Source organism: Ammospiza caudacuta, chromosome 1, assembly GCF_027887145.1.
Source record: "Ammospiza caudacuta isolate bAmmCau1 chromosome 1, bAmmCau1.pri, whole genome shotgun sequence".
Taxonomy (NCBI): domain Eukaryota; kingdom Metazoa; phylum Chordata; class Aves; order Passeriformes; family Passerellidae; genus Ammospiza; species Ammospiza caudacuta.
The window spans coordinates 94698439-94986796 of NC_080593.1; the positions used below are offsets into that span (position 1 = coordinate 94698439).

General features: G+C 41.3%; 2 protein-coding genes and 1 non-coding gene across 5 annotated transcripts; 1 reads left to right on the forward strand and 2 right to left on the reverse strand.

Annotated features, from left to right (window-relative positions):
* Nucleotides 1-392: 392 nt before the first annotated feature.
* SCGN (secretagogin, EF-hand calcium binding protein) lies at nt 393-27419 on the reverse strand. The gene is made up of 11 exons (XM_058817570.1): nt 27347-27419; nt 26742-26812; nt 16856-16948; nt 16203-16292; nt 15255-15311; nt 14291-14368; nt 4668-4723; nt 3172-3217; nt 3000-3059; nt 2043-2111; nt 393-710 (listed from the first exon to the last, which is right to left on the reverse strand). Exons 1-11 carry the CDS (start codon nt 27417-27419, stop codon nt 582-584), a joined length of 822 nt encoding a protein of 273 aa, XP_058673553.1. The 3' UTR covers nt 393-581.
* An 11214-nt stretch (nt 27420-38633) lies between these two features.
* Nucleotides 38634-226749, reverse strand: CARMIL1 (capping protein regulator and myosin 1 linker 1). Of its 3 annotated transcripts, XM_058800690.1 has the most exons (39): nt 226396-226749; nt 222501-222598; nt 148556-148606; nt 144301-144360; nt 141958-142079; nt 139905-140002; nt 139482-139552; nt 139270-139343; nt 134160-134235; nt 131511-131599; nt 126425-126519; nt 122371-122457; nt 118591-118694; nt 116593-116670; nt 116400-116476; nt 115367-115471; nt 111798-111867; nt 107444-107525; nt 106057-106156; nt 105915-105969; nt 100470-100642; nt 98095-98163; nt 93700-93793; nt 91440-91538; nt 89606-89734; nt 89222-89353; nt 84879-85054; nt 82808-82895; nt 79998-80147; nt 66235-66252; nt 62259-62325; nt 61751-61947; nt 57680-57786; nt 55089-55521; nt 50013-50091; nt 47002-47235; nt 44235-44369; nt 42491-42637; nt 38634-39686 (listed from the first exon to the last, which is right to left on the reverse strand). In XM_058800690.1, exons 1-39 carry the CDS (start codon nt 226433-226435, stop codon nt 39550-39552), a joined length of 4296 nt encoding a protein of 1431 aa, XP_058656673.1. In that variant the 5' UTR covers nt 226436-226749; the 3' UTR covers nt 38634-39549. The 3 variants fall into 3 exon arrangements, with proteins under 3 accessions (XP_058656673.1, XP_058656682.1, XP_058656692.1); XM_058800699.1 differs by lacking the exon at nt 66235-66252; XM_058800709.1 differs by lacking the exons at nt 42491-42637; nt 66235-66252.
* Nucleotides 226750-256679: 29930 nt separating this feature from the next.
* TRNAE-CUC (transfer RNA glutamic acid (anticodon CUC)) lies at nt 256680-256751 on the forward strand. The gene has a single exon. It is a non-coding gene; the product is annotated as a tRNA-Glu (tRNA).
* Nucleotides 256752-288358: the final 31607 nt, after the last annotated feature.

Consider the following 288358-nt stretch of genomic DNA (forward strand, 5'->3'; position numbering starts at 1 on the left):
ACAACTGATAGGCATCACAAAACCTCTTGCCATTTGATGCATGTTACATAAAAAACTACTGTGTACAATCTGCCAGCCTGTGGGAGATGTCTTTCTGTACATAACACATAAACTTTGATGTTACTGAATTTCTGTAATTGCCATTTTATTTCTGCACAAATACACAGTCATCCATCCAATATTTTAAATGCACAAGGCACAATGTTCACCAAAGTAATGACTTCACACATACAAAGTGACCATCAGAAACACCTAGTAGCTGCACTCTGAAAGCACTGAGGGGATGTTTTTGAGGAGATACTTGTTCCTATCCTGGGAGAATGGGCAGGGCAGCGTTTCGTGAGAATAACAGCAACCTGTCCTCTGAGCAGACATTGCTAGGGAGACCCACAAGAGGCAGCAGAAAGTGAACATCACAAAGGAGTTGGTGGAGTGAGGAAGCCGCCATGTAAATCCCTCTCTCCAGCCTGGCAGCGTGGTGCCTCAGCTCCCCACCACTCCTACAGCAGCACAGAACACACTTCTACGAGGAGCAGCAGGCAAATATTTCAAGGGAAACACAACCACAAGCACTTTCCCAGCTATGGGTTAATTTTCAGCCCAAGACACAAAGCTAGTTCAGATTTCTGAATTTTCCCATCCTTGTTCACATCGCAGTGGTTGAGCAGGATCTGGCGGAACTTGTCCAGGTCTACCCCACTAATGCTGGGCTGCAGGCAAAGAGAAAAAGAATGCTGACAGAGAAAATGGCTCTGGATTTCCCCAGCTAGTAAAGCAGCACACCATGCAGCAACTGGGAAAACCACTCAAGGAAAAGTCACCAAAAGGCTCCACATCATCTCATATGCCATGTGGAAGAAAATAGAAGATGGGAAAGGGTGCCCTGAAAAAGCAGAAGGTGCATGGAACTGTAAGTGACTGTATGGAAATGCACCATGACTTTTGTGCTCAGTCAAGGCCATATAAAAGAAAACTTCAGAAAGTTGTGCAATGCAGATCCCTGCTCTACCAGACCTGTGCTTTCCTCTGGTTTCCTGTCTCAAACCTGCTGTGCAAGGACTAATGTGACATTTCTGTCAGCATACTGCTATTTTACAGGCTAGTCAGCAATGTAAAAATACCTTTTGTGGATCAAGCTCATGTTGAAGACACATTTTACAGGCTACACAGTTTCTGTATGCTCCTAATGCCATACTGCTTGCTCTGCTTCCCACATTCTCAGGAGGGGATCAAATTCACATGCACAGCTTGTGGGGTCCAAGGGCAACGCTGATGAAGGCCCTTAGGCAAAGTACAAATTTCCCTTCTTTACACACACACACAGACCACACAAATCCAACCTTCTGCCCATCCCCACACCCTTCCCTGCACACTGCATGGCCAGAACACAAACATGCAGACATCAGCACACAGCTGCCGTTCTCTGCTCTCTCCTGAATGGACATGGCAGCACAGATATCTCACACTGTATGGAAATGCAACAGTTCAGGCTTAGAGGAAGCTAAAAAACAGATTCTGTTTGGATCAAAAGTTCTATCTTGGACTGCATCTGGAAACTTAAGATAATCCAATGAAGACAGACTCTTCTGTCCATCAGGAGCTGAAGAGACACACCAGGTATGGTATCTTGATTGCTTGATTCTCAAGTAATTTTCAATTGTAGCCCTGAGATGAATTAATGAACCATGAGGTCATTCTGGTGAGAACCACATCCACAAGGAAAACAGAAGAAAGAAATTGTGATGACCCATCCATATCATGTCATGCTGTAACACCTGTCTAATTCAAAGTACGAGCTAGAATGGACCTTTTAAAAATAGAGTTGCTGAGGGAAGCCGTATTAATTTGTGAGGCAGAATTTCTGTGATACAGTGAAATCCTGTACAGTATATATAGTGAGATGATGATCTGATTCCTTTCTGCTGATGATCAAACTAAAATTTGTCTCTATGTTCTTACTAGTGTCTCTGTGTACATAGCCTTTCCAAAAGCACTGATCTTTAGGAAATACAGAGTATTAACAAACAGAACTATGAGGATACCTTGACCAGTTCCATCATGTCTTTGACAAACCCATCCACTTCTGGGCCTTCAAGTGCTCCTGTTTTACTCTGAAAAAAGGAATAAACATCAAAACTCCCCAGTGAGTCAAAACCACTACAATGTTTACTGGACAGTACCAACACCTGGGCACCAAGCTTTCTAGCATAAATTTCACAGAATCATGAAATGGTTTGGGTTGGAGGGGACATTAAAGATCATCCAATTCCAACCATTCTTCCATGGCCAGAGACAGTTTCCACTAGCCCAGGTGGCTCAAAGCCCCATCCAACCTGGGCTTGAACACTTCCAGGGTTGGGAAATCCATAGCTTTTCTGGGCAAACCTGTTTCAGTGCTTCAAGACCCTCAAAGTAAAAAATTTCTTCCCAATATCTAATACCTAAGATCCCATTGTTTTTCCCAAACCATCTCTTCCCACCAAATGGGAGTAATGTCTCCCACCATCCTGAGGGAGTTGTGTGACTGCCAGAAGCAGCACTGAATTGCTGATGTCTAACAGGCAGTTAAATGGTTGTGTCTGTCCTGAGCCAGACTTCCTAAACAACCATGGATTTGGTATGGAAAGGGGGTTTATTTTTCAATGTGGTGGTGATGCAGGTCCTGAACTGCCAGAGACTGTGAGCGCTAAAGCCACCACCTCCTCTTCCTCCCTTGCATCTCCTGCAGGAAAAATGCTAACACAGTTTTAAGCAGCACTGGCCATGGCAATGGAGAAAGTCGAAATGGGTCCTTGACACAAGATCTCTGAGGATTGCTCCTCTCTGCCCCACTTTACCCCTCCCAGTCTGGAATCTGGGCTCATGGGCCACAGGCTTGGGCACAGCTGATGCTCCTCAGTGACTCCATCAGTACCCAGCAGGAGGAAGAAGTCTCAGCAGCACAAACTAACTCTGTCATTTACAAACCACCAGGGAATGAACTGACTCATGGGACTCACAACATCGTAGTGTGCAAAGATCTTCTCAAAATCTCTCCTCCTTTCTTCTGTGCTGGAAGCCTGCATATAGAGAGGACAAGCAAATGAAAATTTAAAGCAAAAATTTCAAGTTTGGGCCCAGGTCATCTTAGCTGGAGACAGGATCAATGTATCAAAAATTAGTGCTACTTACATCCATCTTGAATTGTAGAAGGAAATTTTCCTGGAGTGCCAGAATCCTAAATGGAGAGATTTTAATTATGATCTTTTCACTTTATCATCTGCACACCAACTATTCTGAGCCCTCCTTGTTTGCAAAACAAAGGGATGTTAGATTAAAGGCCTATAAAAGAGAAAATTGCCTGTGGGGTTATTTGCAGTGGGCTGTTGTAGGAACACACACCTTCCTCCCTGTCTGATGGAGCACAGAGGGTGCCCTTTAGCTCACCATAGATGTGCCTATTAGTACCATTGCTTCTCCCAGAGCATTTTGGGTGGTCCTGCACAACAGAGGGTGTCAGCTTCTGAATTAAGAGCTAACAGACAATCGTTCCTTGTAACTGGATTGCTGTACTGCATTAAAGAAAGTGATTTATGGCTCTCTACTGGAGGGAGGACTTGGTGGTTGTAAAAGTAAAGGACAAAGTAATACTGGCCTGTACACCAAGACTGGCAGAATTCCTCTCTTTTCATCTCCTAAAGCTGTCAAGCATTCATAAACCCTTTTCTCTCTCCAACTGCTCTGTTAACCCTGAGATTTTTAGAGCCCATGGCACAGGGAATTGCTGAGCTATATCCACACATAGAGGGATTTGGAGTTTGAGAAATGTTTTCAGACTGGAGGAGAGCCTCAGATGGCCTGGTTCCCGAAAGGGAACTATATTTAAGAGAAAATTGTAAGAGCAACCCCCTTTAGATATTCTCCATCCTGCCCCAGATTCTCTTCAGATATTTTGTGGTCAAAGGGAACTGCTGTATGCACTGCAGTTATTGTGCTGGCATTTGTCAGGATTCGAAGCACAGAGTAACAGTGGCAAACCAGCACCACTGTCCGCTCATCCTCTAAACTGGCCTTTATGACTGTATCTGAAAATTTAAAGTCCTGTCCAACCAATGCACATAGCTTTACAGAGAGAGGCATACTCTCTACCTCTAGGCAGTGAAAATCATCTAAAAGCCTCTGAGGTATCAAGGACAGAAAAGAGAGAGAGGCCCATGACTGAGATCCCAGCTTCATTCACAAGTATCTCACCTTGGCTCTCCAAATCCTTTCCTATTGCCAAACTCTTTCGTGGTGGCACTTTCATTATTCAAAATGCAGTAAAATTTCTCTGCAATCCCTGCTGCACATAATGATGAAAAATAAATGCATGTCTGTGACCCTGCTGAAAGGATTGTCATCCTTCTTTTGGAGAAACAGAGCACTGGCTGCTCTGCCACCTCCTGGGAAGCACCTCAGATTATGCCAGAGCACATTGATGTCGTCCAGACAGATCCTGGCATTGCTCCTATCCCTGGCTCTAGATTCTCAGATTATTGCAATGGGGATCATGTGTTGGAGAGGTGGGATCAGAGCAGATCTAATTCAAAAGGAGGTGGAATTCAACTGCACATCCCTAGAGGGAGAGCATCACCTTGTGTGGATTGACCATTGTGAGCTGAAACACCACCAACATTATTAAATCCTACCTTGCCAGGTCATTCAGGTCCAGTCGTCCATCTTTGTTTTTGTCAAAGATTTTCATCTATAAATCAAGAAGACAGAGATAAAACAGATGGGCCATAAGGAGAACACACATACAAAAAAAAAAAGGCAATATACATTTTGCTCTGCCCTGTGCCCTTCCCTCTGCTTGCTCAGGGGGCTTGCCCAAACCCTGGGCAGCGTGGCATCCTGTGCTAGCACCAAGTGCAAGGGTGGCACAAGGGAATAGCAAAACCCACCAGCTTTCTGACAGCAACAACCCAAAGCAATCAAATACCAGTACTGCTCCCTTCCCACCTTACATAGGGATAAAGCAGGTCTGTAGGAAAGACCCTCAGAAACTAGATACTGACATTGTCCTGATCCTGAAAAAAATAAAAAAGCCAGAATAAGGGTGAAATTTCTAAACACTTCCACCTGGACTCCATCCTTACCTTTGACTGTTGCTGTGGCTTCTGAGCAGCTGAGGTGGAAATGCCACCTTCTAATCAGCACTCAGGTCAGGATTTTACACCACTAAAGTTGTGGGGCTTGCTTGGCTCAAGGCCTGCTGCTAGAAGCACTAAGACTTGGAAGAAGGCCAGGCTGCCAACATCAAGAGGTTAAATGTGAATTCAAAGCTTATTCTTTTCTTTTACTGAATAGCATAATTTTGATAAGCCATCACAAAATTTATTTTTTTATTTATTTGCTGTATTTTGTTCTGCATTTCTCTTCAAGGCACAAAATTGGTCTGTTACAAAGAAAGGGGTGGGGGGGATGTTTAATGAGTTGCAAACCTGAATATCTCATGGCTCAAAGTTCTAGAAAAAAAATATTCCACACTGTGTGTGGAAGGAACATGAATATTTTACTATGACAGATTAACTTCCTTTGTCAAATATGCATTAATCTTACCTTGACAGATCACATTTGCTTGTTTAGTGGTTGTGCAGAGTAATTGCTTCACTACAGATCGTTTGTGCGTGGCACAGCTTCTGGAGTAGGCCTGGACCAGCCCCATCTGACAAAGTTCAGATGGACAGGATTATCCCCTATGCCTGAACACATGGGAGCCAGCAGCATGTCCTGAACACTTCTCAGCAGTGGAGCCAGGGCAGAGCCTAATAATCATGTGAGAAAAGGGAGCATCTGGAGAGCTGCCATTTCTCAGGGAGATTTTGCCTCTTTTGTCAGTCCTGCCTCTTCCCTCCCCATTGCTCAAGGGGAGCAAGGACAGCAAGTCCATGGTAACCCTTTATTGTACCACATTTAGACTGAGATTCTGCAACAGACTCCATAAAATTAATTATTCTGAGTATTTTACAGTTGTGAGGTTTGGGTGGATTTTTTGAAGAGGCATTTGGTATGGGTTCACTTTTCCTCCCATTAAAAGACAGCATGAAAGTCCCATGAATGACTGAAGGCCCAAATTGAGATATTTGGAAAAATGGCATCACAAGAGCCATGTGGGTGTTCGGTGGCACAAAGAAAGCTATTTAATGGCTATTTAAATGGCCTCTGCCAAACATGTGCTCTATGCAGAGCTACTAAATGACAGAGGAAAGCCTTCTGAATCTTCCTTTACTCTAGAGCTGGGGAGACAAATAAAGCTGCCAGGCCATCCTGAGGACTTCCCTGTGGATGCATCAGTCCAAGTTGTTCCTTCCAGCTGATCTAACTTCTTGCACACTGCTTTCTGCCCTATTGGATCTCCCACAGCAATATGGCACTTTTCCTTCGTCTCTGCTGGAGCAGCAGTGGGACAAGGCTAGAGGAAGGGATGGGAGCAGAAGCTGCCTTTGCTGGTGCCACCAAGGGGAGAAATGTCCTTGCAATGACAGCCTCCCTCTGCCATCAGAGAGATAAACCCGAGCCTTCAGTTCTTGGCTAATAAAGGAATTATTCTGCAGATCATAGAAAATTATTAATATTCTTTCTAGAAATAAATAAGCCCAGATAAGATTTTAAAAGCCTCTCTCCAAATGGAACATCAATGCCTAACCTGGTTTCGTCTATTGTTTGAGGAGAAATACCCCTACTACTTCACTTTGGCACACTTTCCACCACAGGTGATGTTGTTATATGCAGCTTACATCATTGCTGAAAAATATGCTGCCTAAAGGAAGCTAACGGAGACAACTCCTATGAAGCTGGCTAGAGAAAGTACCAGCATATGGGTGGTGGGAATACCATAGTCCTTGGGCTCTACAGTAACTTCAGTGCTTATGAAAACGTCAGTCTAAATCCTTTGGTTCAGGCCACCAAGGAGCATTAGTTACCCACATGGTCTGTAGGTCACCACAAAGCAGTGCAGCTGGTGGGGTGGGACAGAACAGCATTTGCAGGGAAAGGACAGCTTTTGGTGGGAAACACAGAGCCAAGCTCTCAGGAACTCTGCTGCCAGGTCAGGGCAGCTCTGGCTGAAGGCACTGGTCTTTGGTTCATACAAAAATACAGTATTCTTACCAAAACACACTAAAACTTACTGTCTTTAGTAGTCTTAGTACTTGGATTCTCCCACACGTTTCTGAGCTCCTGAAAGCGCGTTTTATTTTCTCCCATTTCTGCTGCATTTCTGCTGCAACTCAGTCTTGAAACTAAAATTCAGTGCTTCAGCCTAGACTTCAAATTCAGATGTGTTTTTCTCTCTGTGATACCTCAGAAAAGCAAACACTGAGCTTCTGGGAGAAGTTCAGCTCTGTGATCACCATGTCCTGGTCTCCATACGAACTTATGGAACCAGGCCTGAACCGGTGGTTTCCTGTCCAAGACCCAGACTTGGGGCACAATTCTCACTCACATAGGCTTGTCTGGGACCAGTCTCATGTTTCTTTTCCAGTGAAACATCTCCAGCCTCATGTCCTTTTCCAGGAAATAAATAAATAAGGATCCCAGCATGGCTGTCCTTGCCTTGGGACTTCATGTATCCCGCCTGCCCTGCCTCTGCTCTACTTTGTGAGTGCAGCATATTTTCTTGGTTTCAGAAGTTGCAAATAACCAGGAAGAGTTTTGTGCACTCTTAATAAAACAGACTAGATGAAAGATGGTGGTTAAGATGTGAAAGGCTTTCTGCTTCATTATCAATTTTGTGAGCGTATGGTTTTCAATCCTACCAATTTCTGAACCCTTTACAATATTCCTGCAGCAGTGCAGATCCCAGTAAAACACATTCAGCAGAGAGGTAATAAACTCCTTGGTGGATTGCTTAATGGAAGGAAACATTCTTCTCCTGCACCCTATCTTTCAGCTTGATATTGAAATTTCAGTGACATCTATTTACAGTTAACCAACTCCCCTCCCTGACTTTCACTCAGGTTTGTAAGAGAGAACCTTTGTGTTTTCTATCTGTTTGTCCTTTTCCTGCCACAACTACCCTGAATACAATTTTCAAACACATGCAATATTTTGATCATCCATACCAGTCAACAGAAAGAAAAAAAGTCTGTCAGGTAGAGCTACACCAAGCTAATTCTTGCCCAGTGAGTAACACATGAAAGATGGAAAACGTGTAGGGAAGAAGGGCTAGTGTTCACTGAATTAGTTCAGGTAGCACAGCTAATAAGATAGACCTAATCCTGTTATTGGGACAAGTGGAGCTCATGCATACCCACTACATGGCAGTCATGTGCTGTATTACTCGGGGAACAGCCTGGGGAAGGGTTTTTTAATCAAAGTTTCAAGTTTCAAGCATGTGAGTGTTTGATCTGATCTGCTAATTGTGTGGATGAGTACACAAAGAATGACAGAGGTAGCCACCCCATATGACAAAGCATACATAATAGGAGAAGCAGATAATTGCAATGGTTATGAGGTTGTTTTTAATTTAAACTTTTGCCTTCACACATCATCTTGATATGTTAAATTTCATGGATTTTCAGTTTACACTTATGTAAGGTATATTTACGCTGCCAGGCTGATATGAAACATCACAATGTGGTTAAGGACAAGGTCTGGCATGTTTAAATAGCACTCAGTTTTACTAAAAGCTCTGTTGCATCTTGCAGTATGCTTTAGAAAATGATGCATTTCTGTTACTGTCAAGCTACCCCATGTTTTAAAGTGTTTGTACAAATTAATTCACTGACATTTTAATGGCAGTGCACCAAGGGCACACCCTGTTTGTTTGAATATACTCTGTGGCACTCTGAGACAGACAGAGAATATGTAAGAGCTTAGTTTGTAAATAAAAGTTACATCTCTATTTTTTAAAAGTGCAAAATCAAAACTGCCATCAGTATTTAATTCAGCAAAGGAAATATCTCTGCTTTCTTAGTCCAGTGTTCTAAAGGCCACTGAAACACCACAATAGACAAATACACACATTCTTTGAAGAGCAATATAAATCTGAATTATTTTCCATGACAGAGATAAGGAAAGAAGTAAACAACCAAAATAAATAGTTCTGTGATCAGCAGACTCAATAAAACCTGCTTCCATAGCTTCTCTGGCTCTCTTTCTTTGTGTAATTAAGTGGGACACTGGGAGAGTCAGTTTTACTTGACCTCCTACTCTCACAAATATATTTTAATGTATATATCATGGGCACCTATGCCCAACAGCTGAAACAAAAGTTGGCCAGGGAGTGCAGAGGTTATTGAGACTGCATAAAGACTGGCACCAGCCCAAGCTGCAGGACTGCCTATGGCCGATTTCTTTAGGGAAGGCTGGGGTCACAAAGGCATTTGCAGAGTGACTGGGGGGCCCAGTGGCCAGCAAGTTACCCTCAGGAAAAAAGCTCAGTATCCTACCCAGCCAGACCACCTGTGTCACATAAATAAGTTCTTTAGTACAGGATTTCCAAGAGTGTTTCGATTCCTAAGAGACCAAGGCATTATCTGTTGGGGTGTTCAGAAGCCTGCAAGCTCCTGAGTTCTTTTGGTTCTGATCTTCAGAAATTATGTTTGAGCTTAAACAGGATTTTCTGCTTCCCTTGGCTTTTGCCACAGCAAGTGTGGTAGAAAACTGGAGGTGACAGCACCCCTGGCGTTAAATTGAGAAGGAACACAGGAGGCAGATTTGTGTTCATCAGCTGTGTGGGTCCTTTCAGTCACCTGGGAGAGAGGCTGGCATGGATCACTACCAGGAGGAGAAGGGATGACCAAAGACTGCACTTTGGGAACCAATCTTGTAGGCTACACTTGACTCCTATGGTATTTCTAGAGCTTTGGGAAGTTTGCCTGGTGTCTTGACAAACATAATAAATTCTGTTTAGGCTTTTTTCAATACAATAAATATTTGTCTTTCTGTTATTACACCTTTTGTTTGGTGGTCATAAGAGACTTGTTAACAAAGATATGCTACGTAATGTTAAGGGTCTAAATCACCTGAATTTTCTGTGCTTTGGCTTTTATTTACTCACATGAGCACACTGGTATTAGCACTGAACACAGACAGACTTTCACATGGAACTGACCACAGTGAAACTCTGCACTATCCTTGCAGAAGGGACAGGCAGAAGCCACAAAAGCACAGGAAATCCCCCCACTGTACAATAAAGGCAGTCCACAGTGCCTACTCGTGGACACAGATCATCCTCAGGGAGAAGGCAACCTTTTTCTCTTTGCACTGAGAAGATGAGGAGCCCTAAGATGTGGGCTTCCGCCCTCAGGGCGCATAGCTCAGTGCCCAGGAGAATCTTTGCAAATAAGCCCAGCAAAACCCTGGTGTCATTACAGCTGGGAAAAATATCTATTCTGACTTTTCTGGGGTTAAGATTTCATCCTTAGTCATCACCATCTATAAGTTTTCAAATGCTGTAGTTCATGACCAATGCTTTTTATTAGTCACTGCATTTACATTATTGCCCCTCTAGAATATCAACCTGTGGTGGGCAAAGATGGCCTGCAGGCTGGACAAGAACTGTCCTTTGCACTTTACTGAGACTATAACAACGCTCATATTAAAGGAATTTTTTATGCTCCATGTGACATTATTAACATAAGGCAATGAAAAAAGTGAATGTCAGTGTTGCACGTGTGAGTGTTTCAACAGAATAAACAACTTAAATTGCTGAAGTTTGACTCAGAAATGAGCTTGCCTTGCATGCAGCTTGTAGACTTTTGGATTACAAACTGGAAGTAACATGCTGCTATCTGGGAAGCTGCAGACTATCAGAAACCATATCTCAAATCTAGTTCATATCCTGGCATTTACAATATTCTGCTTATGTGCACAGCTGTGAGCACACACAGATAATGGAATCTGTCACTCTTTAAAATTGCTGTCAAATGCATACATGAGATGGGTATTTCTGAGCTGAAACTTCACCAGGACCCAGAAACCTACTAACAGCTTGATCTTGGGGGTGAGGGGATGTGGGAGGGATTGAAAAGGTTGTTCTGTCATCATACACAGTATCCTCATCATGAAGTATCAAGGGGCCCAGTCTTCATCTCTCCATTTTTTTTTAATTCAGGAAGGCAGAAGATTCTCACCATGCTATTTAAACCCTCCATCCATTTTCAGCTATGCTCACTCTGTCTCCCAAAACACACTGCAGGATGCCTGGGGCCTCTTCTCAGGAAGTTCAGAGCAATACCAGGCTTCACATCAACCTCCACGCACTTGCTCCCTGCCAGCAGCTCTTGGTCACTGCCTGTGGGAAGGCAACAAACCTACAGATTGTGTTCAAAGACTAAGAACTGCAAGTGGGTGCATGTAGATAATTATTAATACACACTCAGTTAATGACTATTAATACAAATATGTATCTATGTAGGCATGGAAGAAAAAACATGGAGAAAAAGCCCCTACAGAGGGTCTTCCTCACACAGCATTGTCACTTCAGCTCCCCCATGAAGAGTCCTGAGAACTCAAATGTTCTTTTGTGATTTTCCCCAGTGTCTTTAGTGCTCTTTAAGATTTGATTTAGCAGACTCACAGAGTTTGTGCAATGCTGATGTATTCACTACCTGTTGTCTTTATAGGAGTTCACCACTTGTTCACCAAAGCCCTGATCTATACCAGTGTTCTCTGAAGAAAGGATGTCAAGGTCACAAGGAAACAGAATAGCCTCTTCAGAAGCAGCTGCTAAGCAACCTGATAAAGTGATGTTCCTTTCCAGAGACAACCAATCTCTTCCAAAAGAAATACTCTCTCCCTCTTCCCAGCATTTTTTTTTTATGCCGTATGAGATCATTCACAGCAGCACAAGGGGCAAGAGTTTAACATGTCCTGGTTGGTTGATATGATATCTGCTCACAAACTGCAAATACCCAGCACAGACCATAAAATCCTGTTTTTATTTTTTTCCTCAAGCCCAGGCTAGCTCCTTTTAAATTATAGTTTTTGCCTTTCCCCCTTTATCTCCAGAAGGCCCTAGGGTCCACTCAGGATATCAGTAGCTGCTTAAGAGGTGTGCAGCCAGCTGCGCATATACAGAAAAAAGGGCAGAGATCTGTATATTCCTGTGGAGACAGATGGGTTTACAGCTCCTTGGGACACAGCTTATTTCAACTGAATAATAATTACACTGGCCCTTGAAAGCCCTGAGCTGAATAGATGGGCCACCTTGCAAGACTCTGTAACTGTGTGCAGCAGAAACAGGTCCTGCTCCCAAGGACTTGGCGCTCTAAAAAGATAAAAGGGTGGGAGCAAAGCAATAGGAGAGAGAAATAGCAGTATGTCCAATCTGCAGAAAAGAAATCACTGCTGCTGGTTGTCAAAGATATAACAGAGTCAGGGAAAAAATGGATGGGCCACTGACCCATTTATCCCAAACTGTGGTGCTGGTGGCAGAGGGACTCTGCACTCCAGTAGCTCCTCACTCCATGTGGAAAGGGAGAGAGACGAAGTGAAGGGTTGCCATTACCATGGGCCTTGACATCAAACCCTTGAGCCACTTTTCCCTCTTTAATCCAGCCCTGCAAATTCAGAAAGATTCAGCAAGGCTGAATCTTTCTTCCCTCATTGGAATTTTGCCTTCTTACTTCAGATAACTTCCTATGCAATAATTTGTGGAGTGTATCTGATGCTATAGGATACTGCCCATGTGGATAATTTGCTGTTATATACAGAATTCACATCCTCTATTTTATTCCAGGAAATCATAGGATAAGATTATGCCAGCAATAATTTCACACCTTGCCTTAGCTTTTGGGATCAGGTGTGTTTATAAACATCCTTGATCTTCAGCTTAAAGTAAAGAATCACAAGGGAAAAAATAATCATCTGCCATATTCTCATTTTCTAATAACTATTAACATCCCTTGTTCTTTTGGCATTGCAGCTTGGCAAACCTTTGTCCTCAGGAGCCAGATTTACATTTTAGATCATAGATTTCCCTAGATATACAAAGCATCCCTTTTCCCATATCAAATCTTATCTTCCAACATAGAAATTAAACTGCCTCTCTGGAGATATAAAGCCCTTCTACATGAAACCATGGGAATAGAAACCAGATCTCCTGGCTCTCAGCCCTGGGCTGCACTGATACCTAGCTGCACTGGGGTAGCAGAATCACAGATCTTTCTTGAGAAATTAAAGGGAAGGGAAATGAGTTGGAGGAAATGAACCACCCACTGTCTACAAGGTTCTGATCATCTATTCCCCAGCACCTGATCAGAGATTAAGCACCAGCGATGGAAACCTTAACGGAGCAGAATAAAAGATATTGCTATCAGCAAATGCTACCAGAAATATTTTTGTCTTAGCTGTAGGTTCTGGGCTTTTTATGTTTTCAGACTCTGCCAGGTGGAAAACAATATCTGCAGCTGGCATTCCTCTCTCTTCACTCTTTTATAAATATGACAAACAAAATATACACTCTTCTGTAACAGCACAGTTTCTCACATTGCTCTAAAGGGTCACATTTCTGGGCACACACACATCACACATACATAACATGGTATTGCAAAATATGGGGGCAGCTTCTTGTTTGCTTGCATACCAAACTGGTTTTTAGGTACAAACACAGATTTTGTGCCAAGAAACAATGCAGTCCCATCTGAAAACCATGTCTGCCAGTGGAATTCAAATTATACCCTTGAGAATGACATCGAGAAATGAGATTTTTTTTCCTTTCTTGTTTTTAGATGTTTAGATAAAATAAGTTGCTCTGAAATCGAGGCGGCTGTCGCTAAACCCACACCAAATACTATGTTGTTGATTGCAGTATAAAAGCTGTATTGTGATAAATCAGGTGGAGAATTGAAACTTTCAACCTCTCAGTCTTTCAGGGAAGCAGCAGGGAGCCAGCAAGGCTTGCTGGGCTTTGAGAGCAGAAAAGCCAAATACCTGCATGTCCTGGGAGTTAGAGGATTTGCTAGGAGGAAGAGAGGGAAGGAGGAAGTGAATGAGCTGGAGATCTGCCTGAGGATGAACATATCCTGAAGAAGGATGCACCTCACCTGTATTTAAAGGGGTTTAGAGCTCAGCCTGCTTTGGTGTAAAGAGGAGCTCTTTACTCATAGGAAATAGTTTGACTCTCAGCAAAATTATTTGAAACGCATTCACAGCTGATGTCCAGTGCAAAAACTGTTAGCAGCAGTGTGCTAACTCCCCCCAGGGATCTCTGACACACCTTTTAAGCACCTTGCCGGGCTTTTATGGTCCTGTAGACATTGACCCTAAAGGAGATTTTAGGCTGTACTCAGATCTAAACGACATTAATTCTATATTTTCATACCATAGTATCAGTATATTCTTCCAGCTTCACCTCAGCAACCATCTTGTTATGCTGCAGAAAGAGATCTCGCAGGAAATCCTGTAGTAAGAAAAAAGAGAAATTTTACTCTGTAGTGGAAATTCAAGAAATAACAGTAGGAGATTAAATTTAAATTCAGCAGGATTACATAAATTTAGTTTCACATTCCTGGTTAGTACTAGTGTCTTCAGTTTGACAAAGTTCAACTTGTTTTAGCTGAAACATGGTGGTTTTTTGAATAAATTAGAAAGTAACTAACCTTCCCCCGAACAGGTATACTGGAGTGAGTCCTAATAGACTCATAAAATAAGCAAAAGACAACATAACTCCTGCAATACTTGCTAATTGATGTCAAATCAAAATATTTACCATTCAGTAAAACACTCAAGCCTCCTCTTACATCTTTGCAGGGACACAGGCTGAAGCCACATACTAAGACTTCAGCACATGATGTGCAGCCCAGTGATGAACTTTTGTGATTGCTGGCTCAAAGTGTTTGAGTTATGGTTTCTGAACAGGCTCTTGCCTCAATAGCCTGAGCTTTAATGAGAAATCAGTGTTCAGAAAACCTGCAGGTTCAGGAAGAGATTGAGAAGAAATTCCCTTAATAAAACACAATGGCTTTGGCTCTGTTTAGCTGGGAGATGCACATGTGCAAAGCCTTGTGGGGCTCACTGGATGCCTCAGGTCACCAAGACAACTGGGGTCATGGAACAAGGCTAGGGGGAAGCAGGACATGGAGGGCAACAGCAAACCATCCCTCCTCCATCAGGGCCCCTGAGATCATGCCAGAAGGCACAAGTCCTCAAACTCACTCTGAACAACCCAGAAATGCCATTTGTCACTCACACAAAAAGACAGCAAATTGGTAAAGCTGATGGAAAAGCTCCCATTGACATCAGTGAGCTATAAGTCAAGCCCAAAGAGATTTGTTAGAATAACTTACTTTGAGTTCACCAGCTGAAATAAATCCACTGCTGTCAGCATCGTAACTGCGCCAGATCTGAATGGGGATAGATTGATGTGAGCACATAAATATTGCAGTTACTCATCTGCTCTGTGAAAAATTGTAAAGATTCAAAGCAGAACTTCCATATTGAGCAAGTTGTTGCATTAGCCAACATTTAATTAATTTTAAATGAAATAAAATAAACTTTTCACACAATAGCTCTTACTCACACTTGGATGCTGTACATGCTACATAATGCTATCACATGTTTAATGCAGACATATTGTCTATAGAAGGAAGACAATTCTAAGAAACTGTTTTGCATTTCTTACCTAATTTGTATATGCAGCTTCTTTTATTGCCCTGAGTCAAGACCATATACAACAGGCCATTGATCTGCAGAAGCCCCCAGCTTGTATGTGAAATAAAAGTAACTACATGAGATCTTGGAACAACTGAAATTCCCCGTTGGCATACTTAGGGGGCAGAGATCAGAGGAAGACTGGGCAAAGTTCTATGGGCTTGTTGACCCAACTTATGGAGGTTTCCTCTCCATGCCCTAACAGCCTAATGTTTCGGAATAAAATGGTGCTTAAAATGTACCTGTTCTGCTGTCTTGGTCTATACTGCATTGCAGGTGAGGAGCTGAAGGGATGAACTGATGGGCAGGGACATTTTGTCTGTAGTGGCATGATTGATAGGTGGCTTGAGAGTGTTTGTGAAATGTAATGAGTTCTCTGGGCACCTTGGTCCAGTCCTAGATACCACCCCTCTGTTTTGCTGGTGTAAATAATGTAAAACCTTCTCTATCTGAACAGGTCAGAACGTGCTTTGCTTCCACAATACCCATCTATTTCCTAAGATGTGTTTTACAGGGGACAGAAGAGTTGATGCTGAAGAAGCTGGTGGTGTGCAAAGGGGAGGAGGCAGTGTGGAGATACAGACCCGCATGAATTCCACGCTGTTGTCCAAGGGAGTTTCCCGTCGGAAAAGCAGTAGGAAATTCTCATCATCCGGCAACATCATATTTGCAAGCTGGATGAAAAACATTTAAAAAATCCCCACAACAAAAAGCAAACCCACACCATGAAAGTAAGGAAAGCCAAAAACTTGGGTAGCTACTGAAAATACAATGTGAAATACAGGTTTGGCATGGAAATAAACTCCAGACCAAAGGATCTGGCCAATGTAATACTCTGTGAGTCACCTCCTCTGCACCCAGGCTCTATCTTCCAGATCTCCCAAGTCTGCTACAGGTCTTAATCACAGAATGGTTGGAAGGGACCTTTAAAGGTCATCCAATCCAACTTCCCTGCAATGGCAGGCACATCTTCAACTAGATCAGGTTGTTCAGAGCTCCATCCAACCCGACCTTTGATGTTTCCAAGGATGGGGCATCAACCAGCTCCCTGGGCAACCCCTTCCAGTCCTTCACCACCCTTATTTAAAAAAAGTCTTTCTTAATCTACTTTTAATCTACCCGCTTTCAGTTTAAAACCATTACCCCTTTTCCTATTCCTACAGACCCTATAAAAAATCTGTTCTAATTTTCCATCCTTCTAAAAAAGAAATACTGGTCTGGGGTTTGGCAGAGATACCTCCTGGATTTGCAAGCGTCCATCTGTGGTGACATCATAGACAGACATGAACTGCTCCTTCATCCTCTGAACTTCTTCTTCTGTGATGGTGCTCTGCCATGGGGAAAACAATAAGTGCATGAAAATTTCTGAGGGCATCAGAAGATCCTTCTGGGAGAAATCTCTCCTTACTCACAAATAATCACCAGGATAAGTGCACTCTTACAGTTGGGGGTTATGCCTTTAAAAACCCACAGACACACCATTGTGGATGAATTTTTGGAAATAAGTCCTATGTGTATCCTTGCAGCTACTAAGCTTTCAGTTGGAAGATCAGTGTTTGGAAACCCCAAAATATTTCAGTGACCCCTGCTTCTTTACCCAACTGTTCCCATTATACCACTGGGCTTTGGTTTTGCTCAAGTGTGTGTTTCAGCAGTTTCCATCCTGCTTGTTTTTAGCTTGTGCTTTTCAGGAAGATATCCTCATCCTTGAATGACATCTCTGCAGTTCATTAGATCATCAGCCTTGAAAGGTGTCAGTGGAGCTAGATTGTTGCTTATTATTGCCTGTCAGTTGATTTAAGCCCTGGCACCAAGCCCTGTCAGTGTTTCTGAGTTAATAGCACAGAATTTCAAGCAATTGACATTCTCTTTGTATCTGCTCAACCCCATAATCGATTTATGCATAGTGAGGAGTTCTCCAGACTTGCCAGGTTATGTGTTTTGACAGGCATTGCTGTGACAGGTGAAATACAATGTTTAGGTTCATCAGGCATTGTTTCTTTAGCAGAAACCACGAGGGTACCCACTCTGACTGGACTACACACAATACAATTTCCTCACAACATGAAAAGTTTTCCAGTCATATGAGCTTAGTGGCTGGGCTGGGAAGATCACCTAGTTAATCTTTCCCAAGAAATTAGGTCCCATGTTACCCTCACCACGCACATTGAGCAGGTCCTGGCTTCTCTCCCAATTGTGTAGGAGTTGGCCCTCTCTGGAAGGGAAGGGAAAGGAAGGGAGAAGGATAACCCACACTGGATTGCGGCATACCTTTGTAGAAACGTTTACAAGACAATAAATTACCTTCTTCCCAATCCTTGAATATAAGTCCTTCAAAGTTTTTATCATCTCTACAACCAAGTGGATATGGGACTACAGCTATTCCTTCCTGGGTCTTCTAACACAGTTTCTAATTCTTTCCAGCTGCTATTGAAGCTCCATTATGTTGTACACTCCCTTTTTTATCACTGCGACACAAAGCCATGACTGACTTTCCCAAATTTACCCAGTGCACAGCTCCACACAGTGCAGCCCTTGGGGTGCATTCTTGCTGTGTAACACCAAGGGTGGCAGCTCCCAGTCTGGGGATGGAACACCAAGCAGTGATCCCACCGGGATGCACCCAAGGTGCCAGGCCCCAGGAGGAGTGGCTGAGTAGGCCCCAGGGCATGCCTGCAGGATCCTCCTTTCCCATGGTGGTGTCCAGAAAGTCCTGTGGGCCTGGATGTTGAGGGCACAGCTCATCACTGAACACACACAGGTTTTCTTTCCCCTTGGCATTGTAACTCAGCCCCATGCTATTTAAATTGCCTTGTGACAGCCCCTTGACACTCTGAGACACCCCCCAGGAGTTAGGCAAACCTATGAGTTGCAAAATTCAATAGGCTTGCAAAGTACTCTGAAATGATCCTCCCTCGAGCCCAGTAGAAAGAGTTATTTCCAAAATGATAATCATATTTTGGAATCACAGCTGATATATGAAACGTGTACTGTGCATTTCAAAACTAGTCATTGCTTAAAATGCTTATTGCTTAACTTCGTATCAGCTATCAACCACTGTAAGGTTTTCTGTGTTGCTGTTCTGGTGGCCTGGAAAGGCCCAGGGATGGCCTTGGAGAGCCGACGCTTCAAAGGACGAGGAGAGACTTCTGATCTTGTCTCGGTCTTGGTGTTTATTAATTGTTTATCTAAAAGATTTTCTTTTAGCCCGACAGAGGTCTGCACAGCAAGTCAGCCATGGGCACACTCCCGAAGCCCCCGGGCGGTCACTTATCTTTATACCCTAAGTTACGTGTACAATATTTATCATTTCTCTCCAATACCTTCTACCCTTACTAGCCGGTGCACTTCTAGTAATGACCAATCCCCAAGTGCCACCACCACCACAGAAGATGGAGGCCAAGAAGAAGAAGAAGAAGGACAGGACACGCCCCAATTCCTCCATCCTACTTCTTTAGACACCCCTGTACCAAAATCCTAAACCCTGTGTTTTACGCTTTAACTAACTTATCCCTTCACCATTCACCCAGTGAATTCCTCCCAGTCCTCATACAGGTCTCATCTCCTGTGTAGGATCAAAATTTTGCCACCAGACACTTCTGGCAACATTCCAGGATTCCCGAGCCCCCCAGGGGTGGTCTCGGCCTCTCTGCACCTCCATCCTGAGGTGCTGAGATCCCACAAACCACCACTTCACTGAGCTGTCTGTGGCAGGGACACTGTTACCTGCATAAAAATAGGACAGCCTCCTTCTTTTTATATTCTAATTTAAACTATATGATACATCAAGTAAATGCCCGGATTATTTAAAATATTTACACAGCTCCAAAAGCTTTTAGTCCAAGGGGTTATACTACAGTGGTTTTTCAATCTGGACAATCTTTATATCTTCATAAATATTCCACTATGAAACAAAACTGGTAATAGTTCTACCAAAACCCAGCCTTTACTCACAAAGGATAAAACAATGAAGTACAAACTGGCTTTCCCAAGATGCACATTCAAGACAAAATTATTCCAATATTAAAAATTTTTACACTAAGAACAATTCACCTTGTGTTATGACCACTAGGTTTCAAAGGAGACCGTTCTCTTTACCAAAAAAAATCCCAGAAGACTGAAGAAACCCCAACAGATGAAATAAGATATTCCAAACAGAAACTAAGGTTGGGAGATCAAGTTTTCAAGACTGACCTAATGGTGGTGCAAACAAGTAGCTTGCTCTATTTTCCTTTCTACTCCAAAAACATTTAAAAGGCTGGAAAAACTCTATATTGTACCTGATCTGTTCCCTTTGTCCAAGCAAGGACATGATCTGAAGACTCAACTCACCCCACCAGCAAGGAGGCTGAGGCTTCCCTTTGGAAGGGGACAGAGCCAGGGCAGCTGACCCCAACTGACCCAAAAGATATACCACACCATATGGTGTGGTGCTCAGCATATAAAGCTGGGGGAAGAAGGAGAAAAAAAGATGTTTGGAGTGTGGTGTCTGTCTTCTGAAGTCAGCATGATGGAACTTGGCTTTCCCAGACACGGTTGTACAGCTGCCTGCCCATGGGAATTGGTGAATGAATTCTTCATTTTGCCCTGGCTTGTGCTCTTGGGTTTTGCTTTACCTATTAAAATATCTTTAACTCAACTCATGAGTTTTCCCACTTTACTTTTCTGATTCCCTCTCCCATTTCACTGGGGAGTGAGTGAGTGAGTGAGTGAGTGAGTGAGTGAGTGAGTGAGTGGCTGTGTGGGGCTGCCTGCTGTGTTAATTCATGATGTAACAAAGAGCAGCATGCAAACATGTGCCTCTTGTCTCATAAGATGGAACAGGAAGAAATGGCTTTGCAGCAAGTAAAAGTCTGTAGCTGAGCATATCTTTATCAGAGAATGCTGTCTTAATTATGTTGTCTGCCTCAAGCAACAGATCCTTAACCAAAGGTTTGCAAAGCTTTTCTTTTTGTGAGAGTTTAAGTGAATGCTGTTGCATCCTTTCCAGTCACTCTGTACAGAGAAGCCTTTCTCGTAATTCCTTGTTTCCCTGGTGCATGCACCTCCCTGAGTTTTTGGATGATGTGTGGTTTCCAAGGGCTGCTGCATGCTCTCACTGCAGCCAGGAAAGAAATCTTTACTACGTACCATGAGAAGGCCAGATAATTTTTATTCTCATAGAAGAACACAGTTTAAAATATTGCCATGACTTTGTTCACATATTTTTCAGGGTTAACAAGTAAATTTCTTACTACAGATGTTCTTCCACAGAGTTTAACAGAGAAAAGCTTCTGTGCTTCAAGTTACCATAAGAAATTAATTTTCTGCTTTCTCCTTTCCACGTCCAGTCTCTGTCTTGCCTTTTGTGAAAACCCTTTAGAAGTATTTGTAGCATCACAAAGGTAATCTGGTTTTTAATAGTGTTTGTAATCACAGAAAGGGCATGATCACTCTTTTTTTAAATTTCTGCAGCATTTTATTTCTTTGTCATGACTGGTTATGATTGTTCAGAAACCTGGCTGTAATCTGTCTTCTTTGTTAATCAATTCCTTTTATATTGTTGCACTCTTTGCCTCATGCTGACTAATTAAATTTTTGTTCCTTAAGGGATTCATGTGCTTGGCAGAATTTTGCCTTGATGAAAACACAGTTATGAGTCACTTGGTTTGGGGGGCAAAAAGTGGATGTATGGAGCACTGCAGAGCCTTTCCTACTCGATGAAATGGGATGTCTCATTTAATTCCTGCTGGCCAAGAAAATCCTGTAATAAACTGATTTATTTTTTCTTCTTGACATGATTTTAGAAGCAAGCTGCTATATTGATTAGGGTATAAAAAAGATGAAACTACATTTAAGTCACTATTATACCCTGTTTCTAGAAAAAAAAATGGAGAATTTTCTGAAAATGCTGGCTCAAACACGTGTCTTCTAGTGTTTCAGCCAAATATGATAGAAAGGCCAAGGGTCCCACAGATAGAGAGTTCCTACAAGATCTATGAAAATAAATTGTGTCTGCCAAGGAGAGCTGGAAAAGAAAATCAACAACTATTGTTGCGCCAAAAGCTACACAGTACAGATATGAGGCCAGCAAGGACCAGATGAGAGACATCAGTAATGTACACTTTGGCTTTAGAAGAAGAACCTTTCAATTTTTTCTTCATTGTAAAAACTAATTCCATGAATGACTTTGTTACCCCCATGTAGTTGTAGGTTGGATTGCCTGCATAATTGTGGATTTTCACCCTACACCTCCATGGCCAATTTCTCCTTCGGGCCAATCTTTCTCCCTTAACTTCAGTGCTATCACTTGAGAATTTGGCCCTGTACTTTGGTTAGGATTTACTGTACTCCTGCCTGTGACAATAGGTGAGCACTTACCCTGTCATCCCACATTGTGTTTTTGGTTTCTTTTCTAACTCTCATCAGCACAAATGTGGGAAAGCTTTTTTCCCATAGTAGACACCAGCATCCAACAAAGGCTACTGGCTGCATTTTCCCTGTGCCATCATGGTTTTGTGGTTAGGTTTTGGACAGGTTCTGTTCTCTCCTCTCTGCTGGGCTGAAAGTTGTTTGATGTGCATTTGGGTGATGAAAACATATTGTGTCATTTTTACCATGAGTATGTTGAGTTAGCATTAAGAAATACCTCGAGGCACTTCCATGCCTTAATGTGGAGGAACAGGATTAGGAGCTGGCCAGGGTAATCAAGGCTGATGGAAGCCACACCTAAAGAAGGAACTCCATTTGGCAATAATCAGAATGATAGAATGGTTTGGATTGAAAGGAACCTCAAAGATCATCCATTTCCAATACCTTCCCCTGGACCAGCTTGCTCAAAGCTGGTCCATCCAACATGAACACTTCCAGGGGTGGGGCATCCACAGCTTCTTTGGGCAACCTGTTCCAGGGCCTCTCCATCCTGACAGGAAAGATTTCTGTCCTAATATTTAAAGAGCAAGGATTGCCTGGGGGTTAGAATTCTGAAATATTCTGAACGTGGATGCAAGCTTATTGCTTTCTGCTAGTGATCTTCTTGCTGTTCACCTGCTGATCACCATTGACCTTAGGTCTCTTGGGGTGGTAAAGCACAGGGGAGGTCTGCCTTGGATGGCTTTGAGGCTGACTGATATTTTGGCCATTAAACTTTGTTGACTAGCTGTTGCATTCCTGGTCATGCTAAATTATACACATTATTTAGACAGACAATGCAGTGTGCAAGGCAAGGATGAAGTGCAAGAGTAGCTGGAGGGGGCTTCTAGTTTTTGAGAGTAAAAAGTAAAGACAAATCCTTAATAACTGCAAAGTGTGAGCTCCAGAGGATTATCGTCAGTTCCTTGCAGTCATAACTATCCATGTGGTTTTCAGACAGGAGGGATTTGAACAAGACTAATACCTGTCTAGTCTGATCAAATCTATACTTCAACAATTGTTGTGGTCTTCTACACACTTACAGTTAGGTGCAGGCAACCATCCTTTATCTGAAAGTTTTCTATCTAATTTGAGTATAATTTAGGCAAAGTGAAAAACATTTCCAAGAAAGCCCGATGGCAATGTGCATTTCTCTCCATATCCGCCCAGACATCATTGGTTTTATGGAAACTTTCAGTAATCCAACCCCAAAATTTATAGCCATTCCTCTATAAAACTCTTCTCTAATTATTATGAGAATATACATAGAGCTTCATTAAAACCACAGAAAAGAGCAAGCAAGGAAAATCTTCTTGATACAGAAAGAAAGATGTACAGGAATATAAGACAGAAATGCAGAAGCTATAGTTCCTGTTCTAATAAAATTACTTATTTGACACCGAAAGAAACTGTCCTTTCCACTGAGCTTTCACCTCAGTATAAAAACTTTTAGAAAATATGTGGATATTAGAGTTGCCATAATGTAGAAGAAAGAGGTTTATGAAAGAGCAGAAGAGAGCTCAGGCAGCTCACGGCAGCCATGCAGTAGCAGCTTGGAAACTGGAGGCTTAAATGGTTAGAGAGAAGTCACAGCAGTGATAAGAGAAACAGGTGGGTGATATCAGCAGCTAGAAGACGGAATGCTAGCACGAGGATGAATTGCACACTCCTGGAAAATGACGGGATTTTCTTAGGACTTGGAATGGAATAGAATATTGCAGTTGGAAGGGACCTACAGCAAACATCTAGTCCAATTGTCTGACCACTTTGGGGCTGTACAAAAGTTAAAGTGTGTTGTTAAGTGCATTGTCCAAATGCCTCCAGCAACTACCCACTGCTGGAGAAGGGACAGGAAGCAGCATCTAGAATTTGGTTGGTTTACTACAAGTCCACCTTTGTTGCAAAGTTTTTCCTTTCCCCCCACAATTGTTGATGGTTCAATAAAAGACAAGAAATTGGCCTCCATCACTGGATGCTATTTCAAGTTTCTTTCCTCTCTCAGAGTTGTCAGGAAGAGCTGTGTCTCTCAGCTTTTTTTTTTTTTTTCTGCATTGTTTTCCCAGCTGCTCCCATCCCCTGGCATTTAGTGTCAGCTGGGGATGCTGCAGAGTAACTGGGAAGAAAAACAGAGCTGAAGGACCACAGTGGTCATTAAGAAAAATAGCAGCTTGGAGAATGCAGGCTGAGAAAATATAATTATGAAGCCATTCTCTATTCAAGCAGAGACAACTTCTAGTGCTGATAACATTTATCACTTGGGTAGCACTTCAGACATAGCCACTAATTAATCCTTGTGACACATCTCTAAGTTGTGCCAGTGTATTGCTGCCTCCCCCTTTTACTGTGCAAGGAAACTAAGACATTAAGAACCCAAAGGAGTAAAGGTCAAGATGAGTGGTAGAGCAGAGGGATGATCAGTCCCAGCTCACTGCTTTTATCACCGAGGACACTTTCTGTAGGATGGTAAAACCAATGCAGAGGGGACCCTTTACCCCTCCTGCCATAATACAAGCCTGTTCAATATAAATCATGTGAAAAAGAGAAAAATGGCTCAATGTTCTAAGACAAACTCATTGTACAAAGGTAGTTAAGACCTTTGTTTAACTTGGTGCTCAAGTGACCCCCATGCACAGAGGACTGCTCTCTGCCTCCCAGGACAAAGTTCCGCTTAGATTTTCTGCCACAAAACCAGCCTGCTCTGCCTGCAACCTGCCATGTAATTTTATCACTAATATTACCAGAGTGGAAACACTGCCAAAAATAGGCAAAAAGACTAGAGGAAAAAAACCAAAAGCACTTGAGAGCCTGTCTGAGCACTCTGAAAGTTAGTGAGCATGGTCCTTCAGAATTTGCCTGTTTCTTCTATTTAATAGGAGGAGAGGGAGTTGGTCCTTTCTTCATTCTATTTGTGTTAAACTATCTCTTTTAATGGCAAAACTTAGCTAGCAGAAGTAAAGGAGATGCAAACTGGATCAGGGTGCTGAGTTAAGCTGGAGTCATCCAAGCAGAGACTTCTAACAAGCAATAAAACTATTATTGATTTCTTAAAGCAGGAAGTTCATTGCTAGAACACCCTCATTTTGCAAGTTCTGCATGCTGCTAAATGACAATGTAATGGAGTTCACATTTGTATCAGTAAGACCACAAAAACTGCTGTAACACATGGGGTTTGCTACTCAGCTGTCCCAGGACCTCATGTGAGGGATGCACAAGGGCAGCTATGGGCTACAGCAGGGCTTGGAGCTTCTCTTGAATCAAATCCTTAGGAAGCTCCCTTCAGAATGAGATCTCTGATTATCCCTGGATTTTATCACCATCAGCTCACTCCAGAGAGCCCCACTTGGAGGTCCCACCGCAGCACTTAGCTCTGCAGCTTCATTTTAAGCATCTCCTTCAACATCTCATGTTTGCTGTCATAGAGTTTGTTTGAGCATGTTTTTTGCTGCTGTTTCAGTACCCCAAGACTAGCAGCTTCCAATTTAATCTTTTGTTCCTGGGTAAACAATCACAAACTTTCTGATTTCTCTTTAAATCAGCTTTTGTGTGTCCCTAAATATTCTTGTTGCTGAATCTTTTTTGATTCGTTTGAAGCCTTTTTACATGTCTATCTCTTCATCTAACCATCCTTGCTCTGAAAGACTTTTCTGTAGAAACTGACAATATTTCAATCCAAATTTACTTGCAAATTAAATAAAAATATGCTTGAAAAAATTACTCACAGCTTTTATTTTTTTAATTGCAGCCCTAAAGATCTAAGAGTACTAATTGGCTTGCAAGTACAATTTTGATTTTACACTTGATACTCATGAATTTATACCTTTTATCAGCTACCTTTTCTGTCTTCGTTAATTAATTTTGCTTAAAGGAATTGTTTCATCTCTGGTTTTTGGCACACCCCCCCCTTCCATTTGGAAGACGTTTCCTCCTTTCCCTATCTGGGCAGATTCTGTGTAGTGAAAATATTGCTATGTCCTTTGTAAAATTCTGAGTGCTGGCCTGAGTGGCAGGATTTCTCCTTCATTGATGCCACTCATAGGCAAGATATGACCTGGAGCTGAGCAAAGCAGCCCCTGTAAATTGTAGTGCAACTTCTGTTTGTACAGAGATGCAGACAATGAGAGAGGGGAAATGCTGCCAAAACCAGGAAAGGAAACCAGAGGAGAAGCCCAGAAACGCTGTAGAGACAGGTCTGGGTCTTACAAGCAACAGAAATGATTCTCATTTGGCTTTTAGACATTTGCAGCAATATAGACCTAAGCCTTCTTCCTAAGTGCCATTTAAAATGAACAACAGTATATTTGTTAAAAATTGACCTGGGAAAGAAACCTATTATATGAACAAAACTAATCAGCACAGGCTTGAACAAATAAACCATGAACATTGCCCTCCTGTTCAGCTAGCCAGGCTGTGTGCCCATGCTTTTTCACTTGGTTCTATTCAGCAACAGTAAATTACTTTCTCTCCACGCTGCCAACCAGCCCCTTCAGCTGGTGCCACCTGCAATCTCCCCCTGACCAGCATCTGTTGGGCTGGAAACAACTGATCAAACTGCTCAGCTGACTGCACTTGTTGTACACTTGCTGCTTAAATGCCACCCCGTGTCCAAGAGAAAAGCTCTTTACCTTGGGGCTGCTAAGGAAGTTGGCAATCAGGGAACAGCAAACATAAACCATCTCTCAGCATAACTTTTCTGCTTGCACCTGATGGGCAATGAATGCGGCACAGTTACTTACTTCTGGTCCCAGTTTCTCCAGGAGATGATGAAAAAAATCGTCAAGCTCCTTCCCTTCTATGTAGCCATTGTCTAAACAAAGAGCAAATATATTAATGGTACTGCCTGAGTTCCAGGGTCCCTGTCATGGGCTGCATGCAGGCAGCTCAAGGATTCAGGGTCAGGATCTCAGCCGGGCGTCCTGCCTGCCCACTCAGGGGAGCCCCACATCTATTCAATTTCATCTGGTCGCTTCTGTGTGAGGCTGGGCACAGCTGCCGCGCTCCCTTTGGAGTTTTTCTTACGGAAAACTTTTCAGAAACAAAAAAAGTCCCAAACTGGGACAAAAAGAGAGAGCAGCAGATTAAACGAGGAAGTGATGGAAAAGCAAAACTTTTGGGGTGGAAATGACAGCTATGATAGTCATGGTGAGGAGGAAGAGGGAGTGCCCGAAAACACCTGCAGGACCTCGTGGATGTAAAGCTCGGACACGTTGGCCCCATGTGCAGCATCCCAGGCACCCACACCGCACCCAGCCCGGCGGTCGCGCTCCTCCCTGCACGGCACCCAGCGGGCCCGGCACCCCGCACCCCTCAGCCGGCTCCCCCCACGCCTGTCCCCACTTGCCGTCGGCGTCGAAGCGCCGCCAGGCCCCGAGGAAGGCGGCGGCGTCCAGGCGCCCGTCGGCGCCGCTCTCCATGGTGCTGCTGCTGGCCTGGCCCCCGCCCTCACCCTCACTCGGCGGCGCAGCCTCTGCCCCGGCCCCGCCGCCGGGCCCGGCTTTCAGGGCGGCGGCCCCGCCCCGGGGGCGGCCCCACGGGGGTCGCCGGGGGGAATCTCCCCCTTCCCGGGGCTCGTCCTACGAACCTCCGCCCGCCCGGATCCCTCTCTGTGGGTTGTGGCGGGATGGAGCTCGGCCGTCGAGGTGGGCTGGAGCGGCCTGACCCCGCAGCCCCCGCTTCGGAAGAGCCGTGCGCCGCTTGCAAACGGCCTTTAAAGTTTCAAACCTCCCCCGAACGAAGGCATAAGTGCTGGAGGGAAATGTGAGGCTTCAGAGAACTAGTGGAGTTTAAGGGGAGAAAGGGGAATTCTCTGAGGCTGGTAACTCTCCTTGGTTTGTGAAAGCAGCAGGCAGAGTTCTCTCACCTTCTCATTCCTCACAGCCATCGGGTGGGTATCCCTCACCAGAATGAGAAGCCAGAGGACAAAGACAAACAGAAACCTGCATCATCTTCCTCCTACAATAAACCCCACGGAGAAACCATGAGGTTTAAGGTCTCTGTACTGGTAGAGCATTATATTAATGATGGCCCAGCCTAGGAGTAGATTTGATTTAAATGTCACCTGTGTATTCACCTGCAGTGATTTTAGGCACCTGGGATTGAGCTGGTCTCCATGTGTGCTCCTAGAATCATTATTATCTCCTTTGATACCCTTATAGTTACTTCTAGGTTGCCTTTGAATCATTATATACATATTTCAATTTTATTCACATAATGATTACTTTAGAGATGCTCTCAGAAGCAGCAGAAAAGGTTTTTTAAAAGTATTTAATGTTTGCCCTGAGAAGGTTCATATTTGATCTGGGGGGTGAAAAAACCCCTGAGGAACTGAGTTGTGTTTTACTCAGGAAATTCATTCAGAGAGATCACAACAGAGATCACACAGCAATGTCCAGCTTTTCCAGAGTGCAAAGAAAAAGGAGATGCTGTATAGCTGATGTGTTTAAACAGCAGCATGGAAGCATCTCAGTACAGGGATTCCCTGGACAGCAGCCTGGGATCACCTTTGGACCTCAGAAAAAGTATCGTTAAGATCTTAACGCAACAGCAAGGCCACAAGGACTCCTTGACCATGCTCAGGTGGGGAATCCCAGCATGGGAGAGGAACTCATTAGGTAATGACATGGAAAAGTCTAAATTTTTAGGGAACACCTGCCCAAGTCCCTTGCAGGCTAGAGCAGAGTCGCACCACAGGTTTCTTTGTCATCTGTCCTTGCCTCATTGCCAAAAGTCAGGCCTCGCCTTAGGTTGAGGGCTCCCTCATGGAACGTGTCCTTCAGACTCTTCTTCCCAGTGTTTCCCACCATGGCTGCCTGGCAGTGGTGGCCTCGTGTGCCCCATGGTAGCTGCCTGATCTCTGGCGTGGGACGAAGGCACCTGGCACTGCTCCATGGCATGAAGGTCACTTTTTGGGGCCATCTCTCTTCCCAGGACCCAAGCCCATCTACCCCAGACAGGGAGCATACTGATTCAGGTTTTTAGGAAAGAGATGTTCATCAGTTTCTAACATGGTTTGCAACTTGGCTTTGGAAACCACCAGCATGCCTGATAACCAGCAAAGTCCCCTGGTATTATGATCACGCCAACTGGTTTCTTACTAATAATATCTTTAATAAAACTCACTTGAGGAAACACTACCCATGTTTTGAAATATTTTGCAAGTGAAAGCACCCTGCCATTTGGCAGGGATGGAGACAGCAAGATTTTAGGGGATTAGATGCAAAGCTCAGGACACTGAGAAGAGCTTCTCACACCTGGTTCTCCCCATGCTCTCACAGGAAGAGGAGCAGGCAAGAAGTAACACCTTATTTTAATTACCTGTATTTATCCAGCATCTCACACAATTCCAGTGAAACCAGGTCCAGTTTGGAGAGAAAAAAAGACCTTCAAGCTTAAAGGACTTTCACAAGAGCTCATTGTTACCTGTGCATGAGGATGTAGATGATAAGTGTCCATCCATCTGAGTATTCTTGTCACCCCAGGCACTCTCAGTGCTGGCAGAGAGGGATTTTGATTTCATACCATATCTGCAAAGGGGGAAAAAGGAGCAGAGATGATGGATTCCTCTTCTGACTGCACCGGCTAAGCCTTTGTTCTCCCCACAAAATCCTCTACTGAAATACCCTATAGATACAGGGGCCTCCCCATAGATGCACAGCTTAGCTGCTCTGCCCCACCTCAAGTACTACACACAATGGATTTAGGGTTCTTAGGAGTGGAATTGCAAAATTTAACTCAAAGTGACTGGAACCAGCTAAAATCCCAGCCTGCAGAGAGAATGTGGCTAGCTTGCTGCATGCCTAAAATGTGTTCAGCTTCTCCAATTGCTTTAGGTGAATCAGCTAAGCCTGAATGAGAAGAAAAACAAACTAAACAAAAAACAGCTCAGAACAATTTTTACTCATCCAGCTGGACTTTCTGTGGAACACTGTAAATTTGAGGAGAATATTGAACTGTGGACCTAGTGGCATTAGTATTAAAGCAACACACTGAAGATAGCTGCTGTGTGTGCAGCTCACGTACCAAACTCAGCAACCACTCTGCCTTGGCTTATTTCCTCAGAGGAATAAATAAGAGTTAGAGGTAGGCAGTATTTTAAAAAGTAATGAACACTTTTAAATAAGGACTTTGGCTTCAGCTTTGCGTTGTGCAGTGAAGTTCAAGGCTGAAGAGCTCAAACCCGTGTTTTGAAAAACTTTAAAAAAAATGAATGTGCTTCAGTAGGACCCTTGAGGCTGGAAGCATTTGCACAACCATTGCCTGGTCCTGCTGTGGGTCAAGGAACCCTCCGGCTGAGGACACCAGCAACGCTGTTTTATTAAGCTGATATTGATAATAAATAATAAATGGCAACTATTGCCAAGTAAAGAGCAAAATAAGGAGCCTGTGGCCAAACCCCCAGCTTTGCAAAAAGGCTTCAACAAACTGTACATTGGAAAACATGGATAAAAGTGCAGATTGTTGATCTGGAAACAAAAATGAGGGGCAGCTGACAAATGCCTCATTCTTTGGGCCAGACTCAAAGTATTGATGTGAAATGAAACATTTGGGTTTTCATGAACAGACTAGGGAACAAAAAACCAAACCAAATATTTGGATTTGTGGTAGGACTTTGCTCCTCACCTTTACAGGAAAAAAAAAAATCAAATACATGCACAGTTAAATGGAAATCATTTTCCTCATCAAACAGCTTCAGCTTCCCTCAGCTTTGCACTGACTGGAGACACTGAGGAAGCCAACATCAGCCATCAGCATTTCATCCTTCACTGGGCAGGTGTTTCACAGGTGGTTTGGGTCCCTGCAGAAAGCCACGGATCCTCAGTGTGCCCCGTTTTCCCCAGACCCTGGTTTGTATCAGGGTTCTGGGTGTGGGAGGTGGGTGTGCTGGCTGAGCTGCTGTGCACTGCTCGGGCTGCCAAGGGTGGGGATGATGCATTCCTGCCCAGCAAGGGGTCTGTGAGCATCCCAGCAAAGGAAAATGCTGCAGGAGCAATGAGAGGCAAACTGAAAGGAAATTGAAATGGAAATAATACAGTCAGTGAAACCCCCTACTGTTCATACAGCTTCTTGGAAATCAAGTCAGAGATGATGCTGTCTGCTGCAGAAAAGAAATAGACTCTTCTTTCCAACCCATCCTCAGAGGAGTACAAGTTGCTTATTAGCAGTAGACCCTCACCTTCCAAAAAGATGCCTTTCTCTTGCCCCTCCTTCCATCCTGCTCCCTCCCTCTGCCCCTCAAATCCCACATTCCTGTGCTGGGCTAGACCCTGGGTCCATCTTTCTGGCTCACGTGGTGCAGAGTGTGTGGGTTCAGGGTGCAAAGAAGGGCAATGACAGTTTAGGTCAGGTACTGATGGATGTGGCGTGACACAAAGATTACCATCCCACAGATATTTCCATCCACAGATTCCCATCAAAGCTGAGTTTCTCCAGCCTTCCCAGCCAGCCTTCCAAGTTGAGGCTTCCGTCCTCTGCTGTCTTCTTCATTTTGGACCAGCAATGGGATCCCTTGTGTGTTATAAAGAAGCAGACAACCTCTTCCCACAAAGATTCCACTGAAATGAGGGGTCAGGACATCAGAAGAGATCTGAGATTTCCCAAAAGAAAAGCTGATGTTTCCCCCAGCTACATACTGCTCATTGTTACCCAGGGACTGCAGTCTCAGTTACAGCTCATGACTTTCATTATTTTAGTCTTTGGCTGGAATTTAATGTTGTCCAAATAAAGCCTGGGCTGTACAGCCTCCACAACACTCTCGCCTCTGTTAGGTCCTACTCACCTAAGCAAATGGGAAGGGAAGGAGGCATTCCTGGAATGATGCTAAACAGAGATCACAGAGTTAACTTGACTCCTCCATTCAGTGAAACCAAATTGGATTTGCCAAGCTAGCAGCCCCTCTCCTGCCTTCCCTGGCTGGTATCAATCTAATTAAATACTCTTTCTCCCATGCAGCTTTTTTATTCTCAGGTCAACTTACTGGAAAAGCAGAAAAAACAGGCTCTGAAGAATTGGATATGGGGTCAGCTGGCAGAACTCATCATGAACAGCCAGAGCAGCATCAGCACAGAGGCATCAGAGCAAAAAACTCAACTCATGGCTGGGAGGAACAGTGGCAGCATATCTGCTTTTCCAGGCAGACTTCCCAAACACGGGCACTTGGAACCTGCATGTAATAAATCCCTTGGACAGCTGATGTAGGGGTGTCAAAGGCAGAGCATCTTTCTAATTAGGAAGAGACTCTATCTGCAGGAGCTTCTCAGTTTGCTGTGGGATACAGTACAATAAATTAAGTTCTGTAATTACAGATCCCTCATAATGACAATCTTCTGTGCAGAGACCCACAGACTGCTTTCCCTCTACTCAAAAATACAGCTCTTCAGGTGTATTTTCACTCTTCAGCTTCTTGGTGATGAGCATTGTTGCTCTCACAGTGATTCCTCTTTGGTACTTGGCATGGAGGGAATTTTTACCACAGGACACTCGCAGCCCCTGAGGATCTCCCTGATGCTGCAGGAGCAAGCACAGGTGAGAGGGCCCAGGGTGGGGGTGAGCTGGCATTCTGGTTCTGGCTCCTGCTCAAGCAAGCACCTCATCCTGTGAACAACCTGGTCCCTGGCTGCTTATTGAGAACTGGCAGCTTTATCCTGGACTCAGAGGAAAAAGGAGCTTTATCAGGAGCTCAGCCATTGCCCTGCACCAGCCTTTCTCCATCAGCTGGGATTTCTGTCGTCACCTCGTGACTCTGGAACCTCCAGGGCATCTCACAATCCCAAGGGGCACTTGGATGCAGTCCCCCCACTAGGCTGCTTTCTAATGACTTGCCATTAGCCAACAAATCACTACTTGATTTGTTTCCCTGCCCTGCAGATCACCCTGAAGCCTCACTTCTGCATTTCTTCACCCATTCCAATGCCTGTTCCCCAGGTCTCTGAATACACAAACTCTGCACAGCTCTGGAAGACTGCCCTCCAGAGCTGGAGAAATCTCAGTTTCAGGAAGGAAAAAAAAAAAAAAAAAAAACAACTTCCACATGCAATGATAAGAGCAGCAGTTTAAGATGCCAGTCACTGCCAATGCCTGCTGAAACAAGGCGCCATCATGGCCTGAGGAACTCCAGGAGCACTGTCTGTTTAGTGAAGTTCATTGCTCTCAACCAAAAATGGGCACACCCCTCTCTGTTTCCCCCTGCTGCTGTGAAGCCCTGCCCTGCCTGTGGTCAGGAGGCTTTGGAAATGCTGGACACTAATGGAGGGCAGCTCAGTGGCTCCAAAGGCACTTGCTATGGTGCTGGCAAGAGTCCCCTGTTGGGAGGAGGCATGAGGAACTGCAGGAGGATGAGCACAGAGATGAGTAGGAAAGCTGTGAAGGTGCGTGGCAGATCTTCCTATGATCCCTTACTTCTGGGATGAGGAGCTCATACATTAGAAGGAAAGGTTGGCACCTTGTGTTTATGTCGCAATTTTCAACAATTTGAAAATTTGCTTTCAAACAAATTGAAAATTGCAACTTTCAATTGCATTTTCTTAGGATGGGGAAAGACTGCTCTGCTTTCCAGGCCTGATCAACAGGAGATGAGCATTAAATGATAATCTGTTACTCAATCTGTGCTGTTTGTTACTCCTCTGGCTCATGGCTCCAGGAGAAGCAAAAGACAGTGTTTCTACCTGAAACCTTCCCCAAGCTTCAGCACAAGGAGAGGATAATCTCCAGACGTGGGATTCAGGCACAACCCACCCAGTATTAGCATCCCTGGGCATGAGGAAAGCAGCACAGCTCTCATGAGTTTCTAACAGGAGCAGAGCCTTCTGCTATTTTCCCAAAAATTATTCTCTTTTGTTTGCAATAAGAGAGAGAAATAATCTCCACATTAATCAATTAATAATCAATGGTGGCGAGAATTTGTGCTGGAGGGAGCTCTGAGCTAAGTGTGGTGGGTTACACAGATTTGTGACTAATGGGCTACATTAATTCCCAATTTGTCTCAGCCTGGATGGCTGGCTCTGGCAGAGGGGGAAGATTTAGGATTATTAGAATTCCCATTTTAGGAAGCAGCTATTTACTGTTGTTACTGCACATCAGGGAATACTTTAAAAGCTCAAAATGTATCAGTCAGATTTTAACCTCCTTTAGCAGGGAGTGGGAAGTAGGTCCTGCAGCTGTGGTACAGAGCTATCTGAGTTCACACTGGCACCCAGCCACAGCCCTTCTTCAGTGCCTCTCAGAGAGGGAGGTGCTCCCACTTTGTACATCAGGGGTGAAATTCCTTGCCAGCAAAACCTGAAAACCAGATTTTAGAGCAGAAAAGAGCAGAGCTGCTCCATCCAGAAGAGCTTTTTGCCCCCATTTTGTAAAGGTGGATCAGTTAGGAGCAATTCTGAACTGAGATGCTCATGGTAAGACCCCTTCCAGGGCAGCATTTCTAACTGGATGACCAGGGCTGCTGGTCCTTCCCTCTTGTTTGCTCACACAGAATGTTCATGTGCTTATATACGTGGGGCAAAGCAGAGGGCCTTGCTGTCACCTCAGATGTTGCCTCCCCTTTGCTGTTACCCCTAAATATGGTAAAGGCAACTGCTCTCTTGTCTGACAGCATTCATGGCCCAGGGACCAAGCCATGGTGTCACACATAACCCCAGCTGGAGCGTCTGAGCCCTTCCTGTGTGACCAGACTGTGCAGCACAGCACTGTGGAGATGCCTTCAGCTGCAAGGGGAATGAATGCCAGCAGCATGCCTGGGAGGCAGGCCACCTCTTCTGCCATACCAAACTGCTCCCACCACCGCCAACAAGCTGCTAGCACAGCACCAGTGTGTGACAGGAAGGAACACAGAGCATTGGTGATACTCAAAGATTATGGATCCCTGGGAGAATAAGTTAGCAACCCTTTCCTTCAGTAATACCTCTGCCTGCTCTCTGTTCAGTCTCCCAGGCACACCAAGAATCCTTGCCACTGACAGCCCACTAAAGCAGCTGAATGTAGCTTCTGGGCTCTGCCCCTCACCCTCCCAGAGAAGCACATGGGCCAGGATAGGCAGGGATCACAGGGGACTACCCTCAGAACAGCTCAAGCAGCAGGGAGGAAATGAGAAATGAGGGTTCTCTCAGCTACGCACCTGCTTGGAAGGCCCACATCTCATGGAAAGGCAGCACCTTCCCTGCTCTGCAAGGATCCCCCGAAACCTCCTGGCTTGGCTTGGCACTAAGGGACAGTGGTTGTTCCTTTCCTGAAACACACTGGCACTTGCCCATGGTCTCTATGGGCTCAAGACACTGAAAGTAAAAGTCATTCTTTCTGAAATGCAGAAGAGGTACAAGAGGGGTGCTCTGGATGCAGCATGAATTCTTTTCAGTCAGGCTGACAGTGCTGGATGTGCCAGGCAGAAAGAAAGTAAAAAAATGAAAACCTTCATTCCTCCCCACCCCAAAGCCACACACACAAAAAGCCAAACCCCAGGTCTTCAAGAGCTCTCACTAGCACTCCTTTATAGATGTTTCTCTACCAGTCAGCCTGCCCACAACACACTGATGGCTAGAATAAAGACGAAAGGCTTTCCATAACTAATATGGAAAACACTGATGTCTAATGAAATCCTTATAATCCAGCAAACAAATGTTTCAGCACTAAAGCTTTTCTTCTCCTTAACAGCACAAATACATGCTTTGTCTACAGCATTTGTGTGGTTCAGCATTGTGGGTTTACTGATACTTGGGTGATGAGCACACACTACTGCTGTGGTTTTTCACAGCACGAGCAGAACGCTATCAGATAACTGATGAGAAGAACATCAAGCACAAGCAAGAAATCCTTGGCAACTAACTGCTCTGGAAGTTATAGACTATTTTTAATTTTTGTCTTAATACCACAATCCTTGGTGTAATTTTCTTCAACTCACAAAAGCAAACCACCTTCCATATTTACAATTCTCAGAATTTTGTATTTTCTATGACCCATAAGAATAAAAACTGGAGTTTGTTTATTAAAAATTCTCATTTAAAGTACAGGTATTTGAACTTTTCCTTTGCAATTTATGATTTGTTCATACTGATGGCAAAAAAAAATCAAAAGATATGTGAATACAAAACCACTTTCTTACTAATTTTAGATAAATACATAATTTGAAGCCAGAGCAAAACCCTGGAAGGAACCTCCAGCCTTGAAGACCGCTTTACAACCACTTTGTAGCCTACTTTTAAAATGAAACCCCTACCAAGAGCTTCTAAGATGTTTTGTTTTGACTTAGAAGACCTTAATAAAGCAAAAGTGGCAAGTTTCCCAACACAGAAAGGAAAAGAAATCTTGTGATTTCAATGAGGATCAATTGGGAAAGCTTTGGTGCATGTCCCTGCACTTGATGGCATGCCATGCCTTTTCATGGCATTCACTTTGGCAAAGATTTCTTTTTTTAAAGTATTCTTGCCATGTCCCTCAGATGTTCCCCTCCAAGTTCTGTCTTCCTCCTTTATTTTTTCCCCTGCTTTTGCAACATCTGTTTTGGTCCTTTGCACTGCTCCTAATTTCCTCCCAGAGCATTTTCTTGTAGCCACTAAATTTCCCAAATTTTTTTTCCTTCACTTTTAATTCCTTTGTTGGTATCTCCATTGCAGAGTGTTCCCAAGCCCTTCTTTTCTGTTTTGGACTTCAGCAGGGATCAATTTTGGCAAGCTTTGGTCCATGTCCAAGCACTTGATGGCAAGCTATGCCTTTTGATGGCTTTCACTTTGGCAAAGATATTTTTTTTTTAAGTATCCATGCCATGTCCCTCATATCTTCCACTCCAAGTTGCATCCTCCTCCTTGAATTTTTCCCCTGATTTTGCAACATCTGTGAGCTTGTTTTGGCCTCTTTTGGTCCTGAAAGGCACCGAAAGGCATGGTATGCCTTCGAGACCAGGGACATGCAACAAGCTTGCCCAGTTTATCCCCGTTGAAATCTTGTACATCTCAAAAGAAAGACTTACAAACACTCAGGAAAGGAGACATGGTCAAATGAAATGCAATTTAAGAAAATCCAAAAAAACCCAAAACTCGGGAGATTTTGTGACTACAAGAAAATGCTCTGGGAGGAAATCAGGTGCAGTGCAAAGGACCAAAAGAGGCCAAAACTAAGCTCACAGATGTTGCAAAAGCAGGAGAAAAGTCAAGGAGGAGGACACAACTATGAGGGGAAGATATGAGGGACATGGCATGGATGCTTAAAAAAAAAATAAAAATCTTTCCCAAAGTCAAAGCCATGGCATGCCACCAACATCAGACACATGCACCAAAGATTCCTCTAGTGATCCCCATTGAAATTGCAAGATTCCTTTTCCCTTCCCGAAAGGAAATTAAATTTTGCAAATCTTGCAAACCCAAATAGAAAGGCTTACAAACACTCTGGAAAGGAGATAAGATCAAATTAAATGCAATTGAAAAAAAAAATCAAAACACCAGAAAATCAGGAGTTTTAGTGTCTTCAAAAAATGGTCTATGAGGAAATGAGCTGCAGTGCAAAGGACCAAAACAGGCAAAACTAAGCTCACAGATGTTGCCAAAGCAGGGGAAAAAGTCAAGGAGGAAGACACAGCTTGGAGGGGAAGATGTGAGGGACATGGCACGGATTCTTAAAAAAAACAAACAAACAAAAAAATCTTCCCCAAAGTCAAAGCCACCCAAAGACATGGCATGCCATCAAGTGCTGCGACATGCACCAAATCTTGCCCAAGTGATCCCCATTGAAATCACAAGATTTTGTTTCCCTTCCCTTCACCAAATCTCACGATTTTCACATTTTTTGGGGTTTTTTTTCAATTGCATTTCATTTCAGTAATCTTTTTTTCCTGAGTGTTTGTAAGTCTTTCTTTTGAGATTCGCAAGTTTTCATATCCCTTTTGGAAAGGGAAACGAAATCTTGTGATTTCAATGGGGATCAATTGGGTAAGCTTTAGTGCAATGTCCCAGCACTTGATGGCATGCCATGCCATGTCCCTCATATGTTCCACTTCAACTTGTGTCCTCCTCCTTGATTTTTTCCCTTGCTTTTACAACATCTGCGAGGTTAGTTTTGGCCTCTTTTGGTCCTTTGCACTGCACCTGATTTCCTCCTAGAGCATTTTCTTGCAGTCACTAAATGTTCCAATATTGTGCTTTTTTAATGTTTTTTTTTAATTGCATTTCATTTGATCATATCTTCTTGGCAGAGTCTTTGTAATTGTTTCTTTTATCTTTTGGAAGATTTGTTTTGCATGTGCACAGGGATGAAATTGAAGGTCATCAGACAGGCAGGTATCTGAGCACTTTTGTCTCGTCAAGAAGGCACAAAAGGTCTAGAGAAATTGCTCATGGGACAGAGTTACTAAACCTGTTTTGTTTTGTTCTTTTGGACCAAAGGTGAGAATTTAAATAATAGGTGTTTCTGGCTCAAAGAAAGGTTATTTTTCTGAAGATTCCAATTGAGGAGAATAGTGAAGTGATCTTCCTGCAGTATTTTTATGATGTGCATGAGTCCCTTTCAGCTGGAACAGGCACTTTACTAGGAGAAGAAAAATTAAACAGGTTTTGTCTTAACTGCACACTTTGCCTATGTGACCCAATGCCAGCATTCGAAGATCAGAGACCATCAGACCACAAACAGTTCTGTAAAAATGAAGACTAGTATTTCAGTTGTAAAATCATTTTTTATTGTTACAAATATACATATGAATAAAATCCCTTCAACCTGCAATGTAAGTGGGTCACCGTGAAATTTGCATCCCCTCCCTCAAAAGCTGACATGTTTTTACAGATGTTGAACTATGTTTCTCATAGAATTACACATTGAAATGAAGCTAATATGCAGACAGAACCAAGGAAGGCCTCCAGAAAACACCAATATTAATAAAATTTCAATTGCTCTCATTCCAATCAACTATATACATTAATATACGAATGTGGAAGCATACCATGGTTATACATAATCCAAATTCTTCTCTGTTGTGCTTTCTGACAGTACACAAATGTAAGCGTTGGAGCTTTATGTACAGTAGGAGAACAGGAAGAAAGAAGCTCCCTATGGGAGAATGTAAAAACCATACCCAAGCATTTAATATATATAATCTATACAAATTATTTTATTAGTGTGCTCTTTTAATATAATTACAATGTGCAATTGCATACCGCAAGAATATATTTATAGGTAAGTCACGTGCAGATCTGACACATTTACATTCAGCAGTACAACACATTACCTGCTGTACAGTGTATTAGTGTAAGACAGTGTCCAGTTAATTTGCTTTGCTTTCTAAATGCCCTAATGCAGGGCACTCCTTGTAGCTGCTTCAGAGAAATTCAAGTAGAATACATGAAAGTATAGCTGGCTTTAGGCAAAGGCATGGAAAGGAATGCCTTGCACTGTACACATCAGAAATTAAGGACCGAATCAATGCCAGGTGTACTGTAAGTCATGATTGGAAGATCAGGTTTTCTGCAGGGAAATGTACCTGTGATGAAAGAGCAGCTGACTAAAAGGGCTGTTGATTGCTGAACCCTGATTGTTATGAAAAGCTCTTGCGCTACAAAGCACTTGTACAGATTGCTAAATAAAAATAAAATCTTTATCTGCTTCTTCTCCAGAGTCACTGGACTTGCTTCCCTGATGGCCGTCTTTACTTAAGGACCTCTGCTTCAGTTCCTGGAACTCATGAGACTGCTGCCCAGGGCTTCTTTTTGCAGCTGCATAAAACAGAAACAGGATTTACTAATGATTGTAGAAGAGAAAGGAAGATAAAAAAAACAATTAAAAAAGTCATTAATGCACATGGGAGCTGCTCCTGATACCACTGAATTAATTTGCACTAGGAGGAGTAGCATAGGCCTATTAATTCTTCACTCCAGAAAAAGGTGAGAAGAGAGAGTCTGAGCAAGCTTTATTCCACTGGTTGGTTGGCTGGCAAGCAGGCAAACTTGAAACATGACACTCAGTATTTCACTGTGACATGGATAAACACTACAGTTAGAAATGGCCTGGAAATTTTCTTCTTATCACACCACTTCCAAACCAAAACAGCATTTTTTTCCCAGCTGGGATGGATCTCATACAGTGCACTCCTGACAGCTCAGACTGATGGATGTGCCAGCTGGGCATCCCTCAGACCAGTGAAGCACATCTCAGGCAGGCCTGTCTCCCTAGCAGGACACATCTGTGTTCTCCTTTTTGATTCAGCAGCTTTAAACAGGACAGATGTTCATCTCAGCATCCAAGTTACCCAAACTTCTTCTCCCTGCTCCTCTACACTTCCAGGTCCCAATGTCCTCCCTGTCCCTTGATAAGGACACCCATGGCTCTGCACCTTGCTTTGCTTGGCAATGGGGTAAGCAGGAGGCCATATTCACTTCTCATGATTTAAATGCAATAGTACACATTCTGTTCACCCAGCACTCTGAAATCTCCATAAGGCCAGGGCTTTCTCCAAATCTATAAGCCTCAAAATAAATTGGAAAAGAAAGTTGTAAAACCTTATTGAGATTCCTGACCTAACCACTGGCCTACAACTGCCATGGTAACAAGATGGTTATACACATCAACCAGGGTGACTTTACCCAAGGACTGATAGCATTACAAATCTCATACTTGCACTTGAAGTGAAACTTCAAACACACAGTGGCCCTTAAATGTGATCTTGCTGCAAGTCACCTCACTTCACTCCCACAAAATTAAATGTTGTCTTTACAAGACCTTCTTTGCTCCACCATTTTGGGTAGGGATGGTCGGCTTTGGTTCACACTGATCCTTGTTCCTGACCACTTTTGTGAATGCCTCTCTTGACAAGGCACCAGGAGCTGCTGTGGCCATGCAGCACCACCTCTCCTTCCCCATGTACCAGGCACCTGTAGCCTCCCCCCTGCAGGGAACAGCCTACCCTGTCCCCAGCATGCAGCTCCAGCCCCAGCAGCAGCCTGCCACTGACCATCTCTGCCGCCATTTCAAAGTGTGGCAGGTTGTGTCACGGACTGCCGGGAATGTGGGAACTACAGAGAGGGATCCCAAGGCAGCCAAATAGTTCTCCTGAATCCTAAATACCAGTTTTCTCATTTGTGCTAGCCAAAATATGTGAGGAAATAAAGGCCAGCAGCTACACACACTCTGCATTCTTATCCTGGCATTACGAGCTGGGAAACAGGAAGGGATGTTGAGAAAAGTGTTTAAAGCCACTTCACAGAATTGGAGAGGATTATCCTGCAAAAATATTCAGGCATTTCTACCTTCCAAAACACCACTGCTTTTCAAAGAAATAGGTGCCTGGAAATTTTTTGAGTCATCCTTGATACCAGTACCTCCCAATAGATACCTGGCCTTTATCTGGCCTTCACTGACTTCAAACAAAACCCAAAACACATCCTGCAGCAGCCATTTTAGTTTATGGTCTGATAAATATAGGTAAGTAGTTTGCCTCATAAATGACTGAAGGATGTATCAGGTATTTAAGTCCACACAATGCAAGCAGGCTTCTGTCAGAAGAGCTTACCCTCGCCTCGATGAAACCGTACAACACAGGTGACCTGCAGCAGTCTACGGCAGGATCCCAGCTTACAAAACTTACTTTGTCAGAGAGGTATCTCAGAATGAACTAAAATATAATAATTTGATTCTGATAGGGAGGGGAGACTCCCAGTTTGGATGGACTAAGTTTGATTCTATAATACAAAAAGGATAAATTTTGGCCTGAGGAAAGGTTATGTGATGTCTTAGAAAAACTGTGGGTAAATGGAATTGCATAAGATGTTCAAATACACAATTAAAATACTTCAGAAAAAAAGTAATTTTGAACAACTGTTCAAACTAACCATTTAAGAAGTAAAGAAACATAAATATGTACCATTTGAGAACAGGAGCTTTTATATTTTAAAAGTACATAAAAGAAATGAACATTTTTATAGCCTACTGAATGAGCTCACTGTGAGTCAAAGCTGCTCCTTCAACTAACAGTGCTGGGCTTGGGTTCTTTAGGTGGTATTTTTCTTTGCTTTTGCAACTGAAAATCAAAGTAAGAATAAATAATCTGATTTACCCAGTTCTCAAATGGTTTTGTGAGTGATGCACTGAAACTGGCACTAACAATATTCAAGCTGAACTGTTTTTTGAAACACTAAAGTGCATGATCTTAGAAATGACAGGTGTGCAAGCACAGCAAGCAGCAGCCAGCCTACCTGCAGCGTGCCAGTGCTGCTGCACTGAGCAGTCACAGACAGTAGTGAGTGCTCTTCTGCAGAGGGGCTGCATGTGCTAGATGGGACTGGTCACTGAAGTTGACACAAAGGAAAAATGCACAAAACATGTTTTATCTGTGAATTTTTTCATGCCATGTAAATCCCATGAGGGCAGAAATATGATTAGAACCCCATGAGATTTTTACCTTTCTCATAATGACAGATGACAAACCCACACCCTTCTGTGGTTTCTTTGCTATTACCATTTCTTAACAATTGTTAGTGCCAGTTATCAAGCACCACCCTGATGAAAAATGAAAACTTCTAACCAGAAGTTGGCTGTGCCATCCTCTGCCCAAGCACATTAGCTTCCTCTTCTGCACTGGTAGAATACTGCCCCGGAGTGGTTCTCACGCTGCCAGATGGCTTGGCACAGTCAAGAGCTGCGTCTCTTTTTTGACAATCTCCTGTTTGCTCTAGCAAGGAAAAGGATTTGTTTATACTCCTAAGCTGTTCTGCAGGCCCACATACAGAAGGTAATATGAAAATTTTCACTTATCCAACCTATTCAGAGAGCAGTAATCAGTATGCCAGTTGCTTGTTTAAATGTAATCCAGATATGTTGAGGTGTTGGTAACAGCCTCACCATGCAAAGAGGTGTGTTTTCAGATTGTTCCATGAAGTACAGTTAAAATCATCAACATAAAGCTATTTTACAATCAAGTATCATCTAATTTGTACCTTTATTTCACAGGAGATTTAATTTTCTTACTAACTCGGACAGATTTGCAGTGATTTACCAGAAATAAATTGAACGTGCTAGCCTGAAGAGAGGCAGAAATAAATTGAACGTGCTAGCCTGAAGAGAGGCAGAAAGCAAGGACAGAGGAATGGCTAAATGAGGAAGTAAGACAGCAATGAATAAAAAAGAAAACATGAAAAGGAATAAAAATGAAAAAAACAGAATTTACTCTTTCCCAAACAACTTCATACAAAGCCCAGCAGCTCCTCAAGGACCTGGCAAATCTAAACTATTATTGATAAAATATGTACAGTGGCATATAGAGCCAAATAGAAAATTCTGTGTTTGACGGGAGAGGCTTAAAGGAGCAAGAAGTAAGGAAGCACAATGCCTGACTTCTGTTGCTTTTGGCAATCTGGATCATCTGAATGATGACAGTGGGCTCTGTAGGCAGCACAACTTCTCAGTCTTCACAACCCAGCATTATGTAGCTACCTCAACTCAGTTTTTCCCATTTTATGCTGTGAAAATCTGCTGTCAGAGTGTGAAAGGGCACCCCTTTGTTTCACAGCTTAAGTGATGGGAATCACCTTAGATGTCTTTCTTGAGGAGAGACCCAGGAAGGAAGACATCTCACCCCCAGACTTCAAACATCATCACTTGTGCCAGCTAACACCATGGTGAGCAACATTCCTGTGACTAATTCTCCACACACCCTATGCTATCAGAGGAAGCCTGAGCTCTTCTAAGAATCAACTCAGGGCATGAAAATGCATCAGCAAAAGTAGAAATTCAGCGCACACATGAAAATCAGCAAAGAGAAGAGAGCAGCCTACTGCTGTGTATAAAAGATAGCAGGTACCAAGCCTTGCCCTGGCACACAGAGACTCATTGCCCAAAGATGGGGAGGCAAACTCAGTCATGTGCACAGACCAACAGAAAGGAAAACAAAGAGAGCAGTGGGCTGGCTGCAAGGAACAAAGTTGTGGCTGCTCCCCTGGAAACATGCTGAATCACAGAGCTGCATTTCACACTGTTGCGTGAAATTTCAAATTATTGGTCTGAACATCTATGTTCAGACCAAACCAACCATAAATGTACACATGAACCCCTTAATTGTTCAGTTACATTATTAATACCCAGGGATTAACTGTTTATTTGATTTGATCAAAGGTAGGTGGACAAGATGCTGAATAGGTGATCAGATACATTTTCCTTGCTTTTTGCATCATCAAATGCATAACCCTCTTCCCTTCCAGGAGAAAACAAATTAGGAGATATTGAAACATCAAACTTCACTAGAAGACAGCAGGTTACACAAATACTCCTACCTTCTTGAGAAAATGATCTGACTGAGGGGCTGCTCTGACCATCCTTTTCTTTATCAGAAGGAACTTTCTTCAGCACTGGTGGAAGCAGGGCAACTTTTGGGGAACTGGGGCCGGAGGGAGACTCTGGAGCATCCTCTGTGGAGTACCACAAACAAAAGGGTGAGAAAGAAAAATTGTATCTACACTAAAGCTCACAGAAACAGTTGTTTATGATGGACCAAACCTCAACACAATACACAAACAAAAAAACCCACAGAACCTCTGTCAGAAAAAGAAGGATTCAGGAATTTACATTACAAAGTGAGAACAAATTGTATGGACCTCAGTCCAGGTGAAAGACTTTTAGCAGTTAAATAGAAATTCTCAATTTCAGCATTTTTCATGTGTGCTGCTATTGTAGTACAAATAGAAATCTAATGTGACCATGTGATTTACCTGCAAGATATAAGTAGCAATTTGTATGAACAGCTGAAAAAAAAATTGGATTTCTGGAAATATTTGTTCTAGTTATATTTTTGTTGTTCTGAGACATAATAAACTCATCAATTTAGATGTCCTGTTTCACAATGATAAGGTCTAAAAGTGAACCAGGGGGAAAAAAAACCATCAAAAGCATTACAGAATTCTGTGCTTCCATTAATAACTTCCCAGAGCATAACACAAGGGCATCCATAAAGAGTTGCTAAAAAGAAAAAAAATACTTCTATCTTCTGGACTGTGAGAAAATCTGAAACTTAAACTTAAATCCATAGTTTAAAACCATCTGGATATCTAGTTTCTCTAAAAGGTTGCATATGGATTATGTAAAGCAAGCTGACTACCATTTTACAGTCCTTGGAGGAAGACCTTTTCAGTCTTACACTCCACAGGCCTCATTTGGACAGTAGAGAAGTACAGCCACAGTGGATTATTAAACTGCTTTTAAGTTTGCTTTTCAAGAAGTAAACAGTGGCATGTGTACATAACAGAGGACCTACGAAGACAGGTTAGCATTGACAGAAGAACAAAAGCAAGTCAGAGTATCATCTGTATTATGCATTTGTAAAAACAGTTAATTCAGTTGCATATTAGAAATTAATCAAAACTTATCTCTGCTAAGGAGAGACGACAAAGAGTCAACTGTTTCACTCTCAGCACAGCAAAGTCATGAGCTTCCCAAATGCAATTTGGTATGAACAGATACAATAATTCTTGGACCTTCTCCATGCATTTGATATGCCTGTGAGGCCACTTGCTCAGGAAAGCTCAATATCAACACAAGGAGGAGCACAGTGACTGGCAAACACAGCTAGATACAGACTTTCAGTCTTTGACAATTTGTGGACATCTGAGCTGTGCTCCTTTGCACCCAGATTACTTAGTAAAAAATTTGCTACTATTTGTGGGGCCACAGTGCTGGAAACAACAGTGAGAGCAAGAACACAGAAAGGATGATTGCTTGGTTTTCTTCATCATGTTGCCTGGGCATCCTTAGGCAGTGGGTTACTACAAGTACTAGGACAGAAGTCAGACTGCAACAGAGCTGTGCTGCTTTTACTATCGACCAAAGAGCTGGATTATTATGGGTAAAAATTAATTACTCCCTTGTGTTAAATCCACAGTATGCTCTCTCTGCAGGAATAGGAGCTGGCAGAAACAGACAGCTCAGGTCTTCCTGACTGCCTATTTTACACACTGAGCACCACTAAATAATCCATGCCCTCCCTGTTGCATTCATCTTCATGAGCACCTTACCTGACATCCCTCACTTTGATGACCGTTTCTAAAATGGTCAATAAAATAAATGTAAATCCACCTAAAATCTGAAGGTGATTTTGTATGTGAACAACCTTCTGCCTACTGGAGTGCAGAGACTAAGGAAGGCTCAGGTTTCACATCAAGGGCACGGAGGAGGCCGTAACATCCCTTTGATTCCTCATCCTTATCAGAAAATTACATCATTCTAAGGTCAACAGTGGTTATGGGAAAAGTCAAGAGGGCTGCAAGCTCTTACAGATGGCCATGCTCATATTTTTCACTCCCTGGCAGTTAATGAGCTGTATTTGCTGTGGATACTTGGCAAGTCTGTAACTAGCTTTTAATTCTCCTCAATTGCAGTGGCTGTACTTTGGGAAGAGGAGGTTGTGGCACTGGCCTATTAAACAGCAGACAGACAAATGCATGGGAGATGTGCTGAAACATTTCCCACTATTGGAAACCTTAGGATTATATCTGGGCAGAAGGCAGTCTTGCAGGGTTATGAAGTCCAGTTACAATTATTTTCAGTCAAAAGCAATAAGGAAATAAACAAAGGCTAAACAAGGAAAAAGTAAGAGACAGCTAGTTTGTACAAGTTATTAAGAAACAGGCACTTACTTGAGGGGCTAAGAGCAGCCTGCCCCAAAACCCCAAGGACTTTCGTATATAGAACCAGGTTTTTAGAGAAAACATATTTATTTTTGTCAGTGCTACTACAATAGGCTTTGATGCTGAAGTAGTTTTCTGTGCTCACCTCTTCTGTTATAGCAGCTAACTCAAAAACAGCTCTGCCACTACTGCTTCTCACACTTTACTCTTGAGGATCACAGATTAAACCATTTTAATAAGTTTATTTGAATTAGGGCAAAAGGAGGTGGAAAAGAATGATGTGAGTCAAGAGCATGGCAATGAAGAACCTGTCCCTCTCCTTTTAATTTCTGTTCAGGATGTGGCAATGGCTGTCTCCACCACAGCCTGCACGAACAGCACCCAGAGCTGGGGATGACAACTGCCCAGAAGAGCTTCTCACCAGTACGAGAGGCAGAGCGTGGTTTCTGTGGCACTGTGGGTCGTCCTGCCAGGCTGGGCTTTGTTGACTGCAGTGGGGGCTTTGGACTGGTTGGTGTATTGGAAGAACTTCTTGCCTTTGCACCAGCTTCTGCCTTTGGTTCAGCTTTTGAATTTTTTTCTGATGACGCAGAGATGGAGTCGCCTTTATTCGATGCAAACCGACTCTCTGGAAGGGTCTGCTGTTGTTTAGGCACTGAAATAAACAGACACATAAAATAAAGTCTGCTGCAGCACGGAAGGGTCCATGCACAGCTATAGTGGTGAGGAAAACACCACCACAAGTTAACACATGCACTAATCACTGCAAGCAAAGCCTCTGAACCTGCTAATTTTGACATGTGCTAAGATTTGTGATTCAATTGCCCAAGACAGCAATTGCATGTCCCTCTTTTTAATATATTTGAGATGATGGCTAGCTGGACCTTATTCCTCCTTCATATTTCTAGGAGCAGATGGCACAGCCTACCTGCTGAGAAAACAATGATGGATCAGTGGAAAAAGCCGCTCCTGACTGTTTTGTGTCTCTACAGACAAAACGTTGGGTTTCCAAGATCAACAGAGAAATCCTAGCCCAGAAAATAAATCCCAAGTGTGTGACCAGCAGGCTACATCTTTTTATTTGTTGCTTTTAGCAAGCTCTAGAAGAGATTTTGAAACTCAGCCCAGATCAAAGTATTCTTTGTACAGTATTTTGATTTGTCTAATAACACTGTACATGGCTTACAGTTTCCACACATTAGTAAGTTTACCAACATGATGTTTATCCCAAAGACCAAAGTATTTAGAGATCAATTTACAGTGACTTGCAAGCAGTAAGTCAGTCCCATCTAGCTGTGCAAGCTGGTAGAAAGCCTGCTGGACTCCAGGCTGCTAACAAGCAAAAAGTCTGCTCTACTTTCCTACTCTGCAGCCTTCAGGAGGTCGAAAGCTTATATCTAGCAGTTTCAATGATAATCTTGGAACTTGTTTCTTAGCCTGGGCTTTCAACAGTTTTCACATCTTGAATCTCAGAAGAGAATTTCAGACTAACTGAAATGCAGACAGGTAGCCTTCATTCTTGGCAAAACCAAGTGTGTGCTCACAGAGGCTGACTTGACCTACCTACCTGCTATTCCCATTCAGAAGGCCTACTGAAGTGCTGAGGCAGAGACATTTTAATGGCAGTGGGAGGAAGGGAGGGAGAGTGTTTATACAGTCTGCTGCTACAGATTGGCTTATCTCCAGTATGTTTTTCCAGCCTATGTAGCTGTTTTCCAGCCCAGCTGGAGTTAAACTCTGGCAGAGCAGACAGCTGTATGGTGCATAGAGATGAGTGTGAGTGCGTGACAGGGAGAGTTTGTGTCTGCACATGTGAAATACCTCCTTGCAGCAAGTGAAACAGCGGGACACCACCTGCACCTGTGTGTGTGTGCATACAAAAGAAGCAGGCAACATCCACACACAAAGCAAGGAATAAAACCCCCAAAACTTATTCTTCTTCAGAACCACTAGCTTAGTTCTCCTGTAACAATATTCAGCAATTTTCCATTAACTTTCTTTCTTTTCTTCCTGACCTCAGGCCTTCTAACATTATTAGAGCACAGTAATTTAAAATAAATTAGCCCAAGCCAAAGACTAACTGTAGCTGCAACAATGAAAAGGAGCCTTGGGGAGCTCTCAAGTAAGACTGGTAAGGAAACAATTGACAGCTGGAGGCCAAAAGGAAGGGGCAAGCACAGTGCAGTGTGGTGGGGGTGAAATGTGTCATATACAGAAAAAACGACCAGACAAGTTGAAGTCACACACACCACTCTACTCCAATGCCCAAAGTGCAGACTATCCTTGCTCCTCTGACTTCAGTATGCTGTCTTCAGGGGACACACAAGGTCCTCCTCAAAAGACAAGCAGGCTTTAAAAGCACTGATTTATAGAATATTATGCTTTGAATACTATTTTTTAAAAGCTTTAGAAAGACATAAAACTTCAAAATTGGTATTTGAAGCGCTCAATCAAGATGGCCACATTTGGATTTTGATTTCAGCCTGTTTTCCCAGCCTTTTTTCTGGATGTTTTTGCAATCTTGTGTGCCAGGCTTGCAGGATACCACTGCTGCTGAGAAATCAGACCTGGATTTCCTAGTTCAGACCACTCCTTTCATGTAGTAAACACAAACCACCAGAGCTGAATCCCTTTTGAAACCTTTACTAGCCAGTCCCTAAAGTATACATGCAAACCAGTCTGTCAGCCTTGTCCTTGGCTGGCTGCAGTGTGCCATGTCAGGGCCCAGGACTGTGGCTTGACAAGGGCACGGAAAGATGAGGTGCAGAGGGAATTGGAGCTGTAAGCACTGCAAGGCTGAACACCATTTTACACACAATGGAGAGCTGCTTTGTGCACATGAGCAGTGTCTAGGGGCCTCCACAGCTTTGCAGACAGTCCTGGCTTCGATCAGACTGGTTAAATCCTGGGAAGAGACAGATGCCATTGACTATGAGTCAGGACTGCTGACAGACCAACAGCACTGCAGCCAGCTGAAAGTCAGCACCACTCAAGTTAGTATGAGCAGACCTAAAGCTTGAAAACTGGTCATATTTCCATCCTCAGATATATTGAGCATTTCCACTTCTTTGTGCACACGCATTTCTGCTGGCTCTTGGGTTGAGCTTCAGCTTTGCTGATCCCATTAAAAGCCAGCCTCGTTCCAAAGGTGTATCAGCCACAAAGGTGCCCCAGCCACCTGCACCAAGTACTTTCCCCTCCTGTGCAACAAGAGTAAAAATGTGAGCCATAAACTCCGCCCCAGAGCTGACTTCATGAGAAGTGCCCTCCATAGCACAAAAAGTGAGTTTGTTTCTAATGCTCTTCACATAGTGTAAACTCCTACTTTGCTTAACCAATTGCAGACATTCAATCTGAAGAGGGAAGTGAGATTTTGGACATCAGGCATGTTGTGTTTTCTAGGAAGTTTATACCAGGAAACTTATACTGTACCTGTACCACTTCCATCCATTCGTTCTGAGCTTGTTGTAGTGTCAAAAGACTCTCTGGGAGCTGTGTCATTCCCAAGTTTCTGAAAGAGCGAGTAAAACTCTCAGATTAGTAATATATCTGAAATTAATACAACTCAGTGATCCTGTTAAGTAAAACCCTCTAATTTGGAAGCCACGAGGCAGAGAAATCAGTAGCAACAAGAAATGGTGCACTCTCTCTCTTTGTTTCAGAGTTTGGAGATGTAAGTGGGAAGGAAACTACCTTGATTTGCACCTAACACTGCGACATTCCTATCAGAGCTGCAATGACACACTGCCTCCTATGTAACAGGTCTCCTGGCATAGCTCTGCATCTAAAAACTTCTTGTTTGAAATTAAACCTTTTTCTGAAGATCTAGATTTTGAATATGACTACTAAATTGATCTTATGCTCTTCTACACAGAAGTATAACTTCTTATTTTAGATAAAACTGCAACTACAGAAGTAGCATTGCTTTCATATTTATAGGATTCCTCTAAAAACCTACAGACCTTATTTACTGAAAAGTTTTTAAAGCTACTTATCACCAGCACTGCTGGGTGCTCAGCACCTCAAAAGAAAAGGGACTTCTGGTTTATGTGCTGATATTTTGCCTTTCTTCTATTGTAAATAATAGGTTTCCTAACATCTTGGTCTCAAAAAAACCCACAAACTCTCAAGGCTTTTGTCATGTTATAGCTAAGTGAGGTTGAAACCCATGGATTTATCAGGAGAAGTTTAGATATGCAGCACTTGTAAGAGAACCAGCCTCCTTTTACTGCCTTACCTGCTACCAAAGCATAGTGAGAAGGACAAATGAGAGGATTCAAAAAAAGCACAGAGAAGTAGGCGCAGGATAGGACTAAGAGAGAAAGCCTTAGAAAGATAAGATTAGGGACAGAAGTGAGGTTTTTTTGTTTTTTTTTTTTTTTTTTTTACCTATAAAAGTAGGGATAGACTTCTGCAGCCAGGTAGCTTCAATCGTGATCTTTATTTGCTATTTCAAGACAGTCAGTGTGGCAAATGGCTTAAAGCAAATGATTTGTTCTGGTGAGCTTTGCATTTGGTTATATACCCATGCATAAGTAACATTGATGTGTTTAGGCCACTGCTACTGCTCCAACACCAACTCTGACTGTCCCTCTCATTGCATTTAGAAATCTCAAACATGTGCCACACTGTACAAACTTGATCACTGCCTTTTGGGGGTTATGACCTGGAAGACTGCTACGTATAGCATATAGTTTAAAATGGGACAACAGGAAACACAGGAAGAAAATGGCTACAAGTAGCAGAAGTACATGCCTACTACAGAAAAACTGATGTGTTTAGAGTGGAATCAGTATTTCAAATACAAGCATCAAGAAATGATCTCTAAATATCTGTGCTGGCTGTGTGCCTTTCTCATGCACTTCAAGAGAAGATGATTTTGGGGAGTGATGCAGAGGACAGTGTAGCTGGCCATACAGATTTACTGATACCTCCACTTTGCTCGTATAATTTCACAGCTCCTTAAACAAAGCCTCTCTTCAATACAACAAAGAGAATGGAGATGCTGAGTGTTTGCTATACCTGTGTAAGTTCTGGCAGGGTGATGCTATCTCCCAGCATCTCCTCTAAGAACAGGTGAACACTTAGAATGGCACACTGCATTAAGGAGGGTGCTATTAAAATAACCATTAAGCTTCCTGTGCTGTAAAACTACCCTGATACAATGAAGTCCTCTGGACAGATGAACTCTAGAAATGCTGTGACTTGTAGGGCCAGATTATTTAGCTACGGTGTCCATACGGACAAAACAAAGTCACTTCCAAAGACAGAAACATTAGGGCTTTGTGCCACTGGGCAGAAACTCAGTTTTTGTTCCCATTTCTTGACTGACACTGATATTTTGCCTAAATTCTCACCTGTTCACCTCCTACGGCTACACGTTTTTCTATAAGAGTGTCTTGGCTATATATATTTTTTAAGGGAATACCACTCTCCTTCTGCTGGATTTTTCTTCTGTACCTGGGAAAAACTACCATTTTTTGCAAAAATCTTTTCATGGAATGTCAATTCTCTTGAATTCTCACTTTCACTGAGAAACTAATTTTCTTATGCAAATACTGAAGAAAGAATGCATAACACTTAAGTACAGTAAATGACTTAGGAGAGCAGCATGACTGCATGAAACTAATTTCACTGTAGTTCCTTCCTCCCTCTCTAGTTATGGGACAGCTGGGGAAACATGACCATGTACCACGACAAGCAGAAAAGCCACTGCTGGCACCTATTAGTGTAGTACTTAAAAATGCAATTAGGATGTGAGCATGTTTGGCTACCAACTGTACACACATTACAAACAGCTTATGGTCCCCAAACAACACTAAACACTGGCAGCAAAAATTTACCCAGAGAAGTCAGATCAATGCAGGTGAATTCATCATGTAGATAAATAATGCCCGGGCTGTATTTTTAATAGGAATTTGTGCAAGGCTGGGAAACACTCCAGAGCTGGGTGACACTGAGAGGGAATAAACAGGCTATGAGCGATGGTTTCCTCGTGGGCCTTGCTCAGGTATTTAAAAATCCAGTGTGTAACACTAGATGGAGCTGAAAGATCTATTTATGTGTGCCCTGAGGCAACACTGACCTCCAAACACTTGACTCTACCATTAGTGCCAATTCCCTCCTTGTATTCTAAGCACAAGAAAACAAAAATGCATTTACCATCTTTCCATCTACTCTGCACCTGCTCATCACTTTTATCTGTAACAAGACTGTGGTAGGGTTTGAATGAAATAGTAAATTCCTTCTGGCTTTGTTTTCATGTAAAATAGCTTAGATTATAAGCAGCCATCTGTACCTTATAGGAAAACACAATTTTCTATCATATTGAAATTCTGATAAATTTGAAGATGTTACAGAACTTGATATGATAACCATCCTAAACAATGTAGCAGTGGGATGCTGTCTTCTGCAGCTCAGGTGTCAGGATACTGTATGATTCCCATCTTTCATGAGTATCATGAATAAAAGTGCAAACCTAAATTATTTGATATTGTGATGGAAGTATGTGAAAAATGCTTTTGAACAGCAGTTCAAATTTGTGTCCTCTGAGAAACATTAGGGATAGATAACTCAGTACTCTGCTGTGTACAGATTCCTATTTCAGTTCAGTTTTATTGTCACTGTATATGTATGTACTTTTGCATTCCATAAATATAAGACTGTACAAAAAATAAGATAGATAACATTATTTTCTTGTCATTTAAACCTGAAATAAGAGGGCTGACCTTTCCAGTCAGTAAATAGGTTAAGTGTGGTAAAAAAAACCCACTCCAAAACCTTGGAATAGGCATCAACAACTTTTACTTCTGAAGGATGGAATTAAAGTTTCCAATTAATGTTATGAAAGCTCACCAGCTGAAGAGGACTTTTACTTTCCCCACTTATAAAAAGATTACACATGCTAATATTCTACCTCAGTCATGTCCTTCCAGATTTTACTCACTTGACTCAGATTTGACTTGTAGATAACAAATGTTAAGAACCCAAAGACCACGAAGCATACACAATTATGTGCTTGTAAAAATTCATATAATCTGGAACAGCTTGGTATTTTATAAATTAGAGGCAGGGAATAATACTCTTATTTAAAATCATATGGCACTTTATTTGAAAACTTGGTGCTTTAGAAGTCAATGAGACTATTCATGGGCATTACTTAATACCAAGGAGAAAGGAAGGAATTGGTCATTCTTTAGAAAAATCATTTCTGCACTGGGGATCCCTTTAATGATCCATACACAACTGAATTAATTCAAATCTGCTTGTGATAAGACTCAAGAACTGTAAGGCTATGAAAAAAACGTAGAAATGGACTTTGGGTGCCTTGCTTGGCCACAGCAAGACAACTCTATATGTGTCAAAGGAAGGAAAACACAACAAAGCACAAGATGAGCTTTGTTGTAAAGTAACACCTTTTAAATGACAGGGGACAGTGACGGCAAATGGAGATCATCTGAGTGCCCTGCACATGGAAGAAGAGGAGAGAAGTGCAAAAAGGCTGATTCTTTGGTATTTGTGAAATATGCCAACGGCAGCTGGCAGGAAGCAGAGGATAATAATGGGGAAGAACAATGGCAAATGGACATCAGGCAAAATAGGCCAGCACAGAATACTTTGGAGGAACACAAGGATTTTCCACTCTGTACATTTGCAGAATGAAGCAGAGTTCCTGCCCAGGATCAGCACTTCACAGAAGAGAAAATTACAGAGAGCAAAGAGAATCTGGACAGACAATTAGAAATAATTTTTTAACAGGTGATTTTCTTTCATTGTTAGTATTTAAAATACATAAATCAAAAGCATAAAAATAATTAGGTGTGGTACAAAAGGACATAAAAATCAAAAAGTGCAACAAGAAAAGTATATGCCAAATATTGTAAATAGTGACTGGTAGCCAGATTTACTTCTCTGCATGGAATATATAATTTAAGACACAGAAGACCTCTCCATCTGTCTACATAATTTTCTGAAAGAGAAGAGTACAGCCAGTCACCACTGTAGTTTGCCACATACCTGAGGTATTTGTGTGCAAGGGGCACACAGTAGGAAGCCTGTCCTAGTTTTACCTTTTCTGAAGCAATTTCAGTATGCACTGTGAACAAGCCACACATCATATAGAATGGAGATATTGAGCTGGGCTTACTAGCTGGCTCCAAGTTATTCTGTGATTATGTGCAAACAATTACATGTCCCCTTCTGTGTTTGTGATGGTCTGACACCAAGTGCAAGGGCAGGTGTCACTCCCTCCCCAAGGAGGGCAAAAGTGCAGGATTAAGGGTGCAACTCCTGCACCACACGTGCAGCCTGTGCCTTGGCCAGGCTGTTTGTGCTCAACCACCACAGCAGAGAGCAGTCCTCTTGCAGGAACACCACAATGCCTGCTGGAAACCAGGACTGATGTGTCAAGCCCCAGCCACCAACCCTTGCAGTCCCAAACCACCTCTCCTGAAGACACACAGTTTGGCTCTCTTTTTAACAACTCAATAGAAATCAAATTGCCTTCACCTTTTGAGCAGAGGCAGCTCTCTTCTCCTGCTTGGCTTTCATTTCTGCGAGCAGTCCACTGCCCATCACTTGCACACCGTACCTCCGGCCTCCCTGGGGGCTTCCCTTGCTGTCACCCCTCTCAGCTTTTGCCATATCATCTGTCTGCACCTCCTCCAGGGAGTCTGGAGTCTTTAATTCCTCGGATCGCTCTGCGCCACCATTCTGCTCCGCAGGCTTTGCCTCCTTCTTGCTTGTGTCTAAAGCTGGGCTTTTTGTAGCAACCTTGGGTGAGGAGGGCTCCTCAGCCACCGACACAGTCTGGGGGCGTTCGGATTTGGAGCCTCTTGATTTGATTAAGTTAAGGAAACCACTCTTCCTCGAGTCTCTTTTCTTCTTCTCATCACCTGCTTCACTGTGCTCGCTGCTGTCTGAACTTTTAGTTGATGGTCTCCTAAAAAAGACACAGACATTTCAATCTTTTCTTCACTCCCCTTCTCCCTTTTTAAAATAGTATCAAATGACTTCTTCCAGGCAAAGCTAATCTTTCATACGATCCATATGTTGCCCTAGGCCCAATCATTACCTGGTGAATCTACATTAAAAACAGGACAACTAGCATTGATCATATCCTTCAGGATTCTTGTGCTGCTTTGTGCAGTTGTTTCATCTGCACTGGGCATCCAGCTGTTTCTAACACCAGCCAGCTCTAACCAAGCTGTCTACACACATAGATACTGGGTTTGCATGGCCAGGTTTTGGTAACAGGGCGTGCACAGGAGTGGCTTCTGTGTAAGGAGTCCTCCTGCTGAAGAGGAAGGAGCAGCAGAGAATGTGTGCTGAACTGATTTCAGCCACCATTCCCTGTCCCCTGTGCCACCGGGGAGGAGAGGGTAGAGAAAAATCAGGAGTGAAGTTGAGCCCTGGAAAGAAAGAGTGGTCGAGAGAGATATTTTAAAGATATGGTTTATTTCTCATTATCATAGTCTGATTTGATTTGCAATATATTAAATTTATTTTCCTCCAAGTTGAGTCTGTTTTGTCCATGACATTAACTGGCAAGACATCTCTCCCTGCCCTTATCTCAACCCAAAAGCCTCTCATTATATTTTCTCTCCTCTATCCAGCAGGAGGGGAGTGATAGAGCAGTGATGGTGGGTACAGGGTCAACCCACCACAACATACAATTTCACTCTGCTCTGTTTCCAGAATGCACTTCCTGTGGCTTGCACCTGCCTATTAGTAAAAGGAGAAGAACTGATCTAGGCACACCCTTGCTTTCTCATGTTTAACACAGCTTTTGGGAGATCTTGTTCCTTAAGGGCTTGAAATAGGAACTAGCTGGCAGCTGGCACAGCCACTTTCTCTCAGTAAGGAGTACAGAGGTCACTTTTACAGTGCAGATGTTCATCTTAAAAAAAAAAAAAGGAAGCCCCCGAACCCAAAAGAAGAAAAAACCAAAACCAATCCCTAAAGAGCCCACCTCCCACTAAGGTTTTCTAGAGGCATCTTCTGAGCAGAGTATTCACACTTAAGGGCAAAGCTGAGCACATGCACATTCACATAAAAGCACCCCAACTGGAAAGAGAGCCACTGGCACCCCAAATAAAGATCCTCAGCAAAGAGCACGGCCAGGGATGGGCAAACAGGGATGTGCAAGTTCACAGGGAGATTTGAAATGAGCAGCTGGCAGGCACCCAAAGAAAGCACAGGAGAATGAAGCCTGTGAGCACCCTGATCTTGACCTGCTTAGGACATTTTTCAAAGCTACCATAATTTCATGCCTCCACAAAGTATATCACACATGGCTTCACATGTCACTACAGATATCTATAACTCATGGTGACTTTAGAAGATTTGCTTTTCCTGGCACAGCTATCAACCAGTCACACTTACTCTTTTCCTTAATGGAAAACACAGAAAGGGTCATTCCAAGTTGCCTGGAAATCACCCCTGTTTTCTCATTTAGTTATGGAAATACTCTGTGTGTGCATGTGCACAAACATGTATAAATTCAAGAACCTCTACATGCATGCTTCTGTAAATATACACCCAGCTCCAAAGCAACTGCATAAGCTCATATATATATATATATATATATCCCTTATATAAAGAAGGAGACATCTTTCAGATTAATGTTTTGCTTAAACCTGGAATACTACAAACTGGTGAAACACATCTTTAACGTATTTCAAAACCAGCATAAATCTACTGTCATCTATGAAAACGCTGTACCCAACAGCACTCCTCACTAAAGAGAAATACCACGTGTACAATGAGCACTGGGGAGACTCTCAACCAATATAAAGCTCCCCTTCAGCTCTAATGAGCTTCACTGAAGGGTGAAATGAAGTAAACTGAAATATAAAAATATACACTAGTCATTAATCCCCTCAATATGGTATAGTAAAGCAATTCATTTCAAAGTAGCCACTTTTAAGGGCAGGTAATTGAATTCACAATGTCTTGACTACTAAGGTATTTTCTGACTTTGACAACTGCAACCCTGGATATTGGGAACAGGAGTCAAATACAGCTTGAAAGTGCTGCTTGCTTAGTTATCAAGATGGACTTTTTAAAAAAATAACTTCTAAAAATTTTTTTAAACTTACTTTGAATCCATTTTTGTCACTTTCTTAGTGAAAAATTCATCCACACCTTCATCCACTCTCCCCATGAGGCCATTCTGATCCCCTTCTGGCGTTACTCCAGCAGACACCTGACAGAAGAAAAAACTCTCTCTGTTATACAATAATCTAAGCATGTTTGCTCCAGTGATAATAATTAAGAATTAAGACATATAATTTTTATGTGCCAACCAGAACTCAGTGCAGACGACAGAATCACCACTGGAATTCCCCCTCTAGTAGTCAGGCCAGCTGATGCATTACATCAAATGCAAAATAACCCAAAACACCAGTGACAAACTGGATGCTGCAATGCATGAGGCCAGGAATCAAATGCCTTGGGCTTGAGAGAATAGAGGTCAGTCAGACAAGCAACAAAACACATAAAAAATAAATCCTGATCAGGTGGTGACCTGAAGAGAAAGCATTTTCAACAGACAGTTGTTTCCCTATTTGGAGAAAAACCTGGATTTTGGACTTAGAGATTTAGAAATAGAGCTCCAACAGGCTAACAGAGCCTTTTATAATTCATTCAGTCTAGCACTTCTAAAAGCAGAGACTGTAAATACAGAATCAGGTGTTCCATTTTAGGAACCAAACACAGACTTTTGCTCAATGTCTGAAAACAACAAACTTGCTCCCCATCTTTGATTTCAATGCCCACATTTTGAATATGGGTGACCTCAGGCATATAAACCAGGCTGGCTTTGAAATACCTCCCGACCACAAAGGCCCTGTGAAGATGAGCTGATGACTCTGCAGCCTCCTGAAGATGAAACAAGCAGCCTCCTAGGAGGACTTCTCATGTGGTCTAGCTCCTGTACCTGGCTTTGATGTGGAAAAGCTCTATTACCAGTAAAGAGACTTCCTTTAATTCAAATGCCACATGGAAACCTTTTAGATGACTACAGAGGACTCCCCAAGACCCAACCCATTTGTACTCTTGGTAGTGCTAAGGATCAGGACACAAAATAACAGGGGTTGTAATTTGAAACAATTCAAATCAAGGAATCTCCTAGTTGCCACTATAACTCAAGAGTAAACCCACCTTCTCTTCTGATGTGGAATACAAACTTTCTATGCTTCAATACTCTTAAAAGCTGCTATTAATATCAAACCCAGTCTCATTAAGTCAGGCAAGTGGGTTTCATATGAACCATGCTTTGACAGAGCCATGAAACTTTTAACTTTCCATTCCTGAACCCTGTTATTTTTGTTATCAAAGATAACAGTTAATATTTTATTGACACCTGCTGTAGCAATCTAATAGTGATGTCAAAGGAGCCCACCCGGTAATGACTGCTTTGTTGCCAGTCAAACTGGCAACAGATTTTCTATGAAGAACAGTTCTAGACTAAATTAGCAAAATGATTTATCAGATTTCCAACTTTGGTATGCTCTGTAGCCAGCCTGCTGAACTGGAACATCTCACAGTAGGCAGGGGTGCACACGCCTTCATCTGGGTTGGTCTTTGTGACAAACCCCTTATCACAAACCCCTTATCACCGGTGTCTCAACCGAAACACAAAATAAAAGCGAATGACGCATTTTAGCAGAAATGAGAAACCACTGTACATTGATACTGTAGGCCGCCAGGTAGCAGGGATAAACATGAAAGTATCAAAAGCAAGAGGATCTCCTTAAGGGGAGCTAATTCCAGGATCCAATGATCTACAGCAAATGAGAAGATCTACCTCATAAAGAGAAAATAATTTGCATCTGAAACAGCAGCAAGTTCCTAAAAATTAATGAAAGATGTACAGAAATGTTGAGGGTCTAATAAGGTCCTCAAGGTACAGGATATTCTTACAGCTGTTATTGTAACACCTTCTGGTACCAGCATTAACTGTAAGACTGAGCTCTGGTTTATTTTGTGTTTTACCCTCCTAACTCTTAAAAAAAAAAAAGTGTTAAGTCTTCATTTGTCCTTTTTTATCTCTTTTCTAAGCTTAAGTTTAAAAGCAAGCATGCTTCTTTGTTAAGGAAAAAAATGGCTTTGAAGCAGAAATAAGTAAGATGAATCACAATTGCTTTCATACATTAGAGATTCACCTCCTTTGCTGTACTAAATCTTCACACATGAAGGAAGAACTCATGAGGTTAAGATCTCACAAAAATCTAAATTATAAACAACTGTTTTATCATTTTGCTTCAAAGTTAAAGCTACTTGAGACTGGATGGCTTTGAGTTTTTCTTTTTTTCCCCCTCTCTAAACATTCATTCCAGTAGAAACTCTGTCAAAACTATAAATCTTTCTTCTGCCTACCCACTCAACTCAAGTTAAAAGTTTGTTTCTCTTTTTTCTCCATTTTCTCCTTTCTTTTCTTACATTTTTCAGCTTCCAAATAACAAATCTGTTTTGCAGCAAAACCAGAGAAGTACAGCTATGATCATCTGAGACCCCTGGAATTACTAAATACAAATAATGGGAACAGCAAACAACCCAACAGAGCTGCTTTAAGTGGCAGGAAAGGTCAAGATTTTGCCTCTCACATTTCAAGTGCTTTCCCTAAGCATTGCTTTCTGTATTCTTGAAGTGGCAAAGCCAGCAGCAAATCAACCCTGCAAGCAATGTCACAGTCCACTCATGACTCTGACCTCCAAAATCTGGCTGTTTTATTTTCAGAAGCATCAAAACAAACATCTTAAGTCTTTCAAATATTTGTTTGGACTCAGTTTGAGAACTAGTAAGGAACTAAGTGGTACATAAAAACAAGACAGGGACATATGAGTTTAACTAAAAAAATCTCCTTTCAATTTCTGCAACTAAATTAACTCCCAGTTTCCTAATTAATTCAATATGGATGAGCATTCCACAACGCTGCACTATCATGGGAAGTAAGACTTGTCTACAAGGAGTGACCTTTTTGCTGCTGTTGAAGAAGACACTGCATGTGCTAGTTCCATGCCTGATAGTGAAGCACTTGCCCCTCCCACGCCCCCACTCCTTGCACCTCCTTGTGCTGATGGCACAGGACATGCTGAGCTTGGAAGCCACTGGGAAAACACGTGTGTTCTGCAGCAGTAGTGGAACTGGGAGAGTAAACACAGATGTGTTTTCACTACATGGAGACAAATCCATTCTTCTGCAACCTCTAACCTTCCCAGCGAAGCACAAGGGAATGGAAAGCTGGCTTGAATGTTCCCTTTGCTTTAATGTTTCTCCCTTTCCATGTGGTACAAAAAGCACTCCACTGTCTTTCCCAGCATTAGGGAAATTTTCAAGGATCCTCCCAATTGGAAATCCTCAGGAAGCAGAAGAGGCCACAGGCATTTATTGTGAGGCAGCCTAACGCAGAGAGGAAACGGCTGCCCCTTGATGGGGCTACTTATCATATCAGCTGTGCCCTGTTGCTGTGAGATAACTCTGTAACTCCTCCTGATCTGTCCTCACATACCCTGAGGACACACCATCATAGAAATAAATCTTTACTGATGCCGTATGCCAAGGAAATGGAGCTGTGGGAACTCCACGCACGTATATTGAGTTCACACCAATGCCTTTCGTGAACAGACAGTGCTCTCTTCTGTTTTGCCTTTCTAAGGCAGGCTCCAGCATGAAAAGCAGATCTGTGACTATGCAGATTTGCTGGCCCAAACACCATCTTCAGTTTAGGAGCTGTGGGAAGCTGGGTGTCACAGAGCAGCTCCTCTGAGAGCTGAGAGAAAGAAGAATTCATGCCAAGTTACCACATCTTAATGCAGGCAGAAAAAAGGATTAAGACTTAACAAACCCTTGCAATGTAATTGAAAAGTCTCATGATATTTTGTGCTTTGTGAAAGCTCCAAGCACCTCCAGAAACTGCCTCCATGAAAAAAAATCAAAAGCAAAATAAAAAAGGATAAAACATATCCTGGATTTAGGCTGTGTCAAACAAGACAAAAAACTTGTAATAGGGATAGCACACTGAAAGACATGAATACCAGAAGAAAAATTAAGTAGTCGTTTATGGCTTTATACCTTCAGCCATTGTCCTCATTACACTGCAAGACCTGATTCATGGCAAAAAGCAATCAACACAGGACATTGCCAGCAATATTTTAATGTAGACTCACTGCTGCTTGGCTGGGTTGCTGCTTTTTATTCCTTTTGGGCCTTAATTTTGTAAAGTGTTCCAGTTTCCTTCCTTCTTCTGATGGCAGTTCTGAAATGAATCCAGAAGTTCGTTTGTCTGGCCTGCTGGAAGGAAATGGTGGGTCTTCTATATGGATAGGTACTTCTTCCAGTGCTTTATCTAGATCAAATTCCATTTCTAAGAAAAATCAAAACTTTCTAATTAGATTTAACATGATATTTAAAACAAAAGATGATGCCATTCCTCTTTTTGGTGGCAAATAATTATAAGCACATTCAGGGAACTTAGCCACAACATTTCTGTGAGCAGAGAGCACTGTGAGCCACTATTTACTATAAAACAGCAGAGTCCCAAAACAAAGCAGCCAGTGTGGGCCACAAATGCAATCCAGAGGGAGGGAGAATCACCTGTGTTATTCAACCAAGAACCATCTAGAACCACCTCAGGCAAGCAAAGAAACAAAATGGTTTTAAGGAATTCTCACTTACCAAAAGCTCTGGACACTGGCCGGAGCATTCTACTGTGGATGCTTTTCCTTTTTGATTTAGGAGTCATCTATCAACACAAAACAAAATAACAATTACTTTAGGGGACAAAAGAAATTACAACAACAAAACAGTTTTTCAAGCCTATGAACCATTTAAAGATCTGATTTGATTTAACACCAGAAGGGAATGGTTTCCCTTCCTCTCTCATACATTCAGAACTTTTTCTAAATTTGTATTTTAACTGACTTTGAACACAACCAGGGAGGTAGTTCATTTTTCCCACTAAAAGTGCAGGCTGCACACAGGATGATTACTGCAATTGTCCAAGCATTAACTGTTTGATCTCCAACTGTAAGACAAGGAAACTATTAAAATCTCACCTCTGCAGAGATCACGAGGGACTCATTTAAGACTTAATTACTTTGTCCAACACTGCAGTTAATGACAATACCAGGAATAATCTACTCCTTGTTCTGGCTTTTATTTTTGATACAAAACACGCTTCCTCAGTTCATTTGTTAGTGGTATGTCACTGGGAATCAATGCATCTGGACATCACCACACAGCTCACCAAACTTCCCTAGGAAAATGAGCCTTGGAGAATACAGCCCTTCTTCAAAAAACAAAACCACCATGTTGGCAGTATCTGTAGCAAACACATGACTTCCTTGGACTTAACACACATTGAGAAGAGGTGGAAAGTTCAGCATATGTTCAACACAGTTACTGAATTACTGCTACCAGCCTTCTGATCTTCACGTTGCCAAAAAAAGTAATACAATGCCTTCAGAGCGTAAACACCCAGACTTAAGACTCAAGTTTGCTCTTTTTGGAAGAAAGTTGTCTGTCTTGTCTTGACTGAAGCCTTCTGAAAGTTTGCATGATAAGAAAAACAGTTTTGCTATAGGAAATGGATGCATCACCAATTCCAAACCTCTTAACATAGTTCGGCATTGTCAGACTTTTTGTTTAAAAGTTGAACTGCGGGTTTTCTCAAGAGTTAATTTAAAATCACTCAGGTTCTATAAAGATGGGCTCCTTTTGTGGTAGAGTTGTACATGGTGGCTTTAGTGATACCCATGTATTTCCATTAACCTGCTAGTCTTGAAGCCTAGGGACTTTAAATCTAGTGGCTTCAAATTCTGGAGTATCCGTCAGCTAGCTGTTATCAATTAATGTTACTCATTAACAGAATTGTTAATGAAGGTTAGGAGTATCAATTTTATATCAGCCAGAAAAAAAAACAGTTGGCATTAACATTTCAGACAAATCATGAAATGTTTAAGGCAAACATTTGCTAGTTTTTATGTATGGAAAATTCAGCGCACAGACTCGCATGTGCCGAATTCATATTCCCAAAGTAGTCCCGAGGATCATTACACCACTACTCACATGCTCAGGGTTATGACAGATCTTTTTGTGATGGGACAGCTATTACCCATGTTCTCAAGACCAGAAAAGGACTTGAAGAGTGGGCAGTGATAGCACTGCCTGGGCAACAAATAAATAGATAAATAAACCAGAACTCTGGTTTTATGGACATGTACATTGTTGGGGGAAAAAAGACACCTTCAGCTGTTGCAGGTTTCCACTTCCACATTTGACAAAAATTGGTAAATGACACCACAGTTTCAAGACGAGCCAGGAGTAGTTTGCCACCTGAGCAAACTCACAATGACACTAATGAGCAGGCAAAGTGTTGCTGCATCAAAAGGTCAGACACTACTTTCAGAGTTACCAATAAGTTAAATGCAATGGATCGGATGGCGAGTGGCTGGAGAGGTGCTGAATTTTTTCAGCCACAACTGCAGTGGACTGTGCAAGAGGTAGGCAGCTGGGCAGCCCCTGAACTGCACACCTCAGCAGCTGTCCATCCATCCCCCAAGCATTCACATCTCATGTAAGAAAGAGTTGAAGCAGCTCAGCATTTTGGGGGACAGCAATCACAAGTCACTATCAGTAGTCCTGGTTTCATTTCCAGACACAGCCCATTTCTCTTGTGAAGGTACATTCACATGCATTTTAGTCTGCTTCCTGATTTTTTGGGGTGGTGTGACTGGAAGTTACATTTAGTAGATACAGCAACTCCTGTGCTAAAGACAACCAGAAGGGAGGACAGAAAACACAGCTGATGGAAGAGCTCTGGTCACCCAGCAGCTGCACAGCCACAGGCAATGTTCTGAGTGCACAAACACAGACAAGCTGAGAGCTGCCTCAGCCCAGGGCACCAATGCAAAACAGCACAGGGAAAGTTTTGAGGTTCCTGTGCAAGGACTGGAATGCTCCACATACTTCTCCAACAGCCAGGAACAGAATGATTTCATTTTCCTTCCCAGACAAGAAGGTGCCCCCAGATGACCCTGCAGAGCTTGTGCTGATGACAATAAGCCAGTCTCTGCTGTAACTTACTGTCAACTTGGCATGAGCCATCAGCAGCTTGGTTGCTGGGGATAAAGGCAGAGGGATAGAGATGCTTCCCATTTGCTTTAACAGCATGAAAAACAGCTCCACATACACTTTTATTTGAAAACCTTCTGTTTTCTAGCCTGTTTAGGAAGTGCACAGATGAAAGGCTTCTTGCCAAGTGAACTTTCTAGATCACACGCAGAGCAAAATGGGTCATAGCATTAATTTAAATAGGCCAGTGTGCTCTTTTACAAAATATTAGGCTTAATCTCTGCTTAACATCTCAGCCACCACACAGTCTGCTACAGCAGCAGTGCACATGTCATTGCTAGAGGAGATATCTGAACTCCCCAGCCTGACTCCCACTTCCTACATTTCATGGAAGCAGTTCAGTTTTGGTAGAAGCACATCTTCTGCCTTCTCACCACCTCTGGCCCCACAAGCACAACGTGGCTCTCTGGCCTTATGCTTGCTTCCCTTGTGGCCTTTACAGAGGAATAGCTGTTAGTGTCACCTCCTCTCATACACAACCCCCACAGACTTTCCATTCTAGCACACCACCTTCTGAATTCTTCCTTGTTTTGCCTACTTTTCCATAAGCACATTGTAGGCTGCTTGGCAGAACAGATAGAAATATTAACTGCATCTCTGGAATTTGAGAGGATCTCAGGAGATGGCTCCATGAATGTGCCCTTCTGCAGTAAATGTGGGCCAGCAGATCTCTACCACACTTCCAAATAAGGGCTTATTAACACACTGTCATGTGTCCTTGCTAACTTTAAGCTCCCAGGATCTCTTCCCATGATCACTTTTCCAGATTCCTCCCTTCTGACTGCCTTCCTCACAAAACTGTCTGAGTTCTCTGGAGTTTTCTGAAATTGTATTACCAGCTGTGGAAGAACACTAGTACCTTGGGAATTAAAAACAACAACTGAAATTGTTCTGTTTTGAATGTTAGAAAACAATGTACTTTCAGAAACAGGATCTCAGATATTCTCTTTGTTTATACAGATAATTGAAATTACTCTAAATGCTGAGGGATATGCTTATTTCCATGTTTTTCTCCTCCTACTTCACAGTAATTTATATTCAATCCTATTAGATACAGAGATGCTCTGTGACCCTCCTGTCACTTCCCTTTCAGAAGATTTCAAAAAAATTAATGAACAACTTGCTGCTCCCTCTTGAAATTTATCTCCCTAACCAGACTCCCTTCAACATATGGGTTTTCAGCTTTGAGAACATGTTTCATTAAGCTGTATGATGGTTGAATATAAAACCAACTCCACAGATTTTCCTTCTGAGCAGTAATATTTGTGCTTATACCTTCAACATCAGCATTCTGCTTTGGTTTGGTCTTAAAAGCAAGGGATCCCTTAAATTCAGATGCTACATTAGCTGAACCTTTTTGTAAATCCAACCCATTCCTGAATCACTGCCTATTTCACTTGTAGGTGCAGATGGATGGCACTACAGTCTCCCAGGAGACTCTCAAGGCAGTACAGAGGCAAATGGAGCACAAAAACATAAACAAGTAGGCCAGAAACAGCAGAGCTAAAAAAATACTTACACTTGTACAGCAGAGAGTCTCCATGCAGCAAAAAAGAAAGAAAAAAGAATATGAATGGGGAAGACAAAGCAATAGCAGTTCTCAGGAAAGGAGGCAAAACCAGGAATCACCAAAATAAAGAAAACTAAAGCCAAAACACTTGGAAGTCTTAGCAGGAAAGGTGACATGCAAGAATGAGGTAAAAATCCCTTGTATTTGGAAGTGCTATTCAAATTTGTCTTTCCAGAGGATAACCAGAGAAATATGTGTTCTCTCATTTTATCTACATTGGGACAAATTAAGGTTTTCTGACATTTGTTTCCAATATAAGGCACTCGCCAATGGTGCCAACCTGCCACCTGCTGTCCCAATTTTTCCATTTTGCTGGCACCAGTAGCAAAAAAACCCCAAGTAATTCTCCTACTTCCTAGTCTGAAAGAAGATTCTGAATTAAAAATTGCCAGTTTGTTGTGGTATGCAAGCAAGCAAGGAAAATAAAACAAAGCTTCTCTTGAAGGAATGAAAAAGGATGGAAGTCTGTTCTCCTGAGGTTTAAATAAATCTAAACTAAAGGCAACAGCATATCTCCTTCCCATAAGGAGGTTTAGAGGCACAGACTTCAAGCACTTTTGGCGCATGAGAAAGATGCTATTTCATGACTGAAGCAAAACCTTTTCTCTTCCCTTCAAAAATTATAAGCAAAAAAAGGAAGCAGCACAGCCATCGCAGGAAATGAAGCAATCCCAAATGCCATACCCCATCTCTTCCATGGCTCAAGACCAACCATGCTCCTCCCAAATTTAGGGTTAGAAAAAACAATTATTAGAAGTGTGCTTCTGTTTTCAAGTTGAATGGGAAACTGCTGCTATTACAACATATTGCAGGTGTTAGCAGAATGTGGCAGGAGTAGTCATGGTCTGGATTAAGCATCTTGTCAACAAAGTGCTGCATGTTCTCGCACCCAGCTCCTCTCCTTTATTTTCCTGCTGTCCTCAGGGTCAGTTGTTTGTTTTGGTGGGGTTTTGCCTCTGGGTTTTGGTGTTTTTTTTTTTTTTTTTTTTTTTTTGTCTTTATTTTCTTTTACCTTCAGAAACTTTGGTTTTATGTAAGAGTTCTCAGCTAGTAGTGATTCAGGCAAACCACCTCATTACTCTCCATGCACACACATACTCTGACTCAATTTCTCTGTCAGAATCTAAGTTCTGCCTTCTCTTGCCCATCTTCTACACTACCAATCACTACAGCTGCTCTGAGATTGCTGGAGAGACTGCAAAATCCATTGACAAACATCTCAAATACTGAAACAATCTTAACAAAAGGCGCTCCGGCACACTTCAAAAAATAAACCTGGAACACTGATTCTCTTTCAGACAGCATTTGTGGCAGTAGTCCAGCATTTTCTGTGTATTTAATGCACAGACAGGAAAGTTATTTGTATTATGTATGCAGCTGGAAATGTGACTAGGACCAAAGTGCAAAGTAACATACACAAATGGAAGCAGTCCCAGGATTTGAGGGAGTTTACAGTCTATGGTCCTGATCCAACAAGGGCTTATGGAAACTCCAACCTTCCACACTTCAGTGATCTCCCGACTACTGAGGCACTTAAAAGGTGCCAAACACCTTGTGGGTGGGGAGTCAGGAGGGAGAAAGAGGCGCACAGCAGGCAACAGGTTAGAGGAGGAAGCACCGTTAAGCAAAGCAAAGACCAAGGGACTTGCCTGAAGCCACCAAGGAATCTGGCTGCTCTTCAGGGAACCTAACGCCAGTGTCCAGACCCCTGAAGCACTAGAGACCATGAGGCCTCTCAACCTTCCCCCCTTTGTTTGCTCTCAGCAAAATTCCAATATGAAGTGCTCTGCCTCGCAGTGTACATGGACCATCCCCAAAGATGAAATATCAACCCACAACCAAAAATCCCAAGAAAATTAAGCCCAAACAAAATCAGAAACTGCATTCTAAAAATGTGCCAATGAGGTTTGAGACGTCATAAAAATATTTTACAGAACATATTTATCCAATGCTATACCATTTCAGCTGTATGCATTTTGTGGGGTATGCCTTTTTAAGAAAGAGGTATAAGAAAACAAGGCATTTTATCACAAGTCCTGTTGTTTACTTTTGCTGTAAGGAATTCTGACCTGTAAAGCTGCCATGACACCAGTTCAGTCAATCAACATTTGCCACGCTTCCTTTAGCCTCCTAACTACCTCTGATAGTGTCACATATCTGTTGTCTCATAAAAAAAAAATTAAAAAAAAAAATTTCTTAACAAAGCAGAGCAGCAAATTGACCAGTTCTGGGTTTTGCACATGACATCTTTGGACATGCAGGTAGCTCACCATCTGCATAGAAAACCTTAGGAACTAGGAAGTTGCTATTGCTTACGTCAACTACAAAAGATTTTGTGATGTGATTTCCAGGGTGAAAGCCCCCATGTGGCTTCTGAAAACCAGTGATGCACTTCTTACTTGCAGTGACAATAACCTGAGCCACTGTCTTTAGAATCTGCCCCATGAGTGCCATTGTCCTTGGAAAGTTAAATGCAATGCTAAAATCTGTGACACCTAATGGACTATTTTTCAGTAGCCAGAAGAGCAAAGCCCCTCACAGTCCTGAATGTAGGGGCCATGATCTTTTGTATCAGCACGTTAGTCCTTACCTTCATATTTCAGAGTTCTGTACTCTAAATATGACAGATAGATAGATAGATAGATAGATAGATAGATAGATAGATAGAGGAAATAGTGTAAATAAATATGGCATACAAATAACCCATATGTGAGTTTCAGGAGTATGTTTACTTGTCTTCCCTCCCTGAAGAGCTGAATTTCTAGAGAAGGAGCTATGGGTTCAGTATTAATTCAATTAGTCTCATATAAAGCACCCTGACCTTTAGAATTACTTTGTACAGAAATATATTCTGAAAGAAAAGGAGCAGCACTGCAGTAAGATAAGCTCAGTAGATTTGCCCTTGAGCTTGTTATATTTTACTAGCCAAGGAACCTTTGCTTTTCTGCTGGTTGAGATGTGGCACATGTACTCTGATATTTCATCAAGCATTTCAGTATTTCCTTTTAATTAATAATTCTGCACTTGCATCTTTTGAGTCATGTAAAATTCCTGCTAATAAACATTCCTGCATAAAACCAACCAAAGCTTTCACTACGAAGAGTGAAAAATCAGACACAAATTAAACTGAGTGGTTCCTAAAATTACTAAACCAAATGTTTAATTCCATGTTCTGAATTAGTATCCTGCAAGGAATTCATGCCTGCAATTACCACCTGCAAAACAAAAAGCAATTCTCCATAGCATCAGTTTTGCTTTCTATTTGTTCATAAAGAGGTTAACATCTTCTACAGTACCTGGGCTTCAAGATGGTCCAAGAGGATGGCTCCAACTACATTACTTTTGCTTTTATAGTTATTTTAGTTAAAAAACTAAGTGCAGGGCAGAGAATAAAAAGTTCTTAAACTTGGCAAACATGCATGGGTGGACAGCTATTCAAGATAGCCTTAGGCAGTCCTTTAACAGCTACCATATGTATCAGATGCCCTGGGCAAGAACATCATTAAAGCAGCTCAGAGGCAATGTACTCCTGAATGGGCGTTCAAGCCAGGAAAAAAAGGGCTTAGGGCAACTTCACCTAGCAAAGGGTGCTCCTGCCCACGGCAGGAACTTGGATCTAGTGAATCTTTAAAGGTCTCTTCCAACAGAAACCATTTGATGATTTTATGAAAAGAACTGTTGCACCTGTCCGCCCTAGAGCTTGCAGCACTGAGAACCAGCACAACTTCTGAATCTCTCCTTCCATCCAACAACCTGAAGTGAACAGCTACCAAAAGGATTAGCAGTCATCCAGACAAAAAACTACCAGTCATCTTTCCACTGTTGCCAGGCCCTGTGTGGGCAGATGATGCATTGCTTGTGGTGGCATTTGACAGGGGAAATGCCCCAGAGGGGCAAGTAGACTCCATGATCAGAATTATGATAGGAAGTTTTAGTCTTGAAAACCCAGGCACACTTGAGCTGTTGTTATTTTCTCACAGAAAATACTGCTCCAGACATCTCTCCAGCATGCACAATAAATCTTTGTACTCCTCAGACATTTTGAAATATACTTTATGAACTAAAACATTAAAAAAAACTCTCAACTTTCTGAATTTTAAGTCTTTATCAAGTTATCTTCCTTTCCTATTGAAAACAGGAAATCTCTTGACAGGCAACTAGCAAATATTCTAAGAGCCTGCATAAGAAACTGAAATACCTGAATAGAATATTTGACTTTCTTCTATAAAACAAACTGATAGAAAATGTCAATCATTATTTACCCAAGAGAGGATGGCAAAACTCAAAAGCTGACCTATGCAGTGATGACACTAAAGTATGATCTAATTTAAATAATGCTGCTTGGTCAGACAGTCATGGGGCAGCACACGAGCCTAGGAGGGACAGAAACATAATGGAAGATGCCTACCCTGCAAAGCAGGGCTGCTCACCACAAGCATGGAATGAAATGCTGATTGTATAGACACAAACTTCCCAGGAGTATCTAAATACCATGGTATTGGAAATGACTCATAGATTAACTGTAGCAGATAAAATGAGGTTCTGATCAGCTTTGAGTGAAACCAACCTGATTTTTCAATCACTTTGTTCTTCTCTCATTTTTTTCTTTTCATTTTCTTTAATGTCTGCATGCTTGAACATTCTTTCACCTGTTTAAGTGCTTTTGGTTTCAAATTAGTATTCCAGTCCTGCCACTACTGACCTCAAAAATTCACACTAACTTGATCTAACATGAGATACAATCTCACTGCCAAGATAGATGCACCACTTTGTAATGAGGCTTTAGTTGACCTGAATAACATCCAAAGAAAGTATGTTTTCCTCTAAGTTCTCCTCTAGTCTAACAAAAGATGTTTTGAGAGGAAGCCTGATAGATTTATGAATAAGGCTGTGTGATGCAGTTGTCAATGACAGCAGTGATGAGACTTGATGACTTGGAGGCTGTCTTCTGACCTTCTGGCAGTATGCATGCTTGATTTTATTAATTTATTTATTTTGAAGTTCCTATTCTGGTAACCCAGCTCATCCTAACCTACTTTTCCTTGACAAAATATAGCAAAGCCTAATGGTACTCTGTAACTGCCTACCCTGACATAGACTTTATCTCCTCTCTTCCTGTGAGGAACTTTCTTTATCCCTGCAATATGAACTATCAGTGTTGCAGAGCAAAACGTGGCAAGCCTCATGTTCTTCTGGGTGAAGCAAGAAGCATGAAGCACTCTTAGTGAGACAGACTCATGCTTGTGCTATTTTCAGTAAGCTCTCCAGATTTCAAAGTAAACAAGATTTCCCCAGACAACACAGATTAAGTACCTCATGCCAACTTGTTCATCTGAGATGCTGGAAGAATCAAAAAAGCAGCAGAAAGGACCACACAGCCTATACAGAAAACTCCTCAGCCATTTGAGAAGGTCAGCTTGCCAGATGCTAATCGAATTGTGATACATCATGGCTGCAGAGAAACGTGTGCTACAGAAATAGCATTATCACAGGTTATTCTCATGCTGCTTGCTGTAGTGCCTCTGCCAAAGGCTCCAGAGGAAAGATTTTGGCAAGAACTACTCCAAAGGAGCTCCTGCTGATCTTCCAGAGAAATAACAAGAAGATTCTTATGAGCAGAGGCTGTGGGAAGAGGATTCTGTATCTGTTTGTGCTGAGCATCAACTGACTCCATGGTTCTGCTGGCAAAAGGGATCACATGAGTGCTCCCTGACCCAACCTGTGCAAAAGGGCTTTGCCCTCATAACCTGTTAACTCTACCTGAAGCAGGTGGGTGAGTTCTGGGGTGATTCAGCTGCTGGCTGAATGAGCAAGCAAATGCAGGCAGGCACAGTCACCTCTGGACAAAGTGGTGGCCGAGTGTCCATCAGCAGGCTGTGACAGCCTATGACAGCCAGCTGGTGCCTGCTGAGATGCCTGTGCTGGCAGCCTGGGCATTCAAATTATTGCCTGCAGAGTGGCAAATGGTTGCATTGAGCAGCCAGGAGTGGCACTACCCACAGGCTGCACAGCTGCACATTCAAGACCTTCCTGTCCACCACAGACAAACTTCTTAGTAGTAGAAGAACTTAAAATCCCTGCAGGGAAGTTCAGCTCTCAAGACCAGTGTTTTAGTGAGTGGTTTGTTACTGAACTCTCCTCTCCATGTGGCTTTTTCATGACACGTGAAGTAAACCAATGGACGGACACTCAGCATCAGTATGACAATTACTGCCACAAAGGATGTAAATGCTGGGAACAAGTTAATTTTCTTCCTAGCATCTAGTACAGTGCTCTGTTTTGGGATTTAACATAGAACAGTGTTGATAAAATGATGGTGCTTTTAAATGTTGCTGAGCAGTGCTTACACTAAATTGAGGACTTTTCAGCTTCTCATGCAGCCCTGCCAGCAAGGAGAGTGGGGGTGCGCAAGAAGTTGTGAGGGGGCAAAAGCAGGAGAGCTGACCCCAGCTAACCAAAGGGACATTCCAGACCGTATGGCATCATGCTCAGCTTATAAAGCTGGGGGAATTGGACAGGGGGTGGTGGCTGCTCCTCAGGGTCTGTCTGGGCATCAGTCAGCAGGTGTTGAACTACTGCATCATGTGGCACTTGTTTTGTAGATTTTTTCGTCATTATTACTATACCCCCTTCCTTTTCTGCTCCACTTGTTTTTCTTCTCAAACCATGAGTTTTTTACTTTTTTTCTGATTCTCTCAGGCATCCTACTGTGGGGGAGGTGAGCGTGATGTTCAGCTGCCTGCCAGATGAAATCACAACAACCACACGCCCTCCTCTCCACCCCCAGCACAAATCTGGGTCTGCTAAGGCACCAGTACTGCAGGAAAACAAGTGCCTGGTACAGGTGTCACCACCCAAACAGAATACCCAGCAGCTGCATTGAACAGCTCCTCCTATAACCAAGGCAGAAAGCAATCTCCAAATTTATACTACTTTTTTTCTTAAACATGAATGCAGTGCTGTTAAGCAGTTTGCCACATTTTTCATTTACTTCATATTGTGCCAGTAATAAACCCTAGATTATGAGAAACAGCTTTGAACTCTAAGAAATCTCAGCTGGTTTAAGAAAGAAAACCTACCTATAAATTATCCATTGCCTCCTTCCATTTAAAGACCCAAGAAAAGACATTGAAAGCAAGTTTTCTTTTGGAGTGTTTCAGCTGGGAACATGTAACCCCTCACAAGCCTGTACTCTGTAGTCTATACATGTATCAAGTACTGAATAAACATGGGTAAGGGCAGTGAGGATGTTGCGAAATTATATACAGAGGAAATCAGGAAAAGACAGGTAATAAATATTCACTATTAAAATTAATGTATTCATAATTCTAATGAGGATAACACATAAATTGGAAATAAACAAGACATTCTGCAAGGTGATCCCACTGATTCCCTTTGTATGGCACATTCTCAGCCACAGTACTGCATGTGTAGGGAAAGGCTTAAGGAAGGAGGGCTCTGGCACTGTGCTTTGCTCCTCCTGGTGACATTTCCATAAACTGTCCTAGTTTGGGGTGAGTCAGAAATATGACTGGACTCCCACTGCACTAGATTTGCTCACATGCCTGTGAGCCTTTTCAGAAGCCAAGAACACTCTCACATACCATAATGCCAGTTTCTAGCTTCCCACAGAGTGCTGTATGTATTGCACATCAAAGGCCCATTTCTGCTAATGGATACAAGAGAGAAACTCAAGTGTCACAATCAATTTAATCCAGCATTCATCCAGGCTGCTGCCTTTGCCCTCATCCCTGTCTGCTTGTTTCTGCCACTCAGGATTTGTTATGTGGGCTCAACCAGGGGACTAGTTGGTCTGTAAACTAACCTGGGAAAGAAATCCTCTGTGAAAAGCTGAACTGTCAGTTGAATCAATTCCCAGACCCAGTTTGTTGTGAGGTTGTGGGCAGGAAAGTGCCAACTGTGTATGGGGGAAAGTGGAAATGCTCATTTCAGCAAAAAGAAGACTTTTGCTGGATTAAGTCAGTCACAGAACTGGAGTTTTATTTATAGCACAGGAGAATATAGAGTCCAACAGGAAACTGGGTTTATTTGCAGGAGGTGTTCAGTCTTTCATCCAAAAAGCTGAGTCTATGCTTGAGACAATTCTGTTGCAGGTAAATAGAGAGCAGTAGGAATCAGATGTGGTAGTAAGTCAGGGCATACCAGAGAATCTGTGCTTTGGTTTTCCTTCTTACAGCAGCAGTGCACATGTTCCTGAGTGTGCACCATGATCCCCTCCTTCTGCCAGTGAAAGCAACTGAAGAGGTTTCTGTTGTTTTAATTCAAATTTGCGTTGATGGGAAGAGGGGCAGGGTTGGGGGTGGGCCAGGGGAGAAAAGCTTACAGGTGGTGCTTTATGAGTTTGGCGTGGTCCTTTTGTCATGTTTGTTTGTTTTCAATAATTTTATTCTTGGTGAGTGCCATTTTTTCCTTTTCTCTGAAAACACTGAGGTCCATACACACCTTGTCATTCAGAACACACAAGGTCATAAATTTTCATGTGAATACAGGACTCATCTGCTAATCTTTGACAATGGCTAGCCAGGAAAAACATACACCACCAATCTACAAGTGTTCTGCTATTTCTGCAAATTTTCTTCTCTACTCTACAGGTTAAATCTATTGTTCAATAAAGAACTTTAATATATTGCTAATGAGATTTTTTTTTTAAACTTTCCTTCATTGAAATCACAGAACAATTTCTGTGGTTAAAATTAGAAATAGATGAAAAATGGCTAGTACTCAATATTCATCACAGGCAGTCCTGTCCCATTAGCCACTAGCATTTTTTCAAACACAATTTACCATCCAACTGTTTCAATCTTTCACTGAAATGCTTTAAAGAAGAGTTACAGGCAAACTTCTGTACTGCAACCTACAATTGCTTTACATGTTTCAAACAACTTCCAATCATACCTCTTCATAAAATAAATAACCTCTACTTTGCTCTAAAAACAATACTTATCCTGGCTGTATGCTCATTACTACCTATAGTAATAAAGTTATATTGCTGAAAGAGATATTTTAAAAAGATGGGTACATGGATTGTTAGTAAAAGAAAAGCTGTTTCTCTCAAAACATCTTTAAATAGTGTCTCAACTCTATTGAGCTCTATTTAGTACTTTAGAAGCCAAAATAATATTCAAATAAAAAAAAGACTTAAGAAAATAACTGTTAAACACAATCTGATAAAGATGCTCCACTATCTTTTGGTGGGGAATGAGCATTATTTAGTTCTTCTTACTTGTGCAAAGTACTAATGCACATGACAACTAGAAGCATTATGCAAATCAAAATCAGATAGTACCTACCTACATGATCACACATACCAGGACACACAATATTCAGTCTCAGTGAAAAAAAGGTGCATTATTTAAAGGTAGTTTTAAAATGCATGCATGAGTTGAATTTGTGTCACACGCATCATATACACACAAACCATACTATTTTATGAACTTAATTCATGATTGAGTCTAAGCTCTGAAAAGCAGGCCATGGGTTTTCCTTTCATCTGAGAAAAGCAAGTCATTTTCTGCATAAAGATTTTTCTTTCCATCTTAGTTGCAAACAACTTTTATCTAATGACTCATTACCATCAGTGCAGTTCTAATCAAATGTAGACAACTAAGACAGCTGTAGATTAGGGAAGCATCAATTTACTGTAGTGCAGCCCAGGGAGATCAGAAACTCTTGGATGTGTAATGTTCCAGCAATCTCATCCTATGCTGGACCACTCAATTGCTCCCAGTGTTACTCACAACTCATTTAACAGACTGGCAAATACTGGCATGACTGACAAGTCTTTCATATTATGGGCTCTCAGGCCGCTGTTAAAGGCTGGATAAGAAATTTACCCTAAACTGAAGCTAATAAATGTTAATGCAGAGTTTGCTATTTAGGAAATCCTAATTCCCACAACAGAAAATACTAGCAATAACATCTAAGAGCCTATTTTTCAGTGATGCATTTTGTGAGTCCATTTGTGATATTTCATTCTGTCTTGTCTGTGTTGTTTATACGTATCTAAATTTCTTCTCTGTCAGGGAAATCCTCCCAGTCACATCCACTCTGGTTGAGAATAGGTGGGCAGGCTCTGAAATAGTGCCTGTTTGTTCCCTCTATCACCAGCAATGGAGGTTTCAGATCCCTTTGCTGCCACTCAAAGCATTTCAAAATTTTCTGTATTCGGCTTTTAATCCACACATTTAAAAAAATAGCTCATAAACATTTTATTACCAATACATGCACCTCACTCCCAGTCATTCATATAGCTTCAGTGATATACAATCTACCTACAACCATAGTCAAATGTGAATCCAGACCCAGTGTTCCCCCACATTGGTGAAATCTAGCTTCAAGGAAAGCTGGTAAATAACAACACGAGGCTGTATGGTTTACCCCAGACAAAATACTGATCATAAATAGCCTTGCTGAAGAAAACAAGAACAAAGAATTGATGAAGATAATGGGGGTTTGCAAAACAAGTTCTGTTTTGCAAATGAGAAACAGCTTCCCCCAAAAGGTGATCCAAGCTCAGTGCCTCACCTTCATGACCAAAATCTCTTCCCAAAACATCTTGACAGCCAGCTGGAGCAAGGCTGGGCTTAGAATAGGCGAGTTTTCTCTGGCATCCCAGTAACATAATCAGCCTTATCTTACTTTCCAAATACTTTTGGCTATAGGAGATTAGGCTCCCAAACAAGCACAATACCAAGCTGCAATTCAAGGTTTCAGGCTTGAGCTTTGCCTAGCACACTAATGCCAGGTGCATTTAATCAAAAGGCTAAGATCTGCTTAAGGATTTCCAATGACCAAGCAAGGCAGAGTCCTGGACTAATGCCACTTTGGAAGTAATTAATAAACATCTATTTTGCATTTAAGATTCAAAATAGTCAAAATAAATTAGGTTCCCAATTATAGTTCATAAAACCATATGCTTCTCTTTCTAGCAAAATCCCTCAGCAACGTATCTGTGTCCTGCACTGATCAGCTCATAAAGCGTTCTTTGATGCCCCTTACAGAGGGTTCCTTGTTTCCACACAAATACCTGTGGGACACTTAAAAGCTGCCACAAATAAGGTTATGTTTATCAAGAGAATATCTGAACTCTGTAGGATTTTCCCATGGCTAAAATGAATCACTTGGAAAGTGCTCTCTTTGAAGTTACTAACTCCACACAGAAGATGCATTCTTAGAGTGCTTTTAGTTGCAAGAAACTCAGTGCAAACACTAGCTCAGTAAAAATCCCTGTATTGCTCAGCCTTGTGGAGCTGTGTCATTGTGTCAATGTCAAAGCTCAACAAAGCCAAGTGCTAAGTCCTGCACGTGGGTTGGGGCAATCCTAAGCACAAACACAGGCTGGGCAGAGACTGGACTGAGAGCAGCCCTGAGGAGAAGGACCTGGGGGTGTTCATGAATGCGAAGCTCAACAAGATCTGACAATGTGCAGTCACATCCCAGAAAGCCAATTGTATCCTGGGCTGTACCAAAAGCAGAGTGGACAGCAGAGTGAGGGAGGGGATTCAGTCCCTCTACTCTTATCCTGTGAGAATCCACCAGGAGGGCTGTGTTCCAGCTCTGAGGCCCCCAATTTAAGGACATGGACCTGCTGGAATGAGTCCAGATGAGGCCATGAGGATGATCAGAGGGCTGGAGCACCTCCCCTATGAAGACAGGCTGAATGAGCTGGGGTTGTTCAGCCTGGAGAAGTGAGGGCTCCAAGGAGACCTTACAACAGTACCTAAAGGAGACCTACAAAAAGGCAGGACTTTCTACAAGGGCATGTAGTGATAGAAAAAAGGATAAATGTCTTCAACTGAAAGAGGGTGTATTTTGGTAAGAATATTAGGAAGAAAATCTTCACTGTGCGAGTGATGAGGCACTGGAACAGGTTGCCCAGAGAAGCTGTGGATGCCCTGTCCCTGAAAGTGTCCAAGGCCAAACTGGATTATGCTCTGAGCAACCAGGTCTAATAGAAGATGTCCCTGCCCACAGAACATGATCTTTCATGTCCCTTCTGACCCAAACTGTTCTATTAATTCATCTATTTATCTGTGTATTTTTACAGCAGCAAGCAACATCATTTGCAGTCAGGATGCAAAAAGCAGCTCCCAAATATGGATTACAGTTTTTAATAAATGAATTCCTTAGCACTGACTAAGATTACTGTCTCATGCTTATTTGATGCTTCATTCTCTTCAGAAATTAGATACTGATGAGAATCTGGGTCACAAAGGTATTTGAATCTCTGTGCAAGATGAGGGTGAATGAAGAGAATGAAGACATATAAACACCTCTGAAGATAAGTACAGTTAGCATCTAATGCATTTTTTAGAGAGTGTAAGCAGCATCACATTTCCATTATTTTAATATGGCCAAAGTGAAGGATAACAGTGGAGTGATATGATGCTGTCATATAACCATGGTGATATGAGATAAAGACAGAAGCTATTTTTTACATTTCCAGTTTAGCTATCCAAACAGGCTACAAGAATAAATTTAAAGGCAGAGTGTGGGGTGTCAAAACAAGCCTTTAGTTTAGTTTTCTATATATGAAGCCAGCATGCAAAAACTAACTTACAGGTACAGTGTTTAGATGCCACATATTTTACTGGGATCTCTCTCCCATAGGATCTAGGGCTCAAAATGATTACTGAATGTTGGCCACAGAAAGCCTCTGGAACGTGATAGTACCAGTGATGAATGAGATGATGTAATCAACACCACAAACCTCACAGGGATTTGTGATGCTCAGACAAATATTGCCTCAAACCAGCTCTCAGTGAAACAGGAGATTTGGAAGGTAGAGAACCTATTTTAAGGTGGTATTTGCAATGAATGTGTGCTTTTGTTTTACAGATAAATGAGACCAACAGCTGCTGGAGACAGCAGCAGCCCTGCTGCTCCTTCTCCTGTGCTGTCTGACTGCAGTACAATTATTCAGGGAGATGAATCAACAAACCTTCTACAAAAAGCTGCAATCAGTTTTTCTGCCATCTTAGCTTCTGGTGAAAGCACATGGCCAAGGAATCAGGTAGGAAGGTAGAGAAGAAAGCTCATCCCTTGCAGGAGTGACCACCTATTAGACTGACTAATTTGTAGTAGAGAAACACATCCTAAAATTCCTGTCCACAGTAAAGCTCCCCAACAGACTGAGCTGGGTGGAGGGGAATTTGAGATTGAGAACAGTTATATTTGCAATCATGTGGGTTCACATCTTGTAAGGATGATGATATGGCGCAGAGCCATCTTTATAATAAAGTCACACATAAATCAACTTCTGTTCATGGTCAGTAACATAACTTTCAGGCAGAAATATTTTTTGTCATAGGTGAAAGAAACCTAATTTTAAGAAAGACAAAGGCAGAAAGCAACATGTTGTCAAAGGATAGCATGGCCCAACTTATTACCTCAGCTGAAGCTCTGTGAGACTGTGCCCCACGAAAGAGGTGTTTACTGCACTAGCTGTGTATGCAAGGGAAAGGCCCCTGAACAGGCACGAGGAAAGAAGTGAAGAAAAGGGAAAAGCTTTTCTTCTGCTGAACAACAAGATGCAGTTCAGGAAAAATCTTCCACGCTAACATTTACTTTTTTTAGAAGCTAATTCCTAACTTCAGTTTCCTGATACCACAAATTTGCTAAATTATATTCTGAAAAGCATCTTCCATCGTTACCTGTGTGGTTAAGCACACAAGATGTGGAATGTGTCTTACCATACAAGTGTCCAGATCCTCCAAACGCTCTATCTCTGTCAACTCCTCCACCGTGATCATGGAGCGTTTAGTGGGCTTTTCTTCAGCTAACTCAATCTCCAGTGATTCCTGCTGTGGAAGTGGCTTGCCACGTCTGGTCAAATGGTCAGCCTGGAGACAAAGACAGGAACACACCAGTCAAACTTAAAAAAAACAAAGAGAACCCAACCAGAAAGTTTACAGAATTTCAGCGATCAGAAATCCTGGAAGACCAAGCACAAAAGGAAAGCTCAGTTATGTTGGTGAGTCCTCACACTGGGTTTGTCATATAAAGGAAATAGAAGTGTGGAGAGGAAGCTTTTTCTTGAATCCTTTTTAAATTAACAAAGACATGTACAATATCAGCCAGTATAATTTTCATAATTATTCAGTGACCAAAAATGTTATAATCTGCTATTCACAAAAAGCCCACAGTTTTAAATACCTCTGTTCTGTTTCACTGAAGAAATAGATAGGGAAAAGCTGTAACAAGAGTAAAGTCTGTTTTTAGACCTGCATAACAAAAACTGCCACTAGGACCACAGAGAATGTTACAGAAACCACCCTGGGTTGTATTTGGGATGGAGTGGGCTCATGATGTCATGAAAATAATGAAGTACTTTCTAGTTCTTTTGATAACTGAAGAGAATATTAAACAAACATCTGCTAAAAGCAAATATTTGAAGATCATCTGTCCCAAATCAGTTGGTCACAGAAGTCTTCAAAGACGCAGCTAAGAAGAACAGTAGTCCACTGCTTCACATCAGCACAACGCAGCACAACCAGTGGATTGCTGTTTAGTTAACTATCAAAAAAGGTCAACAGATGACCTAAGTTAATTATAGCGCATTTAGTATGGTGCCTACTTAGGAAAAGCAACTGGAGAGCTGCTATGAATTTATCTTCAAGCATACTAAAATAGCTGCAATAATAATTAATGCTAATCATTGTCTCATTAGGAAAACTGAGGTCTTGTCAAACAAGGTTTATTTTTCAAAGTTGCCTCAAACACTACTACTATGCCAATGCAACAAACACAGACATCTGTGGGTGGTTGAATTAGTAGAACATGACACTCCAATTTAAGGAGCTGGCTGAGAACTGCATCAGTGCATTTAATCTTTGCTGTACGAAGAACTAGCTGCCAGCTTTCAGATTGCAGCTGTCAGTTGAAGATTAACAGTGTCAAATTAGTCAGGAGTTTCTCTAGCAGCATTTTTGAGATCAGTATTCCTCAAGGTTCTCATCAGTGCTATACCATCTCAACCTAGAGCTAACAGAAACACAGCAGAGTTAAATGGTGAAAGGGACATTTTAGTCATGTAGCCAAAATGGATCACAAAGCAAATCAGCCCAACCTAAAATGCACAGTCATTCCTTAGAAACCAAGAGCACTGACAATTAGCCAATTCCACAATCCTGAAAAGCAACAAGTATCCAGAAGCCTTTAGTGGGAGGGAGGTCAAGCAAACCTTGTCCTAAAATTAAGCTGCCACTGAAACTCTGACAAAAGGAACGAATTCTTATATTATTGGCTATGTAAATGCAACGGAATAAGGAATATCAGGAGAAAAACAATTTCATTCCTGTAAACACTTAAATAGTCTGTATGGTTCTGGAAACCACAGTTTTAAAAGTGCCTTCTTAAAAGCTGGAAAAATTGCAGAGGATTTTCAGTGGAGTGACTCAAAGGCTGGAGAAAATGATGTACTGTGCAGGAACCTGGGCATGTCCAGGTTGTGCAATACCACTGGACAGACACAGCCCAGTCACCACTCATTCCAGCTGAGCCTCCTCCAGGACAAACTGGAGCTCATTCATGTGGTCTCTCCCACAGCAGGCTGCTAATGCATAGCTCCAGATACCAGAGGTTGTACCTTTACACAATGCTGCTCTGTATTACCAAGATGCATGCTCAAGTAACTCAGTCTCCCATTAAAAAAAAGGGGGGAGGGGGGGCAGAAAGAGTGATTTGTTTTATGCATGTGAGGACTTTCACAGAGAGGAAATAAAGAGAATATATAGTTCCCTTATCTTGGTGAAAAAACATCTTGAGAAAAAAATCATGACTGCAAATTGAAGCCAGAGAAATTTCAATTAGAACTGAAGAGCAACTTTAATCAGAACAACCACCCACTAAGTTCCTTAAAAAAAGAGTTCTGGATTGTCCTTACAAAGCCTCATTGCATTAGAAGCAAAAAAATTTTTCTGTGGATACACAGTTGTTTATTTCTTCTACTCTTGATGAGGCAAGTACACCTCTATAATAAATATTTGTGCCTCCCAACAGCTCAGGACCTTCAAGTAAGAGGGCCTCCCCTCCTACCTTCAGACTCATTTCTCTTCAAACTTGATACCTCCATTTCTGAGGTAACCTCAAAACATACTCATTCAGGGAACAAGGTCCCAGCAGTACCTGAAGAACTCTAAAGAATGAAATCTTACCTCTCATTTCATGAGCAACCAAGCCTTATACTCTCACCTTGATAAATACTAGGACTGCTCTTAACTAACAACTCAATACTGCATTCTGATGGCATTTTTAGTTCTAGATCTGACAACAGCTCAAAAGATAATAGGACAAGTATACAACACAGTCTCTGCCAAGGTTACATCTTTCTTACAGCAAAGAGGCAAGAGTCCCAGAATTATATTTCAAAAGACATCAGTATGTCAACAGAAATAAGACTGATTTCAAAATAGAGCTGTCAAAGGAGAAACTGAACAAGTTATAAATATAAATGGCATTGTTGAGATCTGACATATTAGATATCAACCAAGAAAAAACTCACCAGTTTGTGGTGGCAATGGGAAAGTGCATCCAGGATTTCATCTACAACTCGGTCAGACAGGAAAGAAGCCACTGTCAGCTTTACTTCACTGTATGAGGATTAGAAATGAGAGAACTTCTTAATTCACGCTGGAGATTTTCGTCTTTATTACACATTCAACAGTGTGATGATTATCCACTGTGCTGTCATTTTATTTGAAGTAAAACATTAGAGGGTGTCAGGATACATGACTGCAGGTTTCAGAAATAAACTCATGAATCACACAATAAACACAGGAGCCTCTGTACCATATTTAACCTGCTTCTCACAGTTTCCCATGAGATGAAATGAAAACATCTGGGTAAGAGAGCTGAATAAAAATAAGAAATGAAACTCAAAGGAATACTTCACCACTAAAATCAGACAAACACACATCCTAGATGAATGGGATTAGGACAGTGCTGCCTATAGAACGCTACTCCACTGAACAACTACAATCCATTCCTTTCCTCAATTATTTTTTGTGTTGATCAGCTGGTAAGGATAAGCGTACAATGTGTAAAATGCTGTTTCTTCAGCCAATGCCTTCAGAAATTTGCTTCCTCTTTTGCTCTAGGTAACCACTTTCTGTCTCAAGAACTTCTTGTCAGCCATTTTTCCACTGCACAGACATATGTGGAACATCACCACCCTGCACACTGAGCTTAGGTTGCCCTAGTAACTCCCTCTCAAGGAAATATGTACCTTGAATTGCTCCCTTGGGGTCTCATCTTTGGTGACAGCACCAAATACTCTGACTGTGGAGGGCAGCTGATGTGGAGCCAACATGCACGACTGCCTGAGCTACAGCCCAAAGCTCCACCTCTGCTGCCTCTGCTTTCAACACCAACTCTTTCAACTGGCATTTGCCAGCAAGTGACATGATTTTGGTTTATGGTTTGTATATGTAGCCTGAGCTGTATTGGATTAACAAAGCTATTTCTGTCTGGGGCTAGAATTACTGCTGCAGAGAGCCTGGAGAAAAAGGTAAGGAATTCATTGGAAAGGCAATGCAATTCATAGGGAGGTAAAATGGTGGCCAAGCCACAGTGGGAAGAGAATGGGAGTGAAGGAATCTCCCTCAGCTACCAAAATTAATTTCAAATAATATAAGGCAGGACAGATCACAGTGTGACACCCTCATCTCACTGACAGCTCCAGCTTCTACAAGTAGAAGAGGCAGTATTATTGTCCTGGGGCCAAGATTAATTTGATAGGACTGAAGTGAAGAAAACTTACTCCCTGAACCATTTTAAACACTCTGAAGGTATAACTAAAGTCTTTAAAACCTTTTCCTGACTATTTTGCTGTACTCCGCAAAACTGTTTCTTTCCTCCTCAAAGATATTAGCATCTCAATGCAAAATGTCATGCTTTTCAAGCATCAGGCAGAAAGGAACTGAAAAGGTTTAAGTACAGGTTAACCACATTATACTGTGCAAATATATTCTCTGATATACATTCAGTATGGAAAAAAAAAAGCAATAAAAGGTAAAGGTAAAAGCCACTATTTTTCTTTTTTTTATTACAGGACAAACTAAGAGTTATTTAGGGTAATGGTTTCTGCTCCAGGTTTGTGGTTTGAATATCCAAGTTTCCATTTTTTAAGTACGTCTGTCTGCTGTGCACAGCTCCCACACAAAGTCTTAAAGTGATTGCTCCAGCTATAGGACAAGACCAAATGTAACAACAGACAAAGCACCATTACCACTCAAAGTAAATAGTGTAATTTCCTTCTATTACATTAATCCAGTGTTAAGTGAGAAAATACAGGTTTTTTTTAAAAGTATTAGTCATGAAAGTGTTATTTGCATACCACAAACCAAATCTTTCACTAAATAAGAGAGCATATGAATTCATGATCTTAGTTAACATCCCTAGAGATTCCAAATATATGAATCTAAGTTCCCAGACCTGCAGGACAATTTCCTGCTCTTTGAATGCCACAATATACTTCCTTGTGAGTCACAAAAGCATTCCAAAATTCTTCTACTACACAAACACACAACCCAAAATCCAAATTCCAATTTTGTTAGATTAGCGTCCTAAAGTACCTAATTTTATTGAGGATATCAATTCCAGACTGCTCCAAGAGGACATTTTTTACAAAAGTGCGTGGGATAGAAATCTTCTCAGTGCTGGCCTCAATGAGGTCCTCCCGGATGCGAGCTTTCTTCATTACATTTGGGCAGAGGTTTTCTGCTGCATCCACCATAGACTCAAGGAGTGTCTGCAGCATAGTAAGCAAAAAACAACATCAGATACTGGCATTCACTTCAGCTGGGAGGCGACAGCATTATTCTGTCAAATATGACACTTTTAGACTCGTATTTTTTACAATTCTTCTGCTTTCCAATCTATTTTGCATCCAGCTGCAATATAAGACATTTTACAAAATATAGCTTTGAGAATCAAAACACTTGTTCTGAAAATGACCCGCGACTGCACTTGTTTGCCTTTTCAAATATGAAACATTTACATCTCTGTGTGTTGAACTGTCAGAACAAATTAGCTTCCCTTGTGCACCCACCACTGCAGTGGATGCTCTGCTGCAGCTGCCTTCCCTCTAAACTGTGCCCTGAATCACCAATTTTCATCAGTGCTCCAGACCTGCCAATTTGTAAGAAGCATCAGTAAATGAGGAAGAGAGATCCTGAGAACTCAGCAGGCTGTAGATGGCTGGAATATACCAGCTGCATATTAAGAAGCAGCTACAAGCAAGATCTGCAGTTGGCATGCAAACCTTTATTATATGGCTCTCATTTATGTACACGTAAATCTACAGCAAACTTTAGATATAGCCAACAATTTTTATTCACACAGAACCACAGAATGGGTGAAAGCTTGGAAGGGACCACTGAACATCACCTAGGCCAACCTCCCTGCTCCAGGTTTCCCTACAGCACATGGCACAGAATTGTGTGCAGTTTTCGAGTACCTCCAGTGGGGGAGACTTCACACCCTCTTCAGGCAGCCTGTTGCAGTGCATGGCCACCCACACAGGAAAAATCCAAAGGAGGGTGGGAAAAAAACCAAGGAACAGGCCAGAGTCCAGTTTACTGAAATGGGCCTACTTGTCTCTGATAAGAGTGAGGGTTGCGAAGCAAACAGAAAAAGGTACTTACAAATAATAAAAGAAACAACATTTCTGTGGAATGGTAAGCCTAGATCTTACCTAGGCATTTGTAAATTGTACAAAAACAAGAACTGCACTCCTTGAAAATGCTAGTGATTTCCTTTTTCTTCTCAACCCCGTAGCACAAGTGAGTGACTGCAAATTCAACTCCATTGTATCAGAGCTTTTTTCTCTTTGCACAGCCCTACCATAACTAGTAATTTCCTTATGCAGACAATGAGCAAAAAAAAAAACCACCATTGCTGCATAAAAATTTCAGTGATTCAAAGCAGCATCTTTCAGTCTGTAGCTTTTACAGTCTGGAAAAAACCAACAAAGCAACACGAAGCGGCCACAGTGTACAGGAACATCCAATCTTTGCAGCATTTGATTTAGAGTTACAAGGGAAAACTGCCATTATGGCTAATAATATATCTTGTTGCTGGGTTCTCAAGATGCCCTTTAATAACTCTTCCTACACTCCCTCCTTCAGTCCTCGAGCAGATTCTGGGGCAGCATGACTAATGAACAGACTTTCAAGCCTCTATGGCCATATCCCCATGGGGGATGAAGAACTTGAATGTTAGAGAACACAGAGCCAAGTAAACTACTAATGAGAGTTCCTGACACATCCATTTTTTCCATAGCATCTATTCATTGGTGCAATTGTGTAGTTTATTGTGAAAAAATTGCCTGGCCTCTCAAGAGTTACTGATGAATCACAATCATAAAAGTGATAGACTTGCTATGCTGAATTACAATTGCAGTCTAAGCAGGGTCTTTCAAAATGGATCATGTGAAAAAATGCTGTGAGAAGGCATAGCAGGAAAAACTAGATCTTTTCTGAATTTTCCAAAATCAATTTTTACTCAAAAAAACTGAGAGAATTTGCAATTTAAGTCAAACAGAGTTTGGATCTTATCTTCAATTGCGCAGCTCAACACAATTTCTTTACTGGTGGATTTTAGCTGTTGATTTCACATGACCATTATCTATAGAAGGTATCTACAGAAACCTTTCCTCACCTCCTAATTCCATGCCCAAATCTTTCACTGATGGAATGCCATAGTTACCAATATTGACTGTGAAAGTGCACACATTTCAGTTACAGGGCTGCAAGTACCAGTCACCAGGTGAAAGAAAAGAACAAATTACTACCCACAATTAAAGAATCTTAGCATTCAGGGGAAAGATACAGTGAGGAAAAGGACTGAAGAATGATGATATCAAAATAAAACAATGGAACAGGTGATCCATTTTTGTCCTTTGCTCCAGGACAAAATTTAGGAAGACTATTTTGAGCACTTCTGTCATTACAAAACAATTGTTTTTGTAGAAGTTCCACTTGTCTTGCTTATTTTCCCTTGGGCTTTTACTGACTGAATAACACATCTCCAGGTACTGTGTGTCCACAGTGACACCAGCAGGAGAAGAAAAAGGCAAGGGTCTTGCTATAATTTCTCCTCTGGTCAACTCAACTCATTCCAATATATTGTTTTTTCTTACTCTAACTCCTTTTCTCACCCCTCTTCCTTTCCTTTAGTTAAAAAAAAAAAGAAAAAAAAATCTTATTTACTTAAAATATGTTCATTGCCTATAACCAATTTCCAAACTTCTTTTTAGAATCACACTCCAGTTGCTATGGAAACAAAAAATCAAAACTCCTCTTACAGCACACAGGATTTTTTCCCCCCAACAATTACAAAAAGAATTGTCTTTATGTGAGCTCCCTTATCTATTTTTACAAATAATAAACTGTTTACAATGTTTTGAATTGATCTAAACAACTGGGGGGAAAAAATAATTCTAATCCATGTTCATCAGTTCTTCCTCCATGCATAGGACTTAAAAGAAAATCCTTCCACCTTAAGTGAAAATTAATAAAAATGAGTGTTGGAGTATACAAAGAGCATTATGACTTTATAGTTTTTTGTAAGCCACTTAAATGTGAATGCCACACAAATCAAATGTAAATGTAAGAGTTAGAATGGTTGAGCTAAAGTGCCTTTTGTTGTAAATGCGTAAAAGTGTAAATGGAAAACACATTAATTCAGGAACATTTCAAATGCTGAAGAGGTTTTTTTTTCCACCCTCTATAAGACTCTCCAAGATGAACTTATTTAAGTGCGTAAGCCCAGCATGAAGGGCTGACCTGACTACTCTTGTCCCAGTAATACCCCAGAGGTTCCACTGGGAAGAATCTTATGGATAAATCATGTCTGCAGAAATTCTCACTGTATTTCATATTATGGGGAAAGGGAGAAACATACTAAAAATAGAGCACTATTTTCCTCCTCATTAACTTTTTAATTTCAAAAAAGTAATTAATAATATGGCATTATTATTGTTCTTCATTATATTTCCACTGACTGAAGCATTTTCATGTTTCAGTTGAAGGATCAAAGAATCTGAAGATGAAGGTTGTAAAGTGTTTAAATACACAGACAAAGCAGCTTGGTCACAAACAGAAGTTGATCTGAGCTGCCCCAGAGCCAGATTTTTAAATTCATCAGCTTCCATACAGATCCCTACTGTTATTAAAATTTTTCCACCTTGTCTTCTTCCAGGACTGATACCTGTGCACATGCTGTATGGATGGCTCTTTGCTTGTTGCACAGGAAGAGCAAACATAACTGAAGATGCAAGTTTCTAAGCAGGAGCTGGCTGAGCACACAGGTGAGAACACTGACAGATCAATAACATCTGTTTCAAGAGTTGAGGTTTGGCAGGCAATTTCTGAGATGATTTCATGTAAAGCTGCCTGTACCACTTGTAGGTATTGGGCACTCTCAATACCTACAACTTACCCAAATCAAGCAGTAAAGTGGAAATCCTGCATAAGGTTCAAAAGTGACCACTGAGGAAAAAAAATTTGCCATGGAGCCTATAAAACAGCAGCTTTCACTCTACTAGGACTCCTTAACTACCAAGCACTTTCCTCCAGGGCATGAGGTTTCTTAGGGTGCTTGAGAAATGCCTTTACAAAAGGCCGAAGGAGCAATTGATCAGTCTTCCCCTTCTAGCAGCTGAGAAAAGATGATAATAAACAGTATATGCTCCCTCTGCCCACTGAAAACATACAGGCAACTTTTTATTTTATTCCAACTGGGAATAAAAATCCAAATTACATGGCCCACAGTTATAAGAAACTAATAATGGAAAGACAGCTAGCTTACAAACAAATCTACTGAGAAGAAAAATCAAGTGTTGCATTTAGCAACAGAAAACCTCAGATTTAGTTATTTCTGCATGTGAGAGATGGTAACATATCTATCCACAGACCTTAAGTTGCTCGTCCACTACCCTTGTGACTTCTCCAGCCATGGATTCAAGTGTCTCTTGGATTGGATTGGAGAGTGCACCATTTGCTCCTGCCCAAGAAGCTCCACCGAGGTGATACAGATTTGGTAAGAGCTGTAAGACAGGAAGAGTATCCTCAGAAAACACGCTCATCACTGTCTTCAGGACAAACAGCAGGAAATTTCTTTGGCTGAAACAAAGTCTTCATAAATTAGAATTATGACTTCAAATACTCGCTATAGTTGGTCATCAGAAGGAAATACTCTTTTGTGACACATATTATTATTTTCACTGCCTAAAACCAGAAAAGCTGCAAGCACACACAGAACTGCTCTCAGCACTGCCAGCATGCTGGGAAAGGCTTACTGTTTTGGAGTTCTTAGCATCCCGCATCAGCCGTTCCGCACATTTGACATCCTCCTGTACAGCATCCACACCGCAGTTTCTTAAAGAGTTGAGATGATCTTGCACTTTTACACATATTCTGTCAATCATCTACTTGAACAAAAGGAATACAAAAGATAAAACATCAGGACGTCGGTCAAACACAACCTTAATCCAGTCCAGGTAGAAAATCAATAGCAGCATGATAAGATTTGCAGTGACAATATAACAACCTGGAAAGGCATGACAAAAACTTGGCAGTATGTCGATACTATAGAAGGAAAGAACTACATCTCATAAAGACACCCCTAAGCATTGCAAAATAAATAAAACTTGACCATCAGGAAAAATAAATGCTGTGGAATATTTCCCCCACAGAAACCTCCAGGATAACTGCAAATAATTAACAAGTTATCCTATTTAAGTGTTACTCTGGTTTTTGGATCAAATTTAATGCTGAAAATGCTTTTGATATACCTACGACTATAGTCTAAAGCTCTCTGAATTGTTAAGAAGTTCAGACAGTAAAAGAAAGCTCTGTTCATTCAACAAATACTAACAGTGATTTCTCCAGTCTAAGCAAAACGCAACTGCGCAGGCTTCTGCAGCATTCTTTTAAAATGTAAATATTCCTAGTTGCAAGGGAATTAAAACTATCAAAGCAGAAGTTTCCATCAGACATTTCACAGTGGGATAAATTGGACTTAATCTGTACCCACAAGACAGTTCATTCAACACGCTACAAATGCAGGGCAGGTGGTATATGTGTATCTTACAGGACAAATCACTAAGAATGCCTGACACATAGTCAGCTTTGATTAAGATATATGAGGCAGGGACATATAATAGTTAAAAGTCTTTATCAGCCCACTTAGCATACATCAGAACCAGCTATTTGACATTTTGAAGCAACATCTGAGTGCCTGCACCATCATATAAAGCCTACAGTTCCAGCATCTTATCTTATTAGCAATGAGAACTGAAATAATTTCACAGCATGCTCCTTTTGAGATCCACATGAATCTTTCTCTTCAAAGGGTTTTGGGTGGCTATTTTTTTTACTAGTACAAAAAGCTAATTAATTATTAGACAGTAGAATGTCTCATTGGGACATCTGGACAGGAACAAAAACCACTCTGGGAATAATAATGCAATTCTATCATCCTAGAGAGTCTTTTTCAATTCTCTTTTAAAACTGTTTTTAAAATCCATTCCTACTGTACACAATTTAGTACAGATATCAGTAACTTTATTTCAAAATAACAATAAATTACATTTCCTGAAACTTGATGTGTATGTGGTGTTGGAGAAAAGCACAACTAAAACTATAAAAAAAAGCTATAAAAAAATCTAAACTTATATGATATAGAGATTATTTATTTCAGGGGGGAAAGTGGCATTGGAACAGAAAAATTACTAGAATAGAACAACTGGTCTTACAGCTTCTAGTTCCAGTATATCTCCATATACCATTTTCTCTCTCAAGAGTTAGAGTACACTTTCAGCTTCCAGTAACAAAACACTGTCCCATTAAATTTTAATAACACAGGTAGAGCACAAGCAAACCAAACTGTTCCTGGTTTCAACAGTAGTTTACTTGGTAATACCCTGAGTCTTTCTCTACATGGTACTGCTGTATAGAAGACCATCATCTCACACATGCTTTGCTTCCAAATACCTTGTCACTGATAATTAATATTTCTTGGAAAACAGTATAACCCACGAGGCACATCTTAAAAGTACTCAGAATGAGAGAGCACTTCCTCCCCAAGCAGATTTTAGGCCCTGAGGTGTCCATTAAGTATGAAATTCTCACCTGCTGAGTGGTGCTAGTGACAATGCCTTGCTGCAGCCGATATGCTTGCTCCTGTAGGTACTTCCTGGTCTCATGGTTACGAAGCAAGTAGTTTTCTATCTAAAAAAAAGAAAAAACAAAAGCAGAAAAAAAGTCAGATTAGGAAACTGATTTGACTCCTCACATTGTAATTTGTTTTCAGTTTTGTGTTTTCAATTTTTCAATTCTGCTGCGTCAGAATTGGGGACTGACAAGAAAAGAGCTGCCTAATTATTTGTTTATCATCTGCAAACTTTATTTTGTGTGCCTCAGGGCTTAATAACCACATTGGCAAATACAAATTCACTCACAAGCTATTGAAACATAGTTAAACATTGTGGTTTTGCCAATATTTTCTGAAAGAGTGTTCCATTTTGAACAATTTAGCAAGTTATGCTGACAAAGGATTAGATCCTGGTTTGAGAAATATTTAAAGGGACTCTTAACTGTTGGGTGCTGTAGATATCATGATGACTCAAGATATTTGATTCATTTCTTTCAGATGTCTTTGGCCTGCTGCAAAGACAGATTTGAAGAGCAGTATGTCTGAAGACAAAATAACTATCTAAAAGTGCCTAAGTGATAGTGAAGCCTCAGTTCATCTGTTGGTTAATTAAAGCTAAGCAGTACAGAAGTGCTCTTTAGAGACAAATGATTCCTGCTGACAGGCCATCACAGTGGTCACAGTTGCTGCTTCATAGTTAGAGTAACCCCCTAACCCTGCTCTATCAAATTTGGTGAAGCCAAAAACACCTATTAACAAACTGTTCAAGGTTCATCAAAGGTGATGGACCTGGTCTGAAAGAGAGAGGGGAGGAAAGATGAGTGGAGTAGCCAGCAGGTTGTGAGGCTGAGATCAGGAGGGCCAGTCACCTCTAAGGTGGCAGCAGCAGCAGCAACAACTGCAACATCTGACCACAGCCCAGAGCAAATCCCTGGATTTATTCACTTTGCCCAGCCAAGCCAAGTGTGCTGCAGAGACACCAGAGCTCAGGAGGGTGGCTGCTGTGTCCATCAGTCAATCAGTGCAGTTGTCCCAGCACCAGACTCAGTCCACGCAGGAAGGCTTGCATCCCCACCTGCAGGAATAATCTGTAGTGTTCACAGCACCACTCCTGACACTGATACCTTTTCTAGGAGGTAACTTCCTCATGTTGTGTGAAGAAAGCCTAATCCACACATTAAAACAAACTCAGGGTCTAACAGTTTTAGCAACCTTGATATGAAAAAAAGGAAACGCTCTTTGTACATAGTGCCTAATTAACACACAGAATTTAAATCCCCACGGCCAGAAGCTTCCCTGTACTTTTTTCAGAAATGCATCTACCAGTCTAGATGTGAACCAGGCCAATTAGATTAAATGAGATGTAAGAAATATGTCCATCCCCCATGAATGAGATTTTTAAAAGCAGAATTGAGAGAATTTTCATGCATCAAAGAAAAAAATACTAACTACCAGCACTTCTCCCTGTGATGCTCAAATTACAGAAAGCAAGGATCATAGACATTTGCTTTTTAATCACAGTTATCTGTAAGAACTATTTATAACGTTTTTATGGCCTTACCCTGGCTGAAGGAAAACTGCTCATTAAAGAGATGTCAAATGTGTGCTTCCTGACTGAGCAGGAGGCTTGTTTGGAGCTCGCAAGATTTACCATATTAAAACTCAGCTGGGAGTTTTATAAGTCAGGCAAGTGGAACACTACAGATACTGTCAACACCTTTTCATCCAAAAGAACATGCTGGTGCAGTTGCTTACTTAGGGCAACACAGTGTGTGAATTTTATATGTACAATATAAAACACAGGCAGTAAATGTTTTCATCCTCCCTCAAATTGAAGAGCACCCTTTGTCCTGTACAGAGCTGACTGCATTTTTTTATGCCACTATAAAAAGCCTGCACCAGTAATTCTAAACATTTAGTAATACTCACAGGCACAAATATAACAAACATGCAGTTTCCAACTCTCTTTCATAGTCAGGCACACAGTAATACCAGGTCTAGTTTGCATTTTTTTAGTTATGATATTTTGACACCACTGCATTCCATCAGCCTTCACTTCCAGCATTCTGCGGAATAAAAAGCTCTTGCGGCACTTGATTACCATGTCTGTCTCTGCAAACCAAATAATCCTTGAATCCAGTACAGAATTCTTATTCAGCCAAGCATGAAGTCTCAGAAACTTAAAATTACTATATTTTTGCTGGCTTGATTTCTGTTCATTGGTGGCATATGCAATACCTTTTGCAGAGCCTCTTCTGTTTTCTCAGGGTTCGTTTTGAGTGCTTGGGAGGCATCATTCATCGGTATAGGCATGAATCTCAATGTATAATTCCTAAAGAAAAAAAAATTGATGGTGAAAGTTAATCTAATTACTGTATCTCTTTAGAATCGCTGTAATTTTTTTTATGAAGAATAACCTAGAAGGGAGAAATAAATGCATCCAGCTTGTCCATGGACGGTACTAAGAATGTATTTTTCACATTTTTAAGTGAAGTAGTTGGAAGTATATATGCTCTTTTTTGCTGCTAATTCTTCTTTACTACTAGAAAGAGAGGTAGATTTTGAAAAGCAGTTACATGGTCAATGCCCAGTGGTTGCTGATTAAAAGCCTATCAGCCCTCTGTACCTCTGTGCACAAGGCTAGATTGTTTTTGTGTATCTAAACAGAACAGGGAGAATCAGTGCCTGCTGGAAACTGTATCAGATCTAAGACTAAGTGGAAATACTCAGTAATAGACAGACAGCAACTAAGAGACTGAGTTTTAGAAATTTACTATTTAATAACTTCTCATGTTTACAACAATTTGAAGACACTTGCTGCATTTTTAATAAAAAGCTGACAAAACAAGCATAGCATCTCCACGTTGCTTTATGCAAACAGTTGCTCCCTGCATTTTCCTTATTTGCTTGCAAAATGTTTCTGCAGCTTAGTCCATCTGCTGCAATAAGAAATTAAGGACAGGAGTTTGGTCCTGAGTCAAAATTACATTTAAACTCTGAGAACATAAACTGACTATCATAATACAGTTATACTTAAAATGCCACCTACAGTGGTATGTCCACACAACTTCAGACTTGAATAAATGGGGGGAGGAGGAAAAAAAACAGCAGGAAGTTTTTAAAACCTGGAAAGGAAATTAGTCTTTCTATTTTCAATTAATCCTTTATTTCCTGCAAACATTTCTTTCTCCTCCTTCTGCAAACATCCCACTAACCGTCTGTTCCTATTCCATCCAGAGCTACACAAATATGTTTGGAACCCTCTATTCTTGAGCGCTTTGAAGTTGGCAATTTCAGTTGAGTCACCACCATTGATGACAGCAGACCACGCTACTCCCAACAGCAGACACCTTAAATAGTGCGAAACTCCAAGCTTCTTTTCCTCCTTCTCCCACCAGGTGTTGGACATGTGCAACACCATTCTCTGAAGGGCAGTGTCCTCCTGAACTGCAAACACACCGATTCCTCACTGATACCATCCAATATTTTACTTTAAATGATAATGGAAGGCTTTTATGTTTCTTCCTCAGCGCAAACATGGTGATGTATAGTGGCAGGCAAAGTCCCTGTCCTTCCACAGTGTCCAACTGTCTAGTGCATCAGACAGAAAAATACCTCTTCTTTTTAGCTGACTTGTCCTTCAAAAGAACATTGCAAACTATACAGACCCTGATATGTGTCCTCATGTAATACTAACCAGTGTCCACCACCATGGGGAGAATTTTTAAATGTCAAAGATGCTGAGCTCAAAGACAGAGAATTACAGAACTTGCTGATTGCCTGACAGGTGGGGTATTTATTTAGTTTTAAAAAAAAAAAAAGAAGGTAGTTTTCTAAGGATCTCTGCAGCTGTTTGACATTTAATACATCCCATTCATTGAAATCTGTAATTGCCAGCTCTCATGCTAGCAGGTATATGCTAAATTCAATTTAGTCAAAGACTTGGTGCACCCTCCCTCACACATATGGACACACAGAGCTGGAGGAGGGCAAATGAAAGGCAAGGAGATTTTCATGGACACACAATCACAGAGGCAAAACTTTCTTTCCTACCCTAAGGGAGGAAGGAAATCCTCAGTACTTGGGTCGCTTTCAGACACACAGTATTATTTTCATATAAGAATTTACCAGCCCTTAGGGGAAAATATCAAGAATTTAAAGCTCACTTTTCAACTTTATTATGCTTTTTTTTCTCTGTTTCCTTGAAGTCTAAAATATTCCCCCATTCTTCTTTTTATTAACACTCCACTTGTCTCTTGTAAAGGAGTGCATTTTGCTACAAACTCAATAATCCAGTAATTTCCTAAGACATCAATATACTCAGCAAAATACCTATATTTAAAAGATGTTAAATTTCAGAGAGGTGCTCAAAGACTGTAGAGGATGTCCCAAAAGAGGTACCAAAAACTTCTTGTTCTAGATACAACATGTGTGACAACAGTCCTACATTTCATCACATTATTTCCCCTGTAGTAACTTCTGATCCACACACTACATATGCTCTGTGCTGCACTGGAGATTTTACTTACAGGAATAAGACTATCTGGTTTTCAGGTCAGGGTGTGTGAATTTCACATCACTGCTAAGGGAAGAATTCATAGCCCTCTGACAGACTCCAGCATTTCTCCTGAGATATTAGAACTTCACCTGTTTCTTCAGTCAGTCCATATAGAAAAAAAATATTTCAGAAATGAACATGAGACAATGCTGCAGAGTCCTGTGACAGAGGGGCTCTAGGCTGCAAATCACACATTTATCTTCATATTAAAATTACAGAGATACAAAACTCTGCTTAATGGCCAAGCTGAATAGGATGCCCACTGCTCTCAAATACACTCCTGAACTGACACCTGTAAGACACTGCAGAAAATCTTCTCAGAACTTCACACTACCTCTCTGGGACACCCCTGGAGCAAAATCTGCCAACAGCCATGGCCCTGGAATTCTCTTGCAGGAATATCATTTTCAAACAGCAACAAGCAGATGAACAGAAGTTGGAGATTAGGAAAGAAAAAACCTTCCAATTACTTCAGCCTGTTTTGAAGTCTGCTACAAATCACCTCAGCTTCCTGCCTATGCAACTAAAGTCTACCTTTCTTCTTGTTTTGTGGTTTAGTAGATGAATATTTTTCGTAAAATCAAAATAAGACATAGAACACATGTCCTCAAACATCTTCAGTACATTTAATTCCATTTTGAGCAATGGTTTGTTTTCTACAGAATATTGATGGCTTCAGGTATTTTTAGGAAACATATGGTGAAGAATGTTCTCAAAATGTCTTCAAGATGGATTGTTTACAGCCTAATTGTTTTCAGCCAGTACTGACAGACCCTCTCTTCATGTTTAAACCTTTGTTGCTTGTGGCTTAGTGTGTGATGTTATCAATGTTTTTGACAATTTAAAAATCTTTAAGGCAACATAAAATGACCTCAGCTTCCAAGTTAAATAAATGAGATGTCACCCGGAAAAAGTACAGTGCCACATAATCAACTGTGGCATTCCGGGGGTGTTTTTGTTTAGATTACTTGCTTTTGCCTCAGGATTTCCACCCCTTCTCTATTTACTCATCCAAACACTTTGGAACAGAGAAATAAAGCTGATGTTTTACCAGAAAACAAGTGCATTTCTTTTTCTACCAGACTTCCCTATGCTATTGCCCTTTAACAGAGAAATGTCTGCAAGTTGACAAATAACCTTTGCAAATTCTTACTCACTACAATCAATGGAATCACTGCAAGATGATTTGCTTAATTATACATAATTTATCTCATTTCCCACATCAGTGCAACTGAACTCATTTCAAAACCGAGTATATAGACTACAATAGTTTCACAAACCAAGTAACTTTATAAGCTCTAGCCTCATGACCCCGGCAAGGGTTAAGGTGCTCCCTTAAGTAGTTATACAGTTTTACAAGATACCTTGTAGGACCTAGCAATAGTAGATTACATTCACTTTCTAAAGAGAGCCTTTGCTCCTGCCTGAGAGATTTCATGATGTGAAAAACTTCAACTGCTGCTTAATTTCAATCTGCAATTCTTCTCTCTTAAGAAAAGTAATAATAACATATAAAGAAATGTGATGGATGTGGAGGGAGATGAAAGCAATTTAACATCTATCACCGGTAATAGCTGCATCTGTGAGTAAACGCATGGAAGCAAAATGACCCAAAGCACAGCAATTACAAAGAAAAACTGCAGGTCCTGAGATCATCACTATTAGTTTCAACTTGCTAGGGGAAAGAAAAAAAGTCAGAGGACAAAGGCCCACTTCAGTAATTTTCTGTCATTATGTACAGCTTCATTCACTAGAATAGAATTTCTGTACACTATCAACACAAGAGAAGGAAGCAAAGGGAAAATATTACCAAATTCAGAATTTGAACGCTAAAAGCAGAACTCAAGGACCTTAACGCTGATAGCAGAGTATGGATGAAAGAGCCACAGAGCCTCTTCCCATCTTTTTGAAGGATGTGAAGTCATGAATTTTCCTTTAGATTAAACATCCTGATGCTTAAATTTGAGAGCACTCAGCATCTTCAAGATCATATTGACTGCGGTGAGAACTGCAGCTGCTCAGATCATTCAGGATCTTTGGCCTCTTCATCAGACATTCAATTACTTGAGACTTACTTTTCCAGTGCCACAGCTATGTCCTGGAAGCCCTGTGCAGTGATGTTATTCTTGTCCCATATTACAGTTCTGAGAGGTGGTAGGAAGAGGAAAGAAAAAAGTAAGTTAAACAAGAGCCACCAAAAAAATCCATAATGAAGCTTTGCATATTGAAATAACACGCTGCTGAATATTCAAAATTGCAGAAGGCAGCACTTTAAAAACTTGTCTTTACTTAGATGGTAAATCCTTGAAATGACAGAAATATTGGATAAATACCCAAAATCCATTTTCCTGTACTTTAAAGGGGACTGTACTGTATTTTCTATCATTAACATAAGTACCTTTTCTAAAACACAATTAATAGAAAGATTTGGACATAAATTCCTGCTTTTTTGAGGAATAGCATCAAAACCAAAGTTCAAATGTCTCCTTTGCAAGGTCATCAAGGCCATACTGAAAAACCAGAAAATTGCAGTGACTGGTCAATCTCTGTTCCACATAGGCTACGTGTATTTTAAAAATTCATGCTGATCAGAGGTCAAAATTTGCAGATTATTACACATTCAGCCCTACACTAAGCTCATCACACTGTTCACATGATTTCCCATGCAACACAAGTAGCTGCCAAAATAAACCATTAGGTTAGGTGCATAAATGGTAGCTCTTTTGAATTCACAGTAATGATAAGAGTGATCAAGCCTTCCCCTCCTCCCCCAGTTCAGACCACTCAAGCAGACTGCTTGGCAATTTGCAAACACATGTTCAAAAATCTCATTAGTAGGCAGAAGAGACAGACAAGCAGATAAATCTTGCTTCTGCTAGAGCACCAGTTGTAGCTGTTCTTAAAAAAAAAAAAAAAGACACAAAACCAAACAAAGATTTCTGGTGTTTAAAAGAGAGAGAGAGAGAAAAAAAAGATGGATGGCATGCTTTCACAAGTAGTGACATCCTTCTGTTGTTGCACAATTATCCCTCTGTTTCTTAGATGAAAGGTAAGAAAGAGAGGAAGAGAGATTCTACACTCACTCTGCAAACATCAGGTATGTTAAGGGTCAAATCTTGAATATTTCTGCCACTGGAAAGTGTGTTTATATTTCTACCTGGGTGTCATTTTATAACATTTTGGCAGAGCCAGTTACCATTGCATTACTCAGCCTGTAATCACACCACAGACTGTGGTGACATTATGTCAACTGTGACATTCAGCATACTGTGAAACATTTCAGTCTGCCACCCTGAAATGTATCAAAACTTTATTTCCTCAAATATTGTGGTCATTTCAGGTTAATGCATTCAATAAACCTAAGCCATCCCTCCAGTGCTTTCTTGACATTTTTAATATTCAGTTTGGGCACAGCAACACAAAGGCCAGAGGATCCTTGCCTCTTGAACAAAATAGCCAAGACTGTTTGGGGGAATTTCTTATCCTCCAGGGAACAAATACTTGGAGACCAAGTAAAAAGTGATCTTTTTACACTGACAATACACTGAGGGAAGTTCATTTGCACAGTCTGAAGAGGAGGAGGGAGGATTATCTTTCCTGATGAGGGTGACATATTTAGAGGTCCCCATCCAGATTTATGCTGATTGAAGGTTTTACTGTTTGTGAAACACATGCTGGATAGAAAAAGAGTGATACTCTCAAGCCATCAGTGCCAGACATGCTAAAAAGCAGTGAAGTTGTTGGGCAGATGAAGTTGCAAAGAAGATATGCCAAGGTCCATCAACACAGTAGGAAGGGGAGAAAGGAAGGATGGATGGTCCACGCTGCTCCCCATTCTGAATTCCACATGCTCTTAGTTCTACAAACTGACACTTCTGAAGACAAAGAATAATTCCCTTCAGTTTCCTACCCAAGTATCAGAATTTTCTCTGCTGGGAAAGCCTCCAGTAAGAAGGACAAAGCAGAACACAAGAGAGCAGCTAAGCACTAGAATTGAGTTCCCAGGGACACTGTGGAATCTTAGTACTTAGAGATCTTCAAAACCTGCATGGACAAGTCCCTGAGCAACCTCACATAGCTTTAAGTTGGCCCAGCTTTGAGAAGAACATTGGGTTTAATCAATATAGAGCTCCGTAACAATGTAATTTTTTCTGTCATTCTAGAAATTTGAAAATTCTTTTAATTCCAACAAGAGGCCTTTCTGTTTAAATGTAGAAAGTTTTCCCCAGTTTCAGTTAAGGAAATGTTTTTGATGGGACAACTTCCTTCTCTTGTTTTTCTGTTATTTTCCTTTCTCTTAAGGAAAAGAAGGATGAGAATCCTTCCAAATAAAGGCACTTTAAAGTGCCTGTACATAGAAAGGTTCTGAAGAGAAACAGATTGAGAATAGCCCAACAACTTCAGTATTATTAAGCCATTCTACTGTTTACTGCAAACACATTTCACTTACCTGAGTTTGGTGTTTATCTGTAGGGCTTTTGCCAGCATCTTTGCTCCCATATCTCCCATGGCATTTCCACTAATATCCACTTTTGTGAGAGAAGTATTGCTGCCCAAGGCATTAATAATGATGGTGACCTCAGTCTTCAGCTTGGAATCTGCGAGGGACAGTGACTGGAGAGGCTGTGGATTATAGAAAATGCACTGATAACAGAGCTGATAATGCACGCATTCCTCAAACACCAACTGAAAGAAGTTACAAGTTTCCCAAACTCTTGGGGACAGCAGTAAACATCAAAGAGTTATTTCTGTGTTTGCTGCAGATCCCAACAACACATGATAAATTGGGAGTCAATAACAGCACAGGTGTCAAACACATGCACACAAGCAGATTAAGTTGTAACACCCTGTGAAAAAATTATTTTCAAGTGGCAGTGCCTCCAGCTTCCTGAGTTCTACTAATACTAAGTACAGAATACAGTGTAAACCTCAAAAAAGGGAAGATAACAACAACCAGCTTCACAAGATATCTTCCAGCGTCCAGTGGGTTTTGCTTTACCAGCATTCGCATTTTCAGTGAAAAATAAAAGTATCTACCATTCCCCTTCTCTCCCTCAGGCTGAGACTTTTGCCCAAGGGCAAATTACAGTCCAAGGCATTGTTAAAACAAACAGTTTCCTTCAAGTGTTTTATTATTTTTACTTCAAATTTAGGAGTGATTTTGCATATCTGTTCCTTCAACAAAGGGCATGGGCTTTTCAAGAAAGATAAAACTGTAGCAGGTCTGAAATTCAAAGCAATATTGAGGTTTTTTTACAATGAATAAGTCTACTCATTGCAATAGATACTACAATATTTTTCAGTAACTTTATTTTTTTATGAAGCATATTAAGCTGAAACTATCTTATTTGGCTCCAGCAAGTCATACTCCAAGTCTCAAAAAAACCTTTTCTAAAAATGCCCATATTTCCTCCACTCTCAATACCCCCAACACTCAACAGCAGGAGCTCAAGTACCACGGTTAACTTATCCCCATGCCTTGCATCGATATTACAGCTCCTAAAAGTGCAATTTGTCTTTGGTGATGAATGAAGACTCACAAAACATTTCCCTTACTCAAGTGTGAGTCCATAGAGAGAAGTGTATCGTCATTATATACCCACTTAGGCATGTGCTGAAGGATGAAATATTGGAGCCTAAAATCCTCAAATAGCCAGTACAAGAAAGTCAACATCACATAGCAATAAGCCACAGCATTTATGTTACATCCTGAAGTTTAGATAAATTAAAATAAACCAACCAAACTCTGCACACCTTCCAGGGTCCAAGGTCCTTGCATCATACCTGCTATACAATCAGATCTAACTCCTCAGACACCACTGGATTACAGTGATAACCAAAAAACTTGCAACAATGCAAGAAATGCACTTACTAACGAGGAAAAGCACAAAAATTTGGAGGCACAGCAGGTTGATAATTATAAAGTCTAATAATAACACAAGCCACATGCTGGTTTTATTTTAAATGGAAGTTATTAAATTACTATGCTAATACCCTTAATCTGTCTGGTTTTGAATTTTATTGCACGACATGAAGAGGAATGTAAAGAATTATTAAGAATTTAAAAGCAATATTAACATAAAAATGTTAACATCACATTTAGAATGGCACTCAGGAGCTCTTGACAGAAGTCTGAGAAGCCCTTTTGCTGACAGATTCACAGTAAAGCAGCACCATGCAGCACTAGGAGAAATCAGCAATAAACTTGTGAATGTGAGATTGTTTCTGTTTTTCATGTGTCACTTTAGAAATGGGCATTGGAGTAACTGAGCTGCACGTGATCCCTCCCACATAATTTTTCTAAATCTCAAATATCCTCCCAGGAAGCTTCTTGCATTCCAACACTCTGACAAAACAGTATATGACTGAAAACACTTCTGTACTGTGTTCTGTAAGGATTGACAGCCATGCACCATCTAAATATTCATTAAATTATCTGATCATTACATTAAAAACCCCAAATGAAACAACAACAAACAAACAAAAAAAAAAAGGAATCAAAACCAAATCCCCCACAAATATGGGAAATACTCTACAAACATTTCTTTTAACAACTTAATAGTTTTAGCTAGATATTGAGAAAACAGAAGTCTAAGGAGCACTTTCAGTGTCCCTGCTACAGAAAACAAGTACTTTGCCAATACAGAGAAAATGCCTCAACACAATCTTTTTAAGGAAGAGGAATTCTCAAAGTACAAATTTACAATTAGAAATGGTATGATTTTATTCATTGATTCAGTCATACTTCTACTGGAAAAAACCCTAGGAATTAAATCAAGCTAAATTTGTTTTTCCTAAGAACAAAAATGCTGCAAAAAGCCACCAAGAGCCAATTCTGCACCAAGCACTCAACTAACAACTAAAGATAATCATCACTAGAAATTCACTGCACCTATGCAGGAGGGATTACCACTCTGAGTAACAACACTGCATACCTGCAGTGTAACATCCATTTTTGCAACAAGAAAAGGAATGGGCTCCTTAAGAATACATTATAATAGTCTGCACAGTATAGCGCCTATTTATCTAAAAAAATACATGAAAAGAACCCAAAAAATAAAACTAAATGTTACATTCTTGCTTATATAAAACACCTGTGAAGCTCTGCTATGTAGGTTACTACTACTGCTTTTAAATGCTGCAGAATTACATTTGGGTATCACTCTATTTTAACAGTCATAGAAGCAAGCCACTGATTGTTTAAATCATTTTACTCATGACTCACATTAGCACAGCAACAGAGCTATTTAAAGTGTGCATAAACACATGAAGAAGCATTTAGAGATTTTTATTTTAGATTAAAGCCACTTGCTTCAGCTTTCTATGCAGACAATGTTCAGTCCCTAAACTGTGCAGTGTGCTCTGGGCAACATCACACCCTGGTCTCTACAACTGCATCTTAAATTTTTCATGTCCTGTGGCAGTAAATGCATACTACTGTTAGAATGAGGACCACCTCATTTAAGATTCAAATTGAAATAGCTAGAGACTTAAAATAATTTTCTAGCATCGAGATACAGTGAGGACAATCTTAGGCTGCTTTTTGCAACATATTTTTCCCACAGTGCTACAGTGTCTGTCCTCAACTTTCTTGCTGCTAGGAGATAGTTCATGCTGGTTTTAGTGCTTGATGAGACAGAAAAAAACCAAGATTCCTTCACTGAAGAGGATTAACAAGAGAAAAGAACATGGGGCAAGAAGAGGCAGGGTAACCCCAAAGGATCATACGCTAGATCCCAAATGTTAATGAAGTGACATGAAGGAGAGACAGTTATTCTAAGCAGCTAAATAAAACAACTTTTTGGTGAATTATTTCATTATAACGCTGTTTGAAAACAGGATGACAATACATTGTGTAGGTTAGGTTAGGTCAGGAAAACATGGTGGGTAAGAATTACAGGAGCACATCTGACCCGTGTATAGTATAAAAGGCAGAAAGTGGAACAACAAATGAGGTTGAGAAAAGAAAAGGAATGCAAGAAGTTGAAGCTAATGATGCAAAGGAGAGAGAACTGCGCAAGAATGATACACACAAAATTTAACAGCTACCTTTTCCTACAACCTGGAAGTTTCAAAAAGAGAAGCCAGCAGGAAAGATAAACAAAAGGTTGTAACACTTTAAGTAGAAATAATACAGTGAAAGTTGAAATTTTTGTTTTTAAGAAAAGATAGTAAAGAAAGTAGTCATAAAATAGGGGGGAAATGCCAACAGCATGTTTGAGAAGATGATTTGGGCACTGAAAGGCCACAGAGTGCATTGATGAGGGGTTTTAGGGTATGGTCTGAGTGGGCAGAAATGTTCACCTGCAACAGAACAAAGGAATAATGGAAACAGAAAACATACCGAATTACATTTGCTTGTGATTCAGTTCTTCAGGACAGCTGTGAAAGGATAAGCATGAGAAACAGGGCAGGACAGAGACAAATGCCCACACAGAAGCAGCAGGTGGTATCTGATGAAATGAAACCCCTCAGTACAGGATCAAAAGGAAAAGGAAAGGAGGGGAAGGCAGTCCTGCAGCATTCCCTTTAGAGGCAGAGTAGGAGGAGGTGGTCACACAGCACAAAACTACAAGGTCAGCCTGGTACAAGAAGCAACACAGAGTTTCACCAATACATTACTTAGCATAGCCCTACATCTAACTTGTGCAAACAAGGATTTTCATTAAGGTGCTCTCATTACAGGTGTTACCTCAATTTGAATCAGTTTTGGTATCTGTATGAAGAACTTTACCACATCATGCTGACCTTCCATGCTTTAAAGAATAAAATGTGGAGGAAGGCACAGAATCAAGAAACACCAGTACCACTAATCCCATTTAAGAGGACAGAAAGAGCAGAGAGGACTGGTTTAATAAATCACTTCAAATACAACTGAGAACTAAGAAAAAAGGAATCCAGAACATGAGTCTAATGACCTTGCAAGGCAAGAGACACTGGGAATCCTGGTTAAAACTGCCAGGATACAGACACAGATGGGAGGAGAAGGCAGCCAGGCAGTTAATATGGAGAGCATGAACTTGGAGGTGAGACAATAAAGACAACAGGAAGCAGCAGGTGTTCAAACAACCTGAGTCTACAGTTGGCTGTCTCTGGAGAATGAGGAAAGCTTGCTTGGTACTTGCACAGGAAATTAAGGAGAAAGAAAGGACTAATGTAGATAAATAAAGATTGACAAGCATGAGAGTAACAGGGCATCTTAAGATCCCCTTCTAACCAAAACTAGGATGCCAAGAATGGGCAAGAACACAAATTCAACCAGAGAAGTATTTCAGAATAACAAAAGTAGAGAAATTAAGGAAGTGAGCAAGCATCCCAGCAAGGTACCCTGAAAAGGTTTTATGAAATTGCTCCCATGACTAAGAAAGGTAAAAAACAGCACAGTGAATGGTTTATTTGCATCTTTGGAAGAAGGAAGGAATTCTGAGAGATCACTGCAGTGACCTTGCATTTTGCCAAGGGAAAAAAAAATGTTAATACACAAGAACAGCTATCAGGAAATAATGCATTCTTTAAATTAAAAAAAAAAAAGCATTGCTATTGAGAACACTATGATCGTAATCTCTTATCAGAACACAAAAGTTCTGAAAATTTGTGCCTAAAGGGCTGTATAATTTAGACATAAATAACTAGGTTACACACATCCAACTATTTAAAATGAATATTTTTCAACAACCATAGATCCTAAGACTATCCTCAGAAAATGTTCACCTACGTGGCACAAGTTAATCCAAATTACAATTTGAAAAAAAAAAGCAAATCCAAAATGCTGGATGTATCTGTGCAGAGTTGTGATCAAATCTTATGCAGCAAATTAAGAAAATGAAGAAAATTATCAGAAATAGACTGTGAGGGTACAAATACACATGATGATAGTAGGCAGAAAGATACTCACTGAATCCTCGTCTTGAATCATCTGAACTAAATTATCAAGTACTGGAGTGAGATTTCTGAGGGAAGAAAAGTTAGGAAGATGATGAAATCAGCAGTTTCTCCTCATCCATTCTCTTGTTATTTAGAAGAAAGAAAATCCTTACTTGGATTTCATGTTGTTAAAGTTTTTGCCTAATGCCAAGTGTCTTATCGATCGGTTTTTACTAAGCCAGACTACAAGGGTTGAGAGATCAGATTCTAGGCCTGTAAAGAATCAGATTAGATTAGGAATTAAAACATATTTTCACAAAAGACCCAGACCAGGGCCAATTACTGATGCTATATTCAAATAATTATAGCAGCATACTAATTTCCAAAATGTGTAGGAAAATTTCCATTCTTCTATCTTTAAATCTTTTTCTCACTAGTGCCTCTGCTTTTCTATGAGAATAAATGCTTTCTCTAAAAGAAACCCTTTAAATCTCCCTGCTAATCAGCTATTAAAGGCACCTCTCAGACACACAGAAGAGAATTCAGTCCCCTATCCACAGTCCAACCACCCAAGGGTAGTTCCTCGCAGGGTCAGGCAGAGTTTCAAGTTCCTGGGAGAATTCTGAAATAATGCTAATCACTATCTAGTCTTAGTAGAGCTGTGTACCAACAATATTTCAAAGCCTTCAAAAGCCTGCAAAAAAGGCTAACATAATACACTACAAATAAAATAACCTAAAAAACAAGGCAGATTTTTTTCTACTCCTGAGTAAAAGAAAATTAACTTTAGTATTCCCAAGCTAGTTATGTATTTGAGGAATCCACTAGCTAGATTACAATGATTTAGAGTTCAGATTCACAGCATAATTTAGATTTCAAATATCTATCTTTATTTATAAAAATAAATCTTTTTGCCTAACTGGGCTGAATCAGTAGCTCTCTCAGCTTTCCACCTGTCCATCTTCTTGGGCATTCCACTGTACTGGGAATCTGTTTCTGAAATACTTCTGCACTTGGCTGATAGAAGGGCAAACACAGCAGGTGAATTCTTCCAGTTCATACATCTACACCTTGGATCTGCAAGGAATATTCCAGGAATACCTGTGCTGGGAAGCACAGAGACTCCAAAACAGAAATATTCAAAGACTATTCCAAAGACTCAAGCAGGTCTTTTCTTACCTGAAGCTCTTGGCTCTTTGCTCCAAATTTCCCCCCTCAGCTTCATTCTGTACCAGACCTTTCCCTTTGTTCTTTCAATATACTTCTAATTCTCATTCAGCTTCTTATCTTCTTATACTTGACCCCAATTTACCCTGGATCTAATATGAGTTGGTGCCATTATTTTATTCTGCTATGTTACACTGATCACAAACAACAAACTTTTGAGGTTACATTTAGTCTTCCAACGTTCCTTAATAAGAGGCCTTGGTCTGAGACATTTCCATAACAGCATGGCCAACAATCACAAAGCAAGAGCAAGCACCCTTGGTCACACTGAGAGCTGAAACAAAAAGCATTTCTTGACTTGCACGACTCTCCATTCCTGTTCTGTGTACTTACCATTGTCTGAAATATCTAGGCTGGTGATATTGTGTATTTCTGCTATGCATCCTTCCAAGACTTGTGCACCTCCAGATCTTAACTAGAGACAAAACATCATCCATTTTTGCAAACTAGTTATGGTTTCAAGATCACACAGAAGACAGTGGTAGGAGCTTTGTGAATACAGAAGGCACTAGCAGCAGCAAAAACAACAGCAACAGAAGAAGTTATAGACATCAAAATGACAGCCTATGCACACATTCCTACTGTCCTCACTCTTACTCTCAGTATTTGCATACAAATGAGAAATGGGACTCTCTTTGCTTTCCCTTGAAACTACCTCTCAGCCTTCAAATTAGGAAAATGCTTAAATGGTTAAACACAGCAAATCCTTTAGCACTTGGGCTGGGCAGTGCCCGAAGGATTGGGGTGAGCATTCTCTACATGAACATTTCCAGTGTCTGGTGATACAAAAAAATAAACTTAGACCAGCCTATCAGCTTGCAACCCTGGCACCCTTGAACTCCACTACAGTCAGGCCTTACAGTGAGCATCTTCTTCCAGCTCTTAGCACAATGCTAAGGTGCCCAAAAGATAAGTGGGGGGGCATACAAAATAAAAAAAATCTCAATTAAATTATGCCTCCCTGTTGCTGAAAAGAAAATTCAAATAATCCAGTTGTAAAACAGCCATAAAAGACAATGAACAAGAGAAAACAGTAATATAGTCATTCTTAAGAAATAGCAATAAAAGAAAAAAATTGCAACAATAACAAAATGCCTGACTGCAAAATATCAATTATGATATTATTAATCTGAAATATTACATGACTATAAAAGAAATGTCAGGATTTAATGAAAAAACAATGAAATGTTCTAGGAGAAAACATCAACATTAGGAATTAAAGTAATGAAATCTTACACAATTATTTACTAATGCTACTGAATTAACATCTTTTTTTTCCAAAGGAGCAAAAGCAAAAGCATTTTCTTTTTTTTTTGCAGCTATGTACTTTTATATAAAGTGCATTTAATTTTATAAACATCTCCCCGTAAAAGATTTTAGCTGAAGTAGGAAAAATTCTATGGAAATTTCATTTTTACATTTTCTATCTTCACATTATTTGCTTCAAAAAGAATGGAAAGCTTTTTCAAACCTCTTCAAAGCTTTTTCACTTCCTGTGCATAAAAACTGTGAAATTTTTTACTTCGTTCACTTACTTGGGTAAATAGTCTGAATCTACCTGTTGATATTTCTGAGGACCATCAGCTTTTATCCATGCTATAATTATAAGAGCCACAAATGCCTTCTAGAAGCATTTTTCAATAAAGACTTGATTTGGCACTTTTTTGAACATTTGAGGTATGTGATGGGTTAACAAGCAGCTGGATAACTTGACCTGAGAATTTGGAGAATGGCCTTTGGTAGCCAATGGTTATCTTTGGTGGCCAAAGATGACACCTAAATCATAAATCACATCCAGAGTGTGAAAAGTACAGAATATAAGGCACCTTACCCCCTCTCCATAAATCAAAGCCTGCCTATCCTTCACCTCCTCTCAATAAGTAGCCATATTACAGGCTGTATTTGGGCCAGAAGTGCTGCAAATTTAACTCAACTTTATTTTAGTAAGAGCACTTATAGCATTTGCTGTATGAAAGCCAAAATCATCCAGTTTTGCTTTGTGCTGCTCTCTCAGTGTGGCCCACCACAAGACACACATTTCACACAGAGTGTCACATCTACTACTGCAGAATCTATGGCAGATCATACATGGAACTGGATTGGTTGTTGGTAGGGTAAAGTTCTATAGACTAAAATTGTACTCACAACAGAATCCAAATGCTTTGGCTATATATACTTTGAGGGCTGAAGTGGACAATTTTTCAGGAGGAGCTTTCAATCTTGTACCAGATAACTCTACATTCAAAATTTTAAATATATAAACATTTCATGAGCACAAATGGTGCTATCTATTTGATCTGAAAGTGATGACAAAAACTCCACTTTTAGGATCACAATTTGCTGCAACTGTGTTAAAATACTTTGCACATAAATAGATATATAAAATCAGAGATGAATTGAAGTGCTGCTTGTCAACGTGGACTGCGATACTGACAAAAAGACTCTCTGCAACACCTCTACATGATATACTTCTGAGACTACAAAGAAAAGCTCTCAGAAAATGAAGAATAACCCTTCTACAACTAAAAATGCCAAGTGTGTTCAAAGCTATAAGGTACTAATATGGGAAGGGCAAACAAAGCTGCTTACTGGTTTAATAGTTAAGGTAAAGCATGGAGGGTACTTACACAGTGACCAAGCTAAGGGAAGCAGAAGGGAAAAGAGTGAAATACATCAGTGCTGAGCAGGTAGAAATAAAAATGTAATTTTCATAGTAAAAAATAATTTAAAAAAACAACCAAACAAGCAATAGAAAATGATTAAGCTTGGAGATAATATACCAGAAAATTATGGGAGCAAATGAAAAATGGTGGAAGAGGGAAGGAACACAGATTTATCCTTCCATACTTGAGTACAGCTTGCCTGATGCAGGGAAGAAGAGGGCAAAGCTGAAGCATCAGCTTTATAGCCCCCTAGGAGCGTGTGCTTGCAGGAACTGGGAGTAGTGGTGACTGGCTCCAAGCTTCCCACCACTCTCTTTCCAGGTGTAGATCACCCTGCCCAGATCCCAGAGGGTCAGGGAGAGGTGGAGCAGGATCCTGAGGTGCTGGGCCCGTTCAGAGCACTCCCAGCTGCTGGCACATGAACTTCCCTGCTGGTGGAAGCATCACTTCTTTCCAAAGTACATGAGAATGGATAAAGCTCAGTGATGGGCAAAAAAAAATGTTAAGGGAAGGATCTAAGGAAGTGCTGTCAATCTGGAGGGACCAGCTACAGGAAGGCAACACTGAGTTGGGCAGGATTCCTTCCTTTCTGTCACAAAAGCCATGACCACAAGTGCTTTGGTGTCCAATAAATCTCATTGCTCCTTGAAGAGCTCGTTCACATCCCAGCCTGGGTTTATTTCATGAAAGGGTAATATTTTCTCTCCTGTCAGCCCTTGTTGATTTACATGCTAATTTATACTCTCATTACTTATATTTGTGTTTTATTGATTTATTCATTTAAGGCTAAATCATCATCGTAGGATGTAATTTTTATTACGTTAATTACTCCTCCCTTCTCCTTCCTTCCTCTGAAGGATAAATTATCATCCATCTGATCCCTCTACTCAGAAGTATATATACTGGACTTGAAAGCTTTGCTATTTGGAATTTACATGTAGTGCTCTTCAAAGTAATATTTTCTAAAAAGTCTAAAATATTAGAAACTATGATATGCATTCACAGTTATTTGGTTTTTTCTTCATAAGGAAATCTGTGCACATTTGATCAATTTGCAATTGATCACAAACCTAAAGGCGAGGATTACTGCACCTCAACATGGTTATCAATATTGTGTATTTTCTACTTAAAGGGCAACCACTGTACCTGCAGGCACTTCTAGAACAGTTAATACTAAGATGGCATTGGAAATATCTAAGAAATGGGAGGCCTTCTTTGCCGCTTAAAAAACGGGGAAGTCAGAGAAGGCCTAAAGTGGTTCATGTTGGTTTTGGCAAGAGTCCACCACACAGCTCTCTACAAAATGACTTTGTCTCAAGTGGCTTCCCAGGGTTGTGTCTGATCTTTTCAAATTCTGCTTTAACCACAAAGGAGTCACCCTGCAAGAGCATGGGCAGTCCTGGGAAATAGAGCACACAGCAAAGCACAGAGAAGAAAGAGGAAACAAGATAAGGCAAACTAGTAGCCACAATTGTTCTTACTTATTCTTGAGGCTACTTTGACAGTGCTTGTTATGTTAATAACTTTTACCAAAGATCCTTATTGGCTTGAATTGATTAATTGATTAGGAAAATAGAATTTCTCCCAAGATTAAGAAGCAAACCTGCAGAAGAGGGAGCATGCCTTTGGTTCTGAAGGAAGACAACTGAACCTCAGACATGCCTTCAGGGCATGCAGCTTCCTTAGAGCCATTCAAATTTGGGCACCTCGGAAAATCCTGCTGCTAATCACACCACCAGAGAGCAGAAGCTGCCAAGCATCCAACAGGCTGGCTCAGTGTGTAGTACAGCTGCACTGTAAGGAGACTTTTGCTGATCGGGTGCTTTGAACCTCTCTGCTCATTATTTAGGATGTGTGTTACAGCATCCTAACTTTTATCATAACTGCTTCTCTGAGTTCTCTGCTTCTCATCTTCCCCACAACTTTTGACTACAGAGGAAGAATATCTTGCCCAGTGGATTTCACAGGAACTCTAAAACCTCGTCATTGCACATTTTGAACACATCCTGATAAATATTCCTTACCTCACAGCTACTGAGGTCTAAAGACACCTCCTTCAGATTGTGATTGCAAGCCAGGCCTAATAATAGCGCTCTGAAAAAGATCAATTTTAGAACTGTTTTAAAAAGATAAAGGGCAGCTTTACATCATCATCTAAGTGATCACAAGTTAATACATCTATAATGCAAAGATTCATTTCAAAACAACACCAGCTGAGCAGTCATTTCTTAAATGGCAACAGGAGCACAAGCCTGCCACACTCGGAACACTCCAGGAGCTTCAAAAACTGTAGGGATGCAAGGCTAATGAAGAAATTGTAAAGCTAATGCACCATCAACATTTAATAACATTCATCAGAGATGAATTTTCTTCAACATTTGCTTTCAAAGAGCACCAAACGATTACAACTGGAGTGTTCTGTCATACAACCATCCAAACTCTCAGATTTTCCAAAAAATCTAGGAAAGAATAAAGTTTTTAAAATACGCAAGATGCCACGCAGCCATCCATTTCAGTCAGGCACAATGCCTGTAACACTCAAAGGCTCGAGGATGTTCCAGTACCACAAAATTCTCCATGTCCACAACCCAACAAGTACTTACAGATTTTCAAAACTATAGCTTTATGCAACGGCATCCTTTGCCTTTAGACACATTGGCAGACTCATGAAGTAACAACTAATTAGGGTTCTCATAAATTCACTTTTAAAGTCTCACAGAAGTTTGTTTCCACATCTAAAAGTTAGTATTAATATCACACTTATATTAATACTGTCAAATCAGAAAGCACAATAGTATGTGTAATATAGAAGAAATAAACAAAATCTGTGTATACCTTCTAATATCTTCAGAATAGATGCAGCTTTGAATTAATAATTCAACAGATAAACAGAAGGACTTCCTTCTCCAACTTCATTTCAGCCAAAAGGAGCTAACCAAGTGACTGATGCATGGAGATAAAAACCAATCCCTTCTGAGGAGCCATTTGTCTACACACTTGCTATGCAAGTAGTGTGTCAAAGCAACGTTTGAAATGCGTGTGCCTTGAGCAGGTTTTCATTTAAACCTATTTATATCTTCTGTCCTGCAGGTATAATCAGACCTTCCCTATTAACAAAGGCAGATGTCTTCTGCTTATTTACTTAAGCTATTAATATATGAGGGGGGCAAGAGGGTAGGGAGAGAAGTGAAAGTTCTGCAACAGTTCTCACGAATTTTTAGATGATCTTGTCTATCTTTCTTACTCAAACATGTTTTTTATTCAGTCAGTCTGGCTGATGGTAAGTTTACAAAGAGCTTCCGAAGCATCTCCAGGAAATAAAAAAAAAACAGTGGAAGCATAAAAGAAGTACAGATTAAAAACAGACACATCATGCTGCTTCAGTTGTACACTTTTCACAGGAAGGAAAAAAAAGGGGTTTTTTTCCCTAACCTTCTTTCCTATAAATTCACCCTAAGAAAATCTCCTTGTTTCTCAATTCTTTGTCATGAAAAATCACCAGCCTTCAAAGGGCCTGAAGCCAGACATCTTATACTTACACTTGGCCACTATATTTAAATCACACACATGGAGAGGTCTTATCAACTGTGCATGATGCAGAATGTAAGAATTGGCCTTGCAATTAGCATTTGCATGAGAAGCATATCAGAAACTTGTCTTGTTACAGCACTGACAGATCAAAATACAGTTTTTGGCAATGTCTGTAAAATTCAACAAAAATGCCAACTTACACTTCAACAAGGACAAGAGTACAAACTGCCTCCATTAAAAATGGTGAAAAAAAGTGAGCTGCATATGGAACACTAACTAAATTACCTATGTACAAGGTGTGTACCCTCTCTCCACTCACCACATGGCATCCTCAATGTATCAGCAAACCTGCTCCCTAAACGGCTTGATTTACACTGTCCAAGCAAGTTCATGTCCTTCACACACTGCACTGATTAACCAATATCTTTAAACTCACTGAGCTAGCACATGCAATTAAACACACCACAGCTGAAGAGCTAAAGGAAGCCTATAAAGAAATCAAATAATTAATTATGGGAATTTGGATCTCAGAATGTCAGGTATCCGCATTTTTATCTATCCGTTTTTTCTCTAGGCAGGATTGATCTTGAATCTCACATTCAGTTGGTGACCTCTGGTTCATGGACACAAACCAGGAACTTTTGTCACTGGACAGCTCCAAAAGTTTTTTGTCATATGCTGATGAATGATGCCAGGAAAGTACTATTATGATACATCATAGCTTTGATTTTTTTGCTTCCTGGAGCCATCTCTCATGTGCTCTTGCCTGCAAATGACAATTTCCTGCCTGAAAAAAAGTGTTTCTATCTTCTTGTGTTTAACCACCACTGTGATCTTGATGGCTCCAGAGAAGGTTTGTAATTCTTGCACTTAAGAACAAAAGGCCAAGCAGCTGTCCCACAATACACATCCTCAGTCCTTTTAACACTAGATTAACTTACACAGGACATGTCTGAAGTGGATCAGTCAAGCCATATAGGGTTTGAGAGGTAAAGCAAGGCACCCTGCAGATCAAAGTCCTCTGTAGTGTTGTGACACACTCAGCTCAAACTGAATGAAAAATTTAGGTCAGAGAAAAAGCACATCATGGAAATTGCCAAAAAGTACTCACTAACTACTCTTGATATCTATCCTACATCTGCAATTTTGCCATTAACTCCTGTCCATTAGATACTCCCCATTACCCTTCTCCTCAGAAGGCAGGCTCCCAAAAATAAAAGGATACATCCATGCACATATATCCATATTAAGGTTGCAAAATGGGTAGTGAACATGTCTAGGCATGTGCTACAGATAAAGTTATGTGTATTTTAATGTATATTAGTTAGGAAGATAACACTTTGAAAAGAGCCCTTTCTTTAATTAAGCCAAATAAACACCAGTATTCTGCCAGAATTACAGATAGCCTATCTAAGCCTCTCTTGACTTTAAAACACACTTTAAAAACTTTATGTCTGAAAATTTCATAGTTCAAATCCAGACACATCACAAGAAGGGTGACAGTGCTTTACAATTTCCCTCAGCCTGCAGAACCTGTTAGTCACAGGCTGGGTGACATACAACAAAAAGACTCATTCCACTTAGCACTCCTGGAAATTGCTGCCATTGTCTCCTCCCCAAAAGGAGAACACAGCTCAGTGCAATAGGTTTCTCCTCCCAAACACTGCAACAGGTTCTGTTTCATTATGGCTGTTGCAATAATGCAGTCCCAAAGGAATGGTGCTCACACAAGCCTATAATCCCATTTCACTGTGAAGCAGTTTTGTTCGTAAGCCACAAAGAATAAATATACCCAAAAAAAAACGCTGACAGAAGCTAAACAACTGTGACATTCCCAGAGCAAAAAATATGATTAATAGTCTCAACTGTGAGATGGAAAGAACATTTTATGAATGTATGACCATCACAAAACTCATTCTTGTAACATCAATAATGTACAGTGGGAAAAAAAAAAGAAAAAAGCAAAATTCTTTCCCCCTTCCTTTTAAAAATATGAGGCACTCATATAACAAAAATGCAAACTAGGTTTTAGGCACAGGAGAAAATGAAATTAAATTCTTACTTTAGAGGCTCAGGAGGGAGTTTAGTTCCTGAAAGGTTAATCTGCATCAAAGCAAGTGAGCTGCTGAAAAACTGTTTGAAGGAGGGAGGGACTTCTTTTCCTTTTCTGTAAATAAACAGATTCATTAAGAAGTAGCATTTAGATACTCCTCATTCCAATAAATAGTGAATGCAAGCCATCAGAAATGTAATGATCTTTTACAGTTTAATTGCTCTACCTTCGGCAGTTCTGTAATCAGTGGCTCTCAATTAGCTTAGAATTATAATGTCATCAAAATGTTGATTCAACAAAAAATCCTCACAACTGCACTGCTGCACAGAAGACATTACTATCTACCTCCTGTTTGGTGAACTTCAAAGAATGATCATTTAGATCTGCTTAATAGTGAACATACTTACATCTCACAAGCAGAAGATCAAACAGGACATGAACAAAACCCTGAAATTGCTTTTTCACCACTAGAAATAATTACTCAATGCTAGAATACCTTAGCAACAATTAGGTGTCATCTCTGATAAGGACCCAAAGCTTCAATCTGAAGAAAATGGAACCAAATATCTCATACAATGCAAGTTCTCTATAAAGTAAATGTTCAATCTCAAAGACTTTCAACAGGAGTTCCTCCCAGCAGATGACAAAACAGGAACAAAAGCATTTGTACCCATCATCAAATCATGAAAAATACAAACTTTAAAAATCACATATAAAGAGGAATCAAGTCAGCCAGACTTCAAAGTGTGGTGCTTTGCCCTTTAGAGACAAAAGATATATACAGACTTTCTATTGCAGCAGTATCACACAAACACATATCACACAAGGCAGCTTACTTTACGGACCTTGAGCAAAGAGCAGAAAGGGAAAGAAAATATTTTGCTTAGAATAAGTGGTACCTACTTCATTGAGCACTAAGACTTCTAAGGCTGTATAAAAAAAAGTCTTAGATTTATTCTTAAAAAGAAAGGTGCTACATAAGTGCAAAAAATTATAAACCAAAATACTGCAGGAGTTGAGGGTAATGACATTTAAATTGTACCTGTGAGAAAACAGAGTCCTTGAGAGGCTAAGGACAGCTAGATGCTGAAGGCATCCACGAAGGAGGGCTCCACACACCTGGTTCAAAATAAGGGCAAATCATTTTTATTTATATTAACCAAAAAAAAGTACTTAGGGATAGAAGGTGGGGAATGTCCCCTTGGTATTGAAATAGTAACAAAAATGGTCTTTACCATATCTAGTGCACACTCCGTGTTGGATAAATCCAGATGAACAAGGGCATTTGGCTGGGCCAAAAAATTGTACAGGCTCTATAATTATTTGACAGAAAGAATTACAGACGTTAATTTTCATATTACGACAACTGTTACTGGATCACCATCTGTCATTGCATTTTTGGCTTTTACTATAAAATCACCTGAAACTTCACCTAATCATACAAAATGTTTTACATTTGTAGGCTTTTTTTTTAATAGTGGGAAAACAGAGCTCAGACTACACTTACCCAACATTTCTCTTAAAGCACAGGTCGAGTTACTGCATTTAAATTTCGCAGCAGATGATAATTAATTAAGATGATAATTAAACAAAGATTTGTGATGTAACACAGATTGCTGTTACATTTCAGAAAGGCTAATTGGTTTGTAAGTTAAAGCCAGACTCCTTCAGCATGAGGGAAGCAACTAATTTGCACCTGAAGTCCATGGTTAGTTCTTAATATTAGCTGCACATTACAGGTTTAAGGGAGAATACAGAACCAGTAAGAAGACTTTAACATTGATGACTTCGGTACTGCCTACAATATGTCATGTAAATGTTAGCATATGTAAAACTTCTTACTATACACTGTTTCATTTTGGGCTCTTTTTAGTCTCAGAGAGCAACATAGAAAGATAAAAGTGTGACCTAATTCAGAGGAAAGTGGAAAGCTCAACTCCACATGAAATCCAGCCAAACAGTGCACACTTAACATTTCTAAAATAGATCCATCTTCCCAAAAACTAGGTCATTTAGCTCCTATAACTACAATGCAGGAGAAGTCCTCACTTTGAAAATTTCCACACTTTCCTAGGGTTTATTTTAATAGCTAAATAACAGGATTTCCTTGCTCCTGTTAGAAAACTGATTCCACAGATTAAGAGATCTCAGTATGAATAATCTTTATCTTTGAACCATCCCTCTGACAAGCTAAGAAAAGCCCAACTTCCTGCATTTATCCCTTAAAATATTGTAGGTAGACCTTAGGTGTTTTTAAACACTGCCTGCCAAAGATTTATTTATTACATTTTGTTTTACCTTTTGTTTTTACATAATTTACTATGTTATTCACTCAGAGTAATTCACTGTGTGTCTTTACTTACATTTAACTATTTATTTGCTACCTTTAAAACCCTGTTGTCCCTCTGGCCCTTTCACCTCATGTCTGAAAAGTCTAGTTCTCTAAATATGCTGATGAATCTGCAAGTAAGATATGTGAAAAAGCCATGAAGTCATATCTGACTGCACTTTAAATGATGAGATTGCTTGACCATAGTTTTGCATCTTCTAGATGTTCAATGCTTAGAATTCAAAACCTGACAGTCACGTGCACATAACTTTTGATGTCAAAGAGAAATGCAAATGTAACAGTCAGAAAGTGAATATATACTAACTGAGAAGTAAATGGATTTCATTAGGGAGGAAATACAGCTCTATCTTCATGGGACTCTAAAAAATAATTACATTCTCCAAAGAATCATGGGTTTCACCAGCACATGTCAACAAGGTGCCCAAATTTATTTATACAAACAAAAATACTGAAAAGCAGAAATTAATTCTTTACAAGTCAAAAGAAATAATTTGCTTCCAGCCTTTCAATGAAAAATTTGTAATATTCTTATCATTAAAAAGATTATGAGGGCTTTTTAATGGCATTTTGTCACTTTCAAACAGAACTCAGAGAGAATAGTAAGTCCACTGGGAAAAAAATGGTATCCTTGCACTTTTCTCATGTATCAGGATAAGCCAAAGACTAAAGGCATAAACTAAAATTATGTGGATTTTTTTTTAGTTGTGTGGGGCAGTTCTCTGACTTTATACCGAAGTCCAGAAATAAAACTGTTATTTTCTATCCCTACTAAAACTGTACAGAAATAAAGGCCAAAGAGGATCTAAACCAAAAGGTTATTGCCTGTCTCTCAAACGTTAATTAGCACACATTAATTGTCTCCCGGCAAGAGGAAAGCGCTTACTGAGAGATCATCTCCGCGGAGTGCGTTCCCTGAGAGGTCGAGATAGACGAGCGTGCTGGCGATCAGCGAGTTGGCACTCAGTGACTGGGAAAGGCTGTTCACCCCTGACAAAAAAGAGGTCACAACTCACTCAGCTGAGCCAGCTCCACACAAAACTGGCCCAGAGCCTGCAAGTGCACAGTTTCAGTGAACACAGACACGTGCAAATGTTCAATGACCTCCTACTGCCATCACTGTACTGCAGCTGAGGAACACAAATCACCAGGTGGTTATGGGACCTTTCCCTGGCACAGCATGCCCAGTTCCCCCTGGACCACACTCTAACAACTTCCCTGATGGAGCCACAGCGTGTTATATGTCCCAGATCCAGGATGTATTCAGATCCATTTTCAAACAGATTTTAAAAACACAGTTTACTCCATAATGTTAAGCCAGTGTCTTCCTACAAACAATTATATTTAAATAAAACTATCTGTGGAAGTAGATGTAAGCATCTGTGGAAGACCAAGTACATTAACAATTATAATTGCCAGAACTTCAAAAGCAACTGATGAGACCTAGAAATTAAAAATACTTCAATTCATGTATTTGCCTGTAATTTCATAAAAATAGTTAATTAAAAGTACCAAGAGACGCATAAAGACTCTCAGTTGCTTATCAGAACAAACACATATTTTTCACATTAAAATTAAAAAGCTCACATTGGGAACAAACCAGTCAGGGCTTTCTTCCATTGAAACTTTTCAGCTTTTCAAAATACAAATTAGGACATGGCTATTTCTGATTCCTTCAAATCTAAATTTCATCTGAGGACTCTGCAGCTTATCATCAACTTATCAATTTACTGTAGATGGTCTTTGCTGTCTTTCAAGCACTACATGCACATTTTTCTTACATGTATAAGCATCACTGTGTCCTTTAATTGATGCAGCAATTTTTTTTTTTAAGTTCCTGGCCAAAGCTATACAGAAGGCAAGTGATCTACCACACAACATTCAACCATTTCTCAAAGCTGGTCAGTGAAACTGGATGGGCATTCAATGGATTAAACACATCCAGTCTCCACTTAAAAACTTATGAAAGTGATTTGCCAGTGAGGATGTAGAAGAAACAGCTAGCAAGTTACTGAAGACAAAAATACTGATGTCAGTGCTTTAATTTTCTGAGCTTTCAAATATTAACAAAGTCTCCCATATCAGTACTGTGGCTCTTGGTTTCAGGAGGCTTTTGAAACTGGAAAATATCAAAGCACAGCAACATCCTTGTCAAGTCTCAAATATTTTCTGCTTAGCGTAATTTTTATTTTAGCTTGAGATGGTGTTGTTGAATCTACACCCTGTTGCTAAAGGTAAACTGCAAACTAATACTTTTTGAAACTTCAAAAACTATTTAAAAGCTCTGTTTAAAAGCTTGACATTACAGCTTTGGATTCACTTTAGTGAGCCTTCTCAACAACATTTGCAAGCAACACCAAGAAGAACGAACAAATGCAATTTTGTCCTTGTTGCTCGATGGTACCTTGTTATCAGCTGGGGCTCCAGCTGGGTTAAAATACCAGCAATTCAGCATGTATAATCAAGAACCAATTCTGGGAGTTCGGAAGCAGTGCCTGAGTTTGAGGGAGAAGAGCTAGCAAACAATTAATAATATCACTGCTTGTTTCATGCTTTAAAAGGGCCCAGTGCTCAAAATCAGTCACATCAGTGAAGGCAAACAATGCGAATGAGGGATTTCTTTAATTAGCCTCTGGCTTGGACTCAGAAAAGCAAGCTTTATCTTTGAATGACTATACTAGAATTTTCCATTTAACCAGAATCTTCAAATCAATAAACTTATGTTTGAACTTCACACTACCTCATGCTATACTCTAACAGTAATCTCACTTTCATTTGCAGATAATCTTTTATGCTCTTTTACCACTCTCAGGAGGCTCAGACTGTTAATAGCTCTCAGGAACTTTGAGATACAATATTTGAAGAAAGATCAGCTGGGAAGTTGCCACCTGAACTTCACTTGTCAATCTTAGAAACTTATCTCAAATAGAAAGCACTTTTAAAATAAGGTCAAAACCTGTGAGGTTTTGTTCTGAATTTATGAAAAGCTCAAAAAAAATTAAAAAAAGATAAAAGGGAAAAAAATTTAAAAAAAAAGGGAAAAAAAAGGTTGGAGTAAAAAATACATGCACTTTGGAGTCTACTGAATCCAAAATCCAGGGACTCTTTTAGACTTTCTCCACAGAGAGTATTAAAAGTTCAAAAATAGCCTCCCATGTTAAAACCAAATCATGACTGTCTTCTTAGGTTAGAGAGGAACTGACAGCTTTGCAGCAACCTGAGTTGCTTCAGGTCCTGAGGGTTGTAAGAATTCCCATTTTAAGACATGGCATATACTATTTTTAAGAAATACTGAGGAGCTTCCATGGGACAACATTAATGGTAATGTGTTAATCTGAAGGTCATCAGTATTAGACATACTGGAAAATATTTTCAGCTTTTGCTTAAAGATCATCTTTTAAAAGGATGTTAAAAACCTTCAAATTCTTTTAATAACCTCAGAATTCACTTTCACTGACAAGAGATGTGTGGGTGAACTTCATCAAGCTGGCATTCCTTTAAGAAGAAAGAAATGTTGCTAGAATGTTCTCTCAACTCAAACTTCATAATTGCTTGCTGAAATAATTCAGCTCACATGAAGAAAAGTAGAGAATGAATGAACATACAAGAACTCCGTAAATTTCTGTTAAATTCACAAGTATCTCATTTCAAGAGTACATGTTACATTAGTCAAGATTCTTAACCAACTGTCACCAAAAATTGAGTTAGCAGTAGAAAACAACAACCTCAGAGTTCAATAAAAGTATTTTTAGTGAAAATCATTATTGAATAAACTCATGTTAGGATTTATTGTTTATGTAAGCATAATAAGAGCCATAGGCACCCACAATAAAACAGCAAAAAGTCCTTTACCCCACCCCAGGTTAATCCTTGAAGCTAAGGAGAATACAGAATCTGCACTTCACAGAACAATAATAAAGAGGATAAAAGGGCATGGTTTCTGTCTGTTATCAACTGATGTCCTTCATACTGCTAACTCAGTCATCTTTTCCAGGTCATCAACATCTACAAAAAAGCAGCAATAATGTCACTGTGGTTTTTCTATTATTAACACCCATTACCTATACAGGAGACCCTGGGTTTGTGCCATCTGTGCAAGAGGTCACTGCTCCTATTATTTGTAAAACAAAAGTGTAAAAAATCCTGAAAGCTTCTGGCTTCTGCTTCACTGCCGTTATTGCTTTTAAAACATACAACCATTTCAATTACAATATAAAATCAGAAATTTGTAAATTATAAAACAAAGAAGTCTTTAGACAGAGCAAATCACTCACCAGCTATTGTCACAATGCTTGGTTTCATAAAAGCAGTGTGTACATACAAAACATTTGGAAATTCCCATACACATTTCTGCTTCAGACATTTTTTTGAAGTGCATATGAAACATATCTTTCATGTCAACCCTAATTTCAGTCTTCCTTTATAATACAGGTTCAAACTTAACCCTTACAGAAGCAAGTCTGAGTTTATCAAAGTGCTGCAGGGTACTCAGAACCCAGCCCAGGGTTCAGCAACCCATGACTGCTAAAAAAGCAGCTGCACTGTTGAGAAAATACATATAAATAATTAACAAAATGAATAATTATATAATCTGCTAAGAAAAAGTGTTCTTTGTATGTAAGTTTGAAAGTCTTAGAGGAGAAAGAGGCATATTTATAAAACCTACCTTTAGGTGACAAGGAGGTTTTGGATAAATTTAAATGCTTCAGTCCCTTTGGAAGTTTGGCGAACTGGATGCTCAAAGATGACACACCTGTTGGGGAGCAAAGACAAAACAGATGTTTTCAGGTGAGCTCTGTGACCTCAGGTTTTCCCAGCAAATCTCAGCAGGGGCAAACTGCACCAGTGACACTTGAGGAGGAACTGCATTCACTGTGCAGGTAGGCTCTGTCATTTTATGAACCTCTTACTGATGTAATCAAGATCCCTGCTTTGCTAACCACTGAACAACAGATAGGAAACTTTGTTTTTAACCATCAGTAATCCTCCTTAATTAGTTTAAAAACTTCATAATACACATGTACTTTTGGGAAGGAGTCAAAGTGAAGCTATTACACACACCAAGCAGTCAGCATTTGGAAAATCTGGAATCTTTATGTTTCAGGAAATAAACTAAATTAAAAAATCTTAGTGCAAACTAAAACCCAACAATGGTGTTTCACACAAAACTTCAAACTATTATTATTTTCTTTTAAAAGGAAGGGCTGTCAAGGCAAGAAAGGCACCCACATCAGCCAACATCACCCTCTTTTCCTGAGGCAAACCCTAAGAGCCTGAAACCTTTACCAAGTCAGAATGACCATTTAATTCCCTTACAGCAGCCTGCAGGCTACCAGCCAGGACACAGGCTTGGAAATGGCACAACTGCTTGCAATTCCTAAAGAGTAAAAACCTATTAAGATGCTGAGACTGGACTACCTCAGCACAAATTCAACAAAAGAAGAAGACCATAAGAAGGCACTTTGCATTAAAGCCTTTACCCAGTGTGTCCAAGTTCCTGACTCCACAAATTTAATGCTCCATTTTAAGCAAAAGATTGATATTTGATTAAGAGGGTATATCCTAAATAACAATGCAACTAAGCTGTGAAATATTTTTTAGAGTAATAAATCAACATAGAAACTCCAGGCTTAACCTGAGGTGTGAAATACAGTTGTCTACAGCAATTCATTTGGAGAGAAAAGGGCACAGAGAAAGAGGGTAAAATCTTTTACTTGCTTGAAAACATAGTAAATTAAAAAGCTGATACCCTTTCCACATACACAGACATGGAACAGTCTGTGAAACTGTAGGTCACATACCTACATTTACTCTGGTTTTATTCAGTTTTGCTTATCATTGACAATGGAGGGGCCAGCTACCTTGCAGATACTGTGGTAGGGTCTTTTTTTAATGCTCTTTGTAAAAGCGTTGCATGCAACACCCATGCAGCTCAAAACAATACACACTTTTTTATTTATATTGCTAAAGCATTAGACCCATGAGACCTTGGAATCATTTACTGTAAAGCACAATGGTAACCATATACCTTCACCAATTTTCAGCAAGAATGAATCAAATCATGCTAACAGGATTTTCTTCCTTAGCTCTATAAGGACAATCACTATCACTAAGGATACAAAAAATGTAATTTTTGCTGTAAACCATTTTTACTAAGACCTGCAGTAAATAGTTTTACCTCTCCATATTTGTATTTAGCTAACAATCTGCAGGCCAATTATTGTTCTAGCCAAGCTAAATAATTTTCACATCTTACTAGCATGGGGGTTAAGTTATAAGATATGGAATCAGGTGCAGAAAAGAAAAACTGCTTCTGGTTGCTCTGGCCCTTGAACACCCTTTAGGTGACTCATTTTTGCTAATGGCTTAACAGAGATGACAGCTCACATGGCAGAAATGGAGTTAGCTGCATCCAGGCACACAGTTTGGAATTTGAGTACTATTAGGCTTCAGTATGTTTGTTTTACATTATTTTTAACAAAATATTAGATTAAATTCTGATCCTAGCAGAGTCAAAAGTAAAGCTCCCATCACTTCAGTGTGGCTAGATTTTTACAGACAAGATTGATAACAAACTTTTCAGGTATTAGTCTCACAAATATTGACAGTACCATAAAGGACAGCCAAACACAAATTAAGAGACTGGTCTCAGTGAAAAAATCACTGCATACAAACACTGCACTGTATTGAACTAAAGACAGGTCCTATGCTTTAGGTAAACTAAACCCACTTCCCATGCTGTTGGAATACAAACAGTTGTATTAATATGTAATAATATCATGCCTTCAGTTACTGGTACTCAACAACATAAAATAGCTTAATGCATGTTTGTGTTCATACAGGGTCCAATATGCTCTTCTCCAGAAAACAAACAAATCTGTGATTTCCCTTATAACTGCAAAATAATCTAGTTCCAGTTCCTGCAGGTGATTTTTCAAAAGGTAATTTCCAAAATCCATATGTCTATATGAATTTCCACTTTAACTTGTGAAATCCTTCCTATCACCCCAGTTTACCCAAATCAAATCTACCTTGCACCCGGGGAATTTTCCTGAATTGAAAAGTTGCAGTATTTGCACATTACAATTATAATTAATTTCTAAGTACTCCATACCCTATCTCATTCTAATGAAAAGGTCAAATCTTAATTGCATATTTGATAGGAGAGGCTGAGATAATGAAAAACCCTACTAATTTCTCCAAGTTGTAGTTTCTGCATTCCATTTTTGTTTTATATGTAGATACTGTGGAATGGCTCGAATCTATAGGTGTGTTACAAAGAAAGCACCCCCATGGATATGTTTAAACAATGAAAAAAACACCACAGAGTACCCAATGTTTGGTCAATTGTTTTGCTTCCAGGATAAAAATGAGTTCCTTAGGAAAAAAAAAAAAAAAAACCTTTCAAATAACACAACCTAAATACACTTCTTCAAAAGCAGAATCAACAATGTAGCAGCCTTTTTTCCAGCTTGCAACAAAAATTTCTGTAAAATGCAGTAGGCCTGCGGCACATTGTAACAAAAATGCTCTTCAGCGGAGCACTGGCTTTCATGTGATGAGAATTCTTAACGAGGACAAGCAATAATCAGCAGGTAAGAGGTAATCAGAAGAGTTAAAGCAATTCGTGTGAACAATTTCAAATAAAAAACTACTCAGAATAGGTTAAAAGCAAAACATTATCATACTTGCTTCTAGTCAAAAGAAAAGTGATGCAGATGTAGAAGGGAAGAAAACCTCCTTCCCAGCTATTTTTCTCCTCACTGAACCAGCAAGAAAGAAGAGACACCTACAAAATTCTGTGTCAACAACAGTCTGAGTCCATCAGGTTGTAATCAGAATGAACAGCTTTTCTATTTTGAATCATGACAGCAAAGAGAATAGAACATTTTCCCCAACAAACCAAATAAAACAAGAAAAGGTTCTCTGTGTAAAATTCTTATTTTTCCTCTGGCCCAACAGGAGCACAAGACAGTCTGATCCCAGAACAGTGTGTGCATGGAATGCATTAAGCGAAGCAAATGGAAATCTCACATGGGCAACGCTGAAGGGTCAACGGAAAGAATGTAACCTTATTTTAAAAATAAATGCCTCTTGGGTGAAAAAAGAGTAGACAAGGGAGAGGAATGACTTGATATGTACTGAAATCAGGCCTAGGGGTGCCTAGTCTGAGAAAAGCTGAGCTGTTCAGCTTGATTTTCCATCTTGTGTAGTTAACAGCACTTTGCTCCATAGGAATGCCAGTTATGCCAGTATTCTTGAACATCACCAAGATCTCACAACAGGGCAGGCCACCACAGAGCTAAGAAAAAGAGGTAATTTTCATACTGAAAAGAAATATGGCATTACAGCTGAAATAAAAATATAAAACCATCAGAAAAATGCAAACCAAAAAACAAAGTTGCCTTATGCTTCATCTTTCTACTGATTACACTGCTTTTAAAAAGGTACACTTCTTAAAAACTAGAGGTTTTTTTTAAAACAATCACTGTGTTTTGTCTTCCTTTAAAATCCTTGGCTGGTTTCAGACATTTAAATATTTCTCAACACACCAATGGATATGCATAAGTCAAAAAGAATGGCAATTCTCAGTCATTTGTGAACAACAGAAATTTACAGTAGCATTAAACAATAACCTATTCTTCAGGCAAAGCTGAGTGCAGCAGCAATAATCCTCCTATTACATTTCTAGAAAGGGAAAAATGTAAATGTTACAGTACCTCTATCTTCAAGGGGATTGCTAGCAAGGTTGATCGTATGGAGTCCTGAGTTGGGATTATGGGCTAGGGCACTGGCTAGTTTCTGTGCAAAATCCCTGCAACAAAAAAAGAGAGGGAGAAGGAATCCTGTTATCTCCTCTGCCAACAGCACATACAAAGCTTAAAAGCATCTAGGGATTACTAGACACAAGTGGTCTTTGCTAGTGCAGAGCACTAACTGATTCCTCCTGGTTCTAAACAATGCTTATCTGGCTAATTTGCTATCTTTCACAGGGAGTCACTTTGTTATTTATTCATTCTGTGACCTAAGAGACCTGAAGAGTATACAATCAAAGACTAAAATGCTTTTGACAGAGATTTGAAGGTATAAAGCAGGAGTTACACAGAATATCTCAAAACTTGACCACATCTTGCATCTCTCTGGATTTGGAGATGCACACCATCACCTCCTTCACTCACAAGCCATCATCCTGCTCACTGGCAGCAGCTTTCTGCCAATAGTCACTCAAATGGGCTTTGCAGCATATCCAGCAGTATTTCTAACCTTATGAAACTGCAGGAATAGCTCTCTCAAAGAGCAGCAGCACACTGATGAGCTGGTCTTTTGCTTCTTTTTACAGTAAGAAGCATCAAAGGGCACGACTGGTTGATCACAGCCCCAACAATGGATCCAAAAGAGATGTAGAGTATCAGTTCTGTAACGCTGACAACAGCCAGGCAGGCAGCACAGAGAGCTTTAAAGCAACCTTAACCAACTATGGTGGGCAGATGTAGCAGCATGACCTCTGCTCCAAAGCCACTTGAGAGGCAAGGGAGCACTGCCCTGCCTGCAAGCTCTGTGCTCCCACAGCACCAAGCTGAAAGCTAGCTTGGGCTTTGTTGCACACCACACTGTCACACTCTGGTGGAGACACATTCCTTGCATGAAGTCAGAAGGCTGATGTTTTATCAGGTCTAACACAAACCCTCCAACCTGTTCTCATATCAGCTGAGAAGTTATGATGTGATAAGGGACTACACCTTCTGCAGGTAGTTGATAAAGTGAGGCTCTAACTTCAGTGCTCTTACTTCACCTAAGTTAGACGCCAAGATAGAAAGCAAAATGATGTCTTGAAATTCCTTCTTTCTCTCTCTGCCTTGAAGTATATTATTTCTTCTCCTGTAGGCCAATGGTGCAGAACTACCAAAATGCTCATTAACACTGCCCTCTTTCCTTGGAACAGATCCTGGCCACCACAAAACTCTGTGCTCAGAACCACAGAGGAGGCAGCATCCTCTTCTAGTATTTGGAAAAGAAAGGAAGCTGAACAGCAACAGCCTCAATAGCTTTTGGTTATCTGAAGTTACAAAGTTTACTGGAGTACAGGGATGCTTCAGCGAAGTTTAATTTCTCTTTGAAACCCTATGTCCTTCTAGGGCTAGAACTGGTTCCAGCACTGCAGATGCATGATGAAGGGCTGCCTTTAGGAAAAACACATTCTCTTCCTAAAATACAAGCAGCATGTGAATACAAACACTCAACAAAAAGAACTTCTGGACTTGAAACCTTGCCACCTGACAGGCCCCAGGGTCTCCTGCTTTGCTACCAGCTGCTGCTGCAGAAGACTACAGATCTCCTGTAGGTCCTCAGTGACATTTGCCAACACTCTGAAAATCCTCCAGCATTTCAAATGGTACTAGATGCCTGCCCTTAGGCATCTAAATCAAGCTCCTTATGTCCAGCCAAGAAAAATGAGGTTTTGAATTAAAAAGCAACAAACCCTTTCCTCTTGAGGAGTTTCCTCCTCTTCCTTTATCCCTAACAGATTCTTGTCATTACAATACTTTGCCTATACCTCCAGGCTTGTTTGCAAACTCTGCTCCAGCTTTTGCCAGCAATATAGGCAGGATTACCATAGTGTTTTGGACAATTAGTGTGTGTGTGAACTACTCAGCAAAGGCACAGCAAAGCAACTCCCACCACAAAGCACCGGATTATCTATATTGGGCTCACAGGGCTCCAAGGCTCATTTTGGAAAAAAAATACAACAAATAACACACACTCCCTGTGCAATCTCCACCATAAACAGAGGCACCTTAGCTCTACTCATGGGGGAACATCTCTTCTCCTTCTTTGTTCACTATTTGCTTCAAGTAATGGAATTTGTTACTTCTTTTGGCTGCACATTTAGGCACAGAGCATGTGGTCTAAGTCTGAAACTTTCTAAAAAGCATGAAGCTTACTCTGTATGCATTACACAGCCATGCTTGGCTGAAACAAACTTATTGAGGCTTGGAGGTAAAGCCCCAAAAAGATTCAATTCAACTATACATACGACAGACTAAGGATATTTCATCAAGGGACAGAATACTACCAATCTGGAACTCTCAGACAAACAAAACAATTCCTTGAGATCTGGCTAGACAACATCCCTGTAACAGAAAAATAGGGGATATGTGGGAGGAAGCAACACTGATAGGTCTAAGGACATTGTCAAGAAGGGAAAGAGAAGACTCCACTTGACTGTCAAAGGCCCTCTAGGCCCTCAAAGTCCAGCAACAGGCACTTCTCTTGTTCCCCATGTGGCAGCTGGCCATTCCCTTTGGAACAGGGCTCCACAGGACAGTGTGAAAGGAGGCAGGGAAATTCTGCGTGCCAGCTTTCAGAGAACATGGAAGTGCAACAAATAAACCACTTGCACCAGCTTCTGCAAACAGGCCTTTGCAGACTGGGAAGTCTGCCTTGCAGTTCCATGGAAATCACAGAATATCCTGAGTTGGAAGGGACTCCCAAGGATTGAGTCCAACTCCTGGTGCTGAACAGAGTTGGACCCCAACAGCTCCACCATGTGTCTGAAACTGTTGTCCAAATGCTCCTTGAGCTCTGGCAGGGTTGGGGCCAGGCTCCCTGGGGAGCCTGTTTCAGCACCCAACCACCCTCTGGAGGAAGAATCTTTTCCTAATATCCAAGTCCTTGCCATTTAGCATCTCCCAACAGCGCAGGCCAAAGGCAGCTCCCACCACACACAGCCTGTGCCTGTCAGGCCAAGCTTCAAAGGCTGGTGGACACCAAAGCCCAGCCTAATCAATAGGCTGAGCTGCCCACTCAGAAATCAGTATTTTGGTTATCACATACTGCCTCATTCCTCTAAAATACTTCAGAGATTAACACTCTTTCAAGCTTATTTTTTTGGGCCAGCCTGAATGAATCTGCTCTCCCTGAAGTCTGGACATCACAAATGTTAATTAAAACACTACGAAATCATTAGTGTTTTATATATATTCAATATATGCATTGAAGCCTTCCAGTGGTATCTAAACTGCATCCAGTATGTGTAGTTAAAGCAATAGAAATGGGGATAAAATTTCCAAGAGCATCTAAACTGGAAAGCACAAATCTTATCAGACAGGGGCCTTCATTTGACATCCTGTTTTTCCCAGCAGGAAGTTCACACTTCCCTAGTTCTGGGTCTTTATTACTGCTACTGCACAATAGTTTGCTGTTTCATCATTTGGGAGGATGACATGTGTTTATGAGGCTGTGGCCCAAACCAAATCACAGAAATGAGTGGCTGGAGATAGAAAAGAACAGAATTATCTTAAACTGACTCTGCTGCAGGAAGAAATATGTTCTTGCAGCTGCTCAGGTTATTTCCTACAGCTTTACTCTTGGTAGCTCTTGCTTAACCCTGGTTTGGCATTGTATCACAGCTCATTAAAAATGACTGGTCTGTAAGCCATGGGAAGGAAGATAGCCAGCAACAACAGGGTCTCCTAGCAAACAGATATGAAAAATGGCAAAACTGACAAATGCATCCTTGGCAAAAACAGACAGTGTTGATCAGAACAGATACACACCAAGGCACAATGCCAAACACTCTGCATGTAGATGGAGACAGGAAAACCAAAGTCACAGGTTGATTATCTGTCAGGTCCTGTTAAAACTGAAAGCAGTTAATCCAACTGTGATAAATTAAGGTAGGCAATGTGCAAAGGTATTGAACATATCCTTTAATATTAATGATTATCACTAGATTTTGAGGCACATACTGGAAAACAAGATTAAAACCAGGAGCTTATGTTTGAATGACAGCTATTAAAGGCAGTGCATTAGTGATCAAAAAGTTCCCATATTATTCCAAACTCGACCTCAAATTTCTTGTGTCAAGCAGGCAATTTTCTTTCAAAGGCATTTCAATGCAAAATGAACTTTAAAAAGGAGAAAAAGACTCCAATAATGGAAGAGGAGACAATGTAAGGCACACCAAATATCTCCACTATGCTTATTTCCCTTTATTTGTAATTCTGCATAGTGTTCTGCTTCTCCCACCTTTACACTGCTTTTTTAATTAAAAAAAAATTCATTAGCTCTAGAGTTTGTCTTGTCTGCATCAGCTTAGACACTACCCTAACACTTAAACAAGCACTGCAAGTATAACTAGCACAGCTGGAAGTAACTTGAACTTTGCTTCTATTTCCTGTGAAGGGGAAAAAAAGCAAATACCTAGTAACTACAACTTCCTGTATTTAAAACATATGCAAGGATTTAATTGTATGGCTTATTCCTGTCTATCTTCCTTCTAAGCCTACGGCAAGCCATTAAACTTACTGATCTACTTTCTTCAAAAGAGTTGTTAATGTAGAAGTCCTTTTATATTTGAGCAGACAGCAATCCACATTAAGATAACACAAACTCATTTGGAAATGAAACAACAACAACGTGATATGGCATATGGAACAGTATGTTTTTTTTTTAACAAAAACCACTGTTTTTTAAATGATAAAAAGGTGTTGATACTTCTATTGGACCCACATCTGGGAGAGGAACAGTAGGAGCCAGTTTAAGGTTTACGCTCTCTTTCAATCACTTTGCTCTACTTAGCCCAACTTTCCAGGGAGAATCCTAAGAAACATCAGTTGAAAGGGATTTCCTGGACATACAGACCCTCTGGAAAATCTGATAAAAAGCTTGTGACTAGAGGCTCCTCAGAACTAGACAAACATTGAGCACAGCTTCTTTAATGCTTATTCTGGCTAACCTACACCACACATCCCTTTTAGTGGGAGCAAGCAGCACCTGAAGCGACATTGTGAAGGAATTACTTACGTTCTAAGCCCGGCATTCTCTAATACCAGCTCTTCCAAGCGACTGGACCTACTCACCACTCGCAGTATCTGCTCACAGAGATCAGTGGACTGCCACAGAAAAGACAGAACAGAGTTAAAGAACACAAACACGGAACAGACAGTTATTGAGTTAAGCTGTACGTTGTAATGGGACCCAGGCCACAACCATCTTCTTGTTATACATAAATAAGAAAGTAAAAATACCAGAAACATTCAGGAGAGTGAACAGAAGACTTCTGGAAAAGACTTAAGAGAAGCAGGAGGCAGACTAAAAGCAAGTAACCAATGAATCAGGCTGCCTAACCAAAAGGGGCAGAATTTTTATAATGAGAGTGAAAACAATCTAAATCATGTGGTTCAGGAAAAACTCTCACTCAATTTTAAAAGAAATCTTATTCATATGCACACTACTTCTGCAGAAAAAAAGTGGTAACTAGTGCAAAGGAGAATGAATAAAGCCTGACCAGGAATGACAACTAAACACAAAGAAATATGTTAAAAGGCAAACAAACAAAAAAAAAAAAAAATCCCAAAAACCTCAGGAGCAAAAGTACCCTAGCTACAGAGGTCCTCCAAAGGCTCCCTAGGACTAGTGGTTAAGGACCAGTATATTTGAGTATGAATTCTTCCAGCTTATGGAGAAGCAAATCCCATCTCATGTTCTTTCTGTGGTTGAATTCTAGAATTTGCATGGATATTTGCAAGTGCCATGAACAAAACATGACAACAAGAGTTTGCTTACTCTGCTCATTCAGATAGAGAGAGAAAACTGTAATCATTCAAAAGCCATGCAATGAACTCTGTACATCATCACCTTTTATTACAAACTTTTATTTTGCTTCTGGATTTGACTTTTCTTTTTCCCCCTACAGCTCATACTAACCAGCACTCATGTGATATCCAAAGCTGAATTTCAGTCATGATCATGAAGTGCTGAAACTATTCTATTACCTGCCTTTAAAGACAACAATGTGACATTCATACTTTGGGTATCTTTGTCTCTAATGACCATCTGACATTTTCTAGTTTGTGTATTTTTTAGGGTTTGTTTTTTTTTTTTACTTTTAAACTAACTGAATGTTCAAAAAAACCCACTGTAAACAAAACAAATCTGCTCTACCACTCACGTAAAATCTTATTAATCCTTTATGCGGTAAAGGTTGACAATTTTTGGTGAAGACTGTCTACTCAGCCATCTTCCCAATGCTTTCTTTACCATCCATGTTTTAACAATTCAGAATATTACCACAATATTTCTACAGTACCGTGACTGCAAGTGGAAAGTTTCATACCTGTACTGTAAAATCAATGTGGGCACTGTGCATCAAACACAATGCCAGAGTGGGACTCGTGAAACACAATGCACTCGATGGCCTCCAGATATGTCTGACCTCATAGTGACCCTTGGCAGTGCTCTTAGGGCATGGATTTATTGCCCAACAATCTACATTTTCCTCATTTTTGACTTAAAAATTAAATGTGTGGAAGATAAGAGGTTGGGTTTTTTAAGTAACTGATGCATTTCCTAGACTGACTAAGTTTATTTGTTTTCCACAGGAAAGCTACTAAGAAAAAACCCTGAAACATTCACATAAATATATCTCAGATAACATGGCCAGGTTTTGTTCTAAACAAACTACACCAGCCAGTCTTCTAACTAAGCAAACTATCTCATTTCACTGAAGCAGAAACTGATTAATTGCATTGTACCTTTTAACAATGTTGATTTTAACAGCAAACTACAACAGTGCTAAAAATACCACCACCTTCATTCTGTGAATAACTTTGAGAGAGATCTCCCAGCAGGAAAGAAGTTTTTTTGCCTACTCTTTTGCCAAGTTCCTACTGAATTTTCATTGGAAATGATAGCTTAGCAATATAATGGCATCAATTTAAACAAGAGGAAATGTAACACTAATTTTTAAAGGCAAAAGCTTCTGGAGGGAAGCATAAAAACAGTTTCTCAAGCAAACCACTAACTCCACCTGTGACTACAGTCTTTGGGAGAAATAGCATATTTTGACATATTTAAATTGTCACTGAATTACTGCTTTTCTTGGCCCTTTTTTCAGTAGTCCAACTTGTTTAGACATGCCCTCTTTTTGTTTTTAGCAATGAAAACTGATATGGAAAAATACTGGTGGCACACATCAATGTTTTGGAAAACTGGGAGAGAAAATAATCAAGTTGCAATGAAAATTACACAGAAAAAATGTGCTTTATGCAGGAAAAAATCCACATAATCTTGGCCTTTTGTCTTCACCTCCAAAAGTAACTAAGATTTCTGGCTGCTTTGAAGTTAGTTTCCAATCAGTCACATAATATTGTCTGGGGGACAATCAGCAATGCCTAATGAAGTTTTATAGGCCACTACTTTCAACCAACAAAGTTTTCAAACCGCATCATTTGAAATTTTGACAAGACCTCATTCTCAGCAGTGCTTTTACGGTGCAAACTGACTATCCAACAGTTTATATTTTTCTGATACAATTCCAGGGAAAAAAAATTTGGCAACAGATTGCCCAGTTGTATTTGCTAAAAATATTTCACTTTAAAAAATGTAACAGTATCCTTTAAAACACAGCACAGCCTGGTAGAAGCAGATATATTGTTTCAATTTATTACTTACTAATTTCAGATCCTTGGAGGACAGCTTTGTAAACCACTGATTATACTCCAGAGCAGCAACTATAGGTATTAAGTCTCTAGAAAAGAAAAAACACTTTTACACACATTTCATATAACTGACATTTGAAACAATCTCCTAAGTGTTCTTCCATATCTCATTCCCCATAGTTTTGCAATGCTAATTGCCTACCATCCCCATTACACAAAGCTCTTCATTCTAAAAAACAGCAGCTGCAGCTGCACGTCTTCCTCTTATTTTAATAAAAATTTCTGACTGGACAACTAGCATCCATTCTAGTATGAATTTTTAAATCAGGAATTTGTCTGGGCTGCCATTCCTACTTTTAGCATAACTTTTTCTTCAGCCTGTGACATGTTTAAGCCTCTTAATCACCTCTAATTATAATTTAGCATGACGCTAAAAAGCTTTTTGGCAGTCTGATGATTTAATAGAATTCCATGACTGAATGCTTCTAGAGAACACCACCTTGTCTCATCTCTTATAGTTAAATTCCCCAGGAAACAGGAGACCTGCAACAGGATAATGCGACATTCAGCACAAACCCTCCTTAATTGTGAAAGGGATTTCACAAATGAAATTCTAAATTATTCCCATTTTCTTCACTCCAAGCCTCTTAACATGATCTGCTCTCCCTGTGTTAAGTTTCTGCAGCAGCAGGCGTTGATGAATGTCACGTCTGCACGCTCCCCCCAGCAGATTCATTCATCAAGCACTATCACACCATTTAACAGTGCAGCACTCTGATCAGTTTGGTGCTGCATATTAAACACTTACACACACCTACACAGAGGCTTAACAGCTCCTTAGAAAGTCCTTGTGTCTTCATAATGAAATAAAGAGCTGTAACATACATAAACTAACTCATCAAACCAGTGCCATTCAAGCCTGTTTTTCTAGGGAGAATTTTTAAAGTATTGGCTTTGATAAGCTAGTCCAGCCCCGCCCGATCCTTCATTCGGGACATACACAGGTACACGGGTCTGCATTTAACATGCAGCACCCTTCTCCCATCTTCTTTTTATTCTTCCCCTCCTCCAGTTTTCCTCTGCAAACACGCAGACACTTTGGGGAGATTGTTAAACACACAGGAAAGCCAGGAGACAAGGCGACATCACGTGGACAAGCAATCCACGGGCTATATTGGGAACTGCAGTAGCTACATTTGGAAGTACAACCATCACTAAGGTAACAGATTCGAAGGTGCAGCATTTTGCAGCAAAAGGCTGTAGCTCACCAACTGAGAAGCTCATGCAAATAGACATTTTCACACTCCTGCAAAGGAACTAGTGTGGGGTGCCCTTCAAGGATTTAAGCCATCTTTCCATCTTGTTCACAGCACACATCACGTTGTGTGGTGAATTCGTTTCCACAAGCAGAGCAGAGACTTAGCAGCTTCGTCAAGTGTATAGATTTATTTCTGTCCCCCAAGTTGTTTTTGCTCCTACACAAACACACACTACACACACACACTTCATCTCCATGTAAAGCACTAACTAACTGCAGAAATGTTAGGTGAGAAAAAATAACAACCCAGAAGTACTTCCCCCTTAGGCTGGGCAGGCAGGAATCTGTCCATGGAGTATGGAATGCCCGCAGACAGAGAGGTTTGCTTCTCCCTCTGTGGTTCCCTGGTAAGGTGGTAATGGATTTGCAGCTTTGATGCCTCCCTTGCCACTGCCTTTGCCTTGGAAGTGGAATGAATGTAAGAGCAATTTTTCAGGTGAAATTTTGGTTTGTTCATATAGCAGTAACCATGCAGCACAGCTGGGCACACAGTGGACAGGCTGGCACCGGTGGAGCAGAGTTGGTCATGCTGTGGAGCACCACCTCCAAAAGCAGCAGAAGGTAGCACGAGCATTTGTAGGTCAGCTGTCAGCAGCAGCCCAGTTCCTCAAAGGAACAGCAGGACAATGATTGGGGATCACCAGCTGCAAGTGTTCACTCTGCCAGGGAGCTGGTAAGGCAGCTTGGAGGGCTGGCAAGAGCTCAGGAACTTCTGGACAGGAGAGTGGCTGCAGACAGAGCTTGCCTGAGGCTGTGCCTTTCTCCCCCTTCTTTCTGTGGCTCGGGAGAGAAATGGCTGAAGGACAGACAAGGGCTGCTCCGTCTCGGGGGCAGAGCTATGACACTTTCAAGAAATACTTAAAGAAGAGAACTTGCAAATCAGCTGGGCCGATTTATTTTAAAATATTCCTGTCCAGCTGCAACAATGTTTCTTGAATAGTTTAATCTTCGGCAGTATCCAAGGCCTGTTGTTCAAACCCCCGTCATGCACAGATCTGCCTGGGACCTCCACAAACACTAACTGCTCCCCTCCACACGTCTTTCCCTACTCCCAACATTCCTGCAGACAGTGGGGTCCCTGCCTGTTCTGCAAGCAGCTGTACTTATTGTCTACAAACTTTGCTTTATCAAATTCTACCATCTGATTTTAAGGGAAGACTTTTTGTTCCAGTTTCTGAAGGTGATTCTGACCGGTGGGTCAGAAGGGTGCCCTTCAGGAATTTACCTCTAATCCTTCTCTTGCTTTAAGCTCATTTAACCCAAATATTCTTGTTATCGAGTTTTTCTTTTCAAAATTATATATTGCTTGATTCATTTTATTCTATTGCAGTCTAGATGTGGTTTTAACAATAACCTGAATTCCTTTCCAATATGGTATGAAAGAAAGCTAAGAACCAGTTACAATAGCAGGGCATTCTCATAACTTTGCCTCACTGAGTTACATTGAGATGTTCACACTAATTAAAATTGCCATCCAGAATAAAGTAGTATTTATGAAAGATAAATCTGTGCCATTTTAAAATAAAAACAGATTCTGTACTTCTGGAATGCAGACAATCTCTCCAAGCCTCAACAAGATTCCAGTGTATCTAATGCTTTCACATTTTTTCAGCATCGCAGTCCCCCTGCGTATTTCAGATGGCAAGAAATCTCAACAGCACAATGAAAAAAATCTAAACAATTACATTTTTTTTAAACTTTTTTGAATGTCCAAATAAGCTAAAACATATGCAACACAGATGAAGATCATGCAACCATATCAAATAAGCCCTTTTTCACTTTTCACTTTGGGTCTTTTTTTTTTTTAACAATTATATGGTTCACAAGACAAGATAGCTTCAGATAAAACCTCAGAAGTCATGTTCCCATGCAACAAGCCATGCCGTGATGCTCTGGGAACTTAAATTCATCTATAATTCATGCCATCTTATGTTGACCTTTAACTGAAATGTTTTACTTGGAAAAACACAAATTGTTTATTTTTGCAATGCATAGCCCTGTATTTAGAGAACTGAGGCACCCGTCCTACCTTGCTCCAGAGCACCTACACAACATAAACTATATAGGTTCAGCAACCTCAAAAATTAGGTGAATGGGATATACAACAGTCTCTCAAAATCCAAAAGAATAATGACACACTGTGAATTTACACAGTAAATTCACAGCAGTTCCGCTGTCTTAAACAGATTGGAAAATGCTTACAAACATTCTTGAATTGACTGGGATTTCCATTCCTAATTTGTATTTTTAATGAATAACAAGGGTTTGGCTTTCTTAAAATTTTCATCTTCTTGAAATTTAAATCCAAAATGTGTTCTTTAGTTCAGTCCTCAACATGTAGATCTTCTCATCACAAGATGGATTCCATAGTATCTAAATGGCTCCAAAATAGATTTGAATCTTTGGACTTAGACAATCTTGAAGCACTTAGAAAAGACTTTGCTTAACAGCACAAACACATTTCTTTAGCAATTTTGTAAGGTATATTTTAATGAAAATATTTTCTAAAACAACAAGCCCCATTATCTCATTTTCTGGAAGCCAAACTCATTTGCACCTGTTGAGATATTCTAAATATTTAAAACAATTCTATCTACTCTTTCCTAATGAATTGTTCAAACATTAATAATCTATTGAGGCTGGGTACCTGTAGGTCACTTTCTCAAGAATGTCCCAGAGTCTTCTCATCACTTCCTCTTGCAATAAATGTTTAAGGCATCGTTAAGTTCTTGCCCCAAATTTGCTTGTGCTTAATAGTATTCCTCCCCTTATCCTCTTTCAGCAAGGCTTAACCAAGGAAAGAGTCTTTGGCTACATCTGCCACACACCAGCTGCAGCCCTGTAGCCTTGAGTTCCCTCTGAGTCGGTCAACACAGATACTGCTTGGTAACTTTGCCAAGGGATTCACTGCAGGCTGTGAAAATGTGGCACAGAAAATGAGCTAAATCTTTGAATGGGACATTCTGCAAGTTCACACACCAGACAGCTTAAACCTGCAAAGAATGCTGCGGCAAAATACTCTTATTTACCTACCTCCATGTCAAGCCTTTCTGCTATGATATTTTAACATTGTATCTGTGGTAGATCCTTAATTCTTTCACTGGTTTCTCCCAAAGAAACAAATGCTTTCTCGATCTTATTTACACTTTCTTAAATTTTTCAGTTTCCTTTGTATAATGACAAATTTTAGTTAAGCTTCCCTCCCATTTTCTCCTACTTGTAATATCTCCAAATTGAACTTTCTCAGAATCCAATTTTCTCAGCCAGCTAAATTCAGTAAACTAAACACAACACTTAGCTAGGCTTCACCATCTCGCAGCAAAATTACCCTCAATTAGTTCCTTTCTGGAAGTACATATTTTTGATAGCATCTATTATAAGTGAAGAGACAACTGGCTGGAATTCAGTTGAACAACTTAAACCTTCTACTGACTTGCTGACAAAAATTAATTTCCTTTACTGTGTACACCATGAGAAAAAAGATTCTGCAGAAGTAAAGACTTCATCATTTCCTTTTTTACTTTGCCCACCAGATGTAGATGCATGTTTTATCTGCTGAATTTGAGCTCTTATATCTGCCATCACAGAAAAAGTATCTATCCTCTAACTTTTTGGATTGCTTCCAATAAGAAAATATATTTATCTTCTCTGGCTCCTGAATGAAATGAGGTTTCCATGGGGCTTTTGTGCAAAAACAGCAGCTTTGTGCTGAAAACCTAAAATGCTGCATATGGTAATTTCACAGTAACAGCTATGGGGCCATCCCATTTGATCAGTATTAGCATGATTACTGCACATGGTTTACCTGTGGTCAAGGTGGCTGAAGTCTTGCAAATTCAGCTCTCTGGTATCTTGTGTCAGATAAATCGTATCAACGTCCTGTTAAAAATACAAAACCAAATACACCTTTACAGAACTGTAGTGGGGTATTTTTTGTCAAGCATTATGGATTTACCTGTTCTTTCATTATTAGTACAGGTAGCTAAAAAAGAGCTTCAGAACAAGACAGGCACTTACCCACTGCACTTCCTCTCTGTAGGGAAATCCAAGCCAGTCACAAACACAGGCATACATCTGCGAAAAGCCTCCTACAAACAACCCAAGAGACTCTTTAACACAGTAGTCACACAAGCAAACAAATGTACATCTAAAAGGACACTTCAATACTTAAATATCCAGTTTTTAAAACTCACTGTCTTTTTCTCTCAGAAGACTATGCATTGTGCTTATGAAAGGAACAGAGACTATCCTATCTTCACGTGGTAAGCTGCAAGAAAGCCTAATATAGTGCCTTCACCTACCAATCATAAGTCTGCCTCATACTAATTACACCTTAAAACTAATTACACCTTTACAAGCTTCTGCCCAAAATAGAATTAAACTTCCTGACACGGCAATTCCAGCCCTCTTCTATATTTGATCATTTAAATTCGTTCTCACCACAAGGTCCAAGTTCTGCCACAGTCTGACTGTCCCACAGGGCCTGGAGATTAGCCAGTCTTTCTGAAGGCTCCATAGTTACTTTTTTCATAATCCTCCTAGATTGAAAAGAGGGGGAAAACATCATTCATGGCTTTGAAAGTATTTTTAAACACATAAACCTTTTTTATTTTAAGAGCATTTTTAAATGAGTGTATAGGAAGAATTACCATTTTTAATACAACCCACTTTCCTTCCTAAAAGGCCATTATGCAGCACAGCAGGAGTAACAGTCATTCATTCTTTCTCTCTTTCTTTTGATTAACCCTGTGACAATCGGAGCAACAAAATCCTTTTGTATTGCAGGACCACTCCATGTAAGGAGGCTTGTGGCCCTCATCTGACACCAGGACACCCAAAGTAAGGAAGAGACATGGTATTAATGGCTACCCTGAAACCACTGCTGTATATAGACTGCTTTTACGCAGAAATAGCACCATGGTGCAAAGAGCTGAGCAGTTCCATGTGGCCTCTAGGCCGCACTCTAGATATCCAGCTCCAATCTTTGTAATTTGGTAGCAGTTTTCTTCCCTAGACAGACAAGAAACACAATACCTTCCTACATTTTAAGAAATAAAATTACCTGGTTTTCTGAATGACAAGACTGCCTCATAAACTATAGAATTTATGAGGGGTCTGAGGGGGTGGGAGGTGGAGCAGAAGAGAATTAATAAAAAACTGGAGAAATCTCTTCCCTCCTTTGTTTCCTGATCTGGTCTTCTATCATCTACACAACTCCAATGCCTTCATTTTGGAAAACTGTTATCTGAGAGCAAGAAATTTGATTTCTTTTCTGGGAAACAAGCACTCCATAGAGCTACCCACTGCTCCAGCAATGCTCTCAAGAAAACCCACAGAAAACATATAAAGAGTTCAAGGCCTTCATAAAAAAAACAGAGAAACAAACAGTCTTGCAACACTCTTTATTCTTTTTGTCTACATTTCTCACGTTATTACTGAGATTTTATAGCAACCCTCATCACAAACATTAAGTTGATGTTCATGTTTTTGAAAGAAGACCTCAATCTCCCCTAAGACAGTTAACTACACTGCCCAAGAGGAAAACTGGAAGTGGGAAAAAAGTGAAAACAAAAAAAAAAGAAACTGCCATCTAGAGTTTATGAACTTGATTTCCTACTCCACCTACAGGAAAGGTGAATAATAAAGACATGCACCCAAAATAAAACATGTAAGTTTAGCCTAACCATTCACATCTAGAGTCTGTCACTAAAGTTCACTTATAAAAATCAACATGTCTGGGAGAAAACTTTTCCACAGCCCTTTTTTTCTAATAATGCTGAAAACCAGGAACTGAAGAGAATACAGTAGAGCTGCATGACTTGGTAGAGAATGATGAAAATGAGGCAATGACTGAGAACAAGGAAAATAAAATGAGGAAAAACTACTGAGAATTGCTGCAAGATGATAAAATCCATATGAGAGAAAACCAAAGGCACGAGTAAGGCAATGAAAAGAAAATCCAGACAAGGAGACAAATAATTCAAGGAGTCAGTTAAACCATAGGAAGTATATGACAGGACTGCCCAGGGCTTAGTTTTGAAGAACAAGGTTCACAATCATGTGCACTGTTTCACAAACACTGAAAGTAAATGGAACTTCTCCCTCCTCTCCCAACTCAGATTTTACTTCTGGTGGGGAAAAAATAAAACAGAACATGAAGCCAGTTACAACAAAAAGATAAGAACCTATGCTATACCTGAGGCTGGAGAGGCAAGAGGGTAAAATAAAAACTTAAGACCTCAAATAACTGCACCCCCCATTCAACCCAAAAGCTCTTGTGACCCTACAGGATGACAAACAGTCTACCAATGCTCTACACCGTGTCCTGGCTCTGCCATACACCTGGACAGAAGTTTAGTGCTTATGGATATGATTCTTATATCCTCAGTGTATTTCTGAGATCAGGGTGGGGAAACCAGCAGGCAAAAAGGGGTGGCTTGTCACTGCTTCCATACAATCTGTTCCCACTAGAGGTGCCCTAAAGGATACTTACACTGGTGAGAGTCCAGGGAATATCTTCCTGAGGCAGGTCCCAATGTGTGCCAGCACCTCGTTCACATCCTCTGAGGATGCCATCTTCATGGAGATGCTGCATTTCTCTGTCTCCATAATCAACTATAACCAAAAGTTCAAGAGGTTGAGAAGAGTATCATATAATTCATGTTGATAAATGAAACAGGAAAACGTTTTAAATGCCAGTTGAATGCTCATAGGAATTTGTTATTCTTTAAGACATGACACAGCAATGCACCAGGTAAAGTTTCTGAAAGCTGTTCTTGAACGTACAAAGACCCCTGTATTCAAACTCTGCTTTTTCTAACAGTGCTCTGCTTCCCACGGGAACACAATTTTCAAAGGATCCTGACCTCAGCTGACACTTTGAAAACCAAGAATTTTCACAGCATTGTCCTCTTTTGAAACATGTCCCAGAACACCAGGAGAAGCAAGCACAGCCTGGCAGGAAACTATTGAATGAGCAGGGTGCCTGTTTCCTCTGGCAAAAAGTAAAAGTCTTTAATGGCTGTGATCCTCTGGAAAAGCTCTAATGCTTTGTTCTGTGCTGCTTAAGAAAATGCTGTGGTGCTGTGCTGTCTGTCTGTGCAGATGAAGCAGTAACTCAGCCAGCATGATTGTCCTGCTGTCTGGGGGATGTGTGCTTCAGAGAGGGGGATAAATAAAGCCTTTTGCAACGTGCCTCTCTTAGATATTGAGTGTTCAGAACCAAATCAGATTAGGGTATGAGTGACACATCAGCTCTGCTGCTGCTTTTGGCTGCATCACAGGAAGCAATGTAATGTTTCTGCTGACTCCAGTGTGAATAGTTAGCACAGCCCAAGCCATCACCTTTTAGACAGGAAGCTGTGCATGCATGCATGAGGAATAAATAAGGGAAGACAGATAGGAGGAGAGGGGACACTATGCAGTATGATACAGGGAATTGTTTCTTATTGAAGCTGGCTCACAGAGCTCTCTTGGTTCCCAATCCATGCCCAGGGTCACCACCATGATAATTCTAGAAGAGGCTGTATTACCCCTAAAGCACACTGAGACTATTCACACTTTTTATCACCAATTCAACTCCCTTCTGAGCCTATTGCCACCACTCCCTGACGATGAATGAGTGGGCAACTTACCACAGTTTTCATCATCACCAATATTAGCACAACATTTCCTGATATTCCTCTGTCTATTTGCTCACTTCTCTTACAGTAGGAAGCTCTTCATGGCTCTTTGCAAGATGCCTAACACAAAACTATACCCTTCTGGTATCACAGCTATAATATGTTGTTTGCAGGAAAACTGCAACAAAAACATTTGCTCCACAAGAAATAATCTAGGATTCTCTCTGCCTTCAGTTAGAAGTCCCACACAATTCAAACACAAATGAATGTAAATGTGAAGAACCTTAAGAAATATTTTAGGAACAGTGTATGCTCATTGAAGCTGCTGAAAATCTCTTGTAAATACTGCTACAACAGTGATTGTCTATGCCTCCAGGAATAATTAGCAATAGTTACCTGGCATTTTAGTACCTTAATTTAAAAAAAAGCCACAAAAACTTAGAATTTAGTAAATGTCTCCCCATTAAAACACCTGGACCTTTTATTTTCCCTCCTTTAATGAAAGCTTCAAAAGACAGGTTAAAAAGACAAGATGTTAATACAATGAGAGCTTTTCAGAGTTCAAAGTAGCTCAGGCACTCCTATTCCTTAAAAGCTCTTTAAAAGCCAAACACACATGAAACACATGAAGACTTTGATACTATTGAACTGTCAAATCTTGTCAACATGCTCAGATTATGAATTAAAAACGCTCTAAAGGCATTCTTCTTTTCAGCACCTTCCCTTTGACATTACTTTTTTGGGCACGTAACTTGCTGTCAAATATATTTTGTGTTGAACCCAGTAAAGGCACAAAGTTGAAAGCAAAGCATTCCTGCCTGCAATGTAAGCAGTAGCTTTGGGCTGCCCCATAAAGGTTTTCACCACAGAAGCCACTGCAGCTTGTGAGGTGCTGATTGCATACCAGCCACCACTGCTTTACCAGCTCTGAGAAAAAGAGCCACTTATGATACAAATGGAAACTTGTACCATACTGAACTAGAGAAAATCCCTATCTATTTCTAACCATTATTCCAAGTGCACAAACATTCCTAAAAATGACTCTTTAAATTCTTATTGTTATTTTTAAGACTTTAGACCAGCAAGAATGCAAGAAGACAAATGCACAGTGTGCTCAGTGGAAGGAGACACCTGCACAGCAGAGCATTACTTCCTTGACTGGCACAGATTTAGCAATGAGTAAACAAGTATCTTTTTATCTAGAATGCACTCACCTGGCCTGGTTTACTGGAAGTTACTCCTTGGATTTCCAAGTAGCTGAAAGTTAGTTCTAACTGTAGTTAGAAAAGAAAACACCACATTAGTGCAAACATCATCTTATTTTAAAGAGCACTTAAACTTCTCAATGAGGTTAAGAAAACCTTGAGCAGGCTATTCATATTTAATATCAGTTTCTGTAATTGACACTAAGTATTTCTTAATACCTGGACCCATTTTTCATTTAAAAAATACTTACATCTGTTTGTTACAGGTTTAAATGGTTATTAGAGATTATAGGAATACCACACTAGACATTTTACTGCAAGCAATAAGCACATAAAGCTTACAATCAATTTTATGAAAAAAATTTCCTATAGAAAGCATCATTAATACAATACACTACTGACGTATATTCTTGTGGCTGATTAATCATTTATTACAATCTTTACAGCTTCACAATTATTCATTAGTTACATTGATCACAGATGTGAAAAATTTTACTGCACAGAAGCTAAAGGGACATGTATATACATTATACATATATATGAATAAAAATATATGAATATATATACATATATATGAATAACATCTATAAATAAGTAAATAAAGATATGAACATAAGTGTCCAAGGACTGCTTTAGCTTATCTAAAAGTATGAGAGGAAATGATACGTAAACTTTGAGTGGTTTATTTGGATGACAGTCAGACTAGGCAGGGAAGAACACACTGATTCCATGACTCTAAATGGAATCTTAGAAGGTGGCAGGGAATTCTTCTCCAAGGACAAATCTAGGGCTACAGGGAGTGTAGCTAAGACCTGAATTCACAATTATGTCGACAATCATCTTGACAACTGAGATATACAGAAAGAAACAAACCTCTTGGACTGAATCGTGACAACAGGGCAAGACATTAGCTCATTTCCTTTTAGTTATCATTAAAACCATTGCATCTGAGTAGTCTGTCTGAATTGCACAGTTTCCTGTACTTTATCTTATCCTAGGTTCACAGTCAGGGTGCTCCCAGGCTAACTGGCAAGCACCATATCTTTCTATTTCCGTATTTGTGAAAAAGTCAACCCTGAATGACTACTGGGGTGCTCAGAATCCAGACACAACTAACAAGACTCCCTCCCTGTGAAGGCTGGAACAGCACATTGGAAAGCCAGGAACAGAGGTACCAGCTTCCAACCATCAAAAATCTTTCCAAAAAACCTTTGTTATTACTGTCTCTTTGTTGTCTATTTTCTGAATCCTTATCCCTTCAGTCGCCCTCATGATTTGGCAGCATCAGAAGACACAAACACCCCTCCCATTTCTGTGCAAAGTTCATCTTCTGCCGAAGGCCTTTCTTGGTGAACTAACTTTACTCTGAAGTTTTGGGGACTTGATGTGCTTCATCTCCCACATTCTGCTGCAGGGGCAGCACCCACAGCAAGCAGGCACTTTCAGGGGTGCCGTCACATCTGGTTATGAAGCAAGTGCAGGGAACTGAGGGAGAACCAGCACAAGCCTCTTCTCAGGGCTCACACCAACACTCTGCATTTCCCCAAGTGCAAGGCACTCATTTCTCTTCAGTGCTTTATTTCTAAGCTAGGCCTGGCAATCTTTTGTGATGACACAGCCCTGTGCAGTTGACTCAGGGTAGAGAGAAGAAAAAAACCAAATCCACAAAAAAAAAAAATCTATAGCAGCTATTGTTGGCTACTGGATTAAGCAGGACTATACACACAGAAGGGAAAAGTTCTTTTTTTTTTCCAGTACTAATTAAATATTTCTTTGCCTAAATCACAATGAAATTTTAGGGGGGAAGTTTCTGTAATTAAAATCCTTCATATTTTGAAAATTATTTACCTATCAACTTGAGGGTTCTTTTTTTTTGCTAAAGTATGTATGTCCAAACACATATATAAAAAGTGTCATTACATGCATACACAATCAAAAATATTTGAAAAGTTCACACAGATCCAGTCTCAGGAATTTAGTCTGCAAATCCTCTTGCCTATAATTAACAAATATCAGGAAACATGGCACTATATCTACAGCTCATCTTTGGTTCATTTTTTCTAGTTAAAAATATGAATTTATAGTTCTTGCTTTGCAGCAAAAATGTAAAGCATGTTCTAAACATCATCTACTTCAAACTAAGAAACAATTTTTACAAGGTTTTAAAAGGCATTTCCTCATTTATTACCCAAAATTATATGTTTTTAAAATCCTCTTAAAAAGTTATGTGTGCCTCTCATTTAGGAACCTTTCACTTAACCAGACAGCTAATTTCACAATTTTCAATTTTTTCAACCAAAACTTAATGAAAGTTGCACTAGAAATGCATCCACAGATCTGAATTACATTCCTACAAATATTTTATATGCTTATTTGTGGGCTTGATGACACATCCAACATTACTAATGTTGCAATATAAACTGTAGCAAGAATTAGCAAGCTTTAAGCACTGTCCTTCCATCCCAATCAGTCCGTGTTGATTAGTGATCATGAACTGATTGGACCAGAGTGTGAAGTTTAGAGGTGGCCATTGTAATATCTTCGATCTAAGGATAATAGTGAGAGTTGGTGTTGGAGTTGAACAACATTAATTCTTTCTAACTTTGATCCTTGTTTAGTAGATACATCTCAACAGCATTGTTTAAGCAAAAGTAAAGCCTGGAATCGAATGCAGCAGTAACAGTTACTCAGAACTGGCCATCTCTAGGCATACTCCATTTTGTTAGAGGTCCCCAGAGAAATAATGTGTCTTTGCTGAACGTTCTCAGCTGTCTTTCGAGGAGTTACTGCCTGGCAGGTATATGGAAGTACTGGGGCTCAGAAAGCTTCTCAGCAGCTATTGAAAATACTACAAACATTAGAAAATTTGCTAAGTTTGACTAACCCTGCTAGAAATGCATTTTCAACCATCCTAATAATTGTTCAGACCTAAAAAGTTTAATTTTTACATAAATCATAAGCACAGCTTATCATCTTCCTTCCACTTGTTATCACAAAAATTACTTTTCTACTTACAGAATACATATTTTAGATTTTAGTGAAAACAAAACCAAGTTTTTCAACTGTGCAAATCTATTTAATGAGTTCTGAGAATTGTCTGAAGCACCCAACTAAACAGAGTTATCACTTAGTACTCCAAGCCTCAGCCTTCAAGAGCTTTTTGATGACTTATAATGGTTTGCTATTGTTTAACAAAATCATGATTACCACCTGTCTATCACATTGCCGTTGCATTGATGCCTGAGCTGTTCATCAACTGGATCTATCTTTCCAAGCAAGCAAAAGCCCTGGCTGAAAGCTGCAGTGACTCAAACACCAACAGACAACCAACTGGAGACATCTGTGCTGCAGGGACAGGGTGGTCGACTGAGGAAAATGAGTATCAGCAAAAATTCAAGCTGCAGTTCATCCTACCTGTCAGTCGGCATCTTCCAATTATTGCTAAGGATGGTCACATTTACAGTGACCATAACTGAAAACTTGGCATCAATAATTCCATTTATTGATTCTGGTATTTCTCTAAAGTGTGTGTATAAATGTACACACACGCACATTAGACACACACATGTCAATACAAAAAAATAGGATACGTGCCAAATTCCCATTCACTGATTCCAAGCTGCACGAGATTCTTTTACATCAGTCATTTTCTTATTCATGTGGAAATCATATTTCTCTTCTATAACAATCATTATGAATTGTCACAGGCACAGAAAAAAAAATTCACCAGCATTGGCGAGGCAAGTTGCCAAACTGCTTTTCAAAATGAACAGCAAAAATCATTAGGAAACAGCAGAATTTAATAAAACTCAGAGTTTCTGCCTCCAAATCAAATGCAATCCTATTTGACATTACAAACATTAGAGGGAATAATACCATCAGCTTGATTGCACATAAACTGTCCTTCTATAACATTCATCAGGCTCCTCTCACAGTTCTTCAGGTTGGAGTTTACAATGCAACTCTTCAGCCACCTGCATTTCTAGAAATTAAAATTCCTCTGGAAAAGGAGTGTGTGGATATATATATATATATATATATATATATATATATATATATATATTAATATATATATAAAAAAATTCATTTAAGGCATATACTAACAGAAGCACCATTCTAACTCAAACCATGCAACATACCATTCCTCAGTTTTGTGGGTTTTTTGAACAGATGTACACAACTAAAATATGCTAATTTTTGCTACTTAGTTTATGTAACTTTCATTTGTTGCCCCAGAGTATTTATAGGAACACAGTGATTTTACCTTGGTGGGAATCCGAGACGTTAAAAGAAACGCCCGACATGATGCCAACACCTATTGAAAAAATAAAAAAGAACAGAATCTGTAAGAAACATTTAGTATTATACAAGATTCTTTTCCAGGAAAATCCTGAAAGCAGAGGGAAAAAGCCTCTAGCAGCGTGAGTGTAGATTCCCTTTGCTGTCATACACCAAAGGAAGCAAAACTGGGATCAGATCCAGTGGAACACACTGAAGAGACTGCTGCAATCTGATCAGCTATAAGCCAGTTAGCACAGCAGTGAACTGAAGAAATCTATTCAACCAATCTCTCAAGATCATATAACAGAAATCTTAGTGACACTTTAAAAACAACCAAGGATGAGAAGTCCAGGAACAAAGGATGTATTTAAATATTAAAAAAAAAAATTTAAAGATTATCGTGATGTTATTAGCAATATAAGAGACTGTAAGCAAACAGGGGAGTTTTGGACACATTTGAGGTATTTCTTGAGTAAGAACACAAAGATTCCTCATTCATAGCATCTGAATTTCTTCTCCAGTAAAGGCAATGGAAAAATGCAGTTAGGCTAGTGAGACCAGTCACTCTGGGGAGAAAACAAAACAAATATTTTGCAAGCTACTGCCAATCAAAATACAATGATTCTATATCATATCACTCCAATCTCCGGTAGCACATCCCACTCACAGATCTCACTCTTTGCAAAAGGAATTACTCATCTTGCAAAACTACAGTATTGTTTGTTGATTTACCCACAGAAATATCTGCTGTTTGCTACACCTTTTCCCAGATTGGAAAAAAAAAAAAAAAAAAAAAGAAGCAAATTCTACTCAAACACCTGCATCAAAATCCCACAGCACATGCAGAGCTTTTCCCACAGCTAGGACCTCCTGAACTCAGCCCTTCCCTGTGTCCATGATCAAGTTGACACAAAACGTGTTCTTCACTTGGAGAGGAAGAAGCAGGCTGAGAATGCAACCCAGCATCCAACTTTGAACACTTCAAGGATTGGATTTCAGCTTCAGTTCCTCAGATGAATAACATCTTGCTAAGTCCTAGGAGCACCAGTGCTGCACCAGTGTTGAGTATTAGCAGATTGTTTCGGGGTTGACATGATTAGAGCCAGTGCTCTGGTTACCACTGGCATAGAGCCAAACTGCTGCAGAATAACCCATGCCTCCTGCAAGGCTCAACCCTTCCCTGAAGCCCCCTTATGACAGCCTGGTCACACAAAGCTGCTTCATTTCCTTGTTCATGCATAGAGGACAGATGGCCTCTCGTGCTCCCCCCCCAGCTACGCCTATCCCAAGTATCTCTTCCCCAGTTCAGCACCAAGAGAAAGGGGAAGGGCCTACCCAAGGGGTTTTTCCACTGCTCAGCCACAGTTTCCCCAGCAGCTTTCTCTCACAGTAATAAAACACTGATCCTTTCCCTGCCTCACCCACCTCCTCAGGGCAGCCCCACACAGTAGGTGCACACCACTCTCCCGGGAGCCTCTGGCTAAGATCACACCCCATGCTCACAAAATAAGCTCACTATATCAGCAGGAGTGCCACTCTTACTCATGAAGCCATCCACAAGCTGCCCATGTGTGAAGAGGGGTAGGTGATCAGGCATCCTCCCTGTGCAGGCACCACCAAAAAAACCTCTCCAGTGTCACAGGCAGAGCAGCTTCTGGTCACTACACCTGAGATGCCCAAGTGAGACAGAAGAAAGGAAACTTTTTGAAGAACTGCTTTCCATATTTACCTTCTAGGTAGTGGCCAACAGCACTAGAGACGTGAGTGCTCTGTGTATGTCACCACAGTGGGACAGTTCATTACAGCAGAATCATGTCACAGTCTTGCTTTAAAATATTTGCTTGCATATAAGGATTCAAGCTACTTTATGAGCCTAGAAGGGGTCGATTGAACATGACTACTGTACACATGAGCAGTCCAAACAACAAAGTTAAATGTAAACCAGGCAACCAGAAGGCCCTAACAAAATTAGATCAGAAAAGAATGTTCCAATAGAGCGCATGGCAGTGTATATTTTTGTGGCAGACATACCAATGATCCCAAAGTGATCTTTCTAAAACCAACAGAGCTGAAAAACCCACTGACCTTAAGATGCATTTACGTACAAAGAGGCTCCCTGTAAGATGATACTCTCCACTTAGCAGGTAAATGGCTACTCTTCAGCAATAAGATGGTGGGAAAAAAAGCTTGATGTTTCAAATCCAGTAACACAAATTTCTATAGTTTTCACAGTTAAGACTAACAAATAAGAGTTTGATTCTTCCGTAAAATCACTTGAAGAGAAGGTGAATTATTACTGCAAAATTAATGGCCCATCTTGACAATAGCAGGACAAGATTTATTATTTTTTTAAACTTTTTTTACAATGGCAGAATTGGCTGAGGCTTGCCATTTATCACAATTTTAGCTGTTAAAGTTTGCGAGTATAGCTTTGAAAGGATCCACTTTATTTTAGTGCTTTCTGATTGTTTTTTCCTAATATTTTCAAAATTTTACTGTGATATCTTCATTTTAATATCACTGGTTTTGCTCATATTTAGCAACAGGGCAGCCTGTACCCCAGTTCAACCCAAGACTTGCTGGATGAGCTGTGAAACATGAATGGTTTGTTTTCAATGACTTCCTTCTCCTCAATAAGGCTGCAGCAGATAAACAAATAATGGCTCTTAGGATGTGGCTCACCCAAGTCTCTGACAATAGGATTCTGCATGGTTGTTTAGGACTTGCAAGGGCAACAGAACATGTATTGCAGGCTCCTCAAAAACACACACCACTCTAGTCCTTCCTTTGAGAAATGTGATGCTGGCACCAAAGGCAGAGGCTCTGGAGGTGTTTTCACACGAGAGTTCAAGCTCCCTCTTGAGAAACAAGCTATTTTTGTACAGGAAAACCCAGGTCTGTGCATTCCTCTGACAAGAATGAGTATGTGTCTGATTGCACAATTGTCTAGGGCTTTCAGAAACATCCAAGAGTGCTGTTTTTCATGAACAGGCAGATTCTAGATTTCCTGGGGTTTTTGATTTCTTCATACAAAGAAACTAAAAAGCAGAAGCAGCCACCCTTACTCTCAAGCAATCCTCAGGCATCTTATCAAGAAGGTTCTGTCACTTTTCCACTCATTTTGCGCCCAGGGAACCTTGAGCACAGTCGTGTCACAGTCAAAGTCACTTGGAAGTCCAGAGGCTCAGAGCAGCAGACACCCTAACTCCAGGGATAACCTGGAATAAAGAGCTCCCTGGCTCACAAGCCATCAGGAGTGTCAGCTGGGCAGGGTGTATAAGCCACCTTTTCATATGATAACAAAATGATCTCACTTGTTCAGCTTAATGTGTCACAACACTGCTCCTCCATAACCTTTTTATTTGGGCACCAGTAGTACTCAATCATCAATGAAGTTAAAAGATCCCACCAAAAGGTAAATACACACAGGCTGAAGAAAGAGGCTCAGGAGTTAATTCATGCTTTAACACGCCTGTAAGCCAAAAGGTTTGCGAGTGACTGATGTAAAGGCAGCAAGCACATCCAGACAAATTTTATACAGGACACACAACCTGGCTGTTGCTCCATGGAAAGGACAACAAAAGAGAATTATATTTAGTTAACAGCAGCTTTGGTCTATCTTCCTACTCTGCCTTTTTTAAAGCATAAAAAAGGATTATTATTTGAATTTTAAATGACTCCTACTCACACACACATACTCAAGTTGATGATTTCTTAATGTTTTTATCATTCCAAATTCTGTAATGCTCCCTACGCTGCTCAGAATGTACATGAAACAAAATTGGGAAGCATTCACCAAAAACATATCCTGCAAATTACTGTCTCCAGAGATTCATGGCCTACAAGGTCATCTTCTATTTACCAGAAACATAATGTATTTCAGTAAATAACATAGATCCTCTGTGAGCATATCAATATAACAAATATACAGATGCATTTTGTCATTTATTGTCAAATCCCAGCCTGATTACCCATTCTAATTTAAATAAACAGGGCTGCACTGGGTTAACCCAGCCACCCTACCTGGCAGTCACTCTTGGGAAGATCACTAGAGAAACACAGCTCTGTGCTAATTGCATCTATTTTGCCAGACAAACCACAGCAACTAAAACTACCTCATCTAAATTTAAAGCAGTTTCAAATCCATAAGGAAATGCAAATCATCTGAAAAACACCATTACCCTTTTTAAAATGCTCAGGAATGAAGAGTTCTGGAAAACACAGTGAGCATACTTGGGCTTCGTGACTAGACATGAAACGAAATCAAACCTCCTCAACACTTCATGGGCCTGGGAAGTTGCATGATGCTCCCACCACTCACCACCACAGATGTTTTGAAACTTCCTTCTGCTGAAATCTCAAAATAAAGATGATTAAGCAAATATTTTACCCTTGCTGGGAACTGATGAACACATACTTTAAAAAATCCAAAATCAAAAACAAAAACTAACTTTGTACTTTTTTTTGATCAACTGTTGCAATTTTACACCTTAAAATGTACTCCCCATACCTTTCCTTCCACCGTAGTTTCCTTAGCCCCTGGTATCTGCCATTTTGTCAGCCTCAAAATTGATTCACTCTCTTCCATTATAATGTACTCGTGGAAAGAAGCCTTTGTAACAGGTTTCCTTATTTCTTATCACATTCTTATGACAGCCATCATCTTGTGAATGCCTTGAATCCAGAAAACAGTCACTTTTCTGTATATATCTTAGTTATACCTTCCCCATTTTTCTCATTAATCATTACCATTATTATCCAAAACATCACCATTTTTAAGTTTCCACCTCTATTAGCTCCTTTATGATTTCTCTCATAAGCTTTCCACTGCTACTGCTGACTCAATCTCTCATGTGTATGCAATAATGTGAGGTAAAGCAGCAGCACTAATACAGTTTTTGCTTGGTTAAAACACGGATGAATCAATACATGCTAGAGCATCCAGCCTCCCTCAGTCCCTACACGATCGACCGTTCCCTTCCCGGGTTGCATGCCTGATGTTGTAAATGCTTCATCCTCAAGCAACTGGACTTCGATTAGATAAAAGGCCCCTTTCAGCACCATGGTAGAGATATTAGAGCTGGGTTTGAGAGAGGCACTTCGTGCTAAAAGCACTGAGCCTCACTACACAAAGAGGCTAGCTGACATCCTGGAGGGCTTTTTGGTGCGCTGATCAGCTCAGGCGCAAGAGGAACACGTATGCAGCAGCATCTGAGATGGTGGCATTGCTTGGCACATGGTGGGTTTCTCTGCAGAGAGCTGACACCAGTGAAAAATCCCCAATCTGAGGGCTTGCAGCACCACCACTTTCACCCACACAGCCCTCACCATTGAGTTTGACTCTGATCGTTTGGTCTCGACTACTTTTGAAGCACCATCTGTGATAAAACCACTGATGGACCTTATTCACTCCTACTCCAAATGTCCTCTTATTTATACACCAATACTAAAGCAGTCTTTTGCTGCTGAAGAAGTACTGTTAGGGAAGGCTTAGTGCATTTCAGTTCACACACAAAAACAGAGTTTCTCCCTCACTGAGAGGACCCTTAGCCAAGTTGAACACATTCCCAGGCTCGCCTAAGTCGCTGGTGCCTGTGTGGCCAGCCAAAGACCAAAACACAGTAAGGGGAGCTGCTACTTGCATCAGTACAACTCTCTCCTGCCCAAGACAGGGGTAAGCTCTGCAGCACAAATAACTACCTCAGCTATCCCCATGAAGGGGCTGCTCTGCTGCATGTTTCTCTATTACCATTCCTCAAGCCAACCACTGTTTCCTCAAAAAGGCTCCCTGACTGGAGCCGTGGACAGAGCATGAGCCGCCTGCCACAGGAATGCTGTGCAGATCACAGCGTTCACTGGTCCTTTTTGCCACCACACTACTTTTAAAATCCAAGCCTGCTCTGTTAAGGGTCACCAATTTCTGTATTTTCTGGATGGCAGAGGATGGCATAGGAAACAGTTTTTAGTGGATCTTTTTTTGTTGTTGTTATTTGTCTTTGGGGGTTTTTTGAGGTTTTTTAATGTGTGCTCAAATATCAGAAGAAATGCCAATAAATCTGCTGTGTTTAGAGAAGCACCTTTCTCAATACTGCAGGGAACAAGACTGAGGACACCACAAGATGGCACAATGGAGTGCTTCACACACATCTCCTTTTCAGTCCAAGTCAGAGGACCCATCAACAGAAGTGCTTATTTAGCACCTGGAAAGCTGTTCAAATCTGCAGAGCAATTTCTACTTCAGAGGCAGAAATGAACAAATCTTGCCTAGAAGACAGGTAAGAAAAAACATCCTTGTTTTAGAATTAATAACTAAGGCACGGACACGGAAAGATTTGCCTAAAACAAAAAGGCAAGATGAAGTGGTAAAGCTTGAAAGAGAAGCTTGGAGTAAAAAGGGTCCTAATTCCGATGTTTGAGAAGAAACAAAATAGCTTGGAGGTTTATCAGCAAATTAAGACAAAATTTCCAGACATAACTAAATTTGTTCCAACACCTCTACCAACACTACCACTACACCTACAGCCAGTGTCCTAGGCCTGTGAACTGTTTCTAAAAAACACATGAATCAAATTGTGCTTCTTTAACACCTGTGAAGCACAAAGAAACATGAACACTTGTACAACCCTGTCTGCAACAAGCAAATTATCCAGCTGTTTTAGCAAAGGTGGGATTTCAGAAGAAACTGAGATGTGCTCACCTTTGGCCAGACATCACCTATGGCAGCAACAGAACCCACGGACACTCCAACTGCCCAGCCCTCTCACTGAAGTGTTTTGGGATCTGTCACCAGTGGTGCAGACTGGGACTGTCTTCATTTACAGATTTTACATTCAAAAGTTTTGTATCTTAGATCATTAACCACAGAGCTGCTTGAGGAGGGGCAGCCACCTACTGCCTGTGTGCACAGGTCCCCCTTGTTCTGGCCAACAATCAGTCATGGAACAGTTTCATGGCATTGTGAGGACGTCCAGCACAGAGCACTAAACACAATCCCCTGCAGGCTGCAAAGCTTCCTTGTCATCCTGCTCACCACCACACAATGCCCAACAACAACAAACCATAATGCTGTAAAACACTAAATACCAGAAGACCCACCTAGAGTGTTATTTAAGCTTGCTCTAAGCCATAAAAATGGGAATCAGCAGCTGCATTTCAACAATTCAAAGTCTTCTCCATGGCACTGGACACAGCCAGGGCTGATCCCAGCCAAGGCAGAGGAGGGGAGCAGGCTCAACCACATACCCTCAACATGTCAGCTCATCAATGAGGGGTAACACCCCAAAGGGGGCATTTCTTTCTCTGTACCTACATTATACAAAACTAGGTCACTAGCACATTAGTGTTAATATACCTTTATTTCACTTTTTTCCTACTTTTGCTCTTATCTGTATACAGCCATTACACAGATTCAGTGCTGAAATGCAGGTTACAATGTGCTTCAACAGGATTCCCACATACTCACCTTTTACAATGTTCTAGACCCCCAACACCTGGTTAAAAAGTAGGTTGAAAATATTTTGTTGACGATTAATTCAAAACAGCATGGGCTCCAGCATTTTCTGTGCAACAGTTTTTTATGCTTTTCTCTCCATCACAAAAAGATGTGATGGAGAGAAGGGTACAGGCACCCTTTAGAAAAACCCTCCCATTACCTGTCCATGGTGTCAATAATGAGAAATGTCCATACCCCTTCCCCCTTCCTGCACAGCTTCCCTCTGTGTTTACACACAGCAGTTAAAATGGAAGCATTTTGGTGTGCTGCAAATGACTCTGTTTCCATGCAGAAGTAGCTGGAAATAGATTTTGCTATTACAGTGCTTTTATTCTTATCTTCTTTAATTTCATCACTTAGAAATGCCAGATTAAACATTTTGCAGTGATCCTTGGTGAGGGGATTGCTCTCTAAGTGTATCACAGCAACCATAACAAAGAACTTTAAAGACCAGGAAACAAAACAAAAACTTCAGGTTCAGAGGAAATGCAATTTGATCCACAGCGCAAGCATTTTATAAGAAACTCTTCTACAGACATTCCAATTTGCTTTTAGCTACCAACATTTAAATAAAGATTTAATTATTGAAGTGCAATGTTCTTAGCCACAATGGATATTGAAATAAATAAAATAAGCACAGTAGAACAGTTTTCCTCAATAGTCACTGCTATAAACCACAGTTTCAACAAAAATGACCTTGGACAGCCCCAAGAGCTGAGGGCCAGAGAAAGATATCAGCTTAATAAATCTGTATAATTAAGTCTTTTGTGTACTCTCCACGGCATACACAAATTGAAACACAAAACAATGGGCAGAGAATCATAAAATCCCCAAGCCAAAGTAGTTCTTTCCCAATGAAACCATTGCTGTGGGTGCAAGACAAAACCCTCTTCATGACTAGGTCCAGAGGGGATGCAAGGTCCTCTCCTCTACACTGCTATAGGAGCCTCACTGCTGTCCTCAGGTGCACTCCTGATTTCCTTTTATTCCTCTTGCTTCCCCACAGTACCCCTTTTCCATCCCTATCATCTGTAAAATACAATGTACCCACTGGAACTAACATGACTGTGACAGCCACTTCGTCCCTAATCACCTGAGCTACACTGCAAGACTTCATCTTTATATACTTTGATATCTTAAGACCATCAATCTTTCAAGAGAGGGATGGTGCTTGAGTGCTGAAACCAGCTACTTGGCCATTAAAAATCCTTAAAGGCCACCACTATATGCAGGACACTCAAACTCACAGATTTTGTTATACTGTTTTACTTTTTTTTTTTGATCCCTTTTACAGCGATTTTATTTCTAATGTATCACAATTCACCTCTGCTAAAGAAATCTTTTCTTTCAGAGTCTAAAATAACCTTCCAGAAATGGCAAAAAGGGAGCAAACTACTCCCCTGTCCCTGCTCAAGAAAGGAAGGCTCAAAGGGACTTCCCCTTGCCCACTGCTATCCCTGCATGAAAAGGGAGTGAAAGGGAGGCCCCTTCCAATAGGGAGCTCTCCCACAGCTCTCAGCCTTCATTCTTCAAGTGGTGGGAGTTGAAGATGGCTGGGACATCCCCTGATGGCCTACCCAGGGACACCCACCCACTCACCCCCTCAGCTGATGAGTAGCTACCATCTCCCGGAGAAAACTCACAACGGGCTCCCTGTCATGCACTTAACTCTTACAGCCAGGGCAGCTAAATAATGAGGTGTGAAGAGTGTTTCCACTTTTTTTGTCATGCAGGTGCATGGTGCTGGATGCATTTCTTTCCTAGGAAATTCTGCACCAAAGCCCCCTCCCTGCTCCCACTCTGTATCTAACGGGCAGGAAACCCAGCAACCAGGCCAGCCTCAAGCAGTGACACAGCTGATTGCATCTGGCTTCCCCTTAAACAGAAATTCAGGAATTACCACATTCCAGAGAAGCAATTTTACCTCCATCATGCTGCAAAAAAATACCTGGCAGTCTCCCCCACTCGCCAAATGAACACTATCTTGTCTACCTAAGAAGTACAGGCTGCATGAGCTGAGCAAAAACCACTAAGTAACCATTGATGGAGGGGAATTTTTCTTTCTGCTGATTTTTAAAAGTCTTATGATGTCAATTATCTAATGTTGTTAATTATTAAAAATGAATATGCTCCTATTCAATAAAAAAGCCATTTTCAGAATTTCTGCTTTTGCAAAGATTCTTGAGTGTATCACGCTATTGCTGACTATGTGTTACTTATGCAGCTTCTTATACAATATATAAACCTGGAAAAATGCGTGCAATAACAAAATATCCCATTTATCTGAGAACAACTTCAATTTCTAAGAGCCAAATGGATAAACAAACAAAAAAAAAAGTCAGAAACTATGCTCAAAAAGAAGGGAATAACAATTCACTGACTGCAAAAACACCAAATGATTCTGCTCTTCAAACTTAGGAGTATAACAATTGCTGCAACTTGGTTATCAACACTCAAAAGATTTCAGTAGTTTTTAAACTACCTTGCCTCTGAAAATTTGGAAAAAAATTCAGCTTGCTTCCCCAGAGAGCCTTCCCAAGATTCTCCACATGATGCAAAAGTCTTCTAAATCAAACTCTTTTTCAGAACAGTTTTGTGTGTGAATTTTGCTTTTAGAAGCACTGATCCATGTGCTTGATGCTAGTTAACTATTACTCATTTCAGAACACAAGAGTCTTAGGGAAAGGAAGAGAGCTTTCAAAAGATTACTTCACTACTTTACTACTTCTAAGTTGTGAACTTACAACTCACTCTGCTTGTCAGAGCAAGCTACAGAATTGTAGAGTGAACTAGATCCTCCTGGGCTTTATCATTTTATCTAGAGTAATGATTTACAAGCTCTTCAATTTGTGGGCTATCTTACTTTTCTCTATGGAGGTATAGCACAGCCTGCCAAAAAGGAAAGTAAACCTGAGAATGATGGCCTTTGCTCTTTTTAGATGGTAGATTTTAAACCACCACAGTCCATCTTAGTTTGTAAGACCCAAGGCTTGCAAGTGCATTTTTAAGTTTATGCCAGTTATAAAGTATGGCATTCATATACACACGCCAGTTTAGCTAAATTTGCTTCTAATGTTACTATCATCCTTAGCCTAAATTCACAGTAACACTGATTAAGTATGACTGGAGTTACACATCAATAAACTCACCTATATTCAGTCAATTTGCTGGTATTCTCACAGACATCAGAAAGAAAAATGTCACTCAATTGTGCTGCCTAAATAGCTGATTAATGTGTGTCATCACCATTTTTTACCCCCTTCTTGTTTATCATCTCTTCTCAACATCTTTCATTGCTTGAAGTTCTAAATGTTTTCTTTTCCTTTTGTTGAGCTTTGATGCTTATATCAACAGAGGAGTTTTGTACAACTAAATTTAGAAGTTTTAAAGAAATCACTATATTTTTGAATTACACAGCTAAATTCCCAAACACGCCATAAATAAATTATCAGTGTCTTGGTAGCAGGTTTGCACAAAATTTAACCCAACAGACTATCAGATATGTGGAAGATTTGAACCCTGCCCACACACAAACATCTGTATTACTGAATAATTAACTTAATTATTCAGATGAGACTATTAATGATGTCAGTAAAGCACAGCCATTAAAACTCAAAACCTCCCACCTACAACTACAACAGAAAAAAGCCCCTAGCTTGTCTTTTGTGTCAGGGTCATGTAATCACTCAATTTGTCTACATTATCTCTTTTTTTTTTTTTTTTTTTTTTTTTTTTTGCAGGCTAGATACAGATGTCTTCTTTTTCCCTTCCTTAAATCCTAGCATGTTTCACACAAGTGCACCAAGAAATGAAGATAAGGAGCAAAAAGCATCCATGTCAACATGTCTGTGATGGAATGACTTTTCAAATTCAGTTGCATGACAGAGGTCACAACAGTTCTGAAAAGGCTACTACCTCCCCCCTGCTCATAAATTAGATAGGAACTTAAGAGATCTTCTGTCTTCAAGTATAGATATCTCCTAAAGTAGAGGTGAAGGCAGGTGGAAACAATGGGACACTCTATTGACATCTACTCCAGGCTGTGTAAAGAAGCTCCAGGAGACAGTGCCTTGCTCAAGCTAAATTAGCAAGAGTGCTCACTTGTTTAACAGAAAAAACAACATGTTTAACAGAAAAAACCAAAATCTATTTGCCTCAGACAATTGCATCATCATGATCATGAAGTACATTTTTAATGAGGACACTCCTACCCTAGAAGCTGTTAATGTACACAGATACACAGTTAAGGCCCAATCTAAAAATGCAGGTGACAGAAGCAAGTAGATATAACCCTTTCAAGAAGAGATGCCAAATACTAGTGTTTTAAAATAATATATCTATGCCCACTCTTTGCATGATAAAGACCACAGTATTTCATCCAATAATATCAGAATCAAGCGTGTAACCTCAGCTCCTCTCAATCTGATGCCTCAGAGCAGTTTCAGAAGTGAAGCATCTGTTGTAGTTGCTAATAAAAAGTCTGAAGAATTCTGCTTTCAAATATGCAAAAGTGGGTGGGGGAGAGGGGGCAGTTTCACTTTCCTGCAGCCACATGAAGATACATAACAGCTTTCAAAGTACATTATTGACTCACTCATGGTAAAAATCAATCAATTCTATGAAGTTTATGGAGCCTGGTAAATTAGCTAGAAAAAACACAAGCTTCTCTGGTTCCTCAGGGTTCACAATATGCGATCTGACCCTGGCTGTAACAATCATGTCACTCTAAACAAATTATGAAGGAACCACAGCTGTCTGGAAACCCTGGTACTCAATAATGTTCCTTCCAAGGGGGCCAAAGCCTATCGAGCACAGGGTTCAAAGAGCCCTGCACTGAGACAGTGCAGCAACAGAAAAAAAAGTGAGGTCACCAAATGCAGATGTGAGGTGAGACACAACCACACAGGGAGAAGCATCAGCTCTCATAATAGGGAATCATTTCTGGGGAGGGGCACATGATACTTCCCTGCAATCAAACCAGAAACAGGATTTAATACAAAGGAAAAACACTACAGAAGTGACAAATGGCAAGGTAATTCCATTTAAGGACTAACATAATAATTTTTCCTCTTCACTCAGTTTCTAGTTTTTGCCACATCTCTGCTCCCAGCAGGCTGCGTAATCCATCTAAAGACTCCAATATCACACAAAAACCTTTATTGCTAAGGACAGTGATTTTTTTTTTTATACTGTCTGAAGTGGCTACTTGCCAGCAACATGCCAGCATTCTGAGGAAGAACTGGTAAGAAGAAAAACTAGGCTGAGGCTGAGCAACCTCTTCAGCTGTGATTCTGTAAGATTTATTCTAGGCAGAAACAAAGAGATTGCATTTACACACAGCAAGCTGAAAGCAAGCCCAGGAAAGCCTGGGCTGCTCTGCTGATAGCAGCTCTGCTCATGCTCAGTCAATGTGCTTGAGACAGACTACACTTCCTGACATGCAGTCCGTGCAAGACATGCCGGATTTTGGCATTTGAGTTCAGGTAAACTTAAAAGAGTGGCTGTGATCTCCAGATAGCCAGCATGTATGGTTTCTCCTGGATCACCAAAGACTTGGAAATCCAGGAGAAATGCATCATACCTACCTTCAATATTCTACCAAGTTCTGGTTTTCCCCTACCCCAAGTGCAATCAGAAAACATGATCAGAGAAACTCAAATGCATGGGGGTTGCCAAGATCAAGGATAGAGGTTCACAGAAGGGTTAATCTGTGCCAAGACAAGCAGTCTTGATTTAAAAGCTCTGAACACCTGACACTAACACCGAGTTCGCTCCCAAAGGCAAGTTTACCCTGGGCTAAATTTGTCACCTTTCATATGCCTATGTTGCAATTCTAGCACACTGGATTTTTGCTTATCAAATGCACAGCCTGCCCTTTTGTCTGCAGCTGCTTCAGTGCTATTTGCACCATGTTTCTGCCTGGAGGTTTGTCCCTAGGCTCCTGGGCCCATAGCTTGAGAAGCTCATAATTGGCAGATCTGGGACACTAAATTATTCTTAGTGAAAGCCAGGAAGCTTCTGAAACCAACAAACAAGACCAAAAAACATCTCAGTCGGGGATGTGTGTATGTGTAATGAATGAAAAACAGTGGTAACAGAACTGCGTGAAAATATTTCTTTCCAGGTCACTTTTACCATGGAACATGTTTTGATTCTCTACATTCACTCTGCTGATGTTATAAACCCACCCTTTTCATTAGTAAATGCATAGACAGCTGCAGAACCACACTTTAAATGAGGCAGTGCTGTGTTCTATTCCAGATTATTAGTCTGAAATAGCACCACTTGCAGTGCATTTACTCCTGTGTACTACAGCTAGTACTGCTTTTATAATGGAGCAGTGATTCAAGTACTTTCCGGCTCATTCTAACAAACTGACAAAGAGAGACTACAAATACAAGGTAACCAATAGTTTTAAAGAAGGAAAAAGACCATACTGATTAGTGTTTAATTTGCTGATTCCTAGAGAAAAGAGAAACCTTTTGAACCTACAAACAAATGAGGCCATCTGAAAAGTATGAAGGAAAGGGCAAGACTTAAAAGCTGATGTATTTAAACAAACTAACTAACTAAAAATTATAATCAGTGCTATCTCCACAACCCATAAAACTGGTACCTTTCTGGTACAGCTCCATAAATCAATTTTGTTATCAAAATACAGTCAGCAAATCTATAAAACACAAACACACAAAAGGAAGTCTAGAGTTCAACAATCATCTCTGTCTTACCCTTGTTATTAATTGAAACAGATGGCAGTGGGGGTGGTAATAGCTACACACAATTCGGGACACTTCAGAGGAAGCTTTATAACAGTCACACAAATACATGGTGCCTTTTATTCTAACCATATTCACACAGAAATAGTTGAGGATGAACCAGCATTAGACACAGAATCTACCTTCACTTTTATGCATACAAACTGCTCTCTTCCAAGACCCAACTACATCCACTAGATCATTGGTAAGCAGCAGGAAATTTAAATCATTCAATCCAAGATGGAAAACATCCTAGTTTTTTTTTAAAAGGGAACTAAATTTATACCCTGGAATAATATATTAAATTGCTTGCAAAGCAAGGAGGACTGCATCAGACTTGGCACTTCACATTCTAGGTCACACTTGCACAAAGCAGGCAAGAAAGCGAAGGAAATCAATTAGAAGTGAAAAGCCTCCGTGCACGTGCCAAAATTCAGTCTTAGGATGCAGCTGTGCAACCCATCTAATCCAGCCTAACAGAGCTAACCCAGAGAGGCTGAGCCCACTCCCCCCCAGTTCCACCATGCTGCAGGGCACTTCCAAAGCCACCCAGCCTCTCAGGTGGCTCAGCCAGGCTGAGGGCTCCCACCACTGCACACACACCAGATCGTTTCTCCGTAGGTGTCTCTTGCCATGTCTGTGCCACCAACCCCAACAGGGGAGCTGTGACCTCTGCCAGAGAGGCAGGTGGCAAACAGAAATGGAATCTTCCTAGAATGGGCACAGCTGGCTCAGCCAGAGCTTGCTAGCCATCTTGTACTGGAAGGAGGGCCTTCCTTGAGAGATGGACAACTTCCATGGTTTTAATTACCACTCTTTTTCTTTTCCCCAAGAGGACAAACCCCCAAAGAGAAAAGAGAAGAGAACCCTAGCCTAACTCTTTTAGAGAGGACCAGCCATGAGATGGGCATCATTATTGCAGGAAAGAGCACAAAAGAAAGGGCAATGTAATTCAGCACCTAGCGATGCACCACAGCGGCATGACTTTGAGTCATTCTGTGATCCAGGTATACAGGCCCAGCCCCGGCAGCCCTTTGCTCCAGCTCACCCTCAGCATCCTACCAGACACAGACAACTCCTTTGGAGATGCACCTGCTGATAAATCTGGCAAAGCTGCTCCCTGTTGAAAGGACAGCACAGGCATGGCAGACATCCCTGAAGGAAAAATGCTGGAGGCCAGTTAGGCAGATCACTGAGGCACCAAAGTAGCAGAGTAACAATCCCACACAAGGCTTTATGTATTTGTTTACCCCTACACTAGAACAATCAGTGCCATTTGGGCTGATTAACCTTAAATAAATAAAATGTCACTGCTCCCTACAATGGATGAAAAACAGAAATGCTACATGAACTTGTACTCAGCTTTTCAGAACAACCAGAACCAACTCCAGCTCTCCTGACACTGTGCTAGCACTTGTCCTTTCTTTAATAGCTGTAACTTCTCATCTTTATTAATCAGGGACTTGTTCAAAATATCCACAGCATGAACTCTAAATTTCAGTTTAAGAGTTAACTTGTACAAAGAAGCCAATACTTGTTCTGACAGTCCTTGCTCACTCTTGGGGAAAAGGAAGCAACTCAGACATGTTGCATAACTGCTCACAGTCACCGTCAAAGAGCTTGAGCAGTAATTGGAAAACTAATATCACTGCTTCAAATAGGTGCAAAAAGACACAGTGCAAGGCCCATTAAGAGGATAGATGAGGAGACAGACATTCAACTCCTCTCCCTGTCAGGGCCTCTTCAGAATAATTTAATACAGGATCCAAAGAAAATGTCCTCCCACGTGTATTGATGCTAATTCACAGAATTAAACAGCAAACCTAAGAACACTGAAGCAAAGAAATTAGTTCACTGTAAAATCAGCTTCCAGTATGGGCAAATTAACTTGGTAGCATGCTTCATTCACATGCCCTAATATACACAAACTATGTCATTTTGATCAAATGGTCTGTAAATCTGGCACTCCTGCTACCCACAGATACACAGGTGATTTCCAAACAGCTGTTTCAGCTCCCCTTTAGCTATTGCATCAGCCAAGTACATTCATACTTCAGACAGTTTTCTAAAAGGTTCATTCTGCTTTAAAAAAAAAATTAAATCATAACCAGAAACCCAATGTATGCTTACACAAAGTTTGTTTTGCTAGCAAATTAAAAAGCAGGGGACATCTACATGGTCAGCTTCACAGCACCATGGGAGAAGACATTGTGGTTACCTGGAGTAGCAGAGTAAAAACCCTCTATGTAATACATAGGAAAATACAGATCAGCTATGCTGCTGGTTAAAGAGAAAGGGGAAAACATGAAAACATAAGACCTGATAGTTCTCTTACTTTTAAAGCCATCAGTAATTGAATAGAGGAAAACAAAATAAACATGTTTTTCAGACTGGGTGGTGTCTCAATCAGTCCCCATACATGTATACAGTGGAGGGAGAAAATACACAAGAAGGATACAGAGATTTGTTTTCACAGGACTTCTCTGGTACTAAAGGAGCAGAAGACTTCATCAAGAATTTCTTACAATTCTCTTCACATTACTGCAAGAAGCAATCCATTTGTCACATACACTTAGCAGCCCCTTGCAGATTACTAATATAAAATTGTAGTAACATTCTTTCAGTTATAGATAACTTGCCTGGCTGCATAAAATCTTGAACAGTATGTAATAGAGTATGTTAGGTTAGTCACAGCATTTAACACTGCTGTAACTATACGTTTGCTTTCCAATGAGAACAACATGACAACATAGAGCATCTGTCCCAGAACTGTACACAGCAATGACATTTCATTTTATAAAAAGAATCTTATTTTGCAAAGTACTAAATAAACAAAAGACACCTAAAAAAAATTGAGTCTCATCTTCAGAAAAATGCTCTAATAAATTACAACCCAAAATTAGGCATTTCAAATGACAACATTTGCCAGTGTCTCCTTTTTATACATTCACAGAGCACCACAATTTTATTAAAGACAGCAAAGGTGGCCACAGAGCCATTGCTGGAGTTGGGACATTTTGGCTGCACTCCAGCCCTTGCCAGAGCACCTCTCTGAGATCCCAGGCTTATCAGAGAGTCCTTGCCTGCTCCTGCTCTGACCTGGTCAGAGCAGCCTGGGGTGCTGGCAGCTCCCTGGCCCTCTCCCAGGACTCTGTACCCAGAGTGTTCTCCCTCCTGACAAGCTATGGCCATGCTAAATTAGTAGCCAAGATGCTTTTTCCAATCACTAATGAATCTTATCAGTAGAAAAACAAAATAGAGGAGTATGGATTTGAAATAACAAATACATAACCCAAACCCCACTTACCTAAGTGACTCAAACTCCAGTGATGGAGACCTGGGAGAAACCCTACCTTCTTCATACAATCTCAACAGATTTTCCAAAACGAGGGCCCAAACTCTGTGAGAAAGGATTTTTCTAACTGTTTATAACCCTTTGGCTCACTGATCCATACAACTGCCAGACAAAACATGTTTTGTAACTTGGCTGGAGCTCTGAGCAGACTTTTAACAGCTAAAAGCTCAGGAACTGTCTATTAACCACCCTTGAGAGGCCTCCAGAAAGTATTTTATTTCAGGCTATTGTTTTGCTACCAGCTTTTCCAACAGCCTGTTGTTACCAGAGCACATTCACAGCATAAATACCTCAATAGGTAACTGAAAGGCACAATACAAGGTAGGCAAACCCCCTCTGCTAATAAAAAGGGCATTTTCTTATTTAATTACAGAGCAGTTGTCCATCAACATATGCATTTAAAGAGCCAACTCCAGAGTCTGCAATAATCAGACAGCAGCCTTGTGCAAATAGACCAGAAATACACAAATACCCTACCCTACTGTTGCCTTGAACAACTGTAGATAAATAATATGAATGGTAATCTATCTGATGAAGAGCAGAGATGGAAAACTGCACAGTTTTCATGGTTGGTTAATGAGATAAGCCACAGCCCAAGGCAACAGCCTCTACCAAATAGAGTAAGACTGCATTTCCAGCTTATTTTAACTACCTACATTTTTTTCCTGAGAGAGATAAACTGCATACTTGCCTTGTTTTCTAGGATGCTAAGCACGCATGAAACAAACACGGCAGATAATTCTATTGCTGTTCGTTCCTGTGAAGGAGTTGGACATTCAGTAGTGAACATCCACCCAGGTAAACAAAATAGTTAAGGAAGAAGGTTAAGGAATTAATTCTACTCTGCTCTCTAGGCACCTGTCAGACTGCAATGATGAGCAATTTATCTTCCATCTACAACACTATCAGCAGACAGGCAGAGTCGCTGGGGAAGCCAGCTGCAGTCTACACCCTTCACCATATAAAATCCATTCCTCTGAAGGAGCACTCACCAGGGAACTAAGTCATTTGCCCAGCTGCCCCACCAATTTGCACTTCCATGCTTTTCCTTGTCTGGTGGCTGCTGCCTGAGCAAAGAAGAGGTGCCCCATGAGGGAGCAGTTCCAAAGACATGCCAGCCATCCTCTACTCTCTCCCACCCCGACTTGGAGTCAGCTGTGCAAATCCCCACACCTTTGCATCAGGATGTTGCCACAACAGGAGAAACCCCACACATGGAAGCTTATGAAGCTGAAATGCCCCACTTACCTCTGGTCTTGAGGGTGCCACAGAGAGGCAGTCACACATGTGCAGCCAGAATACTCATCCCAGAGCACAAAGTTCCCTCCCACACAGGAAGAAACAATTTCAGACCTGCAGGCAGGCAGCTTAAATCAATGGCTGCCGCTGCCAACTATGTGCAGGCACAAGTGTTTCACCTGGAAGGGCAGGTGAGAACCAGATTTCTCTTCCAGATCCACAGCTACTGTACTACAGGAAGTGCTGACACCTCCATCCTTCCTACCAGGGGTTTCCCAAAACACCTGTAAATTTCATGAGGCTGAGTGTTTCTCAGGTGAGCTTGCAGTGATGGCAAGGCGATTTTATTTTACTTTAAATGCAACAAGAAGTCAGAAACCACACGGAAACAAAGGTGATGGCACAGATGCTAAACTAGTCTGAGGGAGAGGCTGGACACCCCACAGGATCATAGAACACAGCACTGGTGACCTGGCTGACCAGGCAGGTGGAACTTGCACATTTTGCAAGTCCTGGTAGGTGCATGAGGAAAAGAAGACCTGAACCAGGCCAGGTCTTACCAGCTCACTTCATAATCCCATGACTTACCTGCAATGAGATCAAAACCATCAACAGTCTTATCTGTCTGTAACCAGTATCAAACTGTGGAAACTCACAGCTCTTTGCCACCAATGACTCCAGAGGTCAAACATATCAGCAAAATAAACCTTATGAACTACTTAGTCATCTTTTATGAGTAAATCCACAACATCAAACCAGAGTCCATCCCCACAGATAGCTAAGTGTGCATCAACTCCATCCATTGACCAGCAAATCACTGTTACCCAATTTACCTTTAGAAGCACTACTGACTGACTATTGCTTGGAAGCACTACTGCTTTTCAGCCATGACTCAGTGCCCAAAACATAAAATAAATTGTTTTGTATCCTTACAAACAACAAAACACTTCTAGCTGGCAGCTAGGAGTCATGCATTTGAAGTTTTGTCTGATTTGAGGTACCTGCTAAAACTGAAAACTTCAGGAATGGGCTTGTTCAAAGTTGTTTGCCTTGGGTCATACAAGTATTAACTTCCCAGTTTTCATCAGCAACAATTAAATTTGCTGAGCAAAGATATTAAATAATGTTCTTTATGAACTACCAAATGTTATCATCAGAATAGCTCATCTCTGCTTTTTGCCATTGTGCATTACAAAACACAAAACATATCTCAAAACCTTGAGAGCATTCAGAAAAACAGGGCAACAATAAAATCTCCTTTCTACAAAGACAAGTATTCCAGGCACCACCATCTCTCCTTTCTGCTGTGCTTCCCATGTTCTTACATCTAATGCACATTTCAACATTTTCACGCATTCCTTTTTGCTGAACTGCCTTGATTTCTCTCTCTCAGTTCTATGGGGAAACTTTTAAACAGCACTTGAAATTTGCGGCGCCAAACGTGATCAGGAGTATCACAAAAAACCCCCAAAAACTAATAAACAAACACAAAAATAAAATAACAAAACAGTTATTTTCTAGTTGGCATGTTCTCTGCCTTTGATTAGAGTTGATCCATCATTAGAGATAGTGCTGTCCATTCTTATTGTCTCCAAGCAAAGAAAAAAAAGTCATGCTTTTTTTAAATAAACACATTAAACTGAAAATTCAAACTCATTACTGATTGGTGTTTTCAGTAACACCACTTTAAAGTAATTCTGTGCTGATTCCTGCAGTCATTTCTCACCCCACAAACCTAACTTGTCATAAAGACATAATCATTAATAAACAGGTGTTGATTTATAAGAACTAGTTTGTGATTTTACACGACCTCTTCTCTTCTGAGTCCAAAAGGGCTCTTGTCCTCTCTGGGAAACCCCTTTTAGCAACAGAAATGTCACGTTGGTGCAGCATGAGGCCTTGCTGACTTCTGAGTTTATAGATACAATTACTGATACCATACTGATTTCCCTTCCTTGCCATGCTCCAGAGAAGTGGTTTTGGTTACCAATGCAGTGCACAGGTGGAGGAGCTGATCCCCTTCCCTATGTGGCTGAGCAGCAAGTAGGACAACAAGAAAGCCAACAGCAGGACTGCAAAGAAATAGCTGCACCACGTACTGTAAGATGGAAGGAAGACAGGAAAAAGGGAAGAGCACAAATTAACCCAAGCAACGTCAAGAAAAGAGCCGCCAACCAAACCAAATGCAAACACTAATTGAAATTTGCTCTGTAACTCATGGAAAGTGGTTGTGGATTGTAAGCCAAAACTATTTTTCATAGAGAGATCTGTCACCAGCTCTTTATGTGCTCAGACTTCGCTTACAAAGCAGTTCTAGCCATGTGCAGTCAAGCAGCAGCATTTCCCATTTCTAGATTTACATGTTCATGCTTTCCAATTCTTACGTTCAGTCAGAGAGCCCCACTGGCCGTCCTCCAGCAAATCTGTAGCCACCAAGAACCTGGCTTATCAAGGATTTTTTTTAAATTGCGAACACATTTAATTTAAGAAGAAAAACACTTAGTTCCATCAGTGTTGAAAAAACCAGAGCACGCGGAAAAGCAACAGCTGCAGGTATGAAGCTGAGCAAAACCAGCCTGCAATGCTCTTCAAAACAACTCCCCTCTCTCATGCTAAACAGGCAGGGCAGACAAAACTGCTGCTGTGAAAACAAACCATTATTTTTGTGAATGATCCACCTGCAATAGCTTCACCAGATTCAGTACTGTTTAGCCAGAAGTCTGGTCAGCTTTCTGCCATTCCTTTCCCAGAGACAATTACTTGGGAACATGCACACAGCGATCCTCAAATGCTGTCCCTCCACAGCAGGTCAGAGCCTCTTTAATTGCATCCTCCACGCAAACCCTACTTGACTCTCCCTCTCTGGCCCCCACCAATGATTGCACTTAATCAGCCCTTAATCAGTTTACCAAGATGCAAGTTCAAGCACGTAACAGAGCAGGCTGCATGAACTTCCTCAGCTGGGAAAGGTGAGGAAAGTCAGGGTACAAAAGTACCATGTAACAACCTGTTCTGTCTCAGAGCACACGGAGAAAAAAGCAACTCACTTCAAGCACACTCCAAATGCAGATATCCAAAATATACTCCTTTTTGTCATTTTGACTGGGATTAAGATCTACTTTTATGTCTTCTGGACATATGAATATAGTGCTTTGAATTATAGCAAACAGGATCAAAAAGATACACTGTAAGACACCCTTTGTGCTGTCTTGTAAGTATGAAACAACAAAACCTAAGAAGCTTCATATTTTCATAACCAGGTAAAAACAAGCACTGAGCTCATACTGCAGAACAAACAAGAAGTTAGCTCTTGTACAAAGCTTCCCCTGTTTGTGCTCTATTCTCATCTTCCTAGTCTTGGAGGAATCTTTTCACTTACTCAAAGCAATGAAACCTCTGATGGCTGCACATGCCCTAGTGCAGCTCTTGCTTTCCAGAAAATGAGGTACACTCAAGAAGGCAAATGAAGTCTTCCCAGAGGATTTCATGTGAGCAATGTCTTTTCCACAGGACACCACCTCTCTCAGCAGGAAGGGCTGCCTGAGCAGCTGAGTGCTTCTCTCTGTACTACACACACAGGGCCTGACAAGGAGCTGTGGAAGCTCTATGAAAGCATTTGGAAGCTGAACTCTCCTCCCACTCACCTGCAACCCAGCAGATTTACCTGGAAGCTGCTGCCTGCTGTCAGCAGCACCAGCATGATTTTTTTTTTCAAAAGAGAACTTCCCACCTGGCTCCATGAGATGGTAGTTTGGATAATGTCATCACAAAAACAGGACCTACTGTCACCATGCTAAGGCTGTTCATCTTGAACAGGGCAGCGTGGTGCTGAACATCTTAGTAATTCACACTCTGAACATGCAGCTTGGGCACAGCATCACAAAAAGCAGCACCTACTCTCAGTGTTAACAACCCCAACTATTTCATAGGGAAAACAGCACTACTATGGATCTTAGCCATCCTCGGTGTGGAATACTGTCCAGGTGTGCCAGTGCTCAGGAGGAGGTGAAATCCAGCAGCATCCACTTAACCTGAGCTCTGCCAGAACAGTGAAAGTCTTTATTCCCTCCCACAGATCACGCTTGCAGAGGAGTTATGCTGGCAGGTTGGGAAGCCAGCAGCTGGGGGAGAAAGAGAAGGAAGGCTGAGCAATACAACTTGTTGGCTGTGGCTTGTAGTCAGAATTGCAAGCTGGACTGTGGCATGGGTGCTGAAGCACAGAGCCTCTCCTCTGAAGCACTTCACACTGCACACACAATTATGCAGGCTTCTGTCTCCACAGAAAAATTCCTACATCAGGAACTGTGAATAGATATGGCATTTCATTCTGTAGCACATGTGCAGAAATGTTTTTAATGAAGGTTTCCATCAACCTAAAAAAGAAAGTGGAAATACCAACATCTGAGAGCAAAATGAGGTAGGAGAACAATCCAGTATAAACAACTATAATGAAAAATACATTATTCTACAGCTAGGCTATAGGTCTTAAAGAAAGTACAAATCATATTTTGCTTTTATACTTATTCACTTAAAATACTTGGATAACTACAGTTCAGATAAGCAAGTTTACAAAATAAATTTAGGCAGAAAATGTGTGAAGAAAATGCAAGGCACAGAACATCACAGCCTCTCCTCTACATCCTCTTTTTGCACCTGTCCCACTTAACATCTCCTCTGTATGATGCACTGCTAGCAAAGAAACCCACAAATCCACTCTCCCTAATCTCTGACAATACTTCTATGTAAACAAAAATTTTCGTATCAAGTTCTTTACTGCACCAGGCATACAGAAGTAAAACATGCAGAAACAATCATAATTTTTTTAATGCACATTTTAATTTTGACTAGATCGAGACCACACCACCGACAGCTATGCCTGCAGTGTAAACTTCAAATGACAAAGACAGAAAAACTGTCTTTTCTTTCGCAAGGCGTGCAGATTTGCCATTTGTGATATTCACTGGGGTAAAGGACAAGCAGGTTTCTAGTGCCCAGGAACTGTCCCTTCAACTCAACCATGCTTGGTCACAATTCAGCCTCCTCAGGTGCCTTGAGTCTGAAAAGCTGGAAAGACCCCAGATACACATGCTCATTTCTAACCACTCTAAATTTACACCTCAGTGAAGTTGTTCTTCCCTCCTTCCCCCTTCCCCACAATAAAGGCAGCACCAAAAAGGAACACACAAAACCCAACCAATCTGGCCCATGAAGCATAAGGTACATTCACAAGACAAAAATAGAATGCTTTCATGCTTCATTATCAGACACTCAACCGCACAGCACAGGAAGCTAAAGCTCGAGGCAACAGTAGGTTTCAAATTCTCCTCAAAATGGGAGCAAGGCTTACCTTGCCTACTCTGTAGAAGGCTAAAAGAAGTTGGCTTGGCAATGACAAAAAACATTAGAGTCCAACAAGCCTCTCCAGCAGCAATCCAAGCAGGCAGTTATTAAAGCAATAGCATCGTCCTCGCCTCACTTCATTACTTGTCCTGTCCAGAAGGACAATTGTTGCCTCCTCATTTCTTCTGATTCAAAACTCTATGTTCTAAAATACTGAAATAATTTTAGATCTTTAAAAGTTAAATTTTTTTTTTTTAATTTTTGTAAAGTTTTTAAGATTTAGTCCTAGCCTCCAGACAAATTCAGGAGAAAAAAAAAAGAATAGAAAAAGGCAATTTCTAGGGAATTTATACTTCACGAACTCCAAAACTTGTACTTGCTTACAGCCCTTCAGCTTTCCTCTGTTAACAGCGGCCTGAATTTAATGTGGTTTGTGTCTGCTCCCTAGGGTTTGGGAAGGCCAGATGGAAGGCAAGGAAGGACCTGAGGAAAGCAGAAACACTGTACTACTCCTCTGTCATGGTGTGTCAGGTTCTTCCAGAAGTCCCCTCAGCCTCCATCTTTACAGTCTCAACAACAGATTATGTAGCCATCTGCTGAGCTTCAGTTTTTTAAAATGTTTTTATTTTAAGAGAACTTGTCACCATGCAAAGTCACAACTCTTCCTCAAATACATTTTTTTTGTGGTGGCTTGATCTTTCTTATCCACTCTGTACTTCCCCAGGGAAACCAGAAACAAACAGGTTTCACTCACCTCACTAGATGGGAAAATGGTGTTTATGAACCTGAATGGACTTTAACATACTGTGAACTAAAACTACACAAGTAATTTAAATTGGTCTGAGTGAGTCAGCCTGGCTCTCTTCATCATTCACATCTAACCCATTGCTAGCCTTACTACATACATTCAGAGCACATCTTTTGGGGTTTATTATCTGTTGAGAAATACCACATTTCAATGCCCAGACGTGTGGCTTTGCCTCTTTTGTCCTGGCAAAATCCTGAGACATACCAGATAAATTGCTGCCTGTGTTGGTTTTTTTTATTGATTGTTAGCACAGCAGCAGCACAAGCACATCTTCCCTTTGGGCAAAAGGACAAGGTGGCTGGTACATCACTGAGTGGTGGAGCGAGCACTGGGAAGAGGAATTATTGCCACTGGTGCTTAGCATGAATGAGCACACAGAGCCATGTAGGGGAGGAGAAGGAGAAATGTTCCATTAGGGTGAAAAGGGAAATGAGGACACAGTTTTATATTCCCCACAGCCAGGTCTACTTTTAAACAATGAAATGAAAATTTCACTCAGGCATCCCACAACACTTGTGCAGAGCATCCAACATCAAGATGCCCAACAGCCCACTTCCAATAGTTTCAAAATGGAATTAACTTTCTAATTTTACAGCCTGGGAAATTCAAGATGCCTGTAAGGCAAAGAACATGAAAATAGCAGCAAAACTCAAAGATCTTAATCCATTCAAAACTAGAAAAAACTCAGTAACCATCATCAGTGGATTCTTAAAGAACTGACAAATGCAATTGCAGGACTAGATGCAAAGGCTTTAATAAAACTATTAAGTATAGGGTAGTATATAATACAAAAATATTCAATAAGCACAGTAACTAGATTTGAAAAAATACATCACAGAGGAAGCAGCAAGCAAAGCCAAGTCATCCAGGCAACTACTGCTCACATAAAACACCTCAGCAGAAACACAGGGTGTTGGAACACACTGTAAAGGCAGGCATCATTAAACAAAGTCTAAAGGAAAGCAGAATAAGACGCAACATCAGCTTGCCAACACCAATGAGAAAAATCACATCAGACCAACATGACTTTATTTCTCAATGTTGTAGCTCATTTTCTAGATGAGGGAAATATTAGCTTCAGGTGAAAGAAAAGTTAGCTTTAACACATCTGAGTACCCTAAAATATGCACCAGTGTTGTTGAGCATGCTGGAGGTGGAAATGAATAATTTTAATGGGGATAGGAAATTTGTTATGAGAGACAAAATGAGGGTTAAATAGAGACCAGGCTATTAAATGAGTCAATATTTCACCTAAGACACCAATACAAAAGTCCTTAGCATTAAGTCTAAAGGCCTCACAAGCAAGTGGCTGAAGGGAGAGGCAACTCCTCGTGTAACAGAACAGCAGAAAAAGCTCAGTGTATTTGCATTCTGAGGGGGCTGTAAATGTCTCTCTTACTGATCCAGTAAATCTTGAAAAAGACAAGAACTACTTAAATTTTCATTTAATTTAACTGGGACTAGAACCAAGTATGGTAAAACTACGGACAACACATCAAAAATTGGAATGCTCCTTACCACAAGGAAAGAAAGACCTAGGATGGGTACAGGAGAGGCAAGAACCTTACAGACAGAGTTAGGCTAACATATGAGCACTAGATTATGATGTGATATGCCTGTAACAGCAGGAACTAGAGTCAATGAACCAGTCCTCTCTTGCAAAGGTTTTGTTTCATTGATCAGTATTTTAACAGATTTTTGATCCAGGTGCCTCCTTCCTCTTCCACAAGAGCTTACTCAAACAGGTGGTCATATAGTAAAACTTGTCACAAGACTTGAAACCTGCATTACCTTTTCAGTTAAATATGCCTACAGTGTGACAATACCAGAAGAGCTTCATTTTCGGGGAGGGGAAGGAGAGTTATTTGTTTGCTTTAAATTATATTACGCTTCCTTGCTCTGATCAAGTCTTGAAGGCATCAAGAATCTCTGCAGGAACAAGTTCTGGGACTGGGTTCAGGGCAGCAACATCCAGCACACCTTCTCCTCAAAGTGGCTGAGGATAAAGGAGAAGTAGCACCAGTCTAGTTAATGCACTACACAGCTGAAATGCAACAATGACCTCACTGAGGAAAAGAGAGGTCTAATAACAATTAGAAAAGGTGAATTTTAATAATGGCACTGTAAGATCTTGATTTTCATGTAAGACGTACCCTACACATCTAAATTCTACTTCAATGCCCAGATTTCTTGCTCCCCACAGACTAGCCCTTCCTATTACTATTTGTCTTTGGTGGAATTTGTATTAAATTCTTGTGCAGTCCTACTAGACACCTGGGATTCTGATGGTCTGTAGGTGTAGCTAGACCCAGCTCTATGCAGGTAGGTCCAGCAGCACATTCAGATCACAGACTGATCTCCTGGATCTACAGAATTCATGCCAGATGCACATATAAAGCAAAATTCTGTATCCCAGTTCAGTTACAGAAGAACGTTCTCACTGATGTATCTCATTAGGAAGCTGGAGAATGGTAGATGTAGTGATAGGGGAAATAGGGGAAAGATTTAACATGAGTCTTGAAAAAATGGCTAGCAAAAAACACCCACCCACATGCATGGATGCAGAACAGCATGGTATGTAAGGTGGACAGAAATAGCTGCCAAGGATGATGTGAGCAGTAACAGAATATAATCAACAACAACAAAAATCCCAAAACAGTTGCTCAACTCATAAAAAAATAATCAAAATATCCTTAAAATGAGTCAGTACATCTGATCTTACTTATTCCAATAAATTGCAGTAACAGGAACAATAACATTTCCAAAATGGAAGTTATTGTTTACTTTATATAAACACTAAGCCCAGAAATTTACATTGAAATAACATGCACTTTAAAGTGAGCAATTTTTATTTATTTATTCATTACCAGTATTTAAAACAAAAACCCACTACACTTCTAGATTTCCCTGTTGTGGAAAAAGATGCTGTCAGAAAGGGTAATATAATGAAATACCTACAAATCCGTAACAGTTCACATCCCCTAAAAATAGCTCACATTCACTAACAGAGGAAGTAAAATGGCAAGATGGCAAAGAAGCAGAAAATCAAGTAATTCACGTAGTAAGCAGGAGACAGATTTCTATTTCTTATCAGTTCATCTCTTATTAGTTCTGCTAAAGAAAGATTACCCTGGAGTTTCAAACAGCACACAACTGCCAGATATAAATGCTTCAGCATTCATAGAAATGCTACAAATTTAGCCATAAAGATACATACTGCACTTCCCTGCAGCCTGCCACAATAATTGTAATGCAGAATTTAAACAGTTTTTGGCTGCATTTGAGATCTCACAGAGAAATCTGTTCTTTCCAAAGTCTATGACTTGTAACACACCCCAAAAACCAAGAGCATAAAAGAAACTTGCTCACCATTCCCTGAATTCACTATACACACACCTCTCTGTCAAGAGGCTTATAGTTTTTGGCATTCCTTTATTTACTCCCGTGTTCTTCATCTACTGAATAATTAGGGAACGAGCTACAAACAGGCTGTATCTAACAGATCAGAGCCTCATGGAGACATACAAAACCTCAATTTGTTCAGGACCTTGCCAGCAAATCCAAACAAGTCCCTGTACTTCAGGGAATCCTGATAATCCTTCCTTACTTTGTCTATTTTACAGCTTTGGGAAGGGACAGTGCCTTGGGCAATGTATTAGCTGTGTCTAGCTGGCATGAACTGCAGCATACAGAAAAACATGAACTAGCTGGTTAAGCAGCCCAGCTATACCACTAGGAAGCTGCTGTTCATGGCTTCACCTCCTCCTTTCCGTACTATACAGTGTCTAGTATCCAAGCTAGTGAGGTTTAGGCTTACCCAAGAATCCCTAGCCATTACATTTAACACTGTGGAAAATTGCTTTTGGATTTCTAGACCCCCAATAAAATTAAAAATAATAGAAGAACAGATCACACTGAAAACTCGTGGTTTTTTCAGGCCAGGACAGAACACAGCTTAGTCAAATGCCCTGCTCTTATTTACCCAGGCAATGCTCAAGAAGTGCACATGTGCTTTGCCAATTCCACCCAGCAATTCCAGCAGCTGCCTCAGTTTATGGCTCTGGCTCACCTGCTTTGAGGGACCAGCAGCAGGTCCGACTCAAGATCAAAGATAATGCAGCACAAACCCATGGGGTGGTTTCTATTAAACCAGACACTTCCCACAGATAAGGCTCCTTCAATGTGTCAGCATTAACACACATTAGAGATCATACACAATGGGAAGAACTGCTTTTATGGGTATGAGAGAAAGTTTAACAGGCAGTTTGGATGTGTTTAGTGTATTTGGAAATTTCTTTTCCTTAATTCAGCTTTAGATTTTTAAAGGCAGTCCAAACATATATCTGTCTTGAAATCCTTATTCAGGGGATATACAACTCATAAAAGTACATGAGTATACTGTGCATATGGAATCTGATTAAAAAGCAGAAACATTTGTTTTATAACCATATTACTTAATATCCCATGGTTTTGGCTGATATATTATTCCATTGAAATACTGAGACAGTTTGGAGAAATGCAGATTCTGATGAAGGTTCAAAGCACCTCCCATATTCATAAAGGAGCCATTTCACAAATGGCATCATATTCCTTAACATGTTTATCCTGAAGAGCATTCAAGTCCTAATTAGGAACAGAGCCCCACTCTGTTAAAACTGAGAAAAAGTATATTTAGATATCATCTATCCCCAGTGATCTTGCAGAAAGACACATAGCATATGGCACATGAGAAAATCAAAGAAGGGGAGGGGGCAGAAGAAAGACTGTTAAAAATACTTCAAATGAATACTTCAGTGAAAAAAAGTTTAAAACCAGGAGAAAACACAAACACCACCACCAAAACAATTTGTCAAGACTCAGCATTTCATAGAAAGATGGGGAGATATATAGGCATTTTAAACTAAAATGACATTGACACTTCTATGTCAATTGCTTTGCCCTTTTATCTTTGTATTCACAAGAGTAGACACATGTCCTGGTTCTGTTTAGTACCTTAAACAATTATTTTCTTAAAATTTAACACCATTACTGAAATTCAACATTTAAACACACACACACTCCAACGGTATTTCAGAATTCTCATTTTGTGAATATTTCCCAAAAGTGTGTTTTGGTTTGTTAGGGAGTTTTTTTATTTTAGATAAAAAAAACATTAATTTCCTGTTGCAATGCTAGAGATTTCAAAAACACAAAATATGAACGAACTGCAGTATTACCAAAAGCCAAGGATTCCTACTGCAAGCTAGTGACCTTTCAGAGGTAACTGAGAATTTCCATGAGCTTACTTCAGGCAGAATTGTGAAGGGATGTTAACCTACCCTTCACCATTTTCCTGCCAAGTCTCATAAAATCCAGTGGTTTTCATAAATCCCACGTCCTGGTGTTAGTATCAGAGTTATATAAGAACACATTTTATTCTCCAAAACCACCTGAACACAGACTTCAGTCTTGCAAGAAAACCTTGGCTCTACTACCATAGTTCGCTCTAAAAGCTGTAAAATCAGATCACAAATAAAACCAAGCCACTGCTTTAAGAACAACCACAAATATCACAAACTTTTCACCTCCTAACCCATTAAAAGGTCAAGTGGAAAAACAGAATTCTGGAGGTGCTGCTACAGAAGTTTGAAATCTTTTTTGAAAAAGATTCAATACTGAGAAATCTTTTTTTTTTTTAATCAGAGAAAAAGAAGGTTCCTAGCACAGTTTCCTGCACTCTGTCCAGGGACATGCCCAAAGAAGCAGGGAAAACGCACTGGTTTTGTAACGTGCTGTCCTGTCACTTGATTGTTACAGCCCTTGGCAGGTGTCTTAGAGCATGGCCCTGTACAGAAACACTCAAGCAATGCTGAACCACCCGAGCAGCACACAGAAACATTTAGTGCAGGTCATGGAAGTTGCCTCCTGGCCTGCCACAGACCCCATGCCAGGTGACTAAGTCAGCATCCCAAGGAGTAAGTTGAGCCACACAAAATTCTTACATCCCATGACTCATGTTGGAAACAACTTGGCCAAGTCTTGTGATTGGGTTATCTCATTGCATCACCACTCAGCCTTGGTGTATGCAAAGAGGGGGAAGGTGGATGAGTCGGCCGACAGTGGAGAAGCAGCAAGGAGGCTCCCTGACACAGACCCAGCACAGCTGCAGCAAGTACGGCTGTGCAGAGCCTTCACCTCTATTTGGGACACTGGCCAGGATTAACACCTGGTCTGACTCAAGTTGCACAGCCCCATCTATGAATATGGACTGGTCATAAGCTCTCTGTGAGGCTAGAAACCAAAATCATCAGCCTTTGGCATCCAGTCACTGCCTGTCATCTGGTATCCGTGGTGAAGGAAGCTGTTAAAATTAACGTGGTAGTGGCCTCCAATAAATGTCTCCACGTAAACTGCAAACCACGTGCAGCTGCCAAGGAAGTAAACACAGGACTGGAGGCAAGCATACGCTCTGTGACACACAGTCAGGCTGGAAAGGTGAGGGGGCTGCTGTGCCACTGCAGAGAGCAGCAGCGAGGGCCAGGCCAGGCACTCGAGAGGCTCCCTCACCAAGTGCAACAGCACGGTGAGCAAGGAGCCACCACCATGTGACAGCAGGTGACCCTTGAGGTGCTTCTCCCTTCTCACTCTGTCCCAGTGGGGCAGACAGGACCTCATTTACACACTTCTTTTTGACTGAAGTCATCTTTGATTTTCAGAGAGTTGATTATAACCAGATATTAGTAAACAAGGCTGCAGTGACCCTGGTGGCAGGGTAGGAGCCAGGTCTGCTCTCAAAATAATGCCACTATCCTGGGCTGCTTCCATCCCAAAAGTGGTGGGGCACGTGACTTCAGGTAATGGATGTTCTCCCCACACACCCCTGTGTATTCCAAGCAGCCGCTGCCAGATGAAGAGCCACCACCACAAGGAGACACCAGCTGAGCACACACCTGGCCACCGTGGGGACATCTTCATTAACAGATGTCATTCATCTACAGAGGAATCACTTCCATGACAGAAAAAAATGAAGACTTGGGTGACCAAGCAGCAGGAGTTACTTCTGAATTTGCTCTCACCTTTTTGGCTTTCCCTTGCCTGTTTGACAGGTCTTTTAGATATGTGCAATGACCACTTGGAACCTGCCAGCCTGGGTGCCCACCCTCCCCTTGTTTATCTACATTTCACTACAGCAACTTATTCAGCAAGCTGTTACACTAAGCATAAAAACAAGCAAATTATACAGTAGATAAAATGCCAAGCTCATCTTGCATTGCCAGTTCCATTTGAGGGGGAAAAAAAGTGATGAAGTCTGCATGCATATAATCACAATAATTAGACACTTGTAACCAGCTGAACATCAGCATGCATGTTGAAATTAAAATTGCCCAGTTTGAAAAAATAAGAGGGCAGGGTCTGTGCAGGCCTATCTTGAAGAAGAGGGAGGAAGTATTTTTTTGGCTGATTCAGCTCCTTCTCAACAAAAACGCTAGAGCATTTACCATTTTTCACTCACTAGAGAAGGGCCATTGAGTTTGTTGTACATTAACATGCTCATCAGAAGTAATTTTTTAAGTTGAGGAATTTAAAACTTGTCTGTGGGTGGCCAGATGTACTATTTAATTTGAACAATTAAATAGTGCTGTGCAGTTTCAGTTTGGGTTTTTAACATTTGATTCTCCTGCTAGCATTAAAAATACCTAATTTCTCAGCCCACTGTCAGTGGTAGTCTTTTTTAAACACATATTGTGTAGCTACTCACTGAGAAAGCCACTTCACAAAAGTCTTTGCGAGTTTAAACAAAAACCCTGTAATTCCTTAGTATTTGTTTTAAGAGTTCTCAGAATTAGTAGGTCAACAAATGTGTAAATCCAGCAAAGAATCAATCTTCAATATTGATACTTGTCACATAAGATAATCCCTTTAAAACCAGCCTGCCCATCTTGGAGACACTATTGCTAATTTCAAACATCAAAGTAACTCCCAATCAAAGGATTCAATAAAGTTCAAAACTGTCCACCCACGCTTTTCAAAATTTCCATCTTTTATTGTATTTTCAAACTGTATGCCTTAATCTTCCCTTTTACCCACTAAAGCAATGACTTAATTTTAAGAACATTGCTTACTTACTGCAAAGACAAAATAGTACACAAAAAATTGTTCTGTTAGGACATGGCAGTCACTAATTTTCTGTGGACACATCAGGCAAGTTTTCTTGCAGTGGAAGTAAAGTTAAGAGTAATCTCTACTAATGTGGTTTTTTTTCCCCATCTCACACTATTACAATGTTTTGAACCTACATATTTTTAAACCCACAGACCATAAATGCCATTAATTTTACATAACCTACAGGAAGCCCACTTCTCCATTCACTGAGATTTTTGTAAGATATCTGTTTGAAGTAATTTATTTCCTACTGAAATCTGTAATAGTGAATGAGAAAAAGGCAGAGAATAATAAGAAGAGATTATGGGGATATAATTTTATTTTGGAACTGTATATTTCATATTGTCATACTTCACTGGGTAAACATTGAACAAATTAAGTCTTCATGAAGGAGAGTGAGAAAATGCAGGGGGATTCTGCTGCATGAGTAGCACTGGGTTTAAAAGTAGTAAGATGTGATTGGAATTATTCTAGTTGTTCTTGCTCTACTGTAATCAACTCAAGTACATAATTGGTGTAACAAGAAACAAAAACCTATTATGAGAATAAGAGAATCACAACATTTTTAGAATGTAATTAGTCCCTTTTTTGATGAAGCAAAATGAAAATGATAACTCATTATTACCCATGATAGGTATTAATCATTTTATCCTCTGATGACTTTTCTCCATACTTCTGTAAAGTTCAGCATTGGTAAGACAGAGATAGAACAAAAAGCACTTCACATGTTATTAGATCATTTTGAGATATGTTTGGGGTGTGACAATGTGGCTTCCTCCAAACATTCACCTTTTATATTTCTTGTAATCAGGGGCGGGGTTTCCAAAGCTATTTAAAAGAAACTCCTCCCACAGCCAAAATTTTATTCTCAAGTTCTTGATACACACGTTGATTCAGTTACTGTTTTGTATTCTTCTAGAAGTCAATGACTTCATATTTTGTTACACTGTTTCTATGAGAATTTGCAAACAAGTAGTTTGTGAGACCAGTCTTTCTTACTGTGTACAAAGAGTACTTTCATGTACAGAGATAAGTCAAGATGAAATATTCAAAGTACAGCTGCAAAAAATAATTATTAGGAATTGTTTAATAAATCCTGGAGGGCTTCCATTTGCTAAAAACAAGAAGTAAAGCAAAGAATTCCCTGGCTAAGAGACTGAAGTACTTTGTATATTTGTTAACAGAGAAGCCTGCAGCTCATCTTGCTAGGATCCACATAGCACTTCTAAAGGCTTGGCCACTGAAAAAGACATATGCAGGAGATAGATCTGTTCAAGAGACCGTAACCAACTCACTGAGGGTAAAGGCAACTGGTTTTGAAATTGAAGAGTATCATTGAAGAGTATAATTAATATAAAATAGCTGTTAAGAGTCTTCATCCCTGGCCAGCCAAGAAATGGGTTAATATGGGTGTGTACATCACAAGCCGTTACTTTACCGAAGGATGTGAGATCCAGGGCCTCACAGCACATGCCACGGCCAGGATAAAGCCATCAGGAGCCACAGCTACCTTGCCCACCCTGCAGCACGTCCCCATCAGGCTGTTGTTCCTGCTGCACACATCTCTGTAAGACAGCAGCTCTCACCGAGCTTCCCTTCTTCATCCAGCTTGTTTACACAATGAGGTACTAACATGTCAGGAAAAAAGTGTGCAAAGCCAATGGCTACACACATGCAGCTATAACGAAATCTTCATGCTAGTGAAGCAGCTGTGTGACAGCTGTGTGCATTTAGGGTGCAACACACCTCCATCAGACCTGTTGCTCAGACATCCAGCAAACGGGATAAGGACAGACATCACATTAGCTCTACATTTGTCAACAACTTCAGCGGCCCTGTGAAACTACTCCAGACACCAATGTTCAAAAGGAAACTAGAAAATATCCATCAGTATACTCCAGGCTAGGACAGTTCTTTTTTCCTGAGAGTTAATTTTCCAAGCTTGTCAAAAGGCACCTCAAGCTGTCTGACCCTTGCCAGAGTGTAAAGCAAACAGACAAAGTCCTCTGGAGTTTGTCTCTTTAGAAGTCACTTGGGGAAACCCCAGGACACTCACTTTTCTCTGGGTTTATGTTACGCCTCGGAAACAGTTTTGCTGAGACAAAGCAGTTTTGTGCAAATTCACAGTTTTGAAAACCACCAAAATCCTCTGAAAGAGTCAGGGAAAAAAAAAAAAAACCCTAATCTTTTGTTATATACTATTATATGCTTTAACTCACCATCAATAACCCAGAATACAGGAGAACACACTCAAGGAAAATTTAGACAATGTTTGATGCTTCCTAGCATCAAGCAATCCATGGAGGAACCCCACTGCCAGATCACCTGACACACCTTTATTAGCCATTCAAAAGTAACTAAACAGACATGTCCAAACATTTCTATCACTTCAGAGAACAAACGGCTTCTTTCCAACCTTCCTCCTTGCCCTGGAAAAAGTTTGCTCAATGACAGATTATCAATTATTAACTACGACTTAAGAGTGATAATATTCAGATAATAACTGCCTAGGGAGAAAAAAAATTACCCCAAGCAAACATTACTTGCAAAGATATCAAGAACAAGCCTGAAACAATTCCTACAGCCCAGCTAAGTCTCTAGCCATAGATATTTTTCAATTTAAAAAAAATCAAGGAAAAACCTCTGTAAATTCTTTAACTCTTGCCTGAGAAGCCCCTTGAATACATGACACTATGCTGAAATACAGATATTGCTTAAATAGCTGGATTTCAGCATGTGCTAACCTACTTTGCTGAAATAGTGCCCAGATAAGTTATAAAAAATTTATAATGTATTATATAAACAACTGTCTAGCATAAAAGTTATGTACTTCACTAGACACCCAGGCTTTCTATGTTTAGACCTAAAACAGATACCTTGATCTGTTTGAGAACATTAGCATACATTGAACTTGTCAGTGATTTATAAAGTCTGCAAGTTATTTGTACCCCATGTGGCCACATACTTTTAGTCTGAGATTTAAGGAAAAGAAACAAGGAGGGACATGCAGCACAATGTAAACTTGTTCAGGAACCTTCTCTTATATCAGTATAAAAAACAGTCAAAAACAACCTTCTAAGAAATGGAAGAGGTCAACTAAAGGCCATTTTACCATTGGCAGGAATAACAGGCAGCAGGCCTGAAAACCAAAGAAATGTCTTAAAAGTCCTGACGAATGTTCTATTCAGCCAGTTCACCTGGTTTTTGAGCTCCCATAAATCATTCCTCAACACTACTGCTTGCTTTAAAAACCCCAGAAATTAAAAGTTAACCTAGGCCATGTGGGAAAGTGTACCATCAATCAGTGAAAAAACACTTTGATCCAATGCCACTATTCCCAAGAAAAGCCTGCAACACTTGGCAGAAATGCTACATTAGACTTCTGCTTTGAATGCCAAGCCTCAAAAAGCAGGAATCTTGCCTCAAAAAGGCACTTAAAGAGCAGTAAAACAAGTTAAAGAATTACTGATTTAATGAATAATTTCTATTTAAATAAACTACTACTTCAATAAACTCCCCATGTATTTAGCAACATACTTCCTGATTATTTTTAAACTACCCACATGGTTACTTCATGAGCTTTAACAGCTTCCCCCTAAGTGTACAAAACTGTAATATGGGGAGGCAAGCAAGGTGATTTCCACCCAGACCTGTGCAGCCAGGGAGATTACGTAGTTCTTGCTACTCACCACCTGCTTTAAAAAGAAGTATCCTTCTTGATTAGCTTTTTCCCCACTGTATTACCAAGGGCTTCCTCTTGGTTTAACTCCTCCCTGTAAGACCTCTCTAATAAAGGTCTAATGCAGAAGACTATGGTCTCTCCACAAAATATGTCCACACAAAGTCAGGCAGTTCACCCAAGGTCAGATGAGTGGCAGGAAAGAAGATACACTATCCAAACTTGAACAAATAAAAGTCAGTCATCATTTCTTCTCCAGGATGCAACATGAAGCCTTTCTGGAGGTACAGCCATCCTCCGCAAATGCAGCTGTCACTCAGATGTACTTAAAAGGGCTGATTTTACTCTGAGGGAATCAAATGCAAGTCATTTGCTCTTATTACTACAGTGAGCAATTTGCTAGGAACTAGAAGCACGGGAGATGTAATAAAATCAACTTGACTGAAATTCTACTTGGTGTGCTTCTTTTAGCACACTGGCTACTTGGTTGGGCAAATTAAAAATTTTAAAAATATGGCACGTATAAGAAAAATTTTAAGAGTCTACAATGGCTATACAGGAACATGTAAGAGACCTTTTCCAAAATAAACTGTACACTGACGCTCTTCCCAGCAGCTCCCTACTTCACTTAGCTTTGTACTATGTATTCTCTATGGGTATATGCAGTAGGATTTTGCCATTTGTTAGCCTACATCAGTACCCGTTCTTCCCTTCAAAACAACATGAAAACAGGGGTCCAGAGTAAAGAATCCCTGCGCCCATTGCAGCATCCAGGAGCTGCAGAAATGAGAAGACTGCCCTCCCAGCAGCCAATCCTTCCCCTGTCACCTCTCCATCTCTTCCTCATACCCCAAAGCCTGCCAGGCTGAAAATGTTCTCATACCTACTTGTGTCACTCTGTTCTTGCAGCTTTCAAATAGCAGACGCTGGGTGCTACTGTAAAGGGTATGAAAAATAACAATAACAGGAAGCAGGATAGAAAGAAAAAAAAAGACTTTTCCTCAATATTGAAATTTTTTGAACTGAATTAAAACATGTATATCAGGTCTTCACTAAAAGAGCCACCAAAAACTTGTCTCTAAAATAAATTCTGTTATAAAAAGGGGAAAGGGCTGTAAGGAACAAATTAATTCAGAAAATAATCATAATTATACAATACTTACCCAGATCAGTGCTTTTATTGCCACACATTCAGTAACCTAAACTTACAAGAAATAAACATTTAAAAAAACATGTTGGACAGCCAACATATGATCTTCTTCCTCCACAGAAATCACAAAGCTACTAATTCATTAATTCAACTAAGTCCACAAGTGCAGTAGCAGAACATATAATTAATTCAAAAAATCAGGCAATTCCCTGCTGAGACATCATTTTTAGGTATAAGGTGAGGCTGCTGGAAGGCAGTCCAAGCCTGGGATCTGCTGCAGATTGACACCTATGAGCTGTGTGGCTCTAAGAACTTTGGATAGAAACCTTTACTGCAGATTAAAGATGTTCAATGTAGCTACATTAGAAAGACTACACCTTAAAAGAAGAAGGAGTAAGGGGAAACATCCACAATGGCTGTGGATTCTGTGTTTTTTTAACTATTGAGGTAATTAATTTAATTTAAACTAATATTATTTAATTACTAAGCACTATAATCACAGAATCATTTACTATGGAAAAGACTTAAATCATCCAATCCAACTGTCAGCCCAGCAGTGCCAAGTCCAGCACTAAACCAAGTCCCCAGCTGTCATATCCACACCTCTCCTAAAGAGCTGCAAAGATGGTGACTCCACCACTTCCCTGGGCAGCCTGTTCCAATACCTGACCCATTTTTCAGTGAAGAAATTTTTCCCAACATTCAATTCAAAACTCCCCTGATACAAGTTCAGGTCATTTTCTCTCATCCCATCACTTGTTAATTGGGAGACGAGACTGACTCCCATCTTGACACAACCTCCTTTCAGGTAGTACTACAGAGTGAGGAGCTCCTTGCTAAGCCTTCTTTTCTCCAGGATAAACAACCCCAGCTCCCACTGATCAGACTTGTGCTCCTTCCCCATCTCTATTGCCCTTCTCTGGACATGCTCCAGCATCTCAATGTCCTTCCTGTGTTCAGTTTTGGGCCCCTCACCACAGCATGCGTGGTGTGGCCTCACCAGTGCCAATTACAGAGGGATGATGATCACTGTCCCAGTCCTGCAAATTGTGATAGACATGGTTTGCCAAAGAAAGCTGGACCATACTGTAATCAACTCACTGGGTTTAAGAGGAGCCTTTTCTTTGATGCACAAGCAAAGTGACTGATTCGTTACGAAATATTCTTTCCTCACAAAACAATCTAATAATGTTTATGAGGAACTTCTTTCATAAATAGAATAGAAATTAATGCAAAGGTTTAGATCTTTATCCAAAAGGGTAGAAGAAAAATCACCAGTATAGTTAATAATAAAAGGAAAAAAAGTATTCCAGGGTAACCACAGATTTGGAATGAATGCTGTTTCAGAGCCAAGGAATAGGAATGATCTAACACAGACGGACGTCAACCACTGCACAAGCCTAACACTTCCAAGAAAACTTGACCGTCAAGAAAAGCCATGGATAGGCTCTGAAAACTTAAGAACAAAATCACTTTATTTTCTCAGCAAATGGCACATATTTTCAGAAAGAATTAAAAAACCCAAACCAAACATCCCCCCAAACACAAAACCAAAAAGCCACCAGTATTTAATACAGCACCACTTGCTGACCCCCTAATATGTCAGTCAACATTTTACAAAACAATTTTTAAAGCCAATGACTGGTGGATAAAACATAGAATAATATTGAAAGGAATAAGATGAATGTGTCTTTACATCTGTTTACAAACAGACCATGAAAATCTGCTTGTATATATGGCCAGGAACTTATAGATAGGAAAGTAACCTAAACTATCAATTCTAGAAAAATGTTACTAGTTGACACAGACCGTTGCTCAGCCAAGGCCATGTGAAATTCCTGAACTTAGAGAAAAAGAACAAAGACTTAATAGAATCATAAATAGGTTTTTTCCTTTCTCTTATATAACATATTAGAGGGGAGCATAGAGTGGGCGATTTGGGAAGTCTGTATCTTCTGAGTACCTCAGCCAATGAGGAAAGGAAGAGGGTGATGTGGTTGGGAACTTAGGATAGAAAGGGGGCTGCATCCCCCAATAATCTGAGAAATGCCAGGGGAATGACCTATGGCCTCTCCCTTTTTTTGAATAAAGTTACTGGACTCCTCTGTCTCCTTTCTGGACATAAACCTCTGCCGTTGGGAATTTTTCCGCACAGTATATTCTCTTTTTATCTTACAAATAATTTTATCACATTCTCTCTTATCTTTTATTGCTGGCTGGCTATTTCATTTGAATTTTATCAAATTAGTGAGAATCCTACTTTGAATTCCAAGAAATTCTTTAATTGTGACTTATGGAAACACTTAACACCAACTAAAATTTTAGATTGTTATGGTACACTAACACTTAAAGTCACTAATATAATTGTGTCTTCTGCATGGCATAGATTCATTGAAACTTTGAGAAAAGGTTTCTATTATCAAAAAAATATTCAGTGATATTTAAATGACTTAAAGTCATGGCTAAAAATGCAGCAATAACTATGAAAGACAGTAGAGCATATAACAGATGTCTTTCCCATATAGCTCAGAAATACTTTACCGAATTTAAGTTTAGCTTTTTACGGAATGCTAAGGGTCACTGGATTTATTATGTATAAAGGAGGAGGGATTGAGTCTCAAAACTAACAACTTGATGTCAGATTTGTGAATGAACTGTTAAAGACAAGAAAAAGTAGATGATGAATGGCAGTACTCTAAGTAGTAAACCTCATGATGAGGAACATTCACAGCAAACCACCCAAAGCACATTTCTCCACCATTCACAGCCTTCAGCTTGTACCAGCAAATATTAGAGGCACCAGAGAGTTTGCTGGAGAGATAATGGGAAATAAGAGTTTGGGGTTTGACACTGTACATCTTTACAAGTTTTATTTTACTCTTTCAGAAAACCTGAGTGGAGGAGCTCATAAGTGAATTTCAGCTCATTAGGGAACGCTTATCTTGGCTTTGTTCAGAGAGGTATATTACTTGGCTGAAGCCAGTAAAATGCCTGGTGGCCACCTCAGAGGCCAGCCTTTCCCCACTGAACTGAGTAAGGGTGTTGGTTGGGATGAGGCAGGAGAGCTGAGCTAAACAGAACAGAGAATGCCTTGAGACCAGCTCAGAGGAGATCTCCAGCTCCCAGGCAGCAGGGAAGGGGCAAAGCACAAAGCAGCAGCGAGTCCAGCAGGCCTGAACAGGCTGCCTGCAAGGCACAGCCCTTGCTGCCCAGTCTCCTCTGATCCAGAGGGGCAGCAAGAGCTGCTGCCCACCCCGCTCCTCAGTCAGTCCCAACACATTTCTGTGGCTCAGGGCCTTCCACAGGCAGGCACCCAAGCCTGCTGAGCTGGTGTCACCATACATGCAAGGCTAGAGCTCAAACAGTAAACTGGGTAGAAACTCATGAGCCAATTTCTCCATGTCAGGTGGAGCACAGACCTCAATTTTTCGTTTTCCTTCTTAGCCCAGGCTGCTGGAGCTGGATTCCTAGGCTGTGCTCATTTCTTCCAGCCAATCTTAACACTCTCAGCAAATAAAGAGGAGGCGAGACTGAGGCATCAGGCCTGCTAGTGTATGAATGGAACTGGGAAGACTTCCACAATCTATGTTTTAGCTTCTGTTAAGGATGTGCAGCTTTTATGTCCTATAACTACTCTTCCTGGCTTTTGGATTGCTCCCTCTCACATATAGCAATACTTCACTGCCATTTGCCATGACTAAGGCTTTACTGCTGCACAAGCAATATTATTCTAAGAATGTTCTGGTTTGTCACACAAGTTCAAGATTAACCTAGGGAATAAAAACCATTTATTTCATAATTCATCACAGCACAAATTCTTCTCTAAAGCTGTAATATTACTACTGCCTCATTTCTATAGCAAGCCTTGTTTAACCTTGGCGTATGTTTCCTTTTGCACAAAACCACCCCAACCATAGTGCTGCATATAATTTTGCACCTTGTCAATGCCAAAAAAAAAAAGTAACTATGAAACTAGTGTAAGCTTTTTGTTCTGTTGCTTTATTCCGGCTTCAAAACAGGAGGTTAAAGTTTTGGTGAGCAATGCCACCATTCACATAATCCTCCAAAGCCCTGGAGCCATTGCTGCTGCTCCTACTCCTATGGTATACTGAGCCTACTGTGCTCTGGATCAAACCTTCAAACTCTTCACTGAGCAGTCATCCAAAGAGTGTGCTTGCCTAAATCCACAACATGTTATGTTCTCAAACAGGAGGGAAGAGGTAACAGAATTCTAGACCCTCCAAAGAGAAGTAGCAGCACCCTCTGAGAGCCAAAGCACTTTAGCAGGAGGTGCTTTGTAGAATTCTCACATAAACCCTATTCCTGGAGAGCACTTGGCTGCCTTAACCTTGAAGTAACTTGCATACACTTTCAACTTTTGGCTATGCATCCATGCCATTTTTTTTTCTTTATAAATGCCTCTGTGTCTTAAGGAAACTATTTATGCATGTAATCCTTTCCTCTGGAGGAAATAACTCTAGGTTAGATAAACAATTAATGGGATGTTTTGGTTACAGTACCAGTCATGTCAGAAAATATGATGTAACTGTTCAGTTATTCTTTCCAGATACTAAAGTACAGTATACCAGCATCTAAAAACAACCTGAAAATGGTCTACAACACTGCCCTATAACTATCAGTTGATGAATGGTGACGAGGGTGAAAAAAAAAAAAAAATCACTATTTTCCCCAAATATCTTGGAACCATTTTAAAGTAGGTTATAAGAGTCATTTTTCTTCTGTGAAGATTTAAATCTCTCCAATACTGTCTCAAACCATCTCACAGATTTATGACAAATTTTCCAAGATCTCCACCACAATCAGTCACATAGCACAGGGAGAGGATGCTAAGCATCTTGATTTTGTGTTCTGCAAAACCATAATGCTTTGTACCTTTACCAAGTGCTTTACAAACTGATTAACTACTTGTGGACCAAATCCTAGAAGACATTGAATTGCAGGCTTTATTTTACATACAGCATATACACATAAATACATACACAAAATTCCAAGCTCGATATATTCTTACTCCAAAATGTCTACATACATTTGGGACTCAAACATATAAAAGTGTGGCTTTTCATGCAGTCTTCTCTGGAAACACAGCACTTTTCACAGCAGCTCATCACCAGATCCAAGGACAGCAAGCAAGCACTGCTGCTCCAGCAAAAACTACCAACCAACCTGTGAAGCTGGGATGGCCATGAACAGCCACAGTGGGAGAGCAGAAACTCCTTGTGTTAGGAGTGGGCACCCACACTCATTTTGTTCAAACACATCATGTTTTCTGCATTCATCTTTACCTCCCTCCAGCAGGGCTGAACAAGCCAGCCCTGCCATAGAACACAACTAACCTCCCACTCTCTCAAGAGCTCTGACAACTTAAGCACACTGTAAATAATTTATGCCATAGATAGTTGTTGCCCATAAGCAATCAGCTCTCCCTATTGCTTTGGAGTCGAGAGCATTTCTACTGAAGCATTTTAAGCAGCTATTACAATCCAGCCTCTCAACTGAATAAATACAAGTTGATTATGTCAATAATAAAGAAGTGTTGCCCTCCTTAGGAAACCTTTCCCTAAAGAGCTGATGCAAGGTTAAAGATGAGTTTTGGCTGAGCCTGGAGCACTGGAGAACACACAGCTAGGAGGAGGCAGGGGACCTGCAGGAAGGTGGCTGTAGCCCAGCCCAGGCACTTGGAGCACTTGGGGAGCAGCAACCCAAACCCTGGCAGCAGAGAGAGGCTGGCTGATGACACCATACAGGGAGGCTTGCCACTCATCAGATCCATGGAAACAGGAGAGTCCTCAGCCCATCCCAGACCTTGGTTGCTACTACAATTTCTTTCTTCCAGTAACTAACAGGACTCATCTCTTCCTGCAACAGCAGTCAGCTTTATCAAGCAGTTATGGTACTAGTTTCTGTGCCTACAATACTTGCCAGTAAATAGCACCCCAACAGCAGAGAACAGAGGGAAAATATCTTAAAAAAAATATGAAAATGCTGACTATCTTATGGAACCAGAGAAGGAGCTCCAGATACCAGGGATTATGATATCAAAATATGGAACTCCCTTAGACATCCTCCTTTGTAACTGCACACAAGTAATTTACATCTGTTCTACAAGTCTCACCTATGGCACAGACACTACATTTCCTCATCTCACAATGGTTTATCCATCCAATTGATGTTTTCCAGGCCCATCTTCTACTGTCAGCCAGGCCTCGATGCCTGAATTCTCCCCTGCCAGCACATTCCTGAGCAAGTCATTCAACCTTTGTGTCTTTGTTTACCTCCCAACAATGCCCTGCACTGACTGATTTGATAGGAAGTAGCAGCAGCCACAACACTCACTGTGTGGGTAGGATTCAGTCTGCAAAATGGGGCAGGGAAATCACCTATCAAAGGTGAAAAGGGGTAGGTCACACTACTTTGGATAATGCCATTTTATCACAACTTGGACCTGACACTACAGAATTCATAAACACATTACTTCCACTTTACAAATTTATTGTCCAACGACTAAAGCATCTTGGAACTAGAGCAATGCTATCACTTTCAGCCCTACTGTTTTAATGTTATATAAAAATTGTCCTATTACTGACAAAATGAAGTACAAATGGACTGCTCAGTGTGAGACACATTTTAAATGTGAAGAGAGATCATTATAAAGCAAATGCAAGTTTATTTTCATTTACTGAGTTTTACAAGCATTCCAAAAGAAACATTTAACAGTGAGACATCTGCAAAGATACAAAGTGAAAAGCTGTACAAATACACTTTTTTTCCCCCTCTCTCCCCCAGTATCTACTGATGAACTGGAGCTGCAAATACATAAGTAGTGATATTCATTACAAAGCTAAGAATGGAGACATCTATCCTTGAAATTAGGTTTTTCTAAAAGCACTACCAACATTCCCTGTTCCAAAGTGATGGAAAAGAGGGAGTTAACTGCTAAACAAAGAGTATATTCACTTGGCTTAACATGCCAGCAAGTGAAAGGTAGAAAATCAGGAGCCAAGCCAGCAATATGAAAACAGAGCATAAACAGAGACTTGCTTTCAGCTCAGTTCCTTGACAGTGAGTACATTATCACTGTCGACCTCACTGATGCATTTTGCACCTTTGCTGGGGAAAAATTCCCCACATTAACATCATGTTTTGATTCCTCATCATTACAAAATTATTACTCGTTTCTTTGTTTTGAAGTTACAATCACAGAACTCACATTCCTCTAGGAAAATGACACCAGCTAAAAAAGCAGCAGGTCAGATTTAAACAATAGCAGATTTAAAAAAAAAAATTAAAGTAGGAAAGTTCATGTTCCTAAGTGATCTGAACGTCCTGTTCTTGCTGCCTGGTGTTAATCACCGGCACACGTCACTTCCTTGTCATCCACCCGCTGCCGTGACACGGGCACTGGTTCTGCATCCCACTGCCAAGAGAGGTGGGACAAACCAGGAGCAGATAGATCCCAGGAGACAGAGGACAATCCTAGATAGGATTTGGGGATTATTTCATCCTGCTCTGACACATAACCACACAATATCCAACGCTGGCTACTCTCTGGGACCCAGATTTCACAGTATTAACACACCCCACACAAACTTCTTCATCTTGTCAAACCAATGTAGTGCAAAAACACCACATGCACACACCATAAATACAAGGCAATAACTCTACAAAATGCAATCTTATAAGAGAAATGTCACATGAAACACCCCCATTTCATGGGATGGCTGTCATGTGCAAGTGTCTGGTATTCAGCATCAGTGTTGGCCTTCAAATCCAGTGAAAACTCATACAATTCCTAGCTTGGCCTTATAATCACAAGGATACTAAATTGCTTTGGTACAATGACAATTTTTCTGCAAACCTGTGATAAACAAAGCCTTAAAATCTTTATTACTTCACTGCAGTAAACTGAGAAAAATGCTATTAAAAGCAAGAGGTACAGAACACAAGGTCCACCAGGAAGGTGGCTGGTCATTCATATTAATACCTGTCACCAGATATTAATATGAATTAGAAAAGGCAAAGCCTTAGGAAACAGTTGCAACTGCATCATATTCTTTTCAGAGAACATCATCTAATCCTTATCCAAGTCAGATAAATGCACATTTCAATGGTAAACAAAATATCTGAACAAGCACTGTGCTGCTTGTCCCTTTGCAGATACAACAGTTGTGGGCATAGACCACACAATGTGCTCTGGAAAACGTTGTTTTGCCTGTTTCTATACATGGCATACCTGGTTGCCTTCCTAGTACCCTCCTGTCCCTCTCTGGAACCCAGTGAGAGGATTTCCGAGTGTCTGTCAGCACACAATCCTTTTGGATAACTGCAATCATCCTTCCTATTTTTAACTATGCCTAAAAGTAAACAACCCGCTGCTATCTCCCAGACATTACAGAGAACCTCCTCCATCTTCTAAAAGCATATTGTTGTTGCTATGTTATTATGTTTGTCCCATGTTTATTAAGTGTTCTACTCTAGAAGCATGCACTGTTTCAAGACCTACTTATAACTAAATGTGGGGAGAAAACCCTCAAAACATCTTGCCTCAACAAGCTGCAAACCCTCCCGTTCCAGAGAGCATTTATCAGATGTAAACAACAGCTACCACACCTAAAGAAAAACAAACATTTCAGCTGCATGTTTCCCCACCATGTCCACTGTGGCAACTCAGTATGATGTTTTCCTGGGCAAAGCCTGGGAAAGAAGAGGAAGCCTGCAGCACACTCCATGAGTCAGAGTCCAGCTGCAGGCTTCAGATTTTGGGATATGCACCACCTTACCACGATACTGCTTGGTGGGTCATCATTAAGTCAGCTTCCCTGCCTACACAAAGCAGGGAGCATTACCAGTTTTCTACAGCCAAATAGAATCTGCTTCTGCTGATTTCATCAGGCATGAAATAATAACTAATCTTTCATGTGATACAGTTTGAGGCTGAAGATGCATGACATGCTTAGCTGTAAGGATAAAAATACATAATTAAATGTAATCACAAGTCCCAAGGTAAAAAAAAAAAAAAGTGCCTCTTTGGATGCTTCAACAGCTTCATCTTATTTCCTAGAAAACACCATACTATGAATACTAAACAAGGACCTATGTAGCTATTAATTTTTTTTTCATTATATATGCACTGAGCCAGTCAATGCAATTTACATTTTTTATCACTAGAAAAATAAGAAGGAAAAAGGAGAGGGAATAAACAATATTTATTATACTGGAAAGAAATGTTACATGCTCTACAATATTTGGAAACTACTACTTCAATTCTTGATACAGAAAACATGCAAAGGGGACATTGGTCTAGTCCTGTTTTCTTCAGTTCTGAAACCCCCATACTTCTGCAACTGCTGGTTAGTGAACATCCTTCCCCCACCCCTGCCGTGGCATTCCTGCCTGATGTGGTCATCCAGCCATATACTGACAAGTCACCATTGTCCACTGAGAGTGCAACCAGTGCCAAAAATCAAGCACATATATCCACTCACAATATTTTCTACAAGGGACAAACACTGTAGCACAAATTTTGAATGATACCTTTTGGAAGCAACATGCAATGGTATGCAAGACAATTTCTAGGAGGACTTGATGGGCAGGTTAACATAGAATCACTGAGCAATTTCAGAGACAGAGAACTGCACTTAACAATACAGAACATTTAAATCACACTGATAGGTTTTTATTCTAGCAATTATAAATGGAGTCTTCATTGTCCATGTAGACATTATACTCTGTGTCTGGGTTTGTGCCAAAACTGGAGCAATAAAACTAATGAACTGTCAAGGCAAAACTTTTCAAGGAAAGTTTAAAGTCCCTGCACTTGGCACTGTCAGACATCCTTTTTTTTTCTTCTCACTTAACATATACTGAAAGTCTGAACTTTTGTAGTACTTCCTTTTTTTTTTTTTATACCTCCCCCTTTCCAACTCATGTTCCTCAGGAGCATGGCAGCAGAAGATATTCTTACTGCTTATGTGGAGACAAGTAACTAATTACTTGAGTTCAAAGCTAAATACCAATCAACAGAAAGATACAGCAGTCTCCACAGAGATTCAAAGGAAGAGCTTAGCCTGGATTCTCTTAATTACTGTTTGCAGAAGGCCCTGGATCTATACACTGATAACAGAAGGAGGCTCACTGACCAAAACTGAGTGGCTTCATTACCCATCGTGCTCTGGCCTTCTATCACAAACACATTCATTTTCTTACCTGATTTTTAGTTATCCCAGTCATATGAACATTGTCAGAAATATGTGCAAGTTTTCCAAATATCTCAGAAGCCAAAGAAACAATAAATAACTGGCAATAAGAAGTGTTGGTTTGCAATATTTTATTCCACTGTGTTGGCTACAAAATCACCACTACAAACAACTTTTCATGCTACTTCCATACAATGCTCCACAGTACAAATAATTCAGAAAATTTTATTTGCCTACAGAATCTTCCATTTTGTTGATCCTCACAAAGAATACAAATTAATGGAATTTCTTCCCTAATCTTCCATCAGTTACTAGTTACAAACCAGGTTTTCAGAGGTGTCCTTAGAAAGTATGCTTATAAATACAGCCATGAAACAAGCTGGATTTTCAAAAGGTCTAGACAGAATGCCCTTTAACAGAAAATTCTATCCCTACATTAAAAAAAAATTAAAGCAGCAAGAAACATGTGGAATTGCTATCAAAATTCTATCCACAAATGTTGCCACACCTAGCTAATATCGCTTCTTAATTAGTGGCTCTTAGTTTTCTAGAGGAAACACTTTAACAGAAAAAAATTATCCTCTCTGTTTGCTCCACTAGGCTACAGAGTAAATTTAATGTGTTTAGCTCTCAAAAATAATATGTCAATAAATTAGAAAAAGCAGGACTTAGCCAGCTTTCAGAAAGGTGAAGTGCCAATCAAGAAAACATTTTGAAGTCTTCCTGTGGGCTAGATATTGATAAATTAATGCTATATAGGCCATTAAACCATTTGTCCATCATTCATTCATTCCTAAATACATCTTTTTGAGGACACAATGCACTCTCTTCCTGACAGTTTTCCTCCTTTGAGATATTCCTGATTTAAAACAAAATGGGAGACATGTACTACATTTCTAAGTCAGGTTTAAAACCAGCACCTTTGTACATAGCTTTAAAAGATGAACTTTTCCATCACAGAAAGCAGGATGCGGTCAGTAATGTTAGTGGAACTACACAGAACTGGACACTAAAACAGACACGAGGCCTACCACTACTGCATAGATGCTCTCTTATTTGGCTGGTTTGGGTTTTTGTTAAACTTAGTATTGTGTGACAGCCTCAATCCAGGTTCTCATTTCCACTCCCATGCCAATAAATCCTAACTTGATCAGGCCACGTTAGGCCTGGCTGTACCGGAGCTGCTGGACACTCAATGTTTCTGGTGGAATTTTTAGCAACCCCCACCCCCCCATTGTTGTCCAGTTTGCTGTGATGAGCAACACTTCTGTTTCCCCCATGCCTGCCAGGCTGGCCTCTTGCCCCCACATTAATCTGCAGTCCTGGTGTGTGGCAGCACAAGGCAGGCTTAGCTAAACTCCCTCCAGTTCTGCTTTTGTGCTGCAGCTCACCTGGCAGCCCTTTCCCCAGGGACCCTGGGGAAAAGCATCCTGGTGCTCTGAAACTCCAGCATGTCCCTGCAGAGCAGGGCCAGGAGACAGGAGCCATGAAGAAGCAGTGAAACACATAGGGAGCAAGTTTCCTAGTTACATTTTTACCTTCCACATCATCCACAGAATTAAAGTAGTTAAAATAAAAACCACATCTCTTTTCCTGCTGTAACCACAAAGAGGCAGGTACACTGAGGGGACATACCTCAGCAATCATTCCTATGGAATTAATTTTCTCTGGTATGGTTACACTCAGAGCGTGAAAAAAATTTTGCCATTACTTCATTTTGGAACTGGCTACCATTTCTACCAAACTGCATCAAGCAGGACTTGCAGCTTGCACATCTTAAAAACAATGCAAGACAGTCAAGAAATACTGAGAAAAACAAATGCTTTTTTCTCACAGTAAAAACTGGCATCTAAAGATCAAATCACCCTAGGAGGCTTCAAGTGAAGGAATGTGCACGCCATTCCAAATCTACTCTCGGAAAGTCACTCTCCAAAACAAAAGAAAGTACACAAGCCACAGCTTCTCCATTGGACTGCAGTCCTGTAAAGGCAGAGACCAGGAAAAAGTATCCAAGAATCCTGCATGCAAATTGCTGCATTCTCTTTTATCAGCAAGGGTTTAGAGGGCTCAGGGGTGTTGGAAGGATTTTGAGGTTTTTCAGTATCTGATGATTCCAACACAAATCCTCTGGAAAGCAGGATGAGGTACTGGAATATCGTTTGCTGAGATGCCATATTTGTGAAATAGGTAAAATTGCTGAGAAAGAACGCAACATCTGGCACTTGGGTGCAAAGGAAAAGCAAACAAAAAGTCTTAGCAGCCTACTAATACAGTGTAATTTTTTTTTCTGTGACTGGGACATATATATATGATAGAACTTTTGCAAAGGTGCTCAATAGTACTTCCATAGGAACCAACACCTACTTGAAGAGACATTCAATAGCTACACAAATGGCCTCTGCATTTGTGTAGCTATTAAATGACAAATGGCCTACCTCTGGTAGGTCATGTTCAGTCACAGAAAGAAATATCTTTGCTGAGATGCCTCTAGTACCCTGTATGCAGAACCCTGGACGAACACACTCGCTCCATTTCTTCCCCATCACCATGATCAGCTTGGCAACCTGCACATTCATAACAGCCTGGCTCACTTGGCTTAGCAGAGACAATGAGTTACCCAGACACACTGATCATCTGAAACACACACAGTTGCCCCAGAAAACTGTGAGGTTCACCAGAAGACTGTGACACTGTGGTTGTCAGTGTCATGCCTACCAGCCACCTTAGGCAGCAGCAAAGCTCAAGGAACATGTTTTGTTGTTGATGACATCAGCCAGAAAAGTTCATACAAGGAAAAATGCTTTGGATTCCAGACACTGAGTTTTTCCAAGAGTAGCTTTGGCCATTTTAATAGCTCATCATTAAACTTGTCTCTCTTTTATTTCACAAGCCAAAGAGCACCACAAGCAGTTCACGTTTCATTATTATCTCCACTCAACCAACACCTACAAACCATTTTCGAAGTGAGAGTCCACTCTCCTGCTTGAATGCAGACATTGCCCCACCCCAGAAAATGTTCAACATTTAAAACCAGACATCACAGTGCAGCAAACAGCCATAGGAAAGAAGGGAGGGAAGACAGAAATAAATCTACATGTTTAAAGATAACTGCATCAAGAGGCTAGAAAAATAATTAAGAGTTCTTGGGGGAAGGGAGAAAGACTAGGAGCTCCATGAAATAAGGCATTCAGGGGTTCTATCATATTTACCATGGATTATTACCCTTCCCAGGATATTGTGTTTAAGCAAACATTCTGTGAATACAAAATAGGATCCCATGGTTAATATAATAAAGTAGGCTCACAGCTGGACTTTCAAAAACTGCCAACATAATATTAAATCAGAGCAAAACAAGTCACCAGGTCAGAGACTGCTTTTTGAGAGGCCTGTTACCAGCACTGTAACAAGAAATTCCTGCGTGAGGAGAGGAAGACAAGCTTATGTTATTTCCTGAACTGTCTTCACTGCTTCTGTGATAATCTCTCCAGTTGCTACCTAGTTCATCTGGGTTTTGGTGATGGATTAGACAACACTTTATTCTGTACATCTTTGCTTTAAAAGCATTTGCTTCTGGTCTTGTAAATTAATTGATTTAATTTTAAGTAATTCTGATATTTGGTCTTTGGAGAACTGTTTTCAGATACAAAGGAAAAATTTCTGGATCGTGGTATCTGGTATCCAAAGCCATTAGAAGACAGCTGATGAGAGGCATTTATATCAAATGGAAAAGCACACCTCCTTCCTCCAGCACTTGGTGGGACGCCAGCCATGCCTGGATCACAGAAGAGGCACCATGCTGGTCACAGGAAGGGGACTGCTAAAGCACTTGTTGCATTCCCCAAATTTACTGCAGCAGGATAGTGTATCAAAGGCCTCCATTCAGGATGGTCAAGGAGAGCCTTGCAACTCAAGAGACCTGTAACTTAAGCAGCCTGCTCTTGACCAAATCCACAGTCATTCAGGGCTGCTCTACAACACCTCTGAACATTTCTCATTACAGCTGCTTTTCCTGAGAGAGGAGCAGAAACACTGGACAAGGAGGTAGAAAAGGTGTCTAGCAGATGCCACAAAACATCTGCTAAATGCACTGCCACAGCCCACAAACCATTATAGGCTTCAGAAGACAACCAGAAGCTACAATTACAGCATGCCACAGCAGCACAGATGGAGAGATCAACAGCACAACCAAGTACCACACACACTTGTGGAAATCATCACAGTAAGAACATCCTGCATGCCAGCAGGATACACCACTCAGGGAAAAGGATGTTTAATTACCCAAGGCAGCACCAAGCCACTCTTCCATTCCACAAACATGAAAGCCAAGTGCAAAGAAGTGAGATGAAAAAGAGTTTTGTGTAGTGTGAGCCATCTAAAAGACTTTGGCATTTAGGCTAAGCTAAAGCCTAGGTGACCCCTTTGGTCCTTCTCTAGTCACAGATGGGGTTCACCCCCCAATTCCAGAGTTGTTCTTCAGTTACTTAACTAGCTAAAAAAAACAAACCCTTTGCTTTTAGCCAGCTAAATGTGCAGCAGATTCTGTCTTGCCCCTTCAGGGATGAACTGAGTCTCTTATTTAAGATGGAAGTGCAAGGTTAAAACACCACCTGAAGAACCTGAATCCACACCTCTTCTCATTTGGTATCACATCTCAGCAGCACATGTGACAAGCTGACCACCACCCAAGACCAGGTGGGTTACCCAGGATTTGTCACAGCTTAAGAACAGGCATGCAGGCAAACACCAGCTGTAACAAATATGTCAGATATTGGAACTCCAACAATTCAGGCAATTGTTTGTGTAACCCCAGCTAACATTTTTAACCTCTTTAGCTATGCCTGCTTTGATGTAGTGGATACTTCTAAAAGGTGAAGGATTTTTAAAACATCATATCCAGGAAATGGCTGTTCAAGACCCCTGTAACAAAAGGAAGAAAAAAAGACAGGTACATCTTTAAAACCACACTTATAATCGGAATTTTAGCCAATACCAAGCTGTCACTGAAACTGCTGATGTGATGCAATTACCCAGGCAACAGCCCTCCTTCTCCTTCCATCCTAAATAAAATTTACATCAAACCAAACTACTCCTACTAAAATCTAACATAATCAATGCAGAAATCTGAGTTCAGCATAAAGATAAACCTCATCACAGCTACTCTTATGGCTAACCACTGAATGTCTGAGAGTTGAAACAACTCCACAGCTGTAGATACAGTCTATATTTACATATTTGTATCCTTTCAAACACACTCTAAAAGTACACACTTCCCGAGTTGCTAGTGTCACTCATTTTAACCTCAATAATCCTAACCACTATCACTGCACATGTTCTGCAGAATTCTGCCACACAATGTTTATTTTCTCAGAGAGGGAAAAGAAAAAAGGCACAAGTGAGTTCCTGGCCCCTTCAGGTTGCTTCTCCCTTTACTGGGGCCTGATCCTTACAAGCACAGCAGGACTTCCCCAGCATGGACTCTTTCTATTCTCTTCAGCAGGCACCGCATACACACAGCTCTGGCTGAGACTGGGGTTTACAGTGACGCTGGGCAATTGTTTTCCTTGGCTCTGCAGCCTCTGATCTCCTAGTTTAAAAACCTTCCTTTCCCTATAACCTAATTTTTAATTGCAAATTGCACAACGGTTTATTTGTGCATTCTTCTTACACATAGAAAAGCCTCTGCCAAAACAAGAACTCCTAAAAAAAGCAGCTGGGTTAACTGAGGCAGACTGCAAGATCTTTGAGAAATGAGGCTCATTAAGTACTTAACACTAGCGCAGTGTAAGCCCTTCATTCAAAACTCAGACCACAGATTCCCATTACTGACTGAAATAAAAGATCCAAGAGACAGGAAAGGGGAGGGAGGAAATGCATTTGAGCGTTTCCATCTGCTTTTTTCCTTCTTGGCACCACGAAGCCCGCTAGCTACAGCTGACAAGCTATTACACCACACTTTGATTTGATACCTGGCTTCTGTCTGCACTAACAGGTATAACTGCCCTGCAGCAGCCCAGGTCTGCTCAGCTTACTCACTGGCTGTCACTCTGCTCATCACAGCACTTCACTCAGGAAAACACACCAGACCATGGTAATGGGCAGTAGATCTCTACCTGGAAAGACTTTTCCCCTCCTCTTCTCCAGGGAAACATGAAAACCCACCACAAAGAGCTTGGTTTCTCGCCTATGGCTAGCATAATAAATGATAAAGGAAATTCCAGAGGAGAGAGAAGGTTTAAAGTTATTGCTATGGGTTTATTCCTTCAAAACATCCATAGGTGGTTGCTGCTCTCTCTATTAAGGGTGGGGCATTACAAAGAAATCAGCTGTGACAGTTATTTTTTTTAAATAAAGGTAAGAGAAAAGCTGCAAAAGCCAAGTGTGCCAAAAATATTAGGTCTCTCCTTAGCAATCATACAACTATCCACATTTACATAAAATGCTTTATCAAAGGAAAGATGCTTTAACAAAGGGAACATAAAGCTGAGTGTAGTGCCTTGCTTGAAGGGACAGAACACTCAGAAAATGAAGAGCAGAAAGGGAATAGTTCTTCAGAGAAGCAAACTCAACTGTGGTATCAAGTTTTCAAGGGATCAGCGGACTTCTCTACAAAGGAAAACAAACCGAGTGAAGCATTTCCTTCACTGAAAAAATACAACTATCACAGTGCCCAGGGAATTTGGTTTAACTCACTTAGCTTAGCAGTAAAATTCTGATACTATATGACTTCTCAAAGTTCCTAGAAAATTCTTCAAATACATTTTAAACACTAATGACCTTCTAAATGCAAACTAGTTAACTTCGAGAGAAAGCATTATACTACATACCCCACTGTATAAGGGAAGTTTGCAGAGTGAGTCAAAATTTGATCCTGTCTTACATCTGGCAAGTCCTAACTAGACAATCTTTTTGTACAAGATCAAAAAGAATCAAGGTCAGTGAGTTTATTCACTACACACCCAGACAACTGAGAAGTGCAAAGAAATTAATCACCTGAAGACCACTCAGTGTGGTCTTCCATTGTTGTCATTTGACATGGTCATTCAACATTCTCACTCCACAGCAAAGGCCATCCTGACCATGTAAATAGTGTATTTTCTTTCTACTGGACCACACATAGAAGTAGTAGCTATCCTAGACCTCTTGCATTACAGGAATCAATCCCAAAATCAAACTGGGCCTAAAAAGTTTAAAAGCCTGCAGTTTCTCTGGCAATTATATAGCTCATATCCACTGTTTAACTATTAAAGAGCAATAGCTCTTCCTTAAAAGTTACAACATTGTTTTCAAGCTGGTTTCTTAGCAAAGATATCTGTTTTTCAGCCTCATCAATCAAAACTAGATAAATACTTAGGGATGGTTCTCAAATCCTAGCACATCTTCTTAAAGTCTATCTCAAATCTGTACACAAATCCATCAAACCAGATACTAATGTCACCAGTCAATATCTTCAAGACTTTTAGTTGCAAGGATCTGACCTGCCCCCTATGAGACCCACATTTTCCTAAGCAGCATCCTTTCACATCAACAAGAAGAGCTGTACTTGTGTATTTTCAAGGTAATTTGAAAAATTAGCAGACCTGTAATACTGTAAATATTTTCTCATGCCCTTGCATACTGTGCATTTAATAAATCTGTTAAATACTTTTTCTGTCTCATGATATGTTTTTCCCTATTTACAATAAATCACCTGCATAAGGTTTTTCCTTCAGAGAAGAGCTTTACACCTCAGTTACAGGTGATATTATCTAGAGTCAGACACAATTCCCTTCTGATAGGTTTTTCCTTTGATAATATATTGCAATAGTTTGCTACAATGTGCAAGCAAAATATATATATCTCATAAAAAACAAGCATTTTGAAAGCAGAAGGGTAGCCTATATTAGTGTAAGAGAGAAATTTTAAACTACAGATTGTCATTTATTTGTCTAAGGCAGTGGCCATGTCTGCCCTAAGTTCCCAGAATACCACAGCTTATTAATGTTCAAGGACAATTACTTGCCCTGCAAAGAAAACACTTGTCCAGGAGAGCTTGTCACATGGAATTCACTGGAAAGCACAAACTGGAAAGCATCAAAACTACACCACAATAACTTAAATAATTAGAAGACAGACAAGATGTTGGAAGAAAACATTTTTTTAAAAAACGATTTGGTTTGCTAAGCCCAACTCAAACTGTGTTTTCACTCAATGTGTGTTTTCCCAGCTGCAAAGGGGAGCCTTTCCAGAAGGGCACCTTTCCAAAAAAGGCATGCCTTCTTATGAAAACAGACAGCTGCTGAAACCTGGTATTTTTTAAGTCCAGTATTCAAGAGCTTATTCTCAAGTCATTACACCATTCCCCTCGCTCCATGCAAATAATCACCTTTTTAATTTGGTGAGGAAAAATAAACAACCTTGATTTGGCTTGTCTTGGCTGGGGCCATGGGGGTAAGACCCAAGGTACAGACTCAGCACAAATGGGTGCAAGATGATTTATGTGATGGCTGTAATAGGTGACAGCTCCACTCAATTACTGGATACTGCTGCCTAGAGGTTTTTATACATCTGCACCTCAGTATTTAATGCTATTAAATAATCATACTTAACATTCACCCAGTTATCAATACACTGCTTCGAGCTGCTGTTCAGATTTTTATTACCAGCTAATCTAAAGAAATGAGTGTGGCAGCAGACATGATTGTCAACAGGACCTGAGGTAACAGATTTTCCTTCTGGCTTTCTGTCACTAGAAGCTGCCAGATCCCAGCTTTCTAACTCTTCACCAATAAACACAGCAGCTGAAATGCAGTGCAATCCAGAATTAATGGCATCCTTTTGTACTCTGATACAACGTTATCTTGTCAGATACCAGAAGGCCAAAAAGTAAAAAAAAGGGAGGGGGGGCTAGAAGATTATTTCCAGAAGTGTTTGAGAAATAGAGTTTAGAAGCACCCAGAGAAACAATAGTGGGGCTTTGCTCTGTGAATAATCACAGAAAAAAAAATTAATATTCACAACAGAAATGTTTCTAGCATCTGCAAGTTCGGGTGTGGAAAAAACATTCAAATACCCAGTAAGGCAGACTCAAGCCTCTGAACAGCGAGTGCTGAAAGAGCTCTGCAAATGTGCCTGAGATTTTCAAGGAATGATGTTAAATCCACTTAAAAACAAACACCATGGCATTTTTGTAAACACATGACCACACGGAGGAGGTAAGGATACAAACTTATCCAATTACTCATTCATTGCAGATGACACACTTGGTTCCAATTAGTGCTCCTATAACTTCCATACTTTTTGTAGCTCTAAAAAGAAAGCAAAGTTTGACCCTATGCCTTGGAATCTTAAGCATTTCAATAGCTCCAGTGTTACTGGAAAGAAGAGCCTTCACCTAATAACCACACTTTAGGCACCAAACCAGCACTCCTTAGCAAAAAGGGGTAGTGGTACATCTGGAGCTAAACCAAACCAGTACTGACTCCAGGTCCATCAAGGGCCATGACCATCAGGAGCACACTGATCCTGGAATCCAGCATCTCTCCTCTGAGGAGATGCTATGACCCAGAGGGAACTGTCCTACCATTTCAACACCGAGTGGGAGACCAAGAGCCTAGGAATCAGGAGGAACTGGTTTCTGGCAGCCAGCATTCTGAGGAGCCTTGCACACCACCTGCCACGCTCGTGGCTACCTGACAGCTATTTCAGCAGCTGTAGGGCTTGGAGCAGAGGTACAGCTGCTCCTTAGCCAGGTAAGAATGAAGCTGTGGGACTGCTAAGATGATTGCAGTTGAGACTAGATAAAACCCACAAGTCTGAGGTGTGGGAAGGTTCAATTTCTTGGACTTCTTTACAAATAATGGTCTTAAAAAACATTCAGCACATAGACAGTGTTCCCCAAAGCCTCCTTCACTTTCTTCTCAGCTTCTGCTCACCCAGATAGAGAAACCCTAATTGACCTGTGCTCTGAGAAAAAAATTGTGCCTTTGCTTACAGGTCTTCTGCTGCATGGAGGAGGACAAGGTTCACAGCTGTGGGTTGTCAAGTACAGAGAGCAAAAAGAGAAGGCTTACTCAGCAGTCTGAGTATTTCCTCTGGCCTTGATCTCACTCTCCCTGGCCTTGCTTTCAAATATCCTTCAGACAGTCTCCCATCTGCTTCTTTGTTCTTTTCTAGGGGAAGAGTCAGCTCTCCCACTGCTGATTTTGCATCTCAGATAGCAAAATTGCCGTCCCAGGCCACTGCTGGTGTTACACCCAACTGCAGGAGAAATCCTGAGGTTACCTCTCTGATTCATCAAGAGATGAATCAGACAGAAAAGGAATCTTCTAGTCCCAAATGGATTATTTTCAAAGCAAACAAGTAAATATACACAGGTGAAAGCTGAGCTGCAAATCTGCCATGGCTATATTTCCTGAGAAGAATCAGAGGCAAAAGGCCTGTATGTGGAAAGATACCTTCTTATCAAACCAAGATCAAGAGGTTAAGTCTGTTCTTCTCCCTTTGGAGGAAAACCTGGTGTCCTGGATAAGTATCTATACCTCCTAAATACTGGAATGCTCATCTAAGAAAGGATAAATAAAATATAATGTAATAAAAACAAGTCAGAACATGCCTAATAAGAATTGAAAGACAATACAGTACTTACATACATTACAGCTTAGGAAGGAAATGCAAAGCCCTGATCCGTCTGTTGTTCTCAAATAATCATAAAACTTCAAATAACCTAAAAAACTTCAACACTGCATGTCTACACTCAATTTAAAAGTACAGCTTCAGAAATCTAGAACTCTTGTGGCCCCATGTTAGAATAGCATAACTTTCAGTTTTATGCCATGTGTTCTTAATGGGGGCTGCATACCAGCTACATCAATACAGAAGAACGCAATAACAGCACAAAACTACACAGTATGAACATTAATTTTCATGTAGAACTAATATACTATCAGACCTCTAGAAACATTTTTCCAACACACGAGACATTCTTGTTTCTGTTTCCAGTAGCAATCTGGAAATTTCTAGATATGACTTTCTGTCATATCTTTTAATGACTACAGGGCTTAAAGAGAGGGATGGGGAGTATCTACCAGCCTGTTAAGGAGTCTGGTCTGAAGAGCACTTCAGCAGAAAGTAAGAACGCATATATATTTGCAGTAAAAAAAAAAAAATATAACCCTTCTAGACTCTCAGCAGAGGTTCTTAGGTTCAGCCACAGTGAAAGGAATTTTACAGCACTTGTCAAGCAGAAAGCATGCATTTAATAATGAATAAACGAAGAAGATAAAGCTACAAGAACTCGGCAGCACAGAAGGTGAACCAGGCTCTGGTATTTCACAGCAAGTGTCAACAGAGGACTGTGCTCAGGCTGAAACAAATGGGCCCTGCAGAATCTGCAGATGCACTCCCTGTCTGGGGAAAAACACATTCAGCAACTGAACACCATCTTGATGCAAGAGGCAGCATGCTGGGCTTGGAAGATTTGATTTTTATTACCTCTTTCTTCAATTACTCTACTAACCTTAAAATAAGAGTATAACATTGCAATCTTTGAAATTTATATTATCTATGTGTGATCTATTAGGCAATATATAATAAAGTAGCTCTTTACATCACAAACCCATTTAAAGCATCAACTTGTGCCACATTATAGGCATTGCTATACATTCCTGGGAGGAGTGATTACTATGCACATGTAAAAGCTCAACGTTCATTTTACGCATGAACTCTACCAACAGGAATGGAAAAACATCAATATTTCCATTTCAGATGCTTGAAAGCAACCTTATCACTCCATGGCACAGTGATAACTGCAAGCCACTATGAATCTTTACCTCCATGTAATGCTAAAATCAGCTCAGGACAGATTTTCCCTCACAGGGGGAATTTTAAAAAAAAAATTAGAAAAGGAATATTTTTCTTACAGTGGCATCAACTAAATATAACAGCCAGAGGCTACTGTAACCCAGATACTAAATTTCCTCACATCAATGCATCCAAAATGCCCCAAGCATTAATCTAATGCCTCGTCCAACTGGCCTGGCTCCATCACACACCAAAAGATCCACTTATCCTTGGACTGTGCAAGAAACACTGAACAGGGCAATCCAATCCACTCTTGCAAATGTGTGGGGTCTAAAAGCCACCTGAGAGTGCTCTTAGACCACAAGAGATTACAGCAAAGAAACCAAAGTCAGATTTTGGTCACATCTTAAGTAGATACAGTTCAACATAAGTGAACAGATGGATTATTCAGAAAGCCAAAAACATAACAGATTGGTGTTTAATGGATTTTCACCACTGAAGTTTAAATGACATGGCAAGACCAATTCCACCTGACCATGTATTTTTCTTTTTTCCCCTTAAGACAATGCCATCAGATTATCCAAACGTCAATTATGAAAACTATTTTACTCCCCAAGGGAGGGTCATCCAATATCCATGAACATAAAGTCAATTACCCAACTTACTCAGCATCTTTCAAGATACTAAGTGGCAAGAACCACACTGTACTAAACAACTCAACTTGGCAAAAATGCATCTGGACCCTAGATGTTTAAGGATTTTTTCAGCCTACTTTATTATATCAGATATTAAGCCAGAGACCTGAACCCAAAGTCTAATGTACAGCTTGAAACTGTTTGGTGGGAGAGAGCAACAATGTCTGTGCACTGTTTTAGATCTTTTCTGCAATCCTTTGTCCATTTGCTAAATTTCCCACAAGAGTATTCCTACAGAAATAAACCCTATTCAAAAGGTGTGAAACCACAACAACTTTTCTTTCAAAGGTAACTACAATGGCATAAGAAAATAAATAAACATAAGAAAATAACACCTTTTCCCAAAAGCTCTCAAATTACTTTACCAATAACTAATGCCCAGTCAGATCAGTGCAGTATTTTTGCTGGGTCCATGGAAAGTACACTTGAAAATAACACAAAAATACAAGAACAACTAAGGAAGCCTGCTTAATTCCTGCCAGGCTTCTGACAAGAGCCTCATGTCCCTGCCAGCTCTTCCCCTTTATGTTCCTGGAAAAGCTGCTATTACCACTTCAAAAACAGTGACGCATGGGAGGTGGAGAAAGTTATTCCTTTTCCTTTTGGTGGTTCTGTCACACTGTATATTCCCTTTTGTACAAGCAGAGGTTTTTCAGAAGTACTATCAATAAAGAAAAAAAAGAAAAAAAAAAGGAGGCAAAGATGACATTGGAAAACATTTCTGAGGCTGGTCCTTCATAGAACATGTAAGGTAAAAAGGCTGGTGAGAGCAGGTAGTCTGTTAGGCTCCCTTTCTCTCAATTCTCCAATGCTCTGAGAGCAGTGAAACCAGTGAAACCCTTCCTTCCATCACATTCTGGAGCCCAGCAGCACCATGCAGATTCCTGTATTTGGCAACAGAGAGGTCCAGCATTACAGAAGGAGTTGTGCAAGCAGAGACACCTCCTCCCCAGCACAGTCCAGCCTCTTCCAGCTCCCCTGCACAAATTACACAAGGAACAGCCACGTTGTGGACTTGAAACAGAGAGGCTACTGCACGGCAAAGCTTTCTCTGCAGCACATCTCAAAGTACACACATGAGGGCATTCCTCCTCCCAGGCACCACCCTGCCTTTGCTATGAGGCACAGAGAGCCAGCACCAGGCAGCTCTGGCTCCCAGGAGGGGAGTTGGTTCTCAGTGCTCTGTGTCAAGCACAATCCCATGACCCCTTCCACAGAAGGCTCATGGTGCGCCAAGCTGAAGGAAGAGGCACCATGGACATGGTAGGAATCACAACCCAGAGAGCAGTGGGAGACTGGGGCAGTTTAAGAGGTGAAAGGGGAGGCCCAGAAGCTGACCTGCCAATGTTTCCTTCAATTATAAGTATGTCCTTAAAGCCAGTCTTGATATCAAAGAACTGTCTGCAATTGTCTTTATGGTGAGAGGAAACAGATACTCCAAACAGAAAAGCAATATAACAAATATTCTACAATAAACAGTGGAAGATAAAAATAGAAAAATAAGACAGAAAAAACATGGAAAAAATAAAATAGAAGAATAATGTATTTGGGGCAGACTTAAGCCCTCAGCCTGAACAAAAACCTACTAAAATTGCATTAAGGATACATTGTGATACACTAATACCGTATAAAAATCTGCAGAATTTTAATTTCACACAATTTCACGCACATATAAACAACAGCAGGACCATCTAATAACATAACAGGAAATACATTAAAAGGATTGCATCACACTGGAAATATCACATGAAATTAGTATTTTCAGGCTTTCTATTTTTGGCTAAATGTTTTCAAAATATTTAACAAGGAGGAATACATTTCCAAGGCTTACAATAAGCATTTTCTTAGTTTCAGAAATCTTTCTCAGCTGGAAAGGGTGATAGTTCAACAATGAGAAGACAAAATGGCAATGTATTTTCAGTATCACCATTAAACCTGCAACGATCTATAATATTTCTAATTTGAATATGCAACTTGTAAGAGTTGAGAGCTGCACCTCTTAGCTTTTTTTAGTAGTACTCAGTGTAGGCAAAAAACCAAGCAATAGTTTAAATTTAAAAAAAAAAACACCCAAAAAAAACCCCCAAGACAAACAAAAAAAGAAAAACAAACCCAAAAAACCAAAATCCCTGCAGTATTAGGTCACTCCTGAAGAATTTTCTTGGCATTTTGGTTAAAGACCGACCACACACTCTTCCACAGATAAGCAGATTTTCCAAACTTCAGCTGACATGCCTACATAGAACCTCAAGAAAACTAGCAGGCAGCTTCTCCGGTGTAGCTGAGCAAGTAAATGGTAGAAAACTAGCTTTGAAATCACATGTGAAGGAAATAGTACAGATTACATAAAATACAGTTAAATTCCATCAGCAGAGTCAAGTCTCATAGAGCATGTCTTCCCAAAGTAGACACAGAACTATAAAACTTGGGTAACAAAGCATTGTATTCACAGATGAAACCCTTTTAAAGCTATTTTACAATCTTCTACACTGCTCTGGCATCATCTGCATCAGCTAATTACATTTAAATTGCAGTGTTATACTACAGTTCTTTACTTGTTTTCTTTTAACTTTCTCCCTTTTTCAACTGCTCCTGTACCTAGAGATGTGGAGAGAGCAATGCAAGTGGGTTGTGTCCATTGTACTGCCTCGCCTCCCCTCAGGACAAGCAGAATTTGCACAGCACTTTGTTGAGATGCTAGCAGTTGGTTTGGGGTTTAATGATGAGTTTTTGCTTGTTTTGTTTTGGTTTTGTTTGCCTTTTTTTTTTTTTTGTTATGTTGGAGTTTTTTTTTTATCAAAGAGAGCTGCTTTGGGAAGGGTGGAAAGAACTTAAAGCCAAATTACAAAAAGAACATTGTAATGTCCAGCCTGAACCAAACTGCCACCATGACACAAATAACATAGACCTAGCATAGATTTTAATTAAATTCTACAAGGAAGCAGATAACCTGGCTAGCAAGGCAAGATAAAAATGTATACAGAGTAAATTTATGGCAGCCTACAATACTTTTTAGCAGAGCAGCATCATGTTCAGTCCATCATTTCTGTATTTGCAGGGATACTGAGGAATTTGGGGATATTTGTCTTATCTCTGCAAGGAAAAGGAACAGAAGTGGGGGAATATGAGCTGTTAGAAAAACAGACATACTACAGTGAAAAGGGGTAAACTAAAACGCAAACTCCTGTCCTGACAGCAATCTGCACACAGGAAAGCTTCCAGGGACTTTTTGAAGCAGATGATATGGAAGGACAGTAAAAAGGAAGAGCATTAATATACCCATAGTGTATGCAACAATTGTACACAGAAAACATCAATGTGCCCATCAAAAATGCAGGGATTTTAGCACCTTCTTGAGATGAGAAAAGAGAAAGGTCAAAGCCTGTGCTTTTCTGCCACTCGCAAAGTGCAGATGTGAAGAATAACAGTCAAGAAAGCTGCTTGTTACATTTAAAATTCATTTTTCATGCTATAACAATAAATGCATAATTTAGTTTACAGATTATTAATAAACTTATCAAGATGGCAAAAATTATTACTCAACAAAGCACCAGTACCTAACAAAGCTAATGTTTCTTCAAATATTAACTTGCAACATTGTAAATACCAGAAGGGGAGATTGCCATCTAAAGCCAGCTGCACTAAAAATCCCAACATCTGCTTTGACCTACCTCCACTGCTCCCTTCCTAAGGCTCCTCAGCTCCGCATTGGAGTAGAGGCTCACATACATGGCTGTAAAAGGTATCATTCTTAAGCATCAGCCTCTAGTGTTTGTTAAGGGATGAGCCTGTGAAAGGCTTTCCCCCCTATCAATAGTTTTGTGTGAATAGTTTACTAGTGGTCTTCAAGGCAGAGAAGGAGAAGCCTTTTCAAAGGCTGACCCTGAACAAACACAGCAGTGCCCTGTCTCCCAATTCAGATTGAGGTCAACAGCCATTCACTTCCTCTAATCAAATCTGAGTAGAAGCTGCTCTGCAACAGCTATCTCACCCACCCTCTTGCTTTGCTCCCTGGCCCCAAGAAGTAGGTATCTGTAACTTCGCTCAAATCCTCAACATCTCACAGAGTTCTACAAAAGCAGTGGTTTGACCAAGTCTTAGGTACAAGGGAATGACTGCAGTTCAAGTGATGTGTGCCTTAAGTGGCTACTCCATAAAGACATGCTTCTGGCAAGCATCTTTGAGGCACAAAGTGGAAATGGCTTTTTCCAAAGGACCTCAGCTTCCTAAGCCCTGGCCAAGAGAGTGCTTCCAGACATCCCAAACAGACTGTCTACCCCACAGGCAGTATGCTGCTACCCACTGCTTCAGCTGTGGAAAGGGGGAAAAAAATTAGTTATCAACTGATCTACAAAGCATAGGAACAAGCAGCACTTGAAAGTGCAAAGCAGGATGAAAATGTTAAGGGGAATATAGACCCAGCATCTCTTCTGTTTTCCATCTCCACATGCACACTTTGAGGCCCATCCTGCTGTCACACAGGCCTTCTACTCTATGCAGGGATACAAATGTCACTTGTCTGCCAAGAGGATAAGCTACACGACACCCACACTTGTTCTCACCTTACTGTAAATCTTCCATACCTCTGGGTGATATCTCATGGGCAGCTCCTCACAGCACTAACTCCTTCTTCACAGCACAGCCAACAAACTCCAACTCTCTCCTCACCCAGCTAACCCACTCTTTTGTAGCACTTGTCTTCTTATTGGACACAGCTGTGGCCTGTTAAGGGCAGGCCTGTTCCTAATCTTTGGTGATTGGTACAGCTGCAACTCCTCAGGGGTGAGACTACCTTCTGCACTATTTTCCTACATTCTATCCCTCCACATACACTTTCAGGTCCAGACCAGAATTCTTGTATTTACTTTTTTTATAAAGGTCACTTTGCAAGGAAGATCCAGAAATGTAACCTGTTCAAATAAGAGCTACTTCTCACTTGACAACAGTTTCTACCTGTGAGCACTTTTCCAGCAGCCTCACAGGAACCACAAACCCTTTTAATTTGTATCAACACCAGCAATGTGACTCCTTCTCTGAACTTCATAGCAGAAATTTGTTTTGTTGTGCTAGTGTTAAATTTCACATGCCACAGCTATTCAGATCTTATTCTGCACCGCCCCTAACTCTCTGAGCCAGGGTCTCTCTTCCCTTATCCAGGAGGCCAATTAATTTGGTTAAATCTGTTCCAAGAGTATAGGGTTATAAGAATCTGGCTCTTATATTTGGCATCCTAACAGTTTGTCATCTGAAATAATCAAATTAGGGAAGCTATCACTAAGACAAAGATATCGCTCATGAGTTGACACAGAGTAGATGTTTCAGAAACGGGGAGAGATGAGACAGGACCAAGGGCAGAAATCAGTCTGAGGACTCAGGTAGCTATACAGAGCACCACTAGCAGCAGCCAAATTATAAAGGATAATTTTATATCCTGGGCCTGTAATTACTTTACACAGTAAAGTAATTACCACCACCATGAGGAAAAAAAGAACTCTAGGTGAGCTAAAGTAAGTATTTTAATAATCAAACAAATCAGTGGCACTCACCAATTTTTCCACCACAAGAATGTCTGAAGAGTGGGTCTCTGAGCAATGAGAAGCATTTTTCACACTACACTAGTTTTTCACTTAGGAGCCCTTGCAGCCATTCTCAAGTTCACTGTGTCCTCCTTCACACTACTTATACCAAAGTAAACCACATTCTCTGCATGAGAAGTCTTCTCTTAAAGTAAGTCAGGCAGATGAAACAAGCTGTAAGACGAAAAAAGAAAAAAAAAAAGAAACCCCACACACATATATGTCTACCAAATAACACATTCTGTTTCCAAGTCCTGTCTTTCTTGGGCAAAAAAGCCACCAATGGCAAAGAGCGAGTGAGACAAGAAGTTGACACCAATGCTCATTTTCTATTTTTTGTTTTCAGCTTTAGAGAAATTGTATGTAATAATCAGTCTTCTGCCTCTTTTATGCACAGATTTCAGTGAAAATCCTCGTTTTCAGTAAAGGCTTAATTTCATAAATAATGGTGGCAAGGAGTCAGGCCCTCTCAAAGCAAAAGCACATTAGCAAACCACTTTGGTACATTATATATTCAGCAAGAGAAGTAGAAAGAGCATGGCAGTTTAAAAAGGAAATGCTTTCTAATTGGGCTACAAAAAAATTGACAGGAGGAAAGATTCCATGATCAGTTCAGAGCCACAGTAGATTCCTGCCTCCCACCACTTTTTTTACCCCTACAACTGTTAGAGCTGTGTAGAGAAAACCAGAACATGCTGAGTGAGATCATGTCCACATTTCCTCCCTCCAGAACACTGCAGGTGCACGTGTAAATGCAAAGTACATGAGCCAGAACAACAGCAGGTGCTTTAAGGGCACTGAAAAAGGAGTCCCTTTTTCTTTCCTTTCCCTGCCTGTACCAGTTATCCAGAGCTAAAGAAAAGGAGAACAAGCTGCACTTCTGTCCTCCCAAAGCATGGAAAGAGCACACTATACTCAAGGTGCAAGAAATCATCCTTAATTTCTACACTTGCATGTACTACCAGCAATTCATTGAACCACTGAATCATGGAACAGTTTGGGTTGGAAGAGACCTTAAAGGTCCTCTTGTTCCAACCCCCTGCAAGGAGCAGGGAAACCTTCTAGGTTTGCTCAAAGCCTTATCCAGCCTGACCTTGAACACATGCAGGGATGGGGCATCCACAACTTCTCCAGGCAACCTGTTCCAGTGCCTCACCACCCTCATCATAAAAAATTTCTTCCTTACATCTAGTCTAAACTAACCCTCTTTTAGTTCAAAACCATTCCCCCTTTTCCTAACACAACAGGTTCTGTTAAGAAAATTGACTTTGTTTTTCTTATAAGCCCACTTTAAGTACGGGAAGGCTGCAGTAGACTCTCCCTGGAGCCTTTTCTTCTCCAGGCTGAAAAACCCCCAATTCTCTTAGTCTCTCTTCATAAGAGAGGTACTCCACTCCTCTGATCATCTTCATGGTACTCCCACCAGTTAAAAGTAACCTTATGGATCCATGTATAACAGAAATGTAAATTTCAATGAAACTTGCACATGTATATTTTTCTAAAATGTTTCCTATTTTGGAAACATATGCAACTGCATGACTGAATTAATAATTCTATTTCCTGTACTACTCTTCTTATTTCAGTTTTTTGTAGCAATCTTACAGGCCACAGTTCAGTTGCTTTCTAAGACACACCTTTAAATGCATTAAGATACATTTTCACATCTAAGTATTTTTTGATTACCCTACCTCACTTCACTTAGATTTCCTGACATGAGGGATGTACCAACACCTACCTCCTTTCATCTTCATAAAGACACACTTAAGATATATGTCATAACAGTCAATATTCTGGGCAGAGAAGAGGAAACACCATTACTTTTAAAGAATGTCCCTATTTAACATCATTATCACACACCAGCTGTCATGATATAACGTGTGAGATTGCACACATTTTATGTAAAACCAACCTCAGACAACCCTGTGAGCTTCATGCTCTTAGTGGTTTAAAAGAAGTGCATATTTTTTAAGGCAGGAAGTGAAATTCATCTCTATTCAAACTGAATATCGTGGATGGATCAAGACAAAAGATGAGCAATGGAGAACAAGCACCAGAGCTTTTAACCCCAAAATAGTTTTGGCAGAGCAAAATACTACTGCCTCCATCCAGATAGCTGAACAGGCACAGGAGCTCAGGCTTTTCTCCGTTGCTTCACAAGAGTCAGCCACATCGTTCAAGCATGGTTCAGAAGCCACATGGAGAGCACACAAAATGGCCATAATTGCTCCTTTGAAAGTAAACACAGATAGATTTTATTTTTTAAATAGAATTCCAGTCTTTATAAGAGAGTCTTTAGAAGCAGAACATGAAATCTCAGACCATGTGCACAGAAAAAATATAAACTTCTTTGACAGAAGTCAATTCAGTTTTTTGTTTTAAAAGCCCATGGAAACATATGTCCCAGAGAAAGTGACAAGGACATATGAATTGCTCCCAGTGAATTTACGTTGGGAATACAGTAAATTTTAGGGAGAGCCACCTGCCAAAGCAACTGTCTCAGTTTCAGAAGTAACACTGTGATATTTTAACAAAGAGAATGTAAATGACTGAGGGCAGAAGCATAACAGAGACTCCTCAAAGGAATTTCCTAATAAAGTGCTTTTGGTCACTACATGGCATCACACTATTCTATAGCCTTAAGATTAGGAAGACAACAACAACAAAAAAAATCAAAATAAACCCAGCAACAAAGCAAAGAAGCCTGACCAAACATATAGACAGCAAGGTCACTATGCAGTATCTCCTCATCTTTTATGTCTAAAATAGTACTACTTTGGAAAGGAAAACTAATCTCAAAGGCAACTAGAGCAGGAATATTCTCTTTTTCTAATAGCAAAGACAAAAAATAAGATGAATCCTGAATTCCAACCTTCCATGAACCACTCTTAAAAACATCAATATTTCATAAGGAGTTGGTCACATTTATTGCACATATTGACTTTAGCTCACATTTTAACTTCTCAAAGTTTGCTGCTAATTACAAAAAATCTGAGAGAAAGAAAAGGCAGAAGGCAATAATCAGCAAAATTATATACAGATATCTCAGCTATTTTGCAGGGGGCGGGGGGAAGCACCACCACAAACACCAAAAGTAAGAAGAAGCCCAGTCCCTAAAAGTATTTGTTTGCATGTGATAGCCTGATAATCACTGAGGCCTATGGATTAAAAAAAAAAAAGGAAAAAAAAAGAGGAAGAAGAAAATACTGAAGTATCTCAGACGCCAACAGGGAGTTCTGCCTGATCCCTTATGGTGGCAAAAGGTGGAGGCCTCAGAAGACAGAGTAGGTGTAAAATTTCTCTTCTTTTTCTGGCTGTCTCCCCCCACTCCCCTCTTATCACAACTGAGACCTCTCCATACCCATCAGCTTAAGCTGAAACTGGAGAGAAGGTCAGAAGTTATCAGTGTGAGGAGAAACACCACAGGCATTCAGCATGATGCCTTCAACCTCGTCCTCATAAAAAAACAGGTTTGAAAAAAACAATCACACAAAACCGAAGCAATCCTCTGCTGCTTAGAAAAGAGTGACATCTCTATCTATTTTAACCAAATCAAAATACTGTGATGAGCATCCCATTGAAGCAAAATACAGCTGGGTCCACTCCTGCAGGAGTACTCTGCCTCTGGCTGAGGGCCACCTGGAGCCACCTGCTCAAGGGCTCTGCCACAGCTGGGCTGCCTGCAGCCAACACAGCGCAGGTATGTGACCCCAAAGGCAGGAACAAGCTTTGACCAGGGCTCCCCACCTTGCTTCAGAGCTCTGGCACTCAGCTCTGGCCTGCACTACACAGCTACACCTGCACTCAGTCGCTTTCCCAGCTGAGGCCACCCCACTGAGCCAGCTGTGGGTCACTGCAGTGCTGTCACCACTGGAGCTCAGCTGCCACCCCAGTCCTGCTGAGTGTCTCCCTGGCCCACAGTAGGACTGTGCCCCACTGGGGAGCCCCCACAATGTCTGTTCTGCTCACCCTGTGGGGCAGCTTGGCACCTTTCAAGGCCTCCCATATGCCTGCATGTTTCCTCACTTTCCCCAATGCAGCTTGGCTCTGCCAGAGTACCCAGATGGGACTGGGGTTTAGCCCTAATCACTTGAGGACTGATTTTTCTGCCTGTTCAAGCTGGTTATTGCCTTTTCAGGGCTGGATACCCGTTTGCTGCCCAAACACATGAGATTTGGTGCCAGCAGACCAGAGGCAGCTCAGCAGCTCATGATGTTTACTGTTTTGCATCATTATGACTAACCGAAAAACTAAATAACTGCAGATTGAGATTACTGAGGCAGCAAACTCCTTGTACAGACTGAAAAAAATCTGGTTTATATCAAAATTCCTAGACATAATTTCCCAACTCTGGCACCTAAATCTGGGATCCCAAAGCATCTTAAGGCAAGCATGGTGTTATCATTATATTGCAAGAGCTCCATTATCATTATATTGCAAAGGTTCCGTATTGCTAGAGTTTCATACCTCCTTGATGTACCTTGTAGGCAGCTCCTCTAGGCACTGATTCTTATCCTCACAGCAGCCAACTGACTCCAGTTCCCACCAATCCACTCTTTTATAACACTCTTCTTATTGGCTACAGGTGTGGCCTGTTAACATCAGGCCTGCTCCTAATCTTTAGTAATTAACCCAGCTGCAACTCTTTAGGGGATAAGATTACATTCTATACCACCTTCACTTACCCATACTGTATTCCCCTACAGCATGGTCTTTATCCTCCAACTTCACCAGTTTAATACTGGGATCCTATTGCAAGCAACACCAGGGGCTTTGCACTGTTTTTTCTGTTGTCTCAGATTCTAATTTCCATCTTAATTATCAGAGGAACTTCCTATAACAGAGTGACTTAAGCAGATGGTTACATTCATATTCTAGTAGTCTGTACCTTGAATACACTGTGAACAACAGGGCCAGCAGTCAAGTGTTTTTATAGTTACCTGCCAAGTGCAGTCATTTTTAAATAAGCTCCCTTGCTCAAAGTGATTTTGCTGAATTTCCCTAGGAAGAAAGGATGAGAGATCATTTAATTAAAACACAGATTTGGGTGTCAGGGCTCAGTGCCAGCCTCTGTGATCAACCTCCTCTAAAGCCATGAGCACATTTCACAACAGCTCTGGGGTTACCTCAATGAGGGCAACTAGTATTTTCTCCCTATTAAGTGCTAGACCCAAAGCATGGCACCTAATTTGCTTAAAAACACCCAACAACTAAGGAAATTCAACCCAAAATCTCAAAACAATCCATTTGCCACATGTGCACTCAAGAGACAGTACTCAGAAGATTAATGTTTCAAAACCAAGCTCTCAGGAGTTGAGGAGTGCTGGCATGAAGGCTGCCCATGCAATCACATTTGAGCCCACTGGTGCGTTCACTTAAGGATACAGTCTTTAATTACTGAGCTGCTTTTGCTGCCAGCATTTCATTCAGCATTGCATTTGACAGGCTCACCCAAGGCACAGCAACTTGGTTTTACCCACTCTGGTCAGAACGTGGCCATACGCATTATTTACTGAAAACCTTTCAGTTCCAGCTCAGAGTACAAAATTGCTTAGTTTTCCAGGAAGATTTCCTGAAGTGTTTAGTACTAAGCAGTCAGTTCTGAAGTAAGGTTATTTATTTTCAGTGTCACTGTTTTGATGAGAGAAGGGCGTATGTCCTCTACTACACAGGTGAGAAGTGAGACTGTGCTGACACAGTAAGGCCAAAAAGTCTCCATTAATTTGAGGTACCAAACTTAAAGTGTTTCTGGTGTAATTTTTTTCAGAGCATTCTATGTTTCATGGAACTTTGCATCCCCAAAGTGAACCACAGTCTCTACAGGCCTTTGCCACAGCAGACAACATTCAGCACCTCTGCAAGAAAGAAAAATAAACTCCCAAAACTACAAAAACAACCCAAAAACCCAAACAAACAAAAAACCAAACCAAACGACCTGATATAAAGATTTACACACTCAGAGAAACCTTGTAAAAAAAGCATCTTTAGTGATTTGCAGCTTCACAAAAGGCAGTTTGCTTCCACAGCAAAAGAAAACACAAAATCCAATTCCAGCAATCAATATAATCAATTTCTCTATGAATAAAAACTTTTTCCCCCACCAATATAAATCCCCTGCATTTCTGCATCAAAGAACAAGTGGTTATAGCAGACAACATCCAGTAAATCATTCCCCTGCAACACTTATCTTGTGCACTGAAACCTACATGTATGTACACAAGTAGCGCTCACTGAATCGTGAACCTCTGAAATGTTCTCTCCCTTTCAGTACCTCCTCAGTCATGGAAGGTGACAGTCCCCACCTGAGAGCTCAGGAGATTAAAGAGAGAAAAAACACCCAAGGCACATTTAGGCCTTTTACTGCCAAGTAGTACATCCCTCAGAAACCTCACTGATGATTCAAAGCTTGACATTCTCTTTATCCCATCAGTTCAGAACAGTATTTCAGTATTTCCACAATATATTTCACTATTGATAATAGTTATGATTCCATGTAAGTCCAAAAGCCAATCAAGTGTAACTACTTCAGTGAAACCTGTCAGCCTTCCCTATAAACATGGCTTTCAAATAAATAGAGACAATCAATCAATCACCATTCACATATTCAATCTATTTCCAGTACAGAAACTGTAAATCAAGGAACTACATATAACATGGGTAGATATTAAACAGAAAATATTTCAAGTTTCTTTAAGTAGTGGCTCTCACAGAAAAGTGAGCCATTATCTACAGTCGTAATGCCCAGGGATAGCAACTTGTACTTTAGGAAGATAATTCAGAAGTGATTAAAAATTTGTGGTTTTGAAAGACAAAATAGCATATTTGCATGGAGAATGTACCTAATATCTGTGATAACAGCTTTGTTAACAAAACTTTCAAATATGAAACAGCATGAAGACACCAAATTTCAAATATCTTGCAAAATATTATGGCAGCATTGTACTTAATTGTGCTTTTTACTCTAAGAGTTCTCCTGATATAAATGTATCAAAAGAACAAGGAAATACAGTCGCATGTCTTTTTGTGTGTTCAAGATAGTATGCAAATGTAGCAGCTCATTACCACAGCTTTCTTCCTATCAAGACAGACCAGCAAAACTATTTTTGAGAAAACAGGAAAGCATACTTAAGTGAGATTAATTTGACACTTTCCTCCATTACAGTTTTAAGAACAATTTACAATCCCACACATTAAGCATTTATTTTAAAATGCAGATGTAAGACTTAACATGTTGAGAATACCAAAAAACACAAATAGTCATTTGAGTTCAAAAAGCCCAACAGTTTTACTGTTGCTCTTCACTGCATAACAGCTTCAGATGCTCAAAATTAATTCTACACACTTCATTTTGCATTTCTTGGCCACTTAAAACTCTTGTGGATATAAACAGGAAACCTAACCAGCAAAGGCAGCAGAATATTTTAGAACAGGTTCCAATAGTAGTTTGCTTTATCATCAGTCCACAACACAATATCCAAAACTCTGAAAAATAATTCAGTGATAAACAAGTGTGTGTACACATGCACAGCTGCACACCAACCCTATGCAGGCTATCATGAAAGCAAGAAAAAGTAAGAAAATAAATCACATGGACATCTTATGGCACACAGAAAGTTCAAAGAATACTTCCAGAGGAGATTTAATGCATTCTGAAAAGATACTGGCTTTTCCTCTGCATTTGTAATCTGAGTCATTCTATTGTACTTACCAATATTTTGTTATCCACTTTATCTCCCTTGGTTTCCAGCTTTACTTTCTTCTTGACAGAAATTTTGATTTTCCTCCCAATAACATCCCTGACACTTTCTGAAACAAAAGAAAATATCTTCATTAAATACCTTCAGTGTCAACACAAGAAGGAAACAGATGCCACTGTTGAGTTTACAGAAAGACGCAGAGCTATGTTGTCCAACTGCTTGCACTCATGGAAGTCTCATGCCCATGCACCAGTACTAAACACAACCTAACACAAGTATTATTTTCTAAGTATGCCATCTACACAATAATTTGTGTCTACTATGATAGCATTATTGATGTCATATGCCTGGATTCTAAACACAATTTGGTATTTTCTTCCCAGCACTACTTACATATCAAAAGCATTCCCAAGACAAGCCACAGCACTGCTTAGCTCCATTCTGGGAAAATAAAGCAAATTCCTCACTGCTATTATTTGTACCTGAAAAGCTTACGAAAGCAAATTAGCTTCTTGCACTGCACAAATTTCCACCTCTTGTTAATATCAAGGAGGCTAAATGGGTCAGGCAATGGAAGAGCAACTGTTCACACATTTTGCACTCTGTGCATTGAAGTAGCGAAGCAAACCAAGCAGACTTCCAGATAGTAACACCTGGCAGCTATGCAGAGGATGCTGTGGAGGCAGCTTTGGTCTTGGTCCAAATCCCAGCAACAACGTAGCCACTCCATGGTGCCAGCACCAAAGCTACCTTAGCTGCCATAACGCTTTAATATGTACACGCACACACATGATTACACAGTCTCTGCCAATTATGACACGAACCAGCTTTTCCCCTGAACATTTGCACCCTGGCCCGAAGGGAACAGACACACAGGGAACTGTGTCTAGAAAGCTTATACAACTACTGACACTGATGTAATTGAGAGATAAACAGAGGAGTTCATCTAGAAGAGCCAATTTGGCACCTTCCGTAAGTTTCACTCCCCAGCCCCCACTGAAAGAGAATGAGAAAGAAATCTTTTAAACACATTAACCTATTTCCAGCCCAACAACAGGCATCTGTAAAAGGAAAGTCTCCACCCTCTCCAGACACATACACTTTGCCCTCGGGCACGCTTAAGTTTAAAAGCAAAAATGAAAGATAATAGGCTATTCCTGAGGCTTTTAATTATAGTGCTCTGTATAGCGCTTTCTGCACAATTTTCATTCGGTAGTCAGAAGACGTTAGCACAAACAACACACCATTTATTAAGCCTGGATGTTTAACCCAGGCCACTGTGTTCTGCCTGCGGGGCAGAAGGGTGTGCAAGTCAGAAACGTGGCCGGTCAGAGAGACTCTTCACCCGAAAGAGCTCTTTCTGCAGAATCGGCATGTTTTCCCCAGGAATTTTAATTTCCCTATGAGGACACAAAAGCTCCTCGGTAGCAGCGGCTGGCCCAGAGGAGCCTGTCCCAAGGCGCGGCAGCCCCGGTGGCAGGCAGCCAGCGCGGCCGGCTCCCGGAGCAACCGCCTGGGACGGGGCCAGGCTGCGAGATCCCGGGGCAGCCAGGTGAGCGGAACCCAGGGGAAAGTCCAGCCCGATGAGAACTGCTCTCCCAAGGCCTCCTCTCCCATGGGTAATGCCCAATTCCGGTCCTTCTGCCCCCGCTCGGAAACCCAGAAGCGAGCTGACCATAGAGTCTATTTAATCGAGTCCTGTCTCCTTGCAGGTGGTCTTGCTGCTTCTCTGCCACTTTACCTCCATGTGCAGCCTGTGCTTTTTGGTTTCTCCTCTCCCACAAACAGCTCCAAGTGCCTGCATCTAGCAGGGGACTTCCTCCTGACACACCTGCATGTAGAGGTGCACTTCCCTTTGCTGTTCCATGGGTCCTACACAGCAGAAATGGGAATGACTGCAAGCCCTCAGCTCCAGCACTCTTACTCCAACAAGCCATAGGGAGAGAAGGGGCCTGGGACCCCAGACTGCACAAAGCATCATCAGGATGCCAGCTCCTCACAAGGCTCTATCTGCCCGAAAGGGTTAAAAGCACTACTTCAAAGAACTAAGATAGTGATTTCATAGATACTCTGCATGGAACTAAAGACAATTCCCTCCATTGGGAATTCCCTGACATTGGATGGACTCACAAAATAAATTTTCAGACTGAGAGATGGAAATATAACATTAAGGTTCACTTTTCTCATGCTGGAGGCTTCAGACACCCACACCTGGGAGGAGTGGATCCAGGCAAGCCAGCAGTAAGAGAGGGTTTCTTTGAAGACTATGACCTACGAGACCTGACAAAGGTCACACGGGAAGTGAGTAACAGAACAAAAACTGCAACTCAAACACTCCTATCCCCAGTTTAATCTCCACACTCCAATCACTCTGCGTTAAAGCACATCCTTTCATCCTGCTCTCAAAACATGGTTATTACAAAGAGCCTATTTAGAGGTTAAATTTTAACATGTGGACACCAAAATACTGCTAGAAATTAAACCAATCTACATGAACAGATCCCCACACCTCAGAATAGCCCTTGACAAATCAAGCTGAGTGAGTGCAGGGCACCAGGGCTGAGGGGTAATTCTTAAGATGGTTCAAAGCCACCAGAGGAGGCTGTGAAGATGCTCACCTTATTCTTCCCTGTAGTATGCAGCACACCTCACCTACAACACTAGAGTGCAGACCCATGGTGAGTAAGAAATACTGTGTATTAGCACTCAAACATGCCTGGCCACTTTAAAATAGGAAAACTGCATGGTTTGAACCATATCTACTCCTAGAACTCTTCCCACCTCATCATTTCTTAGCAGCAAGCTATAGACTACGGTCTCTCTGTAAACCACATGGTTTGGAGACCAAGAGGACTGCAAAATAGAGCTATTTTGACTCTACAGAAAAAAATATCTGCAGCAGCTGCAAATGCCCACCCAGACTTTACCAGTATTTGATAAATGCTAAAACCACTTGCTGAGGAAACTGAAGGAAATGCAACAATGTAAATTACCTAAGTAAGGTTTGAAGGACTGTATTCAACGCCGCATATACCTTGCTGCCTGACAAATTTCTGTTTCCATCTGTCCTTAAGACAACACTTTAAATCATTACAATGCCGGTGAGATCTCTAGATAGCTCTTCAACAGGCAAAACCAAAGGAAATTAGGCCTGAACAAGGTAGCTGAAGGCCTGGAGCATCAGACCGGTTATCCCCAAATGACACTGGTTACACACACGCCGCCTGCGTAACGATCCATTTATTGGAAGCTCCCCAAAAGAGGTGACAGCATTTTCAGGGTCCTCGCCATCACCTGTGACTGAGTTCCTAAGCGTAAACCATGCAGGATGGAGGCTCGTGTGCACGGGGCCATAAAACTTTAATTACAAATACCCTCACTCCCTCCTACATCCAGAGAAAAACGAGACTTAAACTAGGCAAAACCCGGGAGGATAAATAAAACAGCACCGAGCGGAGCCGCAGCCCGTGCCGCCAAGCTGAGGCGCACCGAGGACGTGCCCCGGGCGGGCGGCGGTGCGGGGGGCCGGGGCAGCTTCCCAGCGCGTCCGCCAGCGCTGGCAGCCTGCCGGCACCCCGGACACACGGCTCCGGGGGGGGACACGCACCGTACCCCCCGGGGCTCAGTCTCTGCCCGCGGCCGCCTCCCCTGCCCGCCGCAGCCCCGCACCCCCGCCCGCCCATTGCCCACACGCAGCAACGCGGCCTCGCCGCCCCCCGCGGCTCTTTCGAGTCCCTCCAGCCCCGAGCGGAGCCCCCGGGCTCCCTGACCAGCCCCCGCGGCGCTTCCCCAGCTCCACAGACCCAGCCCCATCTCCGGCAGCGCTGCATCCCGCGCACGGCGGCCTCCAAACTTGCCCCCGCAGTCCCTTCGCCCGGGACCCCGCAGCCATGCCCCGTCCCTTACCGATCAACTCTTTGGGGACGTCGGAGCTCTCCTCGGCCATGGCGGCGGCGCTGCCCGGCGCCCGGGGATGCCCGGCGGCGGGGCTGCTTCAGCGGCGCGCCGTCCCTGCGCCGGGCGAGGCGGGCATGCACCCAGCGGGCGGGGGAGGAGGAGGAGGGCCGGCCGTGCGCCTCGCTGCGGAGCACGGGTGTGTGCGCGGCTGCGAGCGCGGGCGGAGGGAAGGGGCTTCTCCCGCCCCCGCGGAGCCCGCTCCCCCCGCGCTACATGCCGCCCCCGGCCAGGAGGGGCATTTCCCGGGAGGGATGGAGGGTCCGCAGGCGGCCGTCAGGCGCGGCGCTGCGGGCTCACGGCGGCCCCCGCGCCGGCTCCCCCGTTCCCGCCTGCGCGCCGCCCGGCTCCCCCGCCCGGCACCGGCGGGAGGCGGCGGCTGCCCCCGCCCCGGGAGGGCCCCGGCCCGGCCCCCGAACCGCGCGGGAGCCGCCCGCTCGCCCGCGCCCACCGAGCACCCGGCGACAGAGCGGGGAGGCGGCGGCGGCCGGGAGCATCGCCCTTAGGAAGCCATCGCGGCGAGGGAGGAGGAGGAGGGCAGTGGGCTCGGGGATTTAGCGCGACGGCGACGCCGGCCCCTCCTTCGGCCGATGCCGCCGCTCGGCGCTGCGGCGGGGGCCATCTGCCGGCGGCCGCGGCGCTGCACCGGCCTGGGCCGGCCCCGCCGCCGGGGCACCACCTGAGACGGCCGCAGCGCCGGCCCTCCCCAGCAGACCGTGCCGTCCACAGCTGCACCCTCAGCCTTTGCCCCGTAGGAATTCTCCTCTGGGTTCATTAGAACGGGTTTGAGGTACGAGGGGGGTGGTTGTCATCGTCAGGTCAGTCCTGGCTTCCCTTGGGAAAGGGATTGCCCAATTCCTTTCCAGAAAAGCTGGGTCACTTCGAGACCTGGAAGAGGCTAACCTTTGGTCCAGAACTCATCTGCCTCTCCCTGGCTCCGTCACCTCATCTCCATGGGGACGGCGGCTGCCTCGGCACCTGTTGTGAGATAACGCCATGGCTGGGGACGGCGTAGCAAACTCCTTGTGCAGGGAGCCTCGGTGCTGCTGAACCTGTGCTACATTGAAGGGATACATGCCTCCTTTCTCAGGACCAAATTAAAATCCACAAGTTGCAGCATTTTGCTTGTTGCACTTTGCCATCGAGGGTTTTTGTCATGCGGTAACAGCCACATTATAGAAACACAGCACTTGAGCTGCCTAATTGCACTCATAAATATAAGCACAGAAAGATGCTTATTGGATGAGAGCAAAGGAAGAGGCTCGGCAGCCCTGGAAATCCTGTGGCTTGCTTCTGGTAGTGATGCCTGGTTTCAGTGAAAGGATCATTTTCACTGCAGCAGGACCGTGATTGGTCACCCTCCATCCTAAAGGGGTGGATTACTGCATAAACCTCATATTTCAAGCACTCTACAAGTGTGTGGTGGATCTGGGAGATCAAAGTCATTTATGTCTCGTTAAAAAATCTGAAATGCTTTCAGTGAGAGCACAATGTGAGTCCAGTAAGAGTTATATTGCTGGTATAGTACTACACTGCTGCACTCCTGTGTGTCACGGACTACTGTATACTATGGCCTTCACAAGAAACATGAGCACTTTGAAATTGGTGTCACTTACCAAATAAATGTATCATGTTTTTTCTTGACACTAAGCAGATCTCTAAATTGTCAGGGGTGATTTTACCACCACAGATACCATTACTACTGAGATGGATACGATTTGCAGTCTTTACAGTTTGCTGTTTATATGTATAGAATAAACATATCCTTTAAAGAAAATAAACAAAAAATGAATGTATTAGTAAAAGAATAAAGTAAGCTTTTAACATACAGCAATGTCAACCAATCTTATCTGGATATGAATATATATCTTTCAATGAAATGCACTGTACTCCTTCTCTCCTCTGCTCTCTTTTCCTTACTGTAGCTGCATCCTTTTATGATGGACATAGAATACCTGCTGACCTCTTCCTTCCTTTTCTGCCAATTTTTCCTCAGGGCTGAGCAGAAAACTGCATTTCTTGCTCACTGGATACACATATTCTTACTTCCACCAATGAACCTGGGCCTGGGTTCTTTGTCCTGGCAGGAAGCAAAAAAAAAAAAAAAATTGCAAATTTCATATCTTTTCTAAGACCAAGGAGGGAAAAGTTAGACCATTAAGTCTGCATAAGAAAGGGCATAAAATGTCATATAGTTACTTATGTATTGAGTCTAATTCTCTATCAGCTTCTAGAAAGATAACTTTATTTCATCACTATTTACCTGCTCTACAAAAAATATAAATTTTTGGATCTATGACCTCTTAAGCACAACAATTTCATGTTATTACCCCACTGTCTTGCTTCTGACACAGCATTTGAAGCATGAACCTTGCCTCTTTGGCTGCTGCCAGACATCCACACGCCTCTTACCTGCAAAAATAATGAGCTCCTTCCATGCCTGCCTGCCTGTAGCATTCTGCTGGAATACTGCTACCACCTCCTCCACCCCAGTTTCCTACCATGAGCTGACATATACAGTGAGCCCAGGTTGCGTAAAGAAAAAAAGAAAAGAAGAATGAATGACGGCAGCAAGGCAGGGCTTTTTGTAGGGGGACAGAATATAAGAAAATAAAGATAGTGTAGAAAGTAATCTTACCCCTAAGGAGCTGCAGCTGGGCCAATTATCAAAGATTAGGAACAGGCCTGACTTTAATAGGCCACGGCTGTAACCAGTGAGAAGAAGAGGGCTATAAAAGAGTGGGTTGGCTGGTTGTGATGAGAGCTGGTTGGCTACTTTGTTAAGAAGAATGCCCTTGAGAAACACCAAGAGGGCATGAAATTTTTATGATAGGAGACAACAGTGTGGAACTTTTGCAGTAAGAGGACAACAGGTGTTTTGGGGTTTTTTTTTTTTTTTTTTTTTTTTTTTTTTTTTTTTTTTTTGTGTGTGTGTATTTTTTAATTAGCAGCACTACAGGTCAATGAAGTAGCACTACTGCCAAGGCTACTGTATAATTCCTGCTTTAGTGCTTAGGAGACTGGACCTGGTTTAAGGTAGGGAAGGTGCAAACTAAACTCAGGCAGATTAGTGCTTCCAAGACTAGGTTCAAACAGCAAAGTGCATGGTTTGCCATTCATTGTTCCCTAGTCAGGAGGTAGAGCATGATTGCCCAGGCAGGCTGCTGCTCCTGCTCCTCCAGCTACAGTAATGCCTGGGTATTGACACTATCACAGTGTAAGTCTGGCCTGTCAATACAAGGATGTTTCTAATCCCAGGGGTCCATGTCCTAGTGCAGAGAGGACTGGACCACCATTGCAGACATCCCAAACAATTAACTCCCAGAGTCTCCAGAGACTCTTCTCTGCAGTTTACAGGCAAAGCCTCACCATGGAGAGTTTGCTGGCTTTGTAGGAAGGTGTGATTTTCATCCTTTCCCGTTGACCCTTACTCTCCCTAGTCAGTTCAGCAGGGATGCAGGTGTCACTGGCATCTTTCCCAGTGGCAGGGATGCTTGAAGAAGTTCAGCCCCTATGGCAAGTTATCCGAAACCACTTGTGATGACTTTACCACTTTCCATGTTGTGCCAGTGTGAGAAATTGTTTTACTGTCTCATAGTCTGAATTAGTGAAAGGGGGCAGAAAGGGGATTTGTGTCATTTCAGTAAACTGAATTTTAATTGTCTTTTATTCCTCCTTGCCTACCAATAGAAGCACCTTGGCACAGCTGAGGAGGTGTCCAGTTTAAACTACAGCAACAGAGGCAGCTGCAGATGGGTTTCCTGTCTGATCTCAGTGGCATTCCCCCAACTCTCAGGAGCAATTTGTGCCCTGGCTGTTCCCAAGCAGTCCTGGCTATGTTTGCAAGACCTTAACCTCACTTTAGGGGCACTGATGCAAATGATCACAAGGTAGGTGCCCTAGTTAGGATTGTACCCCAGCAAAATCATAGAACGATCAGGGTAGGAAGAGAACTTTAAGATCATCAAGTCCACCTGTCAGTCCAGCACTACCACTGAAACCACATCACCCAGCACCAGATCCAGACGCTTCTTAAACACCTCCAGGGATGGTGACTCCACCATCTCTGGCTAGCCTATTCTGAAGTCTGACCATCTTAACAATGAAAATTTTGTTCTAATATCTAATTTGAATTGCTCCTGTCTCAGCTTAAGACCATTTCCTTTAGTACTCTCACTGTAGGCACAGCAGAAGAGATCGGCTCCCACCTCAACACAATCTCCTTTCAGGTAGCTGGAGCAGTGCAATAGCACTGCAATGTTTTACATCACACATGCAGCAGGTGCATGGAGATGGAAAGAGACTACATGATCTTCTGCTAGAGCAGGAGATCTTTGAAGTAATTTTAAAAGTCTTTCAGAGGATAACTGATTTGTCTGCCAAAAGAATGGGATGTGTGTGTGGTTTTGTTGAAGATACTTTTTCTCTAAAGGCTGCTCAAGTTGTTGTAGCTCCTGACATGACAGAAATGCTGACAAGAGTAGTGGGCTGGATTGTGTGTGGGTTAGATGGCTGCAGGGGATGTTGCAGCATTCAGAGCTTGTGTTTAACTGACAGTAACAGAGCAGGGAGGGAGGCACTAAGAGCTTCAGATGACATTGATCAGCAAGACATTGACACAGAAAAGGCTGTGGAGGGGAAATGTCTTTAAAACTGCAGCCTTTATGCATCAGATTAACCATTAATTGAGCAAAGTAACTTTTGATGGACTTTTGACTCCACCTCTTGCAGGTCTATATTATCATGGAACCTTACACACTGTACTGACATACAGGATAACAAATTCCTGCTTCCCTGTGTGTCTGCTGCCCTTGTCCTCCTTCTCAGCCTAAATCCTGTCATCTCCTGCAGATAAGGCAGGTGTCAATATGAGTTGTTGCCAAGCCGTGTACACTGTCATAAGGCGGGGTATTTATAGTCTCAAGTGTTGCATGTCCTCCCTGGCAGCTTCTCTGGCCCTTGTATAATGGCTTTAGCACTGAAGAATTTAATTTTTTTTTTCCTGAGAAGCAGTAGAATGATAGTATCAACATCAGGAAATGATCAACTGAATGATCCTCCTGAAGACAGTGAAAAGATTTCAGATGCCAACAGCAGGTGTCAGACTGACATTCAGGTTACACCCTGGAGTCACCCTGCTGCATCAAGGTGGGAGAAACCAGGTGATACAATCTGATTTGCAAAGCTGCCTCGCAGCCTGGAGTATAAGCTTGGAACATCCTGTAAAAGACAGAATGTCTCATAAAAAATAATTGTAGGTATAAACTACTCAGGTGTGCCTGTTGCATTTCTACGAGATTTTAAGGGGTGAACTCTTTCCTAGTTATGCCTGTGCAATTCCATAGATTCTGTTTCCTGCCCTGGTTGAAGGCAGACAGAACAGGGCCATGTTTTCTCATATGCCACAGTACTAGCCAGCCAGGCATTTCCTAGAGTGTCATTTAAGGAAGTGTTTCTTTTCAATCACTGCAATAATTAGGGGCATTTGAAGACCAAAAGGCAGCTAATCTGCCATTCTATGGAAGTATATGAAGCACAATTAAGACATATGCTTGCAATTATTTCTGAGCCCAATTGTTAATGAAATCTACTCATTCATGCTGGCTTTTCCATTCAGCCTGAAAATAATTTATAGCACTTCCAGTTTTGGGATCTCTCCTGTTGTTTGTTTGTTTGTTAAAATTTTTACCCAATATATATCTTTCTGTTCATTTTTTATGTGTGGTGATAATATTAAATGTGATCTTTAGGCCCCTCACACTGATCACGTATGTTTGGAAACCTGTAGATATTCCAGGACTTAGGTATCTTTTGGCATGAACCTTTAGTTAGGAAAAGAGCAGAAAACAAGCAGCTATCTAATTGCATGATATGTTTTATATTGCTTGGTGATTGGATGCCTTCTTTGCATTTCACCAGTTGAGACAAAATTCATAGGGAGAAATGTGCGTCCTACATCAGTCCTAGTTTGGTAAAGGAAATGTCTGGCTTTGGAAGTAGTCTCCTGTTTTATCTGTGACTGAGTCTTTTCAAAGCCTTTCCTCTGTATGCTTCTATGATTATTTCAGTACCTTGCACTCAAAAAAAAGTATTTTGTCTTGATTTTAAAGAGGGTGAATATAAATGCAGCAGCAAATATGTATGTTTTGATAAGGCATACTTTGATGGTATCGCTAAAAAGATAATTACCGGGAGCAGTTGATGCCTCATGAAACTCTTAACCAGAATTTTTCTCAATAGATTTTTTAATTTTATTCCACTGTGTTTGGAGGGGGAAAGGGATAAAACCAGGCTCACTGGAGATAAGTCTGGGAGGAGCATGCCAGTGTTTGAGGGACAGAGCACTAGCAAGGTCCTTGCCTGCTGTCTCAGTGGAGAGAGAGGATGGAGATCCATGCAAGGGTCACTGATATGTCAGAAACCACAAAAGTGCCTGCAATGGCCAGGCAGGAAATAGGGCTTCTCCTTCTAGGAAGGTGGCAGGACCAATAACCCAGCTGAGGTACGTCTACACCAGTGCATGCAGCACAGGCAATAAACTGGAGGAACCAGAATCCACAGTGCAGCAAGAAAATTTCCAACACAGAAACATGGTGGGATGAGTTGCACAACTGGAGTGCTGCAATGGAAGGCTACAAACTCTTCAGAAGGAGTAGGCAAGGAAGGAGAGGTGGTGGGGTAGGCCTGTATGTTGGTGAGTGTTTTGATTGTCTGGAGCTTAGTGATGGTGATGATAGGGTTGAGTGTTTATGGGTAAGAATCAGGGGGAAGATAGGCAGATATCCTGATGGGAGCCTATTATAGACCATACAACCAGGATGAAAAGGCAGATTAAATATTCTGTAAGCAGTTGAGAGAAATCTCACAACCACTGGACCTTGTAATCATGGTAGACTTCAACTCACCAGATGTCTGCTGGAAATACAGCAAAGAGAAAATAGTCTAGGAGGGTCCTGGAGCGTGTGGAAGACAAAGCTGGAAAGAAAGACAACTAGGGAATGTACCTGCTGGGCAGATAGTTTTTAATATTGGAGGAGGAATTGGTGGATGATGTGATAGCTGAAGCCTGTCTTGGGCAGATAGGAGGTTTAGACTGAAAATTAAGTACAATTCCTTCACTGAAAGGGTTGTCAAGCATTGGAACAGACTGCCCAGGGAAGTGATGCAGTCACCCTCCTTGGAGGTATTTAAAAGGCATGCAGTTGTGATATTTAGGGACACAGTTTAGTTGTGGACTGGGCAGTACTGTGTTAACTGTTGGACTTGATGATCTTGGAGGTCTTTTCCAACCTAAATGATTCTATTATTATTTTATCATCTATTTCCATATTCCTCTTGCTTCTAACATTTTTAGCTGACATATTTGTGTAAAACCAGGATCTTTGTTGCTAAAGAGCTCATTTGCTTCTGCTACTTAGCTCTCTCTCATGAAAGCATAATCCTTTGCATATCCCATCACACTTAGACACTTAGAATTTGTATAACTTGAGATGCTGAACTAGGGGCAAAAGCAGATCATTCCTAAATGAGCTGTCTATACTGGCATCTTGTTTTTCTCTGTTCTGTACAAGGTATTACTAGAAACACGTGAAATACACTGAGTGAGATACTGAATGGAAACTTAACATTTTAAAGCATTTAAAACAGGTATGTGAGCATTGCAGTTACTTGGGTCACCTGTCCCCAAGGCAAGCTCCATCAGCTTTAGGGTATGTGAAATCTCATCTCTACTGGGGATGTCAGATGTCTTGGCAAGCCTCTTTTTCTTACCATTGACTCCAGCTTAATCAATCAATGCTTCCTGATTGGTTTCCAGCCCTGTGATATTAACTAGTACCTGTAATTGAGGTGGTGAAACTCCACAGAAATTATTTGTACTGGCTGAGGTAACTGAAGAAGACAGATTTTCTTTGTAGCAGTGAAGTGGATGAAATGAACCTGTATAAAAATAAATCTGAAGTAGTTCTGACCTAAATTTCAAACTGAGCATGATTCTCTGTTGGAGAATTTTGCTCAGACATGGCTTGAAGGAAAAAAGGCCATGAAAATATACAGCTGATGGAAAAGTAAAAGGCAGTTGTAAGCAGCAGTTCCCAAGCCTGTTTCTGTAAATAATTAGGTTCTCAGGCACATTTTTATAAACAGCAGGGTTCTCAGGCAGTCTTCTCATAACAGGTAAACATTCTGTCCTTGGCTGTTTTGGGAACAGACATGGAGGTTTTGAGAACCATTCATATCAGGGTGAGAACACAAATCTTGGTTTCAGTAACAAACCACAGGTATTGAAAACAAAAGGAGGGATTAATGTTTTATCTGTAGCCTATGATGAGCTTGGGTTTTGCAATATGTATGAGCTTAATTAACACTGTTATAAAAAGGTGCCTGATAGATCAATAAATAGGAGTTCGATGCTGATCAAAAGATGGGTCGTCTCCCTTCGCTTTCAATAATTCTCTCTCCTTTTTGGTAGTTTGAGCTTCTCTCTCAGCCTTTATTATTCTTACTTCTTCCCCTGCAGAAGCTACTAACAGTCCTTCCATCAATACCAATACCTTCCATTCAACCTAGCAACCTCTGCTGCAAAAATTATGTTCTTTAAATCTCAAAAAGCATTCTCAGAAGCAGCAGATTCTGGAGAGGTCATTGACCATATGGTGTGTCAAGAGCCTTTAAGAGAGCATGCTAAGCCTAAATGGTGAGTTATAACTTCTCACACTCTGATAGCCTGAGAGACAGGGAGAAAGGGTGAGAAATGTATAGGAAAAGTTATCTTCAACCATACTGCTTTGGCACCACAAAAGGTGGAATATATAGTGACTAAAGAGAACACTAGCAGCAATTACATGTGAATTTTAAGTGCAAAACAAGCTCTCTAGGTACACTGAGCTAGCAACATTTTGAATTTCAGCCACTTTTATGAAAAGTTTGGCATGTGGCTAGAACATGCAGGGGTTTCCTTTCATACACTAGACCTGAACTCTGATGTGTCCTGTAGCAGTAATATTTGGTATGGTACTTCTCCCTTTGCACAAGCTTCTTCCCATGGAGGAGCTTGCACAATACAGTCTGAGAACCTCTGCACACTTATGTTGGTAAACCATTTACAGAACTTTTGCAGAACAGTGTTCTAAACTGAAATAGTCTTGATCTTTTTCACAGTCTGGAAAATTGCTCAGCTTGTTACAGTACTATGTGGGGGGAACTCTTTTTTGGGGGTTATTTTGCACTCATCTTTGCACCCACTTTGAAAATCCACAGTTATCTCCAGATTCATGAGAACTTCCTGTGAGGATGAGATCTTTCTAGAGCTCTCCTTGCCATTTCCAGAGTGCTCGAGTTGTCCTAGATGTTTTGTAAAATAAAACAAGGAACTCTGATCATCTCTGGACAGCTTATGAAAGTTTTACAAATAAAATACAGTGGAATTAGCAAGCAGGGAAAGCAATGTGAACAAACTGCAAGAATGTCCTAGCTGCATGTTTCTAATATAAAACAGCATCAGATGTGGTATTGCAATGTAATAGGAATTTACTGGCAAAATGAGATTTCTATTTCTGGGTCTGACCATAGCAGGATATTAACATAAGAGTTGACTAACACAATAAAGTTGAGGTCACATCATGTTTTCTGGATGGATATACTTCATCAATGACTTGGAGAAAATTATTTTTAAAAGTGTTATTTTTTCATATTCAAATCATCACTCTTCAAGCCTGAAGCAAAATCCTGTGCAATAGGATTATCACCAACACACACAACCTCCTTTCATCAGCACACACGCATATGTTCCTCTGAGTAGGTTTGCTTCCACATATGGCCGTTTCAGTCTCAGTGAAAAATGGTATCTTTAAGCTATTAATTCCAAGCCCTATTTTTAATTCCTAAGAGGGCTGGTATTTGGGGACTAATGCCACTACTGAATCAAATGTTTTGAGAGGTTTTGGTTTGTTAAATGGGCAAGAAGCAGTTCTTGCCATTTATGGTGGCCCTCAGGGTACTGCAAGGAAGTCTACCAATGACTGAGGGTATTACTTCACATCACCTAATTCTGCCTACCAGCAAAAAAAAAAAAAAAAAAAAAAAAAGAGGTAAATTTACATCAGTAGCTTTAAAAAAAGCAGGAGAAACATGGCCACACCACATGTGAGAAGAGAAAAGTCATTAATAGAAAAACAGCCTGAATGGCCCAGTGATGAGTAGTGAGACCAGCTCTGGGATCCCCAACGCAGAAAAGGTTGGAGCGAGTCCAGAGGAGGACCATGAAGATGATTAGTGTGCTACAGCATCTCTGCTATGAAGACAGGCTGAGAGATTGGGGCTGTTCATCCTGGAGAAGAGAAGGCTCCAGGGTGACTGTATAGCAGCCTTTCAGTACCTAAAGGGAGCTTACAGGAAAGCCAGAGAGGGGGGGACCTCTACAAAGGCATGTAGTGGGATAAGGGGTAGTGGCTTTAAACATTCAGAGGGTAGATTTAGATCAGATATTTGGAAGAAATTCTTTATTGTGAGGGTGGTGAGGCACTGAAACAGCTTGCCCAGAGAAGTTGTGGATGCCCCATCCCTGGAAGTGTCCGAGGCCAGACTGGCTGAGGCTTTCAGCAACTCGGTTAAATGTGTGGCATCTCTGCCCATTGCAGGGGGTTGAACTAGATGATCTTTAAGGTCTCTTCCAACCCAAACCTGGGTTACTGGGTGATAAGAATGATGAGCATGTGGGGGCATGTGTCTGTGCTAATGAGCTCCCTGAGCCTTCAAAGGGTCTGTGGAGCACCTTGGTCACTATGCAGTGATGGAGAGGTATTTGCTAGCTGGCACTTGGCAGCTCAGATCCAGGAGCAGCTTTTTAATGCAATGTTTGCTTTCCAGGGCTGAGAGGGGTCCCTGGCACAGTTTTTATTTCTGGAATTTACACTAAGCCTAAGCATGCTCAGTCTTTCCTCCCTTGCATGGCAAAGGGTGCTCAGAGAACTTCTCCAGTACCATGAAATCACTGGACATTTTGCTGCAGAGGCAGTGACCTGAAGCAGCACCAAGGGAACACTTAGAGAACAGTAAGAGGAAAAACACTTGTAAAATTCCTGAGATAAGCCACAAATATGAGGAGGCTGTGGAAGGAAAGCCTGCTGTGAAGTTCCATGGAATGCCATCAGCAAAAACAGCCTAAGACATTTCTGCTCACCCTATTACCACATTTCATAGTCACTTGACTGGTTTGTACTGGTTTTGGCTGGGGCAGAGTTAATTTTCTTGGTAGCAGCCTATAGGGTGCTATCTTTTAGGGTTTTGCTGAAAAATCATGTTGATAATAACATGGGTATGTGTTAGCTACTGCAGAGCAGTGCTTACACAGTGTCAAAGCTGCTTTTACTTCTCACATTGATGCACCAGTGAGTGGGCTGGGGGTGGGTGGGTTTGGAGGGGACAGACGTAGGGCAGAGCTGACCTCTGTGACAAAAGGGACATCCCATACCGTACAACATAATGATCAGCAATAAAAGCTGGGGACTGGCCAGGCACTAGTTGGCTCAAGGACAGCAGTTGCTATTTCTTGCATCAGTTGTCTTTCTTGTGTGCTTTTTTTGTTATTGCTTTTGTGTGCGTGTGTGTAGGTTTGTGGTGGATTTTTGTTTGTTTCTTTTTTAGTATCCTTGCCTTTTTACTTATTAAACTGTGTTTATCTCAACCCGTACATTTTCTCACTTTGCCCTTCCTATTCTCTCCCCAACCCATGGTAGGAGTGAGCAAGCAGCTGTGTGGGGCTGAGCTGCCTATCAGGGCTGACACACAAACCAGGCTGTTACAACTCTTGGCAGGGCTGTACTGAAATCCAGGTGAGAAAATCCAAAACAAATCAGTATATCATGATATTGAGATCACACTCATAAAGAGCAGACACTCCAGAAAATCACAGATCATCTTTTAACTTTCTGTGAATGCTTTAGACTACTCTGCCATTTCTCTGATCTCAAATCACCATTGGAAAGACCACAGACTAACTAAATGTATTTACTATTAGGAAAGAATTACCCACATTGGTCTTCAGAATGTAATCAGTGATCTGCAAAGCACAAGTTTTATGAATAACTATCTGCAGTTTCTAATCTCCAGCCCACATTTTGATCTCAATTGCAGATGCCTCCCAGTCAGGGGAGCAGAAACAAGACCACATTATTTAAGGCAGGACATAAAGATTGCAAATAGAAAACTGTGTGACTGGCTGTAATATTCACAGTTTACAACCTGTGTTTTTCTGTCAGCAGTATAGGTCAAATGGTATTATTACTGTTCCCCCTCTGGACAATTTACATAACAAACTAGTACAACAAGAACAACTTATTTCACAATCAGCCTGAAGTTTGCTTTTGGCATAGGAGCACCAGTTCTCATCAAGTTCAAGTGCTTAAATGATCTCTGAAAATAATTACTGGTTACTTCCACGGGGGAATAATGAATTTCGTTAAGGATTTTTGGAAGCATTTTTCCCAGTTACCAACCTTGGCTGTCATTTTCTGTAACACCATTTCTCAAAAAAAATTGGATTATTATGATTATGTGCAGTAAAGCAGTGTCAGGGACAAGCTCTTCTTCATTTCAACAGAAAGGATCCATTTAGCAGCCTTCAGTCTGCCCCTAAGTGGTTAATGTAGTGTTCAGAACAGGTTTTTATTACCCTTTCTTCCTTCCCTGCCTCACTGCACACACACTTTTTTTTTTTTCCCTGCAACTTGATGCTTTTGGTTCCTTTCACTGTGTATTATCTGCTGCTGGCAGTAATCTTAGCTCTTCAACTGACAGCAAAATTATGAGGTGCTCAGTACAAGATGACAATTTTCCTTCCCTCATTCTAATTCATTCGTGCCTCCATCAAGGAATCAGCGTCATCTTTTCAACACATTAACAGCTCTCTGCTGATAGAAAGCATTAGTCCCCCATTCTTCAGCAAGAGGTCAAAAATTATTTTTGTTTTGTAACAACTCATTAAATTTTGTGCTTTGGAAAATTCCATTGCTCTCTGATTTCAAACAGCTAGGCTGCTGCCTCACTTGGCACAGAGGGAAGAGAGGGTTTGCTTGGTGAGACACCAAGTGACACAAGCAGCTAAAATTCTTTCCTAGACAGAACCATAGTCTACCACTAGCCTGGCTGATTACTTTGGGTACTTGCTTGCTTTTCTTTTTGGTTTTTTTTTTGGCCTACTCTTAAGAAAGTCTCTTCATTTTGAAATTCACACAGAGGCTCCTGGCATTGTTTTTCTACCTTTAAAACAGTTTTAAACTAAATATTGCCATAGGCTTTTTGAGAGTTGCAAGAATCTGAGTTTATATATAACCAGAGAAGATATAATCTCTTTCTGTATTCATGGCATGGCTTTATTCAGATTCCTATACAGCTGAACTTATCTGGGTAGACAAGTGACTTCTCTTATTCACAGGTAACTTCATCACAGGAAACCTTGGTCAGTGTTACACACACTCATTTGCATTCAGTGTAGCAGAAGCTGAAAGTCTTTGTCAGAAAACTTGCATTAAATTGTTCAGTGAGCACGGTTGTGTTTCTGATGGGTGATAGGACCTGAAATGAGCCTGGCAGCAGACAGAGGGGTCTGTAGAGACTGAGAGGCTGTGCTGACCCTGCCAACGTCCCCAGGCACTGGAGCAGAGCCCAGCTGACCAGCTCAGTTCAAGGACACGTGAAGCTGGCAGTGATGCTCCTTGTGCTGCAAACAGATATATGGATATAGGTGTTTTCCTACCTTTCTTTTAGTTGTAGCACTTGGAATAAATTGAAACCAAATAAGGAGAGTTAGAGATGGAAACAACCTGTTTAAAAATATCCTATATAGTGAGTATGCAGTAAAATATGCATACTGCAACATTTGCAGATAGGGCTGGGAGGAAGCTGAGGTAAAAAACTGTGGTTTTGGGTGAAAATAGAAGCTGAAGAGCTAATTCAGCATTCACCTTAGTACTGTCAGAGCCCTGGCAGAGAAATCAGAAAGACTCCAGAGATCTGCAGCAGCAATAGCAGGACACCCAAAGGACAGCGTTTGAGAAAGAGAAACCTATTCCTTTGGGGCAGAGGTGGGTGACAGAAAAAAACTCACTAATATTTTGAAATTGTTGAGGAGATCCAGCTTTCTTCTAATCCATGTGCCAGCCATAATTGCTTTACACCTCTCCAGGGAGTTTGGAGGGCTTCCTGATGAGAAGTATAGCCCTTCCGCCCCTTGCTGAGCACAGTCTGACACAAATCAGGCTGGCTGCTCCTTTCCAACAGCAGTGTTGTAGGCACATTTCCCAGGAAACTAGGGGCTCTGTGAACCTTTATTTTATTACTGCTACCTTGGGAGTAACTGTATCTATTTCCAGTTTTACATCAGGCAGCATCTGAAATTAATGTTCTTTAATAAACAGTAAAATGTGTGTTGTCATCATCTCGGGGTGAACACAAATACACTCAGACCTTTGGCAGACCTTTTTTATGCTCTACCTGCACCTAAGAGTGATCTTCAGATTTTGTCCCATGTTGTTCTGTAGTGCTGGATTTAAGTATTCAGCTGTGATTCAGCAAAAAGAGGGGAAAAACTGGCACAAACACAAAGACTTCACTCCTCCTCACTCTTCCCAGCTGCACACACCCAATCGACTCATTTCCTTTCCCAGCAAAGGAATTAGGCCCCCGCAAAGCTGTTATTTCCAAAACAAGGATGTTCAGCCATAAAACTTTTGGGTTTTTTGTTAGGGAAAATGTGCCAGATGTCCTTGCTGCACAAGGGACGAGCCTGGAGACGAGCACACAGCATACACCAGTTAGTTTGGGGAGATGCAATATCTGCCAATGTATTTAATGCCACACATGCCAGTGCTTTGAGTGCAGAATGTGCCAAAGCTGCTGAGCTGTGAGACAGCAGGAGATGCTCACCCCAGGGAATGGAAGCTGCCCAGTGAAGTCTTTTGAGTTTTCTGTAGTACTTACACAAAGTAATCTCTCCTGAAGCAACTTCCTGCTTCACCAGACTTACAATCCTCCTTCCCTTTTTTTCCAAGGGCATAAAATGATCATTTGCTTCTCATTCCCTTGGATGACCCACCTAGTTTATGCTAATTCCCTTGTGAAGTGCAGCTTCTCCCTAGAGACCTTTCACAGAGCTGGCAATGTTTTCCTGTGTACCAATGATTTCCCCATGAAATAGGCTTGATTTGAAAGAGAAAGTGTTTCCTTGAGCTGCCAGCTCAGTCAAGTCTCCAGCAGCTGAGCTGGCTTCCTTCCACCTTAAGCTGGAATGACGCTGGTAATCAAGGGTCGTGCTGACAAGCTCCAGGCTCCGGCTGCGCGAGTGTCACCGAGCGGCCACCAGCTGACGCTCTAAGTGACAGCTTGCTCTCTCTGGTGGCTCTGACACACGGGGCAACCCACGGCAAAAAGGCCAGCAGAGTTGATGGCGGCCCGTGCTGCAGAGGGGTGCTAAGAGGCAGGAAAAGCACTTAAGACTAACTAAGATCTGGAGATACCTACTCAAGTGAAAACACACCATCTTTAATTAATTTTCAGAGTGTGAATGCACTAAAAGACTATTTTGCTAAGGACTGAACAGAAAAAAAATTCTCCCCTTTACAGTTTTTTCCAAATGCATAAGAAATCCCAAAAGGAAGACCAAAATGCTTTCCTCCTCCCTAATATGACACCATGGAACATAAATTCATGCATATTCAGACACAATCTTACAGGTGAAAAAAAATATAGCAGCACTGAATGAGACAGTTCAGAATCCCACTAAATTACACATGCCATGTAATGTGTATTTTTCCTCCCTGGCAAATCAGTGCTAATCTCGCCTGCTAGCACTCAGTGTTGGTATTAAATGCTGAACGACCACTCAGAGCACATGGAGTTCACCTGGGGAACCCAGAGGGAATTCAATGTCCATTAGCTAGGGTAAAAGGGAAAAATGTCTTTGCTACGTTTCATCTGGACTGTTAGTGCTCTGCTAGGACTTCTGAGGACAGAAATGCTGTTTATAAAGCATCAGTTGGCAAGAAGGTGTTTCATTACTGAAGCACAGTTGAAAAATCTGGCTATTTAACAGACAGTGTAAATGCTGAGCTTTTTGAAAGCCTGATTTTTCCTTTTTTGTCACTGTTTTTTTCTTCTGTCACTTGTTATTCTGAAGTGTTAAGTGTTTCTGGATGTGTCTCCAAAGCTTTCTTGTTTTTTGCTGATCTTTTTCACATCTTCATTAAATAGAAGCATGTTGAGGAGAGTGCAACTTTTTAATATATCTCATAAAAACTGAAATACTGAAGGAAAATAACAATGGCATTCAGTCTTTATTCCATCCATTAGCTATTCAGGAGAGCTCTGTATCTAATATTACAAAGCATGTATGTGATCTCCTCACAAGGTGAAAGAGAAGATTTTGCAGTTGAGTTTTACGATTGTCCTTTGCATTTACTGGCTTTTCGTTCTCTTTTTCCCTAACTGCTCTTGCTTCTGGAGGAGCCATAAACTTTGCTTCAGATCTGTTTGAGAGCAGTATAGCAGCCACTGGTTCTTCTCGTGAGTAAGGAATGACACCTTGTGGCTGCAAAGTGCCAAAATAAAAATAACCCAATTACATTTTGAATCATCTGTCCATTGCCTATAGGGCAAAGTTTTCTTTACCTGTAATTTCTTTGAGAAGCCAAAGAAATATCAGTATAAATATGGGTTTGGGCTTTTTTGTTTATGTTTTTATATGGTTAAGAACAATTAAACTCCTGTCTCCCAGGGAGAGAAAATAGCTTTGGAGGCTTTGCTTACCTAGCAGCTAGACACAGGTTTTTTTTTAAACCAGCCAGACTATCCTTCAGGAGAAGTTAGCCCAAGGATCATCTCATTGGGAGATTTCACTTCTAGTCCTTTGTGGAATTGGAGGAAAAATTTTTTTCCATAAAACCATTTGCAAGAACTGGCCAAGCAGGAGTAGCATGATCTCCCAGCAGACGTTTTTGAGATTATTAGCCCTGGTCCCCTAGCCCCCTGTCAGACCTTTGCAGGGCAGACCTTAGCCTAGGGAGCAGAAGAAATGTGTGAGAGTGCCATCCTGATCTGGGGACAGGATGAGTTTTGACTTCAGCATATTGTTTCTGCTGCCACCATAAAGTTTAACAAATAACCTTTGAGATTCTCTTTAAATCACTGGTTTCTTAATTGTCCTTCTACTAGCAAAAAACATGTCTCAAAACCTTTTTAGTTCAAGGAAATGGAATTGTAATGGGCTTGAAACACCCCTCACTCCAACCTGGCATTTCTTCCTACGTGGTTATTTATTTTTATTGTTTAAATTGCACCAACTCCTAGGAACTCAGTGTGCTGGGCTTTGTTCTAACAAAATATTCAAAGGTAAAAAGGTAATTAGACATCACCTCATGCCCTCTGTGTCTACAAAGTGGACAAGAAGTATCAGGTAGGCAAAATGGGTTACAGCTGATGATGTGTGCTAGGAGGACAAGAGTGAAAGACGGAAAAAAACAGGCATTTCTGCTCATCCATTGAGTTTAAGTGATGTCAGACGAGAATGATTTGTACTTCATCATGAGAAAAGTGAATTTTGAGCAGAGATGCCGGAGAGGGTATGTCTAACTTCTTCGGGTATCGGCTGAAAGCTTTGCCCAAGTAAAAGAAAGAGAGTGAGGAAGACAATGCAAATTATCTTCCTGCTCTTGAAAAGTTCACTGGGATAGTCCAGAGACTGGTAATGAAAGTGTTACCTGACTCAAGCTCAGTCTGTTTTGCCTCTGCAGAGGGCATAATTTCTCCCAAAGTACAACAGTCAGGGGAAAGAGATCACTGACTTTTCCATGTGTGACCATTATGAAGATGTAAATGGCCATTTGTCCACAGTGACAATATCCGACACTTTAACCCATCCAACAAATGAAGTCAGAAAAACCCAGATTTTTGAGCTCTGTTGCTTTTGGGGCTTTAAGATCACCTTTTAATGAACCCTTATGAACTTAAGAGCTGAAAGACTCATCCAAGCCTCTTTCCTAAGCAAAGGGCAATGTTTGTTCTGGACTTCTCAGTTTGGATGAATATGCTTTGAATGAATACTTAGCTTGTGGCAGGAACATTTTAGGACATCACATATCATTCCAAGATACACAAACCTTTCAAAGCACAGTTGGAAAGGGCCCTGAGGAATGTCATTTGAACCAATCTGAACATGGAGTTAGGTGAAATGCCCTCCAGAAGCCCCTTCAAATCCTAATTTTTCTGTCATTCTCTGAGCAAGCTGTGGGACATGTCAAACCAAGCCTCGGACCAGAAAGCTGTCCATAAAGCTGTGATCAAGTCCTTCATTTTGAAGAGAAACTCAAGCCTAATTCACAGTTTATTTACATAATGATGCAAGTGCTATCATGCTGCTGGAGCGTGGGATGCCTCCTTTTGTAATTTTATTACAAATATTTGGAACACAATTTTCAAGTTTCAGCTTTTGAAGCCTGAATTTCAGAAGGAAAAGAATGTGCCCGTGGACTGGGGTGAACTACTTTTGAAACACGATTTTTCAGACTCAATGATTTGTTTGTATTTTCTGGATGACCACTGATGTCCCTTCACAGCAGTGCACCGAGTTCAAGTCTTTGATTCTCTGCAATAAGCCTAAAAGATTATTTTTATACAGTCATTTGTTTCAGAGGGGAGCAAGGTGGGGCAGAAACAATGCTCAGAAATGTTTAATCAGGCATGCTTTTCTAAGGCAGTCAGTTAGTAAAAGCACCTGGGTCATAAGTCAGTAGAAGGAAAAGTTTCTATCAAACTATAGAGAAATCTGAACTCATTTGCCTGCTACCTGGTCTCTTGTGCAACCTCAGTTTGAGAATACAATAGGTTAGAATACAGATTTAGATTTTCTTTAGCTTTGAGTCATGCCATTAGGGTCTCCATCAGATTTATAAAGTCAGAAATCATGAAGGAAAATGACTGCACTGGGACTCCATATAATATTAGCCACAAGAGGTGGTGATTCTTAGTTTATGTCCATTCCAAGAGGTGAGCAGCACCTTCTGACACGATTATTAAGACAGACAAATTATCTTAAGGAATAATTGAGGTAAATAGTAACTCATCTTTAAAAATATTAGACTAAGTGCCATCTCTTTCTCTGGTTTAAGGTAACCAAGTATGTTATAATTATAGGAGATAATTAACCACTCCTTATTCTATGGAATATTATTTAAAATTCTGGAAGCACAGTAATAATCACCATTATATAAATATGAAATCTGAATCTGAGGAAGTAAATTTGCATATAGAAAGACAATTGTGAAGACTGAAATGCAAACAGGGTGGGAGCTTTCCTCATAGTCACTCATATAGGACTATATACCACAGTGCTTGCAAGAGCATAACTCTGAAAAAGAAAGACATAAATTTCTGGCCTGTGAAGTTCCTGTAGTGCTGTGCTTGGTACTGGAGTCATAATTGCCAAAAGGTAACTTTAAAGAGAAAAATGCAGAATAATAAAATATAGTCAGAGAATATAGTGGAGAAAGCAGCAATGTGTAAGCAATCAGAATATATTTAAAAGGAATAAGAAGAGAAAAAATAGTTACAAGAATAAAGAGTACAACTAAACCCTGAAAATTTGAGATGAAATTAACAGGCGAGTTGATTAACAAGGCTATCAAAAATGGTATTTTAAAAGAGTAAGTAAGGGAGCAGGTTTCAAAGGAAAAGACTGAAAGCAGCTCAATAAATTTGGGAATGGATATCACTTAAAATCATTTTAAGTGATATCACTTATTCTTAAGAGGCCTTTAGAGTGAGACCTACTTATCTAATAAAAGCATTCTAATAAAGTGTTCCAAAGGTACTTAACAGACACAAATTTGTACTTTCTGGTGTTCTGTCTGGGTCCATCTTTTCAAAGAGGAAGACTCCAGAAAAATCATACTGGGAGCTTCCATTTGAACCCCACTCTCACAGCAACTCCTATTTTAGGCTTCCTCCTTTGCAGAAACACAGCCCTATAGACCATGAGTTTATGCATCTGGAAGGGTTTTGCAGCTGGTTTAGCTCTCACACCTGTGAAAGGATGGATAGCCAGAAAGCCTGGCTTAATGGACTGGTTTCACTGCACTGGGTAACTTTCTGCAAGTGGAAAAAAAGGAAGTTTAGGAAAAGATTAAGGAAACAACAGAATTTTGCCTGAAGTACAGTATTTATTTATTGACCCATAAGTGGTGCAGCTGTATTTTCAATGTTTGATGAGAAAAAGCTAAGATAAATATTTCAAGAGGTATGACTGTCACGTGTCCCACCGTTATTCTGGGCCAGCAACCTAGTTTGAAGGCTTTTTATTTTTTTCAGAGGTGAGCTTCCTGCAGTGTTTCTCACTCAAATCCATGTATGCACATGGGAAGCATTAGATGATTTCTAAATCCTGCATCTTTTATGCATTGTGGCAGGTCCTGCAGGATAGTTGAGCACAGAACAGGAAATCTCCTATAGCTACCTAAAAAAACTTCTCTGTGTACAGTGGTGTGCCAAGTTTATTGGCAACAAAATCCAAATGCTTGCCAATCCTTGAAATTGTTTCTAAAAATATTTCATATATATGGAATCATCCAGTTGAGATTTCTGGAATGATTAATCCAATTAATTTTAGAAGAAATTGCCTGCGGGCCAACAAGAAAAATGCAAGAAGAAAGCATTAATTAAGATCACATACTGAGCTTTAAATAATTAGAAAGAAAATACTGTGTCCCCAAATACAAAATTTATCCATGGTCTCTCTCTGTCTACCATGGTCTACCCTTTAAAGAGTATATGAAATTTACATCATGTTTTTATTATAGGGTGAACAATCCTGCCATAACTTCTCATTTAATACAGAGCTGCAAGAGATAGCCAGCCCATTTAGCAATGAAGAAAACTGAAAGCTTATTTTCCACATATGTTTTAAAATACACATTGATGTCATGGCCCCTCTGAAATGTGCAGCTGGAGGAGAGTACAAGTGGGAGGAAACAACTGCAGCTGGAAGCAATTTCTCCAGCATCACGCCTTGGCCTGGTCAAGGCTGCTTTGGGCCGAGAACAAAGTGGTAATTTAAAATCATATGTAGGAAAAAGTGTCATTCTGATCACACTTTTCCTAGAGTGAGAAGCTCTAGAACAACAACCACCTGTTCTGATGGGCAAACGCTACAGCCTGCACAGTCCTCTGATGGTACTATTGTGGAGAAATTACTCATTGATGCCACAGTCATACAAGATTCCCAATCCCAGTCTTGTCCTATCAATGTGCTGCTCGTTACAGGTTTCAGTCAGCTCTTGATGAGGGCTGGAATCACTCTTTTCAACCTGAAGCCATCAGAAGGTAAACTGCCACAGTTAGAGTGAGGAAGACAGTGGCTATCACAAACATTTGCAGAGCAATACCAACACTGAGCCCACTACAATTGTTTAAGCCCCCATTTCACCTCTGGCAGAACAATTCACAATGTTAGGCCAACACCATCTACCCAAGATAAATGCAAACAGGCAGCTGTACAGCTAAACCTACATCTAAACCTAACCTACAGCTTAACACACATCCATTTAGCCATTTCCTTCATTTTTAATTTTAAAAATCGTTGAAAGTATTATCTTAATTCTGCAGGGTAGCTCTATCCCATCCCATCTCATCCCATCCCATCCCTCCCTGCACTGAGCCAGCTAGCGCAGGATAGGGTGGCTCAGCTCTAAATTAGAGGATGTTATCAAGGCATGAAGACTGACTGTATTCACCAGCCATTAATTGCTTGGGCAAAAGGCAATATCAAATACTTGCATTTAAAATAAACTGGAAAATGTTCAGTTTCCGAACCGAAAGCCAGGAGGAACTGGTCAGTAGGTGGCACAAGAAGAGCACAGCACTGCACTGCAGTATGGGATCTGAGCGGCCAGGGTTGTATCCCGAGCCAGCAATCCTGCCTTCCCCCAGCTACCCCCTTGCAGTATTTATAAACCCTGTTAGCCAGTGATTTAGTTAACTGAATCATTGCAGTGAAGCACAAGGAGTGAGGGGCTTAAGTGGAAGCTTTCTCTGAAATGCTCCTTACTCCATCCCAGAGTGCACTGTGTACTCTTGACATCCACTAACGTCACTACATCACTATTCTCAAGTATTAAACAAGATTGAAAACCACTGCATAACAAAACAGAAGTTTGACCTGCCAAAGTACAATGCTCCAACATTTAGCAGGGTTATGGTTTGCTATCTTGAAAAGTTCTTGCTTACGTTGCAGTCAGAGCACCTCAAAGCCTTTCAGAGCACCTCAGCCACACAACAGATCCCTTCTGCTGAGGAAAAGGCCTCATGCACTGTGTTTGTTTACCAGCAGCATGTTAAGGAAGAAAATAGTAGAGCCACGTGTCAGGGCTTGAGGCAGCAGTTTGTGGTTGTCATGATCTGCAGGAGGTCTCTGTCTTTCCAGAGGAACAGCAGCAGCTGCTAGACAACCACATTGCACTGGGAGGTCAATGGCAAGCATCAGATTGAGCAGTTATATTTAACCTTAGGAACTCTGTGATGACTAAAAGATGTTGCCTTTGTTGGCTGATGCCTTCATTAGCAGTTGCCAAGGTATTTCTTGTAGGTTGGAGTTACAGGAGCACCATGACTGGATGCAAACCAGCTCAATAGTTCCTGTTTCTTCCATGCAACTGCATGTCTCCTCCTCTCCACCAAGGTTTTAAAGGAAAATGCAGAAAGACACACATGCTGAGTGCCCTGCCTTGTGACTCTGACATGTCATCATTCATTTACAGGAGGAAAATTGAAGGGGTGGTGGAGTCAAAAATGATGTGCATAATTAAGCTTTTCTGAATCTCTCCTTTGCACTCTGGTGCCAGAGGACTGCACGTAAATCGTGCAGGATGTTATGAAAAAATAATACTGAATTGGAACCAACCAAGTGTAAAAATTAGGACTTCTGCCTACTCTAAGGTAAAAATATGTCTACAAATAGCCAGTTCTGAGCTTAGGTGAGTTTGTGTTTAAAAAAAAAAAAAAAAAAAAAAAGAGGAAGACAAACATCAAATACTGAAGAAAACAAGCTATCATCAGCACAAATATACTTGTCATTGTAATGTATTTTCCTTAAACAAGCAAAATTGAATCCTACCTAGCCCATCTCTTACATTATTCTATTTGTCTGTACAGTTCTAAAAGGACAATTATAAGCACTATTAAAGCATAAAATACACCAAAGCTGTCATACCTTTCTCATTTCAGGTCTAAATTCTATTTCCAGCCCACACATACCTGCTGTTATATTTCATTTATTGCTGTAAATTATGTGCATCAGCATCAGTGCAAGTAACTGATGACACTGAGATCACAGCTGTGCTGAATTCTAATCAAGAAGTGAATTTTCACCACCTAAAGTCCCCTGCACCCCTATTTCTTTCTTCCTCAAGTAAAAGAGGACAGGAAGCCTAATTCTGAGATATAATTTATTAAAGACCTGGAAATATGCTAGGATTGTCAAAGTAGCTGAAGCCGGACATGGTGACCCAGGAATCCCTTTCACTCTGGTACAGACAGCCACAATTTCAGCTCATTCAAGCGTCATTGGATGAGTCTTTCTTGATAGAAATAGGTGACAGTGCCCATTGAAATACTGGAAGCAAGTCAGTGGGGAACATAACCTGGGTCAGCTGCTCCCTGTTATGCCTGCAGTGTTGCCCACCACAGTATGTGACCAAATCACTGACCAGTCTCCAAATGCATAGTGACACAAGACTCAGCGTGGATTCTTCATATTTTTCAAAGTGTTTCTGCACCATCCATTTCTTAAGTTTCTGATCAGCTCCAAATGAATAGTCTGACATGACTGTTGCTTGGCAAAATGTAATGAGTGTCTGTGGAATTTCGTATCTTGATTTGACAGTGATTTGTGGGTTTGGTTGTAAATCTCTAGGCTACTTGGGGTTGTCATGCAGAATCCGGTGTGAATTCCCAGTGTGGATGAGCTATGGGCTCATTCCTGGGGTTTAATGTAATCTTCAGGGCAAATAGCACTAAGTTTTCATATTCCCAATAGGGATTCAAAATGCTACATTTAGTCCAGATCAGGATTAATCAAAAGAGCTTTAAAACAAAGCTCAAATGCATCTGCTGGGTTGTACTTATCATTACAATGAGAGCACAAGATTTACCTGCCTGTGTCAAGAGCAAAAAATCAACGATGGCCCTTTGGATGACCCTGCTGTGAGATTCAAATGACAAGGAAATCTGAAACCTGGCCATCCACCACTCTCCAGTTACACTGGCGCATATGGCAGGCCTTGCTGTCCTCGAGTGAAGCCTTCAGTGGTCTCAGCTGCATGTGGCAATGGAAAAGCTGCTGGAATTCTGGATAGGATACAGCCTATACATTTACAACAGAGCCCATGTACTCCAGACCCACATCTTAGATTTGCTCTTTCCTAGCAAAAGGTGTGCAGTACATGTGTGTGGGGGGGAGTAACCTCTTTCTTGTGATATAGGGAACATTTAAAGTAAACCCTACAAATGTATTTGTTGAGGCAAAGCTTAAAGGTGTGACAGCAGGGCCTAAACTGCCAAATGTATATACAGACTGGGGAATGAGATGCTGGAAAGCAGTGCTGTAGAAAGGGACCTGGGGGTTCTGGTCAATGGCAAGTTGAACCTCAGTCAGCAGTGCCCTGGCACCCAGAAGGCCAAGCCTGTCCTGGGGTGCACCAGGCCCAGCAACACCAGCCGGGAAAGGGAGAGGATTGTCCCGATCTGCTCTGCACTGGGGCAGCCTCACCTCCAGTGCTGGGGGCAGTTAATATAAAATATTAAACTATTAGAGAGTGTCCAAAGGAGGGCAAAGAAGATGGTGAAGGGCCTTGAAGGGAAGCCGTTTGAGGAGCACCTGAGGTCACTTGGTCTGTTCAGCCTGGAAAGGGGATTCAGGACAGACCTCATTGCAGTGTATGGCTTCCTCATGAGGGGAAGAGGAGCAGTAGGCACTGATCTCTGTGACAGGACCGAGGGAATGGCCTGAAGCTGTGTCAGGGGAGGTTTAGGCAGGATATTGAGAAAAAATTTTTTCCCCCAGATGGTGGCTGGGCACTGGAATAGACTCCCAGGGAAGTGGTCACAGCACAAAGCCTGACAGAGTTCAAGAAGTGCTCAGGCAATACTCTCAGGCACCTTGTGTGACTCTTGGGGATGGTCCTGTGCAAGGCCAGGAGATGGACTTGATGGTCTTTGTGAATCTCTCCCAACTCAGATTATTCTGTGAAATTCTGTGGTGGTGTGAACTCAACAGAGAAGGAGCCTTTTAGTTATGTTATAAAACAAGTGCCTCAGGCAGCAGTGAGTGTGTTGCAAGAGTCACTGTGGAAATTACTTTGGGAATTGTATTTTGTATATAGCAAAAGTGAAATTAGAATGTGAGAAATGCTGACCACCCCTAGCAGTGCAGCACTGACACAGACATGCTAAAGCTGTAGTGTCCTCACGCTCCTGTTTCCTCAGAAGGCAGCAACGGGGCTGATGTTTCAGACGCGGGCCATGATGTTGTGACCAAAGTGCACACGGGTTTCTGCAGGGCTCCCTAATACCTTCGGACCTCTCCTGTTCCAGGGTGCCCGCAGCACCTGCAGCACCTGCAGACTTACACGTGTAAACTTCTGGGCAAGGCCCCGTTTCTCCCCGGGCGCCTTCCCCGGCCCAGGGGAGACGCTCGCTCTCCCTAGGGACTGGTGCCGTGCCTCCTGCACGTCGCAGGAGCTCACGTAGACACCGGGCGCGGAGAATCGGGATGAAATTACCTTCATGCATAAAACATGGCATGGCGACAAAGGGACGGCAGGGCCTCGGCGGCCGCCCGCCGCATCCTGCCGGCGGCCCGGAGGCTGGCCGGGGGCTGCCGCAGGTTTGCCCGGCGGGGAGCGGGCCGTGCCCGGTGGCCCCGGGGACGGGCGGCCCGCGGAGCCATGGACCTGTCCCCGTGCCTGCACTGGGTGCGGACGCGGCTCTGGCGCTGCGGGGTCAGGCGGAGGCAGTTCTGCAGTAAGTGTCGCGTCCCAGCTCCCCGGGCACCCCTTCTCACCCCTTGCCTTTGCCCTCGGAGCCTCCGCCCATCCCACGGCCGTGGAGAGACCCTGAGCCGGGCTGAGCCCACCTGCCCTGCCCAGGCCCAGGGCTCGGGGCCTGGCTGCTGAGGGCACGGCCGTGGCTCTGTGGCACCTTCCTGCGGCTGCGGGATCGTCGCCGGGACGGGATGCATTGAAAGGGCCCCTGCCTAACACTTTTCCACTTTTCTAAGAGAGTTTGAAGACGGGACGGTTTGTGCGGTGAAAGGGGAATAAGGAAAATGCACTATAATACCCGATCCTTTTCTTTTTTTCTTTTTTTTTTTTCCTTTTTTTTTTTTCTTTTCTTTTTTTTTTTTTTTTTTTACCCGCTGAAGGAATCAAAAAACTTTCTGATTGAAAGGAACAAAACCAGATTGGTGATTTGTGAAGTCACAATGCAGACAACACTCTGAACCTGCCCACTCCTTTGTCTTGTTAGAAACCATGCACATCACTGATGTATAGATGTGTGTGTGTGTATATACATACACATACATGTATATAAATGTACATATAGCCTTACTGCAGGTTGCTGGGGTATATTATTCACCATCTCACCATGGTTTTACTGGAGGTAGTTTGCTTGTCTTTCCTGACAGACCATATATAGGGGGATCCAGCCACTTCTAGCTGATATATTCAGGCTCCCTTTCAGCTGGCAACTTGGAAAGAAATACTGCCAGCAGAGACCCAGAAAGGGCAGTGTATCTGTGACAACTGAGGAAACAGAGGGGATTTCTTTGGTTCAGTCAACTGTAGTGTCTAACCACTCCTGAGGAGATGAAATGCAATGGCTTGGGACGATGGGCTGGGTTGGCCAGCCAAATGAAGCATCCTCTCTTCCCATCAAGGTGATATTTTGTGAAAGGGATCTTGGAATTAGAATGCCATTAGGAATACACTCCAGATGAATTAATATGATAAAATGAGCATGCTGTCTGTCAACTCTGTGTGAAGTTCATGTCATTTCAGTATCTTAGTTTAGTCGTGGAGATAACAAGGTCTGATTGAATTTTTCTAATTCATAGCATGGCAGTAGAGACACAAAGCTCTCACAGCTACCTTCTTAAATATTGTTTTGCCATGAAATGAACTCCAGTGTGCCTTTCAGATGCAAAATATTACCAGTAGATGTCAGTAAGACTGATTTTCCTAGTTGTCAGTTGTCTGTAGGCTGTGTTCACTGGTTTTCAATGCTTGCACCTTTGTGAGTATTTTGGTCAATTTTCTGGCTGTTAATGAAGTATAAAAATAGACAGTTTTGTTTCCTGTCTACTTAGGATTACATTCACCTTTTCCATATGAAGTTCCCTACTCTTCAAAAATATGTATTTGGCAGATAGTTTACAAATGTGTGTGGAAACTTCTTACCACAATATTCACTTTGAGCATCAATTATCTTGTGAATACATATGTTCCTTAGTTGTGCTGTCCTGTGAGTTAATAAGAACAACTGCCAAATGCACCACTTAGCTGGAGCTCTAAGAATGAGAAATTCGAGAACAGCAGATGCTCTGAATAATTGAAGGAGGTTTCTTTGGTTGACAATGGTGCTATCTTTGCACATCTCTCAGAGCCTCTCTTTTTAGCTGGCCTGTGCCTTAGGGAAACATTGCAGCACTGAACCAAAAGAATGGGATAAAGATTTTTTATTTTTCTTAATGAGTCTGAAAAATGCTAATCACTCAGAAGAGTGTTTGTTGGCTTTGTTACTAGAAATAACTTCTGGCATCTTTAATTAGGTTGCTTTAGCCTGGATCAGTGAAGAAGCACAGCTTTCTGTGATCTGTGCTGAGGCCAGTCCTGAGGAAAGACTGCTCATTGCAAATTCCTTGTGTCCAGATTCAGCTTGTCCTCTTTAGCTGCCTTCTGCTGAGGCACTGAAGCAAAACTGCTGCTATTACAGGAGACATGCTAATCTTCTGTTTTAAAATGTGCCGTTTAGAATAATAAAAAAAAAAAAACAAAAACAAAACCAACCAAAAAAACAACCTAGTGAGGAAGCTGCTGCTGGCCGGGTTTTGAAGTCTCTATGAGCACAGGCTGTCGTTGTACCTCCTTGTTAAGGCAGCCATTCAGAGAAACAGCCGGGGGACTTTGCAGGCCGTCTGTGCCTGCCCTTGTGGCCTCATTTTACAGCCGAGTCCCTGAAGGAAGCTCCCTGCAGGCACGTGTGCTCATGACAAAAACACTGCTTTGAACAAAGGCACGTTTTCAAGCAGAGAGCAATAGCTTCCTCATTTTCCTCACTGCCTGGCTGGATGTGGCTGTCCCTCCAAACAAAGGGAAGCAACTGCAGCTGGCACCAGAGAAACCCTCTGAGAGGCTTCTGACATTCACAAAATTAATTCTGTTTTCATCTCGCAGCAAGGGCTGGTTCCAATAGAGGGACATTGGACACAGAGTCTAAGTTCATGATACTGCTGTAAAAAAATGGTGCTGGAAATACTGAAATCTGCTTTTCCTCTGGACACTCCTGTGTCCATGCAGATGGAAAAACATTGAGAAGCTTTCCTGGAGCAGGTCATCCACAGCATCTCGGTCTCACTGGGCTCTCTGAGGTCTCATACAGGGTGGCCTGCTTTTCCTTCCATTTCCACTGTCCCAGCCACACATATGGTTCATGAACCTTGTAGGAACTTGAGGTCTCCAAGACTGCTGTGTGGCTGCCAAATTTGATTGAAGCTGGCCAGTGGGTTAAAAAATATTAATGATCACTCTGCTTAATGTTTCCTTAGGCAAACAGGCTAATAGGTCCTGCTCATGCCAAGGTTGGAAGCTGAGCTTGGATCATGCTAGTAATAACTGCATGAAACAGGTCTTAAAACTGTTGTGAAGAGTCTGAAAAGCAGCTGTTTGCTGCTACTCCCCAAAATGTACTTGGCTTCTGGCCACCAATGCATGTTAAAGCCCTGGGGATCTGTGGGGAGGAGGTTTCTCTGGGTTTGCCTGAACCTTAGCAGATGGGGTTTCCACAGAAAATATTAAGAGTTCACACCGAGAAAAAGGATTGTATGTCCCTGATGCCGGTCAGCAAATAGGGAAATTGTGCTGGCTGTGTGGCCCAGGGCTGTTTTGGATGGCTTTTGCTGTCCTGCCATACCAGCCCAATACTCAGAGGCTGCAAGGTCTCTGGTTGTGAGTGGTCTCAGCAATTCTGCAGGGTTGGGCCCATCTGTACCTCTTCACATATTGCTGAAAGCATTTGGTGAAAAGGCAGGAGCTGGGGAAGCCGCAGCGGAAATATTTAGTGACCTGTTTAGAGCCATAACCCCAGGTGAGGCTGTGGGGCAAGGCTCAGGGTGTTTGTCCACTGCTCATCCCATGAGCACTGGCCACCCACGGCACTCTGATGGCTCTGGCTCTGGGTCCAGGTCCATGTCTGGGTCCAGCCCTTGCCAGCACTGACTGTCATCAGCAGAAACTCATCTTGGAGTGCTGCCAGTATCTGGGATCCAGCCATAGTGTTTATTGTGCAGGGTGAGCCTTAGAAGCTGTATCCTCTGGTGTTAATGTGCTTTCACAACCTGTAACATTTAAGGCAAGGAATTGATGGCAAGCTTTAATAAAATCTCATCAAGTATTCATCGTTAGGCACATTTTCTCCTCACCAGCAAGACCTACTAAAGTAATGTTGTGAGGAGTCCTTTATTCTTTCTGATCCAAACTGGCTGTGCAATTTAGAAGGAAAAAGGTCTGCTTTGTATTTCAATTTGTTTCCAACTAAAAAAAAATCAATTGCCATGAAAAATCTGAGAAAAGAAAGAAACCAGGAGCAAAAATGTCATGTTTAAAAGAAAAATGGCAAAGGCATAATTTGTACATGAACTACATAGCCTCACAATACAAAAATTTACCTTATTTTGTGATATATGGTATTGGTTTATAGAAAAAAACCCCAAAATGTGAGTCACTGGTGTTAGGGAAGGAAGGCAAGAATATTGTTTGTATTCATAAATGGAAATAATCTATAAGCTAATAGATGAGTCTGGATTTAAACTACACTTGAATAGTAATTTTTAAAAGGTGTCATGTTTGTCCTACTCATTCTTGGTAATAATGTAATAATTTTGAATTATGCTTTTATTTTGGAAGAATGGGAGATTGTTCTCCCTGATGGTCTAGTGGTTAGGATTTGGCGCTCTCACCGCCGCGGCCCGGGTTCAATTCCCGGTCAGGGAACCAACAATGTCATGGTTTGACGCTGGCGCAATGCCAGTGCCCCCATGAAAATATATTTTCCCTAGTGTCTGCTGTGAGATGTGACCAGGAATAGAGCAAAGCAGGTTCCATCTTAGGAATAAAGAAAAAAAATCAACTTTATTAACTTACAACTATATGTAAAAATAAGCACACACAGAACTCAGAATGAAAACCCCCCAAAAACATTCCTTCTCCCCCCACCAAATTTCAAATACATCACAGTAGGACAAAACCTTGGATTCTCAATTCATTTACCACCCCTCACTCAGATCACCAGCTCTCAGTCATCACCACCTTTCAGATAATCAATTCTCAGTTCATCAAGGAGAGAGGAGTCCCTCTTGTGCCATAGTCTTTCCCTGGAAACACAGTTGAAGACCTCTTGTGTTTCCATGTCTCACGTGGCACTGCCTGGAGAACATTTGCCATCGTGACATCTTCCTTCCATGCCAAATGCTCTCACCACTGCACATGGACCGGAGCTGCTTCTAGCATTCCCCTTTTAAGGGTGCTTTGTCCAGTTCCAAAAAAGCAACAGTCTCTCACTTCCTGGACACCTGTCCCCCCCAAATTCATCCCCTGGGGCTGAGGGGTCTCGAGAACAGAGAAGACGGTGTCCTCCATCTTCTTCTTCACTGAAGACGGAGGACACCACCACCCTCCTCACCGGTCGTCTGTGTTCATGCTTCACATAACATCACTGAACTCTCTTGGCTCCAAGCCATTGCCTCCCCCTAAATGCAGTCTTTGTGTCACAGGAAAAATGGTTCTATCCATGGCTATACAAGAAAAGTCCTACCAAAGGCCACTCCATCATCTCCTCCCACCTGGGATTCTTCTCAACTTCTCTCGGACATCTTTCTCTTGCACAAACTTGCATCACATTGGCCCATTTCCTCCTATTTCATCTCTATCTCTTCTCATTCAACTCCAGGAGGATCAGCATTTGTACGGTTTCCATCATCCAAGAAAAGGGTTAAAATCTCAGGCTCTGCCTGTCCAGAATTACCTCGCTGCCCTGCCGGGCCCCTTGCTGTGCCACCCCTCCCCTTCTCCTTCGGCCATGCTGCCAGCACGATACCAAATTTCATGGTGGCACAGGCACAGGCTCTCTCTCTCTCTCTCTGCGGGGGCTGCCCGATCCCTCTCAGTGTTCCTCCACCCTTCCATCCTGCAGGGGCCTTCACCTCCCTTCTCTGTCCAAGGCTCCAGCCTACCTCACCCGGCCGCATGGCTTCCCTTTCCCCGCCCAGCCCACAGCGGGGCAGGGGAGGTCCGACCTCTTTCACCGGAACCAAGAGAGAGTTTTCCTGGGAGTTCTCTGCTTTTAACCCCCTGTGTTCTCAGAGGTGTATCCATGTCCTCAGTGGCCACACCAGGTGCCAATATTCAAATCTGGGCACCTATTGGTTTGACCACCAAACTCCCAAAAAACTCACTTCCTTTTCAAACCAGGACACCTGCAAAGGAGTAGGTAGACTTCATGCAATGTGGGACAGCTGTACTTTTCTTCTTACCTCAGGGAAATATTCTTTCGAAACACAGTGTTATGTACCTGAAGGCATGGGCCCCTTGAAGTGCTGTGATATTTGTGTAGGCAAAAAACCTTTCCTCAGAGGGGTCCTTTCAGGACCAGTGGAGATTGATGGATTTCAAAACCATCCAAGGCACAGCTCTTTGTCTCGTCCTTTGACATGTGGAAAGAAGAATATGCAAGTATGAGTAATATTCACCCAAGGCTGTGAAAAACCTCTTCCTACAGAGCTTTTCTTAATTCCTACCTGCTTAGACTCCATCCTTCAATGACTGGAAAATCATAATGGGATTCAAGGTTTTGAATAATGATTAAAGTACTGAGTTTCACATCAGTAAGTCTTTCAAAACAACCTCAAGAACATTTGCATGGTTTGTTTTGCTTTTCTTGGTGTTGCCCCTCGACCATTCATTTTTTGGTGCATTTCAGAAAAGGTGGAACTTTGTTGTTATTATTCATTGCAACTGGGGAACCTGAGAGCTTCATGGTGAGTCTGCACCAGTCCCCTGGCAGGGCAGCTGGTGATGAAAATGTAGTTGATAACATGCAATAATTCACAGGAACCAATATTAAGATTTCCAAGGAAATAGGTGATGACTGCAATTACCTGAGGAAAAGAGACAAAACCTTTGGTAACTTAAACCAGTAACAATAGTTATTTTATTTGCTGTGCTTTACCCTTTCCTTTAGAGGACTATGCTCTGCCTTATTATTACATGCTTAACATATAAACAAAACCTTAGCCTTTGTCAGCTGAATTGTCAGCAGATCTGGTACCTCTCATGCAGAGCAGTAGTGATCTCATACTCAGCATCAGTTTCAAGGTATTGTGCTGGGGCAATAGCTCTCTTGTGATGGCTCTGCTGCTCCTCACTCTCATACAACACAAGCTTACAGGTGTCCTGTGTCCTGTGAAGCCTTGTCAAGGATGCCTTGACCTTAGGAGGCAACTGCTGAGTGAAAGGAGGGTGTTCAATCACCAACCTTCTCCCAGCACTTGTGGGTCTTATGATGAGTTTCACCTGGGTATAAAACAATATATTGTTTTATACAATAAACCAAACAGTAGGGGAACTGCAAGGATATAACTCTGTCTGTCCAACAGCCAAATGCTTCCCTTTTTCCTTGCATTAAAACTGCTATGTTCATAAAGTAAGGACTTCACTGTTCTGCTGGACATTAGTAAAACCCACAAGCCCTAGATTTCCAGAGAAGGCTACATTACCTAATGCCTTGTGCTAAATAGCTTTTGTAAAATAAAATCCATACATAAATCCAAAGGAAATAAATCCCTGAGTGGGACTAGGGCCAGTGCCATTTAAATCCCTCTTAGACAGTACTTAGAGGTGGAGTGTGAGCCTTGCACTACATGGGGAGATGGGAACTGCCTCCACAGCATCTTCCCCCAGGCAGAAGGCACAGCACAACCTCCAGGTGTGAGCATAACACCCTCAGCTCCTGCTCTGAATGCAAAGGGAATGGATCAATCTGGACATTTTGTATCGCCTTATCACTGCTGCTGCCCTCCTCCCTGAGAGCTGTATGGGCCTAATCTAGTCCCAAAACTTAGATGGATAAAATTAGTCAAGATAAATCCCTCTTGCAGTGATCTTCTAAAGAGGATTTCAACATTTTTTACAAAACAGGTAAGGATGTACCTGAAAGTAATAATAGTGAGCTGTTCCACAGCTTGTCATTTAAACAGAGTGGTTATAGTGTCCACAGCACAGGCACCCGTGACTCTGTGCCAAATATAATGTCTACTTTTGTTAAGTCTTTTAGCTCTGTTAATCCTTTTGATCAGAGTAAGGAGTGGTATATTGGAAAACTATGTTGGAAAGCAAACAGAGAATTATGAGAAGGAACAGGCTATGCCTGTGCAGAGTGAAGGACATCAGGGCAAAAGAAATGCTCAGGACACCTAAGAGCCTTAAAAGCATTAATGCAGTCACCAGTGGTTACTACACTGAGCAGCTGGTTTGAGAAGTCCAGATAAAAGCATGTAACTTATATTTTAAAATATGAAAAAGAACAAAATTTAGGCCTTACCCAAACAGCATAAATGTGTCACTGGTGTAGACGCTGTGGCATGGTGTTTATGATGAAATAGTTTTTAACACCTTGGGGATTAAGATCCTGTGTCAAGGTAGAAGTTGCATTCCTCAAAGCTTCTGAGTGCTGGTGGCAGCTTTCCAAGAAAGACACCAGATCCTGAAGTCGTCTTTGCAAGTCACTTTCAAAAACCAGCATGGGCTGCAGTCTCCCACAGGTGAATTCTTGCACGTCTGCAAGAACTGGTTGTTCCTCTTGAGGAGAGTCCAAGTTGCAGAAGTATTTGTAAAGCATTGTATTAAATAATGGAAAGCAGCTACTTTCTAACTGATGGACAGCTGTAGGGAATATGCATCACACAAATTCTGGGAGGAATACAGACCTTCAGTGACATACTACTATCATGCTATTAAAACTGAAAAATATTTTTCACTTTACTTAGAGTTGCCAAATTTTCTGAAGTGAGCTCTTCACTTCTAATTTTCATATCTGTTATTCTACAAAGAAAATTCAGCAAACAAAAGGTGCTTTCATATTTGTGACAAGCAAACCTCTCAATTTCCAAAAGTGTTATACTGCTTGCGCTGAAATCAGATTGCTGGGGCAAATTCTCTGCATGCAAACTGGCATATTCTAAAACAATACAGAAATGAAGCTCAATTTTCCAGTTTTGTTTTAACATACAGATTTTAGAAAACCAGAACAAAACTGGAAAAAAAGATTAACATATTCCAATTATCAAGGAAAAAGTCTGCAGTAAAATAATAGCAATAATCTTGTCACCAAGTTTGCAAAACTGCTTAGTAGGAGTACGTAATGTACTTTTCATAAGATGAACAAACTTCAGAGTCTGGCCAGGTCAGAGGAACCATCTTATGGAAAATATGGAAGATAAAGTAACTCCCACAACCAGCTTTACCCTACTTACCCTTTCTATTTAAAACCTGTATTGAAGGGAGTTCAGTTTCTGAGAGGGTTTAGTTTTGGGGAGGGGATGGGCTGATGCATAATTGAATAGTTTCTGGTTTGGAGCGGCAGTACAAAGCCAGGCTTTTGCACTGAGTTCCTAAAATCTAACCCAAAAATGTCAAATCACCTTGAAGCAGAAAAAAATAAACTTCTAAGAAGAATGTAGACAGAGCAATTCAGTTTGCCTATAATTGCTTGTATTTCCTTTGCTCTTCTAGTGCAAGAGTGCTAGATAAATGCAATGTAATTTAATATTTAATTAATTAATATTTTACCTACATATACCTATGGGGGCTTTTTAATGTACTCAGATGCTCTTTAGAAACACTGAAGCATTGCATCAAGTTTTTCAGCTGCAATTGAGAAACTACCACCTTTTATTATAGAATCATAGAATATCCTAGTTGGGAGGATTCATAAGGATAATCAAGTCCAACTCCTGACAGGACAGCCCCAAGAGTCACACCATGTGCCTGAGAGCATTGTCTAAATCCTTCTTTAACTCTGTCAGGCTTGGTGCTGTGACCACTTCCCTGAGGAGCCTGTTCCAGTGCCTGACCTCCCTCTGGTTCAATCATGGAATGGTTTGGGTTGGAAAGGACCTAGTTTCAACCCCACTGCCATCTTCTTGATGCTAAGATGAGTATTAGCTGATGATATCTCTGTAATGAAAGCCGTCCTGAGGTAAGCCCACAGCTCTTGAGTGAACTATTTATTGCTCATTAAGGCTGTGCTTGTGGTAGTAAGCTTGATTAAGCCATTTCCGATTGCCCTTTGTACAATCTCATGAGCCCGTGTGACAGGGACTGACTTGGGAGCTTGACTCAGGCACATACTTACATTGTGCTTCCTATGCACCTGTACTGGGAAAAAAAGTTAAATTATTGCAGCCCCAAGAAGACAGTTATCTGCTGAATATTGAGAAGTGTCGTGCCATGGCCCCCAAGAGCAAGGACCTAAAGGAGGATCACAGGAAAATCCCATTTCTGTGCAATATGCAGGTGGGATGCAGAGCTCTCTGACATGCAGCTGGAAGGCTGTAAATTGTCATGGGATAAAGGATGAGGAGAAAAGCATCACAGCATGTTGCCAGCTAGTGGATCCTCCCTGCACAGTGACCAACAGCCACAGAAAAGGCAGCAAATGTGCAGGGAGGAATTTCCACAGGAGATGCTTGGTTTGCAGTCCAGGGCAATCCTGTGAGCCTGCCATGCTGTACTTCCCTCCTAGCTGATGGGCCAGCTGGTAGAAGGGAAGGATAGACTTCTCTAGGAGGTGCCAGTCCTCAATCCAAACTGAAATGCCTTCTGCTTAGGACATTTGCTTGGAAATGTTTTTAGGTGCATAGGAGGTAATTCTTTCCCCTTTTTCCCCATGCATTTTCTGGGGGACAGGGAAGAGATGACAGGGAACATCAATATCGACACTTTCTCAAGCAGCTCGGAGCTTGGGCAGATGTTGCTTGGTTACACTGTGAATAATTTTCACAGTTTGCATTACAGTCGCAAGGGCAAGAGATTTGGAATACATATATAAATCAGAACTGAGATTGCAGGAAACAAGTTAGTAGATTTTGAAACAAACACGTGCATATAAAACTGAGGCCCTGCCAGCCTGACTAAGTCCCAGCCATGACATCTGAAAAAGCAATTGTAACTTGTTTAGTGAAATTTTCCACAGTTGCAGGTCCTGATGGCACAGGTTGGGTCTGACAATACAGCTGAGCTGGTCAAAGCCAGCCACCACTGGAAGCTGTGAAAAGAAATCACATTAGCAGGTTTAGAGCCTAAAGAGATGTCAAAAAACCAAAATCCCTTTGCAAATTTCTTCTGAAGGTATTACATACTTTTGATGACCGTGAGTTTGCATGCTTTCCCTTGCTAATCTAGGCAGGTCCTACCAAGTATATGACCAAGCAAGTGTATTTAACATCAGATTGGGTTGCCAGGAAGGACAAAGGTTGGTTTCTCTCTCAATTCAGGGACTGGGAAGTGTCCTGCTTGCCCTGCTGAGCCCTCAACTGCTCAGCTGTCCATGCACACATCCATGTAGGAAATCCATGTCACCCCCACAGCCTGGGCTCAGAACAGGGGTGCAGGGAAGCCAAGGAGCTTCCAAAAAGCTGTAAGTTCATCAAGAAGAGGTTTACTTTAGGGCAGGAGACAGCAGTGATTCTTCTCCCCTGGAGAAGGGTCTCCTTCACAGCCGCTGCCTGCCTCCTCTGTCATCAGCACACCAATATTTCACATGAGTACTCTGGAAGAGCAGTGAAGTGGTTATTTCTAAAAATTGTCTTTGTTTCTAAACCCATGAACTGTGTTCAAACATTATTCAGCCAAAGGAAGGGCAGGGAAAACACTTCCCTTTGCAGCAGGTCCACGTGGTTTCTGAAGGTCGGCTGGAGCTGGAGTGGGAGTTTGCCTGAGTCAAGTCTGAAGGATCAAACACTTAGAAATAGTCCCTCTCATTTTGGTATTTCATAATTGTATGCCTTCAGTGCAGCTATCACCTGTCCCTAGGCTCCAGATGAGTGGCAGAAATATCAGCCCATGTTATTTATATTTTTACATTGATTGGCAAAATAAGGGCAGCTTCAGTTTAAGTAAGTGTTGGTAAGGTACCTGCCCTTGGTTTGGTTTGCAAACCTTGCAATAAATCACAATTATACAGGAAACTAGCCTGATGACCTCAATTTTTTTATGACCTCAGAGAAATGTACCGCAGTGTTTTTTTCTACCCTTTCTAATAGTCATTATCACCAGGTTTGTTACACCTCATCATTAGCTGAGAAGAACACAGTCACGTATTATTTGTGAGTCAGATCAGTCATTTGACATCAGTCATTACTACTGACATTAAAGTTCTCACTATTTTAAAGATACATTTTAGCAAAAAAGCTTTGGTCTTTTGGCATCTTTAACCTGTTGCAGTCAATTTGATATATTAAAATGATGGGAATTTGGGTGCTATTGTTATATTGCCATTTGTATTTAAATTTTTTCCATTCAAGTACCAATCAACAGAGGCTCTAAAAAGGTCAGAGGGAGGTCTGGTAGACTGAAATCAATCATTTCCATGGTGCTACCCTGCTGAATTAATCAGTTAGAAGTGTTTTCAAGGATCTTTTGTGCTACTTCCAACACTTGTGTATTGCTACACTATTTTTACAAAGAGTCATGCTGCATGAATTAGCTTTTGTGGAGGATATGCTTTTCTTTACTTCTTAAAAAAAAAGACCATTTAGTTGGTTGCAGGAAATAAGTCTTGTTCAGTGAGTGCTTCCCTGGGTAAATGGTCAAAGATGTGTCTATGTGAAGGCACCAGGTGAAGAAAATTAATACCAAAAGAATTATAGATAATATGTAATACATATAAATATAAGATAGTGTATCTATTTTAACATACAAAGAATATTTTAAAAACTATAGAAGGTGAGGAATGCGACATTGCTTGAAGACGATTATTTGGCCAATTATGTTTCAACTCTAAGACAAGGGACTGTTGTGATTTCTCCCTCCGTCTTTGTATGACATGGTAGCATTCACCATATATCAAAAGCTACACAATTCTTCTCTCTCATACACATGTTAAATTAAGCCTTGCAAAAATTATTAGTAGAGTATTATCTGTTCTGGAGCTATGGCTGAAGATCATAATATTGTTTACCTGGCACAGAGAAACATGGGCATTTCCTTTGTACTATGACACAATTATTTTGGTATTGCCTTAATTAGCAACCATAATTGCTAATTAAGATGAAAACAAGGTACTTTGTGTCCAGGTATTTTCATTAAATATAATTTACTTTAGAAAAAACAAACAGTGGCAAAACCAGATTTCAAAGCTCTTCTAAGCCTGTTTTTTCCAGCATGGGCTTGGTGTGTGTGTACAATGGTAACATCAGCAAGGTGGCCGTGCTGTGTGTGCACTGAGGGCTGCTGTGGTGGGCACACCTGTGAGAGTGGGGGATCTGGGGCTACTGTACCTCCCCCTGCAGAGGAACGGGGCAGCTGCCCTTCTGCACAGCCCTGGAGAATCCTCCTCCTGAAATTGCTCTCTTCTCTGATTTTTCATCTCTTTTGCAGGTTTTGCTCTTGCTGTTGCTGAAAAGCAGAAGCTTAAAACCTTGCTGTGGCAGATGGGATTTGGGGGGCATTTATTCCTTCAGGGCAAAAATGTGTGTCCAACTTATGATTTCATTTGTGTGGAAACATTACAGTGTGGCTGGGGCAGAGATGCTGAGTTGTTTATGCCAGACCTCTCTAATCAAGCTCTCCATAAAAAGGGCCAACAACAAGGCTGTTTTTTAGTCTCAGTTACTTCATGAGAATTGTTTAATCACATAGAAACAGTATGTCTGAAGAGAAATATGCAGGTTGGTTTTGCAGATATCCAGTTGGAAGCAGGATAAGGCTCAGTAAATGCAAATCAATTGCATGCATGATAAACCTGTATATGCTGCTAAATCCACTTGAATTACTAACACAATATACAGCACGTCATGGCTGTTTGGTGGCACATTTTTGCTACAGCAAACAATCAGGGGATTGAACGGTCCATGCTCCCTGACTTGTGAGATAAACCTGCCACCTTTTCCTTCCAGTCCCTGAGAGTCCCACCAGAGACCATGACTGCTTATTTTCTCCACTGGTGGACGTAAAATTAGCTCATCAAAAATGCAGCACAAAATTCTAAAGTGTCCCAAAGGAATATTTCCCCCTTTGAGGGGGAAGAGAATAAGGCACTCTAGGGGCTGGGATTTTCAGTGTGATTTATCTGGTGCTCAGCTACCCCCAGGTTATGTAGAATTAGGTACAATTTGTCCAGCATTTCTGTCCTTGAATGTCAAAGAACCCAAAACAAACAAACCACCCTGTGAAGCTGAGGGAGAGTAGTGTAATTCTCCCATCCCTTGTTTAGATGAGGCTATAAAAGGACAAAGGACTAAAACATCCTGCTCTTGTCTGCTGAAGGTTAAACTTGCTGTGACCTCCTTAGTAACAATCACAGTTGACCACTTTGCAGGAGCCTGGTTTTCAAGCCCACTGCCAGGGGATCCAGATCTTCTCTCAGGTGAAGCCAAACCCTGCTAGTTTTGTATGCAGTCATTGTAGTTATTGCCAGAGTTTTGCACTCTGTTAGGTGCCGCTGCTCCTGTGCAGCTACACGAAACAAGAAATTGAAGGGTAACTATCTTTCTCAAAATTTACATAGACTTTGAGCCATAGGTCTTGAGAGGCATCAACAAAGTTTGGCTCCTATAAAGACCACTTTCACTACAAGCTCACCCCCTATTGGGCTCAAATCTCACGCCCACCTCCTCACAGATGACGTGACCTCCTGCCCACTAATTCTGAGGGACAAGTTTGTCTCTCTGAGACCCTGCCAAAACCATTGAATGGGGTCTAGAGAAACATATTTAGGGAAGACAAGAGGACGAGCCATCAGCAGCCTTACAAAAAATGAGCCTCCAAGCTGCTGTGCCTGGATGGACCAGTTCCAGCTCCCTTTCTTGATTCTGCAGAGAAAAAATTCCTGCCATGTTTCCAGTGCCTTCCTATTTGCTTGCTATAAGAAAGGCTGCTGAAAATGATCACAATGGGATTTACTCGTAGTATTTGTACAACATGATTCTAGTACACATCTTAATGTGACTGTTTTTGTCCCTAAGCATTACATAGCTTAATTTAGGTGGAAAAATTAGCACAATTATCAGCTGAAGCCAAAAAGCCATGCTGGGATGTTGCAGTTAATCAAATTAAAGTGCAAGATAGGCTAAATAAGCATATTTTTTGTTTAGATAGTGTGTCAGCCTGTAAGCAATGCATTTGTCATCTTGTGTGAGATGTTTTCCTGAGAGCTGTGGTTTTTATAACAGCACAGCTCTCCAGCAGAGCAGAAGCATGGCTACTGCTGGTAGCTGCCGTGTGGGTGCTCTATGCTGGTTCTGTACCCATGCAGGCAGCCAGGCCAGGCACTGCTCATGCCCTGGAAATACCCATTTTCAGAAAGCAGAAAAGGATGACAAGCATGAGGGAAGCACTGGGTACTAGGAAAGGGTCAGTGGTTTTCTGTTAGCACTGGCCTGATCCTTCACAGGGAAGAGCTTTACACACAAGTGGAGAGAAAATGCACTCGGATATGCAGCTGGAATTATTCACACTAGTGCTCCTCCACATTTGGGCAATTTGTACCTCCTCATTACTATGGTCAAGGTTTGGCATGATCTGGAGGAAGCTGACTTTGGTCTCATTCCTTCACTTCCTGATTTCATGCACATTAGCCACAATAGTTTAATGTAAGTCCAGTGTTTTTCTATCATTATTTTACCACCAATGTTCCTTTGTTAAGTACATAGAGAAGCTATAAATGGAGATGTCAATAAAAAAGAATTTGTTTGATTGTTTGAGTGAGCCTGATTCCCTGTGACACTCATTAACACCCAGCTAGATTTCTCTTTACAGAACAAGGCTTCTGGAACCATGCAGCATTGTCTCTAAGCACCTATAGCTATCATCCAGAAGCACTCAAAGTATTTTGAACACGTGTCTAATTGAAGTCCAGAGCTACAAAAGGATTTAGGTGGGACTAAAATTCCTGACATATGTAAATGCTGAATAACAAAAGTAGCACAGCTGTTTTGTACATGTGCAATACGCACAAGCTGGTGCGTGCATTAGAATGCCAAAAACCCACCCAGAAGACCCAGCTGCTCATGGAAATTGTTCTGTAGCTTAGGTTTTCCTGATTGGGCTCCTTCAATGGACTGTTTGTGGGAGAAGATGAGTGCTGGTGTCAACAGCAGAGTGGACAGGACTACCATAAGGTCCATATAAATGGTGTTATCCAGTGAGGGAGCCTCCTCCTGCTGCCTGGGGACACCAGGCTGCTGCACTGAAAATGTTCTCATGTCTGAGGGGTGCTGAGATATTTGGTAGCCTCTCTGGAAGTCAGTATGAAACCTTGTGGGGGTGTGCTTACTGGTGAAAATATTGGTGCCTATAACCCTTGAGGAGCTTTGGCTAGTCTGAGTTTCAGTGCTACCCAGGGACTGAGGAAGGCAGGTTCCACCAAAGTTGCACTGTAGGTCAAACAACCTTTGTTCTTTTTTGTTTGGGTTTGGTGTTTGTTTTTTTTTTAACCTTTCTATTATGCACAAGCACAGAGGACAACACAAGAAAGCCAGTGCAATTCTGATTTCACAACACTTTTTGAGATCTTTGGGATCTCTTTTGAGATCAATAGGCTTCCACTGCACTTGACTCACTTTCTTTTTATGTGCCTAAACTTATGTTTGTAACAACTCCTGTGATTGTGAAAATATTCTTTCCCCTTTGTTCCCTCTGCCACTTCATCAGCATTGCAACAATAGCCATGAGGGATTCAGGACTGGTAAAATTAACTTTGGAGCCTCTTTTACTTTGGAGGATGGTATAAAGACAGCATAATTGGTAACCTGTGTATTATCTAGTGACCTACTACGAGTAGATTAGTTATGGCTAAAACACAGTATTGAAGTGTTGAAAATCAGACCAAATGCTTGGTTTGGATTGCAAGGCTTCCTGCTGGATATCTGTGAGTGGTTTTACTTGCTAACTGCTGATGTTCAGTATTTAGCAATAGGAATACTTAGAGAGGAGAACCTGGAAAGCCACAAATCCACACTGTTGCTGAAATCTGTGGGAGGACCGGATGCCAGATACCAAGCACTAACTTTGTCATTATGTCTAATTATATAAACTGTATAATGGAGGGGTCATGAATATAACCCAGCTCTTCATAATTTCGGCATCTTCCAAGTCTGTTCTCACTCTGTGAGGTGGTTGCTCTGGCTGAAATAAGACTCCTCACAGGAGAGAAAGACATATTCTCACTCCCACATCAAAACTGCTCAGCACTAACAATGATAGTTGTTAATTAATGCTAGTTAATAAGTTCAAAGTATCAAATTAATATCTTGCAGTGAGACAAGACTGAAGGGGACTTTCTCTGTTCAGCCTGCAGATAAAATTGAAAATGCAGAACACATGTTTTTGGGCACAGACGCTCTTCTTCGGGTGTGAAGCAGCAGACTAAAACCAAGTCATGTGTACTGGGAGCTGAGTAATACTGCAGAGTTTATCCTAACAATACTAATCCTTTAGATATCTCAAGAGAAGAGCATGCCTTGTAACCATGGAGCAATGGGGAATGCTAGACAGAAAAAGGGTGATTAAATCATTAGCCTCCATCATACAGTCAAGAAATAGGAAACTATCATGTTAAGGGATTTACTGGGATAAGACATAGAAGAATTATTGTTTGCTACAAAATCAATGTCTCAATTGTATTTATTATTTTTTTAATAGTAGTAGAACTATGACTTCTATTTCCCAGTCTAGTACTTGGAAATATTTTGTGGACCTACATTAGGGGTTTTTTATATTTAAGATATGTCATGACATGCATCAGGAAAGGCTCTGCAGGATGAAAACAGAACCTAGATGCAAGGAGTGCTGATATTTCAGTGTTGGAAAGAATAGCACATCAGCTTCCTGCTGTGCCCTGGGCAGACACATAGGCTTTGGGACATTTTCTATTTTAGGTGATGTGGTGGGCACTCATGAGAGAGGAACTGATAGTGCTGTTTAAACACCCCAGTTTCAAGAAAAAGTCAGTGCACAAAGCCAGAACAGTTCCTGCCACAGCTGCATCTTCAGCCTCAGTCTCAAATATCCTTAACCCCAAAACTATCACAAGTGATCATTATTATTGAGCTCTCTTCTCTGCACATCACTGTGTGAGCCTGGAGCCAGTGAAAGGTGTGTGCTGAGTTAATGAGATTGATCAGAAATGAAGAACACTGAGAATTTCCATGAAAGGGGAGGAAAGCCTGTTAGACTAGTTAGATCCCAAAGAAACTGTCACTGGCTGCAGCCAACCTGAAGATGAGATTTTCTACTTGGCTACAACTGGGTTTTGATAAACATGGATTTCTGTTTGATGGGTTCAAAGAGGAAAATGGTGATGAGGGAAGGAAAGCCTGCAAATGCCTTCTCCAAGCATTGACCCCTGTCTATCTTTAAGCAGTGGGATGATTTCCTTTTTTCCCCTCCTTTTTTATTTTTTTTTTCCTTGAAAGAGGGTGATGCCAAGGGTGTGCTATGACAGCAGCATCCTGCAGTATGTTATTTGCTTCCTTCCTAATCAAAATATTATGGATTTGTTATTGCATCTCCCTGCTGTAATTTTGGAAATGTAATCCCCAGCATTTGGGGGATCACACTCCTTCCTGCCATGTAAACTTCCTAAGCGGATTCTCTGCCAAGTTTTCAAGTGTTCCAATTTCAAGTTATTTTGATCTTATCTCTGTTGTTTCCATAGTGCACTTTACCGTTAAAGATTCTTTATCACAGTCAGAAATTACATACAATTACACTCAGGATCTGTGAACACAGGCCGTGCCGTCCAGAGCTCTCTTGTTTAATGAAAACTGAGCAAAAAGTTACCTGGGCTGCTCCAGAAATTCAGTTTGAGGAGAGGCACAGATTTCACAGCTCCAGTTTGAGCTGCTGGAATCTGTCTCCCCCAACCTTAATATACCACACATTACACATAAAGATGACCCCCTCTAACTTTATCTGGTTTGGAGTATAAATCTTTATAACCAATCCTAGAATTTTCTTGTCTAAAAGCTGCAAAGTTCTGCCAAGAGAGCCAAGCTGACACAGGCATGAAAGAGAAGGAGTTTTGACTAATGTCCCTAAATGATGCAATAGCACAAATAGGTAGTAAATGTCCTCTCCTGATTCCTGAAAGCTCTCTGTAGAGCTGGGGTGTCCTGAGGGAGTTCCACCAGCAGCTGCTTTTCAGTGCTTGTTGGAATGCCTGCCTTGCGTAGCAAGGGCGTCGATGGTTTGAGATCCCTTGACACAGCCTTGCCTTCCATCCTCAGCTGTGCTGCTGAAGATGACTCTGCTCTCTTGGTGCCTGCCAGCCACAGCAGCTCCGGCACAGCTGCGCTGCCTTCGCTCCTGGCACACAGATTAACTCAGAGATGGAGAACATCATGTAACTAACAGCCCAAAGCTTTGTGTTGATCCTGGGGCTCTTCTTCCTTAATGGGGAAGAACGTTGTGTACTTTAGGAGGATTACAAATTTGATGATTTTTAACACCTTTTCTTAACTGCTTGCTGTTCTGCCCTCTTTCTTGGACACCAAGGCTTTCACATGTGAGAGAACATTGCATGGCAATGGAAGACACATTAATCCTGGTGAGACTCAGGCACTGTAATCCATGGATTCATTTGCACTCACATGCTCAGAGACTCCACATCCTGAGTTAAATTTACAGACTGACATACAAGATAGGATGCATACCTTCTAGTATGACTCTTTGAACATCCATAGTGTATTTTGGATCAATGAAACACCTCACACACAAAAATGATGCATTTTGCACAAAATGTACTTTTGTAGATATGTTGAGGGAGATGGAGGCAGAGACTAACAGAAACTAATGGAAAACTAGCTTTAGGAGAGGAACTTTGGCAACTCTGACTATCCCATGGATCAGGCAGGAATGTGAGGTGCTGAGGTCACAGACAAAAGCAGAGAGTAAACTCAGAGTGCCTAATTTACCTACCTTGGGAGCAGCTGAGGCTGCTGCTCCAGGGCACTGATGACACTGTGCCATGGCAGGGTGAGCACTGCATGATCCACCAGGCACTGAATGAGAGGCTACAGAAAATACCCAAACACAGTTGGACATCAATAGCTCTGCCATACCATGTGCTAATGAGGAATAACTAATCCCATCTCCTACAGAAAGTGAGCCTCACACCCTCATGAAGCAAGCCAGCAGCAGTGGGGTCCTAATAGTCATTCTGAATCCTACCTCTTATTGCCATGGAGAAATGGCTTTCAAAAAGCTGTAAGAAATGTTTTACATCAGCCAGAATCTTGATAATGCACAGAAATCCCTGTGTCAAAAACTCCATGTGATGCTAGTGAGACAAGTAAAACATTCATTTATGAGAATTTTTCTCCCCTAGGAGCTGCTAGGGTTGCTGGAACATACTTTGCAATCTTGGATGAGCATTCCCTGGTTTATATCCTATCCTCCCTGGGACTTCAAATTGCATGCAAACCAGTACTCTCCTGCTGGGACAGTCATGCAAATAAACAACTCACTGTTATTTTATGACTCCCCTTGATTTTCTCAGTGAGACATTTCTAAGCAGCAAATAGCGAAAGCAATAGCATCATCTCAGCACTTACTCGGAGAGCTCTAGCACTTGCAGCTGGGCACTGCACATACCAGGATGTGGGCTGGCTTACATATGAACCTCCTATTTTCTTTATTGCTAGTTTTAGTAAGATTTACTTATGTAAAGTATTTCCTTTTCTTATGGAAACTACCGGCAGCAGCTGATTAGTGATGTTATTCAGCTGAATTAACCAATTCATTCCCTGCCAAAAATAGCATATGTTCTGCTCCTCTATGTCATGTACAAGCAGAGCTTTCCCACGAAGACCCACTCAAAAGTGCTTCATCCAAGCATAGTTGCTCTGTGCCGTGCCCTGTACCTCCCAGCAGCTTGTGTGCTTGTTACAGCTCATGTACAACGTGATATCAGATATGTTTGCTATCATAAGTGGCCAGCTACAAGCAGAGCTGAATCAGTGCCAAGCACAGGGGCTGCAGCAACACTTAAGCATCCCAAACTTCCCCTTCTGGCAGCAGCAAGTATCAGGTGTGGTTCCTTTGGGGTTTGTTGGGTTTTTTTGTGTGTGCAGACCCAGCTGTGAGGTCAGGACAGGACATCGTGGGAGGAGCCCCTGGCAGGGCACAGAGGGGCACTGGAGACAGGGAGAAAGCTGCCTGTGGGGGTACCAGGCAGCACTGGCCTGGGGGATTGGGAGCAGCCGTGCCTTGATTTCACCAAGGGGGCTGCTCATGCATGATAATCATCCTGGTGCCCACCTGGTTGGGGTCCCAGAGCCAGCCAGTCTGCAGTGAACCTGTCTGACCAACACTTTGCATCCACCCCCTGGCACAAACCCAGCAGTTTCTGCTCTGTAGTCCATTTCTGTTGTAAAGCTGAGGCTGGGACATGAAACCAAACATTCATTTAACTCTTGTGTTGTCCCTTTGACAAGTGACTGTCAACAAAATTGAGGGGAAGGCTTGACATTATTGCAAGTAAGAGCTTCCTAAATATCTTGCTCAAGAAAAATAGGGGGAAAAATCCCTAATCAATGTATTTCCTTTAAAATGTACATAAACTCAACATACTTGCTAAAAGTAAACACTGCATCGATGTTTCAACTGCAGCAGTACAGAGCTGGCTTAGATTTTAAGCAACATTTTTTAAGGGTGAAGACCACAGAGCACTGAGACAGGCTGCTGAGAAAGGCCAAGATCCCCATAACCCAGGGTGTTAGGGAACAATTTAGCAAACATCTGTGTACAGTGGTCTCTCCTTGGGGCAGAAGTAACTTCTGCAGGTCTGGAGTAGCATCTGTAGGCTGGAGAATTGGGTGGAGAGAAATATTGTAATGAGATTCAACAAGAGAAAATGCAGGGTCCTGCACCTGGTGAGGAGCAACCCCACGTACCATCACAGTTTGGAGGCTGATGTGCCAGAAAGCAGAGAAAGACCTGGGTCACCTGCTGGGTGACAAGCTGGCTATGAGCTGGCAATGGGCCCTTGTGGTCAGGAGGGACAGTGGTATCCTAGGATGCATTGGGAACAGTGTGGCCAGCAGGTCAAGAGAGGTGATCATCCCTGTCTGCTCAGCCCTGGTGAGGGCTGTGCCTAGTTCTGGGTTCCTCAGTACAGGAAAGACAAGGAGTGACTGGAGAGGGTCCCATGGAGACCACAAAGGTAATTTGAGTGTGGAGCATCGCTCTCATGAGGAGAGACCATGGGAGCTGGACCTGTTTAGTCTGGAGAAGGCTGAGGAGGGGATCTCATTAAAGCATGCAAATTTCTCCAAGATGAGTGCCAGGAAGATGGTGCCAGCGTGTTTACAGTGGTGGCTAGTGGCAGGACAAGAAGCAATCGCCATAAACTAAATCACAAGAAGCTTCACCTCAACATGAGGAAGAACTTCTCTACATTGAGGGTGGCAGAGCACTGGAACAAGCAGCCCGGGGAGGTCATGGAGTCCCTTTTGGAGAAATTCCATACCCACCTGGACACATTCCAGTGTTACCTGCCCTTCGTGACCCTGCCTTGGCAGAGGGGTTGGAGTAGATGATCTCCAGAGGTCTCTTCCAACCCTAACAATTCTGTGATTTTGTGATCCTGTCTCTTCCAACTCCATTTTAATTTTTTAGGCTTCTAGGTTTTTCTTTTGTACCTCTGTCCTTAACAAATGCCCCCACTCAGTGTCAGGTAGCAGCCAGCAAATGCCCCCACTCAGTGTCAGGTAGCAGCCAGCAACAGCTCCCAGCATGGTGCTGAGGTGGGATATAGATGCCGTGTGGGATACAGGAGGAGCCAGGAGGGGAGCTTCCAGAAGCTCATCTCCTCCCTGAGCCACAGGGATGGTGATGGAGGCAGAAACACAATCTCCTGCTGAGGCGGTGTGGCTGCTCCACAACACACATCACAGGCCAGGACTCCATCCCCATCATCATCAATTGGTGTTTCCATCACTTGGCTTTGTGGCTTCTACAATCAGGCTTTTGTGCTAAAAGGAAAATAAACAAAAATGCCAAAGGGCTCTTCTTTTAAGTTACTCTATGTATGAGATTGTCAGCTTTTAGTGCACTTTATCTTCCTGAATTGCCAAAATTCTGCTGATGAGGAAAGTTGCTGAGGGTTTATTTCGTAACAAGTGCACACGATGTAGAACACACCCTGGGATTTGCATAAGGCGACTGAGCACAAGATGCAATAATTTGTATTTATTTCATTGTGCCATCTTTAAATATTTTTCCTCCTCTTTAAAGACAAACTTACTGTCAGGAGAAGTAAAGAATTTTGCATGTGGCAAAAAACTTTTTGTCGAGCAGTGACCTCCTGGCAACTGCACCACCATGCTCAGCATCAGTCCTGAGAGGACATTTTGCCAAGTAGCTTCAGCAAGAAATCACTCTCTTCTATTCAACACCATGGATTTGTCTGATAACAAACCTTTTTGGGTAAACCTGTTCCTCATCTGTGCCTGAGTTTTTTCAACTCTCAAATATTCACAAAAGAGTTATATGACTGCTGAGTGTTTGCTGGTGAGATGGCCCTTACCAGTTCCACACATGACCCCAGTTTTCAGATCAAGAGGAAATTATGACTGGTGGTGATTTCTGCCTCTACTGCTAAATTGCTTAACTTCACTGAGATAGTACAAAATGTCTTGTCAGAAAGTTATTTGGGATCTTTTCTGAGAAAGAGATTTTCATCTTCAGGTGAACTACAACTTTCATGTAGGGTTTCAGCATCTCTTTCTGTCAGGAGGTGTCTCTTTCAGGCCTCCTACACCGCTGCTGAGGCTTACCTGGGCCAGGGGCTTAAATTAGCTCATGCTACACAACCAAAACTCTTCAAACTCCTTCCTTCATTGTCCCCTTTCTATTCATCCTCTCCTTCAGCAGAAAAATCTGGCAAAGATATATCCAGATTTTGCTGTGCTACCTGTGGGTCTTTCTCACTCTGCTTCTGCAGTTCTGCAGTCCCATGATTTATCTACAAATTATAAATTGTCTTCCTGAAAACAATATTTCCAGCCCATAACCAGATTAGGAGATTGCATAGCCAGTAGGAGCTGGTGTTTGGCTAACAGAGATTTCACTGGATTTGCATTTGCTCTCCAGCGTAGTATATTTATGCTAGTTAAACTTGACCTTTTTAAAAGAAAAATTATGTCTTCTGTTCTTAGATAAGTTTATTAACTGTATGCCAAAATGTGTACAGCTCTGTATTCCCACCATGGACATTTTGGGGTTTTTGGGTTTTTGGGTTTTTTGGGTTTTTTTGTGGTGTTTTTGGGGGTTTTTGGTTTTGGTTTTTTTTTTACATCCTTTCAAAGTGTAGACAATTGAAAATTTGTCTTCAGAGTTCAATTCCTGACACCAAAGTAAAGAAACCTCCTACTGTTTGTTAGCAGGAGAGGGAATTTCCATTGGTGAAGTTGTGCTCAGAAAGCTGTACCAGTATACTTTTATTTCTCACACAGTTTGAAATTTCACTCCTTTTAATAGGGCTGATTGCCAGGCATCGGTTCCCAATTTCTCTGGGGTGATTGAAGACACATATATCCCTACTCCTTCTGCTGTCCTCCTTCCCTCCCCACCACATAGAAAGCCATAAGAGGAAGAGTTGTTTCTCCACCCTCCTTCAGTCTGTTGGCAGCCACGAGGCTGTTCCATACCCAGTGGTTGTGGATGCTGCAGCTGGGGTGTGATGCTGTAGCTTTCCACAAGCTACTCTGGAAGCAGCAGAGATGGATGGAGCCACCATCCTTCCGTGACCTCGGCAGCCTCACCTGCTCCTCTCTGCTGTAGGTTGTGAGGCTTCGCACGGTGGCTGTCCCAGCTGTCACCACTGCTGGACCGCCCTGAGGAGTGTCACTGGCACCTTGTTGAAAGTCTCTAGCTGAAGGATTTGTTTGCTGTCTGCAGAGTGTCCAAAAGTGTCAGGATGGGCTTGGGGCAAAAGCTGAGTGTGGGAGACCGGGATTTCTTCCTCACCCTCAGGGAAAGCCAGTAGACTAGCCCAAAACCAAAATGCTGACAAGAATGTGTCTCATGCATTACTCTTGGTGGGACTAGTGTTTGCTCAGTTTCCGTCTACAGTGGTTTGTGTTGGTCCCTTGGCCTGTCCATGGCTTGGGAGCAGAGGAGACACGTAAGCTCCAGCAGCCAGCATGGATTTTTGGTGCATCAGGCCATTAAAAGCAGCTATTTCTGTGCTACTTGGGATGTGAAGCTTGCAGGCTTCCTAGCCTCCAGGGACAACTGAATAAAGGACGTTATACTCTCGGATCTTCCTGTACCAGTTCTTTCCTCAGCACGAAGATACTCAGCAAAATAGCTGTGCAAGTAATACTTTGAGAAACAAAGTGCCACAATGCATTAAAGAGAACATGGTGAGCATGATCAGAAGTGAAACCATGCAAGCAAAGCAGAGGAGAGCTCTAGGCAAAAACAGCTACCACTGGGTCCTTGGCCCTGGGAGTGTGTTTGTGCCCAGGGCAGGTGACAGCAGGGCTGTGGGGCTCAGGCAGAGGTGTGAGGAGCAGAGGGAGAGCCCAGGGCTGAGCAAAGAAGGGCTGAGCAAGCAGTGAAGGCATGCAGGGCATTTCCTAGCCCTGCTTCCAGCACTATATTCACACAGTCTGTCCCCTGGGACACTGGTGCACAATACCTCCAGTGCCTCCCAGGGCCTGTGACTGACTGCTGAATGAATGCATCAGCCATCTGGAAAAGAACTGCCTTCTGCCTGAGTGTTGCCATCTCTTGGCTATTTGGGTCACGCCCATCTGACTCTTCCTCCCGTCTCCATGGTTCTGAGATTCTGTGCAGGTCCTGGCAGTGCTCCAAGCTGCACCATCTTTTGTTTGTTCTATTTTCCATGCCCAGGCAAAAGTCTTGGTACTGCCCGCAGGTACCAATACCTTCCTTGAAAAAAACACCAGTTCTATTTTTACATGTCTGTCACCCTGCAGTTCCTGAATGCCAGCCACATGCTTACCTTCAGAAAGGGCTGGCTGTTTTATCAAGTGGGCTGAGGTTTGTGGGTTTTTGGTTTGGGGTCTTTTGTTGGAAGGGTAGGGTGAAGCTGCAGGACTACAAAGAAACCAAAAAGATATATCTCTTCATTTAACCCCTTTTAAACCTGCATGAAACTTCTGACCACCTCACCTGGTTGTTAAGGCCTGTACTTCTGTCACAGACAGAAACAAAACCCTGAGTGACAACATTCCTGAACCAGGAAATTTTGAACTCTTTATTGCCTGTACCCAAATGTAATATCTTCTAACATTTCATTTGAATTTGAGCAGCAGATACTAGAGAGGAAAACAAACCCAACTCTTTAAGGTAAGACTCAGATTAAATCTTTCATTTTACACTCTGTGCAGATTTTATCTCCTAAATATTTGATATTATCCTTTAAATGCCTACTTCCTGGCTCTTCGTTTTGCAAGTGATGAGAACATATCTAGTCTAGCAACTCTGTATCTTCTGAATAGATCACACTGCATGTGCTTGTGCTGGCAGTTGTTGCTTCCTTGATGGAGGAAATTAAAAGAATCAAGTTTTTCACCGTCTTGGTGATAAGAGAAATTCAATACCTTCATTGCCTACGCAAGCAGAGAATCTCTTTTTAATCACATAGTACTAAAAGCAAATGAGTTTACCTCCAGATCTCCTTCCATGGATTCATAACACATCCCACATTCATCAGATAGAATAATGAATAAATAATGTAGGAAAAATGCTTCTAGCTATGAGTGGCATCCTTATTACAGGAACACATAACATTTCAGACTCAAGAAATCCGAGGAAACTCACTGAAATGAGTTCTAAAATAGCTGCCATAAAAATTCACAGAAGGCTGGTATGATACAGAGGTGGCTTCTTCCCACCAGAAGCATCAGCAGGCTGAGAACAACTGGAAAAAAGCTGCTGTAAGTGAAACACAAAAACAACAGCAGTGAGATCCAGCAGAAGCACCTCACACCCCATTCTGCTTCTGGATTTGCTGGGCAAAGGAGACGAGCTCACTTCAGTCCTTGCTGTGAGGCACCAACCCAGCTGCTAGCCCTCAGTCACACAATAGTTGGGCTTTTATTGCTGCTCTTTAATTACAGTGTGCTCAGAAAAAGAGAGCCTCTCCATCCCTAATTTCCACACCTGCTGGATAAATCAGTGAGGGAATGCCAAGCTCACATGAAAACTCTCTGGCTTCAGCCTCAACAGTGGCACCAGGAGCCAGTGCAGCTGGCTTTTATGGGTATTTTCAGGTTGTGATCTGGGGGCTGCATAGCTGTTTCAGCTTTCTTGGGCCTCTCTCAGCCCCTTAGGTGACGAGGGGTCTGTCCCTGGCACATACTGCTGGCAGCTCAGCTGGTCTGGTGGGGCAGAGCCGAGGAAGGGGTGTGCAGGGAGGTGCTGCTGTGCAAGGAAGAGTTGCTGTGTGCATTGCCCCATCACCCTGGTGCTGATCTATACTGCTCTGGCAGGACTTGCCAGGGATGACAGACAAAACAACAGAGTGGAAGCACTAAAAAAGCCAGTCTCAAAATTAATGCATTGCATAGAGGCAGTCATTTATCTGATGTTGGGTTTTGAGCAGTGAAATGAGTAAAGTCAATAAATGAGGAAAGAAATTTAGTATAAGTAGTTTGTAAGTCATTCAGTGAGAATCCTACGTATCTTTGCATGCAGAAAAGTTCTCATAGCAACCAGCTTTGTAGCACTATCCTTATCATGACAGTTTTGTGTATTTTCAGCAAATCTCATATGTCTTTTGTTGGTTCTCTTAAAGTAGCTGTGGCATGTAGGCATCTTCCTGACAGAAGCAGAGCTGCTTCACTGCCCTCTGCATCCCAAAGTACTGGTGAAAAGAGTTATGTGTCCCTAGCTAGAGTTACTTGAGTCAGTTGTCCCAAGACAGTGAATCCTTCACAAACTTCCATTTGTATTTGGGTAATTAATCAAATGAATTATTTATCTGTTCCCAACACTTGCAAAATAGCAGCAATACCATAAATCAACCACTCCTGCCTTAATACACTTCAAATCTTATATTTCCCAACTACCAATCGACTGGGTATGAAGGAGTAACATCACATATGAGCAGAGTGCTCACTGTTGGTGGAAAGGAGTGAGATGATCCTCTGGGATGCTGCAACTCTGACTAAAAGGATGAAAGACCTAGAGGGCCATTCGAGTTGCAAAGTAAGAGCAAAGGACTGAAAAGCTATTTGCTGCTTGATGTATTCTGTATTTTCTGCACAGAAAATTGTATTTTTGCCAAATAGGGTGTCAGTGTATGGGGATTGGGTCATGTTGTCTGAGCCTTCTGCACAAGTCTTTGGACTGAATCACCTCAGCTTTTCACTTACAGACTGTGAGAATCCAAAAGGCTTTTTTATGTCATTCCAGTTGAAATAAAACCCTCTCCTTGCTGAGAATTAATTATTGAGTGTTCTGCTGCTTTATAATATATTTATGTGCTCTTGGGAACCTCTTTGTTCCAAAGTGCAGAAAGCAACATCTTAAACGCAGCTCAGGCAAGAGAAGTGCTCAGCTCTGCTTTGTGATTCTTTCCTGATGCAGATCAAGAGGTGATGCTATCCACAGGCAGTGGGCACTGCCCACAGAGGGTATGCCTGCATCTCCTGAGCACTGGCTATGAAATGGAAGATAAAGAGAACCCTGATGTTTAGGATGGGCTGCTACTCCTATGCAAAGTGCTTTGCTTAATATACTTCCCTCAAATTCAGGTTAAATGAATACAGTGCAAGGCTGCAAGGAGCTGTATTCTGCATTCTGCTGAGGTTTCTAGCTGGGCTCATCCCCATGGCAATTGCACCTTCCAGGGCTGTATTCTGCATTCTGCTGAGGTTTCTAGCTGGGCTCATCCCCATGGCAATTGCACCTTCCAGGGGCATGGCAGGCACTGTGGCTGGCAGCTGCCATAGCCCCTTTATTCTTGCCTCCCATCCCTGAAGGGACAAATGTGTGCAGTGGAGTGTTTTGGTGACCTTTTTGCTTCTGTATTGTGCAAGGTTTTTTAAATGAATGTAGTTTTACTGTCATGTATATGTTAGGAAAGGCCAGCTAAGAGCCAGAAGAGTCTGGGCTGGGGACTGGATCACAGGAGCTTCCCAGCTCTTGTAGCAGTCCTCTACACCAGCACGAGCCAGCCACTGAGGAACACGTGTCCCTGCCTCAGGTGGCTTCTCTGCTTATGGGGAGCAAGCAGCTGAGGGGTGACAGCTCACCCACAGTCAGGTCTGACAGATGGAGGCTATCCTGGGCAGCAAAGCTTTGCTCTGCCTTCCCAGTTTCCAGGAAAGAGGGCTTGAGCAAGAAGGATCCGTCACCTCCACTTGCTGGAGTTCACTAGAGCCAGGCAGAATCACTTGACTGTGACTGAAGGTGAGAGATGAAGGAACAGGAGAGCATGGGCTGTAAGCTCAGTGTATTGCTGCTCTGGTAGCTCACTCTCACTCTCAAAAAGCAATTAAAAAAGTAAAATCCACAGACTCTCAGGGCTGGGTCAGTCCTTCTGTTGCTGTTATGCTGTTAACATATTTTGTGATCCTCCTACGCTGAGTTTCTTTCTTGTTATGCTTAACCTTGACCACTAAGGAAAAAAAAAATCATCTAGCAACTTCAAATTCAGTGATTCATTCCACAAGTTACTGCATTTTCTAAAACACAATCTACTCTAAAGTCCTAATTGGAGGCTTATAGCCTGCCTCAAAAGTTTGCCTTTGGCCTAGAAAATGGAAGCAGCTGTATTCAGACACACTTACAGAGCTGGGCTTGCAGACATAGCAGTGATGGACTGCTTAACTGAATGCTAAAGCAACTGGGGACCAGAGGGGATTTCATTAAAACCTCCACGAGAGGCCTTTTGCTTTGCTTTAATCAGTCACTAATCCCCAGGTGTGGCACAGGAACAAGTGGGCGCTCTGGGAAGAGGTATTTGGGAGAGTTGGCATTAGGCAGTGTCCCAGCTTTGTGGTGCAGGGAGAGTCAGAATCAGGCTATCACTCTGACAAGGCACTCAGAGGGAAAATCTCACTAAATATGAAGAAATAAAGATTAAAACTCTCTGGAGGTTTCATGTATGGCAAGGCTCGTACATGTATGAGAAGTTTCCTTCAGGTATTTCCTTCCCACCTCCAGTTCCCTATTGCCCTCAGCAACATCCTCCCTGCAACTTGTCTGCTCCAATCATCATCTGCAGGCTGGAACAGCATACTTTTTGGGTGGAAATAACATTGCTCAAATGCTAAGAGGGGAAAAAACATCATTATTTGCTTTTAGGAAGGAAAACACAGCGAAACCAAAGGGCTTGGATTCACTCAACTCTTAATTCAAAATGCAAGCCCTGAATATCAGCTTGTGAGAGTAACCAGGTTTGGTTCATGGCCAGCTGCATAGGCCTGGCTGTGTTTCAGCCAGGGGGCTTTGCCTCCTCCCCCTGCACAGAGGAGCTGTGTGGCTCTGGAGAAGATCCCCCCACGTTTCCCACGGCAGCCTCTGTTTGCACAAATAACTTCCCAGGCAATGCTGGCCACACCTGGAAAGCCTGACATAAGTTTGTCTGCCGAGCATCTTTCTTTAGTCTCTTCTAGATCTTAAATTTACCAGAAAACTTGCCAGCAAGATTCAGAGACCAGATTGAGATTAATTTAAAATCTGGCCGACAAAAGAAGGCTCAGACAGAGCCAGCGCTGCACTGAATATGTCACCAGCTGCCTTTCTTCTCTGCTCTGCTCCAAAAGACAGCCTATCTACTTCAAACAGGCAGCTTTCCTTTTCCACCTTCTCAGATGTTTTTAAGCAACCTAGTTTCACTGGAGAGCAGTCCATGGGGGCTGGGGATTCTTACTTTGAAAATGTGAGACCTTCTGGGCATCAGCCACCAGGAGAGTGCCAGTCACCAAAAGCAGGCGGTTTTGGAGGCTTACCAAAGCTGCTGCAGAGGCAATTCTCCACGGGGAGGAGAAAGGTTCAGAAATTGTTCTCAGCCAGCTTGGTCCACACTGTGAAGCCCTTGCAAAAAGGAAATGGTCTTCCTACGTGTCAGTTTTGACATTGCCATCCTGTTTCTTTCTGCATGCTAATTGCTTGGAAAGGTGGGGGGTAAAAGATCTTATACTTAGATCTTTGTGTAGGTGCTGTTGCTAAGATGCATGAGGGAGAAAAAAAGTTCCTTTTTTCTTTTGATTTTACTCCCATCCTGGCCATACTCTGCAGAGGAGCAGGGAGGAGGAGGGGTACCATTCCCTTGCACACCAGCCCAGGGTCTGGCAGGAGGGAAGGGTGCTGTGGCAAAGGGCAGACACCCTGTGAGAGGTGGGGAGAGGCTCTTACTGGGGCTCTGCCTCACACCACAGGGGTGGCAAAGGCAAGCTGCTGTGTCCTGGGCAACACCCACTGCCAGTCCTCACTCTGCTGCTCCATCCTTGCCATGTTTCCTGAGCAGTATCATCTCTCTGCCCATCTCTAGGACTGTGAAGTCAAATAGAGATAAAATATACTCCCCCCTCACCCCCAAGTTTTTTCACAGTGTTTTTTGCAGCACTCTGTGCAGAGAGCATGAAGTAGGGCATGCCGGTGTGTTCTTCCACAGTAGCTCCTTTGTCAGTCAGTGTAGATCAATACTTTGTTATCACAAATTTCTTGTTTCTTCTGCACTTCTGAAACCTGTGTCGAGGCTATTAGATTAACCATAACACTGTTCTGTCCTCGAAGAAAGACCCTCCCCACAGGGACATGCTGTTTGTTTCTGGCTTTCCTTCTTTTTGGCCAGCTTGTTATTTTTCATTAGCCATGAATATTATTTCTGAATTTCCTGTTGTGTAAAATACTAAAATTCATTATCATCAGACTGAGCCATTTTCTGTTTACTGTGAGAAACTAACTCCACAGTGCACTGCTGTTTAGAAGAACCTCATACTGGCTTCAAAATGTGTGTGTGCAGTCTCTAAACAAGAGTTAAACTTGATAGAAAAAGAAAATTCAGGAGATGCAAACAGGAAGAAAAGTAATTGCATGAAGTGCCACATTTTGCAGAAACTCTTGTCGCTATTTTTACTTTTTCTGTGTTGTACCGCTCTCTCTGAAGTTGCTCTCTCAGCAAACAGGGCCAGGATGAAAGACAGACTGATTAGCAAAATCAAGGCTGCTGAAGAATCACTGATGCAGTGGGTGGTGATCCTCCCCTGAGCCAGCTAAGCATTAGTGCAGCAGTGCAGCAGGAGGGACCCAAAATCCTGGCCATGTACAGACAATGGAAGGTTTTAGGTACCTTCTATGAGTGAAGTCTGTTTGGGATACCATAGCCAACAACTGTCATTATTTAAAGGTGGAAAATGTTTTCCTGTCTATAACTACTTTATAATTTCAGGGTAGAGAACTGCAGATGCATGCAAATGTTCGCAGAGATTTCCTCATTCCAAGGTACTCCACAAATGCTATCATTGTTTGTCCACCCAGCTGCCAGAACCTCTTCCTGAAAGATGTGGATGTGGCAAGTAGTGAACCGCTTTCTCTTGAAGGACCTCAAGTCCACATTCCTTCAATTGACTCCCCTGTGTTTGCAGGGAAGGGAGAACTGACTGTTGCTCTTTGGTTAAAAGCAACAAAACCCAAAAATGCCAAATAAGTGTGCTTGGTCATTACACTTTTTCTGAGCTGCTAATCACTTCAACAAATTGCAAAAAGGGAGACAGTGTGCTAAAAATATTTTTTTTAAAAAATCCTCTTTTCTGCCCTACTTTGTAGGAGCAAAAATGAAGCAATCCCACCAGGAGAGCTATTACCAGCCCTGTGCACATCCAGACCCTGCTCATGGCCTGTACCACTTGCTCAAGGAGGAAGGCAAACAGGGTGGGGATGTCTTGCAGGGCCATTTCCTTTACCACAGGTTCCGTTCCCAGCTGTGCTTTTTCCTAGGGCTTCAGATAAAGGAGAAGTAAATCCTGCTGTTGCAATTATTCAGAGAACTCGGTCCCAGAGTGTTACCAATGTACCAAGAGGCTGCAAACACAAAACAGGGACATTTTTCAGAGCAATTTCTCAAAAAGCTACCTGAAATACAGAACAGAATAAGCCCATCTCAATTTAACCTTTTTTTTGTCCTTAATGAAAGTGTTCTCCTCTGCTGATACATGCACAGTAGGCAATATGAAAGCTTATCCATCCTTTGGAAGCAGCTACTTTTTTTTCCAAAGCCAAGGTGCTCCAGTTTTAATACAGCCCTACTGCTGACTGTGCCATGGCCACCTGCAGTGAGTGTATGGGTTGGAACTGGGGAAGGATCAAAAGCTTGAGTGCTCAAATTGACACTATTTAGGATTAAATGCTCAGATTCCCTGGGACCTTGGCACCAGGTGTCAGGGACACTTGGCCTGGGAGATAGCACCTAAGTCAGGGCCAGTATCAGCAAAAGTTTCACAGAAAATGGACTGGGCTTGAAACCAAACTACCTCACTGGTGAAGCTGATGTTACACCATCTTTGCCACTATCTGTGTGAGCTACAATGAAGTGATGCCTCCCTACAAAACAGAGGAAGTTCAAGGTTTAGGGCTGTTTCAGCTCTTGGAGATTGAGAATGTGTGTTAGTGAAACTTTCCCACCTGACCACTCAGATACCACTCTGACAGTCACACTCCCACTGCCCACGATTTAACTGCTGAGACCGAAGCCCCTTCACAGGGGGAAGTTCCACGGAACCAATGGGTCCCCCATTTGACTCCATCCACACACCATGCTCACACAGACAAGTTTCCCTTGTCCCCTCAATCCTAGGTATCCCCTAGCAAAGTCCCAGACTTTGAGTAATTTAATTGTGGTGCTGTGGGATAATAACAGCTCAAGCCAGGGGGGCAGGGGGATCCCAAACAAAGGAATTCCTGGGCTTTGATACCCTTACAGTCTGTGCACCCACTCTTCACACTGCCTGAATTTCATACTCCTGCATGCCAGCAGCTTTATTTGCAGCAGCAATTCCTTATGTCCACTTGTCTCTGCTAAGTGCTGTGCAAGAGAGATGTTAAACTTACTGTTTACAGCATTTTAGGTACTGATGAGAAGAATGCATTGTAGGCAAGGGGGAAATGCTGAGACTTGGCAGTGTCCTGGAGATGGAAGCAGCTGCCTGAGAGAAATGCACTCTTGCTCCTTTGGGAGCAGCCCCAGGCAGGGTCTGAGCCATCTCTCAACTGAAGCTGCCCATCTCACCCACAGTTTGCCCGAATATGGGAGAATGTCTTTAAAAAACACCCTTTGGCAAGGGAAAAGACCCACACTGTCTCGCAGAATACCCAAGATAAGTTCTGTCAAGAATTATCTCCCAGAAGCAGAAAGAACGCTGCTGGTTGGAGCTGGAAGAAGCAAAGACTAGGGGAGAAGACCAGCTCCTGAACTCCTTCCAGTAGCTGGAGAAACTGGAAACATCATATACACTATGAAGTAAAGGCCACTAAAATAGTCCACAGGCAGGATTATTAATGTGAAGGAAAGGCAGATTATCCACAGACATCATTTGTTTGATAGACCTGAGAGTTTAAAATAAATGACTTGGGGCTTTCACTCTATTTCCAATAGTCTAGCTAAAGGAAAAGAAGGGGAACTCATATATTTTTTGAAATATTACTAAAATATGTTGTGAATCACCTTTCACTATCATTTGCCTGGGATGGAAGACATGCAGCTGAACAATGAGACGACTTGCTTTCCTGTATTTCCTCCAACACCCAAGGTGGTTAGTATTGAGAAAAAATCCAAAAATTATGGTAGAGAAAATTGAGATGGCCTTGTGGCTTTGGCATAGGCACTAGAATATTGTCTAGACCTCTTAGATCAATTGTAAAATTTGTTCACGTTAATGAAAGTATTATATAGTTGATATCTGACTTTTAGTAAGACATAAGGTTGTGATGCTTGGCAGGATTGAGCACAGTTGTTAGTTATGCTGGGGATAGCAAGCTCCCATATTAAGTTGTTAGTTATGCTGGGGATAGCAAGCTCCCATGTTATTATAGTATTCAGACTGCTTCTCTTTAACAATTTATAGAAATAACCTGAGGTACTTCTGAGAGAAACCCATGGGATTTAATCATCTAAGGATGAAAAATCCATCCTCTATTCTTTGCTGATGACAACGACCTCACTGGATTACAGAGGAATAGGTAACAAAGGAACTAGGAAAAAGAATGAAGACAAAAGCAACCAGACATGAAGATTTCTTACAGAACGAGAAAGATAGCAGGGATACTTAAATTGCTTGAAATAGCAAAAATATTCCCATCCCAGTCAAGAGCCACTGGAATGTGCTGGACCCCTCAAGCAGTGGGAAAGTTTAGCACTTGGCTAAGTGTCACTGAGAAATAAATTTAACAAGTAGAAATCCAGTATTACTCAATAGCTGCGCGAGCAACACAGCACTGAGTCTAACCTCAAGAGATCCCCTATTCTCACTGCCCTCCCCTAAGACTTCAGAATCAATCATTCTTATATTATTCCCAATAGCTGCATTTCTGCTGTGTTCTTCAACAGCCTTGGATGTGCTTTGTAGGTTAAAGCAGCACTCTGATTCACTCAGCACTGACTCACCCAAGCACTGTCTTTTGCTGCTTCACTGTCTTGGCTGTTGGAAAGTGGTTTTCCCAAACTTATTCTTCCTATTTTCTGCTTGTTTGCTACCTAATCTGCCTCCCCATTTGCTTCCTCCATTCTGCAGCCTCACTTCCTGACACCTTGTTCACAACAAAGGTGAAGAAGAGGGCTTGAGTACTGCTCTTATCTCCTGTATTTGTTCTCTCTCCCTCAAATGAAGTAGCTACAGTTTCTCAAGTCTTATCCCTCATTTCCCATTTCCTAGCCCTCAGAACAGTCTGGTTGTTCCCCTCAGGAACATCAGCCAACAGTCTCTATCCTCCTTGAACTGAGATGTCTGAACGCAGTGTCCTGCCTTGGCAGAGGCCTTATTAACCTCAAACGCTGCCTGAATACTTTGTGTCTCTGCCTTTGATCACTCCTGATGGCAGCTGTCTGCTGGTTTTGGGTGCTCAACCCCCTTTTGCTGTCTCCTGCCTTCTTTCTGAAAAAATGCTACTAAAGTAGCCGTCCCTTAGCCTGCATTTATAAGGATTATTCCTGCTGAAGCATAATACTTCACAGATCATTCTCTTGCATTCAATTGTTTCCAGACTGCTTCTCCAGTTTGTAACTATAAGCTTGAATTTTGATTCTGTCCTCCAGTGTACTAATGCTGGGAAGCCTGGCATCTGCAATTGTAATGAGTGTGATCATATCTATTCTGGGATATTAAATATCATCTAGGATATTAAAG

Coding starts and splice junctions, on each gene's coding strand:
- CARMIL1 (XM_058800690.1), bottom strand. CDS start 226,435: ATGGCCGAGGAGAGCTCCGACGTCCCCAAAGAGTTGATCG. Junction 126,520..131,510: donor GAGAATGCCGGGCTTAGAAC/GTAAGTAATTCC, acceptor TTTTTGTTGCAG/GGATTTTGCACAGAAACTAG. Junction 61,948..62,258: donor GCCAGTGTCCAGAGCTTTTG/GTAAGTGAGAAT, acceptor GATTTTTCTTAG/AAATGGAATTTGATCTAGAT.
- SCGN (XM_058817570.1), bottom strand. CDS start 27,419: ATGGAGAGCGGCGCCGACGGGCGCCTGGACGCCGCCGCCTTCCTCGGG. Junction 3,218..4,667: donor GACCTGAATGACCTGGCAAG/GTAGGATTTAAT, acceptor CTCTCCATTTAG/GATTCTGGCACTCCAGGAAA. Junction 711..2,042: donor ACATGATGGAACTGGTCAAG/GTATCCTCATAG, acceptor CTTTGCCTGCAG/CCCAGCATTAGTGGGGTAGA.